The sequence below is a fragment of the Gorilla gorilla genome, chromosome 10 (genome assembly GCF_029281585.2).
Source record: "Gorilla gorilla gorilla isolate KB3781 chromosome 10, NHGRI_mGorGor1-v2.1_pri, whole genome shotgun sequence".
NCBI classification, from domain to species: Eukaryota; Metazoa; Chordata; class Mammalia; order Primates; family Hominidae; genus Gorilla; species Gorilla gorilla.
This window is the reverse complement of record NC_073234.2, coordinates 83,564,643-83,853,000: the sequence shown is the minus strand read 5'-3', so window position 1 is coordinate 83,853,000 and position 288,358 is coordinate 83,564,643. Positions and strand designations below refer to the sequence as shown.

The window sequence follows — 288,358 nt, the reverse complement described above, 5'->3', positions numbered from 1 at the left end:
AGAGAATAACAAAGATGGTGCTTTTCTTGGATAAGGTTTTGAGGGTTACTTTTCCAAATAAGAAGAAACTTGAGTTAAGACTTTATTGGAGGGAGAACTTTTGAGGCTTAATAGCAAGGGAAAAGGCCTTGAAGAAATGTGTTTGTTGAGTTCAAGGAGTGAGAGTTGGTGGATGTGGCTGGAGCACAGTGAGGAAGGGGGAGAGTGAGGGAAGGTGAGCTTGAGGTGGGTGAGTGGGTGGTGCCCCCCACCTTGAGTCAAGTTGTGCTTTGTAGTTCATCCTAAGGACTTTGGATTTTGTTCTGATGATATAAGAAGTTGTCGGAGGGCTTTGAACAAAAGAGTATCATGATCTTATTTAGATTTGAAAAGGATTGATGGCTGTTGGCTGGAGATAGGCTCTAGAGGGGCAAAGATGAAAACAGTGAGATCAGCTGAGGAAGTAACAGAAATGAAGTTGAGAGATGCTGGTGGTTTGGACAAGAGTGGTAGTGATGAGGGTGTAGAGAATGATTGGACCCTTGGTTACAACTTGTAGCTAGGATTAATAGGATTTGCTGAATGAAAATAGAAGAGTGAAAAATGACTTCAATTATTTTGACCTGAGCAACTGGAGTAATGAAATTGCTATTGACAGGGAGGGGTAAGGTAGCCAGAGTAAGTGGCCTGGAATGTGATTAGAATCATGTTTTTGAACATATCTCTTGCATGCTTATTAGCTGTCTGAGTAGAGGTGTTGAGATATAAACAATTGGATATATGCTTATTGAATTCAGGAAGTGTCTGTGCTGGAGATACACATTTGGGATTTGTATATAGATAATATAGATAATATTTGAAGCCACAGGCCTAGATGAGATCACCAAGGAATAAGAATAGGTAGAGAAAGACAAACTGTGGTGCTCCAATGGTCAGAAGTGAGATGATAAGGAGGAATCAGCCAAAGAGACTGAGAAGAGTTATCCGCGAGGGAGAAGGGATCTCTGGAAGCTGAGTGAAGAAAAGATTTCAAGGAGAAGAGAATAATCAACTGTGTTGAGTAACTGACATTTGAATTTTGCCATTGGACAGGGGGGAAGTTGATAAGCACAGTTTTTCACACTGTGTTGGTGAAGTGGTTACAGCCTGAATGGAGATTTTTCAAGACAGAAAAAAAGTAAGGAACTACAGGCAGTGAGTTACAACAGTCCTTTAGTTTAGAAAAACTTTGCTGTCATGAGAAAGTAAAATAGGGAGGTAGCTTAAAGGGATGATGTGGTACAGGGAGGTTTGTTTTTAATGAGCTAGGTAGGGCAAATTTCATGATAATAGGAATAACGATGAATAACACAGGAGAGAGGGGACATTTGCTGAAGCAGTGTCATTAGTGTCCTTGAGAAGGTGAGAAAGCCTGGGACCCAGTGTCTGGTGAAGGGGCTAGCCATAGATAAGAGTATGGAAAGTTCCTCCATCATAGAAAGTGTGGGCAGAGTACATGGGGACATTGGAGAGAAGTTTGTTGATGTAGTCTTGGGACTCTTTGGAAATTCTTTTCCGATTGCCTCTATTTTCTCAGCAAAACAATAAGACTCTCAGCAGCTAGAAGGAGAGTAACAAAGGTGTTGGAAGTTTGAAGAGCAAGAATAAAGTAAAAAATGACTTTTTTTTTTTTTTAGATGGAATTTCGCTCTGTTGCCCAGGTTGGAGTACAATGGCGTGCCAACTCACTGCGACCTCTGCCTCCCAGGTTCAAGTGATTCTCCTGCCTCAGCCTCCCAGATAGCTGGGATTACAGGCACCTGCCACCACACTCGGCTAATTTTTGTATTTTTGATAGAGACGGGGTCTCACCACATTGGCCAGGCTGGTCTCGAACTCTTGACCTCAGGTGATCTACCTGTCTCGGCCTCCCAAAGTGCTAGGATTACAGGCATGAACCACTGTGCCTGGCCTAAAATAGACAGAAGAGAATGTGATGATGAAGAAAATCTTCAAGAATTGCCATTTATGTTATTTGTTATGGTATTCACAGCTTTTCAAAAAATTTCTCCTAGTTCTCTCAACTCATCTATTCTCCACTCCCAGTCATTCCCAATGCACATTTCTGTTTTAGCATCATGATAATGGATGCAATATAGTAGAACACCTAGGGGCATCAGGCTGCAGTGAGACATGATTGTGCCAATACACTCCAGCCTGGGTGACAGGGTCAGACTCTGTACTCAAAATAATAGTAATAATAATAATAATAATAATAATAGTAATAAATAGAATGCTTAGGAGTGGGAACTTTGGTGGTGTCCAACTTTTGGAATTTGAATCTTGGTTTCACCACTGTCTTTCTTCCGGCTTTGGTTTCTTTATCTGCAAATGAGGAAATAAACAATCCTTATTTCTTGTGGTTGTCATAAAGATTATAGAAGATAATGCATATCGAGCATCTGGCACATGGTAAACACTCAGGAAATATTAGTCAGGGTTAATTTTACTACTACCATCATCTCTATCCTGTGAGGATGTGTGTCTTAAGGGAAAGGACTATTTTACTCAGCCTGTGATCCTCATGATACCTTGTATAGAGTTGGTATTTAACAACTATCTAGTGGAATGCAATCCACATTTAAACAATACTCAGTGCATTGCAATTGGCCCTCAGGTTTCCTGAAAATCTGACTATTACAATCAGCATGTTCTCTTTGAAGGTATTGTCGGTTGTCAAGTTGAGTGTTTGAATGCTCCACTGCCCTAAAAAGAAATTCATGATGATATTTCTCAAAAAACATATTCTACACATGCAAATGTTGCCTTATTTTTTGAACATCCACTTCTTAGATTGGATCCTACTGTGCTGTGGTCTTCCCTGGGAGCCTGATTTTTATGAAGCTGGTAGGGGGCTGGGTGCATAAAGAGATTCACAGCTGAGGAAATCAGACAATTGAAGCTCTGAACAGCCTCAGTGAGAAAACAGTATTCCTGTTTCCTCTGTGCCACAGTCTTGTCACCTGCTTTTCCATACAGTGGTGAAACAGAGGTAGAAAACTGATTTGGCAAGTCACTTCTGTTATAATCTTAGTGTAGCAGGACGAGCCTGAGACAAAACCCCTCAGACACCGAGTTAAAGAAGGAAGGGCTTTAGTCGGCCAGGAGCATTGGCAAGACTCATGTCTCAAAAACCGAGCTCCCCAAGTAAGCAATTCCTGTCCCTTTTAAGGACTCACAACTCTAAGGGGGTCTGCATGAGAGGGTCGTGATTGATTGAGCAAGCAGGGGGTATGTGACTGGGGGCTGCAAGCACCGGTAATTAGAACAGAACAGAACAGAACAGGACAGGGATTTTCACAGTGCTTTTCTATACAATGTCTGTAATCTATAGATAACATAACCAATTAGGTCAGGGGTCAATCTTTAACTACCAGGCCCAGGGTGTGGTGCTGGGCTGTCTGCCTTTGGATATCAGTTCTGCCTTTTAGTTTTTACTTCTTCTTTCTTTGGAGGCAGAAATTGGGCATAAGACAATATGGGGGTGGTCTCCTCCTTTATTCCCCCTTTTGAGAACTTCACTCATTAGTGGGAGTTCTCACTTTCATTCTAACTACCCATGTCTTCTTGCAAGACAGATCAATAGTGATTCATATAGTACACTTGTGCTGAAGCATTTTGATGAACTAAGGTAGCGATGAAGCTTTTTATCATTTGAAGAAGTAGAGGTAGCAAACAAGGGAGCAGTAAGCAGGTTTCTATTACTATTATAACTCCTATTTGAAGAGTTTTAAATCTTCTTAGTGCTGGGAACCATTTTCTAAACATGGCCCCAGGATCAAATCCATGCCACACTTGCACGGGCACATGTGCTAGTTTTGTCATATTTCTAACTATGTCTTCAACTACTTGCCCTTGATCATCTACGTGTAGACAGCAATTAGTAAAGTTAAATTTCCTACAGATCCCTCCTTCAGCTGCTAGCAAGTAGTCGAGAGCCAATCTATTTTCATAGATAGCATTTCTCATCTGAGTTTCTTGCTGGGCCAGAATAGTCAAGGCTCTGCCAGTCTTATTAGTGACTATTTTTAAGACAGCTTGCAACCATATGATTTGGTTGAGCATGTAAATGGGGGTCTGGTATCCCCATGAGTCATCTTGTGCCCAAGTGCCAGGCACATAATATTGTATGATTCTCTCAGGGGGCCGTTCATCTTCTTTTTAATTTTCTATAGCTATGCTTCTCTTTTTGCAGGAAGCATAGACAGGGAAACCCAGGAGTTCACCTGTCTTTATGGGCAGTAGGAAGAAAGATAGTTTAATAGTGCCAATAACACAACTACCTGCCCACTGGTTGGGTAATTTGGTGTAAGCTCTACGCCCACATATCCACATATCCAGTATAATCAAGTGGGGGCTGTCCAGTCCCAGTGGGACTCCGGGTGGGTCCACACGGTTTGCAACTTTGGGAATTTACTAAATGGATTTTTCTTAGTGTGGTTTGAACTCCACTAGGTGGCTGTTTTTGTAGTACTATTATACAGTTTTTGCCCAAGGCAGCTGAGTCTTCCCACAGGAAGGGTGAAGTCCTTCCCCACTCTTGTTATACAGTATTGTCTAATGACTGAGGCTTTTAGGACCCAGAAGTTATCAGGATGATTCTTTTGAGCTGGGAATTCATCAGGAACTGGGTCTGTAGGTACTAATTCTCGGGCTTCCCGTGGCCATTGATCTCCCATTACAGTTCCTCCACATACATAACATGAAGTGACATTGAGAGACTGGGCCACATGCTCGGTTAATTGCAAAAACAAATTTCTTGTTTTTCCTGGAATTTCTGGTACTGGCACATTTAGTTCATCATAGAAGGTTTGAAATACTGGCTCAGGAGAGCGTTTATAAACTTCTCCTCAAACCACAATATTTACTTGAGGATCCAGTCCAGCCCCATCGATTCCTAGGGTTACATGCTCCCCTTATTTCCAGCGAGGATCAAGGGAGTTGGTTATTACTAGTTCTAAGGGGTTACACAGACCACTGGTACACGAAGGGTCACTTTTCCCTTTCTGAAGATGGACAGGATTCTTTTCATTTTTTTATCCCAGTAGCCTAAATGACACAAGACCAGTATCCACATTCATTTCCACACAGTCTTAATTCATGACAAATGTACTTATTTTCTGTCATATAGCCTCTTTCCTAATTAAGAGAACCACATCCTATTCCTAACTTATTACTATTAGTGACAGCACAGGCATCAAATTTCAAGGTGACTTGTTTGGGCACTCCTTTTTCTTCTGTTTTGGCTAACACTTTACTCATATCATTTATGAGCCCTCACTAGTCCTCAGTCCTTAATCTTATTTTAAAAACTGTGGTCATGGGAGGCTCAGATGGGTCATAATACACATCAGCTTGGGGGCTACATACCTTGTATAGAATAGCATTATACAAACAAGTTCTTTTTAGAGTCCCAGTACACTTACGATAACCATAAAATAATAGGACTGTAGCAACTTTTTGTCCTACCTCAGTGACTTGATGTATACACTGGGAATAGTCCTCAGTCTGAGGAAGGTCAGTTGAAGTCCTTACTGTACGAGTCCAAATTTTAAGGAAAATGAGTCCCACGATGAGTTTTCTCATGCTTCGGGCACACGTGGACCAGTCAGCTTCCAGGTGTGACTGGAGCAGGGCTTCTCATCTTCTTCAGAGTCACTTCGCAGGGGTTGGTGAAGCTGCTCCCATCCACGTACAGCTCACAGCCTACTGATGTTCAAGGATGGTCTCAGAGTTTGGGCCCACTAGAATAAACTGAGTCCAATACCTTTACACACTTACGTTCAACTGGGCTCTCTGATACTGGGAGCAAGGTGGTGGGGTTTAGGGTGTTGCAAACTTCAATGGTTATGTGGGGATTTTTACATAGCAAGCTTTGGTACTTGGTTAATCTAGCATTTGTTAGCCTATGATGCCCTTTGGTATTCATCAAAGTTACCACAGCATGGGGGGGCCTTTATATTCAGGTTTTGCCCAAGGGTTAGTTTATCTGCTCCTTGTGCTAACAGGGCCATTGCTGCCAGGGCCCTTAGATGTGGGGGCCAGCCTTTGGAAACCCCGTCTAGTTGTTTTGAGAGATAGGCCACTGGCCTTGGCCAGGGCCCTACAGTCTGGGTTAAAACTCCAACTGCCATTTTTTCTCTTTCTGACACACGGAGTGTAAAGAGTTTTGTCAGGTCAGGTAGCCCCAGGGCTGGGGCTGACATGAGTTTTTCTTGTAACTCATGAAAAGCTTGTCACTGTTGGTTGTAACAGATGTAGTTTATCCAATCTACATTTTCATTAACTGTCACCCACCAAAATATTGACTCAAATCCTGCAGCTATTTGATTTCAAGCTTTAAATTGATCTGGTATTCCCCGAGGGACTCTCATGTCTAAATAGACGTGAGAGTTGAAAGACCCATAAAGGTCTTCTCTTGCTTTACGATGTCTTATTTTTCCTCCCTCTGGTTGATGAAATGCCAGGGTGAAAGTGATAGCCAATTGGACTAAAGTACAATTGTCACTCCAGTTATTCAGCAGAGTGCCCAGTAAAGGTCCACCGCAATACCACCATACATCTGCTCAGGGATGAACAAGGGCTGACTGATTGATAAGCTCTTGAAAATTCTTAAGCTTACTGCATTCCTTCAGGTCTCCAAGGAACGCTACATTTCCTCCCTGTCATGAGAGACAGGAAGTGAACTTAGTGTTGGGAGACAGAGTCTGGATGGTCCTCCTGGGCTGATCTGCAGGGTGCCGGACTTTGGGATATAGTAGAGAGAGCTCGGCACGACTTATTACTCCAGGCTGTAGAATCCTGGAAAAGAGCTACCATGCAGCCCACACCTGGTCAACTGGAGGACCACCTTAGTGGAAAGGGGACAATGTGGGCCTCTGGCCTACCATGTGCACAAGCATAACAATTCCTTTTGTTTAATGTGCGGATGGAATATTTGATCCATTCCAAGCAGGCATTTGCATCTTGGTATCCTGTCTTAATTGCCAAAGTTCGTTTTAAGTCTTTAACTTCTATGACCCTCTAGTAAAATGAATGTATGATTTTAGGAAATTATAAAAACTGGTTGGGGTAGTCCATCCTTGCTCTTCAGTGGTCCACAGAATGTTGGACCAACTACGGCATAAAAGCTCTACACTGGGGAGCAAGACTCCTGGTTGACACGGGAGCCTTTATCGAAATTTCCCTGGATTAAATGGTCCTAATTTACTAATGCCCAGTCTGAGGAGAGTCAGGAGGGACAGAGGTACTTTTCTGAAGTAGAGAGCTGTCTTTGACTTGGCAAGTCCCCACAGGGTATAACAAGTCAAGCATTAAATGCAATAGTTTGAGGCAAAATTGACTTGGTTATGTTAATAACTAGATGGTCAGCAAAAGAGCAGGAAAGAAGAAAGAGTAATAGAATGGATGAAAGAATTAAATTTTTCTTAGCTTTAGTTTGGTAGGGTTTTCCCCTGGGACTATAGCACACGACTCTGGAGGGGATGGCGCTTTCTTGACTTGGTTGTGATGAGTCCATCCTTTTTCTTCTGTACGAACAGCAATCTTGATGGTTAGCAGCACAAGGTAGGGTCCTTCCTAGGCTGGCTCGAATTTCCTTTCTTTTCACCCTTTGATGAGAATGTGATTTTCATGCTGGTGGTGGTTTACTGGAAATTCTAGGGGGGGTACACGTGCTAAAAGACTTTTAGTTTTGAGGGAAAGGAAAGTGGAAGATAAACCAAGTATATAATTTCTAAGAAATTGAGCTTTTGTTTTAAATGTGGGGAAATCAGCAGTGAATTTTATAGTCCTTGGTGCCTTTCTACTGAGTAATTTCCTTTAGCACCTATTTTTATTAGTTTTTGGACCAAAGAAGCCAAACAGCATTTTATATTTGACAATGCTTCGGGTATGATTTTTATACCAGATAAGCTAAATTTCACCTTTATATTAGTGTGTTATTAATGTTAAACTTAGTTTTAATAAAACTTTATATACATATTTATTCAATTTTTAATGTCAGACCATAAGGTAAGATTTTTATAGACTCTTTTTAACCTTTTATAATCTTTGTTAAAGAGCAGGTTAGTGCTTTAAGAAAAACCTGTCATGTTTTTACTTTAATGTCAAGTTCACAGAAAAACTGTGTGATACCCGTTTAACTTTAGCTAATATGTTTACACACAGAATTTACACACAATTAACGTTTTAAAACTTGCTTAAACTTTTAAAACAAAATTTTAACATTTTAATGTAGGTAAAAAATAGTTTTACATTCAGGAGGCCTAATTACTTTTAAATTATACAACATTTCTTGTATAAATTCTTTTTTTAGCACACTTTTTTTTAAATGATTTTTTCTCTTTCATGACTTTTACAGATAATTCTTTGACATGCCTTAACTTTCTGACTTATTACAAACATTTCTTTCTTTAAACAACCAGTTAATTTATTTCAGGACAAGAATTTACTATATAACATTCTTTTTACATAAATTCTGCCCCCCCTTCCCCCCCCTTTTTTTTTCAAAGATAATCATTCTTTTCCAAAGTGAACTTCCTTTATGTCTGTGGACCAGACTATCTAAGGCCACAAGATTAGAAGTTACTATAATACATGTTACATGGTTAACTTTTAGCAAACTTTACTTTTGTTGAAAACCTTGTAAGTTTGGGATTTCAATTATCCTTTGCTATTAATAAGACCTTGTTTTGTCCAAATTAACTTAGAATTCGTACAGATGGCTTTTTTTTTCCTTTAATTACCTGGGAGGAACCATCTATGGTCCTATCCTGAAGGGAGTTCCTCCTAGGTCTGGTTGGACCTTTGTATGGTAATTAAGATTTAGATCCCCTGTTAGGAAACCTGCTGGGTTAAGGCAATTTTCAGTGGTTAATGTTAAACCATCTTTTTTTTTTTTTTTTTTTTTAAGGATACTTCTGAACTGGTGAGGTGTGCTTACAATGAGGTTCCTCTAAAAGTTATTTTTTTACTTCTGTTAGCAAAGCAGTTGCTGCTACAGATTGAATGCATTTGGGCCATCTGTGGGTTACTGGGTTAAGGATTGATGATAGGAAGGCCTCAGTGCTTTCAGGATATGCCCTGGTTTACACTGACAACAAAGTGGTATTGGAGTGTTATAGGATTACAGCAAACACCTTTAATTATCAATTATAGGTTTTAAATTTACCTTGGCTTTTAAAGGAATAGGGTACACTTTTTTTTCCTTAACTACTTGTGTCTTTCTGTCTTTCTTTCTTTTCTCTTCTTTCTTTCTTTTTCTTTCTTTCTTTCTTTCTTTCTTTCTTTCTTTCTTTCTTTCTTTCTTTCTCTCTCTCTCTTTCTTTTGTTCTTTCTCTCTCTTTGACTTTCCTTTTGCCTCTGTCTCTTCCTCTCTCTCTGCCTCTCTCTCTCTTTCTCTCTTTTCTTGACTCCCTCTTTGTCTCTCTGTCTCTTCCTCTCTGTCTCTCTGCTGGTCTTTCCTTGCCTCTGCTAGCCGCTTATGCTGCTGTTCTCTCAGCCGCTGTGCGGGGCGGTCTAAAACCAGCTGTAACCAAGTGTCTATGTACAGGAACTGGTCTGGGTGCCCTGGCTTACAGGTTACCTTGTGCCATACCTTTGAAACAAGGGACCTATCCAGGCTTCCTTCTGATGGCCAACCCACCTGTAATGCTGGCTAGTCTATCTTACACAAAGTTTTAAGTTTTCCTGGTGTCATAGTACTCCAGTCTCCCTTAAATCTTTTCTTGAAATTTTTCAACATAGTTCCTAGTGGGGTGGGCTTACTTTGTGCCTGACCCATGCTTCCTTGAGGCAAAACACCACGTTCACACCACACGCACACCACAAAACAAAGAATGGGTAAAAAGGGTACACACACACTTTTACAGTTTACACCAAACCAGAATCAAAACCAAAACCAAAGTATCAAGCAATCCAAGTCAAGTCAAAAACAAAAACCAAAGTGCTGGTACAGGCATGCTGTGGGTTATCAGGCCACGCTTCCACTCCAAAGGAGTGTGCAAGTTCCAAAGACTAGTCTTACCAAGTTTCAGATGTCCGGACACCAAGTGCCGTTCCTTCCTGGTGTTCAGCCACTGTGTTGATCCTCTGCAGGGGCCTGCCATGCACCACTCTGACTAGGTGTTCCACTGGGGCAATTGCCTACCTGGGAGGCACTCAAGCTGGCTGGGGTCCCCTGCAGGGATGCTCTACAGGGCAGGCCCAAGCCGCCTAAGGGGTTGCCTTGACCTTCTGTTAATCACCTCGCTTCCCAGTCAGGGAACCAAGAAATGTAGCAGGACAAGCCACAGACAAAACCCCTCAGTCACCGAGTTAAAGAAGGAAGGGCTTTATTTGGCCAGGAGCATCGGCAAGACTCACATCTCAAAAACAGAGCTCCCCGAGTGAACAATTCCTGTCCCTTTTAAGGACTCATAACTCTAAGGGGGTCTGCATGAGAGGGTCATGATTGATTGAGCAAGCAGGGGGTATGTGACTGGGGGCTGCATGCACCAGTAATTAGAATGGAACATAACAGGACAGGGATTTTCACAGTGCTTTTCTATACAATGTCTGTAATCTATAGATAACATAACCAATTAGGTCACGGGTCAATCTTTAACTACCAGGCCCAGGGTGTGGCGCTGGGCTGTCTGACTGTGGATTTATTTCATTTCTGCCTTTTAGTTTTTACTTCTTCTTTCTTTGGAGGCAGAAATTGGGCATAAGAAAATATGAGGGGTGGTCTCCTCCCTTAGTAGAAAGGCCTCATAAACTGGGCATTTGCTAAGGAGAACTGCTTTAAAAAGGGTACAGTCATTCAATGCCTGCCTGGGACAAATGGCCCTTTGGTACTGGCTGTAGAAATCATCTAGATGGTGCAGACTGTGCTCTGGAAGAGCATTTTATTGCAGGGACACTACAAGAATTGACTGTCTTATTAAGAAGCACTGTTATAATAAAATGAGATTTAATTACCAAGCAGGGGTCAAGAAAGGATTGGGGGAGGGATTTAATCATGAAAATACTGGCCCAGATAAATTAATTCTAAGGGTGTTTGTAATAATTAGGCACATATATTTGAATAATAATCACACCCCCAAATTATGTGAAAAGTATACCCCTTTCAATTGCATAAAGTAGTTTACGTGCCCATTATCAACTGAGCCAAGGAATGTGTAATGATATGAAACCTAAGATCTTCATGAAATACTTCCATAAAAAATAACAGACAGCTTTCCCTTTACTTATATTTACTTGCCAATTTCAAAGGAATCAAATTCCATTAAATTATATAAATAAACTGTCCTGAAGGCACTTGCTTCTACTGTTTCAGGAAGCTACCCTATATTTAGAAAATTTCTGTGGCTCCCGATAAATGTATTTGCTTTAGAAAAGCAATTCTCATAACTTAAGTGGATAGAGTAGTGGCTGTTTTTAATGAAACGAAGGAATTTGTGATGTCATCTTGTGTGTGCCAGTCCTTCAATTAAGAGGGGAGGACCCAAAAATGCAAAACCCTATGGTTATACCATGCACTTCAAAAGAAATGTATCAAAAGCTCATTATGCATGGTCACAGTTTGCAGCAAAATACAATCCTTTAGAAAGTGAAAGGGACTGCTCTTTTATGTAACTTGGCTCTGGAAGCCTGCGGTGACAAACCACACACATCAACAGCCCCCACTTTGAGCAAACGTGGAAAACCACTTGTTAGCTCCGCCCCTCTAAGTACTCCTCCCTGTGGCTCCATTTTGTTTTTAAACTATTTTATTTTTGGTAAAAGTTAAGTTTACTAAGCTCTAAAATACATGAAATCTCCTGCTGTCTATTCTAACACTGGAAGCTGCTCCTGGATAAAAATTGGTGCATCCCATGTAATAAGGAGGAGGAATGTTATTTTATTAACAGTTGACACCAGAATTCCTTCAGAAAGGGAAATGTAATTACTCTGAAAAATACCCTGATAAGAGCTTCTAAAGTAGAAGAGATCCCAGGAGGGGCCAGGGTGTGGGCGGAATGTTTCTGAGACAAAGGGAGCAATTTGGCTGTAACTTGCAAGGGCGTCCAGAGGGCCTGGGAGGGGAGGAGCATTGGAGCCAATCAGAGAACATCTTCTCAACGTGACTCTTCCTCTCCATCCTCCCGCACAAGCCTTTGCTAAAATGACTGAGCTGACTAAGTACTTGATGCAAGTAATTTTTTATTTTACTTTATTTTATTTTTTGGTAGAAGCGTGGGTAAGGGTTGGGCTTGTGTCTAGATCAATTGAGTATATCAAGGTTAACATGTATGGACCTAAGACTGGAGGCAAACAGACTCTAAAAATAAACTTGTAGGATTTTTTTTTTTAGAAATTATGGGGAGGCCTCTAGGTGCTCACGGGGACATGTTTTTTGATGTAGTCTTTGGAAGCTCTTTTCTGATTGCCTCTATTTATTTTCTCAGCAAAACAATAAGACTCTCAGCAGCTAGAAGAATAACAAAGATGTTGGAAGTTTGAAGAGCAAGAATAAAGTATAAAATAGATATTTTACCAAAAATGCCTTTTACCAAAAGACTTTTGCCAAAAATAAAATAGTTTAGATTTTATTGATCTCTTTTAATGAAATCTTTGTGGGAGCTAGAGGGCCTCTGATGGAATCTTGGGTAAACCAGCTAGTTTATGGGCAGAATCACTGCTGTCATGGGTGGGAAGCTACTGTGGATAGTCTTAAGCTGCCTCATGGATGGTTACTTGGAAACAGGACTCTATAAATACAAGATATCATGGTTGCTTTTCCAGTCATTGAACTGGCCAGACTTCAACATAATGTTTTAAATTATTAATTTATTATTATTATTCTTTAGAGACAGGGTCTTGCTGTGTTGCCCAGGCTGAAGTGGAGTGGTACGATCATAGCTCAGTGTAATTTCAACCTCAAGGGCTTAAGTGATCCTCCTGCTTCAGCCTCTGAAGTAGCTGGGACCACAGGGTCCACCACCATGTCTGGCTAATGTGAATTTAAGAGGCTAATTGACGGAAAAAAATGATTCTTTAGTAGACTAACAAAGAATTTTGAGATCCTAACCTTACATTTCAACACTAGTTTTTCAAAATTAATTCAAAGTCCCTGAGAATGAAGGATAATTAAGGATCAAAATGGTATCTAATATTCCCCAAATTATTCTTCATTAACCAAGGTTGCTAGAGTGCAAATGAGGGTGAGTCAGCATATTGAACACTTTGCACACGATCGTCATATCTGTTCTAGGATCAAACCTAGATGACCACAGTTGAAGCCAATGGACAAAGGGTAGAAATATATTTGATCATGGTTTACAGTGTGTCTTAGGGGTTTTTGGGTACAAAAATAATGGGATATCACCCAAGGCAGGGGTCCACAAACCCCAGGGCACGGTCTGTGGCCTCTTAGGAACTGGGCCGCACAGCAGGAGGTGAGCGGAGAGTGAGGAAGCTTTACTGCCTGAGCTCCGCCTCCTGTCAGATCAGCAGCGGCATTAGATTCTCATAGGAGCCTGAACCCTATTGTGAACTGCGCATGTGAGGGATCTAGATTTCACACTCCTTTTGAGAATCTAACGAATGCCTGATGATCGGAGGTGGAGCAGTTTCATCCCAAAACCATCTCCATCCCCCACTGTCTGTGGAAAAATTGTCTTCCACGAAACCGGGCTCTGGTGCCAAAAAGGCTGGGGACCGCTGACCTAAGGAAATGATTCAATATATGTTAGATATTTCCTCCAACTGGAATTTTCTGACCCAAAGTTCCAGATTGCATCTCCCCCTCAAGAGATACTGTCCTTGATCACGCCTTATAAAGTTTTCCCCTGCATGTCACCCTTTGGATTTCTTTCACAACACTTATTATCATCTGAAGTGATCTTGAATATTTTTATTTTTTACTTGTTTGTGGTCTGCCTGCCAACCATTGTGATATGAAGACCAAGAAAACAGGAACCCAGTGTGCCTTATTCATCTCTGTTTCTCAAGCTGTAGGATGCCTGGCACATAATCAGAGCACAATAAATATTTATTGAATCATTGAATGCATTTCATTCAGCATCTAAGCTGCAGAGATTATCAAAATCCTCATAGGCCACTACAAATATAATGTAGTTACTTTTATAAAGGAAACTCATACTGAGGGATTCTAAGGCTGGTGTTTTGAACTAATTCCTTTTTATTATCAGCCTAATCTTGGATCATGTAAATGATGATCACATTATACCTGTCGGAATACTTTGCAAGAAAAAAATTCACTATTATAGTCTCTCTACACCAAAGTGAATCTAGAGATTCAATTAAATGATAGAATAGTAGAGTTCAGTTTTGATATGGAGAAATGTTTTGATGTTGTATTTTAGTTTGGGTTAATAGCATTATTAGGTTGCATGCTAGGGTAATTAAAAGCATGAGTTCACTTTTGTTTTTAAGAGATGAAGTCTTGCTATGTTGCCCAGGCTGAAGTGCAGTGGCTATTCACAGGCAAAATTATAGTGCACTGTAGCCTCGAACTCCTAGGCTGAAGTGATCTTCCTGTCTCAGCCTTCTAAGTAGCTGGGACTACAGGCTTACGCCACCACACCCAGTTCAACACATTTTTTTTTTAAATTTAAGAAAAAAATTCTGTGGCGGAAGCTAGATAGTAATACCTGCTTACAAGATTTGACAAGATTTAATACTACTTTTGTTTTAAAATTTATTTATTTATTTTTTGTGATGGAGTCTCACTCTGTCACCCAGGCTGGAGTGCAGTGGTGCAATCTCAGCTCACTGCACCCTCCACTTCCTGGGTTCAAGGGATTCTCCTGCCTCAGCCTCCTGAGTAGCTGGAATTACAGGCATGTGCCACCACGCCTGGGCTAATTTTTGTATTTTTAGTAGAGGCGGGGTTTCACCATGTTGGCCAGGCTGGTCTCGAACCCCTGACCTCAAGTGATGTGCCCTCCTTGGCCTCCCAAAGTGCTAGGATTACAGGCGTGAGCCACTGTGCCTGGCCTTAAAATTTATTTGAAAGCATAATTATGAATGGGGAATATATTAATAAATGTGTTCAGGCCGGGTACAGTGGCTCATGCCTGTAACCCCAGCACTTTGGGAGGCTGAGGTGGGAGGATTACCTGAGGTCAGGAGTTCGAGACCAGCCTGGCCAACAGGGTGAAACCCCGTGTCTACTAAAAATACAAAAATTAGCCGGGCATGGTGTTGTGCGCCTGTAATCCCAGCTACCCGGGGAAGCTGAGGCAGGAGAATCGCTGGAACCTGGGAGGCAGAGGCTGCAGTGAGCCGAGATCGTGCTGTTGCACTCCAGCCTGGGCGACACAGCAAGACTCCCTCTCAAAAAACAAACACACACACAAAAATGGTGTCCAAAATGAGAACAAATAACACAAATTTCTTTAGCATCGTATTATGGATAGTTAGGAGAAGTTATTTCAGAACTAATTTAAATGCATTGTTTTGGGAGAATGGAACTTTTTTTCTACTTCATACCATATTGCTTCCATTTTTTTTTTGTTTGATATTACTTGTCTGTTTTTGTTTGTTTTTGTTTTTTTTTTTTCAGACAGAGTCTTGGTCTGTCACTCAGGCTGGAGGGCAGTGGCGCGACCTCAGCTCATTGTATCCTCCACCTCCCAGGTTCAAGCAATTCTCTTGCCTCAGCCTCCTGAGTAGCTGGGATTACAGACGTGCACTGCCATGCCTGGCTAATTTTTATTTTTATTTTTTGAGATGGAGTCTTGCTCTGTCACCCAGGCTGGAGTGTAGTGGTGCGATCTTGATGCACTGCAACCTCCATCTTCTGGGTTCAAGTGATTCTCCTGCCTCAGCCTCCCAAGTAGCTGGGACTACAGACACGTGCCACCACGCCCAGCTAATTTTTTTTTATATTTTTGGTGGAGATGGCATTTCACCATGTTGACCAGGATGGTCTCAATCTCCTGACTTCGTGACCCGCCCACCTTGGCCTCCCAAAGTGCTGGGATTACAGGTGTGAGCCACCATGCCCAGCTAAGTTTTTTATTTTTAGTAGAGATGAGTTTTCGCCATGTTGGCCAGGCTGGTCTCAAGCTCCTGGCCTCTGCCTGCCTTGGCCTCCTAAAATGCTGGGATTACAGGTGTGAGCCACCGTGCCTGGTCGCTTGTCTGTTATATGTTGTCAAGAGGCCTTGTTTTATAACGAAACTAGACTTGTTAGATATAAAATTATTAATTTTCTTCTAGGTATATTATTTTCTCCATTCTCATATGAGAAAAATTAATTTAAAAAGTACTTTTGTTAGTACTCTTGTGCTGCTGAATGAAACTGAGTGCATAAAAGAAAGTTACAAAATTATTTTAAAATTTCATTTCTGGAATTGGTGTGTGCATATTTATTATGGGTGGAATAAAGGAAAAAGTATTTTCAGATGTTTACTTATACACAAATTTTTTTTTCTTCAAAAAATAACAGTAGGCAAGATGTGGTGGCTCACGTCTGTAATCCTTGCACTTTGGGAGGCCGAGGCAGGTGGATTGCCTGAGCTCTGGATTTCAAGACCAACCTGGGCAATATGGTGAAACCTCATCTCTACCAAAATACAAAAAATTAGCCAGGCATGGCAGCATCTGCCTGTAATCCCAGCTACTCAGTAGGCTGAGACAGGAGAATCTCTTGAACCTGGGAGGCAGAGGTTGCAGTGAGCCAAAATAGCGCCACAGCACTCCAGCCTCAAAGTGCAGAGTCCATCTCAACAAAACAAAACAATAAGTATGTTAGTTATTTCTACATAACAAATTATTGCAAAATTTTGTGGCTGAAAATAACGAACATTTACTATTAGTAACAATAATAAACAATTATATTATTATAGATAAATAAAGATAATTTATTATTTCTATAAGGAATCAGGGAGCAGCTTAGCTGGATAGTTTTGGCCTGAGGCATATTTCATAAGACTCCAGTCAAAATGTTGACCCCTGCTGCAGTCATCTGAAGGCTTGACTGGGGCTGAGGGATCTGCTTCCAAGATGATGCACTCACATAGGTGGCAAATTAGTGCTGGTTGTTGACAAGAGACCTCAGTTCTTCATCATATGAACCTCTCCGTAGGACTGCTGGAGTGTCTTTACAACACGGTGGTTGTAAGACTTCCCCAGAGCACTGGGCGCGGTGGCTCAAGCCTGTAGTCCCACCCACTCGGGAGGCTGAGGCCAGAGAATGGCGTGAACCTGGGAGGCAGAGCTTACAGTGAGCTGAGATTGTGCCACTGCACTCCAGCCTGGGCAACAGAGCGAGACTCCGTCTCAAAAAAAAAAAAAGAAAGAAAGACTTCCCCCAGAGCAAGTGACCAAGGAAGCAATGTGGAAGTTGTAATGTTTTTTATTATCTAACCTTGGAAGTTACATCATCACTTCCGTGATGTTCTGCTAGTCACACAAACCAGTCTTGATCCAATATAAGAAGGAACTACATGAGGGCATAAATACAAGGAGGTAAGGGTCACTGGGTATTATCTCAGAGGCTGACTACCATAGTAAGAAATATGAAGGTTAACTTGAATTCTACCACTCTTATGAATTTTGAATTTGTTACTGATGTTCACTAAAAAGTGCTTTGCAAATTATGGGGTGAACATGGTGGAAAATAGAAATAGCATTTCACAAAAAGTCCTGATCAGTGTATGAATAACATCCTTTGCTTCGAAATATTATGAACATTGCATATCATCACATTAGATAAAGCATATACATAAGTATTGTCAAATCTGCTTCATAAGATTATAAACATCTTTTGCTTTTGGTGGGGCATGAGATCAGATAATTGTGAAGAAAAGATGGAGAAAAGGTAAAGATTGAAAAAGAAAATAACAAAGACCAGAGAAAGGAAAAAGAAGTAGGAAAAGAGAAGATAAAGGAAGGGGGATAAAAGGGACAAGACAAATCAGAGGTAGAAGAGCAGAGACACAGAAGATAAAAACATGCAAATAAAAGGCAAAAGAAATGTGAACCCAGAGGTGATCTGAACAAGAGAGAAGGAAAAGGAGAAATGATCGTGAGAGGGGGGAAAAGAAAAAAAAAAGACAGAAAAAAAATTAAGGTTTTCATTCCTTTACCAGTTTTTAGATCCTTTTCCACCTCAGAACAGGCTTGCGGCCTCTTATTTTCTGTGTTTCCCAAGCTCCTCTGGGAACTGCCCTTAATGCCTGGTTCTCAGAACCCTGCTTTTCAGCTTGTTGCTCAGACTGGGTTGGGTAAGTTTCTGGGGAAGAGAGTAGGTTAGCCATTTTATTTATTGTCCAACTTGTTCTTCTTAAGTACACACTCCCTTGTTAGGTAATATTTTTCTAGAAGTATTGAAAAAAGTAATTTCTTAGAAAAAAAATCAGACACAAACAAGTGATTTTCTGAGAGAATTTTAGTTCTGTAAAAAAGTATTACCATATTTGGATTTGGTTCCCTTTGTATATCTGGCAGATGAGTATAGTTCTTTTTGGATTTTTGATTCAGGGTTTACTTTAGTTCAGATTTCTGCTTCAAGTCATGTTTCTGTGGTTGAAATAAAATTCTGGCTAAAAAAGTACCTAGCTACTAGTTTTTATTAGCCAACATTTCTTTTTTTTTACGTGAGAACATTGCATAATCTGTGCTTCAATAATGATTAATTTGCAGACTTTAGAGAAGTTTGGATAAGCAATTTTTGTATGTGGAAATATTAAATGAGCAATATGATTATTTTTTCTTACATTTGTAGTGTATTTTCTGCTAAGTTAACAAAGGCAAATTTAATCAAAGCAACTAACATAATATGCAACCTTCTTTTTAGACCATCTCTTGCCTCCCTCTCCCCAGTCTGGGTTATTTTTTAAAAAGCTATTTAAAAATTTAAAAATTTCAACTAAGTAACACATTCACAAAGCTCAAATTCGTCTTTTTTTTTTTTTTTTTTGAGATCGAGTCTCAAAGTGCAATGGCATGATCTCAAACTCCACCTCCCAAGTTCAAGCGATTCTCCTGCCCCAACCTCTTGAGTAGCTGGAATTACAGGTGTGCGCCATTACGCCTGGCTAATTTTTGTATTTTCAGTAGAGATGGGATTTCACCATGTTGGCCAGGCTGGTCTTGAACGCCTGACTTCAAGGGGTCCTCCTGCCTGGGCCTCCCAAAGTGCTAGGATTACAGTCATGAGCCTCCTTGCAGGGCCTCAAATTCATTTTGATTGAGATTCACTGGACTTCTTTAATTTGTGATTGGTAACCTTCATCATTTGGGAAAACTTTTTTCTATTATCTCTTCAGATATTGTCGCATTCTCATGCTTTTTTCTTTCTGGAACTCTAATTAGAGGCATGCTTCTTTCTCAATCTGTCCTCCATGCCTTTTAACGTTTCTTTTATGTTTTACATCTCTTTGCCTCTCTGTGCTTCCTTCCAGACAAGTTCTTCTGGCCTATCCTCCATTTCAATGTTTCTTTTTTCTCCAGCTATGCCTAATATGCCATTAAAACCATTCATTTAGTTTGTAATTGTAATAAATATAATTGTCAGTTATTGTGGTCCTATTTGATTCTTTACAAAAAACTGCTTCATCGTTTTGCAGTTTCTTATTATCTGCATTTATTTTCAAGCTTGGCTATTGAACGATCATAGTTGCTTTGTAATCTGTGTCTGATCATTCTAGTATCAGATTTTTTTTCAGTCCTCTTTCTACTTTCTGTTATTTTTGTTGCTTATTGCTGTAGTGCTTTGTCTCTTTAATGACTGTGAGTATTTTCTTTGGAAAATTATTTGTGAGCATTCTTTGAGTCCCTGGATGATGTAAGTTCTTCCAGTGGGGGATTTGCTTTGGCTGTGTGCCTGGAAACAGTACCAGTTCTTGACTTTTTCCTGGATCATTCAGTTTATATTAATTTGGACTATAAATCCTCATGAGGGCTAGCATGGCATTGCCACTTATTAGGGAACTTCTCCTTTACTCTTTTAAGTGTCTTTACTTGTAGTCCCCTAGGGCAAGGGCTGTGGAGTTTATTTTTGATTCATCCTTCCACCAAGGGTTCATCCTTATACCAGTCCTCTGGGATCTGAGTATCCTATTAGGTTCCCCAAGCAGTTATGGGCTTTGTCTTCTGTTCTCCCACATGTCCTGAGACCATGGAAATCAAGGCTGAGATTGGACAGGTTTGGCAAATGCCCTCAGTGTCTGGCTCCCTTCTGGGTTCCCATGTTCACTAAGATTTTGACTTAATAATTCCTTCTTGACACCCCTTTGATGCTTTTAAGGTTTTACTAATATTTTATTTTGTATTTTCAGCTGGAGGGTTATTCCAATTACCTAGCCTGCGCTATTACTAGAAATAAAAATCCTGGTACAAAATTTAACAGGTACAAAAGGTATACAGTGAAATGTTTCCCTGTTATTCCTGCCTTTCTGATCACCATATGATCATCTCAGTAGGTGCTAAAACCACATTTGATAAAATTGAAAACTCATTCACACATTCACCACACACACGCATACACACACATGCACACACACTCTCTCTCTCTCTTAGAAAACTAGGAATAGGAATAGAAAAGGAAACTTTAAAAAACCAATAATGGTTTAATGTCATACTTTGGTGTTGAAAATGTGGGGATATTCTTGTTTTTTACTTAGTCCAATTTCTTTATTTTTCAACATTGGATGAAATCCCAGAAAGGTAAATTGACATACCTAAAGACCGGAGGTCCACCCGGAAAATCACAGGTTATTTTATTTATGTTTTAAGGTATTTTGTAAATGCTATTTTTAAAACTAATTTCAACTTTTATTTTAGATTCAGGGGGTAGATGTGTAGGTTTGTTACATGGGTATGTTTTGTGACACTGAGGTTTGGAGTATGAATGTGTGAATGGCCCCATCACCCCGGTGGTAAGCATAGTACCCAACAGGGAGTTTTCAGTCCTTCTCCCTCTTCCTCTCTCCCCCACTGGCAGTCTCCAGTGTTTATTTTTCTCATCTTTACGTCCATACCTAATGCTTAGCTCCTTCTTGTAAGTGAGAAAGAATGTGCAATATCTGGTTTTCTGTTCCTGCATTAATTCTCTTAAGATAATGGCCTCCAGTTGAATTCATGTTAAAGGACATGATTCAATTCTTTTTTTATGGCTGCAAGGTAATTACATGGTGCATATGTACCACATTGTCTTTATCCAATCCTCTGTTAATGGGCATCTAGGTTAATTCCATGTTTTGCCGTTGTGAATAGTTCTGCAATGAACATATGAGTGCATGTGTTTTTTTGGTACAACAATTTCTTTTCTTTTGGTTACATACCAAGTAGTGAGATTGCTGGGTCAAATCGTAGTTCAGTTTTAAGTTCTTTGAGAAATCTCAAAACTGCTTTCCACAGTGGTTGAACTGATTTACGTCCCCACGAACGTGGTCTTCGCTTTGCTGCCCAAGCTGATGGGGGTATTGTTATTAAAGTATTCCCTTTCCTCTGCAGTGTTGCCAGCATCTGTTATTTTTTGACGTTTTAATAATAACCATTCTGACTGGAGTGAGGTGGTATTTCACTGTGGTTTTGGTTTACATTTCTCTGATTCTACTAATGTTGAACATTTTTTCATGTTTGTTGGTCCCTTTTATGTCTTCTTTTGAGAAGTGCCCGTTCATGTCACGTGCCTACTTTTTAATGGAGTTATTTGTTTTTTGCTTGTTGAATTACGTTCTTTATAGATTCTGGATAGTAAACCTTTGTCAGATGCACTGTGTGTGAATATTTTCTCCTATTCTGTAGGGTGTCTGTTACTCTGTTGATAGTTTCTTTTGCTGTGCAGAAGCTCTTTAGTTTAATTAGGTCCCACTTGTCAATTTTTGTTTTTGTTACAGTTGCTTTAGAGGATTTAGCCACAAATTCTTTGCCAAGAATTTTCTGTCTCCCTGTTATTTCTACCTTCCTGATCACCATATGATCATCTCAGTAGGTGCTGAAAGCACATTTGATAAAATTCAAATCTTTCACACACTTACCCATACACACAACCTCTCTTTCTTAGAAAACTAGAAATAAGAATAGAAAAGGAATTCAAACAACAGTCAGCTACAAGAGATAAGTCAGAAAATCTTGGCTGGGCACGGTGGCTCACACCTCTAATCCCAGCACTTTGGGAGGCCGAGGTGGGCCTCCTGAGGTCAGGAGTTCGAGACCAGCCTGGCCAACATAGTGAAACCCTGTCTCTACTAAAAATACAAAATTAGCTGCTCATGGTGGCACATACCTGTAATCCCAGCTACTCGGGAGACTGAGGCAGGAGAATTGCTTGAACCCAGGAGGCGGAGGTTGCAGTGAGCCCAGCTCACACCATCACACTCCAGCCTGGACAAAAAGAGTGAAACTCCATCTCAAAAAAGAAAAAAAAGTCAGAAAGTCTTTATTTTGTTATCTTTTATTTTATTTATTTTTTATTATTATATTTGAAAGAGACAGGGTCTCACTCTCTCACCCAGGCTGGAGGGCAGTGGCATGATCATAGCTCACTGCAGCCTTGAACTCCTGGGCTCAAGTGATCCTCCTACCTCAGCCTCTTGAGTATCTGGAAGATTACAAGTGCATGCCACCATGCCTGGCTAATTTTAAAATTTTTTATAGAGATGGGGTCCTTCTTTGTTGCACAAGTGGGTGAGAGTATTCTTACTAAAGTAAGAGCAAGACCAACAGGCTTTTGTCGCTATTTCTATTCAACATTGTACTGGCAGCTCTAGCAAATGCAGTAAGACAAAAAAAAAAAAAAGAAAGAAAGAAAAAAGAAAAGAAAATAAACAAAGGAGGGAAGAAAGAAAGAAAAAAATGGAAAAGAAATAAGACATTAGAAAGATAAAACCTTTTTTTAATTTGTAAAAGATATGATTACTTATAGAGATTCTAAAGACCATCTATTAGAACCAATGAGAATTCAGCAAGTTTGCTGGATACCATACATTTCTGTACTGGTAATTAGTCTTTAGAAAATTAATGAAAAATATGTAATTCATAATAGCAACAAAACCGTATCTTCAAATAAATCTAACAAAATATCTGTAATACTTTATGGAGAAAATAGAACACTACTGAATGATGCTAAAGAAGTTCTAAATAAATGGAAATATGTACCATTTTCATGAAAAGGAAGATTCAGTATGATAAAGATGTCAGTTTCTCCAAATTGATTTATAATTTTGAGGCTTTTGTGGATCTTGTCAGACTGATTCTAAAATTCATTAGAAAGAACAAAAGCTATGCCAGTTTTGAAGAAGAGTCTGGGCTACTTTGTACTACCAGATACCAATGCTTATTATAAACCTAAGATTAAAATAATGCCATATTGGTGTGAGGATATACATATACCTATATGGAACAGAATAGAAATCCTGGAAAAGAATTGCATGCAGATATGAAGGTATAATATAGGACATTACAAATTAGTGAGAACAGGACAAACTATTTAAGACATTGTCATGAATCAGCTGGTTATTCACATCAAGAAGAAAATTCTTGTATCATACACTAAAGTTTTAATTCCAGGGATATTAAAAACCTAAATATGAAAAACAAAGCTTTTAACATTGTAGGACATTTTAAGAGAAAACATAGGAGATATATTTTTAATCTTGGTATGGGGTGAATTTGTTAAGTAAAGCACTAAAAGGCATATACTATGAAAACAAAGATCAATAAAATAAAAACGCTCTGTTTATCAAAGACACTGTAATCAAAGTTGAAAGAAAAATTACAGAATGGGAGAAAGCATTTACATTACATGTAATTAATATGATATTTGTTTTCTAAATATATAAAGTAGTCCTCTAAATATAAAAGAAAAAGACAATCCAACAGCAAAATGAGTAAAGACATGAACAAGCTATTTACAGACAGGGCTAGTAGCTACTGTATTGGGCAGTGCAGCTCTAGAGGAAATCTATGTGCACAAGAAGTTCCATCATAGAACTACGTTTGGAAACACCTAAATGTCTGTCCACAGAAAAATGAACAAAAAAGTATAATATATTCATAAATTGAAATACTATGTCCCCATCAAAATAAACAAACTAGGGCTACATGTATCAATAATTATAAATATAAAAGCCAGGGGCCAGGGAGTTGGCTCACACCTGTAATTGCAGCACTTTGGGAGGCTAACGGAGGCAGATCCCCTGAGGTCAGGAGTTTGAGACCAGCCTGGCCAACATGGTGAAACCTTGTCTCTACTGAAAATACAAAACTTAGCCAGGCATGGTGGCATGCGCCTGTAATTCTAGCTACTCGGGAGGCTGAGGCACAAGAATTGCTTGAACCCAGGAGGTGGAGGCTGCAGTGAGCCCAGATCATACCACTGCACTCCAGCCTGGGCAACAGAGTGAGACTCTCTTCCAAAAAAAAAAAAAAAAAGCCAGGCATAGTGGTACGTGCTTGTAGTCCCAGATACTCAGCAGACTGAGATGGGAGGATAACTTGATCCTGAAAGTTAGAGGCTGCAGTGAGCTATGATTGCACTGCTGTACTCCTGGGTGACACCTGGGTGACAGAGTGAGACTCTACCTCTAAATAAATAAATAAATACATAAACAAAGATTTATAAAAATTATAAATATTTAAAATAATTTGAGCCTCAAAAAGCAAGCTGCATAATAATAATATGAGATAATGATTTATATACAGGTTGAAAAATACTATATAGTACTACATACTATTTTATGAGCTCTTCATATGCATTAATACTGTAAACAGCCATGGTAACGATAAATGTTTAATTCAGGATAGTGGTTATCCTTCAGTAGGGAGCAAAGGGAATGGTGTCTGTGAGAAGTATATACATATATAAGGAACTTTGGCTCTATCCATAGATTTTCATCCTCCCTCTAATGATGTAAATACAGCCGAATGTTAAGATTTAAAGAAGATCAATGGTGAATACACACATATTTAATTAATACTGTATTAACGGCCTCTATTAAATATATAGAATAAATATAATATAAATATACTGCATATTGTACTTTTTTGTATGTTTGACACAATTTCATAAGAAATCATAGAATAGAACCCTGTAAGAGGATAGTTTAACATTAGGAAATATTTTATTGCAATTGATCATGTTAGTAAACTAACTTAATAAATTAGAGAAGAAATGTTTAAGAATATATGAGCAAGAAACGGGTATTGCTGAGACTAGCTTGGTCAGGGAGACCCTAACCCAGCAGTGCTAGAGGAATTAAAGACACACACACAGAAATATAGAGGTGTGAAGTGGGGAATCAGGGGTCTCACAGCCTTCAGAGCTGACAGCCCCAAACAGAGATTTAGCCACGTATTTATTAACAGCAAGCCAGTCATTAGCATTGTTTCTATAGATATCAAATTAACTAGAAGTATCCTTTATGGGAAATGAAGGGATGGGCTGAATTAAAGAAATAGGTTGGGCTAGTTAACTGCAGCAGGAGCATGTCCTTAAGGCACAGATCGCTCATACCATTGTTTGTGGTTTAAGAATGCCCTTAAGCAGTTTTCCGCCTTGGGTGGGCCAGGTGTTCCTTGCCCTCATTCCGGTAAACCCTCAACCTTCCAGCATGGGCGTTGTGACCATCAGAACATGTCACAGTGCTGCAGAGATTTTGTTTATAGCCCGTTTTGGGGCCAGATTTTGGGGGGATTGTTCCCAACAGGGTATAATTTGTACCAAGAAAAACCACAAAACTAATTAAGGACACAATATAAGACCTGAATAAATGCAGAAACTACCATGTTTCAAGGTAGGACAACCCATACTGTGAAATTATCAATCCTCTTCAAGGTAATAGGGGAACTGTATTGGGCCATTCTTGCACTGCTATCAAGAAATACCTGAGACTGGGTAATTTATAAGAAAAGAGGTTTATTTGGCTCAGGGTTCTACAGGTTGTATAGGAAGCATAGGGGCATCTGCTTCTGGGGAGGCCTCTGGAAGCTTCCAAACATAGTAGAAGGTGGAAGTGGGAGCTTGTATGTTGCATGGTGAAAGCAGGAGTGAAGGAGCAAGTAGTGAGGTGATACACACATTTAAATGACTAGATCTCACGAGAACTCACTAGCTCAAGGACAGTACCCTGGGTGATAGTACTAAACCATTCACAAGAAACCATCCCTATGATCCAGTCACCTCCATCAGAGTCCACCTCCAACAGAAACTTAATGCCATTCTAATTGGAATGTCAATATTTTGTGTATTTCAAATTAATGAGTGAAAGGGGAAGCAGGACAATTGGTTCTCCACTGGGAAAAGAATAAAGCTGGTCTATCTTACCAATTTATAAAAATAAATTTCTAAAAAAGAGCCAAATGTGGAAAATAAAATTATAAAACAATTAGAAGAACATGTGACAAAATACTTTTAAAATCCTGGACTGAGACTGGCCTTTCTAAGCATGATATTAAAACCTACAAGAAAAGATTGACAGATTTGACTGTACACAAATGAAAAACTTCAGCATGGTGAAAGACACAATAAAACAAAATAAATAGCAAAGAACAGGATGGAAGAAAATTACTGCAGATGAATGATTCCTATTAGTCCTGTTCAGTGAGCTCCTGCAAATTGCTAACACTCATTAGCCACTTTTCTATGTGCCTAGCACTAACAGAGTGCTTTTTAATTTTAAGCCATTAGAAATCCCACAACAACTTAAAATGTTCCCAACACATAGAAATCGTAAATACTCAAGATAATGGAGACACTAAATACCCTGACTTGTTTATTACACATTCTATGCATGTGACAAAATATCACATGAACCCTAGAAATATGTACTAATATTATGTATCAATAAACCAAATCCTACAACATCATTATGAGGTAGCTACTATTGTTATTTTCCTAGGTGAGGAAATGGAAGCACAGAGAGGGTAAGTAATTCCTCCAAACTCACTTGTTGACTTAAGTGACAGAGATGGGATTTAAATCTAGATCGACTTGCTCCAACATTTTGTTCTCCTACCTACTCTCCTGTTTATATAAAGCATTTAAAAAAATAGAGGCACCCAGGCTGGGTGCAGTGGCTCACGCCTGTAATCCAGCACTTTGGGAAGGTGAGGTGGGTGAATCATGAGGTCAGAAGTTTGATATCAGCATGGCCAACATGGGGAAATCCCGTCTGTACTAAAAATACAAAAATTAGCCAGGCATGGTGTGCGTCTGTAATCCCAGCTACTCGGGAGGCTGAGGCAGGAGAATCACTTGAACCAGGGAGGCAGAGGCTGCAGTGAGCCAAGATTGCACCACTGCACTCCAGCCTGGGCAACAGAGCAAGACTCCGTCTCGGGGAAAAAAAAAAAAATAGAGTAACACAACCGAAAAATAGGCAAAAAGAGGAAAGTAGAAAATTCATAGAAGAAGAAATACAGTGGCCTAGAAATGTGTGAGAAGATGCTAAACCTCACTAGTTACCAAAGTAATGCAAATTAAAACAACATGAACTGTCACTGTTGCCCTCAGGTTGGTAGAAAAGTTTTAAAGAAATTCTAATAAATAGATACAATTTAAATAAAAATTATAAGAAGAAGCAGGGAACGTGTTTTCTACTTCGTTGGTAGGAAATAAATTGCTATGACCGTTTAGGTGGGCAATTTGGCAGTATTAATCAAAATTACAAATTCACGTGCTTTAGATGAGGAATATACTTTTTGGAATCCAGTTAACTATATCCTAGTGATATACACATAGATGTGATACAGCTATACAGTAAAAAAGCAACTTAAACATTAGAAATATGCACACAGATGTGGTACAGCTATACAAACATATAACGTTTAAAATTCAAATTAAACATTAGAAATAATGGGGGTAGATCTATATATTCTGCTGTAAAAGATGTCCAAAGCAAAGCAGTGATTACTGTGTTTGGGTTAAAAAATTTAGGTTAAGAAATACAGACATCTGTGTCAAGAGCAAAACCCTGTGTATACTCTTGGGTGCCACATGCTTTTCTTGGAGTCTCTGTGGTTGCCTTCTAGAATGCCCCTGACTGCAAGTTTCACCTCCAAGTCTTTGTCCCTACAGGTAAGGGATTATTATTGAGATTCTCTGAGGTCTCCTGTGCTTATGTTGCCTTTGGACATAGGGTCCTTTCTTCAACTCAGATTAGTCTGCTTCATGTCCCGCAGAGTGTCTGTCTTTGATGTTGCTACTATGTGCTTATCACTTTGCCCTAGTTTCCATTGCCAGTGTAGGTTTGTTCATCTATATGTATTTTTATTCCCTTGGTCATTTCAATGAGCTTATGGGAGGGGCAGCTGGAAATGCATGTTCAAGTCACCATATTACCTGGAATAATTTTAATACCTCATTTTAGATAATTTCTTTTGCATTTTCTCTTACTACTTAGGGACATTTTTAGGAGTTCTAATGCCAAATAAGTAAACATTTGGAAGGGTGCATATTTGGGAATTTTGCCAGAACCAATTTTAAAAGCAAAGTTTTGATAGAAATGATAGACTATGGTAAAAATTAATGAAAACTTGTTTAAGGAACAGTTTATTTTGCATAGTTAGAATGGACTTTATCTGTACACTTAAGACTGTGCAATGGTTTTAATTGAATATATGTCTTTTACTGTACCTGAGGGTATAGTCTGTACTAGAGGAATAAAAGGATCCGACTGCGGTGCCAGTGAATGAAATAGGTCTGTTCCTTACAGAGCTGTGATGTACAGTGATTATCATTCAACAATGCCCACAGGAGGTGAGGATATCGAAATGGTCCCTATGAAGACGAGGGACATTACTCACTAACGGGTAGCATATCTATCAGCCTTGAAAATAATTAGAGATACTAAAATCATAACTGCATAAGCATATGGAGAGCTGTGCAGTTTAAAACACAAGCGCATATTTGTATATTTCATCAGAGTTTATAATGGCTTTCACATGTTTTTTCCTCATAGAATCCTCACAACAACCCAGGCAAAGTGGACAGTGTAATTTTATCCCTGTTGTGCAGATGAAGACACTATCGGTCAAAATGATTAAATGATTTAAGTAAGGTCACACATTCAGTTAGTAGAAATTCTCATATATAACATCTTTTAGATCATATCAGTTTATTAAAAAATGATTCATTCAGTAGCTGTAGGGGCAAATCAATACACTGTGATATTTTATACTCCTGTTAACAGTGTATGAGAGTCAGAATTTCTTAGCACACTCAAAGCAAGGCAGTTCTATGAAGGCCTCCTTCACAAGCGATTGCCACGTCATCTGTGCTAATTTCCTGAAAACTTTGTTAATGGTGATTCATTAACAATCATTCCCATTTTATCTGAGGCTTTTCATTTCTGACTTATCTTCATTATAATTTACATGTTTCCTTTAAAAATGTTTTCTAAAGCACAGCAAACCAGTAAACGTGCTAATAAAAACTAAAGCCGAGATGTAATTTCTTAGATAAAATTGAAACAGGCTGACAAACTCAGACTTGTGGGAAGATTGGAGAGACGGTTGCCTGGGAAATATTTAATGAGTCATTGTTTTTAAAACCTCCAGAGCCAGGAAGAAGGGGCTGATCAGCTGGGATGGGCTATCATATTCCTATTTCATGTATTTCTAGAAACGGCACAGTTTTGTGCGTGTGTTCAATGGTCCAAAATTAATAACTTCTGGTAAAATCGAGAGATGAGCTACGTTAGGTAAATTTGGTCCCCCTGACCTAGTCATAAACATTTATAAATAGGATGAAAAGTCTTCCTTTAGCCATTTCTTATACATATATGTTTATCTGTGCATATGCCTGTCTCCCTCACTGGCTAGTAGAGTTCTTTGAGCTAGAGAATGAGGGTTTTCATCTTTGTTTTACAGCTAGGACTTGAGAGAAATACCTGTAATGTAATAATGCAGATGAATACTTGACGCCTGCCTGGAAAAAGGACTTTTTGAGTATAATAGCGATGGAAGAATTCCCAAAGGAAATTATTGAAATATTTGAATTTATAAAAATAAAAAATATCTCTGCACTGCCCCCTTCCTCCATATAAGTCTAAGCCCATAAACCAACTTAAATGACAAAGCAAATAGGGGAAAATATATTCAGTAAACTTGACAGCGAGAGATTGAATACCTTTATTATATAAAGAATTCATAAATATCAAGAAGAAAAATATAAAGAGCCCAATAGTTAAATGGGCAAAGGACATAAGTACATAATTCACCAAAGAGAAATAGAAGTGACTAATAAATATAAAAATGCCAACTTTTACTTTTAATCAAAGAAATGCAGAACAAAACAAATACTATTTCTGATCACTAGATGAAAAAAATTTTCTTTAAAAAAAATTGTAGTGAACCTGACAAAGGCAGAGTGAATAAGAATGTATTTTGATACAAACTTTCTGGAAAGCAATTTGGGAATATTTATCCAAAGCTTTAAATATATTAATATTCTTTGACAAAAGAGTTCCACTTTTATTTAATTAATTTATTTATTAAGATGGAGACTCATTATGTTGCCCAGGCTGGAGTGCAGTGGCTATTCACAGGCGTAATCATAGCGCATTGAAGCCTCCAACTCCTGGGCTCCAGCAATCCTCCCACCTCAGCCCTCCAAGTAACTGGGACTATAGGCACAGGGCACCACCCTTGGCAAGAGTCCCACTTTTAGAAATTTATCCTAAGGAAACAATATGAAATGTGAGTAAAGGCAGTCTACACAATGTTATTTATTTGAACAAATACTAGAAAAATTTTAAAATCCAATTGTAAGGGATGATTAAATAAATTTTGGTGTAGCCAGACAATAGGCTCTTTATATATCCTTTAAAGTTACGCTAATGGAATTAAAAATATATAACATGGCAAAATACTTATGGTATAATTTGAAATTAAAAAGTACTTTTAAAATAGATATTTATACATAGTTGTATATATGCATAGAAAAGTTACTAGAAATAAATGTATCAATATTTAGCAAGAACTATTTCTAGACAGTGGAAGTGCAAGTAATTTCTTCGTACTTACATGTGTTTTTTGAGCTTTTTACTAAGATAATGTACTACAGATCTGGGCATGGTGGCTCACGCATGTAATCCCAGCACTTTGGGAGGCTGAGGCAGGTGGATCACCTGAAGTCAGGAGTTTGAGACCAGCCTGGCTAACATAGTGAAACCCCGTGTCTACTAAAAATACAAAAAAAATTAGCCCAGCATGGTGGCAGGCACCTGTAATCCCAGCTACAGGGGAGGCTGAGGCATGAGAATCACTTGAACCTGGGAGGCAGAGGTTGCAGTGAGCCAGGATCGTGCCATTGCACTCCAGCCTGGGTGACAGAGTGAGACTCGATCTCAAAAAAAAAAAAAAAAGGCATTGCTCCTGATAATGTACTACAAATCCAACTTGAAGTTATGTACATATTTCAAAGAATGTGTAGTATGTACATAACTTGAGGAAACCTGGTTGTTAAAATTAGCAAGGAATAGGTAACAGGTAGAAGGAGTTTCTTTTTAAGATGAGAGACATTTGAAAGCTGCATGCAGTGGGAAAGAGTGGAGAGGGGGAGGTTGAAGATACAGGAAGAGGCTCTCATTGAGGGCTGAGGTCCTGGGATACAGAATTGAGTGAGACCTGGGTGGGACCCCTCTTCCAGTGAGGCCTGAAGGAGGAAGGTGCAGACCAGTTAGGCAGCGGGGACGAGAAAGCGGAGATTCTCACCTGATGACTGCTATTTTTTTCTGAAGAAAAGAGGTAAGATTCTTTGCTGGGAGTCTGAGCAGATGCTTGAGAAAAGTGTGAAGCTTTGAAATAGCCACTGAGCAGAAAAGAAGGCACTCTTGTGCCATTTTCCCTTCAAAACCTATTCCTTCTTTTCATTCCTGTAATCAATGGCACCGATGATTCAAGATAGAATCTGGAAATCATTCTCTGCATTCCTTCCTATCGATCAATAAGGTTCTAGTAATTCAACCCCCTCAGCATCGTCTCTTGAATCAGCCTTCTCTCTTTTTCATCTTCTTGCCTGTATTGCTGCAATAATTTCCTAATGGCCTGTCTAGGTTCATTTGTTTCTTCCTACTCTCAATCTTTCTATTACACTGTTGGCAGGCCCATCTTCCAAAAATCCAATTAAGGACTTTGTTATGACCCTTTAAAAAAATACTCCAATTGCCTTTAGGATGAAATCCAAATTCCTCTGCAGGATATACAAGACACTTCTTCTCTGTTGTTTCATTGTTTTGTTTTTTATTTACCTATAAAGTTAATTTTAAAAATTTGAACTTATAGCTTGGCATGGTGGCTCCTGCTTATAATCACAGCAACTTAAGAGGCCGAAGTGAGGATCTTTTGAGTTCAAGGCCAGTTTAAGCAACCTAGTGAGAGCCCATGCCTAATAAATAAATAAATAAAATAAAATAAAAAGTCAAAAAAATTTTTTTGAACTTATACAATGTTTAGCAATAAAGCACAAGTTTTAACCTACTTTGTATGTTGAGGATCTGCAACAGATTTTGTTTGGAAAAGGACTCCAGTGCTTTTTAAATTTTAATTTGGCTGGGTGTGGAGGCTCACACCTGTAATCCCAGCACTTTGGGAGGCTGAAGTGGGTGGATCTCTTCGGCCCAGGAGTTCAAGACCAGCCTGGGCAACATGACAAAATTCTACCTTTACAAAAAATACCAAAAAAAAAAAAAAATAGCCAGGCATAGTGGTGCACGCCTGTAGTCCCATCTATTTGGGAGGCTGAAGTGGGAAGATTGCTTGATTCTGGGAGGTGGAGGTTGCAGTGAGCTGAGATTGCATCACTGCACTCCAGTACAAGGCACTTCTTGATTTGTTTCTTATAATTTTCAACTTTTCATTGAGAGATGAGCTGGAACAAATCTGCACGTAAAGGAAGTAGCGACAGTGTTGTGCTGGAGCCAACTCATTACCAGCTCATGAGAGCCATCCACTCCATCCATCCATCCATCCATCCATTTTTCCTTTCTTCTTTCCTTCCATTCATCTACCCTTCTATTTACAAATGCCTACAATATGCTGGCAACTGTACAGGCTAGGTGCTAGGGAAATAATACAAAGAAGTCTAGATGTGGTGTCTGTGCAAGAGAAACTTAAAGGTCTGGTGAGGGAAATAGACTTAAATAAGTGTGAAAAATGTTACAGCCGTCAAAATATGTACAGGGTACAGTGAATACAAAAAGGAATGAATGTTAGGTCTCTAAGGTAAGGGTTGGGCAGGGAGATGGAGTCAAGGAAATTTCCTAGAAACTAAGATGACTCTCGGGTTTCTGATAACTAGGTATGTTAGTTACAGAAAGCTACAGAAGCAACCTTCCCTACCCCTACCAAAAGGTGGTAAATTCCCACTCCCCTATCATTTTGGGTTACACTTGTACTAAAAAAGATGCATTTGGGGAAACATATCAGAATCTTTCAGCCTCTACATTTTTGCACGCACTATTTTCTCTGCCAGAAACATCCCCTATTCACTTCTTCACTTGGCTAATACTTAATATAAAGGCAAATGTGAAAGCATTTATGTATCAGCTATTGTGCTAAATTCTTTACATTCATTATTTCATTTAATCCTCATAATAATCCCGTGAAGGAGGGATCTCTTTGCAGATGAGAAAACTGAGGTTCAGAAAGGTACGTAACTTGCTCAAGGTTATCCCAACTAGTAAACTGGAAGAGCTGGATTTTGAACCCAAGCAATGAGACTCAAGAACCATGTGTTTAATCATGACAACAAAGTGCCTTGTCAAGATTCAGTTCAACTGTCTCATCTTCCAGGAAGTCTTTTCTGTTGCCCTTTTTTAATGGGTGCATCTCCTTATTCCCAAAAATCACATGCATGCAAATTCATCATGGCACTCGCCATACCCTACTAGAAGCATTTGTTGCTCCTTTTCTGTTCATTAGCTGCTTCTCTTTCTTTCCCAGACTATGAGCTCCTTGAGGACAGGAAGAATTCCATACATCTGTTTCCTCAATTCAGAACACAGTACCCAGTTTTCCATAGGATCTTGATCAATGTTTGTTGAATAAATGGAGGCATGAAAAAACATGGCATATTATTTATGGGAAATTAGATGGGGCTAGAAAATAGTGTATGGGCTAAACCTGCAGAGGTAGAGTGGGGTCGGATAATGAAGATTGTTATATACTAGTTTAGGAATTTGCAAGCAGCAGTCACAAGATCCTTTAAAAATACTTCCACATCCATGGATATTATACTTTTCAATTCTGTAAGTCTGTAATGTGGGTCATTAACCATGTGTGTGCTGGTACCTGTTTAACAACCCCCTACTGAAGTCCTGATTTGTAGTGTTTTTTATTTCCATGGTGTACATGTTTTTATCATGGCAAATTTCAAGTTGCCAATGTGATGTTATTGAATGTGGAAATAGGAAGGGATGCGCAGTAGCATGCCATTATATTTTCACCCCACAGTTAAAATAGACATAAATGGCCTCAGGAGCACAGGTAATAGTGAAATGTAGTGAAATAATTAGGACATGATGACTTCTGAGTGTTTATTATTTTTGTTTTTAATATAAATCTTTAATTGTTTATATAATTTAATTTTTAATAATGTCCAGGTTTAACAGCTATCTTACAAAATTCCTTAAATTTTTATTGACACATAATAATTGTACATATTTATGGGATACATGTGATATTTGATACATGCATACTGTGTGTAATAATCAAATCAGAGTGATGGGATATCCATCACCTCAAACATTTATCATTTATTTGGGTGGAAAACATTTCTAATATTTTCTTCTAGTTATTTAGAAGTGTACAGTAAATTATAGGTAACAATAATCATCTACTGTGCTATTGAACACTAGAACTTATTCCTTCTATCTAACTGTATTTTTGTACCTATTGGCCAGCCTTTCTTCATCCCTCTTTCTTCTCCCTTCCCAGCCTCTGGTAACCATCATTCTATCTCTACCTTCATGACATCACCTTTTTTAGTTCCCACATATGAGTGAGAAGTTGAGATATTTGTCTTTCTGTGCCTGGCTTATTTCATTTAATGTTCATCGGGCTCATCCTTGTTGGTGTAAATGATACGATTTCCTTCTTTTTATGACTAAATAATATTTTACATTTTCTTTATCAATTCATCCATTGAAGGACACTTAGATTGATTTCATATCTTGGCTATTGTGAACAGTGCTTTGATAAACATGGGGGTGCAAATATCTCACTGATATTTTGATTTTTTTTCCTTTGGATATATAACTAGCAGTGGGATTGCTGGATCATATGTTAGTTCTATTTTTAATTTTTTTTGAGGAAATTCCATACTGTTTTTCGTAATGGCTATACTTATTTAAAATTCCTTAAATTTTAACAATTGGCTCTCATGAGCTGGTAATGAATTGGCTCCAGCACACCACTGTCGCTACTTCCTTTACGTGCAGATTTGTTCCAGCTCAGCTCCTGGGACCAAACTTATTCCTAAGCAGGTGACTATAAAAAGCTCTGGGTCAGTGGGTTCTCAAGGTAGCATTAGCTCTCTTATTATCTGCTCTAATCTTTGTGTTCCAGTTCCTCAGTACTCATGTTTCTGCCTTGTTTTGCAGAACATTCCCTGCAGATATAACCATCTTTGCAAAGACTGCTTTTTATCCTTAATACTAGTTTCCCTCTGACTCCTGTTTTTGAGGCCGGGTTGATCAAGTTGTGTAAGTTCTGACCTGCACAGGGGTCATTATTCATATATGGACTGTTTGCTTGGACTATCACATGTTACATTGCTTTCTATTGTTTACCTACCTCACAACTGCTTGAATACTCACCCTGGCATTTGGACTTTCTTTGACTCCAGTACATGGATGTCTCTTCCATCCTGCTTATCCTCTTAGTTTTGGATCTACCTTTGGAATCAAGATTCTGTATTATTTTTGCTTCAGTGACTGACATCTGGCCTTCGTCCGTGATCTGATTGCAAGGCTGCCTGGCTTCCTGGCTTTGGCCTAGCCAACCACAACTCAAATCCAAATGCTGATAAACAGCAACATGAGAAAATGAGCTGATTTAAGCAGATATTACAATTTTAATGTTATCAATATCTGCCAGTAGTTACAAAGACCATAGTCGTTTTACTTCTAAACAATTCCTGAAGATTCAAGACTGCTGAGAGTTTTGAAGAGTGTCTAGGTTAAAATAATGGAGCAAATGAATTAAATAAATGGTAGTTTTCTCCTGTCAGTTCAAAGAAGGCTCATAGAAGACTGAGTGAATATGTGGATCTTTAATGGATTGAGTTTCTCCTTTCTATAGCCCCATAGCAAGGACATATGGGCTAAATCTATGCTAAGCAATGTACGTTTTTGAAATAAAACACACTATTCTTATACATAGTCTGTTTATTTGCTATTTGAACCTAACAAACTCAAGAAGGAAGACTTGGCATTTCTCTTAATGTTCAATAGTTTTATTATTATTATTATACTTTAAGTTCTAGGGTACATGTGCACAACGTACAGGTTTGTTACATTGGTATACATGTGCCATGTTGGTTTGCCGCACTCATCAACTTGTCATTTATGTTAGGTATTTGTCCTAATGCTCTCCCTCCCTCGGCCCCCGGCCCCCAACTCCCCGACAGGACCCGTGTGTGATGTTTCCTGCCCTGTGTCCATGTGTTCTCGTTGTTCAACTCCTACCTATGAGTGAGAACATGTGGTGTTTGATTTTCTGTCCTTGTGATAGTTTGCTTAGAATGATGGTTTCCAGCTTCCTCCATGTCCCTGCAAAGGACATGAATTCAACCTTTTTTATGACTGCATAGTATTCCATGGTGTGTATGTGCCACATTTTCTTAATCCAGTCTATCATTGATGGACATTTGGATAATAGTTATTAACATTGAGTATTAGTCCATTTTCACACTGCTATAAAGAAATCACTGAGACTGGGTAATTTATAAAAGAAAGAGTTTTATTTGACTCACAGTTCACATGGCTGGTGAGGCCTCAGGAAACTTATAATCATGGCAGAAGGGGAAGCAGTCACCTTCTTCACAAGACAGCAGGATAGAGAAGAGCAGGGGAAACCACCACTTATAAAACCATCAGATCTTGTGAGAACTCACTCACTATCACGAGAACAGCATGGGGGAAACTGCCCCCATGATCCAATTACCTGCCTCCCTCAACACATGGGGATTACAGTTCCCTCCCTCCATACATGAGGATTAAAATTCAAGATGAGATTTGGATGGGGACACAGAGCCAAACAATTTCACATTGGTAACCTAATATTGATACAAAACTGACGTTAATACATTTCAGCCTTGAGCATCCTTGAATGATCTAACAACCAACTTGAGAAAATCTGTAAGGGAAAATGCATTTTAAAATACTCATTTCGTTCCCTCAAGGGGAGCAGAAACCTTGAGTTGTTAGTTTAGGACTCAGGCTCTTGGCTGAAGGTAGAAGTTGCCCTATGCCTCAGGCTTCACTGATGTTCTGCTCCTGCTGAAAGGTAGCTGGGGAAATTCCCAGTCCAGGAAAAGATTTCTATGCTTATTATTGAGCAGAATGAATCCTTATGAACTCAAAGACTTTTCCACACTCCAGGAGAGCTGCTGTGTTCAATGACACAGAAAAAAATCTCCCTTAGAACAAGAAGTTGGTTTTCCTAAGAACATTCTAATTCTCAGATGCTTTCCAGAGAAAGGGAGTTACCTTAAATCTTTTCCTGGACAAGGTAGGGTTCAAAACAGATATTCCAATAAATAAATAACTGACTGAAGTTAGAGAGCTCTCTGTTTCCAAAAACAGAGAAACAGTGCCATGTAAGGCTGGCTTCATGGGCATGTGACCTGCGTCATTACACAGAATTCTGCACTTAGAGGACTCCACACTGAATTTAAGATGTGGCTATTGTCATCTTGAAATTCTTTTTTTTTTTTTTTTGAGATGGAGTCTCACTCTGTCACCCAGGCTGGAGTGCAGTGGCGTGATCTTGGCTCAATGCAACCTCCACCCCTTCAGGTTCAAGCGATTCTCCTGCCTCAGCCTCCCGAATAGCTTGGATTACAGGCACACTGTAATTTTTGTACTTTTAGTAGAGACGGGGTTTCACCATGTTGACCAGGCTGGTCTTGAACTCCTGACCTCGTGATCCACCCTCCTTGGCCTACCAAAGTGCTGGGATTACAGGCGTGAGCCACCTTGCCCGGCCGAAATTCTTAATAATTTTTGAACAAGGGAGTCCTGCATTTTTGTTTTTCACTGGGCCCTGCAATTCATGTAGCAGGTCCTGATTGCAAGAGAGTTGGAAAAAGACTTCCAAAGAGGAGCATTCTCTGCAAGAATGCTCCAGGACAATACTGAAAACATGTCTTGAAGAAAAGTTGTAATTTTTATTTATGTAGCCAGGCAAGAGTAAACGGAAAACACAGCTACCACAAGTACTGCTTTGTAAACATCCAACTGTAACAGTAGCTATCATTTATATTGTGCTTACCATGTGCCCAGCTCTGCGTGTGTTAACTCGTTTAACCATCATTATATCCCCCCATTCACAGTTGAGGATATGAGGCACAGAGAGGGTAAGAAAAGCTCCAAAAGTCACACAGGTAAGTAAATGACAGGGCCTAGATTCACACCGAGGCAGTATGGCTCCAGAAGTTTTTTTAAATGTAGCGTTTCTCCCTTTTACTAAGGAACAATGACATTGGTTTGCAAAAAGATATTTTGCACTGTCTCTGATTAGTCTAGCTATTACTTTAGAATTCAGAGAAAACTGATGAGCTAGGGCCTTTTAAAGACTTAAGTCAATGTGTCCTTGAAAGCTAATAATGAATTGCACCATAGAACAAACACATTCTTTCCTTTGGAACATCAGCTACGGACTATTTTATAAAGGGGAAAAGTACTAACATATTATACTTTATTGTCTCATGACTGGCATTCAATTTTGACTCAGATTTAAACTACAGTACTAGTACTAAGCTTATATGCTAGAGGCAACATACTTATCTTTGGAAATTTACAGTATATTTTATTCCTTTCAGGGAATTGGGGATTTGGCTCCTACTTGCTGAATATGTTACAAGATTCTGTAAAGCCATTTTTAAATTAAAGAGACTTTCTTTGACTTTATTGTAAAAAAATCTTTGTAGGCACCATAGCATATTGGTTGAAAGGATGGGCTCTAGAATCCCACAGCTGGTTTTCTGGCCCTTGTATGTGCATCTGTAACAAATATAATAAAAACAGACACCTCACATGGCTGCTATGAGATTAGGAAGGACCTAGCCCTTCCTAGAACACAGTTAACCTCAGGCTATATGAATAATGATTTTATTTATGGACACTGGTATAGAATAGTGTGGTAGATGGATCTTGGGGAGATAACTTATGAGCCTCAGTTTCTTCAGTGTAAGTTAATAACACCTATCTCACAGAGGGTTATAAGGATTAAATAAGATACTGTATAAGAAATGTGTACTTAGCACAGGGCTGGAATATGGTAAGTTCTTATTAAAATGTAACTACTATTATTCTATTTGAACTTTCTTTAATGTAGGTCTAGGTAATTCCACAGTGAGATTTGGAGCTCAACATAAAACCATTTTCATCTTTTTCTTCTTCTAGGCCATACTCTGTTAGAAGAATGAGGTAAATATTGGTCTTTACCGTACAGTGATACTTTTATGTATTAATTATGCATTTAAAAATAAACGTTGGAAAGACAAATTGGTCTCTTTCCAATGGTCCTTATATAAAAAGCTATTAAAAATAAGGCATAAAAGAAATCACATTCATTCATTATTAATACCTTATAGCAGTGATTACATCAGCTCAGTCTGCCCATCGATCTGCCTCAAAGCCCTTGCCTCAACTGGAGCTCAAAGAGCAGACAACAGCAGAGAGGAGGCAAAGAGCATATCTTCTCCCGGGTCCTCCAGATCTTGCTCTCTCAGTAAGGCCCTTCTTCTCCTGCACCTGCAGCTCTCCTCCTCCATTGATTTCTTTCCCTTGGCCCATCAATGTGCTTGAGTCTTTTTCTACTTTATGCACAAGAAATAAGACAAACTATATTCCCCTCAAACTTGCTGTTCCCTTGAAGTGCCGTTTTATCTTTCCCTTTTCTTTGACTGCTAAACTTCTGCTAAAAGTGGTCTTCACATCCTTAACATCTCCCGCTTTTTACCTGCTCCTTTCACCCCTGTGGATTTCCAGAAACTGTTATTCTGAAAGCATTAAGAACCTCCTAATCATCAAGGCATTTGATTTTTAGACTTCATTCTTCTTGATCTGTCTGAAACACGTGACCTGTTGAAATCTTGACAGTCTCTTACCTTCAGAAACATTGTACTTTTCTTAACATTTGTGCCTTGGTTTGCTCACAGAAAATGTAATGATGTCAGCTTTGCAGAATGTTGTGAGAATAAAACAAAGTGATATCATTCACATATTTAGCAATCAGCAAAATTAACATCACTTCCCCCCACCCAGACTGTAAGCCTTACACTTAGCAGACGACTTTTATATCTGTATTTTTGTTTTAGCCTTTCTCTACAGGTTCATTCTTCCTTTTTAACAGACTGCTGCACAACTATTTCTACTTGTAATAATAAAATCATGGATGGTTAGGGCTGGAAGCATTCTTAGAGAGATCACTCTCGATTTACAGTGAAGGAAATGGTGGTGTGGAGAGTAAATTGATTTGAGCCAAGGCTGCTTGGTCAGTAAGGAAGGCTTCAGTTTCAAACAATAGGAATCCCAATGCAATTGGCTTAAGTGTATGATCTTCCACAACAAGAAGTACAAGACTATGGTATACTAGGGTTGGTTAATGTAGCAGTTTAATGACAACATCATGGGCTCAGGTTGCTTTCCTGGGCTGCCACCGTCAGCACATTGGTTTTTTTACAGGCCAGCTCCTGGAGGTTAGATGGCCTCAGCAGTTCCTGGTGTCTCAGCCAGACCTGACAATGAAAGGAGAGGCCATCTCTTCCTGTGTGGCTCCTTTTATGAGTGAGTGTACACTACTCTGCAGCACACAGCCGACTTTCCTTCATGCCTCATTGGCCAGACTTGTGACATGCTCTGAGAGTGGGACATGTGATTGATTCAGACTGATTAGAATTCACCCTCGGAGTCTGAGTCTTATCTCCTCTGAAGCATATGGCACCACCAACTTAGGGGGATGCAGAAGCTAAATCTGGATTCTTAGATTAGAAAAGAGGAAGGTGCAGTGAGAAATGGGTGTTGGGTAGGCTTCGACAGTGTCTGCCACTGTCTCACAGTGAGTTTGTGGCAGTGTCACAACTAGAACCCACTACCCGACCTTCTTTCAATAATCCTTATCACCTCTGAACACTTGAACCAGACTCACCATGACTAGCATCTGACTGATTACCCTTCTACCCAGACTTGTCCAATATCATATTCTCCTATGTACTGACCATTTTCTTCTAAAGGTGTGTGATATGGTTTGACTGTGTCTCCTCCCAAATCTCATCTTGAATTGTAGCTCCTGTAATCCCCACATATCTGGGAGGAACCTGGTGGGAGGTAATTGAATCATGGGGACAGGTTTTCCCATGCTGTTCTTGTGGGAGTGAATAAGTCTAATGATATCTGATGGTTTTATAAAGAGCAGTTCCCCTGCACATGCTCTTTTGCTGACTGCTGTGTAAGATGGGCTTTTGCGTCTCCGTCACCTTCCACCATGATTGTGAGGCCTCCCCAGCCATGTAGAACTGCGAGTGCATTAAACCCCCTTTTTAAAAAAATATTAATTATCCAGTCTTGTGTATTTCTTCATAGCAGTATGAAAATGGACTAATACAGTATGCTACAATTTTCTTCAAAATGTATTCGTCTTTGACGCCTACCTTGTTTGTTCTCTACAATGATTCACTCTCCAAATCTTATTTAATCCCTTGATTAAAAATCTCACACATTCATCATTTTCTTTCCATTATTGCTGTTATCTCTAGGCCACATCTTTATTATATATGAATTAAATTATTATAATAGTCACATAACTGATTTTCCTGATGCAACTTTCTAACTCTCATTTATCCTTCAAATCACTGGTATATTCATTTTCCTAAAACATTCATCTCACCTTTGTGAAAACTTTGGTAGGGGGGTGCCAAGTGAAACTAAGCTGTAATAATTTTTAAAAATTAGGATAAAGTATGAATTCAAAGTCATCCGTTCCTTTTATTTCTAGTGTTAGAACTTATTTATTTATTTATTTGAAACAAAGTCTCACTCTGTCACCCAAGCTGGAGTGCAGTGGCACGATCTCGGCTCACTGCAACCTCTGCCTCCAAGGTTCAAGTGATTCTCCTGCCTCAGCCTCCGGAGTAGCTGGGATTACAGGCAACTGCCACCATGCCTGGCTAATTGTTTTGCATTTTTAGTAGAGACAGGGTTGCTATGTTGGCCAGACTGGTCTTGAATTCCTGACCTCAGGTGATCTTCCCACCTCGGCTTCCCAAAGTGCTGGGATAACAGACTTGAGCCACTGTGCCAGGCCTCTAGCACTGGAATTTACAAATTTCCTTGGAGTAGATACCCTTTTACCTGAGAAGAATTGCTCGAATGGTCTCTTTCAGGGAGAAGTGATGTCCAAAGTTACCATTGTTCAGGGGAAGGTATGTAACAGAACTTTTGTCTTATATTGACAAATACTGTCCTTCTGGGAGACTGTAAAACAACAACCACAGCAATAATGACAACAAGAACAATAACCCTCCATGGGTATATTTGCATAAGGTCTAAGGAGCCTTCTGGGAAGTAGTGGGTAAAACACTGACACTTGCCTTTTGAAATTTAAAATTATTACTATAATATCAATAGATTAAGATGGATCCAACTGAGATCATTTAACAAAAGATATCAGGTGCTTTTGAGGAGAAACTCACCATAAGAGTAAAGAGAATTTGGAGTGGTAACCCAAGTCATAACGCTAAAAGCATTAGAATGGGAGTGAGGAGGCCTGGCTTCACAATGGGTTTGGTACAGCAAGTAAGCATCCGCAATTAATGCTATCTGCCCTTAAGAGAAGGAACTTTGGAAAAATGCTGTGTGTGTATGTAGATATGTGTAGGTGTGATATGGTTTGGCTGTGTCTCCACCTAAATCTCATCTTGAATTGTAGCTCCCATAATTCCCACGTGTTGTGGGAGGGACCTAGTGGGGGATAATTGAATCGTGGGAACGATTTCCTCCATACTGTTCTTGTGGTAGTGAATAAGTCTCATGAGATCTTATGATTTTATAAGGGAAAAGCCCTTTTCTTGGCTCTCATTTTCTCTCTTTGCCACCACCATGTAAGACATCCCTTTGCTCTTCCTTCATCTTCTGCCATGATTGTGAGGCCTCCCCAGCCATGTGGAACTGTGAGTCAATTAAACCCCTTTCTTTATAACCTACCCAGTCTTGGGTATGTCTATTGGCAGCATGAAAATGGACTAATACAAGCTGTGTATAGACTAGGGACCAAACTCATGGGAGGGGTAATTTAAGAGCCCAGAAAAGAAGTTTCTTAGGATTTCCATAGCTGTCTAATACTGAGGGGGAACAATTTTCACTTGCTTTTGAAGAATTCTTGCCAACAGTGATGGCAGTGATGATGAATCAGTGACTTTATTCTCTTTGGAAGGGCCTCTGGAAGTTTGTAGTCACATTTTCACTGAAGTAATATAAGAAAGATATAACAGCATTCAGCTTGGAAAGGAAGAAGTGAAACTCTATTCACAGATAACATGATTATTTAAATAGAAAACATGATGCAATCTACAAAAAAAAATTCCTGGAACTAAAAGTGACTTTAGCAAGGTTGCAGAATACAAGATCATACATAAAAATCAATCTTATTTTTATCTGCTGACAATAAATAAGAAATTGAAATAACCATTTGAGATAGTATCAAAAATATGAAATATATGGAGAGTAATCTGATAAAAATACTCGAAAGACCTGTACATGGAAAACTACAAAACATTGCTGAGAGAAATTAAAGACCAAAATAGAGAGATATACTGTGTTTTCAGATTGGAAGACCAAATAATAATATTAATTACTCAGTCTTAATATTGTTAAGGTAGCAGTTCTCTCTAAATTAATATGTAGATTTAATCCAAATAAAAATCTAAGCAGGTTTTTTTGTTGTAGAAATTGACAAACTGATTCTAAAACTTAGATGGAAATGCAGAGGACCTAGAATAGCCCAAGCAATCTGAAATGAAAGAACAAAATTGGTGGACTTAAATTATGTGACTTCAAGGCATATTATAACACTATGATAATCAAGACAATGTAGTATTGGTATCAAGGTAGACAAATAGATCAATGGAACTGAATAAAGAGTTCAGAAATAGACCTACACATGACACATATGGTCAACTGATTTTTGACAAAGGTATAAAGGCGATTCAGCCTCCCAAAGTGCCGTGATTACAGGCATAAGCCACTATGCCCAGCCTAGGCAAAAATTTCTTAGATGCAACACCAAAAACATGAGCCATTAAAAAATGGATAAATTAGACCTCATTAAAATTAATAACTTTTGCTTTTTGGAAGACACTGTTAAGAGAATGGAAAGACAAGCCAACACTGGGAGAAAATATTTGCAAATCACATAACTGATAAAGCACTTGTACCTAGAATGTATAAAGAACTTTAAAATCTGAGTAATAATAATAATAGTTTGAAATGGGCAAAAGATGAGCGCACTTTGAATTTGACACTTCATGAAAGAAGCTATAAGAATGGCAAATAAAAACATAAAAAGATATCCAACATTGTTAGTCATTGAGGAAATACAAATTAAAGCCACAGTAAGATATCATTACATATCTATTCGAATGTCTAAAATAAAAATAAAGATGACTATCCCAAGCGTTTGCAAGGATGTGGAACAACTGGAATTCTCATAATCTGCTGGTAAAAATGTAAAGTCGTAAGCCACTTTGGCAAATTGTTTGGAAGTTATTTGAAAAGTATAATATTAATTAACCTACTATGTGACCCAGGCATTTTATGGCCAGGTATTTATCAAAGAGAAATGAAGACATACGTCCATACAAAGACTTGTACGTGAATATAGATAGCAGCCTTATTTGTAAGAGCCAAAAACTGGACACACTGCAAGTACCTATCAAAGAGGTGTATGAATAAACAAACTGTGGGGCATCAACACAATGGAATATTACACATTAGTAAAAAGGAACAAACTATTGACACACCCAACAACATGGATGAATCTCCAAAAATTATGGAGTGTAAAAAGCCAGCCTAAAAAGAGTCTATACTGTATGATTTCATTTATATAAAATTCTATGCAAACTGAGCTATAGTGACAGAAAGCAGGTCAGCAGTTGCCTGGGGATGGGGCAGAAGGGAGAGATTCCAAGGAGTATGAGGACATTTTGGGGGTTGATGGATATATTCATTATCTTGATTGTGGTGATGTTTTCATGGGTGTATACATATGTCATAACTTATCAGATTTTACACTTTCTCTTTTTTTTCTTTTTGAGACAGAGTCTTGCTCTGTCGCCCCGGCTGGAGTGCAGTGGCACAATCTCGGCTCACTGCAGCCTCTGCCTCTCAGGTTCAAGCGATTCTTGCACCTCAGCCTCCCGAGCAGCTGGGACTACAGGCACGTGATACCACGCCCAGCTAATTTTGGTATTTTTAGTAGAGATGAAGTTTCGCCATGTTGGCCAGGCTGGTCTTGAACTCCTGAGCTCAAGCGATCCACCCAGCTTGGCCTCCCAAAGTGCTGAGATTACAGGCATGAGACACCACCCTGGCCCAGATTTTACACTTAAACAGTTAATTTTATGTCAGTTATGTTTCAATAAAGTGGTGTTAAAAAATAGATATTGTAAACGTGTAAAAATAGGTAAAGTGTGAAATATTGGTTGTACCTACTGAATCTGCATTTCTCCAGCTGAGAACCTTCAAATCCTTGGACCTGGTCTCAGCCTAACCTTCCAGCTGTATCTCCTAGTGACATCTTAAATTCCAGTTAAAGGAGACTGTTTCCTGAATAGATGTTAGCTTTTCTTGGGCATTTTGTCACCCTGACATGAGGTGCCCACCATCTTCTCATCCCCTCACCAGATGGGATCTGAACTCCCACAATGCTTTGCATCTTTCTTTACGGTACTCATCACTCTATGTTACAGCTTACAAACACGTTTCTTACCTTCCCTATAAGCTGAGAGGTTCTTGAAGGTAGTGACCCATATATTTATTATTTATCCTGGTACCCAATGGCATCTTGGAGAATGTCTTGTAAGTAGTAATGATAAATATGTTTAACTGAAGAGTTTTTAAATACTGTCCAAAGGATTGAAAACGTTTCACTGTGCTTAAAAATATGAAACCTTTCCTAATTGTGGTGCATGCAATCTTCATTCACATAAGACTGGGTGAGTATTTCTCTTATATTTAGTTTGCTTGATGTCTTAAGCTGTCACAAGTATCTTTTGATACTTATGATCTCTAGTGACATTTTTCATTACCTAAGTATCAGTAGCTATTCCTTGTAGTAGATTTGCAATTGCTTAATGATCACTCTTATAGTGCAGCAGTCCCCAGCCTTTTTGGCACCAGGAACCAGTTTTGTGGAAGACAATTTTTCTATGAAATATTGGAGTAGTGGGAAAAGGGTTGCGGGATGAAACTGTTCCACCTCAGATCATCAAGCATTGGTTACATTCTCGTAAGGAGCGCACAACCTAGATCCCTCATGTGCGCAGTTCACAATAGGGTTCATGTTCTTATGAGAATTCAATGCCACCACTGAAGTGACAGGTGTGATAGGAGGCAGAGCTCAGGCTGTAATGCTGGCTCACCCATAGCTCACCTCCTGCTGTGTGGCCCGGTTCCTAACAGGCCGTGGACTGGACCTCTGTTACAATGTGTACACTCACATTTTGAGCAAAATGGCATAGGTCGTAATGCCTATATAGTAGAGAAAAATAACAAAATTCTGTTTGTGAAATATTTCTTGGTATTTTTTGATCCCATGATGACATAATAAAACCCAATCCCTGTCTAAGAAATAGTTTGAGATAAAATCTAAGAATAATTTTGTTGGAGAGTTAAGGTGAACAAGAAACTGGGTTAAAAGGAGAGCTTTATTTCAGCTTCATATATCTGACAAAATTGGGAAATTGGATAAAAGGAACTTAGGAAATTGTACTGAATGAAAATGTACTGATATTTTGTATTTGTTCTGATGTAAAAGCATCTATTTCCCTCACACAGAGATGGACACATAATGGTCTCAAATCTAATGGAAGTGCTCATTTCCAAGGGTATTGTAGTTTTGAAATGAATTTGTTTGAGGATTCTAGGTCTAATTTCACATTGTTAAACTCTAAAATTACAGAAGCCTTTTCCAAAGTAATACTTGAACCTCTGAATGGCCTCATGGTGCACCTCAAGCATAGGCTTGTTTTATACAAAGTTTGATGGGCTTGTTTGCAATACAACAAACCCTTCAATGCAAAACATTCAAATCCTCCTCTCTGTAACAACTGATGCCATATCTTAGCTCTTGCCTTTCCCGTGGGCTAGATTTCTTTTTCTTTTCCTTTTTTTTGAGACGGAGTTTTGCCCTTGTTGCCCAGGCTGGAGTGCAATGGCATGATCTTGGCTCACTGCAACCTCCTGCCTCCCAGGTTCAAGCAATTCTCCCTGCCTCAGCCTCCCGAATAGCTGGGATTACAGGCATGCGCCACCACGCCTGGCTAATTTTGTATTTTTAGTAGAGACACGATTTCTCCATCTTGATCAGGCTGGTCTTGAACTCTCGACCTCAGGTGATCCACCCGCCTTGACCTCCCAAAGTGCTGGGATTACAGGCGTAAGCCACCGTGCCCGGCCTTCCATGAGCTAGATTTCTTCCTTCACTCATGTAAGAGCTTGGCCTGGGTGATGAAGTGACAGCCACTAAAAGTTTCTAAAGCAGGCAACAGGGCAGAGGTTAAGAGTTCAGGGTTTGCAGGTAGACCTTGGTTTGATTTCTAATTCTACCATTAGTTCTGTGGCTCTGATCTGGTTATTTAACCTACTAAGCCTTAATTTCTTCCTCTGCAAAAGGGGTCCCATGCATGTTAAGAGCTTAGCATGGTGCCTGGCACAGAAAGCACACATCAATATATATTTATGCTGTTAATATTATTAACAGAAATATCTTAGTTTTACTTCAAGAAAATAGCCTCCTTTGCTTTTTATGCATGAGTCACGAATTGGGAATTACTTATTCACATTGTTATTATAAAATAGCTTTATTGTGCTAATTTTAAAAACCTGATAGTTTGGATGGGGACAATTTTCTTAAAAACAGCTCTGGAGAATTTGGTGGTTGTGTATCTAATGTTAAAAAAGCCAGCCCAGCTTTGCCACAAAGACACAAATATCAGTGGCTCCAAATAGATACACAGATGGCCTTATGGAGCCCCAGATATTGTCTTACTCAGTTCACTGTGGGCAGGAAGAAGACCTATTTTTAAGGAGAGGGAAGACGACTATAAGTGGTTAAAAATAGGATGCTTCTCCGTCCTCTCTCTGCTACTTTCACCCTCCGTGTTTCCGACTATCCCCATTTTCCCTAAATTCCTCTTATCATCTCTGTACATGTTTCCCTCCTCCTTTTCTACTCTAGAAATAGTACATATTATGAGAGAGCAAATACTTGACACCATCCCCAGAAAGTCAGTGGTGGGGATAATGCATTTTTAATCCCAAACACCTGGCCTCCTTTTATTTGCCCACCAGAATGAGGTTTCTTGATTATTCAAAAAAGTCCTCTTACGCTGGTGCTCACAAATGAGTAAAAAGGTTAATAAATTTCAGGTCTACTTAGTAATCCAGGGAGATAGAAGTCTGCAAACAGAGATTTTTCTTTTTAGGTTGAATCTGACATTATGAAAAGCTACCCATCTTTTCTCATACTCAAAGTATTTACCCAAGCTTTAAACACTGGGTAGCAAGAGTGTGGTGAAGGAGCTAACGTTAATCATGGGACCATTTTGCAGAATCTCATGCACATTATCTCATTTAATTTTCATGACAATCCCTTAAGGAAAGCAACATCGTTCCCATATGACATAAGTGAGGACAGGAGGGGGCTTTGACATATCCTATCACAGAGAGGCCCATGCTGATGCAGTTTCATTAAGCCCTTGTGATCCCTTGTAAAATTTAGTCATCCTCTGCAGCCAACCTCCCTCATCCACACAGTGGTATCATGCTGCAATACTTTGATACAAGTGCCTCTTTGCCACTGTGCAATGCCAGTTATGGTGAGATATAGCTCCCATTTCCAGCCACCTTCTGTGGCCAGCCAATTCATGAGACCATGGACAAGTGCAGACTCCATCTTACTAGGAGAGGAGACAGTGGAACTGATAGCCCCTCCCTCAGCGGTACAAATACAACATCTGTCTCCTCAAAGCTATTTCCTCTGCTCTGGTTATTTAGAGGCAGGCAAGCGAGTGCCTTTATATTGGCTGGGGCAGTGGAGGTGGTGGAGGATGATAGTGGGAGGTAAGGAGAGTTTTCTGAATTGATACCTCTCAGTAAACCCTGCATGGCCATGGAAGGGGTACCTGGTGGTTTTGGTTTTTGGTTACAATTCTGGGACAAGAGCATCACTTACAAATGGATTATCAAATTTAGCTCTTATAACAACCGTATGAGGAAGGTTTGTTCATGTAATATAGTAGTTACAAACATGGGCTTGGGCTTTAATTACAGGTCTTATATCATTCATGTCAAGTTCAAACATGACCACTGTTGTGCCTATTTCCTCTCTGTATCATGGGAAGAATGATAGTTCCTACCTTATGCTATTGTGAACAGTAAAAGAGATAACCTACATGGTAGTAAATGCTGTGTAAGTGTTTGCTATTTTTATTTTTATTTTCCAGATGAGGAAACTAACACCCAGATAGGTTCATAGCTGTTGAAGTTCATATAGCTAATATGTGCCTCTAAAACCCATGCTCTTAGCCATTCCTTCACGGTGGTGTTACTTAGCCTTTTCCACATTCTGGCACACATGGAAAAAATGTGTGGTTATAATAATGTTATTACTCATACACAGCATTGGGGACAATTAATAGGATAGCTCAAGTCTTAAGGTAATTGGTCTGGGAGGCCCTGACTGTCCCAGGTCCCCTCTGATTAACTGACACTCTGGCTGTACTGGAGCAGGGAACAGGACCTGCTTCTCCAGGCCAATAGTTAGCTAAGTCTTCACGGAGAAAATGATGTCTTAGGTGTGGCTGAAAGATTAGTAAAATTTAGTAGCAAAAGCAAAGGATGAGAATGGAGAAGTGGGGAAGTCTGCTTAATGTTCTCCTGTAGAAAATGGAGATCATGGTAATACCTATTTCACAGGTTAAAAATGAAATAAAGGAACATACATGGAAAAGGCTTTGTAAGATGTGATATCAATGTTAGCCGTTACTATTCTTGAATGAATAAAATATTTAAAACCATAAAAGTGAACAGGACATAGTGGTTGCAGAGATAGAACACTTCTACCAAACATTCACTTGGGGAAAGTTTACAGCTTTAATAGGACTCGTATCCTTTCATTCATCCATTTATTCATTCATTCTTAACCAAATAAAAGTGAACATAAGCTTTCTCCAACATTTGTTATGAGACTCAGCCTATTTTCATCAATAACTGAAGCAAGTAGGAATAAGATCAAGAATCCTATAATCTCAAGCCAGGTGTGTCTCTGAAGTCCATAGTAGTTTGGCCATATCTGGGAAATGGCATGCCAGGCTGTCTCTATGTGATAGTCCCAGGGCTTCTTGGGTGAGGACTTGTCCAGAGGGGCAAGGCAGCTAGGCAGAAGCAGCTGGATCCCAAAACAAAGCTTCGATCATTGGAGGGAAGGGGTTTGGGGCTGTCACTCAGGTTGTCTCTGGCTCAGGGAGGGACATCTGCATCCTGTAGAGGGAGCATGGGAAGGTTGTGAGTAAAACTTGCACTGACAGCGTTGTCCATCCCTGGGGTCCAAGGACATCTGCCTTGGACCTCCTGCCCTAAGCTACTCTGCCAAGAAAAAAGAAGGGAAGCGAGAACTTCTTTCCAACTATGCAACACAATACCAAGACACCTTGCCACTCTGAGGGCTCCATGGCATCAGCTGTGGTAGGAGATGTCAGCACCTGCTGGAAATGGTGGCAACCAAAGGATGGAGGCCACAGAAGAAGAGAGAATAGCAGGTGCCATGTGGATGAGAATCAGATTTATTTATGGAAAATATTCACAGAGTGATTAAGGACAAAAAGTAGGAAAACATGGGTTACATACAGAACAAGGCAAAGATAGTTAAACCGTGAAACTTTTCCTAAGTCTTCATATCCAATTCATTTCTGTACCCTTCAGCTACATACATGTTGAAATCCAAGATGAGCTCTGTAGACCAATTCATCTCAAAATATTATTTAAGAAGTTTTTTTTTTTCATAGAGAGTTCATTTAAAATTTGTCCAACTTTGACATTTTCTTTTCTGAATTTGTTGTAAAATTCAAGTTGGGTAATTTACACAAATGCATCAATATTTTAAAAGCTACCAATCTTACACATGCAAAAAAGAAGGTTTACAATCTTCAGTAATCTTTAATGTAACACACATTCACTATATATGAGCTCTCAAAGGAGAAACTTGCGTTGTTCAGAATCCTAAGTGCTACACGATGGCGTCTTTGGGAAACTTAAATACCACACATTTGCTTTGTAAAACCATCGTTGAATGACTTTAGTGGATTAACCCTGAAAGTCATCATGACTGTTTTGTCTTTAATAATCTGGACCAAGCAAAAGGAGAAAAGTTTCTGTGATGTGACATTCTTGTGGTCATAGTTTTAACAAGATATACTGCTTGAAATTTGCCTCTGATGCTGGAATGCTCATTAATTCTCGGAGAAGCTGACTCATTCTTTGTGGCTGAACTCAAATGTCACCTCTTCTGTGAACTAGTCCTCAAAACCTCAAGCAAGATTAATTGCTCCCCTGGAGGTTGGTACATGCCTTTGTTATGGCACCGTTATTACATAGTGTCTTAGCTAGTCATGTGTTTGTTTACCCAATAAACTATGAACTTCTTGGGGTCAGGAAGGGTTCTTGGCACAGGAGGCACCTAGTAGACATTTGTGGAATTAGAGTACGTATCTATCATCAGTAGATACTACATTTAAAATATGGATAGATTTGCACACTTGTAAAAACCAAGAGAAAAATGTTCAAGGAGCTGTTGCCATCCAGATGTAGGACAGAAAAACGAATTTTGGGACGTTGTCATCTTAAAATTCCTTTAACTGGAGAGATTCAAGAGAAGTCAACAATATTTTGAGGTGAATGACTGAGTTAGTAAATGAAAGTTTCTCTTTATCCGGTGTGTACTTGATTAATACCTACATTTAAAGCTATCATTCAGGGGAGGGAAGGGGATGGGTCTGGTATTTGTTGAATTACTTCTGCCTACTAGGCTCTGTACTAGGAAGTTTCCATTACAGGATTTCACTTTAGGTGCAACCATCCTGCTGGTTGGGTTCTATCATCTTTTTTGTCAAATGGAGAAACAGAAACTGCAAATTACTCAACTTGTATTTTCAGAGAGATTTAGTAATGTGAACAAAGTCATTCATCTAGTAAGTGGCTGGACCAGAATTCTAACGCAAGTCTGAAAAAGAGTCTTAGCATATACCTATACATATTAGGAAAAAAGGGAGAATTCAGCAGTTATTATGATAAATGAGGGGCAGCCCTCATCTTGTAGTTTACGCTTACCCTCTTAAATACGTATCTAAGGAGAAGCGGGAGGTGGGATGGGGCTTGGATTAGGCAATATGTATGGTGGCTAAGCAAGTGGACTCAGAGTTAGACAACCTGGGTACAGAGCCTGGTTCTGTCTCCTTTTAGTTGTGTGACCTTGAGCAAATTATTTAACTTCCTCGAGCCTCAGGTTCTTTAACTGTAAAAATTGGTGGAGGGGAATACTCATCATTTCTATCTCACTGGATGTTGTTAGAATGAAATGAAAGAATGAACATAAACACTTAGCTGAGTGCTTGGCACACACTAATGCTCAAGACCTTATTATCATAATTATCCAATGCTCCATATTTACTACCCAAAGTCAACAGATAATTGCTTATCTTCCTACTTTCTTAATGTTTAGTAAATGCAGTGTTAAAGTGGAAGACAAGTCCACTCAATAGACCTGCAGCCAGAGTATTGGGTTTGGAATCATTCAATCGGAGTTTGGTTCCTGGTTCAGCTTCGTAATCTTGTCTAGACACGTTGCTCAGTTTCTCTGGACTCAATTTTCTTATCTGTAAAATAGTGATCAAAACTATACCTAGCTTACAGAATTCTTGCCAGGCAAGAATTGCTAAGACAAGGAGTACACGAAAGGGCATTTAACCTAGTCTAAAAGAGTCAGGAGGATCTCCTGGAAGGGAATGAAGCCCAAGTGGACACCTAGAAAAGAAAAGAACTTGTCAACTATGATATACACGTATGTCAATAATACATTATTATTTAAATAACATAAGTATATATAACTGACATTTAAAGTTATTTTGGACTGTATTTCCCATTTTACTGATTTTTCTTCCTATAAAACCTTTGAATTTCATTAAGTTTTAAGAAGAGAAATGCCATGATTTTTTTTTTTTTGGTAGATTGTAAGTATCTCCAAAATTTGGTCCATCATTTTCCTAAAGATGTTTCTAGTGAAACGCTAGTCTTCTGCAATATCTTCAATCATCAACTGTGTAAAGTGAGAACTAAAATAAATATAGACTGAAACTCTTTCTTGCTTTCATATTGAATGAGATAAGTGCATGGGCTGAGAGAGAGAGGGAGAGAGAGAAAAACACATGTTTACATCTTGGATGTGATCCTGAGTTATTCCCTGGATGTAAATAAGACACTTTGAAAGGCACATTAACTTTTCCAGGTCACGAGGGTTTTCATTAGAATGCTGGACTATAAATAGTTCCCTAGTGAGGTAAAGGAAATGATGCCCTATTCCTTCTCACTACCAGAGTTCTTAGCACACTGGAGAACAACATTCTTTTGCAAGTGTTTGGCTTACTATGTGCTGGTATTGTTTATAAGGTCAAATTTTGGATTAACCTTTTGAGATTTAAAATAAAATCAGACAAGGGAATCTTTGTGAACATTTTATTTCTTAGGGAAAATTATTTTACATGGAATTTACCTAGTGTACCACATAAAAATTCTTAACACAGAGTATCTCTCACAGTGTAAAAATATATTTCCCTTGAGTAGCTTAAATGTCATCATGTTTGGTACAAAATAGGAAATACTTCATTCTGCAAATTACCTTGCCAGAGCTTCTCTGCTATGATCTCATACATAACAGTGATATCTATATAGAAAAGGGTAATTGAGGAATTACCTGGTGAATTCAAACAACAGCGTCAGTCACAAGTGATAATTCAGATAGTATTTTGTTTTGTTATCTTTTATTTTTAAATTTTTTTTATTGTTATTATTTTTTAAGAAACAGAGTCTTACTCTGTTGCCCAGGCTGGAATGCAGTGGCCTAATCATAGGTCACTTGCAGCCTCGAATTCCTGGACTCAAATGATGCTCCTACCTTAGCCTCCTGGGTAGCTGGGACTACAGGCATGTGCCACTATGCCTGGTTAATTTTCTTTTTCTTTCTTTTTTTTTTCCCCCTGGTTAATTAAAAAAAATTTTTTTGTAGAGAAGAGGTCTGGCTGTGTTGCCTAGGCTGGTGGAAAACTACTGCCCTCAAGTGATCCTTCTGCCTTGGCCTCCCAAAGTGTTGGAATTACAGTGAGCCACTGTGCTTGGCCTGTTTTGTTACCTTTTTAGAGCAAGGTTATCTGTCTAAAGAATTAAAAAAATAGAGCAAACACATTCAAAAGCTAGCAGAAGGCAAGAAATAACTAAAATCAGAGCAGAACTGAAGGAAATAGAGACACAAAAAACCCTTCAAAAAATCAATGAATCCAGGAGCTGGTTTTTTGAAAGGATCAACAAAATTGATAGACCGCTAGCAAGACTAATAAAGAAAAAAAGAGAGAAGAATCAAATAGACACAATAAAAAATGATAAAGGGGATATCACCACCGATCCCACAGAAATACAAACTACCATCAGAGAATACTACAAACACCTCTACGCAAATAAACTAGAAAATCTAGAAGAAATGGATACATTCCTCGACACATACACTCTCCCAAGACTAAACCAGGAAGAAGTTGAATCTCTGAATAGACCAATAACAGGAGCTGAAATTGTGGCAATAATCAATAGTTTACCAACCAAAAAGAGTCCAGGACCAGATGGATTCACAGCCGAATTCTACCAGAGGTACAAGGAGGAACTGGTACCATTGCTTCTGAAACTATTCCAATCAATAGAAAAAGAGGGAATCCTCCCTAACTCATTTTATGAGGCCAGCATCATTCTGATACCAAAGCCGGGCAGAGACACAACCAAAAAAGAGAATTTTAGACCAATATCCTTGATGAACATTGATGCAAAAATCCTCAATAAAATACTGGCAAACCGAATCCAGCAGCACATCAAAAAGCTTATCCACCATGATCAAGTGGGCTTCATCCCTGGGATGCAAGGCTGGTTCAATATACGCAAATCAATAAATGTAATCCAGCATATAAACAGAGCCAAAGACAAAAACCACATGATTATCTCAATAGATGCAGAAAAAGCCTTTGACAAAATTCAACAACCCTTCATGCTAAAAACTCTCAATAAATTAGGTATTGATGGGACATATTTCAAAATAATAAGAGCTATCTATGACAAACCCACAGCCAATATCATACTGAATGGGCAAAAACTGGAAGCATTCCCTTTGAAAACTGGCACAAAACAGGGATGCCCTCTCTCACCGCTCCTATTCAACATAGTGTTGGAAGTTCTGGCCAGGGCAATCAGGCAGGAGAAGGAAATAAAGGGTATTCAATTAGGAAAAGAGGAAGTCAAATTGTCCCTGTTTGCAGACGACATGATTGTTTATCTAGAAAACCCCATTGTCTCAGCCCAAAATCTCCTTAAGCTGATAAGCAACTTCAGCAAAGTCTCAGGATACAAAATCAATGTACAAAAATCACAAGCATTCTTATACACCAACAACAGACAAACAGAGAGCCAAATCATGAGTGAACTCCCATTCACAATTGCTTCAAAGAGAATAAAATACCTAGGAATCCAACTTACAAGGGATGTGAAGGACCTCTTCAAGGAGAACTACAAACCACTGCTCAAGGAAATAAAAGAGGATACAAACAAATGGAAGAACATTCCATGCTCATGGGTAGGAAGAATCAATATCGTGAAAATGGCCATACTGCCCAAGGTAATTTACAGATTCAATGCCATCCCCATCAAGCTACCAATGACTTTCTTCACAGAATTGGAAAAAACGACTTTAAAGTTCATACGGAACCAAAAAAGAGCCCGCATTGCCAAGTCAATCCTAAGCCAAAAGAACAAAGCTGGAGGCATCACACTACCTGACTTCAAACTATACTACAAGGCTACAGTAACAAAAACAGCATGGTACTGGTACCAAAACAGAGATATAGATCAATGGAACAGAATAGAGCCCTCAGAAATAACGCCGCATACCTACAACTATCTGATCTTTGACAAACCTGAGAGAAACAAGCAATGGGGAAAGGATTCCCTATTTAATAAATGGTGCTGGGAAAACTGGCTAGCCATATGTAGAAAGCTGAAACTGGATCCCTTCCTTACACCTTATACAAAAATCAATTCAAGATGGATTAAAGATTTAAACGTTAGACCTAAAACCATAAAAACCCTAGAAGAAAACCTAGGCATTACCATTCAGGACATAGGCGTGGGCAAGGACTTCATGTCCAAAACACCAAAAGCAATGGCAACAAAAGACAAAATTGACAAATGGGATCTAATTAAACTAAAGAGCTTCTGTACAGCAAAAGAAACTACCATCAGAGTGAACAGGCAACCTACAACATGGGAGAAAATTTTCGCAACCTACTCATCTGACAAAGGGCTAATATCCAGAATCTACAATGAACTCAAACAAATTTACAAGAAAAAAACAAACAACCCCATCAAAAAGTGGGCGAAGGATATGAACAGACACTTCTCAAAAGAAGACATTTATGCAGCCAAAAAACACATGAAAAAATGCTCATCATCACTGGCCATCAGAGAAATGCAAATCAAAACCACTATGAGATATCATCTCACACCAGTTAGAATGGCAATCATTAAAAAGTCAGGAAACAACAGGTGCTGGAGAGGATGTGGAGAAATAGGAACACTTTTACACTGTTGGTGGGACTGTAAACTAGTTCAACCATTGTGGAAGTCAGTGTGGCGATTCCTCAGGGATCTAGAACTAGAAATACCATTTGACCCAGCCATCCCATTACTGGGTATATACCCAAAGGACTATAAATCATGCTGCTATAAAGACACATGCACACGTATGTTTATTGCGGCATTATTCACAATAGCAAAGACTTGGAACCAACCCAAATATCCAACAATGATAGACTGGATTAAGAAAATGTGGCACATATACACCATGGAATACTATGCAGCCATAAAAAATGATGAGTTCATGTCCTTTGTAGGGACATGGATGAAACTGGAAATCATCATTCTCAGTAAACTATCGCAAGAACAAAAAACCAAACACCGCATATTCTCACTCATAGGTGGGAATTGAACAATGAGATCACATGGACACAGGAAGGGGAATATCACACTCTGGGGACTGTTGTGGGGTGGGGGGAGGGGGGAGGGATAGCATTGGGAGATATACCTAATGCTAGATGACGAGTTAGTGGGTGCAGCGCACCAGCATGGCACATGTATGCATATGTAACTAACCTGCACAATGTGCACATGTACCCTAAAACTTAAAGTATAATAAAAGAAAAAAAAAAAAAAGAATTAAAAAAATTACCTATACTTATTTCAATGTATTTTGTCTGAAGTATTTCTGGGAGATGCATTGAACAGGCCACATTGGGATGAAGTGGGTTTGTTAGAACAGTAAGATCTGGCACATGGCTGGTCATATCAGGTTTTTGCTGGATTATAACTGCTTGAGGACACAAACTGTATCTTATTTATCTTTGAATCCCTCTGGTGTCTTGAATGTAGTAGGCATTCTCTAAATAGTTATCAAGTTGATTGAAATTCATTTTGTTATGAAAATAATTTCTGGGCCTCCTAGGAATCAGACAGCGTTTGAAAAATATATCCCTCAATGCTCATTATTACATTTGGTTTAGTTTCTCGTGGGGACCCATATATATTATTGAAACATGAAATATATCTGTAATAGGAAAATATGGACGTGACAAGAAAAGTAGCAGCAAAAATTGGGCGGCAACCTTTGGTGAATATGAGTAAAATCGATGCAGACCTGCTGACCTAACAGAATTCGTACAGATTTAGAGTTTTTGGAAACTGTTTCCACGGTTATTGTACATTATACAGTTTGTCTTACTTTTCTCTTTTGACAGTTTTATTATTAAGTAAGCCAGAAAATGAGATGAGGAGATGCTTATCTCTCTCTCTCTCTCTCTCTCTCTCTCTCTCTCTGTGTGTGTGTGTGTGTGTGTGTGTGTGTGTAAACAAGAAGCCAATACAATTTCATCTCAATAAGATGAGCCCTGCTTAGGAGGATAATGACCATTAATTGAGAGACTAATATGTACCAGGCAGTCTTTAAATACATTAACATAGTTAATGCATACAACAACCCTATGAGGTACCTGTTATTTCCACTTTTAAAGTTTATAAGCTGATGTTCAGAGATGTTTAATAATTTTCTCAAGCTCACATAGTTAGTGGCTGAGCTGGGATTCACACCCCAAACTCTTTGACTAGTGAATCAGTTTTCTTCCCCTGTATTGTGCTTGACACAGAGGAGGCACCCACGCACGCTTATTCTTAGCAGTGTCAAAACATCTTTTTTTTTTGGGCACCATTTATCTGTAATTATTACCTGTAGAATCTTTCTTTGAGCCTTAAAGCCAGATTAAGGCTTTGCTTATGTACAGCAGTAAAATAGTCCAATCTTAGCTTCCACTACTGGCAATATTTTCTGGAAAGTCGGTAACTGGACAAAAGTGAGTCACTTTGAATAAAAGAAAAAAAGTGAAATAAGGGTGTTTAAATAAATAAATAATAAAAAGTGAAATAACATTTTCATGTGTTTCCTTCTACTCAGAATTCAAATTGCTCAATTAGTTGCATTAGCAAAAGACAAAGGATTAAACACCCTCATATAGTTTTTGAGACAAAGTCTGGCTGTGTCACTCAGGCTGGAGTGCAGTGGTGCAATCACAGCTCACTGCAACCTCTGTCTCCCAGGTCAAGCCATCCTCCCACCTCAGCCTTCTGACAACTGGGACTGCAAGTGTGCGCCACCATGCCCATGTCCGGCGAATTTTTGTATTTTTAGTAGAGATGGGGTTTTGCTATGTTGCCCAGGCTGGCCTCAAACTCCTGACCTCAAGTGATCTGCCCTCTTTGGCCTCCCAAAGTGCTGGGATCACAGGTGTGAGCCACCGCACCTGGCCTCACTTTTTTAAACTATTGAATTAGTATCCTAGAGTTTTTACTTTCAGGCAGTAATAAAGACACCCTATGGAAGAGCTGCAGGTGGAAGAGGTTGAGAAGGATTCTGTGTTTCATGAGTTGATATAGGGGTCAAGGTGGTATTTTGTCTGGGGAGGAGAATGGCGATATAAGAGAAGCATGAGCTAGTTTCTAGTCAATCTTCTTTCCTATGCACACAGGATAATTACAAAGTTAAAATTAAAAGACAATTTACCTATCTGACTTTTTTGTTTCAGTGATGTCACACTCAGAAGCAGTTAAAATAGCAGATAAGGAAACCCCTGGGTCTGTTGAGATCTAAGCAACCTGTTTCTTTGTTGTACTATGTACCAGGTAAAGTGGTAAACAAAAGAAGCACAGTTCCAAACCTCATGGAGCTTATATAGTCAAGGCATGGAAAGGCAATATTTTCATATAATAGTATGTAAGAACTTTCAAAGAGACATTGCAGTCAAAAAAGATTCAACTCCAAGGGTGAAAACTTGCCTCCAAAAGGCTCCTGGAGCCAGGCTACGGCTGGGAGTGTTCAGAGGGACTGTGGGAAGACAAGATAATTGAAGGAAAAATAAGGGCTCCAACTAGTTTAAGGTATTGACATCAGCAGGAGATTGCACCGCACCTAACTGGGGTTACTGGTGTTATTAAGCAATACAGACTGCCTGGGCATTAAAAACTGACTGGAGTGGGTACCATAGTGGTTTAAGGCAAACTACCTTCATTGGTAACTTGAGGTAGGTATATCTGAACTCTAGCAGCTGATCACATCCACTTTCTGTGAAAAGGCTTTCATAATACATTTTTTAAAATTATTTATTTATTTATTTAGGTAACAGTAACAGCACATAAAATTAATCATTTTAAAGTGAATATTTTGGTGGCATTGAGTGCATTCACAATGCTGTGCAACCGTCACCTCCAGTTCCATGACATATTCATCACTCCAAAAGGGAACCCTATACGTATTAAGTAGTTGTTTCCCATCCCCCTTTCCGCCTGTGCCTCATATCTACAAATCTGTGTTCTGCCTCTGTGGATTTACTTTTGCTGCATACTTAATATAAATGGCATCATACAATAGGTAACCTTTTGTGTCTCGCCTTTTTCACTTAGCATAATGCTTTTGAGGTTCGTCCATGTTGTAGCATGTATCAGTACTTCATTCCCTTTTATGGCTGAATAATATTCCATTATATGTATACACCACCTCTTGTTTATTCATCCATTGGCAGACATTTGAACTGTATCTCCCTTTTAGTTATTGTGAACAGTGCTGCTGTGTACATGGGTATACAATACATGTACTTGTTTGAACACCTGTTTTTAATTCTTTTGGCACTATACCTAGGAGGGAAATTGCTAAGTCATATGGTAATTCTACGTTTAATGTTTTGAGGAACACCAAACTACTTTCTCCAGTGGCCAAATGACTTTACCTTCCAACAGTACATGAGAGTTTCAATTTCTCCATATCCTCCCCAACACTTGCCTTTTGCTTTTTTGATAGCCATCCTCGTGGGTGCGAAGTGGCACTTCATTGTGGTTTCGATTTACATTTCCCAAGTGACTAATGATGAGCATCTTCCCATGCTTGTTGGCCATTTGTGCATCTTCTTTGGAAACATATCTATTCAAGTCCTTGGGCCATTTAAAAAATCATGTTGTTTGTGGTTTTTTTGTTGCTGAGTTGTCATAATAATTTGTGAGCCATGTAGTTTAACTATGTTATGTTCAAATCCAACACCCAGAGCTGTCTTAGCGATGGGCTTGTTGGGAGGTGTGGGCAGGGAGAAGGAACATAGGAGAGGTGGAATTTCGTGTGTGGGTGAAAGGGGGTAACGTCAAGATTCACCTTCCCTCATAACTCAGAAGAGGAAGTGCTAACTCTGGCATGGCACTTTGATGGATTTGCCTTCCTAGAATCTGTGATCTCAACTTCATTCTCACCATCAATGTCTGGCTTAGTAGTAAAGATCTACCATTTTTGAGTGCACTGCACACAAATTATCCTACTTAAGCTTCATAGTCATGCTGGTTGGTGCTATTATTTTAATTTTGCAGATTACAAAAATTGAAGCTTGGGGAGATTATGTAACTGGTCCAAAATCACAACTAGGGCAGGGTGCAGTGGCTCATGTCTGTAATCCTAGCACTTTGGGAGGTTGAGGCCGGCAGATCACTGAGGTCAGAAGTTCAAGACCAGCCTGGCCAACTTGGTGAAACCCTGTCTCTACTAAAATACAAAAAATTAGCTGGGCGTGGTTGTGCATGCCTGTAGTCCCAGCTACTCGGGAAGCTGAGGCAGGAGAATCACTTGAACCTGGGAGGTGGAGGTTGCAGTGAGCTGAGATCAGACCACTGCACTCCAGCCTGGGGGACAGAGCAAGACTCCGTCTCAAAAAAAAAAAAAAAAAATCACAACAAGATGGAGGTTGAATGAGTAGAATTCCCTTCTCCCAGATCCATGCCCTTTCTCTGTTGCTCCATGGATGGCTCGCCACTTGTTTGTCTCATTACTGCAGCCTCCTAACCTTTCTCCCTTTCTTCAGTACCACCTTCTTCAGTCAGTCCTCTGCACTGCTGACATTGGCATTCTTTCTTAAACATAAATCTTATCATGCTACATCTCTGCTTGAAGTCTCTTAATGACTTGTCATCCTTCAAGATCCACTGTTTTCTCTTTCAAGTTACCATCTTTTGCTTCCCTCATTTGTGCCCTACTTTACAGTCCTGTCAAACTACTCCCAGTTTCTGGAATCTGTCAAGCTGCTTCATAACCTCATGCTCAAACATAGAGTTCCCTCTGTCTGGAATGTATTAAAGGTCCCTCCTCACCCACAGTACATTATGAATCTTTCCCCCATGCCGTAAAATGCACAAATATTGGCAAATGAGGTCATCAGGGGAAAAGAAAGAGAGGAAGCTGTCGTTATTTACATACTTTACCTTGACTACCTGGAATATCCAAGAGAATTAACTGAAAAACAAGAAAGTAGTCAGATATAAGATTTTAAAAAATCAGTAGGTCTCCTAATCACCAGCAGTAGCCAATTAGAAAATGTAATGGAAAAAAAGATCTTATTCATAATAGCATCAAAATGATAAAATATCAGAAACAATAAAAATATGTAAATCCATGTATTTAAAAAACATTCTAAAATGCTATTGAAAGATAGAAAAAAGAACACCCGAGTCCATGCAAATATACTCCATGTTTCTGCACAGAAAGTTTAATGTGGTAGCTATGAGCCTAAAGCTTGAGTTTGAATGCCATTTCTACTCATTCCTTCCTTGATCATCTCAGGAAAGTGGCTTCACTCCTCTAAGGTCTAGCTTCCTTGTTTGTAAAATGAGAGTAATATTATTAGTTAACTAGTGTGTCAAGTATAAGAATTAAAGAAAATGATCTTTTCAGAACACTCAGCCCAGTGCCAGGCACATAGTAAATACTTAATCAGTTATCTATTATAGTAAAGATGCCGATTATCTTTAAGATGATCTGTACACTTAATGCAATCCCAATTGAGGATTCGTTTTTGTGGGTGATTATAATTTTATTGGGAGATTATCTTTAGAGGTTATTGGTTTTTCATTTCATTTTTTTTGGAGTAATGTGTTCTCTGAGTTGCAAATGTCTCACAACAAAGGTGTTTTGGTTTGGTTTTGCCTGGTGTTTTGCTGGTCCCCTCTCTCTCTCTCTCTTTCTCTCCTGTCCTTTTATCCCTCCTTTATTTACTACTCTTTAGTTATACTATAGCATACTGTAGAAAAGTCTACAGTAAGTGTACGGCTATCCTAGTCAAGAAATAGCACATTACCTGCACCCTAGGAATTCCCCCTTGTGACCCTTCCTAATAACTAACCCCTCCCTTCTCCTCAAAGTTAATTTTTTTTAGCACATTCTAACACTTTATTGGAAATTGGTTGCATACATCAATGAAATCAGATCAAAGTAAAAGCATCATTTTCACACAATAATATCCTGATATCTGTGTTATGCTATCTTACATAATTTAATAAATCCCAAGATGTTCCTGATTTTGGTATCAAAGAGCTTGAGTGTCCAGAAATAGCTCTATACAAATAATAATCATAGCATCTAAAATAGCCATCATTGTTTTGCATTGGTTCCAAAAGTCCTGGGAATATCTCTTAAAATATAAGTACCTTAGATTGGCTGCAGTGCTGGTGGGAGGGAGTGAAGGGGGTACACATGGAGCTAATTATAGCAGGAGCTGGGCAGAGGGAACAGGCTTCTTTAGGGTGAGGAACATAAGGGGATGGGGGCTGGAGATTCTGAAAGCTGGGCAGGGAACTCAGTCACCCTGCATTTTCCAACACTGCTTGGGTATCAAAGCTAATAGAGACAGAGACTCCAGTGTGAAAAGATGCCCATCACCCCAACTCCCTTGGCATTGCCCAAAGACGGTAGAGCCCACTTCCAGATTATATAGGTGCAGAGAGTCCACAGAGAAGGTTCTGGAAAGTTCTGCCACCCCCCCCCCCCACCCAACCCCTTTCCCCCTCCTACCCCTCTCCCACCAGCTATCACCAGCTATACTCAGTTCCCTCCCAACTGAGAAAACATGAGGGAGTAGCACTTTACAGAAAATAACTTTGGGCAGGCGCGGTGCCTCATGCCTGTAATCCCAGCACTTTGGGAGGCCGAGGCGGGCGGATCACGAGGTCAGGAGATCCAGACCATCCTGGCCAACACGGTGAAACCCTGACTCTACTAAAAATACAAAAATTAGTCGAGGATGGTGGTGTGTGCCTGTAATCCCAGCTGCTTGGGAGGCTGAGGCAGGAGAATTGCTTGAACCTGGGAGGCGGAGGTTGCGGTGAGCCGAGATTGCGCCACTGCACTCCAGCCTGGGCGACAGAGCAGGACTCCGTCTCAAAAAAAAAAAAAAAAGAATAACTTTGAGCCAATGTGCTGCTGCTGGCCCCTTGGAATCATGTCAGGGTGCCCTTTGCTTGGTTTGACCTGACAGGCACTGGGAAAGTCTGTTGTGCCCCCAGTGTCCCCCTCACCACCTTTAAGGCATCAGCAGCAATTAGGTTCCCTGGTTCTTCAAAGCTTCTCAGCACCCAGCATAACACCTGTATATCCGTGGCGGCTTTACTGCTCACAAACAGCTTTCACTTCCACTAAGTCATGTGGCTCTCACAACCCTATGAGGTAGGAAGGGCAGGGATTATCTGCATTTGAAAGACACGGAACCTGGAACTCATAGAGTTAGGTCCCTCGACCAAATTCACACAGCTGGCCAGCGGCAGAATCAAAACCAGAACTCAAGTCCACACTCCGCCGTCCTTCCCACTGCTTTTCTGAGCACAGGGAAGAGGCTGGCGGAGGGGACTCCTGTTCTCATCCCTCACCTGGCCCTCTTGGGAGGCTCGCGGACAGCCCCACTGAGGACCCGATGGGTCTGTGTGCGGTAGATGATGACTGCAGTGCCTGGGCACAGCAACAAGGAGGACATGATGACAATGATGGCCCAGATGCTGAGGACAGTGACCAGACATCCAGGGTGTGCTTGAGAAGCACGACTTCCACAGGGCCTTGGCTGGCTGCATCCATGTTGCTTCACCCCCAGATTGCAGATCGCGAAGGGTCTGCGGAAGGTTCTGAGGCAAGGATGGCTCTGCGCTTCTCAGGGTTCCCAGGACCCCATGGGATTCGGCAGCGGGACGCCACCCCCCCAGGTCTGGAATCTCAGCCCCAGCCAGCATGCAGAACGTGTTTCGGTTCCTCTAAGCCCCCTTAATTGGTTTTTAACAACTTTACCTTCTTTTGGACTTTATATAAATCATATATAAATGCAGTGTGTATTTTTTTGTTTGTTTCTGGCGTCTTTTCCTCAACATATGTTTGTGAGATTAAATCATGTTATGTATGTAGCTGCACTTTTGTTATTTTTATTACTGTATCTATCCTTTCTATTACTGTTGTAAATTTGGGTTATTCTCAATTTTAGGGTATTACTAATAATCTTGCTACAGTTTTGTACATGTCTTTTGATGTGTGTGTATATGTATTTCTATTGGATGGGTATCTGAGAATAGAACTGCTCATAGGGTACATGTTAAACTTTAATATAATAGATAACACCAAAGAGATTTCCCAAAGTAGCTGGACAAATTTACACTCCTTCTAGCAATGTATGAAAGTTCTGGTTGTTCCATATCCTTCACAACAATTGATATTGTCAATATTATTAATTTTAGCAATTCTGTTGGGTGTATGGTGTTATTCCATTGTGGTTTTACTTTGCATTTCCCTGTTGTCATTGAGCAGCCCTTTTTCAAATGCATTTTGGCCATTTGGGTATCCTGTCTTGTGAAAGGTCTGTTCAAGTCTTTTGTCCATTTTTAACAAATTGGATTATCTGGTTTTTTCTTTAATTTATAGGAGTCATTTAGGTATTCTGGATATGAATTCTTTGTCTGATACAGGTATTAAAAATACATTCTCCCAGTTTGTGGTTTGCCTTTTTACCATCTTAATAGTATCTTTTTTTTTTTTTTTTTTCGAGGCAGAGTCTCACTCTGTTGCCCAGGCTGGAGTGCAGTGAGGTGATCTTGGCTAACTGCAGCCTCCACCTGCCAGGTTCAAGGAATTCTCCTCCCTCAGCCAGTGAGTAGCTGGAACTACAGGCACGCGCCACCTCACCCGGCTAATTTGTATTTTTAGTAGAGATGGGGTCTCACCATGTTGGCCAGGCTGGTCTTGAACTCCTGGACTCAAGCAATCTGCCTGCCTCAGCCTCCCAAGGAGCTGGGATTACAGGCGTGAGCCACCATGCCCAGCCTCTCAATGGTATCTTTTGATGTACAGAAATCCCAAATTTTAATAAAGTCAAATTTATCAAGTTTCACCATACCTGCAACTTTGTTTTTTTTAGAGATAGGGTCCAGTTCTGTCCCAGGCTAGAGTACGGTGGTGTGATCATAGCTCACTACAGCCTTGAACTCTTGGGATCCAGCGATCTTCCCATCTCAGCCTCCCCAGTAGCTGGGACTACAGGTGCATGCACTACCACACCCAGCTAATGTAGTATCATTTTGGTCATATATCCATGAATCTATTTCTGGACTCTCCCTTCTGTTCCATTAGACAATTTGCTATCCTTATGCCAATGCCCTCCTGTCTTAATGCTAAGTCTTGATATCTGATAGAATAAGTTTTCTCATCTTGTTCTTCAAGAGTGTTTTGGTTATTTCTGTTTTGTTTCTCTTCTACATAATTTTAGAATTGGCTTGTTAATTTCCATATTTAAAAAAGCTGCTGGGATTTTGAATTGAAATTTCACTGGATATATAGATCAATTTAGGAAGACCTAACAACTTTACAATTTTGAATCTTCCAGTCCTTGAACATGGTACATCCCTCTATTTATTTAGATCTTTATATCCTTTCACTAATGTTTCTCTGTGAAGGTTTTTATGATAATTTCTTAACTTAGGTTTCCTACATAGTTACATGTGGGGCAGGTTTGAAGTTTCAGTTTGATAAGATGATATATTTTCTTCTAAGAGTGGTCCCAGGTTATGGCAAACTTATTCATAGCTATTCTGGGCTGGTAGCCTGTTTGTGTTTGATTCCTTTTTCTTTTCCTGTTTTTTTTTTTTTTTTTTTTGTTGTTGTTGTTGTTGTTGTTGTTGCTGTTGTTTTTGAGATGGAGTTTCACTCTTGTTGCCCAGGCTGGAGTGCAATGGCACAATCTTGGCTCACTGCAACCTCTGCCTCCCAGTTCAAGCGAGTCTCCTGCCTCAGCCTCCTGAGGAGCTGGGATTACAGACACCTGCCACCAGGCCCAGCTAATTTTTTGTATTTTTAGTAGAGACAGAGTTTCACTATGTTGGCCAGGCTGGTCTCGAACTCCTGACCTCAGGAGATCCACCCGCCTCGGCCTCCCAAAGTGCTGGGATTACAGGCATGAGCCACCGCATCTGGCCCTGATTCCTTTATCACTGATAGCCATTTTAAGCTCCCAGCTTCTTGCAGAAGCTGTTCATAGTGCTTACCTCTAAAATGAGACTGAAGCAAAGGGTAGGTGGAAAAGGGAGCCCTCCATAGTCTTTTATAGTTATTTGTATAGTTGGATTTGTTATTTGATGACAATTAATACAACTTAAATTACCTGTAAAATTTAATAGGCAACCATTTCCCCTCCCCCAGCTCCCAAACTTTGGCAACCTTCTCGGTCTTCTCCAACCTTCTCGGTCTTCTCCTTTCTTCACTGGCTCATCACCTGTGCTCCAGCACCTAGCTTTCTTTGATTTGTCTTTGTTCCTTGAGAGTGCCATTCTTCTTTTCACCTGAGGGCCTTTGCATTTCTTGTTCTTTAGGTCTGTAATGTTCTTCACAATTTTGCCTAGTTAGCTTTAACTCGTCCTTCCTTGGCTCTCCATTTCTACAGCACATCCTCAGAGCAGCCTTCCATGAATTTCAGACAGGGTCATATCTCCTGGTATGTGCTCTTCTAATATCTTATATTTCTCTCTTGCACCATTTACCACACTTTTAGTTAAATAATTAATTTTGAAAGTAGTTGTATAATTCCAGATGTGAGCTTCATGTTTGGTCAGGCAGTATGACTGTCTCATTTGCTGATTAATTCCAGGATCTAGCAGAGTACCTCATACATCATAGGCCTTTGAGAAACACTTATTGAAGGAATCAACAAGTAAGGGAATAAGATTTTTTAAAGTATACGTCGTGCATTTATTACCAACAACCCCCTCAACTCCAAAATCGGGCACAAGGATTGAAAATAAAAAATTCATTGCACTGCTTAGTAAAGCATTACTAGTAACTTTCATTAAAAATGGACAAACTTTGTTAAAAATTTATGAAGCCTTCAGATGATTTGGTTACAGATATTTGTAATATGTGCATTTAAAACTATATGTTAACTGATATAATGGAATATGATTTGAGGAAATGACTCAGCGAATGATTCTACAGACATCCTTGTGAGCATTCATAATCTGAAACAAACAGCAAAATGAGGTCACCAAATGTACCAACAGGGGGAAAATAACTTTCTAATGAAGGCCTAAAGATATCTGTGAAAACTATTCTCTGAAGCGAGTTGGGAGATCTCATTCAAAATTATTGCAAGAGGGTCAAATGTAAGAATCTTGGGAAATCACATTTCAGAGAATATATAAAAATCTAAATAGGCTTTCACATTTTCCAGATTTTGCTCAATCAAAATTCAGGACAGAAAGTCCTAATATGAAATCTTGGGTACCCCCATCTGCTCCTAATGAATAAGAAGTATGTTAAAGACCAAAATTATTGGCATAATAATCCATTACATATACATCACATGTAGCGTAATCTTTATTTTTCTTATGAAAAAATCATGTTTAAAAATGGCAAAAAAGTACACATAGGCTGTTTTATATAGCTGTAAAAATTTATATCTGAACAGATCTAACATGATTCTGCTATACTCAGAATTCATTTTACGAGAACATGCAAGTAAAGTACTTTTTCTAATGTATATAAAGATACCTAATTAACAAGGCACATTGTACTAATGACTAGGAAAAGTAGCTTTTTCTCCCCCACCACCCTAAGAATTCTTGTCATGATTTCCCTTTTGCAGTAAAATTTTGAGAAGCAATCGGCAATTTAGGAGGTAACAGGGTATCTTTTGGTAAAATCTTGAATTGTTGAGCTCTTGGGACTGATCTCTCTTTGGGAGTGTCTTTTCTTTGCATGGGGCTTCTAGAGATGTGTGCAGATTTGCTTATTAAGTGTTTAGTGTGTATTAGATCACACATGAATGTGTCCTGACCAGCTCAGCCTAGCCACAGTGAGCAGCTTTGTGGCTAGCAAAAGAGAAAGAGCAGTTGATTTGTACCCAGCTGCTGTCACCTTGGTGATGTACCAGATAGCAAGCAAGCAGATGTTGGTTTGTTGCCTTCGTCCTCTTTCCTCCTAAAACAGTATTGGCGTTCCCATTTGAACACAGCTGTGAGTTTCTTGTGTGTTGTTATTTGTTTTTTGGTGTGAATTGTCATCTTTGATTTTTTTTTAACCCCCACACTCCCCCAGACAAGTCAAAACCTCCAGGTGAATGAGTTTTTTGGGGAGAATCTTAAGTATAGTTTCTGATTCCCCTAAACCTCTTCATGGAACCTTAGGGATCTTAGGCTCCTGGATTGGGAAATTTGAATTATTTTTCTGTTTCTGTTTTGTGCAGTGCAGGCAATGTGGTTCTGTAGTCCCCTATACTTGGAGTGAGTTCTGAGGATACCATCTGTAAAACGTCTCTTCTAGAATCCCCACTGCCTGAAGTCTGTAAAGGCCCTCTGCCCACGAACAAAGGAGGGACTTAATAACCCACTAAGGATTTTGGTAGGAAAAGGTAATTATTTCCCAAGATGAGGGCTGCCTGGGAGACTCTTCTGCTATCCCCAGGAGTCCCTTCCTCTATGCTGATTTCTAGGCTCCTATCATCCAACATCTTCAACTTCAGATGCAAGCTGGTCTCTTACTGCCTCCCTGGAGTTTTGTTGTTGGACAATTTCCTGTCCATGGATCCTCATGAGATTATGCTGAAATTTCATTCCCAATGTCATCAGGAGTGAAACTAACCAAAATTGAACTCTGGAGAATGTGCTTTAATATATAAGAACACAGCTAAGTAATTGCTGTGTTGATCAGAGGAGGAAATCATTCACTATAAAATGCTGTAGGACAGACAACTCATTTTTAAGCAAGTTCATAATGGGAATTGCCTAAACAGAATTAAACTTTTATGGATTTTTTTAAAAAGAACCTATTTATTCATCAGACTTAAGAGAAACATTTCATTTCACTTAACTAAAAGGGCAGAAATTTTTGATGTCTCGATTACACAGGAAATGTGTTATGCACATGTTCATTAGAGTTTAATGGATGACTTCAGTTGTAAAAAAAGTTCGGCCATGTTGAGACTCTTGCTCAATGATCCCTGGTAAAATCCCCTTTTTGCTACTAAGTCTGTAATCAGATGTTACATCTATCGACCCAATTCTTTTGAATGGTTTCTAAAAAGGAGAGGCCATTAGTTCAAATGTGCCATTTTCGCCTGTCAAAAGGCAATTTGCAAATGAACATTACACTCTAGGAAGCAGAGCTCTTCCATTCTCAGAAAAAAGTGATGATAATTGGAATTTGCATATGTTTCTTTTTTGAGAGACAGACCACAGAGTTTGTTTATGACTATCTTTAGCACCAACGGGAAGCTCATGATGAAATGGAGGGGAAAAGAGTTAAAATGTTTTAAAACTCACGGGAAATATGTTCCAAATGATCCAGGGGCTTTTAAAAGTCCATTTTAAAAACATGAGAATGGTGTAGCATGGGGTTGTTTTTTCGGTAGCAGGGAAGGGCATCACTTTGCCAACTGCACTTTCTGGCCCTGGGATCAGCTGCTCATTATTTGTCTGAAGAATAACTGGGTGGGACCAAGGCTGCAGTCTTTAGCAGTGGAAAAGGTGATTCTTTGTGAAAAACAACTAGTTGGTAGAAAGGTCAAACCAGGAATGCTGACTCCTTAGCAGCCTAACCCTAACCTCAACACTAACTTGGTTTTTAAACAAGGTAGGTTTTTTTTGTTTTGTTTTTGAGACAGAGTCCCCCTCTGTTGCCCATGCTGGAGTGCAGTGACACGATCTTGGCTCACTGCAACCTCTGCCTCCCAGGTTCAAGTGATTCTCCTGCCTTGGCAGGAGTAGCTGGGATTACAGGCACCTGCCACTGCGTCCAGCTAATTTTTGTATTTTTAGTAGAGACAGGGTTTTGCCATGTTGGACAGGCCGGTCTTGAACTCCTGGCCTCAAGCAATCCACCCATCTCAGTCTCCCAAAGTGCTAGAATTACAGGCATCAGCCACCTCAACCAGCCTAAACAAGATAGTTTTTATATGAATAATCTTAGATGACAGGTAAGTGTTCACAAGCATGTTTTCAAACATTCATATCAGCCCTTAAGGGGGTACCAAGCAGTCTTCACTCTCTTACTTACTCTAAGTCTCACATCTGCACTTTAAGTTATCCCCATCAGTCAGAATAGGCCAGGTTATGCTGCTGCAACAAAAAAGCCTACCACCATGTGGTGTTGGTTTAGGGATTGCTGGTGGATGAAAAGAAAACCATTACCTGAGGCAGGAAGAATGTTTTTTTTTTTTTTTTCCCTGTGCCCTGGGGACAGACAATCTTTGAGATGGTGGCTGCTCTGTCTGCTGAGCTCCTAGAGTGAGATAAGCAGCACACCCCAGCTGAACTGTAATGCAGATAAACTTAACTTTATAGCCAGTAAGGTTCAGCAGCATAACCTGACTTATCCTGACTACTACAATATTTAGTGTAATTTTACCAATAAACAGACAAATTCTCATACAGGTTAAATAGCTATCCCAAGACTCTAGGCAAGGGCAGGGAAACCATGTACAGCTTCTCTCTAACACATCAGGCTGACTCTTCCTTTGTGTCTGGCGGAGCCATGAAAGATCCGTTTTTTCCATCAGCTACTGAATTCTCATTCTAATGAAGTCATTCTGATTCCATGTGCCTCTGGGAATGAACGTGGTCTTTTGCAGACAGAAACATAACTTTTATTTGTTTGTTTAGCATTGCAGGTAGGATGACCAACCATCCTGGTTTGCTGAGGGATTTCCCAGGCATGGCAGCATCAGTGGTAAAATGAGGAAAGTCCCAGGCAAATTAGGTTGAGTTGGTCATCCTTATTGCTGAAGTGATTTCTCCTAGTAACACTTAGGAATTATGCAGCCTGGATTCCCACTGCACCTTGTAATTCTTTCCATTATAATATTTATCACATTGTATTTTAAATGACTCAGACTGTTCAGTGTCTATCTGTACACAAAGCCCTGAACTCCTGAGACCAAGAACTATTTCTTTTCCATTTTGTATTTCTAATACCTTGTATGGTGCCTGCCACTTCAAAAGAACACAATAAATATTTATTGAATGGATGAATGAATGCTATTTCTCTGTCGTTTTTCATTTCAAAAACTGGTGTGATGTAATTAGCTTTCTCCTTTGAGGATTGATTCTACCTAGATAATAATTTAACTATAAAGAAAGCTAGGAATCTTTCTTAGCTGCAGCTACAAGCTTGCATAAAGCTTTCAGTGTGACCCATAGTGTAAAATTATATAAACTCAGCACTGGATTTCAGCATAAACCAATTCCTTTTAGACTGACTGAATAATTGAATCTCCTTGTTTGGCATTTGTTTAAAGAGAGAAGGTCATGGGACAAATGGTGGATATTTGAGGCTATGGAAACATATGTTATAAATTTGGTTTAGCTGTTTCTGGTAACTGGCATTATTGTGACTGAAGACCCAGGCTTCCCCAGTCTGCCCTCCACCCTCGGGAATGCATAACTAGATGCTTTTCAAAAACCAGAGGAGAAAGAAAATCGCCATGGGCACGCCTCACTGATAGACTGCATTCATGCCCAGTTAAGGAAAGCAAGCAGAGGACTGAGAGACTTGCTCCAGAGAGTCAGACCCAGGGCTCATCCAGTTGAATCTTTTCATAACAGGCCTAAGAGGTGTGCTGAGAAAGAGCTTGGTGGTTCTTGACTCTGCTTACATACTAACTCCTCAGACATCTTTGCTAATCACCCACAGAGGCTCTCTCCTAAGTGACTAAGCTTTTCTGAGAAGTGACTTGAATTCTATGAAGAGGCCCTCTGGATTGGTGGGAAAATCATGGAACCTGTTTTAGGGGACTTAAAAAAATCCCTATCCTCACTTTCCTCATCTGTAAAATGGGTTTCATTTTACTTACCTTTCTTACTTCACAAGATAGTTCGTGAAGGTCAAAGGAGATTACATCAGTGAAAACAGTTTGAAGATTGTAAAATGCAGAAAGAATATAAGATAATATATATTTTCTGCCTCTGTTAATTCACCTGATTCTTTCCCCATCCTATAACAAAACTTGCCTAAGCTTGCCTTCTGGTTTAGAACTTCGTTTTATTTATCCCAATATTTTTCTCACCACAGAAAGAGAAAAAATGTTTGCTGTGTACTTTGTATGTGCACTGTCTTCTTAACAAACTTGTGATGCAGGCACCTTATCAGAATTTTATATACAGGTACTAGTTCGTAGTGGTTTGGTAGCTTGTCCAAGGTCATACATGCAGCCAGATCTTGGGTTTAGACTCAATTGTGCCTATCTTATAGGCCATGCATTTTCCATCCACCACACAACCTTTCAAGTTTTAAAGGGTTCCTCTCCATTTTTTTTTTTTTTTTGATCCTGGATTTGGTATAGAAGTTCACCTTGGGCTTGATCACAGCATTTTGATTTTCTAGAGTTTGATCATATTCTTCATCTTCTGTCACTCCAGCCTGAAATGTCCTGCTCTTTATTCTGGCAGTCCTCTCCATTTTCTGGATCTTTATACTTGCTTTTATTTGGATATTTCTTGAGATGTAAGAGCTAACGCTACATGTAGTAGTCCAGGTGAGGCACTCCAGCGTTGGGTACCAGGGTAAGATAATGTTTCCAGATGTATTTTCAATACTCAACATGATGCCCAGACATCATTTGTTCTTTTGGCTGAAGCAAGGCAATTCCAGTGGAATGTCCTCTGGCATAGCCAGCAACCATGTGGCCAGCCCATTGGGAACATAATGTTTTGAGGTCTCTAAAATCCATTCATTTATTTATTCAATGAATGCTTTAAAATACTTGTGCCAATCTCTATTCTAGTTGCTGTGGATAGGGTAAAATAAAACACCTCAAGTCCCTGTTTTCTTAGAGTGTATTGAGAAGTATGGAAAGACAGTTGATGAATACAAAAATGTATATGACAGGTGGCAAGGGATATGCAGAAAAATGAAACTGGGGAAAGGGAATAAAGGAGGAGTGGGCAGCAGACTTGCTTTTTTAAAATAAGATGGTTAGATATATTCCTGATAAGGTGACATTTGGGCAGAAATTTGAACGAAGCAGAGGTCATCTCACGGAAGAACAGCCCAGGCAGAGAACAGCAAGAGCAAAGGTCTTGGGGAAGCTACTTGCCATGTTTAAGGTTATGCCAGTGTACTTGGATCAAAGTGAGAGTGGAAGGGATTGGGGGAGATGAGGTAAGAGATAAGGCAAGAGCATCAGGATCAAAGAGAGACAGATGATGTATGGTCTTGTAAATTATGGCTAGGACTTTGGGTTTTATCCTGTGTGAAATAGGAAGCCATTATAGTATTATGAGCAAAGAACTGGCCTGATCCAACTGAATATTTTAAGAACTTACTCAGACTGCTTTGTGGTGAGAGGCATGGTGGAGGCAGGGAGGCCAGTTAGACAGCTGTTGTAATAATCCAGGTGAGAGATGATGGTGGCCTGGATCAGGACGATGATGGAGGTAAGGGCAAAATGTGGTTGGATCCTGGATATAGACTGGATAAGAGACAAAGAGAAAAGCCAATGATAACTCCCAGTTTTCAGCCTGAGAAATTGGACACACTGGGTGAACAGAGTTACCTTTTATTCAGTTGAGGTATACTGTGGGAGGCACATGTTTTGTGTATATGCGTGTGTGTATATGTTTGTATGTGGGGGTAGAGAATCAGGAGTTCTATTTTATATATTTTAAGTTTATGTCCAAGTAGGGATATCAAATAGGCAGCTAGATATGAGTATGAAGTGTTCAGGGTAGAGGTCAGGGTTGGAGTTATACATTTGAGATCTTTCAAGTCTTGGGGTGAAATGAGATCACCTAGATAGATAGAGAAGTAGATAAAAAGGAGATCACATGACTGAATCTTGGAGCACTACAACCTACCATTTAGAACTTGAGGAAATAGATAGAACCAGTAAAGAAGTGTAGTTTCTTAGAAAGCTGTTTTGGTGGTTGTGTGGCAGCAGCTACCATAAATACTGATGTATATATTGGAGAACTGCTTCCAAAGTGGAACAGGATCATTGTGAAAAAGCACAAATAAAGAAAGAGACTTTTTTCTTATCATTGAAAAATCTGGGCCAGGTGCAGTGGCTCAGGCCTATAATCCCAGCACTTTGGGAGGCCGCAGCTAGAGGATCGCTTGAGCCCAGGAGTTCAAGACCAGTCTGGGCAACATAGTGAGACCTCGTCTCTATTATTAAAAAAAAAAAAGAAAAAAAAATCTGTAGAAGATAGGCCAGTTACTCCCAGAAGAGAAAATTAGGTTGAATTAGTTCAGGTTAGGGAAATTTGCTTAACTGACTAGAAAGCAAAGGGATTATATATTCCTGGGAATATAAGCAAGGGATAGAGACACAGTTCCACAACTCTTGATACCACAGATATGCAAGTTAAAAGTACATGCATTTATAAATTCACAAATCAGACTTATATCAGGATATGCATAGTAACAGAATCATCTACACAATGCATATAAATACAGTTTGGCCTTCAGAATACTTTTTTTTTTTCAGTGGCAATTGGTGTTAAGTTTCCTAAGTCACACAAAGAGAGATTATTTAACTCAGCAGGGTGCGGTGGCTCACACCTGTAATCCCAGCACTTTGGGAGGTCAAGGTGGGTGGATCACTTGAGGCCAGAGTTCGAGACCAGCCTGGCCAACATGGCAAAACTCCGCCACTAAAAAATATACAACAACAACAAAAAATTAGCTGGGTGTGATGGTGTACATCCATAGTCCCAGCTACTTGGGAGGCTGAAGCATGAGAATCACTTGAACCTGGGAGGCAGAGGTTGCAGGTTGCAGTGAGTGCAGATAGTGTCACTGCAGTATACCCTGGGTGACAGACAGAGACTCTGTCTCAAAAAAAAAAAAAAAAAAAAGAAAAGAAAGATTATTTAACTCATGATGTAACTCAAGTGTGGGCCTAATTTTTCAATTTTTTATTTTTTAAAAATGCATCACAAGCTGTTTTATTTCAGTGTATGGGAGTGTTTGACAGAGCAACATTTTTGTAAGCAAACCTTGAGAATATATTGCATGAGTGTCCAATCTTTTGGCTTCCCAGGGCCACATTGGAAGAAGAATCGTCTTGGGCCACACATAAAATACACGAACATTGATGATAGCTGATGAGCTACAAAAGAAAAAAATTGCACAAAAAAATCTCATAATGTTTTAAGAAAATTTACAAACTTGCGTTGGGCTTCATTCAAATCTGTCCTGGGCCGCATGTGCCAGCCGTGGGCTGGACAAGCTTGTATTAGAGCATGTTTCTTTCTTCATTGGTACTTACTGGTAGAAGATGAGATATCCAGTAATAAAAGGCAAATGTAAGCATGGTTTCTTTAAGATGCATCACAAGCTGTTTTCTTTCAAGAACGGAAGTGTTTGACAGAGAAACATCTTTGTAAGCAAATCTTGAGAACATGCTATTAGAACATGTTTCTATCTCCATTGGTTCATATTACCTGGCTTTACCTATGGAGCTATAAAAGGCATATGTAAGTATGCTTCCTTTTTTTTTTTTTTGGAGAACTGAATCAAACAGATTTTATTCAACTTTTTAGATGAGGAAGACAAATGATACAAAATAGGTCATAAGAAATACTTTCTTATGCCACTATCTCAAACCACTTTCAGTGTTTTACAAAATGCTCACACAGCAAATACGAAAAGCTTCAACACACTCTTCCTTTGCAACTTGCTGCAATAAATGCAACATTAACAAACAACACTTTTCTTCTGTATCAATCTTAAAAGTTGAATTACTAATTTTTATGATGTTACCCATAGATATTTTTATTCATATACTTTTAATGACATCATTGCCAATACATACATTATTTTCTTTAACTTTATTTTTACATTAAGCCAACATCTGTCATGCAGCTATCAAAAATCTTAGAGTAAATTACATAGGTTTGTAGTCCAATTTAGACTCTAGCTTGTCAGAATCAGCCACTTTTCTGACTGCTTTCATGAAGTCTTCCTGTACTACAAAATCATGATCAGCACGAATTGCGAACATGCCTGCTTCAGTACAAACATTTTTCAGGTCTACTCCATTAAAGCCATCTGAAAGCTTCACAATTGCTTCCTAATCTCTCTCACCATGCTTTGTAATGGGATCTGCATGGATTTTCGGTAGGTCTAATCTTGCTTGTTCATATGGCAAATCAATATGTATTTTTCTATCTAATCTCCCCGGATGCAGCAAAGCAGGATCCAGTGTATCCGGTCTGTTTGCAGTCATGATCATTTTAACTCTATGCAGAGTATCAAATCCATCCATTTGATTCAGTAACTCCATTGAAGTACTCTGAATCTCTCTGTCAGCTGAAGTACCCTCAGAAAACGGACAACCACCAATAGCATCTATTTCATCCATAAAAATGATGCATGGTTGATGGTTCCTGGGATAATTAAATATTTCTCTGATCAAACAAGCACTTTCACCAATGTACTTGTCTACAATAGACCTAGATACAACCTTTAAGAAATTGTAGTCCAGCTGGCTAGCAACAGCTTGTGCCAAGAGTGTTTTTCCCATACCTGGTGGTCTGTGTAACAAACGGCATTTTGGAGGCATTATTCCTACCCACTGAAGTAACTCTGGGTTTGTAAGAGCTAAATCTATCACCTCTCTTAATTCCCAGATCTGTTCTGATAGCCCTCCAATCTCAGAATAAGAAACATTCCAGGGGTCCTCATGAGACATGTTATAAACCAGTGGATCCACCTCTCTTGACAAATATCTCATGGTAGTTAGTGTAGCCATATCCAAAGCGACTCCTGTTCCTGGCTTCAGCTTACTTTTGTCAAGCTGTCGACGACAACCCACAACATATCTTGGTCCATTTGTAGCTTTAACAATGAATTTTGCTTCAGTTAACTGTTGAAGCACTTCACCCACAATCTGCCCAACACTTTGTAGGGCCTTCAGATCATTTTCAGACTTTTCATACTGCTTGGTAAGTTCTTTTAATTGTTCCCTTAACTCGTTAAGACGGCCGTCGATCTTGTGCTCAAGCAGCTTCTTGCGGTAGTCCTGAAGCACCTTACGTCTAGGGTCCGCCATGATGAGAAGCTGCTTCCTTTTTTTAATGATAGATTTAGTGCGTATAAGTGCAGCTTTTTTACATGGATATACTGTGTCATAGTGAAGTCTCGATTTTTAGCGTAGCCATCACCTGAATAGTGTAAATTGTACCCATTAAGTAATTTATCATCCCTCACCTCTCTCCCACCCCAATTTTCAATTTCAATCACGTTCTTAAGAGTTTTTTTCAATTGCAATTCTTGTCTGTGCAACTAACTCATCTGATGGATAGACAATCAAAGCAGTATGTATAAGAAGAGCGAAATATTAACAGATTCTGAAAAAGCATAGTCTCCTTTTATCCTGTGGACCCTTGCACCACCTCCCTTCCCCTAGTGCTGCATCCCAAATTTGGCCAGCTAGAGGTAGGTCTCCAGTTCCCAAGGGGAAGTAGAGTCAGAGAACAAAGATATTGTTCCCGGTTAAGTTTGAAATGTCTTGATCTTTGCAGAAGACAGATTTAAAGAATAGGTCAGGCATGGTGGCTCACACGTATAATCCCAGCACTTTGGGAGGTCCAGGCAGGCAGATCACCTGAGGTCAGGAGTTGAAGACCAGCCTGGCCAACATGGTGAAACTACGTCTCTATTAAAAATACAAAAAATTAGCCAGGTGTGGTGGCACAAGCCTGTAGTCCCAGCTGCTTGGGAGGCTGAGGCATGAGAATCACTTGAACCTGGGAGGCGGAGGTTGCAGTGAACTGAGATCACACCACTGCACCAGCCTGGGTGACAGAGCAAGACTCTGACTGAAAAACAAAAAACAAAAAAAACAAAAGAATAATAGCAGAGAGATAGAAGTCCTGTGGGCTGGGTCATTGGGGGAGAATTGGAGAGGCCGAGACACTGATGGAGTGTGAAAAAGTACTCTCCCCCGCATGCCTAATTCATTTTCTGAAGATGTGAATGGGGTGAATGTCATTTCTCCAAACATCACATATACTCAAGCTGCATCCTCTAAGTTCTAGAAAAAGCTCATTGTCTTCTCTGGATTAGTTTCAGAGAAGCTCTATGATAAGTTTGTCACCAGCGGAACAACCAGGATGTCCAGTTGCCTATTGTGCTGGGGGAGAGTTGGGGCTTTGTGGAAGAAACAGTGGTTGGGAGCCCTGTCTATGGATCACTGTCTTTAGGAGGAAGGCTCTTCTTGCTCCCCTTCCATGCGGTAGTAGGATGGGCTGAGGCTGCCCCTGCTTGGGAGAGGCTGCTGCCCTTGGCAGACCAAGAAAGGATCAGCTGAGCCTTCTTTTGGATGTCTTCATCTTTTCATAGTTTTTTGGAGGGAGCCTTCTTCATGCCCACAAACATAGATTTAGTACCCGCTTCTTTGTGCTCCAATACTGTCTCCATTACAGGACTTACTGCACCCTCCACTTGTCTGTCCCCTACTAGACTTGTGAGCCCTTTGAGAACAAAGACCAAGTTACATTTGTCCTTATATACCACCCCAGGATGGTGCCTAGGTCATGGTAGGCAAGCTATAAATATATGCTATGTTATAAAGAAAAACAAATGCATTCACTCTCCATGCTGTTGAGTGCTCTGTTACCTGGTTGGAGTAACTGGAATAAGTAGAGGAGAGTGCAGGCCTATGCAATACAATGTGTTCTGTTCAACAGATGTTAAGTAACAATAACTGCAGCCACCTACAGTGTGTCTTCTCATCTTTATTTCTTTTCCTTCAAATAACAGATTGAGGCCTATTTCCCCAGAAAGATGGATAATTGCAAGATTATCCATCTTACAATCTGTTAGCTAGTCCCCTTCTTCCTAAGACTTTTCCTGTCATCACTGTGACTGTAGCCTTGCCTTAAGTACATTTTATAGTAAGTTCCCTCTTTTGGCCACATTGTGTTCTTTGAAATCATGTCTTTGTAAAATGGAACATTTTCTCCTGTAGTGACAAGGTTGTAATTAAAACTAAAGGCTGACCAAAGACTCAGTATCAGATAAAATATAGTCATGATCAATAACATGTGAAAAAGACAAACCTGCAACTACAGTCCTCTAAAACAATTTAAAATAGTAAAATCACACCCCAAGTCCTACATAAAAGTCATAAGCACACATTGGTTATACAAAGATATGTGGAACTATGTAAATGTATGTAAAAACATAAAATTACATCCTACTCTATCATAAATTTTTCCTAAAACTAATACACATTAAGATGATGTTTTTAACACATTAATGAATAACGATTTATTCTGCTTTTAAATTAAAAATGGGGTATTGGAAGATGATTTAGATAGTTCAAGTCTCTTTTTAAAAAAGTCAAGTCTAAGCAAGTTTGAAGTTATGTTCCTTTTGCCCTTTGTAGGTTGTCCTCTTCAAAGTGGAGGCCTTCGAAGTGATTCAAGTGATTCCATAGTTGCACCCAAATTAGTAGGCTCAAGAAATGTTTCTTGTTGTTTATGACAATGATGGTGTTTCTTTCCTCTTCTGAAAAGCTCACCCAATATTTCTAATCTTTTTCTTTCCTTCTCTTTTTCTTTATTTAAAGCTAAAGTCATAGTTGCTCAGTAGAAGACCAAACCAGAGCTAGGCAATGACATGAAATGGCCTTAAATCCCTCAGGCTCTGCTTCCTTCTGTGAGTGATTCTTCCTTGATTTAATTTTTATTGTAGAAGCAATAAGACAATTGCTGATTGTGAGCAAACTCCACAAAAAGAACTTCAAAACATCTGGGACAAGATTTCTAAGAGGTCTGGCTGACCCTGCATAAAATTCAGTAAAACAATTCAATCAACATTTATTGAAGGCCTACTGTGTTCCAGGTCTGATGTGGGGCTCAGGAGATGCTGAGGCAAAGGGAACATAACTTCGGCCTTCAAGGAGCGCCTGTGAAGCGTGGGTGTTAGGGAAACTGCACCTAAGTCTAGTTGTGAGAACTTCCTACAGAACGGTAGCAGACTTGGGTCATGTTCTCTGGGGTCTTCTCGTCATATGACTACCAGGTTTGTGAATGAAACTGATCTACAATCATGTCTGGTAAGAGGAAGGATATTTAGAAACTGTTATCCAATAAGCCTCTGTGTTTTCTTTCTTTCTTTTTTTTTTGAGACTGAGTCTCACTGTCACCTAGGCTGGAGTGCAGTGGCACGATCTTGGCTCACTGCAACCTCCACCTCCTGGAGCGATTCTCCTGGCTCATCCTCCAGAGTAGCTGGGATTACAGGTGCCCACCACCATGTCCATCTAATTTTTGTATTTTTAGTAGAGATAGAATTACACCGTGTTGGCCAGGCTTGTCTCGAACTTTAGACTTCAAGAGATCTGCCTGCCTTGGCCTCCCAAAGTGCTGGGATTGCAGGCATGAGTCACTGCGCCTGGCCAGCCTCTGTGTTTTCTAGTGAAATTTGAGGATTGGAATTTGCTTCATGTTTAATTAAGAAAACTCTCATAACCCCATTGAAAACATAAATAAGATTATCATAATGTTGGGTAAAGGCTGATAATATAGCCAGATAAAGAAATAAAAGGGTGAAACAGTAATGAGGAAATGAGCCCTTTGGTTTTAAATTGTGGAACGTATTGAGTAATTGTTTAAAGAGAACCAGATTGGCTGGGCACAGTGGCTCATGCCTGTAATCCAAGCACTTTGGGAGACCAAGGCGGGTGAATCACCTGAGGTCAGGAGTTTGAAACGAGTCTGGCTAACATGGTGAAACCCCCGTCTCTACTAAAAATACAAAAATTAGCCAGACGTGGTGGTGAACACCTGTAATCCCAGCTACTTGGGAGGCTGAGGCAGGAGAATCGCTTGAACCTAGGGGGCAGAGGTTGCAGTGAGCCATGATAGCTCCACTGCACTCCAGCCTGGGTGACAAGAGCAAAACTCCGTCTCAAACAAAAAAATAATAAAAAAAGAAGGAACCAGATTGGATAGCCTAGGCTGGATTTACATAGTTTAACCAATATTCTCCCTCAGAGTTTTTAAGGGTTTTTTTCAGGAGACAGTAAGATGCACACTTCAATGAAAATAATATACATCTGTGTGCATGGTAGTTTTCTGGGAAAAACAACTAGCATCAGGGATAAGATTATTTTCAAATAATGTGTCAAAAAACAAGACATGGAAGCAAAGAATGAGTGAGTGCAATTCACATGTTAATGCTTACATGGAATTTTGTTTGTCTGGAAAGTTGTTGCTGTGTGGCAGACTTATCTGCTTTTTTTCTTTTGCCTTATAAAATAATTCTCAAGTGACTTTTTGATAAGTGTGAATACAATTAGAAACAAGACCCCAAAGATTTTCTATTTCTCTGGAGCTGTATAGCCCTGCATTTGAAACCATTACACTAAGCTTGTTACATATATATTTTTTGCACAGAATACATTTCTAAAAATAGGATATGACCTCAGCAAAAAATTAAGCAAAAACATGTGGTTGTCTTCATAAGCATAATGCTTTAGAAGTCAAAATATATGCAAATAAACCAGAAAGAGTCCTGAGAGCCACCTCCGCCCCCATGTCTACATTGCAGTCTCTTCCTAACTCTTCTACTGTCCTGCCTCTGCTCCCTCCAGTTCAGCTTGCACATGGCCTCCCAGGTAATTTGAACAGGACCGACCTCTCCTGCACCAACCCCTTCAGTGGCTCCCTTTTGTGCTCAGTAAAGGCCAAACTCTTTAGCATGGCATGTGAGACCTCTGTAATCTGGCCTTTGAGGCTTATCTCCCCCCATTATCCAGCACACACATCCCCTATATTCTCATCATACTGCACCCTTCATGGAGCATGCCATGTAAATATCTTTACGCTTTTGCATAGAATATACCTTCTGCCTAAAAAGCAGTTCATATGTCACTTCTGAGAAATCCTTTCTAATTCTTTCAGGAAAGGAATGAGGTCCCTCTCTGCGTAAACGATCTCTATACCATCACTTGTCAAAACGCTTTATCATTATTTGTCAAAATGGAATCTTCTTTTTATGTCTCCATTGCTACTAAGACCCCGAAGTTTGAGACTGAAAATATGGGTGCCAAGTACTACCATAATTCCAACATGAAATGCTAGACCACAAGGGCTGGGATTTGAAGACCTGTTTTGTGAGATCATTATCTATTTCTGGGACATAAAAGAGTTGAAGAGTCACAGGAAGAGGGATGATTTCTTCCAAGAGCATCGACTATAGGTAGTTTGTTTCTCTCCCTCTACCCACAATGAGGGACTGGAGGAAGAGACTTTCCTTTCTCCTTGAGTCAAGCAAGAGGGCTTCAGCAGGAGCATTCAAGAGAAGAACAGAAGTCTTATGGGGTGTGAGGGCTTCAGTTCTGTGCCTGAGAATATTAAGGTAAAAAGACTGGGGCTGGAGCCACCTGTCTGATGGCAGAGCACAGGGAGACAGACCTTCGCTGGGAATAAGCTGCACTTTCATTCATAAAAGCTGGCAAGACTGCATGAGTGTTTCTCATTGACCAGACATGGACTCACCAACACAAAACAGCCTGGAGCTATTTTTGGACCCTGCCCAAGAGGACAGCCAGAAGACAGGGAACTGTGACTTCAGTAGAGTAGGTATGAATGTGGATGGCTAGGGCCACAGAGAGGAATGAGAAGCCAGAAGACAGGCATTGCCCACATTAAGGGGCTTTTGAGAAGACTCCAGTGGGCGTACCTCTGTGGATCCCACAAAAGCAACCATCATAGGAAGGGTCAGCTCCAACATCCTCTGAGGCCAGAGAGCACCAATGCTCGCAAGAGTGCTTGACAGGAAGAAACCTCTTGCTGTTTCTCTCTGTCTTTCCCAGCTCTAGCCCTGGAAGAGCCAGAGTGTGGTGGGTTGTGGGGAACAGAGGAGAGGAGACGCACAGGGGAAGGATATAGAGGAGAAACTGACCATGGCCCTTCTTTCCCATTGCCTTCTCTCCAGCCTGAGGCAGCCCAAGTCAGGGAGCTGAGAAACTTTAACTCTGAGTGACAATTAAATTATTAAACTGAACTGAAAGCTTACTGTTCTTGTGACTAACAGATACAAGGACTTTGCACTAAGAGTATTCAAAAGAAGCTGCCCAAGATTTCTTCCACTTTCCATGTAGGGAAGTTCACAGAATGGGATTAGACAACCAGCAGAGAGAAAGACTAGAGTTTCTACCTGCCAAACCCCAACCCTAGTTTGGAGACCTACTTATTCAATGTACCAGTGACGTTTGTTTATTAATTTGTTGCCTCTTCATACTGAGAGCTTCTTGGGGATAGAAACTCATGTATTATATTCATCTTTATAAACCTTAATGAAGCAGTATCTGCCACATAGAAAATGTTTGGTGAATGAATAAATGAACACATTAATTGATAAATGGGAGCGATATAGTATCACTGATATAGTATTCAGGGTCCAAAGCTGGGCTTTGCCACTGATTAGTTGTGGGTTCTTTGGCCAATTTCTTAACCGTGAAAGACTTGATTTACTTACCTTTTAAAGTGGCAAGAAAATAGTACTTACTTCATCAGATTTATCTGAGAATTAGTTGTGAGGTACTGTATTGAAAATTCTTAGCACAGTGGCTAGTACACAATGAATGTTCAATAAATGTAAGTTGTAATGTCATTTTGCTGTTGTTAGATTTGGAGTTGCATGGATTAGTATGTAATGACCACTCCCCAAACCCAGCTGACCCTGGTGTCCTTGATCTTGGTAGTATGCCCTTGACCCCAACTAGGCCTGGTGATCTTGATGCCTGGATCTCCCTGTTTCATCTCCTCAAGGAGGAAACTTTGTTTTCTGCTGGGCTGAGGAAGGGCAGTTACTTTGCTCCATTGGGTAGCAAAGAGTTCTGGCTGGTGGACAAACTGCTCTTACATGGACACTCAAATAACCCTCTGCTTTCTAGAGATATCTGGGACCTCTCATTCCCGAGTCTTTCTGGAGTTCTATAGCACAGGTCAGCCATCTTCTAAGCTCCTCCCAAAGCTGTTTCAGCTTCCTTGGCTTTGCTAAATCAGTTATCACTGACACTTCAGCTTCTGATATTTTCTTGTTTTTGCTTCTTCTTTGTCCTTGTGTGTACCTATACCTTTAACAAGGTCTTTTACCATAATTCGGGCAGAGGGTGAGGGAGATTGGGAAAACGCTACAATAAATATGAGTGTTCAATCTGCCATGGATAGCCTGAAGTATGTGTAACTTTAGTAATATGAAAAAATAAAGGTAGTTGTAAAAAAGAATTTATTTAGAGATATAAAATGTACTTGTCCATATTTTTATACACTTAAAGTTAATAATAAAAAGAAATGTGTGCTATTTTGGAAAATAAACCAAGTAGAAAATAAACACATCAGTCTTTTGATGAGGTAGCAATCACAAAGAGGCTGAGGTTATTAGAGAGGGCTTCATGGCAGAGGTAGTAATTTTCCTGGGCTCTGAATAATGGGTAGAATTTGGTTTTATTAAGGATAGGAAATGGGTCTATAACTCATTTATACATTAGCAGTCATGTGTAATTCAGGGTTTTATCTACTGTAGTAGCATTGCCTTGAGCTTCTCAACATGCCTTTTCTTTGTTATCCTTCCTTTTGATAAGAGACAAATCCTCATTCTTGGAGAATAAAGCCAGCTCAACAGAGGGAAGCAGAGCTTGAAGACAGAGAACAGATGACAAGACCCCAGCCAAAGCCAGAATGCCCTTTGGCTTCCAATGTGCAAGAGCCAGTAACTTACCCTTCTTCCCTCCCGCTTTTCTTTTTGCTTAAGCTAGTTTTAGTTGGATTTCAGTCATTTGCATCAGAAAGAGTCCCAACTAATATGACAGGGTAATGAGACTATATTTAACTTGAAATTTTCTTCTTATTTATTTATTTATTGAGATGGAGTCTCACTCTGTCGCTCAGGTTGGAGTGCAGTGGCACGATCTTGGCTCACTGCAGCCTCCGCCTCCTGGGTTTAAGCAATTCTCCCAGCTCAGCTCTCCAAGTAGCTAGGAGGCGAGTACCACCATGCTCAGCTAATTTTTGTATTTTTAGTAGAGACACGGTTTCACTATGTTGGCCAGGCTGGTGTCAAACTCCTGATCTCAAGTGATCCGCCTGCCTCGGCCTCCCAAAGTACTGGGATTACAGGCGTGAGCCACAGCGCCTGGCCTTAACTTGGATTTTAGAAGAACACAGTGGACAGAGCTAGAACTCAATTTATAGTCTAACTTAAAATTACAACTTGCAGATTGTTTCTCATTACATTTATTGCTGGTAGATAATTCTTATCCTTTGACTCAAGGCAGAATGGGAACAGACTTGTGTCTGCATTTTTCCCTTTGGAGCTTGTTATTTTTCTCATAACAGATGAATTATTTGTAAGCAAAAATTAAAGATAAAAATCAATTCCCATCATCTTGAAAATATGTGGTGAGCATGTCCCTAGAGTTATGAGAGTTGCAGAGTAATTCATCTGCAGAGTGCTGCTGGAAGGCAGAGCCCACCAATTCCCCACAGTTCAGGATTAAGGGAACTGATCCTTTAATGCTTATAAATCAGAAGTTTTTGCTGCAGCAACCAGGGGAAACATAGCAAATCTTTAGGTGACATGGCAAATAACTTAATTATAGATAATTAGTAAATAACTACACACTATGGGTCTACTACTGTTTTCAGTGCTGTTTATGTATTACTAAAAACCCGAGGATGAAGTACCGTTACTGTCATCATCCCCATTTGCCGGATGAGAAAACTGAAGCACAAAGTTAAGCCAGGATAGGCCCTCTGGCAGTCTGATGCCAGCATGACATGCTCTTGATCATTGCACTACACTGCTCTAGGTTTTAGTCAATTTACAGAATTTTAAGTGTATATGCTCTAGGTTTTAGCCAACTTCCAGAACTTTAAATGTATAAAAATATGGACGTGTGCATTTTACGTCTCCTTTGTTGTATAGCAAGTCTCAGGTCTACACTGACAAACCAAGAGATTGGGGTTTAAGTCAAAAGACAGTACTACTCAAATAATCAGGAAAAGGGGGAAAATCAATTTCTGCCTGAAATGCGTTCCTCTATTTGTTTTAGTGGTAGCCACATGAATTTTCTTAGTTAGATTTTAAATATTGTTACTACAAGTCTGGGCGTGGTGGCTCAAACCGGTTATCCCAGCACTTTGGGAGACTGAGGCAGGTGGATCACTTGAGGTCAGGAGTTCAAGACCAGCTTGGCCAACATGGTGAAACTCTGTCTCTACTAAAAATACAAAAATTAGCGAGGCATGGTGGTGCATGCCTATAGTCCCAGCTACTCGGGGGGCTGAGGCAGTAGAATTGCTTGAACCTGGGAGGCAGAAGTTGCAGTGAGCTGGGATCGTTAATAATTTGTGAAGTCATTGTAGTACAATAAGAAAGATATTTGGTGAGCTCCTAAACCTCTGGAATTTCCTGAGTGAGGAGGGTGATAAGAGCATCTTTTGTTCTAATGAGGTGACTTGGGGAAGCCCATAGTTTCAGGATGGGAGCTGGTCCCCAGAAAGACCAAGCCTTGTTTAGAAGCCTGGAACTTTTTTAGTCTTACCTCCCAACGTCCAGGGAGAGGAGAGAGGCTGGAGATTGAGTTAATCACCTATGGCTGCAATCACATCTATGTAATAAGATATCCATAGAAACCTCTAATGATGGGGTTTGGTAAGCATGTTGAGGTGCTGGGAGGATAGTGTACCCTGAAAGGGCATGGAATCTCTGTGTCCTTCCCTTCCCCCATACCTTGCCCTAAGCATCTCTTCCATCTGGCTATTCCTGAGTGGTACCTTTTACAATAAAACTGGTAACAATAAGTAAAGCATTTTTCTGGGTACTGAGAGTCATTTTAGCAATTTATTGAATCTAAGTGGTGGGGGTCAGGGGAACCCCTGAATTTATAGTCAGTCTAGCAGAAATGTGGGTAGCCTGGGCATTCCACTGAGAGCTGGCATCTGACGGGAGGACAATCTTATGGGACTGAGCCCTTAACCTGTGAGGTCTGGCGCTAACTCTGGGAGTCAGTGTCAGAATTGAATTGAATTGTTGGAAAAGACATCACATATTTGGTTTCTGGTGGAAAGAAACCCCACTCATTTGGTGTCAGAAAACATGGGATTTGCAAGAACAGCCCTTACTAATATTTGGCTTGGGAAGAGAAAGGATGAAAGGGCGGGAATGAGGAAAACTTTGATCCCTAGATGGCTACCTAGTCACCCATAGTATGAAACTGCAGTCTCATTGTGATCAGTTACTAATGGTAAAAGTTAGGCCGGGCATGGTGGCTCATGCCTGTAATCCCAGCACTTTGGGAGGCCGAGGCGGGCACATTACCTGAGGTCAAAAGTTCGAGACCAGCCTGGTCAACATGGTAAAACCCTGTCTCTACTAAAAATACAAAAATTAGCTGGACATGGTGGTATGCGCCTGTAATCCCAGTTACTCGGGAGGCTGAGGCAGGAGAATCTCTTGAACCCAGGAGATGGAGGTTGTGGTGAGCCAAGATTGAGCCACTGCACTCCAGCCTGGGCAACAAGAGTGAAACTCCGTCACAAAAAAAAAAAAAAAAATACTAAAGGTAAAAGTTACTGGTGGAATTTTGAAATAGTGGTAGACCTTAATTCCAAGGAGTTGGCAATTGGATTTGTAAGACAATGCAAAATAATAACAAGCATCCTAAATCTACAATCTCTTGGTTATTGTTATTTGTAATAGCTAAAATGAAAGTAAAAGTGTGAGTGTTGGGTCGGACTTTGATGGTGGAGTAGGCTCAGATTTTGGTTGGTCTGAGCTTCAGTTACTAGCCTCAAAACCACCCCTAAAGGGGAAACTTAAGCTGAGAAAGTAACTCTAAATCCTCTGGTCACCAAGAAGGTAGACCACATGGGGGAAAGACAAAACCAAAAAACGACTTAAGCCAATGGTATGGCGTGAAGGAGTTGTCTCATTTTGTGGATCAGTTGTCATCAGCTTCCCAAAAAACCTTTACTAAAATGGATTGTGAGAGTGACAAATTTAGGGGCAGTTTTTTTGGTTTTAAATGCTGCAGAGTGCAAGAGCAAGTTTGGTTAATACAGGACCTGCAGCTGACTGTGGAACAATTGCAGATGGCGAGACATCATCCAGACACACAGGAGGTTATTCTTGAGAAAACCAGCATCCTGGTGGTCTGGACAAAAGCCACTGTAAGGTGTAATTACCCAAAGATGGGGGACTGTTCAACTCTCTCTACAAAGGCCAGGCAGAACACCCAAGATGAAGCAGCTGATGTTTTGTAGGCAAGCTATGTCGGATTGACTTCATGATGACCAAGATATTCATCTGGGAATATGCCTGTTACCCAGGACATGGTAAATACTGTGAGTAAGGGGGCCCTTCTTACATGGGCACCCCACGTAATCCTACTGCTGCAAAACTGAACAACGGTTTGAGTAGAACAAGTGTCTGGCGCCTAATGTGTGCTCTCAAATTGATTTGAATCTTAGATACTTGTTCCAGATCCTGGTAGCAATGAATAAAACAGACAATTCATGGTCCCCATGGAGCTAATACTTTGATGTTCTATTACAGAAATGGACATGGGATGGAGACATCTGACATATTCAGAGAACTAGAGGATCCTTCATTGCCAAAGGAACCTTGGGAATTTACAGCCGTAATTCTGTATTGTAATTATGGACAGAGCTTTATATCGGGTGGAGGTCAGTAGGACTGTTGGAATGCCAAAGTTGGCTCCCTGAGTTTGTCTTTGGGCTATCGGGACATCCGTGCTACACTTTAGAAAATCTGATGATAATTTATTTTTATTTAAAAATTTATGTTACAAGTATTTCATCTGTTATGAGAGCAAAACACATTCCAGAGGGGAAAATGCACACATTCCTGTACTCCATGTCCGAGAAGGCAAAGTGAATACTTTCTGCTGCCAATATGCTTAATTAGGGTAGACAAGGGAGACAGTACCACTTAAAATTATGTTTTTGTAAAGTCACATAAGGAAATGGACATAATCTTGAGTGGTGAGAAATCTATGTTCTAGAAATTTACAAAAATGCACTGGGTCTGTTTTATAAGAAGAGGAATTAAAAGAAACACGAGTGGGAGTTAAGTATTATTATAAAATGTTCCGTAGATTTAATAATGTAGTTCTTTAAAATTTGTCATTCCTGCACAGCAGGGAGATAAGACAATTATTTTTGGCGCTTTATGAGCATTGTTTAAATTATTCAGTATTCTCTTTTATAGCTAAATTCCTGAAGTAAAAATATATCAGAAAATTAATGTACTTTTATTTATACAATAACAATACCTTATAACTAAGTATGAGCTGATCACACTTAGGTGCTCTTTCATCAAATACTCCCAATGCTTTGAAATATAAATTATAATTGATATCACTTTAGGTATGAGAAAATTATGGTTCAAGAAGGTTTTATGATTTTCCCAAGATGCAAGTCGTGTCGTTGGGACCAGAACTTTGGAATTCTGACTAGAGATTTTGAGCTGGATAGATGTAGTGATCAAGAGAATGAGCGCTAATGTCAGTTGGATCTGGGGTTGTTCCCCAGCTGTATCCTTACTAATTACTTAGCCTCTCAATCCTCCACTTTCCTCTTCTGAAAATGGGGATAGTATGACCTACCTCATAGCCTGGTAGTGAGGATTAAATGAGATAATTACTAAATGTGAAGTGCTTACTTGGCACATAGTATATATATGTTCAGTTAAGTATTGCAAATATTACTGATAAAGAATAAAGTGGAAAATAAAAATAATGACTTAATATTGTCTTCTTATTTGGAAGAAAACAATAGATTAAAACAGTGGAGGCCAGGCATGGTGGCTCATACTTGTAATCCCAACATTTTGGGAGGCCAAGGCAGGAGGATCGCTTGATTCCAGGAGTTTGAGACCAGCCTGGGCAGCATAGTTGAGAGCACGTCTCTACCAAAAAAAATAAAAATTAACCAGGTGTGGTGGTGTGTACCTGTAGTCCCAGCTACCCAGCTACTGGAGGTGGGGGAGGCCCAAGAAGGAAGGATTGCTTGAGCCCAGGAGGTTGAGGCTGCAGTGAGCCATGATGGAGCCACTGCATTCCAGCCTGGGTGACAAGAATGAGATCTTGCCTCAAAAACAAACAAACAATAGCAACAACAACAATAAAAGCCTAAAAAGCAAAAGAACAGTGATTCTCAACTGGAGGCAATTTTGTCCCCCACCCCCATAGGACATTTGATAATGTCTGTAAACATTTTTGGTTGTCATAAATGGAAAGGTGCTACTGGTGTCTAGCTGGTAGAGGCCAAAGCTGTCAGAAAACATCCTACAATGCACAGGGCGGGCCCCACAACAAAGAATTGTCTGGTCCAAGTGTCAGCAGTGCTGAGGTTGAGAAGCCCTGCACTAAAACAACAAGAATTCATTGAGTATACTTTAAAAAATGTATTTGTTTTTGTTTTTTGATAGAGATGGGGCCTTGCTATGTTGCTCAGGCTGGTCTTGAACTCCTGGTCTTAAGCAGTCCTCCCTCCTTGGCCTCCTAAAGTGCTGGGATTATAAGCATGGGCCTCCACACCCAGCCCTTATTGAGTATACTTTTAATGAGCCAAGTAAACATCACTTCTCTAAGCACAGAAGGAGCTTAGAAGGAGCTCCTAAGCACAATAGGAGACAATATATTATCTTAGCGAGTGTAGGACACAAAAATTAGTGTAAGGAAATGACATAGTTTATGTTGGACATATGAATAGAATGATAATCTAGAGTTTTTGATAAGAAAGAAAAGTTACCCATTAAGTTCTTTGTGGCTAAGAAGTGACAATTTTCAAAACTGACAATTTATTTAAAAAAAATAAATTTTCATGTGATAGGATCACTTAAATTCATCAGCAAATGGCCTCCTTCACTAGCTTTCCATCATTCATTGAATACTTTTCAATAGCCAGGGCTTTAGTAACACCAGTAAGATATGAGTTGATGAAAATAAGTTATAGAAATTTGCATTTAAGTGAGGGCTGGATGCGGTGGCTCATGCCTGTAATCCAGCACTTTGGGAGGCCTAGGTGGGTGTATCACTTGAGGTCAGGAGTTTGAGACCAGCTTTGCCAACATGGTGAAACCCCATCTCTACTAAAAATACAAAAATTAGCCAGGTGTGGTGGCACATGCCTGTAATCCCAACTACTCAGGAGGCTGAGGCAAGAGAATCACTTGAACCTGGGAGGTGGAGGTTGCAGTGAGCCGAGATCGCACCACTACACTCCAGCCCGAGAAACAGAGGGAGACTCTGTCTCAAAAAAAAAAAAAAAAAAAAAAAAAAAAAAAAAAAAAAAGAAATTAAGTAACTAAGTAACTAAGTGGGAATAAGTGGGAAATTAACTAAGTAAGAAAGTAACTAAGTGGGAAAACAATGTAATTTAGATGTATTAGTATTAAGACCAAAATGCACTATTCTTCTACTTAGAAATCAGGAGACTCAGTACTTTTCACAGTGATCTTAACTTCCCTTAATTTGAATATCTTAAAACTAATTATATTATGAAAATGGAATCCCACATACCAATTCACTTAGAGGTATTGATCATGATGAACTAATTTCTCTAGATTTATAATCTGAATAATTTATTATTATGCAATACACCCCACATTAATGGCTTCTACAAAGTAAAAGCAAAAAGCTAATCTTTCACCAACTTCTAATCATGTTTGAAGAACTTCCTGTATATATGTCAAAATCAGTCACCACAGAGCCCAGAGATATCAGATTATATAATGTGCTGGTGTAAGAGCAGATATAAAGGGGTATTTCTTTAATTTTTAATTTTCGTGAGTACATAGTAGATGTATATATTTGTAGGGCATATGAGACGTTTTGATACAGGCAGGCAGTATTATAATGATCACTTCATGGAAAATGGGGTATCTGTCTCCTCAAGTATTTATCCTTTGCGTTACAAACGATCCAATTATACTCTTTTAGTTATTTTAAAGTGTACAATTAAATTATTATTATATACTATAGTCACCCTATTGTGCTGTCACATAGTAGGTCTTATTCATTCTTTTTTTGTACCCATTAACCACCCCCACCTTCCCTCCCACCCCCCAACTACCCTTCCCAGCCTCTGGTGACCATTCTTCTACTTTCTATCTCTAGGAGTTCAATTGTTTTTATTTTAGATCCCACATGTGGGAACGTGTGATGTTTGTCTTTCTGTGCCTGGCTTATTTCACTTATCATAATCATCTCCAGTTCCATCCATGTTGTTGCAAATGACAGGATTTCATTCTTTTTTTACAGCTGAATAGTATTCCATTGTGTATAAGTACCACATTTTCTTTATCCGTTCATATGTTGACGGACACTTAGGTTGGTTCCAAGTCTTGGCTATTGTGAATAGTGCTGCAATAAACATGGGAGTGCAGGTATCTCTTTGTTAATACTGACTTCCTTTCTTTTTGGGAATATGCCCAGTAGTGGGATTGCTGGATTATATAATAGCTTTAGTTTTAGTTTTGAGGAACCTCCAAATCTCCATGGTGTTTGTACTAATTTACATTCCCACAAACAGTGTATGAGGGTTCCCTTTTCTCCACATTCTTGCCAGCATTTGTTACTGCCTGTTGTTTGGATAAAAACCATTTTAACTGGAGTGAAATGATATCTCATTGTAGTTTTTTGTTGTTGTTGTTGAGACAGAGTCTCACTCTGTCACCCAGGCTGGAGTGCAGTGATGCAATCTTGGCTCACTGCAACCTCTGCCTCCCAGGTTCAAGTGATTCTCCTGCCTCAGCCTCCCAAGTAGCTAGGATTACAGGCATGCACCACCACGCTGGGCTAATTTTTGTATTTTTAGTGGAGACAGGGTTTCACCATGTTGGCCAGGCTGGTTTCAAATTCCTGACCTCAAGTGATCTGCCCACCTCAGCCTCCCAAAGTGCTGGGATTACGGGTGTGAGCCACCACGCCTGACCTCATTGTAGTTTTGATTTGCATTTCTCTGAAGATCAATGATTTTGAGTACTTTTCTTATACCTGTTTGTCATTTGTATGTCTTCTTTTGAGAAATGTCTGTTCAAACCTTTTGCCCATTTTAAAATCAGAGTGTTAGATATTTTCCCATAGAGTTGTTTAACTCCTTACGTATTCTGGTTATTAATCCCTTGTCAGACGGGTAGTTTGCAGATATTTTCTCCCATTCTCTGTGTTGTCTCTTCACTTTGTTGATTGTTTCCTTTGATTTTTTAACTCGATGTGATCCCATTTGTCCATTTTCACTTTGGTCGCCTATGCTTGTGAGGTATTACTCAAGAAATTGTTGCCCAGATTAACGTCCTGGAGAGTTTCCCAGATGTTTTCTTATAGTAGTTTCATAGCTTGAGGTCTCAGATTTAAGTCTTTAATCCATTTTGATTTGATTTTTGTATATGGTGACATAGGGGTCTGGTTTCATTCTTCTGCATATGGATATCCAGTTTCCCAACACCATTTATTGAAGAAACTGTTTTTTCTATAAATGGGTTTTTTAAAAAAATGAAGAATATTAAAGAAAGATGCATTGTTTCAGCTAAAGGCAGGCTTACCACCGTAACTGTACCCTGAACACTGTTTCAGGAAGGACCTCAAAGGTATCCATGTGCTCAACAAGGGGTACAGCATATGCTTTTCTAGTCCTAGCAGGGTCAGCCTGCTGCCATGGTTGGAGGTGAGGACCAGAGGTGGTGCTGAAAGGAGAAGACTGGGGGTGGGGGAAGGGTGGTGGTATCATTCATTCAGTATGTATGTACACGTGTGTTTATTATTTATCCAGTTTTTAAATAGTGTGAGAATACACATCATTTAATATATATTTATTGATCAACTAATATGTGCCAGGCCTGTGTTTGTGCTGGCAACAGAACAGTAATGAAGGCAGAAGAGAAAGAAAGGGAGACAGCTTGACAAGGAAACACCTGGCTCCCCCAACCCTTCATAAGTTCACACATTTATAGGTTGGTGGGGGAAAAACTTATCTCAACTGAAAATTAGACAAACTATTTATTACACACAGTACACTAACAAAATACGTAAATACAACAAGAAAAGGTAAAGTGGATTATGAGTAAAAGAATAACTGTAGGAAGTAATCTAACCTAGGGGGTCAGAGGAGGTAGCCAGTAGGTATAGTCTTGCTTAGTGTAAAACAAACAAAACTCCCACAAAAGCAAAAGCATGGCTTTGGTTTGATAAACAGCATAATTCAGATATCAAATATTCCTAGTTAAGTGTGTGGTTCTAGGCCTTTAAAAGACTGAATCATACGGCAGGTGGTGGTTATTTTCACCATGAAGTTGGTAGAACAAACCAAAGTTGACAGGATATCAAAAATCCTGATTGGCTTTAGTTACTGAGTGACTGCTGGGAGAAATGTGGTTTTAAGAAAGGGTGAGATTGGTGTGTGGGCAAAGAGCTGGGAGAGAACTCCAGGTCTAGGAGATAGTTTGGAAGGAGTAAAAAGCAAACAAGAGGTAAACAGAATGATGTGATGGGTGGAAAAGCACAGGAGCCCGTGGGGAAGACTGGGCTTTAAGGGCACAGACAATGAAACCAGCTAGAAGGCAGGAAGTGCACCCTGGGGTGGCCCTCCGGTACAGGAACCTGACCTGGACAGGAAGTGAAGGGTATCATCTGAGGAGCAGGAAGGGGAGATGTGAGGGAAATAAGTGTCCATTGCATAAACCTTGCTAGAGCTTTTATCCTGTTACAGGGTTGTAGGCAGCTTGGAGCTTCTCTAACAAAATAATCTGGCCTGCTGGGAGGGACAAGAAGGGAGACGAGAAAGGTTAGAGTGTGGGCAATTACCATGGGGCTCTGTCTTGTCTCGGCTCCCTTTTGGGTGACATAAGATCTTTGTCTTGGATCCAAACAGGATGAAAATAAGTCTCATTTCCTCCCCTCTCCCAACCCCCTTCCTCCCATGATGAAATGATCTATATGGGACTCTTGGTTGACATAAATCTTTGTGCTTTAATAAAAACTAAAGGTCCAGGAGTGGGAAGTGGTTAAGAAGTTGTTTGCTGGGGATTATATCAATAATTCATCCTGTTTAGACTGAAGAATGACAATGATAAAGAAGTTAAAACAAAAAACAAACAAAGAAACCCACTAGGGTAAATGGGGCAGGGGAAACTGAGAAGTGAAAATGAAGACAGAATTGAACATATGTGAATATAAACTTTTTTTTTTTAAGCAGCTGTAAACAAAGTGGTATGAGGAAAGATGGGAAGAGATATAAAAATAAACAGCATTAAGTTAAAGGGGGTAATTATAGGAGCCAAAATGAGAGGTGAGTGTCGCAAAGGATCCAGCTAACTTTAGAGACTTGAGAAGTTTCTTCAAACATTTCCTTTCAGGACACTGTGGGGCTTTCAATCTTTCAGGATTTAACAAGACCCTAAATGTATATGCCTTAAATTCACACAAACACACACTTTGTTTGTTTGTTTGTTTTTTCCTGTTGGGGGAGAAGACAGAGTAGGAGATGTATTCTTTGTTGTCATTTGGAAAACAGCTTCCGGTACATTTTATTTGCTTTTAAAAGCCCTGGAGAATAGTCAGCAAATAGAAATTGGTTTGCAGAAATAACATGGCTTCCTGGAACTTAGGGGGAAGGAAATGGGTGGTTTCTTTAATTACTATAGTATTTGTTTAGTATAGTGTGTCTTACAACTAAAGATAGAATTCCGGCTAACGTCCAGGAGGGAAGGTGAATTTGGATATTAATGAATTCGGAAGCTTCATACAGTTGTGTTGAATTTACCAGGTTAAGTAAGACAATAATGCTCTTTGTTTTCCCTATCCTGGCCGGATTAGAGTGGACTGAAGTTTGTTTTCAGATATCTAATCAGTTTAAATTCAAGTGCATTATTATTTACATATGAAGAGCTAATGACTTTAATGTAAGCAAGTAACCTTATTTACAACAAAGAAGTGACTGGGTGACAAGAGGAGTGTCGATATTGCCTTAATTAGTTGATTCGCCAATTATTCTTTTCTGCTGGGTGTGATAGTACTTTTCCTAATGAGCAGCAGAAACAAGAATGCTCCAGCAAAAGCGATTTTAACACAGTAGTAGCAATAGCTTCTTGGCCATTTTAGGTCCGTTAGTGCTGAAGTTGTTGACTTTATACAATTTTTCAGACTTCATAAGATTGAAGAACCAAGTGTATTCCTGTAGGTTTATCCTATTTATTTATCAGCTATGTGACTTAGCTCAAGTCTGAGAAGCTTAAAAGGCATTTACTGAAAGTGAAAATAAATTAGATGGCAGGTTTGAACTCAAAGAAGAATTAAAAATATGTCCCACAGCAGTGCCATGCATTTATTTCTTCAGGCTTCTTAAAGACATTGATTGGTAATAGATGCATCCATGCTCATTGGTGTGGGAAGCCCTGGGGGAATGGCTAGAAGGCTCCTTCATTTTCTTTTGTGTAGGTTTGCATTTCTTCTGTATTTGAAAGTCGTGATACTGAAGAAATTCAAAAATCCCCAGGAGATTCCATGTTCACATAACAAATGCAAACTTATCTTTACTTTAATGTGTTCACTTCTCATAACTCCTTGACTGGAACCCTTCACTTCATCCAGTCTGAGAGTCCTGTAAGTTTCTGCCGCAGGCATGCACATTCCTGACACCACGTCTTTGCTTGGCTGTGCCTCCTGCCCAGAATGCTGTCTATTCTCTTACGCACATCCTCTCTGTATCCCATTTTTTGTCCTATTTCTTCCTGATTCAGAGAGGGTGGTGATTGGTGGATATGGCTAACATTTATTAAGTATATCTCATGGTTTACATACTGTGGTGGCAATTTATGTGCATTGTTTAATGATACCTCCGTTTTACAGGTAGGGAAAGAGAGGCTTACAGAATGTCACTGGGCTCACACTAGTAAGTGGCACAAAGCCAGAATATAAATCTAGGTCTTTCTGGTCATTTCTGGACTTAATCTTATAGTGCCTTGAATTGTTTCTTAGCTATTGCATCTACTAAGGCCTTATTTCTCTAACCAGATTGTCAGTGGCTAGAGGCAAGGAGCTTATCTTTTAGTCTGCATAGAGCAGGTCCTCAATAGTGATAGCCTTCTATTGAAGTGAAAAATAACATGTAAAACGTTAAAGGATTTTTATTATTTGGTTAAACACTGGAAGAAAGAAACAAATCCCAGGAAACTAATTTCTCAAAATTACTGCATGAACACAAGACACTGTGGTTCTTAGTGTGATCAGCACCACTCCCATGGGTGTCTGGAAATGTGGGGGCAGTCCTTAGGTTGTCAGGATTCTGAAGGTATCATGCAGTTAGTGTGTGGTAGACAGGGACGTCAAACACATTGCAGAAAGTAGGATCGTTCTGCACCCTGCAGGGGCCCAATAAGGGAAGCAGCACCTGGAAAACATGGACCCAGATGCCAGACTGAGTTCCAACCTACCTCCACCTTTTACTAACTGAGTAAATCTTTCTCATGTTAACTATGTGCCCTCTCCACTCCTGGCACATGGTTAGTGCCCAATAGCGTCAGCTCATAATTACTATCCTCTAGAAAAGTGTCCCCCATGGCAAGACATGATCTTTGCGGAGTGAGAGAACTTACTAGACTAATAGTAACAGTGTAAAAATCAAGGTGTAATGAACATACAGAGTGGAATAATAGATATTGGAAACTCCAAAAGATAACAGGGTGGGGTGGGAGTGGGGATGAGGGATGAGAAATTACCTGTTGGGTGCAATGTACAGTATTTGGGTGATGGGTACACAAAGAGCCCAGACTTCACCACTACACAATATATCCATGTAACAAAACTGTACTTGTATTCCCTAAATCTAAAAAAAGAAACCAAAACTAAAAAAAAAAAAAAAAAAAAAAAAAAGAATCAAGGTGTGTCCCAAAACAGTGCTTCTCAAACCTTCATGTGCTTACACTTCTCCTAGAAATCTTGTTAAAATGCAGATTCTGATTCGAGGGGGGGCTAGGATGGGACCAGAGTGTCTGCATTTCTGATAAGCTCATGATCCCAGAGCTGCTGTTGGGTACCAAAGTTCTAAAGTACCTTGAGGGAGAAGCCAACTTAATAAGTGAAATAATGAAGCATTTATTACATATCTACTATATAACTTAAATGACAAAAATAGAGTAATGGAGGTTGGATACAAGGAGTATAGAATTTGATTTCTTCACAGAAGGAGCTTCCATCTGTTTTGCCACTTTTATCTGAGAGACAGAGAGAAAGAGAGAGAGCACACACATTTTCCGTAGATAGCTATATTTTTCAAGGGAAAAAGGCAGAGAGGTATTTCTTATGTGTGTTTCCTCACACAAAAAGGCCATTTTGGGTCCCCAAATAATTTTAGAGGAGGTATTATAACTAAATAAAGGAAAAACTTGGCAGCCATTCTTGGATGCAGGGTGTAAGCCTTGCATATCTCAGAACTAGTACGAATGGTGTGCATTTGGGTGTTTCTCTGTGTGTGCAGTTTTACATGTCTGTGTATGAGCTGGAAAGTGTATTGGGCCATTGCTAGGGAACTGATTTCTTAAACATCACTAGAGAAGAGGGATATTTTCTGTGATAAAGATTAAAGCGTTAAGTTAAGGGGCAGGAGTTCCTAAGGCAGCCTTGACTAGGAACTTTGCATATTACAGGCAGTCGATGTTATTTGAACGTAGTCATTGAGAGAAGAGACTACTCATTATCCACTTAAAATACTTCCTGGCTGCAGCATGGTGTTGTACGGAAGCCAAAGCAATTGGCTTTGCATTTGGCCAGCTGATTTAGCAAGAAATTTCGCAAATGATGCAGTCCTTACAGACGGTGCTGTTGGGTTTTTTAGAATGTTTTAAAACACTGATGGATTTGACCATGAACTGAGTTTCCAGTCTCTTAGATTCACCTCCAGCCACCCCTTGACGATCTCCATGGCAACTGGAGACAAGGAGCAGACCTTTTCTGCAAACTTATGATGAATGATTTCCTTTAAAAACCACTCGCATAATAAAAATGTTTTGGTGTAAACTTGGCCAAGGGGAACTCTTGAAACTTTCAGTTTCTTTGCCTAACTCTGAGTTGCTTGAGTCACATTTTTGCATGGTTCTTATTGACTTTCTGGTGCTCTGCCTGGAGGTCTTTGCTTATCTGTGAGTTGCCTGAGTCACATTTTTACATGGTTCTGGTGCTCTGCCTGCAGGTCAAGAAGGAGCCAGTATCTCTAGGAGGAGTGAGAGAGTGCTCTGCCAGTGTGAAGTGTGAATCCTTGAGAGGCTGTGGCAAGGGTCCATGCCTGAATGTGTAGAGCAAGAACAGCTGGAGGCTGTGGCTTTCTCCAGGAAGAGGTTTCTAAATCTGCCTCTTAGAAGATATCAGAAAGTTAAAGGTACTGTACCATCTTCACAGGCTGAATTCTTACTCAGATCTTTACAACAGGGACTGGTCCTGATCTTTGCTGTTGACTGCTTTCTTGTTTTCTTGGTTTCTATTTGAATCATCACCTTTTATTCTTCTTCCTTGGTGCCCTTTTGGTTGTGCTTATTTCGGCTTTATGTAAGCAGCATCTCTGGATGCATAAATGAGGCAGATAAAATTCCCCAGGGTGACTGATCTGCCCTTCATCTATTTTGAGCACTGCAAAGAAGTTACCATGGCCCACAGCATAACTCAATCACTGTAAGCCAGTGAGCACATTCTGAGTTTGTTTTTTTTTTTTAAATAACCTTTCCTGGAGGCATTTGGCATAAGCTAAGCTTAAAGGCACATGATTCAATCATTGATTATTCAAGACATGTCATACTTAGGCTTTTCTAATAACCATATTGTCACTGTCAACTAGATATTGAGCTCTGGTTTCTAATTTTGCACTGGAAGCTGTACAAAGTCTATTGTGTTCTGTGTGTGTGTGTGTGTGGCTCTGGCAATGCAGAAATGGCAACAAGAAAGTATCTAGCACCCATGAAAAGACTGATGAACACCAATTTGCTTTCTCTCAGTCAAGCCATCTTTCTTAAGAGAACCCTTGTCCTGTAGCTTGAACTGTTTAATCCTTGTATATCTTCCATCCCTTCCACCCTTAGGGAACCTCCGTAAGGTGAGGACAATGTGTCTTTTTTACCACCTGCTATTGTCTAAATGTTAGTGTCCCCCTCAAATTCATATGTTGGAACTAATACCCAATGTGACAGTATGAAGAGGTGAGTCCTTTTGGGAAGTGATTAGGTCATGGATCAGTGCCTGTGTTAGTCAGGGTTCTCTAGACGGACGGAACTAATAGGATATATATATATATAACAAACTCATATATATATATATATATGAGTTTGTTAAGGATATGTAATAGGATATGTATATAAAAAACACACTCATATATATATATATATATAAAACAAACTCATATATATGTATATGAGTTTGTTAAGTAGTATTAACTCATATGATCATGAGGTCCCATACCAGGCTGTCTGCAAGCTGAGGAATGAGGAAGCCAGTCCAAGCGCCAAAGCTGAAGAACTTGGAATTCAATGTTCAAAGGTAGGAAACATCCAGCAGTGGAGAAAGATTTAGGCTGGGAGGCTAGGTCAGTCTAGCCTTTTCACATTTTTCTGCCTGCTTTATATTCTGGCCACACTGGCAGCTGATTAGATGGTGCCCACCCAGATTAAGGGTGGGTCTGCCTTTCCCAGCCCACTGACTCAAATGTTAATCTCCTTTGGCAACACCCTCACAGACACACCCAGGATTAATCCTTTGCATCCTTCAATCCAATCAAATTGACACTCAGTATTAACCATCACAGTGCCCTCTTAAAAGAGGTGCCTTGCCCTTACTGCCATTTGGTAATATAACAAGAAGGCACCAGTTTTGAAGCATAGAGCAAGTCCAGACACCAAATCTGCTGTTACCTTGATCTTAGACTTTCCAGTCTCCAGAACTGTAAGCAATACATTTCTGTTATTTATAAATTACCCATTTAAGGTATTTTGTTATAGTAGCCCGAACAGACTAAGATATCACCATACCTCTGTAGTTTAGCACAGGGCTTAAGCTTAAGGCAGCATTTATTCATTGGTTCATTGATTTATCAGTTCATTTAACAAGCATTTATTGGTAAACACCAACATTCCAGCTTGTCTTGGAATAAAGTTTCCCCATCTTTGATAGGAATACATGCTTATCACTTCCATTTTTGCTGTGAGAGCTCCCCTATACCTCCTCTACTTCTTGGAAGCATGCTCCTCTAAGGTTGTTAGCTCTGCCCTCCTATCCAGATTTGCTCTTTTCCTTTGCATCTGCAGAATTAGCACTATTTCTATAACAAAGTGGTCCCCCTTACTTCTGAATATCACTGGTTTCTTTTATTAATTTCTTTCATTCAAGGTTAAAGAGGTAGTTGTATGATGTGACCTGTGATGGTTTCATGGTGTGTCTGTTTTGGCTTGGATAAATCACATCCCCCAGAGCTCCTTTTCTAGTATGTTTCTGACTAGGGTGGTCTACAAGGGAGAGTCTCTTGCAAAAATTGGAAGATGGAAGTGAGGCAGCAGCTATTTTGTAGCACGCACGTACCTTCTCCTAATTATTGAAACACGAATCTAGGTGCTGCTGTGAAGGGATTTTGCAGCTGTAAAGTCCCTAATCAGTTGACTTTAAGTTAGTCAAAAGAGATATTATTCTATGTGACTTAATCAGTTAAAAGCTTTTTAAAACAGAGTCTAGACCAGGGGTGTCTAAGGGAGAGAGTACAGTCATGGGTTCTTAGTTTCTGTTTCTTATTGGGCCAGAAAAGCCCCTTCTTCATCCCTCTTTTCTGCTTATTACTAGAGACGGAAACTAAAAACTGGCTTCAGGTTGCTAAAAGCCTAAAACAAAACCAAACAGAACAACAACTACAAAATAAAGTGGTTTGAATAAGCTTGATCTATACCCTCCCTGAGGTCAGAGATTCCAAGTAGTAGAGCAGAAGGAAAGTTGTAGAACTTTTCTACGTTTTGGGACAAAAACACTCATGTTGTTGCTGATCTGCTGATTTGCCTTGTTGGTGTGAAGCAGCAGCTAGTCTATAATTCCTTTACTTTCCAGATGTATCTACTTCCAATTTCACTGACTCTTGGGTTAAGTGTATGTGTACAGCTCCATGACAAAGAGCCCTGACTTCTGCATGACATCCTCATCACTGAGCTCATCATTGTGGTAGTCTAGCCTGCTTATGGCTTTCCCTTTCTGATTACCTGCCTTGTGGATGTCAGGCCTGCTTAGCCAGCTCCTACAGTTGTGTAAGATAATTCTTTGTAAAAAATAAATGGATAAATTAAAAAACAAAAACAAACAAAAAAAATCTTCTGCTGGTTCTGTTTTTCATGTCAAACCCTGACTGATACATAAACTGAAGAAGCAATTGTTGCCTTATATATCATGCAGTTGGACAGTTTGGAACCCAGATGTCCACCAGCATTCATTCAATTATTCATAACTGTACCATAGTTGACAATATAGCAATAAACAAAGCAGATATGGACCCTGCCCTTGGAGAGTAGATTCTAGCAGGAAACAGATGTTATTTAATATTTATAGGATAATACATTAGCATAGAGTTGTCAGAAGGTGTAACTAGGAGACCCTGCCTAAACTTACGTATCAGAGAAGGGAAGTAAGGGCCTGGAAGAAAGAGTGAGGGTCTGACAACAAATGAAAGTAATTCAGGAGGTTCTGCAAAGTTGTCATTCATGAGTAGAAGGGATGAGGCTTGGGAGATAAACGATAGAGGGCTATGCAAACCAAGATAACGATGTCTGACTTTACCCTAAGGGACAAATACTTTTATTTAAAAACCTTCATGTTCTGGAATCCTATATAGTTATTTTATAATGTCACAATGTGGTTATATTTTGAACCTTTGAAGATCCCATGGTGTTAGTGTGTTTGATCCAGCCATTCCTGCCCCTGTCCTCTTATTTTTTTGCACATTTTTTAGAATCCTCTTGTGTAACCCATGATGCCCTTTCTATTGTGCAAGCACAGTTGGCTACTGTCATACTAGTCATAGTATTTTTAACTCGTTCTCCTGCCTTATGCTTTGAATTCTCACCCATTGAAAGGAAAAGAAAACAAAACCTGCACTTTTCAAATTAATTTACCTGACAGTTTCCTCTTGTCAACGTTTACTTTCTGCTCTATTTAGATGTACAGAAAAGCTTCCGGAGGGTGGGCATTCCCCAGCCTCATTATTCCTGGTCTTCTGACACCACCTGCGGTGTGGGAGCTTAGCCCTTCCTGAGGCTGTTAACCCTTTCTTACTGCTGAGCCCCTTGATGCTCTAAGGATTTTCTTAATGAAGTAATTGATTTACTTACTGAAGTAAACGCCATCCTTGAAAACTGGAGCAGTAAATACCACCAATTCTATGGACTAGAGAGAGGAAACATTGAAATGGTGCTAGAAGGTGCGTGACAAAACCAGTCACAAATCTGAATGAGGTTGAACAGTGTGAACCTAGGGTCAGTTTTTTCCTTTTTTTTTTTTTTTTTTTGAGACAGGGTCTTACTGGGCTGGAGTGCAGTGGTGCAATCCTAGCTCACTGCGTGTAGCCTTTAAGTCCTGGGCTCAAGCACTCCTCCCGCATAGCTGGAATTACAGACAAGGGCCACTGGGCCTGGCCAGTTTTTGCTTTTTTTTTTTTTTTTTCTCTTTCATTATTTTCAGGTTTCCCTGTAGCTGTCTTTGGGAAAGCAGTGAAGTATAGAGGTTAAGCCAAATTGTAAGTTGTAAAGCCAAACTGATTTGGGTTGGGAGTCAAGTTCTACTACAGCCTACTTCTATACTTGTAACATGGGAGTAATATTACTACATGTAATAGGTAAAAAAGGTGACATGTGCAAAGTAACTAGCTTAGCGCTAGGCACGTAGACGGGTCTCAGTCAATTTGGCGTATTAAGCATTATGATCTTTATTTTTCATCTCCAAATATTTATTCTGGAAACTGGAACATGCTGATAAGGTAAGCATGTGACACTGGAAATGCAAAATGAAAATTTACATTCTCTAAGCCGCAAAGAGCTACATTCACACAGCACTGGGGGAGGTGGGCAGGAAGAGGATAACCTACTCCCAGCCAAAGGAGGCTTCTGACAACCTTTTCTAGCAGCAAGGACTCATGTGTGAGGATCTCAGCACCTGAGCACTCACCAGTCCTAAAATCCTGGAGTCTTAGACCCCCAAATCTTAGAATCATCTCTTAACAAAATTTTATTTTTAAATTGACACATAATTGCACATATTTATAAGGTACATAGTGATGCTTTGATACATACAATGTTGAGTATGAACATTCATACAATGTTGAGTATGAACATGAAAGACAGGATCAGATCAGGGTAATTAGCACATCCATCATCTCAAACATTTATTATTTCTTTGTGTTGGGAACAGTCAATATCCTCTCTTCTTGCTGTTTGAAAAAATATAATATTGTTAACTATAGTCATCCTACAGTGTCACAGAACACTAGAATTTATTCTTCCTATCTACCTGTAATTTTGTATTCTTTAACAAATCTTTCTCTATCCCCCTGTTCTGCCTGTTCTTCCCAGCCTCTGGTAACCTCTGTTCCGCTTTTTACTTCTCTGAGATCATCATTTTTTAGCTTCCACACATAAGTAAGAACACGTGGTGTTTCTGTCTGTTCCTGGCTTATTTCACTTAACAGAATGTCTGCCAGTTTCATCCATGTTGCCATGAAAGACAGGATTTCATTATTTGTAATGGGGGGATAGTATTTCATCTCATATATATACCATATTTTCTTTATCCATTCATCTGTTGTTAAACATTTTGGTTGATTCCTTATCTTGGCTATTGTAAATAGTGGTGCAATAAACATAGGAGTACTGATATCTCTGTGATATATTCATTTCTTTTCCTTTGGATAAATGCCCTGTAATGGGATTACTAGATCAAACAGTAGTTCCATTTGTAGTTTTCTGAGGAACTTACATACTGTTCTCCATAGTGGCTAAAAGAGTTTTTTTTTTTTGTAAAGAGTTCCTTTATGAAAATTAGCCGGGCATAGTGGTGTGTGCCTCTAGTCCCAGCTACTAGGGAGGCTGAGACAAAAGAATTGCTTGAACCCAGGAGGCGGAGTTTGTAGTGAGCTGAGATTGCGCCACCGTACGCCAGCCTGGGTGATAGAGCAAGGCTCTGTCTCAAAAAAAAAAAAAAAAAAAAAAAAAAAAGTTCATTTTTCTCTACCTCCTTACCTGCATTTGTTATTTTTTGTCTTTTTGATAATAGCCATCCTAACTGGGATGATAGACAATATCTCATTGTAGTTTTCATTTGCATTTCTCTGATGATCAGTGATGCTGAGCATTTTTTCATATATTTGTTGGCCAACTGTACATCTTTTCTGTTTGGATCATTTGCCCATGTTTTAATTGGATTTTTTTTTCTTGCTGTTGAGATGTTTGAGTTTCTTGTGTATTCTGGATATTAATCATCTGTCAGATGAATTGTTGGTAAATATTTCCTATCATTTTGTAGATTATCTTTTCACTCCGTTGATTGTTTTTCTTTTTCGCTACCCAGAAGCTTTTTAGTTTGATATCATCCTATTTATTTTTGCTTTTATATCTTGTGTTTTTGAGGTCTCATTCATAAAGTCTTTTCCCAGACTAATGTCCTGAAGCATTTCCTCTTTATTTTCTTCTAGTAGTTTTTTAGTTTTGGGTCTTACTTTTAGGTGTTTAATTCATTTAGGGTTGGTTTGTGTATAGGTGAGACGTGGGGGTCTAGGTTCATTCTTCTGCATATGGATATCCAGTTTTCCCAGCACCATTTATTGTAGAGACTGTCTTTTCCCCTATGAATATTCTTGGTGCCTTTGTCAAAAGCAGTTGGCTATAGATACATGGACTCATTTCTGGATCCTCAGAATTGTTCTCAGTGAACAATTCTGTTCCATTGTTCTATGTGTGTGTTTTTATACCAGTACCTTGCCATTTTGGTTACTATAGCTTTGTAGCATATTTTGAAGTCTGGTAGTATGATGCCACCAGCTTTATTCCTTTGCTTAGGATTACTTTGGCTTAGGATTACTTATGTCTCATAAAAATTTTTTAGTGTTGTGTTTTTCTATTTCACTGAAGAATGTCATTGCTGTTTTAATAGGGATTGCAGTGTATATTTCTTTGGGTAGTACAGTCATTTAACAATATTAATTTTCTCAGTCTCTTAACATGGAATGTCTTTTCATTTTTTTGTGTCCCCTTCAATTTCTTTCATCACTGTTTTACAGTTTTCTTTGTAGATGTCTTTCACCTCCTAGATTAAATGTATTCCTAGGTAGAGTGTGTGTGTGTATGTGTGTGTACTTATTGTAAATGAGGTTGCTTTCTTGATTTATTTTTCAGCTAGTTTGTTGTTTGTATATAAAGATGCTACTGATTTTTGTATGTTAATTTTTGATATGGTTTGGCTGTGTCCCCATTCAAATCTCAACTGAATTATATCTCCCAGAATTCCCACATGTTGTGGGAGTGACCTAGGGGGAGGTAATTGAATCACGTGGGCTGGTCTTTCCCATGCTATTCTCATGATAGTGAATAAGTCTCATGAGATCTGATGGGTTTATCAGGGGTTTCTGCTTTTGCTTCTTCCTCGTTTTCTCTTGCCACTGCCATGTAAGAAATACCTTTTGCCTCCCACCATGATCCTGAGGCCTCTTCAGCCACGTGGGACTGTAAGTTCAATTAAACCTCTTTTTCTTTCCAGTCTTGGGTATGTCTTTATCAGCAGCATGAAAATGGACTAATACAGTAAATTGGTACTGAGAGTGGGGTGTTGCTGAAAAGATACTCAAAAATGTGGAAGCAACTTTGGAACTGGGTAACAGGCAGAGGTTGGAACAGTTTGGAGAGCTCAGAAGAAGACAAGAAAATGTGGGGAAGTTTGGAACCTCCTAGAGACTTGTTGAATGGCTTTGACAAAAATGCTGACAGTGATATGAACAATAAGGTCCAGGCTGAGGTGGTCTCAGATGGAGATGAGGAACTTGTTGGGGACCAGAGCAAAGGTGACTCTTGTTATGTTTTAGCAAAGAGACTGGCGGCATTTTATCCCTGCCCTGGAGATTTGTGGAACTTGGAACTTGAGAGAGATGATTTAGGGTATCTGGCGGAAGAAATTCCTAAGCAGCAAAGCATTCAAAAGGTGACTTGGTTGCTGTTAAAAGCATTCCATTTAAAAAGGGAAACAGAGCATAAAAGTTCAGAAAATTTGCCGCCTGACAATGCAGTAGAAAAGAAAAATCCACTTTCTGGAGAAAAATTCAAGCCAGCTGCAGAAATTTGCATAACTAGCAAGGAGCCTAATGTTAATACCCAAGAACATGGAGAAATGTCTCCAGGCCATGTCAGAGACCTTCACGGCAGTCCCTCCCATCACAGGCCTAGAGGACCAGAAGGAAAAAGTGGTTTCATGGACCTGGCCTGGGGTCCCTGTGCTGTGTGCAGCCTAGGGACTTTGTGCCCTGTGTCCCAGCCACTCCAGCCGTGGCTGAAAGGGGCTAACATATAGCTTGGGCTGTGGCTTCAGAGGGTGGAATCCCCAAGCCTTGGTAGCTTCCACATGGTGTTGAGCCTGTGGATACATAGAAGTCAAGAATTGAGGGTTGGGAACCTTCGCCTAGATTTCAGAAGATGTATGGAAATGCTTGGATGCCCAGGAAAAGGTTTGCTGCAGGAGTGGGGCCCTAATGCAGCACCTCTGCTAGGGCAGTGCAGAAGGGAAATGTGGGGTCAGAGCCCCCACACAGAGTTCCTACTGGGGCACTGCCTAGTGGAACTGTGAGAAGAAGGCCACCTTTCTCCAGACCCCAGAATGTTAAATCCACTGACAGCTTGCACCGTGCTCCTGGAAAAGCCACAGACACTCAACAACAGCCTATAAAAGCAGCTGAGAGGGAGGCTGTACCCTGCAAAATCATAGGGGAGGAGCTGCCCAAGACCATGGTAACCCACCTCTTGCATCAGCGTGACCTGGATATGAGACCTGGAGTCAAAGAAGATCATTTGGGAGCTTTAAAATTTGACTGCCCTGCTGGATTTTGGACTTGCATGGGCCCTGTAACACCTCCCCGCCGCCTTTCTTTTTTTTTTTTTGCCAATTTCTCCCATTTGGAACAACTGTGTTTACCTAATACTTTAACCCCCATTGTATCTAGGAAGTAACTAGCTTGTTTTTGACTTTACAAGCTTATAGACAGAAGGGACTTTCCTTGTCTCAGATGAGACTTTGAACTGTGGACTTTTGGGTTAATTCTGAAATGAGTTAAGACTTTGGGGAACTGTTGGGAAGGCATGATTGGTTTTGAAATGTGAGGGCATGAGATTTGGAAGGGCCAGGGGCGGAACGATATGGTTTGGCTGTGTCCCCATTCAAATTTCAACTGAATTGTTATCACCAAGAATCCCCACGTGTTGTGGGAGGGACCCAGGGGGAGGTAATTGAATCATGGGGGCCAGTCTTTCCCATGCTATTCCGTGATATTGAATAAGTCTCACAAGATCTGGTGGGTTTATCAGGGGTTTCTGCTTTTGCTTCTTCCTCAGTTTCTCTTGCTGCCACCATGTAAGAAGGACCTTTTGCCTCCCACCATGATTCTAAGGCCTCCCCAGCCACGCGGAACTGTAAGTCCAATTATACCTCTTTTTCTTCCCAGTCTTAGGTATGTCTTTATCAGCAGTGTGAAAACAGACTAACATAATTTTGCATTCTGCAACTTTACTGAATTCATTTATCAGCTCTAAAAGTTTCTGGTAGAGTCTTTAGGTTATTCTATACATACGATCATATCTACAAACAGGAAAATTTTACTTTCTCCTTTCCAGTTTGGATGCCTTTTGTTTCTTTCTCTTGCCCAATTGCTCTGGCTGGGCCTTTTAGTACTATATTGAATAAGAGTGGTAAGAGTGGGCATCCTTGTCTTGTTCCAGTTCTTAGGGGAGAAGATTTCAGATTTTTCCAGCTCAGTTTAATGTTAGCTGTGGGTTTGTCATATATGGTTTTTATTACGTTGAGGTATTTTCTTTTCATACCTAATTTATTTAAAGTTTTTATCACGAAGTGAAGCTGAATTTTATCAAATGCTTTATCTTCATCTATTCATATGATCATGTGATTTTTGTACTTCATCTGTTGATGTGAGGTAATACTTGTATTGATTTGTATATGTTGAACCAGGCTTGCATCCCTGGTATGAATCTCACTTGATTGTGGCATATAATCTTTTAGATGTGTTGTTGGATTCAGTTTGCTAGATGTTGTTGAGGATTTTTGCATCTGTGTTCATGAAGGATATTGGTCTGTGGTTTCCTTTTTTTGTTGTGTCCTTTATCTGTTTTAGGTCTCAGGGTTATTAAGCATTATGATCTTGAACAAGGTGACTTCTCCAGAGGCAAAGGGGGATTTAACTGCCATTTTCTCAGCAGTTTACTCAATAATTTATCTTTCCCCTTTTTACTCATTTTCATACAATGGGAGTAAGAAGCCTTGTTTGCTTTAAGAGCAGTACCTGATTTCTCAAGTTCCAAATCAGGAATCATGATAGAAAGCCAGGTTCATGAGTTGTGAGGATCCTCGTAGAACTTGCCCAGATTATTTTAAAAGTGCATTGGGCCGGGCATGGTGGCTCACGCTTGTAATCCCAGCACTTTGGGAGACTGAGGCTGGCAGATCACTTGAGGTTAGGAGTTTGAGACCAGCATGGCCAACATTGTGAATCCCTGTCTCTACTAAAAATACAAAAATTAACCAGGTATGGTGGAACACACCTGTAACCTCAGCTACTTGGGAGGTTGAGGCAGGAGAATTGCTTGAATCTGGGGGGCGGAGGTTGCAGTGAGCTGAGATCGCGCCACTGCACTCCAGCCTGGGAGACAGAGTGAGACTTTGTCTCAAAAAAAAAAAAAAAAAAAAAAAAAAAAGTGCATTGGAATGAAACATTTTCAGAAATAGATAGTGGTAATGGCTTACAATATTGTAATTGTATAATTAATGCCACTGAATTGTACACTTAAAAATGGTTAAAATGGTAAGTTTTATGTCATCTATATTTTACCATGATTAAAAAAATACTAAAAAACCAAACCAAAAAAAATTTTAAAAAAACCCCAAAAACAAAAAAGCAAATTGGAGACAGGCCTGCTGGCTGTCTGAATAATCCCCTCCGCCCACTAGCAAATGTAGGTTAGCTCAGTAATAATGTGACCCACTTAAGAACTGTATGGGGACTATTGTTGCTAACTGATTCCAGAAGGTGAGTTAGAAAAGCCCAAATCTAACCTCCTCACTTTACAGAAGTGAGGTCGGAGACCCTGCAAGTGTGACTTGCTGAAGACTGTGTAGCACCCGAATACTCTGGGAACGAGCTCACCAATGCTGCACAACACCATGCTGATTCACTGAGGCCACTGGAACATTCCAGGCCTTCTGAGCACTGAAATGAGGCCTCTTTTTGTCCATTCTTACTCCAGGTGCCTAATCCTTGTCGCTAAGCATCCAGTTGCTCAGAGTTCTAAAATTGTACAAAGCAGGACCAAGGCATTAGGTTTCAGTCACAGCCAAGCAAGTGTGGACAGTGAGTAATGTCTAAAGATTCCATAGCTTGATCACAGCTACTTTTGTCCTGCTGTCTGAACTCCATTGTCAATTCTCAAACAGGCCACACTCTCATGATAGGGGCCTTTCATATGCTGTTCCTTCTACCTTGAATTCCCTTCTCTACTTTGATATTTCCTATTCTTCAGGTTTCAGGTGAAACATAGCTTTGTTTAGAAAGCTTTCCTCTCCTCCCAGCCTATGTTAGCTCAGCCTATTGTGTAATTTCTTAGTAACCTATACTTCTTTGTAGTCTTCATCATACTGGTAATTATTTGTATTATGTCTGAGTTCCATGCGTGAGGGCAGGATCTTGGTCTGCCCTGTCCGCCACTGTTTCCCAAGAACCTAGCATAGGGTCTGTCTGGCACATTTGTGTTCATTAAAGAAAAAAAATAAATTAACCCTGTCTTCTTATGGAAGAATGAAGATAATGATATAGCGTTACTTGTATTAACAGGCATGTGTGGCTGAAGGAAGTAGGGTAGACACTCCCTTTAATCTGTAGGCATTAGTTGATACTCCAAAGAAATACGCAAATGAGCAGGGTGGAGGGGCTGAGTGCGACTGCTCATATTTGCATTGTATGCATGTGAGAGTAAACAGTAAATCAACAGCAGAGGGGATATAGGTTGGACATAAGGCAATGTTTTCTGGTATGATATTAAAGATTGTTAAAAATGGGTCGGATAACAGAGGAAGGTTGTGGAAACACCTTCCCTAGCGGCTTCAGAAAACAGGCCAGAGTTCCATTTTAGCCGGTTATTTTAGGCCTACTCCAGGCAGCAGGGTAGACTAGACATCCTCTTAGGGTCCAATCATTCTGTTCCTCTGACCCATAATAAATAAAGCTATAGATGCCGTTGTTGCCAATACATACACAAATGCAAAATGCTTCTACACAGTCTTGTGGCTGTAAATGTTGCTAGTTCATCTTCTACTTAGTGTTCTGAATTCACCTTTTGTTTAGAAAATTACCTCAGTCTTTAAGCACGGCAATCTCTTTCTCTAAAGGATTTATTCTATATTTCAAAGCAAGAACTGCAGTGCATACCAATTTAACGTTTGTATTGACACTTACCTTAAAATGTGGAGAATACAAGCTAGGAAAAAGAATTTAAAAAATAGCCTGCTAGTCCGACTAAGTTCCAGCATACAAACAGAGTGATCTGGACATGTTGTGTGTCATAATCCCAGTGAGGAGGCTGGGACTAATTTTCTTTCTCTGCCTTTAAAGTGAAGGAAGGGAATGGTCTTGAATATGCAAATGAATCTAATTTAATTAACTTTTACGACCACAGCTCCTTTGAGATAACCATGGGAGCCAATTCGATTTCATTAAAATTCAGCCATTTCCCTAAAGCCTCCATGAGACACCCTTGTCTTTTCCAAGAAAAAAACAAAAACAAAAGCAAAATGTGAAAAGATCTAATCAGAAACAATGAAAAAGAGTAAGTTATCTGCTGCAGTTCTTCTGTTTGGTCTCACCAGAAGCTGCTCACACAGTCATTTACTTCAGTTTGTCACTCCTGAGTCTGGCGCTGCCAGCCGCAGAGTGAAATCATTTCAGGTCAGTCATGTAACTGCTGACCCAGAGTTTATCCTAAACTGGGGCTATGAAAGGTAAAGGTAATGATATTTCATGCTTCTGAGCAAAAACTCAAGCCTCGTGAGGCTGAGGGAAGAATTGCCTTGACCTCAGGCCAGAGATGAAGACGAATTTATGCCACTTCTTCCTTTGCCATAATATTCTTTCCTTGTCCTCCCCCTGATTACAAATATAATACATATTTATTGGCCAGGTGCAGTGGCTCATGTCTGTAATCCCAGCATTTTGGGAGGCCAAGGCAGGCAGATTGCCTGAGGCCAGGAGTTCGAGACCAGCCTGACAAACATGGTGAAACCCCATATTTACTAAAAATACAAAAATTGGCTGGATCTGATGGTGCACCTGTAATCCCAGCTACTTGGGAGGCTAGGGCAGGAGAATCACTTGCACCCGGGAGGTAGAGGCTGCAGTGAGCCAAGATCGTGCCACTGCAGTCCAGCCTGGGCAACACAGCAAGACTCTGCCTAAAAAACGAAAAACAAAAAGCACTCCATATTTATTGTGAAAAATAAAAAAGAGAACAGAATGACTAAAAGAAGCTGCTCAGATCTTGGAAGAGTTTGGAAGGCTCTTTCCCAATTTTGTTTCCTTCTTTTCCCCTTAATAAGCAGACTTTTAGAGGACTTTGTGGGTGGCGGTGGTGGTGGTGGTGGAAGACGGGGGTGCTAAGTTTGTGAAGTGGGGATGTTACATTCAAGTTCTTTCTCTTTCTTTTTTTTTTTTTCCTTAAAAATTTTTTTTATTGTGGTAAAATACTCATAACATTTACCATTGTAATCATTTTTAAGTGTGCAGTTCTGTGGCATTAATTACATTTACATTGCTGTTACCCATTGCTGTCATCCCCCTCCAGAAATTTTTCATTTTTCCCAACTGAAACTCTGTGCTCATTAACAATAACTGTCCAGCTCTTGGCTACCACCATTCTACTTTCTGTCTCTATGAATTTGACTATTCCAGGTACCTCACATCAGTGGAATCATACAGTATCTTTTTGTGATTTGCTTATTTCAGTTAGCTTAATGTCCTCCAGTTTCATCCATGTTGTAGCATGTATCATGTCAAAATCTCCTTCCTTTTTAAGGCTGAGTAATATTTCATTGTACATATATATCACATTTGCTTTTCCATTCATTTGTCAATTGACACTTGGGCTGCTTCCACCTTTTCGCTATTGTGAACAGTGCTGCTATGAACACGGGTACACAAATACCTCCTTGAGACCCTGCTTTCAATTATTTTGAGTATACACTCAGAACCTTCCTTTTCTTTTAAACCTATATTCCACACCACTCACCTCTCTTGTTTCTAACACTATGCAATTACATAGCTGCCCATGGTTTCTAAATCCTGGCACCTGAATCATTGTTCATGGTTGAAAAGTATGTGGTGGTTCCACCCATTATCCGATCCACCTGAAAGTGCCTTGAGACACGTTCGGCAATGTGCAATTGGGTTTCTGGGAGCTATGCTACCTGCTAGTTCTAGAAACGTTAAATGTCACATGACTTAAATATTGCAATTAATTTTATCATGACCAGAGGCAATATTTCTACTTCTTCACATAGGCGAGCTATGTCTAAAACAAATATCTTCTGAAGAGTAGGTCACAGTGCTCTGCATTACATGATTATATAACTGTGCAGGCTACTAATTGGAATGTAGAGTTAAAGTTACTGTAGGAGGTTTTTCAACTGAGTAGATTAAAGAACTCAAAGTTTATATTTCCTTTAGTTAGATTTTTAAAATAATAAAGTACTTAAATTCTAACAAAAGATACACAATTATAAAATAATTAGAAAGAAAAAAGATGATGTGATAAACAGACCACTTCTGTGCTTATAAGACAAAGGAGAAAGAAAGGTAATAAAAAACAATTAAAACCAAAGTTATTTTCCCACCGATAATTTTATCTGTCTTTCTTTTCAAGTCCTTTAGTCTCAAAATTATTCACTCTTCCATGTCCTAGTCCAGGATGAATATTCTGTGCCTGAATTATTGCAATTTCAACAGCTAAAATCTATTGAACACTTAATTCCATGCCAAACACTGTTAGCCTAAAGCATGTATCAGCTTACTTTAACCCTTATATCAACATTCTGAAGTCAGTTTTATCACTCGGGGCAACTGAATATCTAATATTCATTCTCCTCTCTTCTTGCTTGCCCGCAGAGTGCAATTTTGCTTGGAGTATCAATGTATTCAACTAAATACTCATGTTCCCAGTCTCCATCACTGCTAAGAGGCTCTGTGATCCAGTTCTAGCAAATGGGATGTAAGCAGAAGTCTGCTGGGGGCTTCTGGGAAGCTTTTTTCTTTCCTGATAAAATGAGACACACATAGCTAGATTAAAGCTCTTGACATGCCCCTGCTTCTTTCTGTTTTAAGTCTATGACCTAAGAGCTGGAGCTCTAGCAGCCACCTTAGAAACACAAGGCAATGAGCCAAGTTGCTAAGAAAGGCAGAGTTGAAAGCTAGAGAGAACCTGGAATCCTGGTGGCATTGCTGAGCAGTTGAATCATTCCCAGCAACTGCCTACCTCTCTACCTTCAGTTATAGGGGAAAAATAAACTATTTATTTAAGCTATGAGTAGATGGGTGTTTAGTTACTTGCAGCTGTAAGCCTTCCTAATCCCATGTTTCAGTTAAGGAAATAAAAGCCTAAGTAACTTACTAAAATATATATGATCCTTCAGTGGTGATATGGTGATTCGAACTTATATTATCTGACCTAGAGTCTAAGCTTAGTCTCTTAGACATGGTTCTATATCACATCCACCTTGTGCTATACTGCAAGGTCTACTTCTGAGTTTTTCAGGAAATAAACTTGATCTTGAGCCTCCCTCTTACTTCTTCTTCTCACAGATGCCAGTGTGATACATCTAAAGCCAGATCTGACCTTCTCACTTTCTTGCTTAAAACCATCAACAATATTTCTTTCTGTAGAGCTGGGATGTAACCTCAACTGTCTTGAGAGCCAGGTAGATAAAATAATTGATAGAGGCAAGTAGATCATAAGAAAATCAATTTTGTTGGTGTATAAGTTATCTACTGCTGTGTAACAAATTGCCCCCAAAACTTAGCAGCTTAAAACAATAAATGCTCATTTCTTATATGGTTTCTGAGGGTCAGGAATCTGGGAGCAGCTTAACTGAGTGGTTCTGGCTCAGGTCTTTCATGAGTTTGCAGTCAAGATGTTGATGGGGGCTTCAATCATCTGAATACTAGAATGGAGCTGGAAGTTCTGCTTCAAAAAGACTCACTCCCATGGTGATTGCTGGAAGCTTCAGTTTGTCACCATGTGGGCCTCTCCTCACAACATGTCAGCTGTTTTCTTCCAGAGCCAAGTAATCTAAGAAAGGCAGAATGACAGCTAGCCTGAGAAATGGAATAACATTACTTCTGTCACATTCCATTGGCCAAACATATCAAACTTGATACAGCATGAGAGGGGACTGTACAAGAATGTGGATACCAGGAAATGAGGATCAGTGGAGACCAGCTTGGAGGCTGACAACAACAGGTAGATATTGGACAAAAGGGTAATATTTGCTATTTAGTTTCAGCCAATTGTTCCACTACGTGGAATACAGGTCTTATGTTACTGGATTTTCCCATTTCTCAAATCAAGTTAGAAATACAAATTTCTGAGTTATATCCCATGATAGTAAATGCTGACTCAGAATTGCAAAAAATCCTGTGCAGGTCAAATAAAATACAAACGCAGTTCAGATATGGCCTGTGAGTTGCCATTTTGCAACCTCTGTGGCCCATAGCTTGGAAAACATATGTAGGTCCAATTCCAATCTGTGATACTGCCTGAAGTGATATTTTCAGTAGGATTTTGAAGACAAGTCCAGGCCTAGCCAGGAATGTACCATGGTAATTTAATAATGTCTTCCATGGATAAAGGAGGGGAGAGTGATGACATATGTGCCTCAGATTGACAGAGACGGCTATATAATTCATTACCCAAACTAGGATACTTTTGAGAGTAAAGGGAGGTGCTATATTAATTATGCTGACATAGTGACCATAAATTAGGACTGACTCAGGCAAACCAGGATGTGTGGTCACCACCTGCACCGCCCTTAGTGAAACCTTCCCACTTCTGAACCCCGCTGCCCACACTCCTGCTGTTCCCCCGCTCATCCTATCTTCTCTTCCCCACTCATCTGTTTCCTCCTGGACTTCAACTTCTTCAGGTTCCAGTGGAAGTATCACTTTTTTTCCTGTTGTCTTCACCTCCTCCCCTCCTTTTCAGGTGAATCACTCTTTTACCAGAGTTTTGTAGTCTTTTATACATATCTTTAATGCAGCATTTCTGACAGCAACCTAAGCACAGGGGCCAGTGGTTACCCATTTAGGATTCTCAGTACCTATCTCCGCATCTGGCTTAAAGTAGGTGCTTGATGATAATTTATTGGAATTTTATTTTGAATCTCACCTCCCCTCTTTTTCTCTAATACCCTCTGCAGGAGATGATAATGAATAGTGAAAAATGCCAAGCAGAAGGAACAGAGGAAATCCACAAACTGGATAATTGTTTCCTGAGTAACTGACCATCAATTTAGATAGTGGTTGCAGTAATTTCAAATTCTTCTCTTCCTTTTCACTTCAGGTGAATGAAACCTGTTTTCACCGAGAATGAGCTTCTGTCTTGATAGTAAGAATCGCTACTATCGCCCATAACGTATAGACTAAATTCTCAGTGTATGTATATGTTTTATAAAAGCTATCCTCTAGGAAGTTCATAACTAAGCAGTGAAAATCAATCTCAGGCATCCACAGGACACGTAGGAAGATTTATTCTCTCATGTACGCATCTAACACTTAGTAATACTTGCGCATTGTCTATAAACCTCAGGGGGGAAAGTAGAAACTGCTGGATAGCAACGCTCTCTATAAATGCCCATGAGTGAAATTAAACTGGAAGATGTTAAAGGGAAAGCTCCGTGGGACTGAGGTGTGTTTTTGTTGGAGATGGGTAGAGTGAATGGTAGGACGCCATTATAATCCAATAAATTATTATTAATTTTAATCCTAATGTCAGAGAGGTGGGGTGGAGCAAAGGATAACCATGTGCTACCTTTTCTTTGGTAGGCTTTCATTTGGTCTTTTTTCGAATCAGAAGACCCAGAAAACTTGGATCCACTTCTGGCTCTCATCCCTCTGGGCAGTGTGATTTGGAGTAAGTCATAACTTTTCTCTGTGCTATCTTCCTGTTTAGGAAGGGGCTACTAATAGCACCAATTTCACAAGGTTATGTGAATAAGGTATGTGAAAAGACTTTGTAGATTGAGGTGATGTCTACAAATGGTAGTTAGGACTATTCTCAGGCTGATGTTCAGGCAGCGTGTTGGAGAGAGAGTGGGAGGGAGGAACGGAATGGAGAACCATGTTTAAGCCACCCCCAGGCCTCCTCTGAAACCCTCCCATGAAAGCAGGTTAATAATACTACCCAATAAAGCAGGAACACTTAGAAATTAGTCTTGAACAAGATTAAATTTGCCAAGGAGGGCTGGTCCTGACATCACATGCTTTAAACCTGTGGTTGGCAGCCAATTGGTTGCTCTATTATTACTTGCTCTGGAGAGGGTGAGTCTAAAGTGGAATGCTCTTTCCTTGGTTCAAGCTGTTTCTGCTGAGTCCCATAGAGTTGATTATAGTTCTTATACTCTGTAACTGGCTGTTTCATTCTTGACTCACCTCCAGACTCATAAATATCCCACAGAAAACACAGAGGCTTTAAAAGTTGCCTATCTTTTAACCTTGTGCTGTAATATGTTTTGTAGAATTGCCAAGACATACAGTATTTTTCCTGCCTTTCCAATACCTATTCAGGAGCAAAAACCATGATAAACTCCCTTTGCATCTTTTGTAAGAGAGATAGACAAACGCCGGAGAGCTTCTCTGCAGTTGCGTGACCTTGGGTAGCTTCTTCAACTACAGAAAGAGAGGTAATAATAACTAATGTGGAGGCCGTTGTGAGCATGAGGAATAATTTAAGGAAGAGCACCTGGTACATGGCAAATGTCCCATAAACATAATTGCTGTTGTTATTAATAATAATGTGAAAAGCATTCAGAACAAAACATTTGAAATGAGTCCTGGAAAGATTAATTTATACTTAATAGTCAAGAGACTATCTCTCAATATTTTCTATGTGCTGATTTAGAAGAAAGTCCCTGCTGTAGCTGGAGAGACAAATGTCACACACAGAAATTTAAATAGTGCAATAGATGGAGGACATTTCAATATATTAAAAAACTATTAAAGAGGATAACCCAAGATGGACTGAGTATACCTACAGCGATCTTGTTGTTGTTTTTTTGTTTTTCAGTTGAGCAGATGCTCTGGGTGCCACTCCATCATATATTGGAAACAGCATTACTTTATAGTAAATCATGACCATGGTGTATGGCAATGAAGTTGCATCTGAAGCAGCCGGCACCCTATGTGCTAGCTGGCTTTTAGACCAGGAGACTGTGAATCTGTGGTCAGGATCTCTTTAGGGCTGGCTAAATATATACTACCCACTATCACTCACTGGAGCTGCAGACCCTAGTCTTAGAGTTTCACTTCTTAAAGACCTTCATCCTTATTAAAATGGTAATATCCTTACTGTCATCAATCACTGACATACTGGTATGAGTGAGTTTGGGTCTGGTTTGAAGAGTAGGTTTACTGGAGGAGGAGGCTCACAGGGAAGCTGGGAGGGAACCCACAGCTACTCTGCAGAGAAGGAGAGAGGGAGGTGAGGTGTGGAGGCAAGGGGACGGGAGGGTGGCTATACTAACAGTCTCCTGGCTAGAGAGGAGGATTGGACCATTTTGCATTCTTTTTTTTTTTTTTTTGAGACGGAGTTTCACTCTGTTGACCAGGTTGAAGTGTAGTGGCACAATCTTGGCTCACTGCAACTTACATCTCCCCTGTGCAAGTGATTCTAGAGCCTCAGCCTCCTGAGTAGCTGGGATTATAGGTGTGTGCCACCATGCCTGACTAATTTTTGTGTTTTTAGTAGAGACGGGGTCTTGCCATATTGCCCAGGCTGGTCTTGAACTCCTGGCCTTAAGTGATCCACCCACTTCAGCCTCCCAAAGTGCTGGGATTACAGGTGTGAGCCACTGAGCCTGGGCTATTTTGCATTCTTAAAGTAGCTTTATCGTCCATGCCTCTTCTCCTCTATGCTAGCACCGGTTATACTTACAAAGATGGAGCATGATTTTCTTCCTTATTCTTCTCTTTGTTCTAGGAACCAGAAAGAACAGGTGTTAATCTTATTAGCAAGGAAAGGAGGCCTCAGCAATAGCGAGAAACCGAACTTATTTGTGAGGCCTTGCATTTTGATGTGCATTGTTTCCAGGGATTTAAAAATATTCAGTAAAACACAAAAAAAGTAATGAAAATGTTTTAATAGCCTGAGGTGAGTATAGTGTAGTTCTTCTGGTGGGAAAATTATATAATGTTAAATCATCCTTCTTCATGAAGATATATGTATTCATATATGAAACTGAGGTTTCATAGGTTGTTGTGAATGGTTCAAAGAGCTATGGATAGGCCGGGCACGGTGGCTCATGCCTGTAATCCCAGCACTTTGGGAGGCCGAGTTGCGGGGGATCACCTGAGGTCAGGAGTTTGTGACCAGCCTGGCCAATGTGACGAAATCCTGTCTCTACTAAAAATACAAAAATTAGCCGAGCATGGTGGTACACACATCTGTAATCCCAGCTACTCGAGAAGCTGAGGTAGGAGAATCACTTGAACCAGGGAGGGGGAGGTTGCAGTGAGCTGAGATCACCCCAGTGCACTCCAGTGTGTGCGACAGAGCGAGGCCTCATCTCAAACAAAACAAAACAAAACAAAACAAAACAGAGCTATGGATAGAGTGATGGGAAAACTGAAAGTAGATTTACTGTTAATTTTTGTTAATCACCATCTATAATTATTTTATATATTTGTGTACTTATTTATTGTCAGAGTTTCCCCCTAGAATGGAAACCCAGTGAGAGCAAGGGCCATTTCTCTGTTCTCCACCAGGTCTCCCACCACCTAACACAGCGGTTGGCATACGTTTGAGGAATGACAAGTTTGTGATCCAGCTTTATCCACTGGTTCAAAATTACCTTTTTCCTAAATTTACTTTAATATAAGCACTAAAATGAGATACCTGAAGATTGTTTGAAACATAAAAACTCAATCCTGACATGAAATTATATATGATAATCATGAATGTATTCTCTGCTAGACCCAGATTAGTATGACTCTATATTTTCAACATCTGCCATTTTAAAATAAATTATTCAACATTATTAGATTCCTTATAAATGACATCAATCAATTAGCACTGCAAGGCTGAGTCTTGAGGGATTTTTTTTTTTTTTTAGAGGCTGGGTTGGTAAATGTCTTAACTCTTCATATTCCCTAGAAAGGATGAAAGCAATCTGGGCTCCCAGCAGGCTCCCTCCCGCCCATCCCTATTGAAGATTTAATTAATGTGCACATTATTTTGGGCTGCCCATTCCAACACTGCTGGACATAGGTAGAAGTAAGAGTTTGAACCAGGAGAATGGGACGGAAGCCCCTGCTCCCCACCATTTGGAGAGTTAAAACTGGCACTTCCCATCGTTTAGTGGCAGTGAATCAAAGACTCTTGTGCTGACTGCTAAAGACTCGCTTTTATATAGAAGTCCCTGCCAGGCCTTTACATATTGAAATGAATCATTGTTGCTTGTGTCAGTTTTGCTCTTCATTTGCTTGATGTATTTCATCTGCATTTGGAGGTATTAAGAATCACTGTTTGATCTATTGTATTTATTGTCACACAGTTATACTTTGGGTTTTCTGCAAACCTGTAGAAAATATGCTGCTTAAAGATATTAAAGGGCCATTAGCATCCTGCATTGTCAAAGCATTTAATTCTAAGACACCTCTTAAAGTTTAATAAGACAAAAGACTTGCTTTTTCTTAAATCTCTAGATTAGGGTGACCAGCTTGTCCTGGTTTGCTAAGTACTTTCCTGCTTTTAAAGCTGAAAGTCCCACATTCCTGGTATCCTTCCAGGCCTGGATAAATGGAGGTTAGTCACCCTATCCCTCCTTGTGTTGTTGGGAGACCTTATCAGGACTTCTTGAAACCAGAGCATACAATTGATTTGAGTCTAGCTTTAAGTTAAAGAATAATAAATCTCCACCATGGCAAAGAAACTAAAGTCAATAAGTAGTAAAAGTACACTATGGAATTGCCGTGTGCAGAGTTCTTTGAAGTACTACTCTTTGGAACCAGCCTGGGATTCAGACATTTCTGCCTTGCTGCTTTTTGATCCAAGGAATGCAGGGTCAAGTTATCAGAAACATTTGAAGTTGTTTAGAGAATTGTGAAGAATTTCACTAGGCTAAACAAATTATACATCTTGGGATTGATTGCAAAGAGGCTTAGGATGATAGTGTCTGCATCAAAGATGCAGTGATGCCTTTGATAGAATGAATCACTGCTACTAAACCATCTTAAATGAGAACCAGCTTTTCCCTCCAAACCAATCGGATTGATCTGTGCATTGAAATATGTTCCTGTCATGATCCTTTTACTGCATTGGAGACAAGAATGCTGCAAAAAGAAGTGCCAGAAGCCATGCTTGCTGGGATTGAGAATATCGTATTTACGGTCTGAGCGCATTATGGTTTGACCACTCCTCTATTGTACATGCTAATTCCTTGAACATTACTAAAGGACCCTCTGAACTTCTCAGTCTGCTTTTCCAATCCTTTTTTTTTTTTGTTATTGTGTTCTGTGTTCTCTTATGTGATGGTCAGTGGGGTGTGGCCACAAGAGGCCACACATCGGAGGCTCAGGAAAACAAAGTTTATTATCCCCAGAGGGTCTGGAAACAGGAGGCATCTTTACTGGGGTTTTCATGGGGAAGACAGGGCAGAGGAAACTGGAATTGGCTAGTTTGAATAATTCCTGTAAGCTTTGGGCTATAGGAGTAGTCTTTAGTTTCCTGGTATGCAGCCTGGGATGATTAAGGCAGAGGAATATTGCCTCCTGGTAGAGGAGGTATGGCTCTGGACTGGTTAGTTTGCATAACAAAGGCATTCTCCATGAGCCCTCTGCTATCTCTAAGAACTGGCTAACCCAAAAGGGGCAGTCTCTCCTGAGCTAGATTTTTAAGATGTTAAAACATCATAACAGGCCAGGCACGGTGGCTCATACCTGTAATCCCAGCTTTTTGGGAGGCCAAGGCGGGTGGATCCCATGAGGTCAGGAGTTCCAGACCAGCCTGGTCAGCACGGTAAAACCCCATCTCTACTAAAAATACAAAAATTAGCTGGGCGTGGTGCCGAGTGCCTGTAATCCTAGTTACTTGGGAGGCTGAGGCAGGAGAATCGCTTGAACCTGGGAGGCAGAGGTTACAGTGAGCCTAGATTGTGCCACTGCACCCCAGCCTGGGCGACGGAGCAATACTCTGTCTCAAATAAATAAATGAATAAAACATCATAACATATAGAAAAACATTACAAACAATATAAATTGACATTTCATTGATTCCCAGAGAGTGAAGGCAGCATGGCATAGCAGAAAGAGGGAGGTCTGAAGTGAAATCGTATGGGTTTAAATCTTGGCTTTGCCTGATATGAACTGTAAAGTGTAGGCAAGTCTGTTGACTTCTTTGGGTCTCAGTTTATCATCTACAAAATAGGCTTAACAATTCTTTTCATGATTGCTGGGAGGATTAGATAGGATGATATACGTGAAAGTTCTTAGTAGGTACAGAAATTATACTAAAAAAGACAAACAAATCCACATGCTATGATGCAGTGTGGACTATCTTTGGTCACCTACATGTCAAAGGTGGTCTTAAACTGCTCTGGTTTGGTAAATGTTGGAGTAGACTAGAAGTCAGAGAGTACGGAATCCACTCTTATTTGCTCTCAGGCTTTGGTTTACAATGAGCTCAAGTGTAGGGATTGTGTCAAATGATTCCTGGAATCCTTTACAATTTGTAAAATTCTATGAATTCGTAAAGTCTGCAAAATGTGAATCTGAGGTGTATGTATTGTAGAGCAACTATTAGACCATTTATCACATTATATATATATATATAATTATTATTTTTTTGAGACGGAGTCTCGCTCTTTCGCCCAGGCTGGAGTGCAATGGTGTGATCTCGGCTCACTGCAACCTCCACCTCCTGGCTTCAAGCCATTCTCCTGCCTTAGCCTCCCGAGTAGCTGGGATTACAGGCGCCTGCCACCATGCTGGGCTAATTTTTGTATTTTTAATAAAGGTGGGGTTTCACCATGTTGGTCAGGCTGGTCTTGAACTCCTGACCTCAAGCAATCCACCCACCTCGGCCTCCCAAAGTGCTGGGATTACAGGCGTGAGCTACCACGCTCGGCCCTATCACATTATATTTTACAGAAGCCATCATCCCATACCTTTGAGTCCAGCCCCAGAAAGAGCAGTCCCTTGCATACCATCCAGCATAACCTTGGGCATCCTTTCCCCACTCCCCACCATAGCTGTTTGGGCTAGAGTTGGAAACCTGTCCACGGTAGGCCCCTTGGAGTCTCCTGCTGGACACTTGGGATTAGAATGGAGACAGTCAAGTTAACAGACAGTAATGCTGGACCTGGACGGTCACCAGCACGTGTTGGAGGCTGAGGGCACCAGCCAGTGTAAGCCATTGTGGATGGTGTAATAGGAGAGCAAAGGAAGGCAATCTGGGAATGGGTTGGATGGGGAGGGAGAAAAGGTGGGGGAAAGAGAGAAATGTAAAATGAGGGAAGCAGAGGAAGAGATAACATGGCAATGAAGAAAGTAACATCTTTGGTCATTTTCTGTTCCAATCACCCACAGCAGGCCTGTCAGTTCTCTCTTACCTTCTGTTCTCTTTTACCTAAGTAGATTTTAGTGGCTTTTCTATTCTTGATCTCCAACCATGCCCTAAGACATATGGTAACACAGACTGAGGATTCTCTGATGGCAGGGCTTTGTCTCATTCCTTTTTGGAACAAGCACAAAGTAGATGCTCAATGAATTTATATTGAAATGACATGAAAATCATGTTTGTATCTGAAGTGTCACTGATGGCATTTATATGAAAAAGTTAATTATAGATAATTATGTTTCAACAGGCATTTCCCTGGATCTTCTCATTTGGTCTACAAGTATTTTTTCTTTTCTTTTCTTTTCTTTTCTTTTTTTTAGAGATAGGGTCTTGCTCTGTCATACAGGCTGGAATGCAGTGGCATGATCATAGCTCAGGCTGGAATGCAGTGACGTGATCATAGCTCACTGCTGCCTCAACCTTCTGGGCTCAGGTGATCCTCCCACTTCAGCCTCTCCGGTAGCTGGGACTACAGGCTTGTGCCACTATGCCCAGCTAATTTTTCAAAATTTTTTTTGTAGAGATGGCAGGGGTGTCTCTCTATGTTGCCCAGGCTGATCTTGAACTCTTGACCTCAAGGGATTCTCCTGCCTCGGCCTCCCAAAGTGCTGGATTTACAAGCGTGAGCCACCACATCTGGCACACAAGTATTTTTGAGTACTGTCTTCACTGTGTTTTTGGGAGCCACACAGGATCTAGCTCACTGTAGGGTTTATTTTAAAATGTCTGTTGAACGGAATGGCTCAGGATTGTTTTACATACTGTAGAGATATAAAAAGAAACATAATTTATGGTTGCTCTACATAAGCAGTATCCAGTATAGTTGGGAAGATACATGGAAAAAAAAATCAAACATAGTGATTTGCAGTGGATTTCAAATAGCTGGAAGAATGGAGGTTCAGTGAGGTCTCATGTATTTAGAGAAGTTTTGTGGAAAATCAGGAAGTTGAGTTACACCTTGAGAGCTGGGTGGGATTTGGCATGGTAGAGATAGGTAGAAGACATGGTAGAGATGGTAGAGATAGGAAGAAGATAAAATGCTTAGCAAAAGCTTGGGGGGCAGTAATGAGAGTTTTGCTGTAAACACAACTTAGAATTTAATGATTCACATGAAGAAACCTGAGACACTGTGTCCAAGTACGGGAGGCAATGGAGTGCCATGGCTAAGGGTGTTGACGGTGGAGGTAGAGTTGCTGGATTCAAATCTCAGCTTCTCCTTCCCCCCGCCCCCGCAACTGCCTTTGTGATGTTGGGCAATTTACTTAACTTTTCTGTGCCTTAGTTTCCTCATCTGTAAAGTTGGGGATAATAATAGTACCCACTTCATAGGGATGTTGTACAATTGGAGGGGATGCTGTTTGTAAAGTTCTTAGATTAGTGTCTGGAACTTAGTAAGCATTTAATCAATGTTAACTGTTAATTGTTTTTGTAATGGAACTCTGGTTCTATGACCCAATTAAAAGAACTATCCAGTTAATTTTGAATTGGGTATAGAATAGCAGATCTCTTGGTCATGAGGTAAGCCAGTTGCTATCTGAATTGGTGCTGGAGTACTGGTAGGAACTGGTTTATGGTCAGAAGAACATTGAGTGTGTAAAACTCAGTGAAACGCTTTGAGAGCCAGGGAGAGGAATTTGGACTTGGGGACGATGGGCAGGGCACAGTCATGTTTCCTGAGCAGGGGAATGATGTGATGAAGGTGAGAACAGGACAGCGGGGGCAGAGGGCAGTCCAGTGAGCACCAGTGAGGGAGTAGGGGGGCGGGGGCTAGTGCAATAATTCAGGGGTAAGGTGATGAAGGCCAGGGACAGGACTGTGGCTGTGAGAGGGAAATGCGGTGGGAAACTGGAGAGACTTCAAAGGGAAGGTGTCCACTTCTCACCTCATCTACTGCTGCCACCCTGGTCCAGGCGACTGTCACTTCTTGTGTGGATTACTGCAATGTTCCCCTAACCCTTCTGCCTCTGGCCTTGCCCGGAGGTCTAATCTCTTCACAGGTACCGCTTTGCAGTCTGGCAGCTTTCCTATTGCACTCCGAGGACAAGCTGAACGCCTCGCTCGGATCTAGGAGGCCTGCGTGGGAATCCAGCTTCCACTGGCTTCATTCCCTACTAGGCATCCACCCCACTCCACGAGGCTGCCATCCCTGACTTCCTCCAACACATCAGGCCTTCCTCAGGGAACTTGCCTATGCCTGTTCTTCTTCTTCTTCTTTTTTTTTTATACGGAGTCTCGCTGTTTCCAGGCTGGAGTGCAGTGGTGTGATCTCGGCTCACTGCAAGCTCCGCCTCCTGGGTTCACGCCATTCTCCTGCCTCAGCCTCCCCAGTAGCTGGGACTACAGGCACCTGCCACCACACCCGGCTAATTTTTTGTATTTTTAGTAGAGACGGGGTTTCACCGTGTTAGCCAGGATGGTCTCGATCTCCTGACCTCGTGATCCGCCCACCTCGGCCTCCCAAGCCTGTTCTTCTTAAATATCTGCCTAGGCCAAGTGTGGCGGCTCACGCCTGTAATCACAGCACTTTGGGAGGCCCAGGTGGGTGGATCACTTGAGGCCAGGAATTCGAGACCAGCCTGGCAAACATGGCGAAACCCTGTCTCTATTAAGAATACAAAAATTAATCAGGTGTAGTGGTGCATGCCTGTAGCTCCAGCTACTCGGGAGGCTGAGGCATGAAAATTGTTTGAACCCAGGAGGCAGAGGTTTCAATGAGCAGAGACCGTGCCACTGCACTCCAGCCTGGGTGTCAGAGCGAGACTCTGTCTCAAATAAATAAATAAATAAATAAATAAATAAATAAATAAATATCTGCCTAGATAATTCCTTTACCTCTTTTCTCCTTTAAGTGTCTGCTTGAATGTCGTCTTATTAGTGACCCTTAGCCACCCTTTTAAAGTAGCAGCCCTTCTCTACCTCGGCACTCCCTGTTCCGCTTACCCTGTCTGGTTTTCTCTTTGTAGCCCTTATCACTACTTGACCTAGGAGCTCTTTATTTGTTTATTGTCAGATTTCTGCACTGGGATGTGGTTCTATGAGGACGGATATGTTTGACTGTCTTGCTTATGGATGTATCCCCAGGAACTAGAACAGTGCCTGGCATACAGTAGGTGCTCAATAAATGTGTTGAATGAATACATAAATAAGAAGCAGTCAGATTTGTTGTGTTAGGCACAATGCCCAGTGGCCCTTCAGAAGCTGCCTTATTTATGCTTCCAGTGACGCTGTTCAAGGAATGTATTGTTCTCATTGTTTTACAAATGACAGCACTGAGGCAGAGACCAGAGGTGAACAGGGGCACAGAGCTGGTAAGTGATGCAGTCAGGAGTTATGTCCAGTTCCTTTGACCTTGGTGTCGCCATTCTGCATGGCTAAAATGAGATGGGGAGGGAGGCGTCAACAGGATGCCGGGGCTTCCAGGTTCTGGAAGATGGAAGAGCGTCAGAAGCACTGACAGAAATGCAAATGCTGGGAAGAAGGCCAGAGCTTCAGAAAAAGAAGTAGCTGAGGGAGGAAATGTTGGATCAAGTAATATTCAGGAAGAAAATCCTGCTGTTAAGGAGAATGACTAAATAATATATTGTCCAAGACCCCTGTGAGAGTGAAAGTGGGCACTATTTTTTTATTTTATTTTATTTTTATTTTTTTGAGACAAGGTCTTGCTTTGTCACCCAGGCTGGAGTGCAGTGGCACAATCTCGGCTCACTGCAACTTCCACCTCCCAGGTTCAAGCGATTTTCTTGCCTCAGCCTCCCAAGTAGATGGGATCACAGGTGTGTGCCATCACACCTGGCTATTTTTTGTATTTTTAGTAGAGATGGGGTTTCACCATGTTGGTCAGGCTGGTCTCGAACTCCTGACCTCAGGTGATCCACCTGCCTCGGCCTCCCAAAGTATTGGGATTACAGGCATGAGCCACCGTGCCCGGCTGCACTATTAATAATAAGGTACAACAACAGGCATACATGGAGGTTGTCCCAGCAAAGGGGGATAAGCGGTCCCTTTGGATTCAAGTGATTGGAACATCCATGAAAGTCATGTCTAGAGATTTGGGTATCTCCCTTCTGGAGATACACAGGGAAGCCACAAGGTTAGGGTTCTCATCATCAGGGAGAAGGAGGAAGAGAACATGAAGACCAGCTTTGAGACCCTACCTGAGATAAGTGGGAGGAGAAGAAAGAGCCTGTGGAAGACAGAACCGGAAGGGAGAAGAGGTACAGAGGTCAGGAGGAGAGGGGACAGGAAGGAGGGGGAGCGGGGAAGGCCACGTTTTTCACGCAGTTTAAAAGTAGGTCAGTGGGAAGCTGGTAACAAAAACAAGACTAGAGAATCACTTGTTTTTTGATTTTGTAACAAAATCTTCATCTGTTTCAACACAGTGCTAAAAGGCATTTAATTAAAGCGGTTTTGAATTCATTTTGACTTGAGAACTGTTTTTCTGCGGCTCCTATATAAACCTTGAGACTCTTTGGGTTGCTTTCTTTTTTTTTTTGAGACACAGTCCTTGCTCAGTCACCTCGGCTGGAGTGCAGTGGCACGATCTCGACTCACTGCAACCTCCACTTCCTGGGTTCAATCAATTCTCCTGCCTCAGCCTCCCAAGTAGCTGGGACTACAGGTGTGCGCTACCATCCCTGGCTAATTTTTGTATTTTTAGTAGAGAGAGGGTTTTGCTATGTTGACCACGCTGGTCTAGAACTCCTGGCCTCAAGTAATCCACCCACCTCAGCCTCCCAAAGTGCTGGGATTACAGGTGTGAGCCACCACTTCTGGCCTGGGGTGCTTTTAAAGGCTGGATCAGGAATCGGGTTTTGGTGTCCCAGCCTGAAGTTTAAAAAAGTTTTAAAAAAATTTTTTTTTATTTTAAGGAATGTTATTTGTTTCTGGGCAATTTATTTATCTATTTATTTTTTACTTTAAGTTCTGGGATACATGTGCAGAATGTGCAGGTTTGTTACATAGATATATATGTGCCATGGTGGTTTGCTGCACCTATTAACCCATCATCTAGGTTTTAAGCCCCTCATACATTAGGTATTTGTCCTAATGCCTTCACTTCCCTTGCCCACCACCTCCTGACAGGCCCTGGTATGGGATGTTCCCCTCGCTGTGTCCATGTGTTCTCACTGTTCAACTCCCACTTATGAGAAATAACATGCCGTGTTTGGTTTTCTGTTCCTGTGTTAGTTTGCTGAGAGTGATCAGCCTGAAGTTTTTTCCTGTACCTTTGCTTGGCCCAAGGCAATAAGAGGTCCTGCATTCAGAGTGGCATTGACACAGATCAAATCTGGGCCCCAGGTAGAAGATATAGAAGCAAAGGGGATACTTCTGTGATTTCTGTGGGGTCAGAAAGGTTAAAAATTGAGTTTCTGAGCCAGCATGAGTAATAGTGTCTAAAATCTGGTTTTCCATGGTAAAGTAGAAATTTTAACATTTCATGAACAATTCAAGCAATTTCCCTACCTTGGCTTCTTCATTCAATGGAGGGAGGGAGATGGGGCGGGGGAAGCAAGCAAGCCAACAGAACCCTAGTTCAAAATATAATTGAAATGATAGCATTAAAAACAATGCTGGTGTCTAGCAGTAACGTGGTTTACCAGCTCTGGTGGTCTGTCTCATAACTGGGAAAAAGAGAGAGCTAGGTTGCTGAGCACAACATTTTTGTCTATCCAGACATGATTAGTCCACTTGGCTCTAGCCAGAAGGTGCCTTTTCCAGGTAGTGACGATGTGCGCTTAGCACATGGCTTAGTGTTCTCAGTTTATTAGAGAGTAAAGTCTCAGGACTGAGGCCATGGAAACAGAATCACTCTCTCGCATTCTCTGAATGGGAGTATGAGTAATTGTGTCGGGTAGCAGCAACCAGCAGAGGACAAGCAGCAGGCCTTCCCTGCAGTTTCTTTTTTATCACAGCAGAAGTCTTACTGGGCAGAAATCACTGTGGCACACAACGCCTGGGCACCAAAGGGAATAAAATCTCACAGGAATTCAAAGAGAACAAAGTCATTAACACTGAGCTAAAGCCTACTGGCATACATCGCAGAAATCAAATGGATATAGAGGGCTCCTGAGAGGAGAAAATGCATAACTCTAGGCTACCCTGCACAAGATGCTAATATCAGTACCTAAATACTGGTTTTCACAGAAGCAGTTTTTCTGTAGCTGGTGTTCCTGCCACATTGGACAAGTGTGTGTCAAGGCTGACCTTGAGCAGAATGAGGAAGTAGGAGTTTGTTTTGGCACACCACACCGCTCTGTCCTTCTCAACTCCACCCTAAAGACTGAGCCTTCTTCAACAGTCCCATGCAAGGTTTTGTACTCAAAATGAGAATTTATTGGCAGTATATGGTACGGCACCAACTATGCTCAATATGCTCCTCCTTTCTCTTTTGATCACCTCCCTCCTTCCTCCTCTCCTCTTGTCCCATCTGTTTTATTTCTGTGGCTTTTCTTTTCCCTTCTCCCTTCTTTTTGACCATTCTTCTTTTCTTTTCCAGAAATATGAAACAGGGAGAGAGAGAAAGGATGGGAAGGGGTGCGTAGAGTGGGGCTGGGGGAGACAGAGAGAGGAGTCAGGGAGGGAGGGTTATCTGTTATCTGTAGATTTTAAATCTGTAATGTTTGTTGGGGTTTCTTTGTTTTGTTGGTGTTTATTTTCGCCTCATAGGGTTGTTGGGAGGATTAAATGTGGAGTGTTTAGCTCAGTGCCTGGCATGCAATAAGATCTCAGTAAATACTATTTATTAGTAATGAAAAGTTTACCCTTGGAATAAACATCTTCAGATCTAGGCCATCTATTTGGGGAATGGGGGATTTCTTCTCTCCTCTTAAAAAGTTCCTTTTTCTCAAGTTCTTGTTTTATTTTTATCTATTATTATTATGATTTTTAGAGGCAGAGTCTCACTCTGTTGCCTAGGCTGGAATGTGATGGCGTGATCAAAGCTCACCACACCCTCAAACTCCTGGGCACAAGCAACCCTCCTGTCTCAGCCTCTCCAGTAGCTGGGACTATGGGTGCATGCCACCATGCCCGGCTAATTAAAAAAAATTTTTTTTTTTTTAGAAATGGGGTCTTGCTGTGTTGGCCAGGCTGGTCTTGAACTCCTGGCCTCAAGCAACCCATCAGCCTCGGCCTCCCAAAGTGCTAGGATTACAGATGCAAGCCACTGCACCTGGCCGCTTTTTCTGAAATTCTTTTAGGATAATTTCATGTATACATGCACATAGTTATATGCACATGAATGTACATACACACACACAGACATTTTCTTTCTCTGTTTTACAGAGGGAGCTCAACGCAGAAAATAAAGCCAAGGCTTCAACTTTGGTAGAGTAAAGTAGCTTTCAAAAAATTTTAACCTCCACAACTGCCACTTATACGTACCTCTATATAAAACAACACACAAATTTTCAATAAACAATATTTATCTTCACTGCTGGCACTACTGTGTTCAGGTCAGTTCCATTCTCTTTCATTAAAAAAAAATGCTGGCCAGGTGTGGTGGCTCACACCTGTAATCCCAGCACTTTGGGAGGCTGAGGCGGGTGGATCACAAGGTCAAGAGTTCAAGACCAGCCTGACCAACGTGGTGAAACTCCCTCTCTACTAAAAATACAAAAAATACAAAAGTGCAGTGGTGTGATCTCAGCTCACTGATCACTCATCTTCGCCTCCCCAGTTCAAGCAATTCTCCTGCCTCAGCCTCCTGAGTAGCTGGGATTACAGGCATGTGCCACCACGCCCGGCTAATTTTATATTTTTAGTAGAGACAGGGTTTCTCCATGATGGTCAGGCTGGTCTCGAACTCCTGACATCAGGTGATCCACCTTCCTCAGCCTCCCAAAGTGCTGGGATTAGAGGCATGAGCTTTATAAATTTTAACTCATTTAGTACACATAACCACTCTAACCACTCTAGATAGTAGACTATACTATAATTACTCCAGGGGAAGAATTGCCTGTTCTTTTTTTCCAATATCTAGCCAGAATCCAGAAGACTTGCATATTATAGAAGCTGGGCTAAATACTTAAGTAGAAATGAAAATAATATTATGGAACAAGCCATTGCTTTCATAAGTCCTGATGGGCAAACAATAGCCAAAGATAGTGACCACAAACCTCGAATCAGCAAACCTGAGACTTGGCATATTGCTGTAGTTAGGCTGAAATTATTTGTGATGTACTGCAAACTTTTGTTGTAAAACATAACATAAAAATTTAGTCACATGTAAACATTCACCCAGAGAAAATTTCTGTAACATTTGTTGTTTTATCCTGATCTTAATGCAGGATAAAACAACAAGGGGCCAGGGCACCCCACCTGCCTATCACCCTTTGTCACCACCATCACCACCACCACCCATAGAAAGAACAGCCTGGTGTCTGAAATGATGGGTAAAGAATTGCTTGTAAACTAAAAAGAGAAAACTCAAATGTCTACCTGTTTAGTTAATAGAGTTTTAAATATTTGACAACCTTCATTCTTCTCTCATTATAAAAGTAAAATGATGTTCACTGTTAAAATTCTGAAACATGCAGTGAAATGTAAAAATGAAAATATAAATGACCCCAAGTATCACCACCTACATACAGCAGCTATTCACACTTGGTGTAGTGTGAGTGTGTTTAGGCCTTCAGACATGTTTCGTTGGCTTACCCAGTGTTTTAAAATGTTTTTCATTATAAAAACCTGGATTTCCAGTATCTCTTGAAAAATACCAAGATCTGACACCACTGGGTCCACATTCTTGCACAACAGCTGCTGAGAGCTGAGTAGCTGCTGCCCGTCTTGGGCTGGGCAGGGCAGGGCTTAAGTATTTTCTCCACCCCAGTCCCCACCATTCCCATTTTTCTTATAGTTGGTCAGGTTCATTTACTTGTTATTCTCATATTCTGGTGGGCATTTGAGTTTTCTCTCTTTCAGTTTACAAGCAATTCTTTACCCAACATGTCAGGGATCAGGCTGTTCTTTTTGTGGGTGGTGGTGATGGTGATAGTGGTGACAAAGGGTGATGGGTAGGTGGGGTCCTCTGGTCCTTTGTTACAGAGGGTGGGGGAGCAGAAGTCTTTTATTTCTGGATTCTGCTCTTTCTTTTCTAGTATATTTAACATTTTAGAAAAGCTCTATGTGTAGAGGATTAATTTCTTTTCCTTCTTTTCTTTCTCTTTCTTTCTTTCTTTCTTCTCTCTCTCTCTTTCTTTCTTTTTTTTTTTTTTTTGAGACAGGCTGGAATGCAGTGGTGTAAATCTCGGCTCACTGCAGCCTCCTCCTGGGGTCAAGAGATCCTCCCACCTCAGCCCGAGAGTGGCTGGGACTACAGGCATGCACCACCTCAGCCGCCCGGCAAGTTTTCGCATTTTTTTATGGAGATGTGGTTTTGCCATGTTGCCCAGGCTGGTCTCAAACTTCTGGGCTGGAGCAATCTGCCTGCCTTGGCCTCCCAAGGGATGAGCCACTGCACCCAGCCCATCCACTAAATCTTTAAATGAAAAACTGCCACTGGCCTCTGCAGTCCATACCTGGAATTTTTTCTAGGCCACTGGCTTTTAATTTTTTTTAAAACTATCACTCACAATGAGAAGTAAGTTCTACAAAATGACTCAACATATACATGTTTACAACAGAAAAAAATGTTTCACAGAACAATCACTTGCCCTTTATGTGATATACACTGGTAAGTTCATTCTCTTCTAATATAATTAAAAAAATAAACGGGTCATGACCCATTAAATTGATGTAATAACTCTCCTACAGGTCATTACTCTTGGTTCGAAATACAGCTTTCTGGGACAATTTCTGGTTTACAACTTAGGACTTCAGCTTTTCTCTTTCCCTGACCCATTCAAGTCTCGCATGCCATTCTTCAATAATCCCTTTAAGCCAATGACTTGTTTGGATCTGCTCACCTGGATTTGACTGTCCCCACCCTCTACACCATGACTTCTAGACTTCAGGTCAGTCATGGGCACCACCCAGTCCCTGTTGTGCCCCATCCAGCTTGTGCGGGGCCTGTCTTGGGTTGACATCATCTCTCTCTATGCGTTGTTCCTACTTGACAGGGATGGGAACTCTTGTCATGCTGAGAAGAGCATTGCCTACCATCATTAAGAAAGGCTGTACCTAGAGTACTCTTACCCCAGATACTCACATGTTGGCTCCTTCATTTCCTTCAGCTTCAGTTCTACTGTCCCCTCCCCAGAAAGGCCTTTCTTGACTATGGCACCTCAACTAGAACCCTGGTCCCATCTGTTCCCTCGCCTTGCTTTAGCTTTTCTTTTTAGCTCTTATGGAGGGTCTGGCTGTAGGAGTCATAGAATGTAAAAGCAGGGAGAGATTTAGAGACCAGCTATGATTCAAGCCTCTAATTTTATAGAGAGGAAATGCAAGTCCAGAGAGGTAAGTAAAGAGTCCATGGCATCCTAGATTATTCATGGCAAATCTGAACTAGAAACCAGATCCCTGGGTACTTGTCAGTTCCTCACTGGTTATGATGAGGTTTTTTTTTTTAAAACTCTGTCTTATAATAAGCTCTAGGATACATGATATAAGACTGTATTATACTTAGTAGTAAATAGTGGTATGAAAATGTTCTGCTTGAAGGTTTCATTTTACTCTGAAACACACACACACACACTGAAGCATAATGAGGTAGGTGACATAGATACCACCTCAATTAAATAAAGTGCAATATCAAAGGGAAAATGTTAGGTACCAAGATTCAGGAGACTAACTGCGTCGGTACCCAGAAATTTCATACAGGCAAAGACTTGAATTTAAGGCTCCAGCGAGGCACAGGGTTTGATGATGAATGGATGACGAGGAGATAGAGGCTTGCGTCACAGGATTTGATAAAGGAGAGAGAGGGGGTACACAGCAGCATAACTAGGGTACAACTGTTTGTTTTTGGAAGAACCTTCCAAACTAGGGGGGAAGGTAATTCAATCCACAGCTGGTAACTTTTGCATATGCAGGAACTGGGTGTTTTGGGGAGTTCTAGAAGCTCTTTCACATAGTACTTTTCGCTCCTAAACACTTTGTAGATTCCCACAATACAAAAGTGTTGGGGATTAGTGGAAATTTATATTTTTTAATGTTGGCAGTCCTGTATCTAGTCACTATCTTTTGGCAATGACATTAATATTCTTCTTTTGAGGAATTGCTTCTCTCTCATTGGTTGAATTCTGGTGGGACTGTTTTGTCCTGACTACCCTTAGCCAGGCGGAAACTGTAAGACCCAAGCTAATCTAAAAGGGAACTGAATCTCAATCAGTGTGACAGAGACGGAAAATAGCTAAAGCTCACATATTCTAGTAACACTAGACAAAGTAACACTTTGTCTAGACTATGGGAATATTCTCGCTACACAGACCCTGACATGGCCTTACTGTTTGTCATCTGCTGGCCTGGATCTCTAGCCTTCCCTTTCATGTGAACTCTCCCATATCCTCCTAGTAAATTTCCTTCTGTTTAAGCTAGCCATTGTAATTTCTGATGCTGACGAAAAAACCCTTAATTACAATGGACAATCTGACCTGGGATATCCAAACACCACTTTCCACCAAATCTATATAGTAAGGGGCATCTCAATAAACATTTATTCATTCCCTACAATATGCCAGGTGGTATGCCAGGGGCTATCTTCTAGGTTATCTAATTTAACTTTGTAACAATACCACAAAATAGGAATTATCATTTAATTTTAGATGGAAATACCAAGTGTCTTAGTCCATTCAGGCTGCTATAACCAAATACCATAGACAAGGTGGCTTAAGATCAATGGAAATTTATTTTTCACAGTTCTGGAGGCTGGGAAGTCCAAGATCAAGGCCCCAGCTGAGTTGGTGTCTGGTGAGGGCTCACTTCTTGGTTCATAGACAGTCATCTTCTCTCTGTGGTCTCACATGGTGGAAGGGGAAAGGGTGCTCTCTGGGGTCTCTTTTATAAGGGCACTAATCACAAGGACTCCATCCTTATGATCTAATCACCTCCCAAATACCCCATTGTCTTTTTTTTTTTTTTGAGACAGAGTCTGGCTGTGTTGCCCAGGCTGGAGTGCAGTGCCGCAATCTCGGCTCACTGCAACCTCCACCTCCCGGGTTCAAGTGATTCTCCTGCCTCAGCCTCCCAAGTAGCTGGGACTACAGGCACATGCCACCACGCCTGGCTAATTTTTTGTATTTTTAGTAGAGACGGGATTTCACCGTGTTAGCCAGGATGGTCTTGATCTCCTGACCTCATGATATGGCCACCTTGGCCTCTCAAAGTGCTGGGATTACAGGCGTAAGCCACCATGCCCAGCTTACCCCATTGTCAAATACTGTCACATTGGAGATTAGATATTGGCATATGAATTTTTAGGAACACAAACATTCAGTCTATTACACCAAGGGTAAGTAAATTGCCAAACGTTATATAGTTTGTAAGTAGCAGAGTTGGGATTCAAACCCATGTCTAATATTCTTTCGATATGTCTATTTTTCCTTTTTCCTTTTCCTCAACTGTAGTACTTGTGTTAAGAATCTAAAGGTATCCAATAAAGCTAAATTTGTTCCTTAGAAAATCTATCAGCTATTAGGAAGATTTAGGAGCCAAAAATTATTCTAATCAATATCATAGAAAGCATGCATCTTAGCAATAATAGACTCCCAGAAGATTTATGTGGTGTTTCATAACTACAGTGCTTCATGACTATAGAGATCAATTAATTCAACTTTCTCATCTTATAGATAAGAAAATAGAGGCCTACAGATTTCTGTATTGTAAGTATTATTGAAATTACTATTATATTTGCCAATAATGAAGTTTTGATCCAAACCAATTTAGTTTAGTCATAAAAAGGTGGGACTGTGTACATTTATATAGCTCAATTAAAATCTGAGAGCTGAAAGAAACCTCCAGGTCTCTTACAATAATGTATCCATCTGCCTCTATCATGGTGAGTTTAAAAAATATCACCAGGTTGTCTTTTTCTTTATAGCCTATAAAGAAGGCAATTCAGTCACCTCCCTTGTAAAGCGTTAGAATGTTGTTTATACCTCTCAACCTAACGACATTAAAAAAATAGTATAATCTATTTAAAGGTATTTAAAATTGTTATTTGAAAATTAGAAGCAGCCTTAAAATAGAAGTATTACTAGGCAACTATAATAATTAGAAATAACATAAGCCTGAGGTTTCAAAAGTAAGTAACTAGGGTGAAAGATGGACAGGCAATGGGAAAGTTTCTTTTAATCTAGAAGAACAGTTATGGGGGTCTGCACAATATAGTGTGAAGCTGTTAGACTCATTTTAGGACCCTCCGCAGTTGAATTTCTTGTAGCAAATGTTTATTGAAAGCTTCTTGGCTGGGCACGGCAGCTCACGCCTATAATCCCAGCAATTTGGGAGGCTGAGGTGGGCGGATCACGAGGTCAGTAGTTCGAGACCAGCCTGACCAACATGGTGAAACCCCATCTCTACTTAAAAAAATACAAAAATTAGCCAGGCATGGTGGCGCATGCCTGTAATCCCAGCTACTCAGGAGGCTGAGGCAGGAGAATCACTTGAACCCGGGAGGCGGAGGTTGCAATTAGCCAAAATTGAGCCACTTCACTCCAGCCTGGGTGATAGAGTGAGACTCTGCCTTACAAAAAACAAAACAAAACAAAAAACAAAAAAAACAGGCTGGGCGCGGTGGCTCACACCTGTAATTCCAGCACTTTGGGAGGCCGAGGCGGGTGGATCACGAGGTCAGGAGATCGAGACCATCCTGGCTAACACGGTGAAACCCCGTCTCTACTAAAGATACAAAAAATTATCCGGGCGTGGTGGCGGGCGCCTGTGGTCCCAGCTACTCGGGAGGCTGAGGCAGGAGAATGGCGTGAACCCAGGAAGCGGAGCTTGCAGTGAGCAGAGACCGCGCCACTGCACTCCAGCCTGGGCAACAGAGCAAGACTCCATCTCAAAAAAAAAAAAAAAAAAAAAAAAAGGAAGCTTCTTATATATGAGTTACTGAGCTAAGAGCTTTTAGAATACAAAGACAACCAGATACAGTTCCTGACTGTAACTAGCTGGGAACTAGTTAGGGAGATACAGCAGATCCGCACATACCTTTAACAATATCAAGTGAAAGGCAGTTATCAGATCCACAGAAACGCACTGCAGGTAGGGCAAGGCTACACTACGCTGGGGGTCCTGGGGGTCGGGGAAAGCTCTTGAGGATGAATATGATTTTGACAGTCAGAGACAGTAGAAAGGTTATGCACCCAAGAAAGTATGGCCTAAAGAGAGGCCTAAAGATGAGTAATGTTCATATATAAACTTTCCATTTCAGGTCCTTAATCTACATTGGGACCTGTACTTTCCTGTTTGGAAGCTCCTCTCTTCAGCTCTCTATATATTAAAATCCTAACCACCAAGGACTTATATAAAGAGATTGAGTGGATGTGTTAAAAGGGTGAGGTTGTTGCTACATTTATTCTCTTTTCTTATTTAGTTGTGTTTTTCTTTGTAAGTAGGATTGTATTATAGAAAATAATTATTTTTTAAAAAGATATTGTACCTACCTCTCACCGCCAACTTAAATCCTTGCTCCTTAACATAAATTCCTGACTATCTGATAACATTAAATTTGAATTGGAAGTGTTAATGTGAACTCCTGACTTAAAGGGTTTGTTTGTGAGTGTGTGTGTGCATGCGTAGGCTCTGTCCACTGTAAGAGTCTAGAAGCAATAATGGCTCACCAGCAAAGAGAATACTTACTGGTCTCTAAATAGCATTTTCTTTTCTTCTTGTTCTTTTTTTTTTTTTTTTTTTTTTGAGACAGCGTCTCACTCCATCGCTCAGGCTGGAGTGCAGTGGCTTGGTCACTGCAGCCTTGACTTCCTGGGCTCAGGTGATCCTCCCGCCTCAGCCCCCGGAGTAGCTGGGACTACAGGCATGTGCCAACATGCCCAGCTAATATTTTTGTGGTTTTTGGAGACACGAGGTTTCACCATGTTGCTGGTCTCAAACTCCTGAGCTCAGGAGACCCTCTCGCTTTGGCCCACGAAAATGCTGGGATAAAAGGTATGACCCGCCATGCCCAGCCTCTAAATATCATTTTCTACTAAAATTAGCCAAGGTTCTTTGGAGGTCTGGGGCAGGGAAATATAACTTAAACCAGGTAAGCCTAGACGTACCAGAGTTCCAGAAGGAAAGTCCTCCAAGACTAACAGGGGCCTGTCAAGGGGTTAGCTTGAAGGAGCTCTCACTGACTAAATTTGGGACAATTTGGGCATTAAGAAGAAAAAGCGAAGAGAGAGAGAGAAAGAAAGAAGAAAAAGGAGGAGGAGGAGGAAGAAGAAGGGGAAGAGGAAAAGGAGGAGAAGAAAAGCAGCAGTTTAACGTTCATTTGGCTCTCTTTGACAACTGATATATAAAGGAGAAGAAGTGAACATTCACTCCCTCTTTTTAGGAAGAACTGTAGGTTTTCTCCATTTGAGGAAAGATTTCCTTCCCAAACAGTGCTAGGTAATAAATATTTTCATTTGAATCGTTTGAACCTTATGAAATGGTTTATATTAAACTTTTTTTTTTTTTTTTGGAGACAGAGTCTCGCACTGTCGCCCAGGCTGCAGTGCAGTGGCGCGATCTCGGCTCACTGCAACCTCTGCCTCCCGGGTTCAAGAGATTCTCCTGCCTCAGCCTCCTGAGTAGCTGGGATTACAGGTGCACACCACCACACCCAGCTAATTTTTGCATTTTTAGTAGAGACGGGGTTTCACAATGTTGGCCAGGATGGTCTCTATCTCTTGACCTCGTGATCTGCCCGCGTTGGCCTCCCAAAGTGCTGTGATTACAGGCATGAGCCACCCGCACCCAGCCTCAACTATTTTTAATGTATAAAATTTCACATGATTTTCATTCCATATCCAAATATGGGATGAAAAACTCAGAAAAATCAACATTTTGCAACTCCCAGTGAAATGACCGATTCAGGGAAGAATCATCCATGGATGCTGAAACAATTACGTGAAAAGTTATTGGAGCAAAACCATGAATCCCCCTGGTGCCAAGTGTCTCCTGCTGGATCACTTGCTGATTGCAAAGTGAAAACACACCTTTACATCTCAGTAGGGAGATGTGGCTAGCATTGCTTTAACGGAGGGGTCAAATCGAGCTTGGTTAATGGGTGAGACAACCTAACATTTCGTTTCCCCTGATGTGATGCAGTCTGAAGTTCACAGCATGACCTATAAAGCATTCTAGCCAAAAATGTCAAAGCTGCGTGCTCATCATTCTCCATTTGCCCTTAGAAATCCATTCAGCACCTTTCACCATCCTGTCCTGCACCCCCGGAGACTCCCCTCTGCAGACTCCATTGCCCAGGCTCCTTTGCTTTTTGGCTTCTAGTTAGATTTGGCCAACGCAGGGGTTCCAACAGCCGTTTTGAAGGTAGAGGAGAGAGATGTTGTGGTATTTGTTCCCCACCACCCCACTCCCTGCCCAGGTGCAGTTTTTGTGGTGCCTGTGTTGCTGCTACATCCATGGCTCCTGGTGGGGACCCCTCTCCCAAGGCTCCAGCTCCTGCAATGCTTCAGTAACTGCACTCAGCTCAGGCTGTTGTAGACCTAGGGCCAGCAGTCCCATAGTGCCTCACCATCGCTTGTTCCCTATGCCTGCCCACACATCTGTAAATAGTCCCTTCATTTCACATCCTTCAGTTAGACCCTTTGAGTATGCCATCTGCTTCTGGTCAGGACAATGATTGATTCTATCTGAATCAAACTTGTCCTTTATTTGAACAGGACATCAAGTCTAGAAAAACAAGTTAACACCTTGAGATAACAAACAAATCCAGAATTTGGGACCATTTACTAGTCTGGTTCTTTCAAAGGTCAATGTTATAAAAAAAAAAGTAGAACTCTTCCAGATTAAAGTAAGCTAAAGAGATATAACTATCAAATGCAATGTATAAATCTGGTTTGCAAAATCATATTATACTATATCCTATACCATATTTATTTTTGGAACAACTAGGAAAATTTTAATATTGACTAGATTTTTGATGATATTAAAAAATATATGATAAAGGTATTATGGATTTTAGGCAAATGTCCTTTTTAAAAAGGTGCATACTGAAGGAATAAGGCTGACTACCTTCTCCTTATACAATGACTGCAACTTCCTTTAAAATGGGTAGCAAAATATTTAGATAGGTAATATGGCAGAATATGAACAGGTATTAAATCTAACTGATGGGGTCATGGTGTTCATTGTACCATCCTTTCAACTTTTCTGTTTGAACATTTTTATAATAGAATAAAATAGTGGAAAACATTAATTAAAAAAAAACGAAATTGCTAACCTACCCAGGAACGATTTATCCTTTTCCCAAATGGCTACAGTTTTTTTTTTTACTTATACTGTTCATTTGCTTTTTGTATGTTCCTGTTCCAACAGATTGTCAGCTCTTGGAAGGGAAGGACTGGGCTTTGTAATTCTTTTTATACACTACAGGGGCTCACGTAAAAGTTTTATTATTATTATAATTATTAGAGACAGGGTCTCACTCTGTCACCCAGGCTGGAGTGCAGTGGTGCAGTCATAGCTCACTGCAGCCTGGAACTCCTCGGCTCAAGCGAGCCTCTTGCCTTAGCCCCCCAAATAGCTGGGACTACAGGTGTGTGACACTATGCCTGGCTAAATTTTTTTTTTTTTTTTTTTTTAGATGGAGTCTCATTCTGTTGCCCAGGCTGGAGTGCAGTGGGGCTATCTTGGCTGACTGCAAGCTCTGCCTCCTGAGTTCAAGCGATTCTCCTGCCTCAGCCTCCTGAGTAGCCGGGATTACAGGTGCTTGCCACCATGCCTGGCTAATTTTTGTATTTTTAGTAGAAATGGGGTTTCACCATGTTGGCCAGGCTGGTCTCAAACTTCTAACCTCAAGTGATCCACCCACCTTGTCCTCCCAAAGTGCTGGGATTACAGGTGTGCTAATTTATTTTTTGTAGAGATGGGGTCTCGCTACGTTATTCAGGCTGGTCTCAGACTCCTGGGCTCAAGCATCCTCCAGCCTTGGCCTCCCAAAGCGTTGGGATTACAAGTGTGAGCCACTGTGCCCAGCCATTTTAAAATCGATGTGAGCCAGTCTCACTGTGCACAAACATAGGCATGTGTGGTCAGAAGGTTTCTATTTCTTTTTTCATTAAAGGAAGGGAAAAGGCTCAAAAAGCTGAATGGGATGCAGAGAAGTGCAATTTGGACACTTTCTTGGAATTATCAAAGAGCAGTTTTGGGGTCCCTTCCTTGGAGCCATTGAAGACAGATGGCATAGTGTCTGATACCTCACAATACCCTTGAAAGTTTTGCAATTTCAGACAAGCCGTTGAAGAAACTGGCTCCCAAAAAAGATTCAGGTGCATTCCAACTTTACAGTCTACTCAAGCCAGAGAGAAAATCAGGATTAGATTAAGCCTGAATAGAGAAAAATTAATTTTGAGTAAACTGCTTAACGAGATCTAGTCTTGTATTTATTTAACTTAATTGAAATAGTATGTCAACACATAAAAGTTAATGTGGCAGGCCGGGCGCGGTGGCTCACTTTGGGAGGCGGATCACGAGGTCAGGAGATCGAGACCATCCTGGCCAACATGGTGAAACCTGGTTTCTACTAAAAATACAAAAATTAGCCGAGCATGGTGGTGTGTGCCAGTAGTCCCAGCTACTCATGAAGCTGAAGCAGAAGAATCGCTTGAATTTGAGAGGTGGAGGTTGCAGTGAGCCGAGATCGTGCCACTGCACTCCAGCCTGGCAACAGGGCGAGACTCCGTCTCAGAAAAAAAAAAAAAAAAAATTAATGTGGCTGGGCATGGTGGCACGTGCCTTTAGTCCCAGCTACTCAGGAGGCTGAGACAGGAGGACTGTTTGAATCCAGTAGTTCAAGTCCAGCCTGCAAAACACTGTGAGACTCCATCTCTAAAAACAAACAAACAGACAAACTAAAAAACAGAATTAACGTAATTCTCTTCCTGGCTAACATTTAATCCTTTTTGCCCTGTAAACCTGCTGAAACCTCCACGGTGGGCCAGGGCAGAGAGAGAAGCTCTCAATCATCTGGCAGAATGTGTGTATGTGCATGAGACAAATCCTGTGGATTCCTCACACAAACACTACCTCCTACCCTATTTCCAGCTAAGAAAACTCTGATTTTCAGGTATCAGGTGCCCATATTTTAGGGAAATTGTTGTCATCCTGTTCATTTGTCAATCTTTGGTTAAAACGTGGGCATGTGACATAATCAGGCCAAGGAAGTTGGGAGCGTGAGAGTGGGGGTGGTGGATTTTCTGTGAGGTTTTCAGAAAAACTTTTTCTGCTCTTAAAAAAAAAAAAAAGATATATTTGAGAAATAGACCCTTTTTGTTTCTAAATGTTATCGTATGAAGATGTGATGCAGCATTAATCCGCTGCTAACACCCTCGCCAAAAAATGGAAAGCCCTGATTTGTGGCATTTGTCTGTTTCCATTTCTGTGGTGTAAATTCTCCCATTATGGCCAATTTCAAGCTCTACAACTGACTGGCAAAATTCCTAAATATTTAGCAATTGGCTTTCAGGAGCCTCTGGGAACCAACTTCAGCCCACCATGGTCACTGAGAGCTGCAGAACTCAACTTGTGAAAAGAGTAGGCATTGTGGTGGGGATGGCGGAGCAGAAAGGTGAAAGACTCTAGGTCCTTAATGACACTTGAGAGCCATGAAATTAACCAACCCTGGAATCTTCTATCTCTGGACTTCTTATTACATAAGTTAATAAAGGTACTTATTGGTTTAAGGCTGGTCAAACTGGTGTGTATGTGTGGGGAATCTGGGCTTGATGTAGCCAGTGCAGATATCCATGGGTTCCCACCTAGTGGAGGGAGGGGAATGCAGCAGGGGAAAACCTGAACGCTGGATAATGGAAATGTTCAGTTGGTCAGGAAGAGGGGGACAGCAGAGGAAGCGGGGTGGGGCTGACTATCCGGGTTGAAACAGGACTCTGGCTGGTTGCTGAGAGGAACAGGATGGTGGCTGGGGGCCAGCTGGGCTGTCAGGGCCCTTGCCAAGGAGGCTGAAGTTCAGGGCAAGGCTCCAGCAAGAGCAGACGGCTGAGTGAGAGTCAGGAAGTCAGGCAGAAGCCCAGGTTTGGGAAGGGCTGCCCTGCCGGGTGCTGCAGATCACAGTACTGTGGGATGGAGGGAAAGGGATGCATGAGAGAAGGGGAAATGCAGAGAGAGGCAGGAGTATAATTCCAGAGGTCTAGACTACTCACTTGCCATAGGATGGGAAAGGGCTTTCAATGTCCACTAAGGCAGAGTCAGAATTCGCTCAGATGCTGAGCAGCTGAGGCTGAAGGTTGGGGATGCTTTCATCTGAGGCTGAAGGTTGGGGATGCCATGGATCAGGCTGAAGAATGCAGAATAAACCAGCATCTTCTCCAAAGCTGCCTTAGAGAATTTTCTTGGTGATTTTAGAGAATTGCTGCCTACCTATCTTCCTAGACCTTCAAAAAGGGGCATCACTTCTCCCTCCTATTGTCACAATCCCTGGGGTCCTGAAATTCACTGCCAAGACTGATGTTTGGCCTTCTGAAATACGCTCCCTCCTTCCTTGTGTGAAGAAATTTGTTTGCCTGCTTGTGGCAGAAGCAATTTCATTCCTGTTGTGAAATGCCCCTCACTTGCAGTGTGATTTCTCCTGTTATGCATTTACTCCTTTTCTTTATTTTCTCTTCCCAGCCATTTAGTAACCCACCCACCGGTCTATTCTTCTTCAGGCCAGTGCCATTCATTGAATGACTACCTAGGAAGGACTTTTATAATTGAATTTTATGGAGGAAGTAGGTGCAGGAAAAATGAAAGCTGATGTGTCAACAACATTCTCTGGGGATTTTCAGAACATTATTTTCCTCTCTGACTTAGCTGGGAAGCCAAAGGGCAGGAAACTTGGCTTCCTTTGCACTCTGTTACTGCTGGAAGTCATGGTTAGTGATATTAATTTATTCAGTGGGCTGAGTTCTGTGACAATATCATTACCAGGGAGTAATTAAGGGTGGGATCAAACAGGAGAGGAAACCCTCAAAAGTGAAGTTTTCCCCAGTTCATGCTGCCTCCTGCAATCTAGGAAAGTTTGGCTTATTTTATGAGCATCTCCCAATTTAGTGAGATGCTTCAGAGAGTGAATAAAAGGAATGCTTTTCTGCAATGCAAAACCCATCATAAAAAGTCACTAGACAATTATAAAAATGGAAACTATTTGGAACTCATTTAATAGACAAAAGCTAGCTAATTTTCTTTGTAAGTAAAGAACTCCTAAAAGTCCATAAGAAAAAGACCAATAGCCCAATAAAAAATGTGCAAAAAAGTCCATAGAAAATGGAACATGAATGTTGTTTAAACATATACAGACATCCATTTTTCATGTATTAGATTGGCAATGATAAAAAAATTAACAACACACTGTGTTGGCAAGAATGTGAAGAGACAGGTGCTCTCATATATGACTGGTGGGAAAATAAATTGGTACCATCTTATGAAGGGTTATTTGGAAATATTCTTATGAACATCTATATGCTTTGACTTATTAAAGCCAGTGCTAGGAATTTATCCTATAGGTTTAGTCACATACATAGAGAATGAGATGTTCACAAGATTGCATATTGCAGCCTTGTTTGTAATAGTGGAAGACTGAAAACAGTCTAGATATCTCAATAAGTGATTATTTAAATAAGTTATGCATATTCATATAATGAAATATGATATAGCCATAAAAAAAGAGTACTCTTTAATAAAGGAGGATACTATCTTTATATATACACCTTGAAAGATCTCCAAGATATTTTAAGTGAAAAAAATTAAGGTGTAGAAAATTGGTCAATAAAAGAGGGGAGAAAAAATACTTAACACAAGACATGCCTGTATTTGCTTCTCATGCATAAAATATGTCCAGGAGGATATCCAAGAAATTGATAATATTTTGTACCTTGGTGAGAGGAAATGGGTGCCTGGGGCATAGGGTAGGGGAGAGAGTTTTTCCTTTTAAACTTTTGTTCATTTTGGAAATGTACTGCTAATTCAAATTAGTAAATAAAAATTGTTTAAGAGAAATGCTGGACACATCACATCTGAAATGACCTAAATTCACCCAGTCTGTTCTATGTCCTTAATTTTCCATTTCAGCCTCTTTTATTATTGATTGTTAGTAGCTTTCCATCTTCATCTTTACATTTTCTTTGTTCCTCCAGGTGCCACACATTTTCTCTCTGCTTCTGTCCTCAGTTTGCCACCTGATTTCCCCTGTAGTTGTCAAGTAACTGCCTTTTTAGCTGGATATTACTACATAGGCCTCTTTCTGTGTGCCAGACTGGGGTAATCATCTCAATCCTTTCTTCAACACCTCCTCCCCTAGAGAGCAGAAAATAAAGTTGTGGTTGGGAGTTAAGCCAGAAGCTGGCTATCCTTGCAGGGTACCAGGCAACTGCCAGAGTAGTTAGTAACTTATGGCATATATGTTGCTAATGGTGGGTGAGGTCATTTCAAGAGCTGGAATTGGGAAGAAGGATAAATACATACATGGAGGAGCAATAGAAGTCTACCCTATGGAGCATGTGGAAGTGAGTATTGAAGTTGAGGTTCAAATCCTTGCTCTGCCACTTACTGGTTATGTAAGGCAAGTTTTCTTAGCTTAACTTCTCTCCTATGTAAAATGGGTTCTATAATGGTTAATGTGGCTAAGACTGTGGGGCTGGCAGTTAACCCCAATCCATTCTTGTTTTCTTTTGTGGTAACAGGTATGTGGGCACATGGCTGCTAACATATTTCCAAGTCTCCCTTGCTGTTAGACATGGTCAAAGAACTAATTCCCTGCCAGTGGAATGTGAGCAAAGTGTGTGTCATATTCAGCTCCGGGACATAAGACTCCTCCATGTTCTTTCCCCTTCCTACAAGGTGGAACTCAGAACAACCCAACCTTGACTGTGGAGACAAGAGCAAGATCATAGGGGTTTCAGAGTAATGATTTGGGAGGAACCTGGTTCTCTAAATGCATATATGAAGCAGAGCTGACTGTCCACCTGGAACACCTGCCCACTGTTGGATGAGAGAGAAATGAACTTAGATTTTTAAACCATTCCATCATTGTTGAGTTTCCTTCTTATGGCAGAATAGCTTTACCCTAATCAATAGAGTTAAGTCTTTTTATGTTGCGAGTAATGGAATACTCAACTCATACTAGGTAAATTAATAAGTGGTTTTACTTGGCTCCCATATAAGAGCAAATTTTAAAAGGATGGAAAATTTTAGGGTTTTTGATTTGGTATTCAGTGATATCATCAAAAATTGATTTCTCCTGTCCCTTTGCTCTTTCATGAAGTCAACTTCACTCTGGCGCTGGTTGCCCTTATGAACAAAAGTTTTCTGAGAAGGAATTTGGAGAAAAGACTTCATCCTTGTAAACAGTTTGCAAACTGAGGAGATCATAGCCGTCTGTGTGCATTTCAGTGAACAAAGAGAGCGTTCAGATTTTATAGCAAAATTTCTTGTCTGGGATCCCAGTCAGGTCTGTTTATGCAAATAAAGGATTCAAACTTGCATGGTTCTGAGTAGTCAACACTGCTGAGTTCTGATTGGTTGATACAGCTGAGCCCTGATTGGCGGGGCAGGTGAGCTGTGTTGGTTCAGGTCAGAGCTGAAAGTCCCCAAGTTAAAAAGGTATGGGTTTTCAGCGAACTCAGAGGACTTGTGTGACCTTTAGTCAGCAAATAGCATCTTGGCTCCATTTTAAATTTAGGACCAGTTAGCCACTCAGGATTCATCTGAAAGGCTGGGTCTTTCAGGTTCACATTTGTTCATTTCTTGATGGTGGCAGAAGGGCTATGGCAATTCCAGGCTTCATGTCAGCTCCTTCTAGGAGAGAGAGAGAGGAAAAGTTTGCACAAGTGAGCTACTTTCCTACACCCCCAGAAAACTTCTTATTGGTTTGAATTTGGTGATATCTCTTCCCTGAACTGTGACCAGGGAATGGGCTTATACCGATCAGCTTAAGCCCTAGCCACTTGTCCTATCCCTAGCAGCAGGGGTAGGCCAGCTTTTCTAGAACATGCGGGCCATGTGGAGGAGGTGTGGGTAAAAATTGGAATGTATGGTAGGGAAATATCACGTATCCACTACAGGAATGTATTTATTGTTTAAGGATTAAATGGAGTGAGATAACATATAAAGGGCCGAGCACAGGGCTTGGCACAGAGGAGGTGGGTACTGATTGTTAATTTACTCTTCCTTCCTCCATCTAGTTAGCTGTGCAGCAAAGTGGTATGGGGTTAAAGAAGATTCCCTGTTTAGGTTTCTCAAGGCTGTGTATTTGCAGGACCAGTGAAACAGGATTGTGATGTGCACAGAGAAATCTCTTCTCAGTTTCAAGATTCCTGTCCCCCTTAGCAATTATTGTCAGGAATCGCCCAGGGAGAGCACCACCACCTCACACTCAGTTCCCAAGAGAATGAATATAAGACTTGGCTCCACCCTTCCAGAAGCTCCTTTCCACAATCCTAGATGATTACTGGGCCATCAACTTTTTGTTTGTTTGTTTGTTTGTTTTTGAGACTGAGTCTCACTCTATCACTCAGGCTGGAGTGCAGTGGTGTGATCTTGGCTCACTGCACCCCCCGCCTCCTGGGTTCAAGCGATTCTTGCTCTTCAGCCTCCCCAGTAGATGGGATTACAGGCGCCCGCCACCAGGCCTGGCTAATGTTTGTATTTTTAGTAGAGATGGGATTTCACATGTTGCCCAGGCTGGTCTCGAACTCCTGACCTCAAGTGATCTGCCCGCCCTGGCCTCCCAAAGTGCTGGGATTACAGGCGTGTGCCACCGCACCCGGCCAACTTTGAAAGACACAGGTTTGAGATTCCAAAAGGGGCTGCCTACCCAGCATCTTGTGTTACTAGTTAGTGCTTCTTCAGGTGGGATGGTGATTGAGAGACGTGCCTGGGCCAGGTTAATGGCTTCTCCTCCATGCACTTGGTTAGAGACTGTATAATGTAATGAAAAGGTTCTGGACATGAGTCTGAAACTTCATTTTACCATCACTATCTGTGTGATTTTGTGTAATTTAATTCTTTTTGCTTTAGATTCCTCATCTGTAAAATAGGGCCTTGACTCTTGCTCTACCAGCCGTTTAGGGTTGTTGTGAGGCTCAAAGAAATATTGTATGTGAGAGGACTTTGTAAATAGAAAATAAATTTTAAATAACAAGAGTTGGCTAACATGATAATGGAAATACTTTTCTAGGACCTAAATTTCTCCATACTAAGGATCTCCTGGGGCTTGTGAACAAACTAGCTGAGAGAGAACAGGCCAAGTGGGATATTTTTGTTCATAGTGACAGCAGATAGGGCTAGGTTTAATGAACAATTATGTATTGATTACCTAGGTGTGTTTGTTACTGGTGTTTTACATGTTAGCTGCTAATGTAATCTTTTACTAACTCTATAAAGTAAGTATTATCATACTAGTTTTATAGGTGAGGAAACTGAGCCTGAGAGTGGTTAAGTGCCTGTGCCAATATCACACATTTAGGAAGTGGCAGGCCCGGATTTCAAAGTTAAGTCTGTTTAGCCACCAAGGCAAATGAGGCCATCAACTGATTCAGGCAGGGAAAACATGACCACCCACGATGCTGCATCCAGGTGGACTAGCTTATAAGACAAGGAGACATTCATCCAGGGGCTTATAATAACTCTTTCACTTGCTTATTCATCCATGTAATCCACAAACATTGACTGAGCACCTCTCATGTAACAGGAACCGTGCTAGATTTGTAATAAAACAATGAAGAAAATAGAGTTCCCAAGGGTTCAAGAAACATCGCTGCAGCAGAGTAGCTTGTCAGACATCCCATTTATCCTCAGTTCAATCCTGTTAGGAAAATTGCTCCTATTGCTTGGCCAGTATTAAAGTTTTAAACATTATTGTTCTGTAGAAATTATCTGCTTACACTGCTTCCTGCCAAAGAATGGCATAAGTCCATAATAACTGAAGATCATACACCCAGTGATTTCTTTTCAGAGGCAACTGCACAATGGTTTTGAAATGGTAATAATTGCCTATTGCTCTCTGGATTATCTTATTGTCTGGCAATGGTTATGAAGGCAGTGGAGTTTTAAGAGGCCATTCAGTAAGAGTGACAGAAGGAACTATTTTTTAATTTTTCTCTGAATGACTCTCAAAGTGAGCATCGAATTCAGAGCCCATAAAGGTTTGAAAGAACCTCTGTGATAAATTCAAAGTTCTTAAAGTTGAAGGGAGACTGAGTTATAAAATAATATAGAAAACTAAAGGTGTGGCTCATACATAAGTGGAGTGTTGTTGAAGGATCCTGAGTGAAATGGAGATGGGCTGGGTGAGGCTCACGATTAAAATAGCTGCTGAAATGAAGTTTTGCATCTTAATTTAAAGGTGCTATGCTCCTCTCCTTTGCCAAGTATTGTGCAAATAAACATCCCAGTCTGAAAAAATTCTACAGTTGTATATGTCCATACCAATGCTACTTGATGACAATTTCTTTTGAGGATAAAAAGCATATTTTGTTAAGCACCTACTAAGGACTGGACACATGAAGTATTTTGCTCATTTAACACTCACCACAACCTCGTGAGGTAAGTTGTGTTTTCACCATTTTACAAAGTTCTTTCCTGTACTCAGATTTGTTGATTCATTCAACAAATATTTTTGAAGAGCCTACTATGTGCCAGGCATGCTTTACATGCTGGGATATAGAGCAGTGAACCAAGCTACGCATATCCCTGCCTCCATGAGCTTTTGTTTTAGTGGGTGGAGATTGAACTAAACAAACAAACAAACAGACAAATATAATATTCAAGGCTTTGGAGATTAGTGCTATAAAGCAAGTAATGGAGTAAGCGGGAAGAAATACTAGAATGGCAGAGGTAGGATTTTGTGAATTTATATAGGATAGTCAGTGTATTAGTTATCCATTGCTGAGCAGCAAATTACTCCAAAACTTAGTGGCTTAAAACAATAAACATTTACTATCTCACAGTTTCTGTGGGTCAGAAACCCAAGTATGGCTTAGCTGGTGTCTTCACTTCAAGGTCTCTCAAGAGGATGCATTCAATGTGCCAGCTGGAACAGTTGGCAAGATTCAGTTCATTGCAGCTTGTTGGACTGAGAGAACTCAGTTCCTTGTTGGCTACTGGCTGGAGGCCTCCCTCAGCCCTTGTCATGTGGGCCTCTCTTTATGGCAGTTCACAATATGGCAGTTGGCCTCCCTCAGAGTGAGCAAGCAAGTGAGAGAATGAAAGTGTGTGTCCAAGATGGAAGGCACAGTCTTTTTCGTAACTGAATCTCAGAAGTCACACCCCATCATGGCTGCTTGATTCTGTTTGTTAAATGTCCAACAACGATAGACTGGATTAAGAAAATGTGGCACATATACACCATGGAATACTATGCAGCCATAAAAAATGATGAGTTCATGTCCTTTGTAGGGACATGGATGAAACTGGAAACCATCATTCTCAGCAAACTATCGCAAGGACAAAAAACCAAACGCCGCATGTTCTCACTCATAGGTGGGAATTGAACAATGAGAACACATGGACACAGGAAGGGGAACATCACACACCGGGGCCTGTTGTGGGGTGGGGGGAGTGGGGAGGGAGAGCATTAGGAGATATACCTAATGCTAAATGACGAGTTAATGGGTGCAGCACACCAACATGGCACATGTATACATATGTAACAAACCTGCACGTTGTGCACATGTACCCTAAAACTTAAAGTATAATAATAATAAAAAAAAAAGCAAGTCACTAAAGCTAGTGCATACTGAAGAGATGGGAATTACACAGGGTGTGAGTACAAGAAGGTGGGAGTCGCTGGGGGGCGTCTTGGAAGCTGTACTACCATAGTCAGTAAGACTTCTCTGGCCGGGCACGGTGGCTCACGCCTGTAATCCCAGCACTTTGGGAGGCCAAGGTGGGTGGATCATGAAGTCAGGAGTTCAAGACCAGCCTGGCCAAGATGGTGAAACCCTGTCTCTATTAAAAATACAAAAATTAGCAGGGTATGGTGGCGGGCACCTGTAATCCCAGCTACCTGGGAAGCTGAGGCAGAGAATTGCTTGAACCTGGGAGGCGGAGGTTGCAGTGAGCCAGGATCACGCCACTGCACTCCAGCCTGGGCAACAGAGTGAGACTCCATCTCAAAAAAAAAAAAAAAAAAAAAAAGAGTTCTCCAAGGAGAGGACATTTGAACAGAAGTGAGAGAGCAGGTGCTACCTCTCTGACCTCATCTCGTACTGGTCTTTCCTCAGCCTTTGCACTGGTTATTTCCTCTGCCTTTCAGTTAGTGCAAAGGCTGAGGAAGGGCTAGTACAAAATGAGGTCAAGGAGGTAGCCCTAGATTAGATGAGATAAAGTTTTATGTGGGTTATAGTGTGGAATTTGGATTTTACTTTCAATGAGATGGGAAGGCTTTGGAAGTTTTTCAGCAGAGGAAATGACGCGACTTGACTTGTGTTTTAAGAAAATCACTGTGGTTGCTGTGTGAATAGTTTGGGGGAGTGGGAGTTAGCAGAAACAATGAAAGAAGTTAGGAGGCTATTGTAGTAATACACTTGAATGATGATTATGGCTTAGACCATAGATAGTAGTGGAAGTGTGGGAGAGGTTGTTGGATTTTGCATATATTTTCTAGTAGAGCTGACAGGATTTGCTGATGGTTTAGATGTGGGGTATAAAGAAAGTGAGGAGTTAATGAGGACTCCAAGGTTTTTGGACTTAGCAACTGGAAAAATAGAATTGCCCTTGATTAAGCTGGAAAATACTGATGGAGGAGCAGATTTTGAGAGAGGAAATATAAATAAGGGATTTTGTGCATGTTAATGTATGCTTATTAGACATCCAACTAAAGATGTTGAGTTGGCAATTGGCTATTTTAGTCTGGAGCTTGAGAGAGTGGACCGGACTATAAATATTAATTTGGGAATTCCCAATACTAATAGGATATTTAAAATCAATGGAATAGATGAAGCTACGGCAGAAGTGAGTGTAGACTGAGAAGTGGAAAAGCCTGTGGATTGAAATCCAGGGGCACTTCAAGGTGTGGAAATTAGGAAAATAAAGTCAACAAAGAAAACTGACAAGTCACTAGAAAGAGAGGGAGAACCAAGAGAGATTAGTGCCTTGGAAGCCCCGTGGAGAAAGTGCTTCATGAGGGAGAGAGTAATCAACTTTGTCAAACACTGCCAATAAGTCAAACAAGATGAGGATTGATAATTAACTATAGATTTGGGAACATGGAGGTAATTGGTGGCTTTGATGAGTGCTGTTTCAGTGGAGTGGGAGCATGAAAGGGGAGCAAGTGGAGAAGGTGAGAACCGAGATTTTTTTTTTTTTTTTGAGACAGAGTCTCGCTCTGTCGCCCAGGCTGGAGTGCACTGGCGCGATCTCGGCTCACTGCAAGCTCCGCCTCCCAGGTTCACGCCATTTTCCTGCCTCAGCCTCCCGAGTAGCTGGGACTACAGGCGCCTGCCACCCCGCCCGGCTAATTTTTTTGTATTTTTAGTAGAGACGGGGTTTCACCGTGTTAGCCAGGATGGTCTCGATCTCCTGACCTCGCGATCCGCCCGCCTCGGCCTCCCAAAATGCTGGGACTACAGGCGTGAGCCACCGTGCCCGGCCTGAGAACTGAGGTTTTATGAGAAATTGATGTCTTTTCAAAAATTGGTTTACTGAACACATGCATTGCAACAAGCTCCCCTGTGGTGTTTATTAGAAATATTTATTTGGGGGCTCCGCTTCAGGATCTCTGGAGGTGGCAACCTGTAATCCTCATTTTTAGCAAGTCTCACAGGTGATTTTCAGGCACATCAAAATTGGAGAACCAATATCCTGCCCCGGGCACTTCATCTCACATCTATTAAAGCCACTGTTTGACTTAAGATATTGTAAAGATGTTCCATTTGCTTAACCCAAATGAGCATTTGGTGAATGATAATTTGTCCTGGAGGCATTTCTATATTTTCCTTTTGTCTTTTTGTTGTTGTTGTTTGAGATGCAGCCTCACTCACTCTGTTACTCAGGCTGGAGTGCAGTGGCACAATCTTGGCTCACTGCAACCTCCGCCTCTGAGTTCAAGTGATTCTCCTGCCTTGGCCTCCCTAGTAGCTGGTTCAAGTGATTCTCTTGCCTGGTCTCCCACTAAGTTACAGGTGTGTACCACCACGCCTGGCTACCTTTAGTCTTTTTATTCCCTGAAGTTTTTAAGAAAACCAGACAAAGATATTCTACAACCCCAAAGAGTAGCAATAGGCAAACAAATCTCCCTTCCATAATGGCTCCTAGGAACCTCTCACATTTTGGAAATTTCAGAATCAGCCTATTAGCTTCCCGAGGATACTGGAAATAGACAAAATTCATGCAGATTCAGGAGGAATTCAATATTTTCTTGGTCACTGAAGTGCTTAATTTACTTAGCTTGTCCACCTGGAAAGACAGAGGCATTATTCTAGTCAGGTCTACTGGGAAGGCTTTGGGGCACCTGGGCTTTCTTTTTCTTTAGAGCAAGGTTTGCACCATTCAGCAGTATCTGTGGATTGTTTTTTTTTCTGGCCTGATATTTTTGCCCTAGGAACAGATATGTTTCAAAGAGAACGATGCGGTGTGGGAGGAATGGAAGTGGTAAAAATTTAAACTTAAGTTTTCCATTGTGTACTACACAGAAGAAAGGCCTCATAAGATTTAGGAAAGGTTGTTCCTTCTCTCCTCAACCCTCTTTTCTTTTTTATGGCCCCCTTCCAAGGCCTAGAGACTCGTATTTTAACCCCCTTAGTCCTTTCTCATACCTTGCAAACTTTAGGACCTGGATGCCAGTGGAGGTTTTCTGCTTAGGCATTTTGGTCCCAGAAGGGAGTGGGAGGATCTAATCCCATTAATGGAAGCTCTATTTTCAATCCTTCCTTTAGCGAGAGCCACTAATGATTTCCTCCCTAGTTTACTTAAGAAACAAGAGACCATGACAATGTCTTTCTTAGAGGTAGACCAACATGGCTAACAAAGGTATGTAGAAATTGTATTCCAGTTACTCTTATATGTATTTATGTTATCCATTGTGGCCAAAGCAATGTAAAATATAACAGACACTAATGAAAAACATGACAACGGTGCATGTAAATTTAACTGTGGGGCTCGGCGTGGTGGCTCACGCCTGTAATCCCAGAACTTTGGGAGGCTGAGAACAGGCGGATCACTTGAGGTCAGGAGTTCGAGACCAGCCTGGGTAACATGGTAAAGCCCTGTCTCTATAAAAATATGAAAATTAGCCAGGTGTGGTGGTGTGTGCCTATAGTCCCAGTTACTCAGGCGGCTGAGGTGGGGTTTGAGGCTGCAGTGAGCCATGATTGCTCCACTGCACAGAGTGACACCGTGTCTCAAGAAAGAAAGGAAAGAAGGGAAGGAAGGAAGGAAGGAACTAGATTTCCCAAAGAATGGCTCCATAAGAAAAGAAAGTTATCTGCTGATCAGAACCCCTACCTTCATCAGCTTATATATGAGACCTAGTGGCCCTGGCACGCAGGGAATGAATGGTAACATCTGGAGTGGGAGTCACATATGAACACATGGGCATCCTTCATTATTCCCTTTGGGAAAATCTCTATGAAGATCTGTGATCTTTGAGATTGATCTTTTTAGTTTATGACATCCCAGCTGATGGTGTTAGTAGATAGTTTGCAATGTTAACTGCATTTTTTCTTTACATATTTGAACCAAGTGCTTCTTTAACTCACAGTGCAAATCTGTGCAAAACAATGCACAAGTTCGCATCCTTGGTGTGCTTAAAAATAACAGACAGACAAGACTGGAACTCTAGTTCTAGCTAATGAAAAAGCTTTAAAGTCTGGAGTAATTTCTTTGCCTGATAATCACTCAGTATGTTTATAGCAAATGGGGCCAAATTTCTTTTAAGAATATATGTGGTCTAACATTATTGTTAGACTAACAAAGTGTAACATTTTCTTTCTTTTAGTGAATAGATTTGTCAGACATTTCCCAAATACATTTTTTCTCTTAAGAGATGCAGCAATGACACTGAACAAACAGTAATTCTTGCATAATTAATACACAGCAGGTGGACCTAGCAATTTCAGTTTGGAATCCCCACTCCTTAGTCCTTAACTGCTTTACCCTGTCATATTCCTACCACATCTCCTATCATGCCCAAGAACCTCTCCTGACCCTTGTAAATAGCACAATGGACACCATTTAATTTGCCTTTGAGGGCAGCTCTTAAATTTACTGCAAAAGTAAAGACAGGCACTGTCAGATAAATATATGTGTGTACAAATGTGCAAACGCACATATTCATTTTCCTCAAACCTCATTCTCAAAGCTCCTTATTACCTCTTTAGTTCGATACACCTTCTCTAATATTCTGCCTCCCCATCTAACACCTGCTTGTTAATTTCATTCAATTTTCAGCTAGTCTTTTAGCAAGTGAAGGCAACCCACTCAAATGATATAAAAGGACTTTTCCTTTTTGTTTTTTAATTCTCGGATCCTTTTACTAACACTAATCTAATGCCTACCATATGCTTTCCAAGATACTGGTTTTCATCCTTTTGTTAACTTCTCTTGTGTATCACCCAAGGTCGAGTTTCCTTTGTTGAGTGCAGACAATACCACAGGGTAGGGGTGGGATGATATGAAATGAGTATCTGAAAGCACAGCTTCCTGCTTCCCGGGAAGTGTTGCTTCACTTGTGCACAGGGAATGGTGTGAGAGAGGCCGGAGTGTCAGAAGTCCCCCTGCTCTTTTCAGTGTGGCATGACTGCCTTTCCCACTAAGTTACATCCCTGATGGAAGAGCTACCTAGGATTGTCTTAATTTAACTTCTTTTATAGTTCTTTTTTTTTTTTTTTTTTTTTTTAGACAGGGTCTCACTCTGTCGCCCAGGCTGGAGTGCAGTGGCATGATCTTGGCTTATAGCAGCCTTGACCTCCCAGGCCCAGTTGATCCTCCCACCTCAGCCTCTCAGCTAGCTGGGACTACAGGCGCATGCCACCATGCCTGACTAATTTTTTATATTTTTTGTAGCGACAGGGTTTCACCATGTTGCCCAGGCTGGTCTTGGGCTCCTAGGCTCAAGTGACCGGCCTCCCAAAGAGTTGAGATTACAGGCATGAGCCACTGCACCCTGCCCAATTTTACTTCTTAAGCATTTTTCTATCCCATTCCAATAGCTTTTTAATTTTTAAGTTACAGATAAAAGATCTGGTTTTTCTCGCCAGTAACTACTATAAAGCTTTTGGCAACTTATGTAACTGCTCTAACCCTCAATTTTCTCATCTGTTAAAAAAGAGAATTAGATTAAAGAAATTCTAAAGTTCCTTTCAGCATGATGTTCTCTTAGTCAAGAGGTAAAACAGCTCAGGAGAAAGATCTGTGTTGCCACAGAGCTTGTCTGTGTTCAGCAGTACAATAAGAGGAATGCCTCCTTAACACGCTACCACTTATTGAGCACCTACTATATGCTGGTTACTCTGTCAGATATTTATACACATGGTGTTTCATTGAATTCCCATGGCAACCCCAGGAGTTAGACTTTATTATTATTGTTACTAATCTGTTTTACAGATGAAGGTGCTAAGACTCAGAAAGATTAAGTAGCTCTTTTCAGATCATAGAGTAATTGACATAGCTGGACTTTGGCCACCAAGCACATGTTTTTAACCATGCTGCTACCCTACTTCCCAATTTACTTGCTTTTCTTCATTGCCTGCCAATTTACAAATGCCTGTTCATAGCTGCCATCTTGGAATCAGATGGTCTGGGATCTGGTCTTGGCTCTATTGCTTACTGGCTCTTTGGCCAAATTGTGTAACCTCTTCAAACCTCAGTTTTCTCGCCTGAAAAGAACTACCTGCTATGGTTTGAATATTTGTGTCCTCCCCAGATTCACATGTTGAAATCTTTACTTCCAAGGTGACCGTATTGGGGGTGAGGCCTTTAGGAGATGATTAGGTCATGAATGTGGAGCTCTCATGAATGGGAATAGTGTCTTTGTAAAAAAAGGCCTGAAAGATACCCTTTAATCTTTCTGCCATGTGAAGTTAGAGTGAGAAGATAGCTGTCTATGAGGAAGTGGGCCTTTATCAGACACTGCCTCTGCCAGCACCTTGATCTCAGACTCCCAGCCTGCAGCACTGTCAGTAATAAGTTTCTGTTATTTAAAAGTCACCTAGTCTTGGTATTTTGTTATCATAGCCTGAACAGACTAAGATACTACCTTATAGCGCTGTGGTAAAAATGAAAATATGTAAGATGTGTGGCAGTAGTTGCCTGGTTCCATATTCTGCTTCTATGTGGCCATCATTTAAGTACCACCTGCAGGCTCAGCCCCAGCTCAGGCTCCAGGATCTGTCCTTCCTACACAGGGGAAGCTTTAAAGACCTCTTGTTTATGCTGAGGGGGATTCAGCATCAACCATGGTTCCTCCCAGTCCTGATGGCTCAGATGTTGTAAGTGAGCCTTTACTCTGAATGCAGCATGGTAGAGTTAAGATGGACCCTGGGACCATGCTGCCCGTGTTTTAACCTTAGCTCTGTGTTACTAATGACTTGGGCAAGCTACTTTGCCTTTCTGTGACTCGAATTTCTCATCTGTAAAATGGAGAAGAGTAAGAATAGCTATTTCAGAGGGTTGTTGTGAGGATACATTAAAAAATATAAATACATATAACAGCGTATGGCAAATATTTGTTATTTTTATTTTTATAGAACTTACCTTATGTATATATGTATACATGAGTGACAAAATGCATGCTTATATCATTAATGCTTTTTAGGTCCCTGCATGGTTGCCTCGGGTCCTTCTTGGATCACTTGCCCGGTCTCTGAGGCTGCAGACCTCATTGCAATTGCGCACTTGGGCAGGGTTCCTGCCCCTGAACCCCTCTCCTGAGGTGGAGCCTTGCAGTCTGCTGAGAACCTCCTTGATGCTGGCTCCCTTCCCGCATCTCTGAATATTGCTTCTCCAAAACAGTGCTCTGGAATTTTATGTGGTTCCTTGGTGCAGACCACTTGCTACCCACGTTCCCTGGAGCTTGTGTCCGCTCCCTCCTGCATCCTTCCCCATTGCTTGTGTTTCGGACCTGTTTGCTAGGTCCTGAGCTGATATAGTGTGTGTGTTTAGAAGTTACCACCTCAGCTTGACACAACCTTATCAAATAACTTTGTGAAACATTTTACACATAAAATGGTTATGAATCTCAGTACACCTCAGGTGGACAAGAGACATCACATTTCTCTACTTTTTTGGGGTAGTAGCTTTATTGATACAGTTTACCTATTTATAAAATTCATTTTTTTTGGTATATTCACAGAGTTGTGCGATCAACACGATTATCAATTTTGGAATGTTTTCACCTGTCCCTGCAAATCCTCTATTTTTTAGTTGTCACCCTCTTTTCCCCTAGCCCTAGGCAACCACTAATCTATTTTCTGTCTACAGATTTGCCTATTCTGGATGTTTCCTATAAATGGAAACATACACTATGTGGTTTTTCGTGACTGACTTCTTTCATTTAGCATAATTTTTTTTTTTTTTTTTTTTTTTTTTTTTAAGATGGAGTCTCGCTCTGTCGCCCAGGCTGGAGTGCAGTGGCATGATCTCGGCTCACTGCAACTTCCGCCTCCCAGGTTCACGCCATTCTCCTGCCTCAGCCTCCCGAGTAGCTGGGACTACAGGCACCCACCACCACGCCCAGCTAATTTTTTGTATTTTTAGTAGAGATGGGGTTTCACTGTGTTCGCCAGGATGGTCTCCATCTCCTGACCTCGTGATCCGCCAGCCTTGGCCTCCCAAAGTGCTGAGATTACAGGCATGGGCCACCACGCCCGGCCACATAATGTTTTTAAGGTTCATCCATGTTGTGGCATGACTTAAGTACTTCCTTCCTTTTTATTGCTGAATAGTATTTATTCTTCTCTACTTTTGGCTCAGTAAGTAATTATTATTTTCTGCCCCTGTTCCATAGGTCTGGTGAGAAATTCAACTTCAGTCATTCTTGTACTTCCCATCTGGGGCTGTGTCAAGATTCCAGGCTCTCAAGCAGAGCTGAGATCTCAGAGACCCAGGAGGGCATCAGACATATGACCACACAGGTTACTGCTGGGATGTCACTGTCTCTCCCTATGTGGTCTTTAAGAGGCTCCCCTCTCCTGCCTTTGTGCTAGCCTCTGGAGTATGAGAACTGTTGTGGTTGGGAAACCTGGGCTAATGTTCCGCCTCTTGGTGCACCAATGGCCAGTCTCTCTGAGGTCCTGCTGTGTCCTTGGGGCCCTGCCAGGGAGTAAGGCAAAATACAGGGTACCTTAAACTCTGACTCCTCCTCTAAGCCAGAGAGACTTCCATTTTAGACAGGGGGTATTCTTCCCCCAGAACTATTTAAATTCTCTTTCGTGCCCTCGGGTTTTTTAAAACAAAAATCAAACATTCCAACCTTGAACTTTCCCCCAGGCAAAAGCAGCACAGATGTCAAAGAAGAAAAACAGAAGGGGAAAACATAAGTGAACTTAAAAAAGTTATCTTGTGTTAGAGTTCTTTCCTGGTTGTTCACATCTCTGTACCAACATAGGCCCGTAATGTGTTTGAGCGTTTTATCCCACTACATCTTTTCGTATTTCCAGTCAAGTCACTGTGGCTCTTTGCTGTACCACCAGCCCACCTGCCACTGTTCCCTGACAGCTTTTTAACTCCTGCAAGCCACTAGTTGCTGTGATGGCAACACCACAACCTGGACGCTGTTGCTTAAATTTTTACTTTAATTGCATAATGGAACTCTCTCTCTCTTTTGTGGTGGAATGAAAATATTAAATATTTCATCTATGCTGTTAGAAATGTAGGATTTGCATTTCTGTTACATATTTCTATCATACATTTTTATTTCTATTACATATTTCTGTTATAACTATCTATTGTACTAGGTTTTGGTCTCAAGATTCCTTTATGCTCTTAATAATTGAGGATCTCAAAAATCTTTTGTTTATTTGGGTTATATCTGTGGATATTAACTATGCTATAAACATTTTTCTTTCTTTTTTTTTTTTGAGACAGAGTCTTACTCTGTTACCCAGGCTGGAGTGCAGTGGCACAATCTCGGCTGACTGCAACCCCTGCCTTCCGGGTTCAAGTGGTTCTCCTGCCTCAGTCTCCTGAGTAGCTAGGATTACAGGTGCCCGTCACCACACCTGGCTAATTTTTATATTTTTAGAAGAGACAGGGTTTCACCATGTTGGTCAGGCTGGTCTCGAACTCCTGACCTCATGATCTGCCCACCTTGGCCTCCCAAAGTGCTGGGATTACAGGCGTGAGCCATCGTGCCCGGCCAAACATGCTATAAACATTTTAAAAATAATTATTTATTCATTCATTTTAAAATAACAATAATAAACCCATTGCATGTAACGTAAATAACATATTTTTATAAATAATGTATTTATTTTTCCAAACAAGAGAAACTTAGTGAGTAGCATAGCATTATTTCATGTTTTTACGTTTTTTGCCTTTTAATGTCTGACAGTAGAAGATGGCTAGATTCTTACATTGGCTTTTGCATTCGGTATAGTGTGATATGTTGTTTTCATTGAAGAATATTAAGAAAACCTGGCATCACAGAGCGATGTAGTTGGAAAACAGAGGACTATTTTAATAACCTTTCTGGATAATTGTATCTACTATCCTAAACCTCAACTAGAGGTAGTTTCTTAAAGGTTATTGGGCAATAAATATTGCCATGTATTTCCTTTGGAGTGACAGGCTCACTTTGTACATTTTCAAGAAAATGTTTAGCAAATACCTACATCTGAATATGTTGGTCTTTCAAGTGAAATGGTGTTTCATTAGAAGAGTGGTTAGTTCAACTTGCAACTCAAGGAATATTTTATGGTAGAGACAACCATGCTACTTCAGTATTCAGCAGAAGTGCTTTCTGTGTACTTGATAGTTTGTCACACAGAATATTACAAATACATGTACTGAAATGTTGAAATTCAATGAGGTTAACAGTTTTTAATGCTTCATCAAGGACATTCTTAAGTAAAACTGGCTTCCTTTTTTGTTTATTTGTTCCCCACTCAACAAATTTTATTGTGAGTGTGTGGTGTGAATAATGTGATGATTAGGTACCGTTTGGTGCCACTGCTTTGACTTGTAGTAAGATGCTGGCAGTTTGACCCAGGATTACTTTTGTACCATCAGTGTGAATGTCCACATAGTGAAAAAGGCAAATCATTTTTGTAGTATTATTATGAAAATAGTTTTGATCTCACAGATGCCTTGAAAGGGTCTCCAGGACTTTCCAGACCACACTCTGGGAAGGTGAAAAGCAGGCGTAATGAAAGCCTCCAAGGGAAGAAAGTGTTCCTTTCTTTCTAACTTGTTGCTGCCTAGGAGCTTGTATTCTGTATGTGCCCAGGCCTGTCCCAGCACCTGGGGATCACAAGGTCCTAGGCCTGTAGTGGGATGGCCATGACGCAACATGACCGTGTCTTTGGGAGCCCTAGGCACTGAGCCTTTTTACTTGCTCTGCTCGCCCAATGTAGTAGCCCTGGGAGGGAGGGTGCCATGAGATGATGTCTTTTCCCCTTTCCTTCCAACTGTAAGAATTTAGTAATGAAAATACTGGCACAACTCCATAAAATCTTCAAACTGCTGAATAAACCATCTAGAAATAGAACTGACCAGAAATGTATACCCTTCTCCCTGTGGTTTGAAAGCATTTGTCCCTTCAAGGGGCTGTGTTGATTACCTTCAACATTTTTACTACACACTTTAATTTCACTAGATCGTAACTGAAGAGTTTGGGGAAAGTTCCTGGGCTTCTATGTTGTACAGAGGAATAGCCTGAAAGACAGCCTTTCTTAGCACTACCACATGTAAATGGATCTGGAAACTTTGAACTGTGAGTCTGTTGGGCTCCCTTCCAAACTCCTGAGGGTTTGTTTTATATAAAAACATGATACAAATTACTTGGCAACTTGTATCAAGGGTCTAATCCCTTATTATGCTACCATAACTTGGTTAAAGAGTATATGTGGTAAGCAAAAATACTTACCTGTGATAGAAGATAAGCAATAGGATTAAGTACATTTGGTGATTTCTGAATTAAATATGCTAGAAAAAGCTTTTATTTAAATCCAAAATTCTGTTCTGCTCTTGGAGATTTTAGACAAGAAAATTATATGTTTCTAGGATCATACATGTTGGCAGATTTCCAAGCATCCAAGGCTGTGTGGTTTTTTTATTTTTTATTTATTTATTTTTTAGAAAAATTAATCTATTTATTAAGAACAATATTTATCAAGGGCCTAATTTGTACTAATATTTTTCTAGATATGGGAATGGAGTGGTGAATAAGATATACACAGTCCCTGTACTCATGAAGCTTTTAATCTAGAAGGAGGAGAAAAAAAGTAACAAGTAAATAAGCAAGATAATTTTAGACAGACGAGCATATGAAGGAAATAACATAGGGTATTGAGATCATGAAACACAGGTGAAATGGGGTGTTCAGAGAAGGTCTCTCTAAGGAGGTGACATTGGAGCTGAAACCTGAATGATGAGGAAGAGCCAGGTGGAAAAGCAACTGAAGCAGAGTGAACAGCAAGTACAGAGGCCCTGAGGTGAGACTACATTTGGTGGCTTTGAGGAATGAAATGAAAGTAGTATGGCTTGAGTGCAGTGAGCAAAAGAGAAAATGGTGCAAGATGAGATCAGACCACATATAACTTTGTAAGCCATAGTTAGTGTGTTAGTCTTTTTGGGCTGCTATAACAAAAATAACATAGACCAGGTGGTTTAAACAGCAAACATTTATTTTAAAAAATTTCTATTATTATTTTTCGAGACAGTCTCACTCTGTCACTCAGGCTAGAGTGCAGCGCTGTGAACACAGCTCATTGCAGCCTCTACTTTTTGGCTCAAGCAATCCTCCTGCCTCAGCCTCTTGTGAGGCTGGGACCACAGGCTCATGCTACCATGCCTGGCTAAGTTTTTGACTTTTGGAGAGACAGAGTCTCACTTTGTTGCCCAGGCTTGTCTTGAACTCCTGGACCCAAGTGATCCTACTGCCTTGGCCTCTGAAAAATTTGGGATTACAGGCATGAGCCACTTCATCCAGCAAAAAATTTATTTCTCATAGTTCTAGAGCCTGGGAAGTCCAAGAGCAAGGTGGCAGATGATTTGGTTCCTGATGAGGACTTTCTTCGTGGTTTGCAGACGGATGACTTCTTTTTCGCATACCTTCACATGGTGGAGAGAGAAAGAGAGAGGAAGCAAGCACTCTTATGTCTCTTCTTATAAAGGCATTAATCCCATCATGAAGGCTCCACTCTCATGATACCCTCATGAACTATTTACCTCCCAGAGTCCCCAATTTCACATGCCATCACAATGGAGTTTTGACATATAATTTTTGGGGGACACATTCAGCCCATTGCAGCTAGGCACTTGGATTTCATTATGAGTAAAATAGGAAGCAATCGGAAGTTTTTAAAATTGAGAGTGACATGACCTAATAGGTGTTTTTGAATGACTGCTCTGAATGCTATGTGGAGGATGATTGCAGGCGGTCAAGACTGCAGCAGAGTGGGCAGCTGAGAGGCTATGATGATAGGTTGGATGGCTAGGTGGTGGAAGAAGAGAGAAGATGGGTTTGAAGATATAGTTTAGAGGTAAAGACAGAGAGGAGGCATCAAGGACATACCCAAATTTATATTTTCTTAACCTACCAAATGAATGGTGATGGTAGAAACTGACATGTTTATGACTGGGAAAGAAATAGGTCTGTGAGATGGTTGGGGAGGTGGTCATCAGGTGCTCTTTGAAGATGAAAATCAAAATGTTTGTTGTGTATGTTATGTCATATGTGGTTGTGTTCAGCTGCAGAGGAACCAAAATCCTGACAAACCATATCTTAAACAAATAAGCTCTTTGATTAATCAATTAATTTATTGTCCACACAAAAGTGTGTCAGAAATAGGCAGACCCAGCTGGTATGGTAGCTCACAAATGCCACTGAGATTGCAGGCACATTCTCTCTTCTCCTTGAGCATCCTTATCATGTCCTTTACTCTCACCTATGTAAGAGAGGGACTGAGCTTTAGGCATAGGGTCTGCATGTAAGACAGGAGAAGGGGAAAGCTGAAAGAAGTAGGGGTAGTGCCTATGTCAGGAAAGCAAAAGCTTTTTCAGAAATCTATCCCCCAGACCTCCACTTTATGTACCAAAATTATATCATGTGTCCAATTCTAGCTGCAAGGGAGGCTGAGCTTTTTAGCTGGTCACAGTGGCTCACTGAACAAAATTGGAGGCATTTTTATAGGAAGTAAGGGGTGAAAGGATACTGTGAAGGTAGGCAACCAGTAATGCTACCAGGGTCACATTAAGTTTAAGGTCTCTGGTAAGCATTCACATGGAAAAGTCAAGTAAGGTTGAAATTATAAGCCTCAAGTTGAAAGTTCAACTTTCAAAGTTGAAAGGAAGAGCAGAGATGATAACAGTTCAAAGGGAGAGCAGAGCTGATAACAGTTTGGAAATCATTAGCATGTAGATCATATGTAAAGCGAAGAGGGCGGATGAGATCAATTAGTGACAGAGTAGAGTTGAAAACTTGTCAATTTTGTATTTATTACTGTGACTTGCTGTAATTAATTTTATTAATTCAACAAGATTTTAATGTATACTTTCCATGTGTTTTAAACTGCTTTGAACCCTCAGGGCACAAAGATGAAGATGTATCTTTTGCTTTTAAGAAGCTGAGATAGAAAAAAAAGATAAAAATTAGTTTTGTTAAATGATTCACTACAATATATACTAAAAATTAACCTATTTAGGTATATTTGTGACATTTGGATAGTGGTAGTAGCTCTACTGCAGATTCACTTTTTAAGTGAGAATTTAAGTAATTTATCTTGAGTAATGCAATATTCACCTGTCTACATATGTACATTTGCATATTTTAATTTGCAAATGCATTAAGAAAAGCCTGAGTGTTTTAATGATTAAATAATAATCTTATTATTAGTAAATTTGCTGCTAAAATGAACACAATGCATTATGGAAACTTAACCTAAAAATTTTGACTCCTAAGGAAGAGAAAGGAATTACTTGTCAGATGACCTGGTTTAGATTAGGACTGAAGAATGGTTTAGTGACGCATTGCTACCTATTATTTCACTTGGAAGACTCATGGGTGTCTCAAACTAATCATGTTTCAAACTAAGTTTTTTACCTTACCCATCCCTCATTCCTTTCCCAACATCATGTTTTTCTGTATTACTTTTGAAGTAAGTGGCATTACTATTGTTTTCACTCAAGCCAGAACTCCAAGTATTATTCTAGACAGTTCTGTCTCCCTCACTCCACTGTTACCAGCAAAACTTACAGATTTTACCTCCTGAATATTTTTTGAATCTGCTCTGTCTTCTCTGTCCCGGCTCACCATCATTTCACATCTTCTCTCCAAGCATGCTCCTTTAAACTCCATCTCTGTAGCTAGAGCAATTTTATGAGGCTAAACTGCCCAATTCATTACTCTTGTTAAAATCTGGCAAAATATCTTTCAGCATTCTGTAAAAATGGTGTCGTGAAGTACAATCTATTTAAAAAATATTGAGCTAAATTGAGGCAAAGAGGTTCCTTTATTGTAAAACTTCTCAGAGCCTTCAACATGCTAACGCATGCACTGTGAATTATTAAAGGGGTGAAATTTAGGATGTTTCAAAAAGAAGTCACAGTGAAGCTATTATGTTGAGGAATACCAAGGAATTTTTCATGAAATGCCTCTGTGAACACTAGAAATTTCTATAAACTGTCTTAGGAAATTTGGTCTATAAGGAGGAAATTCAGTCACCTCAACATGACCTATGAGACCTCTTGTGACCTAGTCCTTATCTTCCTCATGAGCCTCATCTTCCATCCCTCCCCGTCTTGAATTTCTTGCTTGTAATAGCAAACCACATCCAGTTCCTGTACACAACATGCTCCTTTTTTTTTTTTTTTTTGAGACGGAGTCTGACTCTGTCACCCAGGCTGGAGTGCAACGGTGCGATCTCGGCTCACCACAACCTCCGCCTCCCAGGTTCAAGCAATTCTCCTGCCTCAGCCTCCTGAGTAGCTGGGATTACAGGTGTGCACCATCACTCCCGGCTAATTTTTGTATTTTTAGTGAGATGGGGTTTTACCATGTTGGCCAGGCTGGTCTCAAACTCCTGACCTCAAGTGATCCGCCCACCTTGGCCTCCCAAATTGCTGAGATTATAGGCATGAGCCACCACACCCGACCAAAATAACTCTCTTTATCCGGCTAACTCTACTCAGCTTTTGACTCTCAGCTCAGAGACCTTCCTTGCATTCCACGTTGAGCTAAGTGCCTCTTTTCTGAAGTCCACTTACCATCTCACAAAAAATGGGCATAATCTGTTTATGTGTCTTTTCACCCTAGTTTACCTGGGGATAAAGACTGAGGCTATGCTGCGATGATGATGGTGGTGATTATAGCTAAGTTTATTGCACATACTAGATGCCAGGCAACTGTATACGAATTATCTTATTTGATAGTCACAAACTCCCATGAAGTAGGTATTATTAGTATCCTCATTTTGCAGATAAAGCAGCTACGGCTTAGAAAGGCTGAGGAACTTGCCTGAAGCTATCCAGCTACTAAGAGATAAACTGGGGTGTGAATTTAGAGAGCTTGACTCCTGAGGCTCCACCTGTGCCTATAATTCCAGCATGACACCTGGTAATGGGCACTCAGTAGATGCTTGTTGATCTAAACTCAGTGTGTGTGTGTGTCTGTGTGTGTGTGTGTGTGTGTGTGTCTTCCTCTCACATCCAAAGCTACTAGCGCTGAGGAAGTTGGGCATGGTGTAGGAAAGAGAAATCTTTGCTGTTAAATCTCATTTCCAGCATAACTGTCAATGGAGAGGTGGCATGGAAGGGACAACCAGTTCATGTACCAAATTACTCTCAGCTTGCTTGTTGTCTTAGGCATATGTTCTGGGAGTGGCCAACCCCTGTTTTACATCTGTGTTAGTCTTTGCAGAATAAAAAGCAAATTAGGGTTTAATGGGGACTACTAATCTTGTCACCTAATTGAGTAGATCTAATAAATCTTTTCATTAGATCTACTAGATCTAATGAAATTCAACTAGAAATTCATTAGTGGGAATTTCTAGTTGGAAATGAGTGGGGAATATTCAATCTCAAAAATATTTTCATACACAAAGATTATATATGAGTTTGTGAAAGATGTTGAATATTCAATGAAATTTAATGAGTATGAATTGAACACTTATCCTGGGCCTAGAACTGTTGGCAGTTGCTTTTGAGAGTTACAGAATACATTTATGGTAACTACTGCACTTACGAATTTTGCTATGTGGTTTGGGAGTATCTGAAGTATCTTATAGTAGGTCTCTAAACTGGTAATAATAAAAAGTTCAAATATATTATTTTGTTACACTCCACGAGGATCAAACTTCATCATGACATGATTATAATTTGAAATATGAGTAAGAAATATGTAGGGTCATGATCTCTATAAGCCCATTCTTTGCTTCTTAATTAAATTTTGTAGCTGATAGAAACGTTGAAAGCAGAGCATTAGCTTATAAATAATTCAGAAAATGGTTGGTAACTCCCACAGTATATGTTTTATGAGTTTTGTTTAAGAAGAGTCTATTTCGTGTTAGGTAAAGTTGGCCATTGTTTAGAATGAAGACCTGCATTACTTTCTATTCTAAATTAAACTGTTAATGGGAGTGCTTGCAAATGCCTTGGTGCTTTTTTTTTTCTGTTTAATAGGAGCAACATCACTTTGGATCAATTATTTAATTTCCTTATGTCAGAGTTCTTTCAATTTAAAGGAAAATATTTCCTTTCCTCATTCCTTTTTCTCTGAGGATGAACCAGACATTGGAAGTTGTAGCCTGGGATCGTACTGGAGCTCTCACTGTGGTTGCATTCTTTCTTCACATTCAGCGTCCTCCTTAAAGCACACATTTTCACGCACATCTATTAAATTACCTGGGAGAGAGTTCTAGACACTATCAGTTAGTAAATCCAGTTGTCTCATTTTTCAGTTTTAGCTATTGTTGTGGTCATATGCCAAGGCTTGTATGAATGAAGGGTCTATAAAAATATCTGCTGCGGTGTGATTTTTTTTATCCTTGTATGAGACCATAGCATGAGACAGTAGACTGGCAAATTGGCTGGGCGAGGAGAGTGTTCGTGCTTACACGGGGCAAAGAAAAGAGTTTTGATTCTTTTTTAGCTAAATGTTATAAAACTTTAAAGCTTACATTTGAATAATCGTTGCAGATGGGTTAGATAAAATCCATCAACTCACAATGTTTTTCCTGTTTCCATTCACTAGTGAGTAACAGAAGGTTAAAAGAAGGAATGTTCTATAAAATAAGATATAGAATTTGGGTTAGGTTTACAAGTTAAGAGTTCCTCTTTGCCCTGCCCCCAAATTATTTTTAGGCCCCAGGCCTCTGAAGCCAAGGTAATCTGCAGGGCAGCTTTCACATTTTATCACAAGTCAGTGGTCTCTCCTCTTCCTTGTCCCTCCTATCTTGTCAGCAAATGGCTCTGTGGGAAACCCATTCTGCTTCCTGTTTAAACTGTAGAAACAATTCACTTAATTCAATATCTAGCTTTTGATTCTATTTGCAAAAATACAGTTGTAAATAGTTCCATTCATTAGCCAATTTTTTTTTTTTTTTGGTCTGTTAAGCATATTTGGGTCATTTTATAGTTAACCTTGGCTGAGGGAGAGAAGTTCTTTGAAGCTCTTACTTACTTACTTGTGAATTTTTGGGTCTGATATGGAGGCTTTGCAGGTCAGAAGCATGGCTTGACTGACCCAATGCCCATTTCTGGCTCTCTTCATCCTCGCTGACCTCTACAGTAGAGAAAGGAGAAGCTGAATATTCACTGCTCTAACCTCCCTTGAAGCAAGGGGTGGTCTTGTAACAGTTCTGGCCAATGTGGCATAAGCAGAATTCTGCTGAGGTGGGTTTTGGGAACGGCTTTTGATTTCCTAATAAAAGAGGCCAGAACTGCAGGCACTATTCCTTCCACCCCTCTTGGTCTTGAACTTGGCTACAATGTCTGGATCTATAGCAGTCAGCTTGCAACTTTGTGACAATATGCCAATCTAAAAATGGTAGAGCAGAATTATAGATGAACAGATGAACCCTTGGTTTTTATTAGATCATGGAGCCCCATGTTATACAGTACTGCTTCCCTTTAGACATCATACATGAAAAATAAATCCCTTTGTGGTAGGTTTAATACAAGGCCACAGATTCTTTGACACTCCTCCCAGCAAAGTCTAATTCACCCTCCCTTGAATATAGGCCAACCTTACCCACTTGATTCTAACTAATAGAATTCAGTAGATGTGACACTGCATGACTCTCCATGCTAGGTTCACAAGGTGATGCGGTTTCTGCCTTTTTCTTCTCTCTGACATGTGCCTTGGGAGCTTTGAGCTGACATGTTAGAAGTCAGTCTACACTGAAGCTGCCATGCTGAAGAACTCACGCGGGAGAACACACAGAAATCGAGATGCCTGAGGAGCCCCAGCTGTACCAGCCTCTAGCTCTCTGAGTCTTCTCAGCAAGAACTGTCAAACATGAGAGTGAAGCAGCCTTCAGATGACTCTGGCCCCAGTCTTCAAGTGCCCTAGCTGGTGCCAAGTGGAGCAGACAAGCTGCCACCCACCAAGCCCTTCCCAAATTGCAGACTAGGAGCAAAATAAATGTTATTTTAAGCCACTAAATTTTGGTTTGTTATATATTATAGCAATAGAAAACCAGAACCCCTTTTTTTAATGCCACTGTTAGTTGGATATTCTGTTACTTGCAGCCAAAAGCATCCCTATGTGAAATACTTAGTAGTAGAGAAGATTAAAAGAAATCACTGAAACGATCCTTTCGAGTTGTATATGTGTTGATTATCCAATCTATTCCTCTCTTACTCTGTTTGTAGCAATCCATTTCACTGTAGCACTGATACCATAACTTCCCATTGAAGTCAGTGCTGCTTTAGTTGTATAAAGGTTTTATTTACAAAAGGGCTGGGCTAGTAGAAACATGGAAAAAGAGGGACTTCAATTCAGGGCCCCATACTGCTGTTTTCCTGCTCTTTTGCCATTTGATTATAATAAAGACAATATTAGTAACTTCTTCACTAGGAGGTAAAGCTTGAGAGTTCCTAACTTTATACAACTCTCATCAATGTTTGAAGCTGCTTTCTTAATGAAATGCTCCTAGCATTTGACAGCTTTATTTTTTTCATTGACATTTGCAGCTTTTAAAATAGATGAATATTTAATATCATGTTTAATAGGTCAGATTCTTTGAAGAAAATTTCCATTAATTAGTTCCCATTTTCTAAAGAATTGATGGTCACTCAGTATTGTTGGAATTCTTAAAAAGGTTTTAATCATAAATTTATTTTTAAGTCTGGTGTATGGAAACTAGCCAGGTTGTTCTAGGTTAATATACATATCCTTACATGGGAGCTACACTATAAATTAAAAATCTTTTATCCCAAAGTAACATAATACTATTTTTAGTGACGGAAATTCCTAAGCAGCTTTGCAATATTGTTTGGGCAGTCTTCTTATTCTACTGCACTGAAACTTTAAACCTGAAAGAACAGAACTGCAACTCCTGAAAGCTAGTTGCACAAAAGCCAACTTCAATTTTGTGTCTTTGTTTACTCAATGTCCACATCCTTAAACTGCTGGCAAATTCGCAGCTGGGTGGAGCAGCAAAAATGTCATTGTGCTGATGATATGGGGAGGGATGGGTGTGGAGGCTAGATTGGTGCACCAGAGGGGTCCTTGCAAAGAAAAGTTACATAAGTGATATCATATGCAGAAGCAGCCTCTGGGTTGAAAAATAACTGCACAGGGAGTGTCAGCCTTTCTTGGATTTCACTCCCTTATTTACTATCCTTAAGGGTCAGACCTATATTCCTGGGTGGGCTGGAGAGTCTAAGTGCAGTGAGTTCCTAATAGCAACCCTGCACAATAGCTTAAAAAGCCTGGCAATGCTTTTTTGTTTTTAAAATTTTGTCTCAAGGCAGCAAGGTGCTGTATGCAAAAGGTGAATGAACATCTGAATGAGAAGCCAAAACAGGACAGATGTTCCATGCTGCGCCTCAAATCTGGTTGCTTCCAGCATGATTTCCAGGAAACACAGAAAAACGGAGAAGACAACTGGTTTTCCTTGGCAGCTCCAAAGCAGATTAAAACAAGCACTAATTTCCCATCCTGTCCTTCTTTTGCCTATCCATCTTTCCTAGGAAACTAAATTATTAATTCATGAGACAATGCCTTGTATTCATGACACCTGATATTTTTATTTTTGTAACCTGTGAAAAATAAGTTGTCATTGTGTGTCTCTCCTGTGTCAGAGATTCCTTGGGGGCCCATGTCATAATTTACTTGGTACCAAGCCCCCATCTAGCACCTGAGGGAAATTATATATATGCAGTCATATTGACTGTGGGAATGGTGGGAGTAGGGATGAAATGCAACAAAACTGAGACAACTGCAAGTACATATGAGATCTGTCACCTGCCTAGGGTGACCCTGAACTCTGAGCACCCTAATATGTTAAGTATCACTTGAGATCTTCACACCATTAGGGAGAGGCAGGTATTTCTGTTCTTTGGCCATCGTGTGCTCCACATCTTACTTGATGGCATTCTTAGGATTAGGACTCTTTGTGTCAGTCCTAAGCTCCTCGGACACCTCTCTTAGCTAATGCCTTTCTGCAGGTTTCTCAGATGCCTGCAGCATTCTGCTTGCCCCCAGCTCATTAGCAGATAGAGCCTATAAATTCCTCTCTAATGCCACTGCCTCTTCCTGAAGTCCTACACAGCTCCAGAAAACAGAAAACCTTCACCCATATAAACGATGGCTTTTAGAAGCATCACCTTCTCAAGCTGCAGCTAACTCCTTCCAGAGGCTTGAGTTCTCTCATTCACAGAGGCAGCCTTTCTCAAAGGATCGGAATTATGTAGCATGCTTGTTAAAATACAAATTCCCACTGAATCAGACTGTCTCAGGGTGGGATTGGGAGTTGGCATATGTAACAAGCTCCTTATGCAGGCAGCTACAGCTTCCATTTCAGGATAGAGAGCTAGTTAATTTCATCATTGTACACATCAAGTTTAGCATTTCCTCTTAGGGATGAGAATACTTGTCGCCCTCACAGCTTGGAGACATTAGGAAAAGTCTGTCAATTTCAACTACGTGGATACCACCCAACCCTTCAGCTTGTAGCAGCCTTAAAAAAATTGAGGCTTTGTAGGCAAAAATTGAGGCTAAAACCTGCACTGATCTTTCATCCTTGGCCTTGGCCAGACTTCCACACTTACCTTTGAGGAGCTGCCTCCAAAGTCATCTGCACTCTCCTCTACTCTCATGTTTTCATTGTTTTGCCTCCTCACCCCTGCCTTACCACACCTCATGTTCACCCCCATTTCCTCTACGCTCTGGACTTTTACCCCATGGTAGATTCCCTCAGCCCTCAGGCCTCAGCTGAAATCTGGGTCTCACTGGGATGCTCTTTCCCTCTTAGTCTTCCCACATAACGGTTGCCCTTTTTTCCACTTGCATTCTGAACCATAGAGCTGTGGGTGACAGATGAGGGATAGAGTTATAAAGGGGTCGGCCAACTTTTTCCATAAATAACCAGATAGTAAATATCTTTGTGGGCCACACAGTCCATCATAACTACTCAAGTCGGCTGTTGCAGCACAAAAGAAACCATAGACAGTATGTGAATAAATGAACTTGTTTCAATAAAACTTCATTTATGGACATTGAAATGTGAATTTCATATAATTTCCACATATTGCAAAATAGTATTCCTTTTCTGAAAAATTATCAACCATTGAAATGATAAAAACCATTCTTAGCTTCAGGGCAATACAGAAACGGAGTGGGGGCCCGGGGGCAGCTAGAGTGGCCTGTGTGCTGTGGTCTGCTGATTCCTGATAGAAACCAGTGCTTCTCAGACTTCAATGTACTTACATGTCACTAAGGATCTTGCTAAAATGCAGACTCAGATTAAGTAAGTACATCCGGGACGGAACCTGAGATCCTGCATTTCTAACAAGCTCCCAAGTGGTGAGCGCGCCTGGTGAGCGCACCGCACTTTGAATAATAAGGCCCTACAGTCAGTCATGAGTAGAAGCTTCTCCTTTATATAATAAAGGCATTAAAAATAGCTTAATGACATAGGAAAATGTCCTGACTGTAATGTGTGTTAGATGGAAAGTGAGACAGTCGAGAGCACAGGCTTTCAAGCCAAACACATTCCCACTTACCAACTATATGCATCTGGACACATTTCTCAACCTTTCTCAGTTTTTGTTAATTCAACTGTAAAATAAGGTAAAAATTATCTCTGCCTCAGGTGGTTGTTTGGATTCTAACAAGACAACGCTTGTAAAACACTTAGCACCTAGCAAGGCCTCAATCCTAGCCCTTATTATTTTTAAATTTAAAAAGCAAGACATGAATCTGTATATAACAAACTAATAGGAATGTTAATTTTGAGTGTCTCAGGGGATTTCCTTGCCATCTTTTTTAGAAAACATTTGCAATAGTCATGCCCATTCATTCATTCATTCATTCAAGAAACATTTGTTGAGTTCCTGCTTCTGCCAGGCAATGTGTTTTGCTGGATCTGCCAAGACAAGTGAAACGTAAGCTCACATAAGTTGGGGGTCTGGGAACAAAAACAATCTCAGCATAGAAGAAGGGCTGTATGGGAGTGTGCAGGGTGCTAGGGAACATAGAGGAAAGAGTGTTCCCTCCGCTGGGAGGACAGGCCAGAGGGATTCCACACAGGAGGCCACTGTTAAGCTGGGCTTCAAAGGATGCATATGGGCTGCCTAATGGGGGAAGAAGGAAGAGAGTATGCAAAGGCAGTGGGAAGTCCAGAGAACCTAGACCATAGGAGTGTGTGGGAGTGGCCAAGGAGAAGGCCCTGGCTAATCAGAACAGGTGTAGGACTTTACGCAGCAGAGATTTGAACTGGCTGGGTATCAGTTCTGGATAGGCCATTATCCCTTTTGGAAAACATCCTGACAATTACAATAACATGTGCTAGCAGGGACTTCAGAAAAGACAGTGCCAGAAAATCCCTCACCACTTTTGCAGGAGTCATCTTCATAAGTAATTCTTTGGGACCATACTTGACTCGATAATTGCCTACCAAGTGTCTGTTACAGGAGGGAGGCTTTGCATGGGGCTGCAGGGATGCTGCAATGAGGTCTGCCATCTGCCACAGGAGAGGTTAATCACTACACCACAGGGTGAAGGGAGCCAAAAACAACATCTCCTAGAGCTTAATAAGAAGGAGAAAAAGATGAAGGAGTATGGATCTGAAAGTGAGAGCTCCAGATGGGCTTCATGGAGCAGGCAGCATTTGAGTTGGCCTTGGAGATGGCCCATTCTGTCTCTGGGCATTCTCTCCAGGATCTCCAGCTTGAAGGGGGATTTGAGTCTATTTCTGTAAATTGCTAACTTCAATCAAGGGCATGGGAACTAACAGTAGGTTCCTGAACTGACCTTCTAGCGCTGAGAAAGGGACAGAAGTTGTCATCTGAAAGGTCCCTTAACCTGTCTCTCCAGGGGAAAACTTGCTATCGAAGAAAACTTGGATTATAACTTACAGAATTAAAATTTAGAAGTGGTTCCTGGCAATCTCTCTTCTGTCTTCCATTCCTGGTTCTCTGAGGCCTTCTGTCCTCTATAGCAGTTCTAAGACAGAGGGTTATGTGTGAGGCAGAGTGGACCCAGCAGCATGGGGAGGAGGTACCTATTTGGGTCAGTCCATTTGCATTCTGATTCACTGTGTCCTGAGTGGCTTAATGCTGTTTCCAGCCTGCTCTCTTCTCTGTAAATTCCTCCTTTCTCAGTGGTATGGGATGGATTTTTCTGCCTTCATATTCTCCTAAACCTTGCCTGATCTTTTTAAAACTGACTTTTCTCCAACCTGTTTGCCTTTAATTGAGATTTAGCCATGCCCAGGCCTGTCTGGTGACACGAGGGGAGATTTGTGCCTGGGGCTTGGAGCTGAGAATGTGGAGAAGGCACCATGAGGCTGCTCCCCAGACCAGCCTGTGGACTAGACCTCTCTCAGCAGAGAGGGGTCTGCAGGCGGAAGCTGAAGGTGCTGATTTTTACAAGGAACTCCCTGAGACAAAGATTCACAAGCAACATTGCTCAGGGTAAACCCAGACATTGTTAGTTGCTTCTAGAGCTAGTGCTTACAGAGTCCTAACACTTGGCCTGAACTGGCTCAGCTCGGTCTTTCCACAGTGTTAGGGGAAAGGGATACTTTCTCCACAGAAGAGAGTTTTTCTGTCCCCAGAGCTGTAGTTTGGGGGATTTCTTAAACTGCTTCCTGGGCAAGAAAACAGAATGCCTACGAAGGGCTGGGCTGAGAAGCTGCTCCAAATGGTTATTTCTGTAGCCGGGTTGCTAGAACAGAAATAAGAAGCGTGTTTGTGAACACACGAGATGCCCTTGGATGCTCCCAAATATAAGCATGGGAGAAAAGATTGCAAAGGTCTCCATTTATGTGGTTGGGAGAACACATTACTAAAATGTGTGCTGTTATTTTAGTGTAAGCTCATTTGTACTCACTGGCTGGCCAGATCAGGCGAAGTTTGAGTTACATTTGTAAGTGTACATAGGTACATATGAAATCGATACTGAAAGCCCTGTTCTATAAACAGTGTTACCCAACCCAGCCAACCCAGTCACAAACACCATGGCACGCATGGGTATCTGTCTACAGGTGCCACATTTAGTATGGCTATGAGTCATCAAACCTGTAATTACTTCTCAAAGTTTCCTAAACCACTCTTGTCAGTAAATAGCAGTATGGCATGCGGCTCTACTTCTTCAAATGAGGGAGGGAGTACAGTTAGCTGAATCTTAATTCATAGATGGTCTATCTTATTTCCTAGAATGTGTAACTAGGACTTTGTCATTTTGTTTACTTCTGTATCTGCAGCGCCTAGAACAGTGCCTCGTACACAGTGGGTGCTTAATATTGGTGAATAGATAAATGAATGAATGAACGCTTGGATTTTATGTATGAGTTGGAGGCCATCTCTCTTCTCTCTTCCCACTCAGTTGCTGTTACATCTGCCAACTTCTGCTTTTACTTGAGTCCCTGGCCTATGGAAAATTACACCCTCTCAGTGTAGACTGTGGGCAGAACCTGGGACATTATGGGTCAGCATGTGGGTGTGAGTTCTTGTACAGACACAGAGGCCTCTGGCTTAGCAAGTCCCAAAGGCTCTGAGGGACTTTCAGGCAGAACACTATAAGGCTCATCTTCCTTAAACCATGTTTTTTTTTTTCCCATTATGAAAATAACACATGGTCATTAAACAAAGTTTGGAAATGCTAGAAAATATGAAGGTAGAAAAACTACCCACAGTCCGCCGGGCGCGGTGGCTCACGCCTGTAATCCCAGCACTTTGGGAGGCCGAGGCGGGCGGATCACGAGGTCAGGAGATCAAGACCACCCTGGCTAGTACGGTGAAACCCCGTCTCTACTACAAAAAAAAAAAAAATACAAAAAAATTAGCTGGGCGTGGTGGCGGGCGCCTGTAGTCCCAGCTACTCGGGAGGCTGAGGCAGGAGAATGGCGTGAACCTGGGAGGCGGAGCTTGCAGTGAGCGGAGATCTCACCACTGCACTCCAGCCTGGGCGACAGAGCGAGACTCCGTCTCAAAAAAAAGAAAAAAAAAAAAGAAAAACTACCCACAGTCCCTTTACCCAAACACAAATCCACCCTTCTCTTTCTCCTGGATTATCAAATAGCTTTAAACCTGCACCGTTCTCTCCAGCCTTGCATCCAATCCAGTCACGGTGCCAGGAAGAGATCTTTCTAAAACACAGATCTGAAAACACTTCAAAGGCTTCCTCTTGCCTTTAGTGTCCAAACTGCTCCACAGGATTGGTTCTGCTTATGTCTTCAGCTTCCTAGCCCCACCGCGAACCCCCATAATATTACGCTTGTGCCAAATGGAATTTCCCTCAATTCTTCAAACAAGCTGCAACTTCTCAGGTTCACTCTGCTTGGAAACCTCGCGACCTTTCTTGGGTCTATTCTTTCTCTCTTTTACTCTGTTTCCTTGTCCGTGTTCATCTGTTTTTTCATACATTTTCTCTTTGATTCAGCATTTAGATAGTATTTCCCCTAAAAAACTTTTCCTGGCTGTCCTTCCCCTTTTCTCTACCAAATCTGAGTTTGGAGGTCCTCTTGTGTGCTTCAAAAACCCATACATTTCTCTTGTCATGTAGCTCATCATGCAGTATTTTAGTGCTTCTTTGTGACGGCATCTTTCTAACCTCAGTGCTTAGCCCAGTGCCTGGCTCATGGCACACAGCTCAATAAAGAGTGGTCAAAGAGAATTTAGATTGACCATTATTTATATTTTTAAAATATTTTCTTTATTAAAATTTGTTTTTAATTGACAAAAATGGTATTTTTTATGGTGTGCTAGAAACATCTCCTCTTAATTTTGCTTTAATCACTTTTTTTTTTTTTTGAGACAGAGTCTCACTCTGTCGCCCAGGCTGGAGTGCAGTGGCGTGATCCCAGATCACTGCAACCTCTGCCTCCGGGGATAAGCAATTCTCCTGCCTCAGCCTCCGGAGTAGCTGGGATTACAGGCAAGTACCACCACGCCTGGCTAATTTTTGTATTTTTAGTACAGACTGGGTTTCACCATGTTGGCCAGGCTTGTCTCGGAACTCCTGACCTCAGGTGATCCACCCGCCTCGGCCTCCCAAAGTGCTAGAATTATAGGCTGAGCCACCGCTCCCAGTCTACACTGTGTTTTCTATTTTACATAGATATAATAATTATGCAAATGTAATGTTATAGATCATATCATGTAAAAATATTAATCTTAATTCTTTTTACTTAACATTGTGTGAAGTATTTTCACTTTTACCCAATCTTCATATACTTCATTTTTAATAACTGCATACTATTCCATCAAGTAGATATATTCTCGCTTACTAATCTTCTATTGTTGGATATTTAGACATTTTAGGTGTTTTAGCTTCTTGCAAATTATGAATAATTTTGCTATAAATATCTGGATATCTTTGGGCATAAAGTTTTTTCCTGTTTTGAAGTATTCCCTTACAATACCTAAAGTAAAATTTCAAAGTCAGTCAGCATTTGAAATTCCTAATGCTCGGTGCCTAACTGCCTTCTCAAAGTGTTATCAATTTCTGTTGGCACCAGCAATTTAAGAAATGCCCATTTCACTTAACCTCACCAAGGTCACTTCCTTCTCAACCACTAAAATCTCTTGAAGAACCTGGACATCCCAGAGGCAGCAGCACTGAGTACTCAGGCCAACACTTGCCCCTGTTCTCACTCCCTTCCAAGGGCAGTGTTTCAGCTCCAGTTTGTGGAGGGCAAACTTTCCTGGTTCTCACCCCCTCAGGCTGTGCAACCTTGGATAGCATATTTAATCACTCTGAGCATGTTTCCTCCTTTTAGGGGAGTGAGACAACTCTTCGGTTGCTATTTATTCTATTTCAAACTCTTTAAATGGACCTAGGGCAACCTCCACTTGCATTTCCTACCCTTCCATCAATACACACACATGCACACACGCACACATGCGTACACACACACACACACACACACGTGCATGCGCCTGCACATACCGCCCTCTGAGGGCTGTCCACCAAGACCATCTTCCCACTCACCTTGTCCTTTTCTTGGCTCTCTGATTTCTTTGCTTCTCCCTGTAGTTCTCAGCCTCTCCCTCCCTCCCCGTCTCCCTTTTTCCCTCCCTCCCTCAATTCCTTCCTGCCTTCCTTCCTCCATTCATCCAACAAATTTATCAAGGACCTACTAGTCCAGCCATAAGTGCTGGGAAACATGGAAAAGAAGGCAGCAGTAGTTCCTACGTACATGGACTTTACATACTAGTGGGGAAAACAGATTAAAAATAACAACAAACAAACCCATACAATAGGAAGTTACACATTGTGATGGGCATTAGGAAGGAAATAGATGAAGGCTAAGAGAGAGAACCTCAGGAAATATCTTTTGATAAGGAAGTAGTACCCCCCTCCCTCACCCTTGCTTACCGCCTTCACTCTTTGCTGTGCTTTCATCTCCACAGTACTTAACACCAGCTGACAGAATATTATACTCTTTCCTGGTTTATTTGTTTATTTCCAGTCTCCTCCAACTTGAATGTAAGCTCCACGAGGGCAGGGCTTTGCTGTTCACTGCTGTGCCTGGGCACTGCAGGCCTCCATAGCATTGGCTGGGTGACTGAAGGAGTGGAAGGCCCTGGGATATGTGTGCAGAACTGGGGCTGTTTGTGAGGATAGGTGGTGTTGGAGGTACAGGCGGAGGGAACGTCATGTGCAGAGGCTCTGAGAAAGGGAAAAGGGGTGGAAAGGAGCCCAGAGGGGCTGAGTCAGGTGAACAAGGGGGCAGCAGCACCAGGAGAGGTTTGCCAGGCTTTGCAGGCCCTGGTCATGGGTTTGGATTTCACTCTTAGGGCAGTAGGAGGCCCATGATAGTTTTGCTTCGATGGGACACTGGGATACGCCTCCGTGCCCTGGCAGAGTATGTCTAAAATATTTGTGAGTGGGAGTGGAGTTGGGAGTGGGGAATCCACATGGTGAGTTCTTGTGCATGGTTTTGTCTTAACCCTATGACCGAATACTCCCTGCTGGGTGTGGGGGACTAGACTCCTTCCAAGCCTGTTGTTTTGGGACCCTGTGATTATCAGGCAGCAAACATATGACTACACTCCCCGAGTTATCATGTTTCCTTGTGTTTTGATATCCAGCCTAGTGGCTGACCCAGATGTGAAACCTCGCTGCTGAAACAGGCAGGCTCCGGAGCTGCCGTTTTTAGGATGACAATAGATCTGAATGACATCTGGTTGTTTATGGGAATATCTTGTCACTGACCATTTCAAGTGCAAACAACTTCCTTCTCACCCACCTGCTTGCTGCCTGCTTCCCTTTCTTTGCCTTCCCTTCCCACTGGGGAATGCCAGCCATTTGATCAGCATTTGTCAGCGCAGTTAAGCCACATCATTGTTTGCCCAGAGGGACCTATTTCCCTTTGCCCAGTCCGGGCCCTTGAGCAAACCTGGGAATTTATGGGATCTACAGAGCTGGGAGGTTTGTGAGTAGCACAGAGTAATATAGAAAAGTGCAAATGGGGAGCTGGACAACTCAGGAGACTGTAACATGAGGCATGTTAGAGATACCATTTCTCTTCTTCCTGGAAGGGGGATGAAGGGTGTCCTTTTTTTTTTGTTTTGATTGTGAGCAAATGGCCCAGCATAGATCCAGCTGTTATAACTGAATTAAATTTACAACAAACTTAGTGTGGCACATTTTGAATAGAGCATCTAATTATTATTGGGTTGCATGGCAATAAAGAACACCCTATAAACAATTTATTGATACAGTATAGCTTTCATTCAGCCAAACCACACTTTGTTTCTTTCATCTCCCTTTGTCTCTCTAGCATCTATAATTGGCATTCATGGTATTCTCTGACGGTGCTAGATTAATTATCATATGGGCACACAGTACTTGGTAGCAATTATTATCCTGAAGAAGAAATTAGAGTCCACTCATATCATTAACAAGTGGGAGGACCAGCACAGTGTTCCAGTCCTGGGATTCAGACTTCAGCCCATCATTTATTCGGCAGTGGTATGCGCTACCGTGTAATCACTGTCACCCAGCACATCTGAAGGTCTTAGGCTGTCCTTTGCCAAGAGTAGGGGTGGGTAGAGTGGCTGGGGGCAGGGTAAAGACATTCTTGCAGCAAAGTTCTCTGGTTCCTGGGGTCTGTGGTCTTAAGGCAGATGGGGGCGGAATAAAGTTAAAGGAGGTGGGGCTGGCAGCATGATCCAGGGACTCTACATTTCCTGTACCCCTACTCCACCCCTGAATCAAAAATATGTAGAAAGAGCGGGGAGGACGTGGTGGCTCACGCCTGTAATCCCAGCACTTTGGGAGGCCGAGGCGGGCTGATCACCTGAGGTTGGGAGTTCGAGACCAGGCTGACCGACATGGAGAAACCCCGTCTCTACTAAAAATACAAAATTAGCCGGACGTGGTGACTCATGCCTGTAATCCCAGCTACTCGGGAGACTGAGGGAGGAGAATCACTTGAACCTGGGAGGCAGAGGTTGCGGTGAGCTGAGATTGCACCATTGCACTCCAGTCTGGGCAACAACAGCGAAACTCCATCTCAAAAATAAATAAATAAATAAACAATAAAATAGAAAATATGTAGAAAGAGTTTGGAACAGGATTAGTCTTACTGTAATATCAGAAAAATTCACTGGTCAAAGGATGGCTCTCTCACTTGCATATCCACCAAACAGACAGAGTATTTTATTACAAAAAAGGCATAAAGGTGAGAAAATAATATAAAGGATCCAACCTTTGGGGGTATCTGAAGAGGGGAGGCAGAGAATGCCTTAGGTGGGTGGGGAGCAGGTGGAGCAATCAATGGGAGGGTGAGGTGTATGTGTGAGGGGAAGGAAGTCAAAGCAGGGACTGAAGAGAAGACAAACTTCTCCAATTGCTGATGTTGCCACGTGGTCCTGTATGTTACAGAAAGGAATCTTCCTGACAGTCTTTTCTGTTTGAGAGCACCACACCCATTCCTTTGGGAATATGAGTTTTCTCCACTTATTTCCTGCCCTAGGAGTTTCATGAATTGGCTTGCCAAGGACAGGGGTCAAACTATCTCTGACAGCAATTAATTGCTTAGTGGCTTATGGAGTAAGCGGCTTACTTCAGGCAGATGGGACAGCAGTGGAAATTTGAATTCTGCTTCGTGGCGGTCATGTGGATACTTCATTTTTCTTGGGCATTGAACCTGTGTACAACCGCAGAGAAGGGAACAGCAAAGTGTGAAAAGATGCTAAAGCCAATTGAGCAATCTGTTCTTTGCAGGCTTGGGAGTCCTTAAAAAAAGCTACTTCAGAATAGGTCAAATGGAGGGGTGGCAGGCAGTTCATGGTTGCTGTGGTGACCAACAAACATGTTTGGCTTCTAGAGGCCCTGCCCCTGAAGAGGATGATGGCTTTTGTTATGAAATTTGTGAATGTCCCTTCATCTGTTTCTTCACTATTTATTTTCAAAGTTGTCAATAGTAACGGACTATGCATCACTTGTGGCCCATCTCTGTCCAGGTTTGGTGCTATCCTTGGCCCCTACATTTATCTCTGCTGGGATGTGAGGTTCTGACCTCTTTCAGAGCCTGCAGAGGTTTATGGGAACCACAGAAAAGCACAGGGGAGTGTGGCCATGAGGAGACCAGGGCTCTGCTGTGTGACTTTAACTGTTGTGGCCCTCAATTCTATTAAAAGGGGGGTAAAAATATCTGCTCTTATTAGGAAAAATGGCTAATGCATGCTGGGCTTAATACCTAGGTGATGGGTTGATAGGTGCAGCAAACCACCATTGTACACATTTACCTATGTAACAAACCTGCACATCCTGCACATGTACCCCAGATCTTAAAGTAAAAATAAAAATTAAAAAAATACCTGCTCTTCCTATCTTCTGAGGTTTTGTGAAGGTATATGAGATTTTAGATGTAAAAGTAACTTGAAAATATTGAGTGCATTATATTCTTTTATAAAGGAGCATAATAATTTAACTCCACAATCCTGAGATAGAATGCTTATTACAGATGGTAAATATGTAAGTGTCAACCCTAATTGAATGATAGTGGCTGCCTCTGTGTTGAGAAGGATGTGAGGCTGCATCCAGGCTCAGCTGGCAATGGTGCCAGTCATTTAGTGATGTCTGTTATGTGTATATGAGGCAGAAGTGGCATCACAAGTGCCATGTATTTGCTGTCTTGGTTTAGGACATTCTTCCTTGCTTCTTGCTGCTGCCTTTGGAGGTTGGGAACTCATTACTGCTCTGTAGCTTGCTTGGTATTGGTTTGTCAGGGCTGATTCATGGAAGCTAAACTCCTACCCTGTCAACCTGAAACCTGTAATTTTGTTTTTTCAAAACAACATTTTGATTTCTTACTGGTAAAAGTGAAATGTGTTTATTGTTAGAAATGTGACAAATAGTAGAGAAGCAGACAGAATAAAATAAGAACAGCCCATAATCTCATCATTCCTGGATAACTTTTAACATTTTGTTTATAGGTTTCATGCCTTCTGATGTAATTTATTTTATAAAAGGATCATTAGTTGCTTTATGGAGAACAGATTGTAGGCGGGCAGTGTGAATTCAGGGAGACTAACGGGGAGGCTCTCATAGAAGTCTAGGGGAGAGATGCTGGTGGCAGAGGAGTGGGCAGTGCTGATGAGGAGAGGGGCTGGATTTGGTGCATATTTTGGACATAGAGACAACAGGACTTGCTACTAATGTGTTGGATGTAAGGTATGAGAGAAGAAGGAAGGCATCAAGCATATGATGCCCTGGTTTCTAGTCCCATCTCTTGTGAAATGATGATCCATTTACTGAGATGGGAAACAATGAGACGGAAGCAGGTGTGTGTGTGTGTGTGAGGGGGAGGAGACAGCAATGGAAATCAAAAGTTCCATTTTGGATATAAGAAGGCCAAGTAAGAATTTCACACCTGAGTGAGGATTTCTAGTCGGGAGCTTAGGGGAAGAGGACAGGCAGGGAGATTTTATCTGGCGGATTATCAGCATAGAGAGGATGTAGGGGAGATGGTCTCAGGAGTGACATGTAGATGGCCAGGAGGTCTGAGGACAGAGGTTGAGCCCTCCAATATGGATTGGTTGGGAAGAGGAGAAGGATGCAATATGGGAGAACAAAGGAGCAGCCAGTGGACTAGGAAGAAAACTAGGAAAGAATGCAGTGATTGGAAACCAAGGGCAGAGGGTAGTTCAAGAGAAAGGAAGTGCTCCTTCTCTCTATGTACACAGAAACACTCACATGCATAGATACATATGCACACACATATTTTTATGTGAGACTATGCCCATTTTTATATAAATGTAGGGCTTTTCATTTATTATGGTGACTTTTTTATCCCCTTAAAAACCTTCCAAAAGATTATTTTGAATGGCTTTAAAGTAGTCTATACTTGTAGCTGTAACCTTAGAAGGAACTACCTTGTATATACATTTTACGTTTATTTAAATTAAATTCTTGAAATGGAATTACTGTGGATATGAAAACCTTTAAGGCTTTTGATATCTGTTGTCAAATTGCCTTTCGGAGAGGTTGTACCAAGGTTGTACACTCCACCAGCAGTCAACTGAAACCAAGCATTTGGCAAGCATTATTAGCATTAAAATTATATATATGTGTGTGTGTATATATATATATAAAATTTTTAAATATATGTATAAAGATAATTGCACACACACACAAACACATATGTATGGATATATATGTGTCTATATATGCCTGTGTATGTATATGTGTGTGTGCAATGCTATCTAGTTTTCTCCACTTGCATGACTTGGTTACTGGAGGTTGAACAAGTTTCAACATAAGGCTTCTTGTGTGCGGTCTGAGTGGTGAGCAAGTTGATCTGGCACCCACACCCCCTTAAGTATGAAAAAAATGAGTGTAAACATCCCCCAAGTCAGCCATTCAGGGCATGAGGGCTGCGGAGGAGGAGGAAAGCTGGTTCTGAGCTAGTTTCTCGGTGGGGGTGGAGTAGATCTTTGTCAGCAGTGAAGGAGCCGGTGTGGTTCCCACAGCTCGCAGTGCCTCCTCCCTTCCCGGCCCGACTTCCTGTGGGCCCTGCCTGGGAAAGGGCGTGGTCACCAAGAGGCAGAAGCAGCCCTCCTCAGCTGCACCAGCCCCGATGTGTTAGGTGGTGAAATCTCTGTTGCCCTGTGAACCGCAGCCCACATTGCCCAATTCAGCAACAAACACGAGCCATGTGGACCAGGCCGACTGCCCCACATACAGTGTCCTTTCCTGCCTGGGTGGAGCCTTCTCGGTCTGAGAGGCCGGTCCTCTGCAGAGAGACCTTCGGAATCCTCCCTACGGCATGGCTGGGCCTCTGTCCAGCTGAAGCAGAAAGACCCGGTGTGCTGTGAAACTGCAGCAGGGCAGCATCCGTCTGTTGGTCTGCGGCGTCGCAAAGGGCGATTGCACCACGTTGTTAGGCTGTGGATGTGGAAATCGACAACACTGAGGCGATAGAAATCTTACAAGAATGTATGGGACATAAAGATAAGCCAAAAATGGGGATTGTGGCAATCTTGTGTGTAACATTTCTCATTTCATAACTGTGTCAGTCGCAATGTAACTCAAAGGAAAAAAGAAAGCACCACAACCCTTTGCTTTCTGGGTAGCACAGACACCTGTAATATTTTCTATGGTCGCCAAGGACGAATTCCTGAGAGAGTGCAATTAGCACAGGTTCAGAGGCCTCAAGTCCAAAGGAAAAGATTCTGTGAGAAGTCAAAACTGCAAGATGAAAAATTTTCAATGGAAATGGCGCTGATATTGAGTTTCTTCAGATGTTTTTCTTTTTGTATTTATAAAATATTTCCATTGTAAAGCATTCAATTAATGAAGAATGGTGTAAAGTAAAAGCTAGTCTTTTCTCAAGTCCCTCAAACCTCACTCCCACTTGCTAACAGTTTGGTACGTGTTTTCCAGTGCTTTTATTATGCAATTATGAACATTTATATGAGTATAGTACATAGCCCATGTATAGTCCGTTTATCAAGCTGCTAGCATACAGTTAGTGTTCAATAATATATACCCACACATACAATTTAAAAACTGAAAATGAGATTATACTATGCAAATTCTGCAACTTGTTTTTAAGTTTTGTTTAAATGCAATTTCTCTTTGTCTTTTTGGCAGGTAGTTCAGTTTCATCTTTGCTTTATAAAGACAAAAAATCAAAAACTTTTTCCAGCCAAGGACTACCAGGTAGATGAATTTATTCGACTATTATTTGTTGCATGCCAAAGATGCATCAGGCATTGCTCAAGGAGCTTGGAATGAGTGAAATAACAATCCTCACCCTCATGGAACTGACATTTTGGTAGAGGGAAGCAGGCAATAAACATGTTTAATAAGTGGATTGTCAGATGTTGATAGCAGAGCAGATAGCAGAGCATGTTGGGCATGGTTAGGGAAGGTCTCCCTGAAAAAGTGACACTTGAGCCAAGGTCTAGAGATGGAAAGGGTAATGCCACAGGGATATCTGAGGAAGGGCGTGTCAGGGAAAACAAACAGAATGTACAAGAGCCCTGAGGAGGGAGATGACTTCCTCAGAAACAGTAAACAGGCAATGTGGCTGGGTAATGGTGAGAGAAGGGAGGACAGATGGGGTGGTTGGAAAGGACCGGTGGGGCCTTGCAGGCGATTTGGAGGTCCTGAGCTTTTACTCTGAGGGGGATAGCCTGTTCCTGGGGGCGTGGAGCAGAGCAGCCTCATGATGTGATGCATGTTATCACATGAACACCCCGGCTGCTGTGGAGAGTAGACTCTCTCAGGCAAGGGCAGAGGTAGGGATGCCAACTGGGAGGCCACGGTGGCGATGAAGCAGGGGAGTGACAGTGAACATTGGGATGGGGTGTTGGCAGTACAGGTGGGGACGCTGTTGGATTCTGGGTACACTTACAAGGTAAAGACAACAGGATTTGCTGATGGATCAGATGTGGGATATGAGACAAAGTGCAAAGCCGAAGATGACTATGAGGACCTAGTAACGCATGGAGTGTTCCTAATGAGAACTTTATTCATTAGTCAATGCAAGAAACAAACAACACGAGAGTATGGATGACAACAGACATCAGAACATGGAGATCTGGAGGGCCATTATAGACCCTCTTTTCCTCTCTTTTTGCCTCCACAATATCATGTCCTATGCCACATGTGTGTCTCCTCCATATCAGCACCTCTCAGTCCTCACCCTGAGAAACCCCTAATGGGAGAGGAGTACAAACTATGAATCCCAGCCGTCTGGGCCAGAGCTCATGGGACCCATTACAAGCATGGCATTATATTAATACCTTGTACTAACAAAATCCATGTTAATGCTGGATTCTACTCCAAAATATCTATATGTTCATTTTAATATATTCATTACCTATAATTAAGTAAAATTGTTGGTCTTGTATGATGGGCCACTGACATACACCAAGAATCACTGAGAAGATATAAGGCTTGGAGATGTTTGGCCCATGCCTTTCCCATTGTATGTGCAGGAATACTGCCTCCCAAGAAGATCCCACTTATTCATGGGTTGGCTGGTCCCTGAAGCACCTCTGCACTTCCAGGACCATGCTGTATACCTGTGCTGAGATGAGCAGGTAACCAGATCAGGCACAACACAGAATGGTCGTCTCACCAGCTTGGGCTCTTCCATCTCTACACTGTAGTACAGGCACTTCCTTACAAATAGAAATAGATTTTTCTTCCTTCCTTTTACCTTATAACATTCTACTCATCCTTGAGTTTTTAACCTGTTTAAAAGCTTTTCTCAAATTTCACATCCTGTTCATGATGCCTTATGTTACCATTCAAAGTGATAACTTGTTTCAATTAATCCTTAGAGCACTTATTTTCTATGGGGAGCGAGGTATATATTGGGAAGACAAAGCTTGAGTCAGAAGAGCAGGGCCTTGGAATCAGACTTACTTTAATTTAAATGCAAGCCCTGCCATGATCATCTATGTGATTTTAGGCAACTTTCTTCACCTCGAAGTCTATAAAATTGAGTTCAAAGTGGAACTGGAAGGATGATTAAGTGAAATGGACATGTGAAGCACCTAGCACAGTGCACAGCCATTTGATAAATATTATTGTCTCTTCCCCCTTAACCTCTTAATTTGGTACTTTTAGTATTCTACTTGTATGGTTCCATGTTTTGAATTTTTATGTGTTTTAGTTCTCTAACTAGACAATAAACTCTTAGAGTTTAGAAACCACATTTTATATTTCTTGACATCCCTGAAACATCCATCACAGTACCTTGAATGTGGGAGATGATTTATAAATGTTTGCTGATTGATTTATGGATTTTTTTTGACAAGTTTAAACCTGAAGGACATACTACTCTCTGGAGTTGAGAACATAGCAATGAGCCTCAAAGAAGAAAATGAGCCTCAGTGTTCATGGAGGAAGGTCATTGCTTAGCACCTTGGGGGAGACAGGCAGCTGATGGATGAGGAGGATGCTGGATGGCTATGCTGAGTTGGCTTTAGACTCTGCTCACCAGCTTTGGAAATGGTTACCCAGAAAAATGACAATATCCTGATAACCCCTTCATGACCAAATTCTTTAGCAAAGCATTTCAACAGGCCATCACCGTGGCATGTGGACTGACGGGTTGCACAGCTGTTATTATGTGCTTACAAGGGAAATTAGGAGTAATTAATGGACTGGGATCAATAACAGTATTATATTGAAGTGAATGATTTAATTTTCTAAGTGAAGAGGTAAGCACAAAGATTTCACATCATTAAAATGGATGTGAATCAGCACAGCAGGTTTGAAGAAACTACTCCATTTTTTGTTGTATATAAAAGTTTAAATTTTTAACTTCTATTTACTTTTTGAAAAGGTAATGCATGCATAAGGTAACTTGAACAGTTCAAAGTAGTATTAAATAATTGCTCCCCAGAGACAATCACTATTGCTAGTGTATTGAGTGTTCTTCCAGAGGTGCCCTATGTATTTGTGTGTGTGTGTCCCTTAGCTGGAAGTAGTTTCGAGAATCCAAGAACTTCCTGTTGGTCTGCTATATCTGTTTGGTTCATCCATATATCTCTGGTTGTTACCCCAGAGGCCAGCCCATACAGCCCAAAATTTATGGTCAATAATTATATATTGATTGAGTAGATCTATTTTAGTCAGTGACTGATTTAATCTGTTTTAGCAGTTTTTAGAAAATGATTGGCATTTGCTTGATACATCTTTATTGTGAATTAACAAGACATATAATTTGACATGTCTAGATAATAGAGCATCTTAATGAATTCTAATGTATTGGTACAATAATTTTAAACCACTGGTACAGAAGCTGCTCTCTGAATATTCTTCACTGACTGGAGGGAACTCTTTGGAAAATATGTGCCATCTGAGTTTAAATAAGAATGGGTTAAGAAACAAAAAAAGAAGATTAAAAATATATCAGAATACATATGCAAATTGGTGCAGTTATTGAAAGTTGCTAGTTGGGAGGCTATATATTTTAAAAATTGCCTCCTTAAGTTTACAAGCCACATATTACTGTGGCTGCTGCCACTTCTACTATTATTGCTGTTGCCACTACTAACATTATTACTATTTATTTGGCATCTGCCCCTATACAGTACCGTGTATACTTACTTACCATGTATACTTACAGTACCATGTAAGTATTTTATATGCATTATGTCATTTAATCTCGTAGCAACATTATCAGGTAGGTATTATTATCATTTGCATTTTATAGATGAGAGAACCGAGACAAATAATGATTTCATAACTTGCTTATGTTCACAGAGCTAATAAAATGGTGGAAGAGGGATTGTGGCCCAGTGTGATACTAGAGCACATACTTCTGAGTCGTGCTTCATTTTTGACCAAAAATGGAACATTCTTATTGATCATCCTTTCTGTTTGCCAAATTTAGCTCCAAATGACTTTTTCAAAATTTTATATTTTTTATTGAGATGGGGTCCCACTATGTTGCCCAGGCTGGTGTTGAACTTGTGGCTTCCAGCAATCCTTCCACTTCAGCCTCCCAAAGTGCTGGGATTACAGGTGTAAGCCACTGCGCCAGGCCAGTGACTTTTTTTTTTTTTTTTTTTTTTTTTTTTTTGTGGAGACAGGGTCTCGCTATGTTGCCAAGGCTGATCTTGAACTCCTGGCTTCAAGCAATCTCCTGCCTTTACTTCCCATAGTGTTGGGATTAAAGGGGTGAGCCACTACACCCAGCCAACTTTTGACTCTTTCAACAAATGAAATCCACTTTCAAAAAGAATGCTGTTGTGTTAGCACTGGGTTTTCAAAAGATATGTGTCAATTTTAAAAGAGGAGTTTCCAAAATGGTTTGCATTATTAAAATGGGTGAATACTTTGAAAGGGATAATAACTCATTTGTGTGTCTATACATGTGTGTTTGCTTAAAAAAATCTGCCCTTGTATTTATTGTCACATCTCATATATTTAATTTATTTAAATATAGGACAATACAGGGAATTTCCTGTTAGAGTTACATAGTTGGAAAATACCAAATTGTCTGTATTTCTTCACATTTCATCACTAGGCATCCAGATAGTCCTAGGCAAATCTATGAATTATGCAAAATGTGTCTTGCCACATCCCTTTCTTTCAGCACTTCCCTTTAATTATTTCTCCATCTACACTCTCCTCTCCTCATTCAAAAATGCCAAGAGCTTGGTGACCCTCTGCAGCCATATGCAGAGTCCTCAAGTTCAAGGCCCCACCCTGTCCTGTCCTTTCTGGGTACTCCTTTCATGTGCTCTAAAATCATTTCTCTTTTTAGCCATTCAACTAAAATTTTATTCTTGTAGAATAACCAATAACATGTAACGTTCCGGAGAAAAGACAGCAGAGAAAACTAATCCACATTAAGGTGTAAATGACTAACAGCTCTAGCTTAATATAGAGATCCTGACAGTGGCACTGATATTTAGAAAGAGAAGATTATTAGGTCAAAAGAAGTATATTCTTTCTGGCCTGGGTCCCATTCTTGTCCTTTCTCGACCATAATAGATCCTGTGTGGGGAATTTCTTGTCCTACTTCAGCTCATGCAAATCTTGTATCTATGGTTGTACATTATTCTTTGATGACATCAGAGACCTACTTCTGCTTTTGGCATATGATAGGGGGCACTTGTTTATTTTGGTTGGGAAAGGAGGAGATTGTTATAGGCACTGATAGGGGTATGGGGGCCATGTTTCCCAAGGGGATTCCAGCATGTGTCCATGAGAAACGCATTTAATATATTATTTGGGAAAGGAGTGTTTGTTATTGTTACAGTGGTTTTGCTTGATGATTTTTGTTTTTAACAGTGAGAAACTGAAAATCTTCTGTGATCATCTTGTTGCCTCAAACAGTGCTTTTGACTTATAGAGTGTGTGTGATTCCCTGAGATACCAACTTTTCTGCCAGTTTCAAAGTTTAATAGTATTTGGGGCATGCCACCTAGTGGTGATAGCTTTTGGTTTATTGCTCATTGGAGGAGAATAAATCAAAACCCTAGTAAATCAGTCTCCTAGACTTGAAAGCCACATGGGAGGCCATCTAGGTCATCCGTTAGCTTTTGCGTAAGCAGGCAAGTAAATCACCCTTTCTGTGGATCTGAGACAGAAAAATCAGGGCATCTAAAGCCCCCTGGGCTCAGAATTCCTCCGGCTCCCAGTTCCCCCAGTGAACTTTGAATGTTTGTGGCCTGCATGGCTGAGACGCGACCCTGTATCTCCGCAGGCATTTTGGCAATCCCAGCAACAAACGCTTGGAAGACAAGGCTCCTCTGACTCTGAGCCCTGACTTAGCTCGTCCTCGCTCTGACCTGTTTTCTCCCTCTCCCTTCCCCCACTCTTGGCTTCTCCTTACCCTCTCCACACTCCCCGCTGCTTTTAGGGCCTTCCTTCCATTGTCATGCTTGATGGACCCACCATGCAATACTTTTTTTTTTTTTTTTTTGCCATAGCTCCTTTTAAAATTTCTATTTTGATTTTCTGTCCCTAAATAGAAAAGGATAAATGCTTAGTACAGAAAAGTTTGGTAAAAACCCTTTTTGTGTCTCTGTGTGTGTGTGTATGTGTGTGTATGTGTTGAGTGTTTTTTAAAAAACAAAAATAATATAAAATACTATTCACTTAGTAATAGATCATGAGCATTTTCCCCATGTTAATAATGTTCTACTCTAGGATTTTAGTAACTGCATCACAGGATATACCAGAATTTACTTAATTACTGTTAAATTCTAGGAAAGTGAGAATGATAGGAAATATTTTTAATTCACAGTCACGTTCAGTTCACACTTTATTGAACATTGATTGTGTGTTATGCTCCTGTATAAGCCATTTTTACATTCATAAGTACTTTTAACTTTCATAAGATCTCTGTAAAGGCTGGGAGCAGTGGCTCATGCCTGTAATCCCAGCACTTTGGGAGGCCAAGGCAGGCAGATCACCTGAGGTTGGGAGTTCAAGACCAGCCTGACTAACATGGAAAAACCCCCGTCTCTACTAAAAATACAAAATTAGCCAGGTGTGTTGGTGCATGCCTATAATCCCAGCTACTTGGGAGGCTGAGGCAGGAGAATCACTTGAACCTGGGAGACAGAGGTTGCAGTGAGCTGAAATTGTGCCATTGCACCGCAGCCTAGGCAACGAGTGAAACTTGTCTCAAAAAAAAAAAATTTCTATGAGGTAGGCATTGTGATGCCATTTTACAGAAGAAACTTGAGGATCTGAGAAGCAGCTTACCCAAGAGCACATGGTTTGGAAGGAGGAAACACAGTAAAATTTTGTTCTCTGGATTTATAGTCCCTCAGCCACTTCCTGAGGTCCCAATAGATACTGAATGTGAACATAGCTTTTCTGAGCATTCTTGCTCTTTGTCTTCAAGATGGGAACAGAGAGAGACCTTTGAAAGGAGATTAGTGTTAAAAGGCTTTAGAGTCAAGTTGGGGATTGCAAAATAGGGTATGAGAAAGTGGAAGGAGAGCTACCTAGATAGGGAAGCCTGCGTTTTCATAGCCTCCGGAATAACTCTTGCTAAATGCTCTATATACATTATTCAATTTTATCCTCACAACAACCCTGGGAAATACATACAAATATAATTTTACTTTACAGATGGCGAAAACTAAGATCAGAGAAGTAGTTGGTCTAAGGTCACTTTGCTGGCAGGTGTCAGAGGCAGGATTAGTACCCAGCTTGTCCAATTCCAAAACTTCTTCAACTGTAATATGAATTTCCTCTCCAGGTTAATGAGTGTCCTAATCATTCTAAGAATGAGTAGTAATAAGAATTTTATAGTGATATAGTCATAGGCCCCATCCCTGGTTTTGAGGGTGTGTTTGAAGGGGGGTTATGGAACAGATGAATGAAGTAGGGGGAAGAGAGGGGGAAGAAGAGTAAAGTGAAACAAAGCCCAGAAAAAAAATTTAAAAAGCCTGAAAGAATGCCAGTTGCAATAAAAGCAACCCATGGGGAAGACAGACAGGTAATCTTTGATGCAAAACATTTGGAAAACAATGCTCAGCTGTTGAAAAGGCTGAAATTTCTGTTTTCTCATGTTTTATAAGTAAAGAAGAAATCTAAAAACACTTGTTAGAAAGTTTTTTCTCCAGTGGTCCAACATACATTTCCCAAAAATGGTTAGCTCAAAAAACTCATCATATTACTTAGCATAAGCACCATTGAAATAGTCTTTATGTCAATTATCCCACAAGTTTATAGTGCAGGGTGAGAGATTAGCAGCAATATACTTTTTCAGGCATTGTGGCCATTTCAATTGTTTCTGATTTTTTGATCTCTAAAATAGGTAATACTCCCTAATTCATAGGTGTTGTGAAAATTAATGAGTAAATACTAAGGGCTTTGGGAGAGATTTAAAAGGGAGATGTTAGTGTATGCTATTATTATATCCTCATTTCTATTCTGAAGTCGTAATGCTCTGATAGTGACACTGTCATCATCACCATGGAAACCCATGATATATGTCACTTTTTTCTCTGGGGCCTTTCTCCATCCTCCAGGCAGTTCCAGATGCTGCCACAAAAATGCTTAGCTCCCTTTTCTGGTCATCTTTAAGTTGCCTCACTGGTTTCTAAATGCCATTACTACTAAGCTTTTCCTTGAATATGTCCCTGTCCCTTCACCTACATCTTTCTTCTCTTTTATTATCCTGTATTCATTCCTGTGATTCTGGACACATAGCTTTCCATTCATTTGTTCTCTTTTACCTTGCTCTTCCTTTCCTCCTGTATGTGGGAATAATCTTTGTTGATTCAACAAGTTGTTCTTTATCCCTATTAATGTCTACATGGAGAAGCCAAGGCAACTTGATGTTATCAACTTTATTACTGAAGTTTCAACATCTATGTAGTGTTTTGCTTCAGTTATTAAGAAGTTGGCTGGACACAGTGGCTCCCACCTATAATCCCAACACTTTGGGAGGCCTAGGCAGGAGGACCACTTGAGGCCAGGAGCTCAAGACCAGCCTGAGCAACATAGCAACACCCTGTCTCACAAATTTTTTTTTTAAAAATCAGCTGGGCAAGGTAGTGCATGCCTGTAGTCCTAGCTACTTGAGAGGCTCAAGCAGGAGGGTCACTTGAGCTCATGATTTTGAGGATACAGTGAGCTATGATTGTCACTGCACTCCAGCCTGGATAACAGAGGAAGACTGTCAAAAAAAAAAAAAAAAAAAGAAAGAAAGAAAAAGAAAAGCAAGCAAGCAAGAAGTCACCATAAGTAGACTGCTCTAATCCCTGAGGATGAGTGAAATCAAATCAATAACACTAGTTACCCATCTATGAGGAATCAGGTGGATATTATGCCAGGTTGTTTCTAGTAGTTAACAGTTTGTAAATGAATTCAATCAGATTTTTAAAACTCTGATATTCTTCATTCTTTTGAGAGATATTTGGCACATAAAGACAAGATATCTTTATTACAGCACTTAATCGGAAGAAATGAAGCATATTAATTCTCTAATGAATATTTTTAATAAGTTTTCCATGTTACCAAGTAGTGTTCAGTTATCAAAAGAACATAATGAGATCTGACGCTGTGTAACAGAAAGCAGTACTATCTTGCCTAGAAGAGAACATTCAGACATTTGTTTATAGCTGTCAGTGGTCATTTCTGCAGTGTTGAATTGTCTCTCCCTTTTCCTCCCCTACTTTTGAGTCACTTAAAATGAAAAATGGGAAAAAAAGCATGCTCTGATTTAATGGTTTCCCCATCCTTCAAATGCTCTCCTTTTAACCATTTTCTCTGACATTAGTTTCTCTTTCCTAGCAGGAGGCTGAGTGTTTAAGCTCCTGACATATTCCCGCCGAGTGGCTGTGAGTGTGAGAAGCACTGCAGTACTGTAGGAGTGACTAGTTAAGCCTCTTGGATAGGGAGAAAGAACTGGGAGTGTGGCTGTGAAGTGGGTACTCTGGGTACAAGTATCCCTGTCTTTAGAATCTGTGTACCTAGTGTGGCTCTAACTCCAGTTAAGGGCCCAGTTAAAGTGGGCCTGGATGTCTCATGAAGTCCTGGATGGCCCCCAGTTCAGAGGGTCCAGTACTTAAGGTGCCACCTTTACTTAGCTCCAGATCTGGGCTGGATGTGAAGGCCTCTGAGCTGACTTCTGACTCTGGCTCACCTCCCGATGCTTATATGCCCCTCCCTGCCTTTGCCAAATGATCTCCCTCTCCCTGCAGGTTCTCACACCAAATACAAACCTGAAGATGAAATAAGTCATTGCTGTGCACTGCTGAACCCCAGCCTATGCAGGCGGCAGATGACTGATGCCAGCCCAGCTAAAGCCTCACTTCCTTCTTGTGATTTTGCGGGCACAAAGGAACTTGAATGAGTTGAATCTGGAGTTAAAACTAAACCAGAGGACAGTAAGCCATTTGCTCAGCAGCCTCTATAGCAATCGCTTTTATAGAATAAGGGACAGGGGAATGACAGTGGCCCCCATGGCTCCCACTGGCTCGTGCTTCTTCGGCATTTCCTACATTTCCCTTCCATCTTCCTCACTGGAATGACACTTGCAACCCTCCAAGCCAGGGCACTATATTAAGTGCTGTACATACAGTACTTCACTGCATACATACAGTAATATTATTATTATTGTGTTATTATTATTATTGCGTTTTTGCAGATGATGAAACAGAGGTCCTATAAGCATTTCGTAGCTCTGGTGCTGAGCTCAGGACTTAATGTATATCAAGGGCTCGATAGTATTTATTAAGCTGGAATTTGACCAGTTCTAAGGAGTTAGTCTTATCGTGATAAAAACTCTGGACTTGGGGACGAGGCAAGTGCTTTTTTTTTTTTGAGGTGAAGTCTTGCTCTGTTGCCCAGACTGGAGTGCAGTGGCATGATCTTGGCTCACTTCAACTTCTGCCTCCTAGGTTCAAGCAATTCTCCTGTCTCAGCCTCCCAAGTAGCTGGGGCTACAGGTGCATGCCACCACAACTGGCTAATTTTTGTATTTTTTTTTTTTGAGATGGAGTCTCGCTTTGTCACACAGGCTGGAGTGCAGTGGCACAGTCTTGGCTCACTGCAACCTTCACCTTCCGGGTTCAAGCAATTCTTCTGCCTCAGCCTCCCGAGCAGCTAGGACTGCAGGCATGTGCCACCATGCCTGGCTAACTTTTGTATTTTTATTAGAGACGGAGTTGCACCATACTGGCCAGGCTGGTCTCAAACTCTTGACCTCAGGTGATCCACCTGCCTTAGCCTCCCAAAGTGCTGGGATTACAGGTGTGAACCAGCGCACCTGGCCGGCAAGTGTCTTCTTTAAGAATATGGAGATACTGACTTATCATCATTAGTCTCTAGGGTTTCTGTGGGGGCTACTTTTCTGTCTTTGATTCCACAATTGGGTCAGTCTTCCTGGTTGACTGTATAGCTGCTTGACTATAAAGTGGTTGAAAAAATTCCCTGTGATTACTTGATTATGCTCAGATTTGTTAGATTCTATTTCAGTAGAATATGTTGATATGAATTTGCCAACATGTTGATAGGTATAACTTGTAAAGAGGGCTGTCTGGTCCAATATTGGCTTAAAGCAGGGAAGAGGGTTTCTTTACTGAAGGGCTTCCTTGCACCTTTAATATGTTAATATGCATTGGTGATCTCTTAAAGGGGGAATAAATATTTCATCAATTCTAAGTAGCACTTCCCTCTGTACTTTATTATCTCTGAGGTAGGATGCTTCTTACAGTCAGTGGTATCTTATAGCAGTTGTTGGTAAGGCAGCAGTTTTGCCGTGGTTGTCATTGCCTGGGTACATGCAATGTTGGCCATAGCTATTTTTGTTGTCCCTTCAGCTGAGTTAGGTATATTCCTAGCACAGCATAGAATGATGTTTCATTGCTCTTTAAAGTATCTTCATAAAGATCACACCACGAATTGGTATTGAAATGAAAAGTTACCGTATATGTCAAAAGGTATGGAAACAGAGCAGTCGGGTATATACAAGATGTTAGAGCAGCAGAAGCTCATCATTGTAGGTTAACTACATGTCTTAGTCTATTTGAGCTGCTATAGCAAAATGCCACAGACCGAGTAGCTTACAAGCAACAGAAATTTATTTCTCGAAGTTCTGGAGGCTAGAACATCCAGGGTGAAGGCGCTGGCAGATTCAGAGTCTGGTAAGGGGATACACTTTCTGGTTCATGGATGGTGCTTTCTCACCATGTCTTCTCATGGTGGAAGCGTCAATGAGATTCTCTCAGGCCTTTTTGCTGTTGTTGTTAAAGTGAAAACAAGTTTATTAGGAAAGTAAAGAAACAAAAGAATGGCTATTCTATAGGCAGAGTAGCCACATGGGCTGCTTATAGTTATTTCTCGATTATATGCTAAACAAAGGGTGGGTTATCATGAGTTTCCTAGGAAAAGGGTGGGCAATTCCCTGAACTGAGGGTTCCTGTTCCTCCCCTTTTTAGGCCATACAGGGTAACTTCCTGACATTGCCATGGCATTTGTAAACTGTCATGGCACTGGCGGAGTGTCTTTCAGCTTGCTAATGCATTATAATTAGCATATAATGAGCAGTGAGGATGACTAGAGGTCACTTCCATCCCCATCTTGGTTTCAGTGGGTTTTGGCCAGCTTCTTTTCCTCATCCTCTTTTAACAGCAGGGTCTTTGTGACCTGTATCTTGTGCCAAGCTCCTATCTCATCCTGTGACTAAGAATGTCTAATCTCCTGGGAATGGAGCCAAGTCGGTCTCATCCTTATTTTACCCAGCTCCTATTCAAGATGGAGTTGCTCTGGTTCAAATGCCTCTGACATATTTTCCCCTCCCTTTTTACAAGGGGACCCTTAATCCTAACGGTTACAGAGGGATGAAGAGTCACCCTCTGTAACTTCTTCAGGCTGAATAGGGGCTGAATATTCCTGTCTCAGGCATTTTTTAATGGGCACTAATCCCACTCATAAGGGCTCTGTCCTCAGGACCTAATCACCTCCCAAAGGCCCCACCTCCTGTTACCATCACCTTGGGGGTTAGGATTTCAATGTATGAATTTTAGGAGGACAAACATCTAGCCCACAGCACTACAGTTCCTTATCTTCTTGCAAAGCAATAACCAAATGCTTGATAGAACTTAAGGAACGAAGATACCCAGTAGCTAGGGCTATATTTTGTTACCGAGGTAGGCGCACAAGGAGTGGCTACCACTCACCAAGGGAGCAACACAACTGAAACCAGGAAAATCGCCAAATCCCTGGGGAAAGCATTGTGTCCTAGTTTAATTGGCATTGCTTTTTCTTTCCTAGTGGTATGTAATCAATAACTTTGTAGATTTGATGACATATGTTAGTGTGAAGCATTTTCAATCTTACTTGACTACAGGCTCTTGTTTCCCTAGAAACATCTCTTGGAACTACTGTTCTGTAGAATTGAATAATGATAATATTTAATACTTACAATTAGCCAGTCAGTATTTACATTTTTCACCTATATTAACTAAATTAATTCTCACTACCATCTCATGAAATAGGCACTATTGGCCGGGCGCAGTGGCTCACGCCTGTAATCCCAGCACTTTGGGAGACTGAGGTGGGTGGATCACCTGAGGTCGGGAGTTCGAGACCAGCCTGACCAACATGGAGAAACCCCATCTCTACTAAAAATACAAAAAAAAAAAATTAGCCAGGCATGGTGGCGCATGCCTGTAATCTCAGCTACTCGGGAGGCTGAGGCAGGAGGATTGCTTGAACCTGGGAGGCAGAGGTTGTGGTGAGCCGAGATCGTGCCATTGCACTCCAGCCTGGGCAACAAGATGGAGCGAAACTCCATCTCAAAAGACAAAAACAAAAACAAAAAACAAACAAAAAGAAATAGGCACTATTATTTTCCCCATGTTGCAGATGAGGAAACTGAGGCACATGGACATTAAGTAACTTGCCTAAACTCACACAGCTAGTGTAGTAGAGCAAGGATTCAAACCCAGGCAGATTGTGTGTTCTTTAGCAGTAGGGCCCATAGTTTGGAAAACGCTATTCTAGCCACAGACTAGGGAGGAGAATGCTGCAAATCCGACTCATAGTTAAAAAATGAATAAATGGCACAACCACCACTGCTTCTTAAAATAGCAGGAATCTACAGGGAAATATAAAGATTTCTTTGCTCTTTGTTTATATTGTGAATGTGTTGTTACCTTTTGTATATGCCTTGTTCACTCCCTCCAGGTTGTGAACATTAAGAAAGAAAGTCACTGTCAGTGCGACACTGAAGTAGTACAAGTTTAACCTGAAGAAAATACCAGAGTAAGTCGGATAAATATCAGTGCCAATGTAGGCCAGATCTGAATGCCCTGAAACGATCCATTACCTTACAGGTTGCTGCTGCAGTGAAAGGGAAGCTGTTGCTTTTTTTTTCCCCCACAAAGTTGGCGGGGGGTGGGGGGCACTTATAGAAACTAAACCACTTTGTGCCACTCTTCCCATCTTTCGAATTGCTACTCTTTGTGAGATAAATTTCAATGAACCAGATGGACTTGCTGAGAGAGGTACCAATCTTCTATTAGCTCAGTCCCTAGGGAAGAGGCAGGTGACAGAAGGAGTTAGGCAGAAAAATAAACCAGAGAACAAAAGATGGTGTCATTGCTTGGAGCCGTGGTGATGTTCAGGTGCCAGGGGCTCAAGTTTCCCAGGCAGCTGAGCTGGGAGGATGGTTTTGCTTACTCCATCTTAAGAGGTTTCAAACTCTGCAACATGGTTTCTCCACATGCGGGTTGCTTCTGAAGATTTGTTTGGTCTCCCTGAGATATGTCTGGCCCTGTACAAGCTGCTAGTGAAAACAACACTAGTACCTAATGGTAATTTAAGGAAATTATACTGTTCCGGAGACAAAATGCTGTTCAGTTGCTATGTATCTGTGCCAACTGGGTAAGAAAGGAAGATGATTCACAGCCCTGTCCAGTGGGACCGGTGAAATGCTTCATTACACCTTGGTTCCAGGCTGCTTTTTGGGGCAAATGCTTTGTCATTTGTGGATTCCAGAAGGATTGTAATGATTAGACATAGACCAAGGTTTAACTTGAATATTAACTTTTTTTTTAATTTAAATTTTAAAACCTGCACCAAGCTGAATTGGGTATTAACTTTTAGGAGAGAGAACACACAGGTGTTAGACCAGTTGTATAGGATCTTTCATGTTCTTCACCCAAGGTGGATAAAAGATATGGATTTAACCTTAATACATGAATTGTAGCCCCAAATGAATCAGATGGAGATGGCTATCTTCATGGCAGCTGGCTAAATGGCAGCTATTGAAATAAAAACAAAAGCAAAATGACTATTCCAGGGCTGAGAGACAGTTAACAAATGGAAAGTTCCAGTGTGTTGAAATAAGTCATCTTTGTATACAATAGCCACTCCACACATATATTATGGTACAAGCCAAGTGGTAATACAATTCTGACAAGGTTCATTACACTCAGTTTATAAATTAAGCTTCTTGGCTTAAGCCTCAGAGACACTCTTTGTTCTGGGAAGCTGCAAACTATGAGGCACTTGATAAGAAACTGCTAGAAAGAATCCAGCTGTTAGCCATTATCATGTTTCTTTTGAGCATACTGTACATGGTATGCATAGGTACAGAGAGAGCATCCGAGGAGATTAAAAACCATGGTTACATTAACGCACACCTATCTCAGGGGAACTGCACTGACTCTTCTCTCACAATGTAGGGATGCTTCCTGCAGTTTCTCTGCTTAATCTGGCAGGCTGCCTTTGGAATCTGTAGTGCCTTGAGTCACTTTCAGCGGGGTTGGAGGATAGAAGCCACTATAAAGCAGAATAGATGCTGGGGCAAGACAGCTAATAATCCACTTAAATGTCAGTCAGGGTTGTGTGCGACAGCTGAAACATCCTCTCACGCAAATATTTTGCTGGATGTAGAATGACATGTAGGTAACTACCTTTTCAGAGTCCTGTTAATTATCTTTGATACAATTAAAATCTGAAGTCTTTCACCCATATGGAAATCATCTGAGCTTAGGAAAAAAATATTTGAATACCAATGAGGTGGTATAAAACATTCATTATATAACAAGGTTTCTTAATTCCTTTTCATTTTAAAGATGCCTACTACTGTAGGCAAGCATAACCATTTTAATAAATTTTTAGTCAGATTTGCAAAATCTCCATGTGGCAATCAGAGCAGAAGAGCTGGCCTCTCACCGGACAGAGTTTTCTGAGGTAACAGGCCACTGGTTTTCTCTTCTCAAACTAAAAGCCAAGAGGTAAAACTTCCTAATTAGGTCAGAGGAAAATGACTGATTAGTCCAATTCTACGACTTGCCACCTCAGTCTGGAGATGGGCTGTAGTCTTTCCTTCACACAAGGGAGGTGATGAGTGTTGGGGCAAGAGCCCAGCGTTTGGGGCTGTCGCCTTGAGCATTAGGGTGTTGGCCGCTCAGCCAGACATCAAGGGATCACCCAGCCCCTTCGCACTCCCTTCTGAGGACGGACAGGACCTGGAGCTCAGGTAGGTGAAGACTAGCTGCTGTTGTGGGGGATATTTGACTGATTTCAAACAGATGCAAGCTAATATAGCACTACATTATTTGTGAACAGCCAGAACTGTTCCTTTGTAACAAGGCAAAGAAAGTGCGGCTTTCAGAGCACACCACATAACACATGTCCCTTTTCGGGATAGGGCAGTTGGGTAGTTGCCAATTTACAGGGATACTTATTTCATAACGGACTGATGGTTAGGCCTGAGTGAGCTCTCAAAGCAGTCCTATTGACCTTACCTAAAAATGGGGACAGGGGGACCAGTTCTTTTTAGGTTTCTTCTGTGATTCATTTAGAATCAGATAAATAAAAAATGACAAACTGCATCTTAAAAAACGTGACTCCTGGCTGGGCATGGTGGCTCACCCCTGTAATCCCAGCACTTGGGGAGGTTGAGGTGGGCAGATGGCTTGAGGCCAGGAGTTCAAGACCAGTTTGGCCAATATAGTGAAACCCCATCTCTACTAAAAACACAAAATTAGCTGGGCATGGTGGTGGGCACCTGTAATCCCAGCTACCTGGGCATCTGAGGCATGAGAATCATGGACCCAGGAGGCAGAGGCTGCAGTGAGGTGAGATCGTGCCACTGCACTCCAGCCTGGGCAGCACAGTGAGACTATCTCAAAAAGATTTCAAAAAAAAAAAAGTGACTCCTACTTATTCCTTCCCTTCACAACTCAGAAGTACAGAAATTTTGTATTACTGAAGTGAGGGTGAGGTTTTGGATTTCTCTTCCTTGGGTCTTCAGTGTATTTTTTACAGTATAATCTTCTTAGATTGTATTTTTGCATTCCTTCACATATCTCCATATGTGAAGATTACTCTGAGTCAGTGATCAATCATGGGCAAGTTACTTAGCCTCTCTGTGCCTCAGTTTTCTCAGTTGTAAAATGAGGATAATAATATTTCTACTATTTCTAATATAGAATTATTGTAAGGATTAAACAAATGAATATATGTAAAGCTCCTTGGCATATAGTACAGTGTGTATTACTAGTAGTATTTTCATATTTTATCAATTTATGAGTCTTTTCTATGGATTCATGGCTTTTTCAGGTGTGCAGTAGGGAAGGGTGGGGCAGGGACACTGAACTTTAGAAAACGGATTTTATAATCTAATACACACAAAAAATGACGTACATTTTGAAACTACATGGAATAATATGCCACAGTGTGTCATTGGGGTCAAATGTTGGTTTCAGGTTCTACAGTAATAGGAAGAATGAGGTCAAGTAATAGGAAGAATGTGCATCTCAGGGAGGAAGCTGAGATTGAGCCGGGCTGAATAACAAGTAGATTGAGATTGGTAGAGAAGAGTGAGGAGGGAAATTTAGGCGAGAACAAAATGCAAGAAGCAGAGACCAGAAATAATGTGACGTGGTCTTGGTGCGGTAGGGAGACAGGGCAGGCAAAGTGGAAGGAAATAAGGTTGTACAGAGTGGAGCCATATTGTGGAAGTTCTAGAAAGTGCTCTCTAGCTGAAGGATTCTGCACTTGATGGGAATGGAAACTGGGAATACTGAACATTTCTGAGTGAAGAGAAGAACCATGTTTGGGATCTAAAGAAGATTTCCATTATTGGGACTGAAGAGCTGAGTCCACAGAGACTCACAAAGAGGCTGTAGCCCTGACTGCCTTGGTGTGAGGAGCTGGGGCTGTACTGAGGCATAGCAGAGGGCAAAAGAGGAAAGCAAAAGATTTAAGTGACACATCAAAGGAAAAATTAGTAAGAAAATTAGCAAGACCTGGCCAGGAACGGTGGCTCATGCCTGTAATCCCAGCACTTTGGGAGGCTGCGGTGGTTGGATCATGAGGTCAGGAGTTCGAGACCAGCCTGGCCAATGTGGTGAAACCCTGTCTCTACTAAAGACACAAAAAATTAGCTGGGCGTGGTGGTGCACACCTGTAATCCCAGCTACTCGGGAGGCTGAGGCAGGAGAATCGTGCCATTGCACCAGCCTGGGTGACAGGGTGAGACTCCATCTCAAAAAAACAACAACAACAACAACAAAAAAGGAAAATTAGCAAGATCTGTCTGTTAACTGACTGAATAAAGAAATTGAAGTAAAAGGCAAGTCAGAGATTATTACAAATGTTCAATGATGTGGATCTGAGAAATAGAGACACCATGAAAAAACAGGAGGACAATTGATTAAAGGGAGAGAGAAAAAATGAGGAGTGTGGTGTTGTATAAATTGAGTTGGTGGTGAAAGTGTGATGTCCAATAGTGATAACTAACCTTTATTATTTACTATGTGCCAGACACTGGGTGTTTTACACATGTAAATGTATTTTATCCTTTATTTTATCCTCAAGGAAACTGTTTGAGACAGATACTCTTATTATCCCCATTTTATGAAGAATGAGAAGTTAAAGATGACCCCAAGTTTATACAGTTAAATTGGGATTTAAACCCAAGCCATCTGAATTCAGTGCTTATTCTAGACCATCACTTTGCTTAACTACCTCTCAGGAAGTCCAAGCTCTGACAGGAAGTCAAGACTGAACATTACGGTTGAGAGTCATCAGTGCAGAGGTGTTCACTGCAGTTATGGGGATGGATGAGCTTTCTGAGGGAGGAAGCACGCAGATAGGACAGCAGGTGACCAAGGATGAATCCCAGGGGAGGCCTACAATGAGAAGTCAACACAGGGAGGGGTGCAGAGGCCCACCGAGTGTGAAGGAGACTGGAGAACAGCCCAAAGGCTTGGCCTTCAAAGGACTGGTTTGGTGATGGGTTTGAAGATGGAAGTCAGGGTTAAGAAGTGAAAGCTCAGGCTGGGCGTGGTGGCTCATGCCTATAATCCCAGCACTTTGGGAGGCCGAGGGGGGCAGATCACTTGAAGTCAGGAGTTCAAGGCCAGCCTGGCCACATAGAGAAACCCTGTTTTCACTAAAAATAAAAAAAATTAGCCAGGCGTGGTGGCATGTGCCTGTAATCTCAGCTACTCGGGAGGCTGAGGTGGGAGAATTGCTTGAACCTAGGAGGTGGAGGTTGCCGTGAGCTGAGTTAGCACCACTGCACTCCAGCCTGGGCAACAGAGTGAGACTCCGTCTCAATATTAAAAAAAAAAAAAAAAAAGTGAAAGCTCTATCCATGATTGGAGGGAGAAGCGACAAAGTTTAGTCAGGGAAATGAAGGAGAAAGAGCACAATGGCCAAATGAAGGGTTTGCTTGTCTTCCCTTTACCTCCCCTGCAACACACACAAAATAAGAGGGACCTATGCCCCAAGAATATAGAGGAAAGAGGGAGGATGTAATGTGGAAAAGGAAGGGTGTACATGTGAAAGAAAAAATCCTGCAGGCACCATAAAAGGAGAGAATCAAAGCTTTTACTCTAGCTGTGAGGGGAGGACTACTGCATTGTCAATGTTGGAAATGAGCCTTAAAATAGGTCACTCGTGTGGCCCTTGAGATAGATACACTATATTGAGGAGGATAAACCTGAATATGCAATTTCTCCACCAATTTATTTATTTAGCAAAGAAATACATGTGGCATCTCCACTTGTCATTTAGGCATCTCAAAATCAATAAATCCAAAATAACCCTTAACTTCTCACCTTGCAACTGGTTCCTCTGTTTCCCCCTCCATCGTCTGAGTTGTTTAGGTTAAAAACTTTGGTTTCATCCTTAACTTTTATATTTCTCTCACGCATAACATTTAATTAATCAGCAAGTCTTGTCTACTCTGCTTTAAGATCTATCAATAATAGGATCACTTCTTCACTGATACTACCTTAGTCTTAGCCACTGGTAATATTTGCCTGGACTGGGAGGGTCTACCTGCTCCCATTCTTGTCCTGTTGCCATCTATTTTCTTCACAGATGCAAGGGTAAGTTTTTTAACAATGTGAATTGTATTGTGACACTATGATGTTCAGAACTTTGCAATGGATTTCTGTGTCTTGGAATAAAATCCAAAGTTCTAGCCACAGCCTCCAAGGTCATCACCTACAATTACCCCCAAAGCTTCCTCTGCTCCAGCCACATTAACTTTCTTGTTCTTGTCTCAGGGTTTTTGCATATGCTGTTCCTTATGCAACAGCATATGGAACAGATTCATTTATTCAACAAATGTTTGTTGAGTACCAAGTATGCTGCAGGTCGTTGGGATACGTCAGTAAACAAGGTGGACAAAGAACCTTGCCCTTGCTGGGCTTACATTCCTAGCATACTTGCATCTCTCACCCTCTTTGCTCAGATGTCACTTATCAGAGAGGTCTTTAACTGTACGCTTTCAAACAGTGATCCCTCCCCCACACCCCCTCATCACATATTCCTTTATGCAGGTTTATTTTACTTAATAATTTCTATCTCCATCTGACACATGATATAATTCTTTCTTTCTTACCTGTCTCCCTCCAGTAGAATGCAAGCTCCATAGCAGGGACTTTCCTGTTTTAGTGTCTGCCATAGTTCTAGAACTGCATCTAGCACATAAAAGGTGCATTCACATATTTACAGAATGAATTAATGCATGTGCAGGGTGGGCACTTTTAATTTGGAAACTCATGTCAACAATTCTGGGAAGATTTCTTGCATTGTTTCTTCAGTAATTTCCTTCTCTACATTTTTTTTTCTGGTTTTCTCTTTTTTTAAACAGAGGTGTTATGATGTCATATTCTGGGTCTTCCTGATGACTGTTGACTTTTATTGTCTTTTAATTGATTGTTTTCTTTTTGTTCTAGTTTCCAAGAGATTTCCTCAGCTTTATTTTCTAACTCTTATACACCATTTAAAAATTCTCCTATAATGTTTTTAGTTTCTAAGAGTCCTTTTATGCTCTCTCATGGTTTCTATTACATTGGTATGATCATTTTATTTACAAGCTGGACTGAATAGGGGAAAGACTTTATTATTTCCCATTTCTCCCTGCTAAATCCCATTCCTGGATGCAATCTCATCTAGGTTCCGAACTTCTTCAGTTACTCCTAGTTAGGAAATAAAAAAATCCTTTGGTTACTTTTAGTCACAAGAACAGCCTCCTTTTCATGATTTTTAAAGTTTCTCATGAAGCAAAAAACTCTGATCTGGTTCCCTTTTCCCTTCTTCCTGTCTTCCTACCTTCCCAGCCATGTGCCTAGTTAGGGCTTGGATATCCGTGTTTGGAGAGATGCGTAATCGACATTTCTACTTCTCTGCTTCTCCTTCTACTACTCTCTGCTTTCTAGATGCTGTTTCTGACATTTTCAGAGCTAGGCTCAGAAGAACAGAGGATTAATGAAAAAAGGCCTTTTGTGGCTTGTGCAGTTTGTAATCCGATGATTTCCTCTGAGGTGGCAGGTGCACAATTGCTGGCTCTTTCCCTTGAGGGATGTGTTTGGAGGCCTATCCAGTGAGGACCTCTGACTGCAGCTCCCTTTTTGTGGGCAGGGCTGCACTTCAGGGACCACATTGATCTCACTCTCAACACCTGAACTTCTGGCAATCCACAGTTGGGTCACATTTCCCCTTCAGGGAATACTGTTAGGTAGGATTGAACATGACTCCAGGTTGGTCCTCTCCATCTGTCTAGTTTGGCCCATGGGAGTTCATACATTCTTGCCCTGTTATGCATATTGTTCCTAATGCACCCTCCCCTCTTCATTCTGCTGTTAAACCAACTCCAGCTGCAAACTTTCCCCATTGCATTTCCCCCAATTAGATAATAGCCACTCCATCTCACAAAGTCTAGGGAGCACATAGGAAGTTCTCCAAATAGTCCCCTTAAAGCTTTTTACATTCAATTTGAAGTTTAAGAATGCATACCCTTTCCTCCCTCCAAAAGTACATTCAAGGAAGCATTGTGTAGGGCACAGTACTTGGAAGAGACTGGAGAACTGAGGACTGTAGATATTAATTTTTCTTCGACCAGAGGAGGAAAAAGGACTTTCTAATAATGCAGCCCTGTAAGCTGCCTAACAGTTCACCTGCTACAGAGGGCAGCAGAAATGTCCCAGCTCTGGCCCCAGAGTAGGAATGCATCCCTGACATGTTGCTTTACTCCCAAGATCTATATCTCTTATCCAAGATGTTCTAGAATAGTCAAAATATATGCCTCTGGTAGTCACAGAGACAGGGACATAATATTAGAAGAAATATTGTGACAATTAATAGTACTTATATAGATTTTGAAGGACCGTTAGAGAAGAGTTGTTAAGGTAGGATCATGAGCATCAGACCGACCTGGGTTTGACTTTTAGCTCTGTCACTGATTAGCATGTGACCTCAGGCAAGTTATTAAACATCTCAGAATTTTATCTGCCAAAAAATATTAACAGTAACACCTACATCCTACATAGTAGAGCTGTCCGTATGTCAGACAGCCTGTTGGTCACTCCACACCATCAGTGCGATGCCTGTCCAAGGCTGGGAACTACCTTTCCCAGAATCTCCATTCTTATATAATTCTGGGTTGGAGGTAGTCAATGAGACTTTGAGTTTGCGACTTGTGCAAGACTTGGTAGGCAGAAGTGATGGGAGACCATTGTTCTCAGGGTAAATCTTGCTGAGGTTTATCAGACAGGGTCACCAGATGTGGGAGTCCATAGTCCTTTCTATGAGCTCTCACTCTGTAGTGATGGCAAGATTCTCAGTCTTCACCCATCAGCTCCTTATCCATACGCCAGGCTTTAGGCTGAAGTCATCAGCAACTTTTTTTTTCCAGTCTTTGGGCTGTGACTGTCTCGACTTTCACTACTTTACCTTCTCTCACATCTGGGCAAGCTTGCATTTCTATATGAAGCCCCTTATCCCTGTACAACCTATAGTGGCTCTGATTTCCCGACTGAAACATTATGGTACAGCATGGACAACCTAAAGACATGTAGCAAGGACTTAATCAATTGAAGCCAATACTAATAATAATCAGAAAAAGTATTGTTTAGAATAATTTGAGACTAAGAGATGACTGAAGTGAAACTATGTGAGTTCCATTGTTTAGGAACAGCAAAGATGAGGAAGGATACAAAAGGAGACATTCTTTATAGCCTAATGACAAGAACTGCTCCCATTTCTGTAACACTTTTCAATTCACAAAGTGTTTGCACATCGGCTGTCCCTATAGTTGCAGAGTTTAGCTTTCCAATCAATGAACTGATCACATGCTTTATGGCATGTACGGTTGTTACTGTGCTGCATGGTAATTAGGCATAAGTGGTAGTAGCTGGTTTATAAATGACTGCAATTGGAATTAATTTTAGGGAGCCAATTTTTTTTTTTGGGTCACAAATACGGACAACTTCCCTTTATATGGTGTTTTATAGTCTCATAGATAAAAAGACAAGTCTGCACAGCTCCTCAAATCCAGTTCCTTTTTTCTTGCTCTCTTCTAAGGCTGGGGTTTCTCTATACCCAATTCCCATCCTTCCTTTGGTTATGGACGTCATAAGCAGATGTCCTGTTGGTTCCTGGATCTGGCTTTCCTCATTGTTTCAATGGCACCAACGTTACCAGAATGTCTGGAAGCACAGGACTGTGGATGACCCGCCCCAGGAGCAAAACATAACCACTTTGCCACAAAGCAAGGAAGGGGAGACCAGTCTAGGGAAGGGAAAGGAGGAGATGCAGATCCAGTGTTTTGTCTCTGAGAGTTTTGAACCAGAAGTAGGCTGGAAAGCTTATGAAAAAGATAAAGGATTCTTTTTAGGATTCTGGCAGTAGGAGGAGTCAGTTCTTTGCTAAGGCAGGAACCGGACAGGATGTGGCAATGTTCCATCTGGGACTCTACACTGTGGCAAAAGGAACTCATGCTGACAGGTACTCTTCTTCACTCCTGAAGGTTTGAAGACTAAGAGTCTAACAGCTGCATTGAAACTAGCTCCCAATAGGACCAGAGTTTTTTTGTGTGTGTAAGCCTTCAAGTGTGTGCTGCTTGTGAGGTACACTGACTGCTTAAACAGTAACGTGCTTTCAGTGATGCACTGTCTATATTCCACTTCAAAGAAGGATGTGTTGCTGCTCCTACTCGGAGTGCTTTCTGCTGTCAGCCCCTTTAGAGGTTACCTCCACAGCAGACAGCCACCTTTTCCAAGGTTACAGCCTTCCTAAGGAAGCTCATTTTGGCCCAAGGCAGGACACCTCTGACAAATCATTTTAGTTCATGATTTCTCATGGGGTTGGCTGAGGCTGTCAGGCCTGTCTTGCAGCTTGACTTCTTCTTCTACCCAGTTCTACTCTGTTGCCCTCCCTTCCACAGGTGTTGATCTCAGGAACACTCACTAATAGACATTCAGCACGTTAAACTTCATCTCCAAGTCTGCTTTCCAGAGAACCCCATCTGCAACAGACTACTCTCCATAACTTCAATATTTGTTAATATTTCTATTTTACAGTTGTCCCCTCTGCCATTCTCTTTGACCTCACTGGTTTATACCTGTTATACCTATTTTATTCATTTACTGTCATTTCATGAAGTTTTTTCTTTTTTTTTGAGACGGAGTCTCGCTCTGTCGCCCAGGCTGGAGTGCAGTGGCATGATCTCGGCTCACTGCAGGCTCTGCCCCCCGGATTCACGCCATTCTCCTGCCTCAGCCTCCCAAGTAGCTGGGACTACAGGCACCTGCCACCTCGCCTGGCTAATTTTTTTGTATTTTTAGCAGAGACAGGGTTTCGCCGTGTTAACCAGGATGGTCTCGATCTCCTGACCTCGTGATCCGCCTGCCTCGGCCTCCCAAAGTGCTGGGATTACAGGCGTGAGCCACCGCGCCTGGCCCATTTCATGAAGTTTTAAGAGGAAATTGAGATGAATGCATGTGTTTGCCCTGGCATTCAGTTACTGTCATTTTACAGAGTTTTAAGAGGGAATCAAGATGCACGCATGTGTCTGAACTGGCACTGTATCGGTCAGAGTTAAATTTCAGATAATATAATTTATTCTAGCTTTTCAAAACAGAAAGGGTATTTTCAGGGTATTCAGTAGTGAGGAAGACCTATTGCAATACTAGTCTACCAATTCTTCATTCTTCCTTTACAACGTGACTCTGCCACTCCTTCCATGAAGGGGTTGAGTCTATTTCCCTAGCCCTTGAATCTGGGATGGCCTTTTAATCTGCTTTGGCTAACAAAATGTGGTAGAGGTGATGCTACGCTGTTTCGAAGCCAAGTCCTCAAGAGGCTTCACATACTTTGGAATCCTTTGGAATCCTCCGTACTTTGGATCCCTTTTGGAATCTTTCCTTTTCCATGAGAACAATCCAGGCTAGCCTGCTAGAAGATGAGAGCCCAAGTGGAACGATGAGGAGTTGTCCTAGCTGAAGCCATCTGAGACCAGCCAATTTCTAGCTAACCCATCAGCTGGCCACAAATCCACAAGCAGGCTTAGTGGGATTAGCTAAGCTCAACCTACATCAGCAGAACTGGCCAACTGACCCAGAGATTCATAAGCAATAATAAATGGTTATTATTTTAAGTTGCTGCATTTGAGAGTGTTTGTTATCCAGCATTATTGTGGCAACCGACGACTGATACAAGTGGCTTAAAGAATCATTATGAGAGCTGAAGAAGTAGACTCTAGGGCCACATCACAGAACAGACTCACTAAAGGAGCCTACAGTCAGGAAGTCGTGGAACCAAGAATCTGCCTGCTAAGTTGAGACATCTTTGCTACAAGCTCCGACTTCACCTCTGCTATGACCAGGAAGCTGCTGGTAGAGCTGCCAACTCCAGAACCATGCTGCTGTTGCTGCTACTGTCATGATTTACAGCAATACAAACCTGTGCTCTGCTTTCTTCCCATCTAACTCAGTTTATGCAAGTGCTTCTGATCAGCAGAATGTAAATTATACCCACACTTCAGTTGCAAAGGGGTCTAAGGTCAAAGGGGTTTTTAGTTTTCCAGCTTCTGCAGTAGGAGAAGGAGGTTGGCATGAATTTGGAATGAGTCAGTCTCAGCATCACCACAGCATGATTAACTAAAATACATACGATTCCTGAAACTTATTCCATAGATAGTGCTCAATGATACTAAAACAAATATTTATATATGCAGGGTTTTACATTTGGACATATCATGCTACACTGTCAACCATCATTCATTCAATTAATAGAAGTTGAGAGGTTGAAGGATGAATTGAATAACAAGATACTAAGATTTGATACTAATTGCTCCAGCAAAATACATGTAAAAATCTTTTTTTTTTTTTTCTGAGATGGAGTCTCGCTCTGTTGCCCAGGCTGGAGTGCAGTGGTGCGATCTCAGCTCACTGCAATCTCCACCTCCCGGGTTTAAGCAATTCTCCTGCCTCAGCCTCCTGAGTAGCTGGGATTACGGGTGTGCGCCACCACACCTGGATAATTTTTGTATTTTTAGTAGAGACAGGGTTTCATCTTGTTGGCCAGGCTGGTCTCGAACTCCTGACCTTGTGATCCGCCTGCTTTGGCCTCCCAAAGTGCTGGGATTACAGGCATGAGCCACCGTGCCAGGCCTTAAGAGATAAAAATCTCTTAAGGGAGTCAACAATTATAAGCCACAAAGGAGAGGAAACTGACTTTATGTTCTGAAAAATTTTTGGTCCCTTATTGATACTTCAGATACCATTATCAGTAGAAAGACTGGCGATTTCAGAAAGAATAATAGTAGCAATCTGGACTTAATCTGCAGTTATTTTATTTATTTATTTATTTATTCGAGATGGAGTCTCACTCTGTCGCCCAGGCTGGAGTACAGTGGTGCAATCTCGGCACACTGCAATCTCTGCCTCCCGGGTTCAAGCGGTTCTTCTGCCTCAGCCTCCCGAGTAGCTGAAACTTACAGGCGTGTGCCACCATGCCCGGCTAATTTTTGTATTTTTAGTACAGAAGGGGTTTCACCAAATTGGCCAGGCTGGTCTCAAACTCCTGACCTCATGATCCGCCCGCCTCAGCCTCCCAAAGTGCTGGGATTACAGGTGCATGTACATTACCCGTGATAAAAGAAATATTTCAAAATTTATTTTGGCATAAAGGTAGAGATTTACAAGATTCTTAGAAAGGCTGATCTGACCTTAAGACACAGAATCCGATTTGATGAGATGAGAGGATTCATGCTTTCAAATCAGCAATTAGCAATTCTGGAAAATATCTGCTTCCCTGTGAGGACTTTTCAAAGAGATGGTGATTTAGGACAATAAATAATCAATGAAGAAAAGGAAAGGGAATTCTTAGAACAGAATCATACAGTGAAGGTATTAAAATGAAAGAAATTTTGTGCCCCAAATGTATTCCCTGGAACTTGTTCAGCTGCAGTACAACATTATTATTATGGTATGTGAGGCTTGCCAGTGGTTTATGCCTTACTGAGAATTACTTTACTCAGCCGTGGCCTTGTATGGTGAGGAGTCCTTTCGGCTCACCAAAAAGAGAGAGAAAAAAAAGTCCTGTTGTCAAGAGAACCTGGAGTCCCTCCAAAAGGTGCCCCACTGATTCAAAAGCCAGACACTCCCTTGTCAACAAAGGCATCTCACGGCTAAAAGTCTGGAGGGCAAATTGCACTTGGCTCATTGCTAAGTCTTAATCATAGAACCTATTTATTCGATTCTTACTGACATTAATGTGAAGTATCAGCAATTTTGCTTCTCAGACAGAATCCATGGATTTAATTGTCATTTTTTTTAGTTGTGCAATCAGAAATTTATTCATAGGAGGAAAAATCAGCTAATACCTATGGAAAAATGCAAAAGAAAGCGGTTGTCAGACTGATTGCTTTTTGGCAAAGGCTGAGCTCAAGATTTACCAATGAAAGCCCAATTAAATGTGACCTGAGAGAATGTTAACAGAGCTAAAGAGCATTACTAAGCCCAAAGACTGGCATTTCAGTTACCTTGTAAGGTATTTCAGAGAAAATTACATATATGTAAACACAAGGCTTTGTATCACTATATTGATAAAACAGTAGTTTCTAAAACAGCTTTACTGATTTCCGAAGCAACAAGAAAAAAAAAGACAACAGAAAGCAAGTAATTTACCTTTTTGGGAACCGATCTTCAGCAATGTTAGTTAAATCTTCTCAAGGAACATCTGGCTTGGATTCAGCTACCCAGGGCAGAACAAAAAAAGTGAAAGGCCTCTAGATCAGGTGTTTCCCAGGATGGAATTTAAATTCAGCTCCTTTATCCTGCCTGCTCTTTAATCGTCTATCTTAGATCAAACTTTCTGGCTCCAGGTTTAAAAGCATCTTTAGAATACCAAGGTGCTCACATTTAGCCCCTTTCTCACTTTCTCCTTTCTTTTTATTTTCTGTGTTCTTTGTGTACTTATTGATCCCCCATTAGAAGATTATAATTATATTTGAAGACAGGGGCTATGTCTTATTCATCTTTGTACCTCCCTTCTTCAACCCTCGTCTGATGTGTTTGCTCATATACACTTTTGTTTTGTTAAATAAAAATAAATATAGTTAGAGGCAAATACAAATTCTCCACTGTTTCAACTGCTACTGAGAAAATGATAGGAGATTATTAATTTGTGAAGTGGTCAACTTCCTTTTTTAATAGAATGAGTAGTAGATGAGGATATTTTATATTTCAAGTGCAAATAAAATTTGCCTCAAAGGATTTTGATATGTTTTTGTCTCTAAAAGGAGCAACAGCCTTATCGTGAGGTATATGTCAAGATAAATCTAGAAAGGGCCAATGGAGTTATTTTATTTAAGGAAAATAGCCTCAGTGGTAACTATCAATAACTTAAAGTTTCCATATCTTACCAGTAAACTGAATAAAATGCTCTTTTCTTTATAGCTGCCGCTAATGGAGTTGGACTCATGAGTGAGGGAGAAAGTGCCTGTGAATGACATCGTTATGCGACATCATAGGACAGTTTTTTCTTTCTTTTATTCACTCGTCTTTCTTTTATTTCAACTGATGGTATACCATAAACAGTCTTCTAAGCCTTGCTTCTTTTCTTTGAGAGTCTTCTATGTTAGCTCATAAAGAGGTGCTTCTTGCTTGTTAGGGGTTGTATGGAAGTGTGCAAGTTAATAAGCTGTTGCATGTCAGTTCCAGTCTCACCCTTCAGACTCTGCAAATCACATGGCCAGCTCCCTGTTATGTTTGCCAAGAAAGGAAGCTAGGGAAAGACTGGGATGCTCTGTTTTGTTTGCTGTTCCTCCCCGCAGCACCTGAACAGTGATCTTCTATCCCACAGTGGCAGTTCATTGCAGTCTCCAGCTTGTCTCTTTTCCAGACGTTCCGAGAGAGTCTCATTTTGTCCCCTCAGAGGCACCCCACCAGTGGGGCAGTGGCCCTTTCTCAGCGGTCTGACCAACTCCAGGAGGCCTCTCCTACAAACCTCCGCATTCTAGTAACCTCAACATTTTCCTTTTGTTCTCTCAGCCTTACAGTATGAGCTGCTTCCTGGAGTTCCTCTTCTTTATCCTTTTGGCTTTAAGTTCTTCAATAGCTAATGAACCAATAGCTTATATTAAGTTCTCTTTGTTGAAATGCCTTGTGTAGGGTCTGTTTTCCTAGCTGGACCTAACATATCCATGCAGGATCAAAAGGCCCAAAGGAGCAGAACAACCTGCGCTACTCTTTGGATTTGGATGAACCGTAATGTATTTGACTAGTTCTCTCTAAATGGACATTTAGGTAGTTTTCAACCTTTTGTAACTAGAAACAGTATATTAAACAACTTTAAATGAATATTTTTTTCACATATGTGTGAGTCTATCTGTAAGATAAATTTATAGAAGAGGAACTCCTGGATCAAATTGCCAAAATGCCCTTCATATAGGTTGTGCAAATTCAGTCTCTCACGAGCAATAGACAGAAATCTATTCCTATGAGAAATAGAGAAATCAACAAAGGGAAGAGTGAGCCAGGTGTGATACCATTGTCCCAGTAAGAGGGCCTTAGCTAGTGGAAGAGAGAAGCATAGCATGAGATCTGTCACTTGAGGAATTACTTTTTGGCTTAGACTCCATGGACTTCATTTTGAGCCCTTTGGTGATGAGAAAGGCTAAAACACAAATGAAAAGAAGGCTCTCTAAGACATAGTGTTACTCACTTCAAAGAGGGTAACGCAAAAAGGAGAGGTGCTTTTCCATAGATTACCACCAATGCCAGGCAGTTTGAGGAGTGGCTGTACCCAGTTGCTGTGCCCAGTGGAGACTCAGTACCAAGCTAAAGTGGCTGTGATAGCCAGCAGCAAGAGTGACACCTACAGATGGATGGCTATTGGAACAAGGGGCAGTGCTGCCCGGCATACGCTATGTGGTTGCTGCGAGCACATGTGAAATACCTCCTAGGGACTCCCCAAAACATGGGTGGAACTTTGTAGGGTACTGGGTACTGTTTCCTGCAGTAGCAGAGAAGATAAGAGCTGGTAAAACACAGGCTACAAAACTCATTTACTAAGGTAGTCACTTTTTTTTTTTCCCATTCCTATATCTTTGCCTCTTAAACTTGGGTAGGCTTTTGTTTAACAATAGCAAAGTAAAATCTTCTTCCTTAAGTCTTTATGATACTTCTCTAGCAAGCCTGGGATGTGACTGAGTTATTTTTACAATCTGCTGTTTGGCTTTCCTGTCATTTACTCCCTGCTCAGCAGAGCTCTTCTGCAGAGATCATTGCCCTTGTTTAGCAGGCAGGCTACATTCTACACACTTGCTTTTGCTGATCTCACCTTAGCATTTTGTGGTAACAAAGCTGTGTGCACAACCAAAGTTGTGCCTTTCTTACTCTGTAAGATGGGCTGCCTTCCTGCAGATGACTTTTGTTCTATGTTCCACTGTGTCTTGTTTGTGCCATTCTTAATTTACACGACAGAGATGCTGTCATCACCAATTAACATTAATCAAGGGCCCCCTGGATGCATGGCTGCATTGGGACTAATTTAATATGCTCTTTGTTCCAGATATCAGGTGGCTTCTTCAAATGAATTTTTAAGTATCTCGATGATGATGAAGAACAAAGACATCAATCAGGATTCAGGAAGGCAGCTTTTGCGGAAAATGCTTAAAGGGAAGCATCAAGGATTGGTGTTGATATTTGAAAGTTTAAGAGTGGTATACTTTTATTCACTCAACACATGACAAATGTAAAAGGCACTCATTTGTTGTTCCTGGAAGAAGCCTGGCAGCATTCCATTCAGACATCTGCCCTTTCATCGTCCCACTTTTTACTTATTGCAGTCCTTTCAGTCTGAATATTTCCTCCTGACGCATCTTCTGCCGTCCGAAATGACTCCCTGCTCCCAGATCCTGTAGCCCTTATTATTGACACCTTTCATTTAGAAATTTAGCACATGTCACATTACACCATTATTGAATAAATAATGAATAAATAAATAAATGAATAAATAAATAAAGATGTATGTCCTTCCCAAGTATATCAGAGAACTATCTGGACAATTTCTTTCTTTCCCAATTCTCAGAATCAGCAGTATTCTGTCAAGAAACATTTATCGACGATGATGGCAATAGTCGATTAAAATCAGATGAAGTTTTATTTTTAAAAAAAGGTTGAGCGGAGAGACAAGGCTGAAGGTTTGGAAGTTGAGACAACCATCTTCAATAAACGTTTTCTCATCTAAGGGCTGTATGTACATCATTTTGGGGAAGGTAGAGATTGAGGGAGGAAGAACATCACTGGAGGAAGAGACAGCAGTTTGTCTTTCGAGTTTCAATAAAGTTTCAAAAATCCTGCCTAAGTTATATTTTTTTTGGCCTTTCCCTTTTGATGTGACAATAAACTGTAATGCGGCTGTCGTTTGTACGAACCGATATTCAGCAGAATAGATCTCAGCACTTTCAGAAAAAGAAGCGTTCGGTTTTGTCATAGATTTTAGCATGAAGAACACACTTTGACCTTTGATGCTGTCAAGCACCTGGGCCAGCGAGGCTGGCGGCTGGCGAATTCCACCAGCAAGCAGATGCATTGCTGCGCAGGACCCGGCGAACCAGGGACCGGTCCACCCAACCCAGGAAGGCACCCCCGGGGTCCCGCCCAGCCCGGTTCCGGGAGCGTTATTGGCCGGCCTTTCGCCCGCCATCTCTATCAGCCCCAGGGATTTGGCAAGGGAGGTAGGCGGCTCCCTTTCGGCCACTCATTGGTCAAATCCTAATGGAGGTAAGGCACTCTGCGAGTCTCTATTGGTCCCTAGGCTCCAAAATGGGCGGGGAAAAACAGACCGACAGGGCTCTAGGAGGGAAGCGCGGAGTGCGCCGGCGCGTAGTCGGGGACGCGGGGCCGAGGCTTTGCTAGGGAACGCTGTTATCGCCCCGCCCCCTCGGAGCTTTTTGTCCAGTTAACTGTCGGAGTAGCTGGGGCTCCGGCGCCGGGCGACATGCCGGTGCGCTTCAAGGTGAGGCTGGGGTCCCCGGGCCGGAATGTGGCTGGGGGGAGCCATGGCGGGGGAGGTGTGGAGCGCCGAGGTCACGCTGCTTTTCTGCGCTTCAGCCCTCTGCCCGGCGGAAGCTGCCAGCCCCAGGGCCTGCTCGAGGGGCCCCAGAATCTGCCCGCCGTCTCTTAACCTAGTTCCCTCTCCGCTCACTCACGTTTGCAAGGTGCAGTGTGTCGAAGAGTCAGATGGTGCGAGACACATTTACTTAGGGGGACTCAAGAGGAGTGGAGATGGGAGGAGGTCCCTTTGCGAAGAGAACTAAAGGCGACTTCAGATTGGGACACCTGTGGCCCATTTAGCTTAGCATTTAACCCCCATTACCTTTAAAGCTTTAGTGTATGTGGCTTTTAAAGGCTTGAGAAATGGGTTCTTAGTAAAAGCGTATAAAGAAATACACATTTTTCATCGTTGTGCATTCTTAGAGTATGTTAAAAGTTCCAGGTAGCTAGTAGCTGTCAGAGACTAGCACCCTGCAACTTAACAGGTGGCCACAGCGTCCCACATCTCCTGACTCATTTATCTTAAAGGCGTGTATTCAGAATGGAAGGGGAGTTTGCCTTTTGTTGACTTTATCAAATAGCAAAAGGTCCTAGGCATGGTACATAATATTGTGTACTCGGTGAAAACCTGGGATAAATCTAGAATGATGAGAATTTAGATTGTCATTAGTTATCCGACAAGAACTCATGCTTTGGAATCAGATAATCAGTGAAAGGGTAACCTCTGAGCCTGGAATTCCTGGTAGCATCTGCCTCAAGTGGTGTTGTGGATTAAAGGATATAACACGTGTGAACTGCTTAGCACAGGGCTGGGTGAATATTAGCTCTTATTAAGGAGCTCGTCTGTGTTTAATTTTCAGTCTTAAGTCTCTTTTGGGAGGTTCAGAAATTATTTTTCACCGATGTCTGCTTTAAAACATCATTCATTAATTGGACTGTACTCAAAAGTGTACTTTGCATTACAGGGGCTGAGTGAATACCAGAGGAACTTCCTGTGGAAAAAGTCTTATTTGTCAGAGTCTTGTAATTCCTCCGTGGGGCGAAAGTACCCATGGGCTGGACTTAGATCAGATCAATTAGGTAAGTTGAGCAGGCTAATAGCCATTCTAACCTGGGCTAAGTTTATAACTTGGGCCAAGCCGTTATAACTTGGGCTAAGTAAACCTTGGGCTAAGTTTACCAAATGATATATTAAAAGTTCAGTTGGCCTGGTTGATTTATTCATTTATTAATCAAGTATTTATTGAAGGTTTACTATGAGCCAGGACTATTCCCAGCAGCTAGTGTGGCAGGCCAGGTTTCACTAACGGAGGCCTCCATCACAACTGTTTCGGTACTGACTGAGCGGTTAAGTTAAATATTGAAAGCTAAAAAAAAGCCAGTGCCCTTACACAAAGGCTGGGATGTCACAAAAGCCCATCAAGAGTATTGCCTAGGCCTTTCCTGGGCCGTAAAGCATGACAAAATAAGGAATTCTTAACAGGATCCGTTTAGGATTAAACAAGTTTTACTGGGGGTCTGCAGAAACTCCCCAGGCCTCCACAAATTTATTGGCGGTCTGAAGGAACTCCTCAAACCTCCATGATTCAGCAGGAGACAAGATAAGGGTAATCAGCCCAGCACCTAGACCCATTTAGATTAAGTAAATTTACTGATGCTCCAGAAGAAGGTCTTCAGGACTCAGACCTTAGTTATAGATTAAAAGAAGTTAATCACTTATATCCTTAGATGAATGCACACTTACACGTAGACATATAGCTTAGAAGGTATATAAGCTCTGAAAAACTTTGTAATTTGGGGTTCGTCTGGTGATAATTTGCAGGCCTTCTCCCCGTAACTGGTTATAGAAATAAAAACTCTCTTTCTCCCTAGTTTATCTGCATCTCGTTATTGGCCAAGAGAAATAGCAGCCTGACCCTCAGTTTGGTCTGGGAACACTAGGGATATAGCCCTGAACCAAAGTCCCTTAACTGTGGAGAGAAACAGTAAGCAAGTCACTCAATAATTAAGGGAATTTCAGGTTTTTATATAAAATTGTAGGGAAGTGTGATAGATAACATGCGGGAGGAGTGGATTGGAGGGAAAATGCTTTAGATTAGATGGTTGGGAAAGGCTCTTTTTGAGGAGGTGATATTTGAGCTGAGACCTGAAAGCTGAGGGGACAATGCTGGGGAAGAGTGCGCCCAAGGTCTTGAGAAATGGAAGCTTAGGGAGATGAGGTCGCTGCCCCAGCTTTACAGCTAGTAAGTGGCAGAACCATGATTTGAAATCAAGTCTGTTTTGTGCAAAGCATGTAATTTCAGAGGTCATGTTCTTGTTATCACACATGCCTCCTCCCTGTGTCCCAGGGAAGGCAGAGTCCTGGGTCAGAGTTTCCCAGAGGGTGATAGAACAGAAGGGAGACAGACTGACCTCATTATACCTGCTTATTTAATTCTTCCTTACTAGTATATTAGATCTCTGAGAGTAGGGCTCTGTCTTATTCACTACCTTGTTCCTACCCAGTACTAACACAGGCCTTGGAACATTCTATTGCTTCTTGAAACTATTTTTTGAATGAATGAATTAGCCTAAATTTGAATCTACAATAGCTGTGCGATGTTGGGCAAATTGAGCTAGTTTCACCAAGTGAGATTTTAGGAAGCCTGTTGCATAGGATTACTGGGAGGGTTTAAATGAGATGTTGCCTATTAAGGGCCCGGTTTGAGTACACAGATCAGTGCTTAGTGTCCCACATGTGATGTGTGCGAGCATGGCATGTAAGTCACATAAATGTTAGATGTTTGAAGCCAGGAAAAGACTTATGGGTAGGGTACCAAGCCTGGAAAGTTAGTAAGACGAGGAGGTATTTTCAGAATTAGGTCTAGAGAACAAAGGGAAGAGTGGGCAAGAGTGAGTGTCTCTTTTAGGGTTCCTCTGAAGCATCATGATCTGACCCAGCGGCAAACTTCAGAGACTGGGTGTCCCTGCTTCTCCGGCAGGGTGCTAGGAAAATCCCTCTGCTCATAATCCTCTTTTTACAAATGACCAGAAATTCCACATATTTGAGCCTCCATTAGATTAAGAATCCAAATAAATCTCTGTTTAAGCATAGATATCCCACCCTGCTGAGCGCCTGCAGGGCTATTATGACACTGGAAAATTCATTAAACTGGGTAGTTGTCCAATAACATTTCAGCTTAGATCAGCTGCATTTGAGGGGAAGGTGATGAAATGAGACCATGAGAGCAAAGCCACCTTAGAGCATGGTATATAATGAAGGAAGGAATGGACTAGGGGAGGAACGTTAGTGGGGAATTTTAGGTCATGGGGAGGGACTGAGCAAGAATTCCAGAATGCTCAGAATGGGAGGTGGGAGGTTAGCAAAAAACAACAGCAGTGTTACTGAGGATGGCTGTCCCTTCTTTTAGAGTAGTGTATTTTTACCCTGGGGATTTGCTGGTGCTGGGAGACAGCAGCAGACCACTTGAGAATCTTCTTTCATTTTGCGCTTCTACCAAAAACCTGCCTCTGTTAAAGCAGAGAGGAGTCTAATTGGTGATCTTCAAGCTTTTTTGCTTTTATGCTTCCTAGAAAAATTTAGAAAAACATTGTGCTTCGTCACACATTTCTAAATTGCTATTTTTTATAATAAATTTTTATGAATAGTTTTGAATGATAGAATTTCTGGTATATTGCATAGTGCTTATATATTTTACATATATTTTGTAAAAACTCTGGAGCTGCCAATTTAGCCCATTCAATTTTTGGAAAATGTTTATCATACAATTGGCAAAGTCAGTATTCATTGGCAAACTAACCGGCCAAATTAGAATTATTCTCTGTGAGAAAAAGTCTGTTTATCTTTAATTAAGGTAAATGTGTTAATATGCATATGTACATTTCACATGACATCCCTCTCATATCTGAATTTTAATACTGAGAAGGTAGATGGAAAATCCATGGAGCTATATGAAATAAGATGCTGTTGCTTTGTTATTTCTAATCTCTGCCTGCTTTGCTTTGCTGTCAAATATTCTCCCTCAGGGATATGCTTTCTTGAATTGTCCCTTTGTTTGGCTCCCTACCCCTGAGGTTTTGTTCTACCTTGGGCGGATGCACTGGAGTAAGTTTCAGGCTGGTTAAGAGGTGTGTCTTTCTTCTTCAAAGTGGGAAAAAGGAGATTATGAAAGGGGCGGTGGGAAATGGAACTGCAGATGGCAGATGCAGCTCTCAGGCAGATATATCAGCATCAGGCAAGAGAGCACATGTGGAGTTGAGGATGTGGAAAATGATTCCCTTAAGCTGCCCACTTCTTTTTACCCTCCTGAAACATCTTTGTGTGCCTCCAGACAGATATCCACCCAGTGTGAAGACCTGTGGTCTAGGGAAGCCTTTTAAAAGGATAAGGACCCGAGGTGACATGGCCAAGACATCTACAACAGAGGCTAAGGAGCCCTGAGTTTTACCTCATGCCCAATTTTCTTTCCACCTTCCGTTTCCATTCTGGTCTTAATATTCCTTCTGCACCCTGCAACCGTCTTAAAGAATGGCCCTAAACTAGGGCAGTCTCTCAGTGGCTGTCATTCTGCAGAGCTGCTCTTACCTTCATAGAAGGTTAAGTTTTTGGACATTTGCTTTCCATACAGAAATATAGAGAAATTGTATCTTAGCTGTTGTTAAAAGGGCTTATTCTTTTTTAATTCTCAGGAAATCAAGGCAGATGTAGAACCAAGATCCAGCACAGTGACATCTCATCCCTTCTCATCTTGGTCTGCTCCACATAAGAGAAGCTTTGTGAAAAGTTCCAAATTTTGACAGTACCAGGGCCCATTGTTCTGTTAAGTAGCACAGGAAAGTAATTAGAAACAAGGCAGCATGTACTGCCTGGCCTGCCAGGTCTATCACGTTGCAATTCTAGTGACTTTTGTTAGGATAACTGGAACATTTTGTGACCCCCGATTTTTAATTTTTTGTTATGGTCAAATTTTTAATGCTTTTAAAAGCAAAATTAAATATTTTATGTTGAAAAGCTGTACTTTTAAAATCCTATAATCTGAAGGATGTTGTGTGTATATATAGGTACATATATCTGAACTAAATTTAAAATTTCATTTCTCCTCCACAAGTGTTCTTAAAAGTTGTCTTTGTAACTTTTTGCTTTAGTAGCTACTGTTTTTGTATACCGTGTTTTGTAGGCATCACGAAAGAGCCAAGTTTTATTTCAAAAAGAAGAGTCCCTTACCATGACCCACAGATTTCAAAATCTCTGGAGTGGAATGGAGCTATCTCAGAGAGCAATGTGGTTGCATCACCAGAACCAGAAGCCCCGGAAACACCAAAATCACAAGAAGCAGAACAAAAGGATGTTACTCAAGAAAGAGTTCACTCACTAGAAGCTTCCAGGGTTCCCAAAAGAACCAGATCTCACTCTGCAGACTCCAGAGCTGAAGGGGCTTCAGATGTGGAAAATAATGAGGGTGTAACAAACCATACACCAGTTAATGAAAATGTGGAACTGGAACATTCTACCAAGGTTCTTTCAGAAAATGTAGATAATGGGGTAGGCATATTCACTGCATTTCTTTTCAAAAGCATAGAATTCTTTATTGGTTTCATCGTCATTTCTGTAATATTACATTTTGTGTTTCAGAATTTTCCATTGTTGTTTTCTTGTCTAATGTCTATAAGAATAGTTGATAACAGGCTGTTGACTTTAGTTATTGTGAATTAGTTCTATTCTGACTACTCGCTATTTTGTAGTAGTTGTACTATGATAATCTGTTTATTGTGGACCTCCTGCGTCTGGATTTTATTCATCATATATTAGCACCTGAGTCCTAAGGGAGAGATCAAGTTGAGACAGAGAAGGGAAGTAGGCCCTTAACTTCTGGCAGGGTGCTGAGCTGACTTCTACCTAGCCCCTTTTCAGTTTCTTATCGTGTACAAGAAGACAAACAGAAACTCAATTGATGAAACGCAAAAGGAAGGAGAGCTCTGGCTGTCTCTCAGAGATCTTGCATTTCTGCTCTCTTATGTCACAGCTGGCCTGCAGCAGGTCCCTGTGAGCACATAAGCAGAGGCTGCAGGAACTTGTGTGGGGATCTCAATGCTTTCCACATTTCTTTCTCCATTCTGTTCCACTGCTCTTCTCTGGTTCATGTCCACCACTGACTGGGACCCTGAAGAGGCATTTCAGAGTGTTGGAGAAGAATCTGTAGCTTGTTGAAAAAGCTGGGGGTGAAAGGGAACAAGGAAGGCGATGTGTGAGTCTGGCAGGCAGGAGAAGGGGTGTTCATAGAAGCAGTGTGCAGGTGAGGCAAAGTGCTGGGACTTTTTGGTAATGGATTTAATTATGAATGATTAGTAGGAAAGGACTGAGAGTATTATATTTTTCCTGGGATGCCTAATAGTCCTTTGATAGAAAGGAATTTTAAATAGTTTGACACTTGAAAAAAGATACTATTTATAAGTTGAAGAAAGTTTGCTGTACCACAATGCGCATGTAGTTAACAATTTTGCACTGTAGATTTAACATTTTGTTAAGAGGATAGATTTCATGTTATGCATTTTTTACCACAATTTTTAAAAAGTTTGAATAGAAATTTTTAATGTCTTTAAGTGGATTTTGTTTTTTGAACAGTTGGATAGACTTCTGCGTAAGAAAGCTGGATTGACTGTTGTTCCTTCATATAATTCCTTGAGAAATTCTGAATATCAAAGGCAGTTTGTTTGGAAGACTTCTAAAGAAACTGCTCCAGCTTTTGCAGCCAATCAGGTAGTTTAATGGATGTAATACATTTCTGAGTACCATTATCTTATCTAGTAATGTAGATTTACATAGAATTAAGAGTTGAAAGAAATTAAGTACTTAAGTAGCCTGGAGGTAGGTTCTAGAAAACCAAAATGAGAGTTTTGCTAAAATCATCCTATTACTTACGATTTATGGTAGTAATATTATACTGTCCTAGGCTTCTGATGATCATTGTTGCCAGATGCAGCACATATACTAAATATGAGACAGGGTAATGAAAACTTGGGGAACTGGTAAGTTTTTGCATGCTACAAGATTTTTTTACTTATTAAAAAATTATTAAATTGATTTTATTCTAAAATGTTGTGTTTTGTTGACTAATATATTGCATGTTTCCTGTATTCTAAGAAAGGCGTAACTGCTTTGAATATTTAATAAATACACAATATGTTGACAGTAACACAAGATACGTAATTTTGTCCTTGTATCAGACAAATAGTAATAGGCATTGTCAGTATAACTATATTTGTAAAATTCAAAAGCTGTAATGATGTGATATTAGATTTCATTATACTCCTGCACAATTTTAGTATTGAGATACCATTACTAATAGATAGTCTGTTGTTTTACTACCTTCATCCTTTAGGGAGTTCTTAGGCTTTAAACTCTCATTTATGTTCTTAACAGTACTTCTAGGCATAGACAGGAAATACCTCCACTTGGAATATCCCCAGAGACCTGTAATGGCTTAGTCTGTTTTTTCTTCTGGTCTTTGTGTTTTTCTTTATAAATACACACACTTTCACACACCCTCACATTCATTTTCTCCTCTACGTCAACATTCACTTGTATATTGTGTATAGCCGTAGGAACTGACAGGATAATTAGATTCAGCAAGACAATAACATCTAGTCATCTTACATTAAGATAGAAAAACACCAGTGATCCTATAAATTGTGGCAGCTTTGGGCTTAATTATTATTCAATTTTTAAAATACCTTTGAAATTTATATAACATTTTAAGAATCTGTGAAGTAACAAAGTGATAAATACCCTTTATTAACCTAGTAAATAGGATCAGTACTTCTTTTGCTTGTCTACAGGTTTTTTTGGAGATTAAGTGTACCTAAAACATTACTTACAACCTGAAAATTGTAATTATTCGGTTTTTTTATAGAGTATTTGACCTTTAAAATAGAGCTGATTCAAATCAAAGCCCTATCATCATCAAATAGGGCTTTTACATGTCAGTGAAAGCGTTGTGTAGAAACGTTACTTTTATAAGAGAAATCACTAGCGATATATTCAGTAGTTTTACTGCTTTCTTTAATAAGTGTTTCACATACTTTTTTTAGAAGGAAATGCTCATGGTTAGTTCAAAGCATATTGAATTCAGAGTCTATGGATTGAAGAGCTTTGAGACAGCTGTCAATGCTTGTTGATAGGAAACCTCTGAAAAGGTTGTTCATTTCATTTTATCAGACACCTGCTTTCTGAAAGGATGTCTTATATTAATATGTAAAGGAGTCGGAACAGTTTTTGGCAGTAAAGTCCTTGAGGTTATACTGTACTAAAAAAGATAAACTGTTTAGATCTGATCTGTATGAAGATGTACTATTCAGCATTACAAAGCAGTAATATAACTTGACTGAGTTCCCTATCTTTTCCATTTGCTTTCCTTGTAATCAGTGGTAATATGCCGTGAAATAGAAACCATATTGTGAAGTAGTAAGTATAAAAGGAAATATTTAACAATAGAAGTGTAGTAATTGCTCAGAACATTTTCTTTGCCTTAATAAAATACGCTGAAAATAAGCCAAGGGAAGAAAAGCTAAACAAATTGAACATATTGGGTATTCAGAAATGTGAAGAATTTTCTATTAAGGCAGGAAGAAAAAAAATCATGTCAAGGAGGAAGAAAAAAACCTGTAGAACTGACAACAGAGTTGCCTTAAAGCTAATGTCTATGTCATATGAAAATATGCCAATGTTTATTTTGGTTATAAGCTATATTTTGATTACAAAACTATTATTCAAAACATAGTAATGAGTATAAAGTTGACCTTTGGATGTTAATAATATATGTGAAATGAAATTAAAATCATATATAACTTTGCTATTTTTTTGTCCTGTAATTCAACTTTATGTTTTGTTAAGTAATTGAAGACCAAAGTTCCGCATATTTAATCAACAAAACTAAACTAAAATAATTTTTGTTTTAAGGTTTTCCACAATAAAAGCCAGTTTGTTCCACCATTCAAAGGTAACTCAGTCATCCATGAAACTGAATACAAAAGAAATTTCAAGGGTTTATCTCCAGTGAAAGAACCAAAATTAAGAAATGATATGAGAGAAAACAGAAATCTTGAAACAGTGTCTCCTGAAAGGAAGGTATTCATCAACTTTTAACCTTACAAAACAAAATCCCCGTTATTTTAGATTCTCCACGTTTTCGTTTACTTACTACCACCTGGGAGTTTTTGGTTTTCACTAGTTCATTAATTCATTTGTTCATCAGATGTTCATTGAGCCAGCTACTAGGAGCAGACACGGGTTGGTACTGAGAATACAAGGCTGGCAAATAGCCCCAAGCAGCTCTTGGGCTAGTGGGGAGACAGACATAAATAAAAATGATACAGCATGATGAGTACTTAACAATACAGGAAGTAAGTCTAATAAGTTTAGTATCAAAGTCAAGTAAGTTTAATATCAAATTACTGGATTTACAGTAACTTCCAGGGGTAACAGTAGTGATAGAAATACTTATTTTAAGTTATGGAAATTAAACACATACATACTTATATGTATTTTATTTTTATTTATTTTTTTCGAGACAGAGTCTCGGTCTGTCGCCCAGGCTGGAGTGCAGTGGCACGATCTCGGCTCACTGCAACCTCTGTCTCCCGGATTCAAGCAATTCTCCTGCCTCAGCCTCCTGAGTAGCTGGGACTACAGATGCATGCCACCATGCCCGGCTAATTTTTGTATTTTTAGTAGAGATGGGGGTTTCACTGTGTGTGTTGGCCAGGCTGGTCTCGAACTACTAGCCTCAGGTGATCCGCCCACCTTGGCCTCCTGAAGTGCTGGGATTACAGGCGTGAGCCACCACACCCGGCCATCACATGTATTTTAAACCAAAGCTTTAGCATGCCAAATTATAGCCAGTATAATTCACATGATTTACCTCAGAATATACAAACAACTGCTTCTGTGTGATATTACAGCCATTTAATTTGCAGAATCAGGCTAACATGATTATAAATTACAGGTAATTGGGGTATAAATACTATTTTTGAATCTCCTGGAATGTTGATACCCGATACTTTATGGTCCTAAAAATAGAAAGTATGTAACTACAAGTAAATATGACTAAAAGTAAAGTGATTTATACACACACACATATATTAGGCCTATGATATTATTGGAGAAAAAAAGAATTGTTATTCAGTAAAGCGATTTGGTAACTAATTCATCAGGATCTTATGTTTAATTACTGTAACACAATTGTAAATTTAGAATATCAAATTCAGTATGTGGTTTAGATATGTATTTGTTAACTTAAAAATTTTCTTCCTTAGCCAAAGATCTAAAATCTTTATTGTTAGAAAATGAAACTATATCCTCAGCTAAACTTCAAAAATAACTAACCAAATATACTAAAAATTTCAAAACTTCTTTGTTGATTTCTTATGATTTTTGTTTTCTTTAGTATCTAAAGCTTCTAAAAATAGAAATGTCATTAAATATTCAAGTCTAACTTTATAACATGCATGTTTTCACTTTAATGTGTAACATCTTAAGCATAAAAAGCTTAAATTATTTCCATTTCAGAGTAATAAAATAGACGATCCTTTAAAATTGGAAGCAGAGATGGAATTAAAAGACTTACACCAGCCTAAAAGGAAGCTTACTCCTTGGAAACATCAAAGGCTTGGGTATGTATTTTAATAGGAAAATATGGTATTTCAATGATTAACATGGTGAAATATTTACTTTCATTTCATTTCTATTAGGAAGGTGAATTCCGAATATAGAGCAAAATTTCTGAGCCCAGCTCAGTATTTATATAAAGCTGGGGCTTGGACACATGTAAAGGGAAACATGCCAAATCAGGTGAGTGTACATGACCCCAATAAGCCTACATGTTCTTTCAGCCTCTGTTAACACTTTAATTTCACAATGAGTTCCTTTTGGTAATAGAGACCACAATGTAAAGAAGTATGATATAATAATAGCACTAATAGTATCAGGAACTTACGTATTAGGATGTAAATTATCTTTTTTTTTTTTAATGCCACTGGCTCTTCAGAAATTAATATTTATTGAGGTCTTTTAAGTTTAATGCTTTTTACCATCAAACATTTGATTGTGTTAATAGAGTCAATTTATAGAATTGTATCATTATAGATTCGATTATTTCATAACCTCCAGACCTCCACTGTCTCAACTGAAGATTAATTTTCAAGATTAAATAATTTATCTGATAGTGATGCCCATTGTCAGTGTGTACTATTACAGTTTGTAGGCAAAAGAAAGGTGAAGTTTGTGTTGTTAGAGGTGTGAGCTACAGTTTTGGGGTACTCTGACTTGGGAGAAACTCTGGGGATCTGAAGATAGGTTTGAAGGGAAGGGTAATTTTAGAGTTGAGAATTGCTACTTTAGTACTAGCTTCTTATACTCAAAGGATAGAGAATGGAACCTTTTTGTTGTATTAATGAGCATCTTTCAAATCATATCTTGACTTTTTTTTGCCTTTTCTGTGAGAACAAGCTAAATTAAAATGTTTCTGTTTAGACATAAGTAAACATCCCACTTCCCCCTGTCATTGTAAACAGAAGGATAATTTGGATGGGGAATGAGTCTTTTATTTAGCTCATTACTTAAAACCATGGCCCACAATTATATGTAATCAGCCTCTGGGGGAAGGGGCTGGTGCTCGGTGCTCTGAGCTGCTGGTTCTTTGAGCTGCAGCTCCCAGACATATATCCTGGCGACTGCCATGCTGTCTGCATATTGTTTCAGGAGGTCACTTGATTCCTTCCACCATGGCCACTCTTTTGCTTTCTTTCTACTTCTCTATTTGAGCACGGCCTGAAGACAGCACAGGCAAAGTAGAAGACAAAGCTCAAAGCTGTCCCGGATATTATCTGGGGCAATGTTCATATATTCACCTTAGTGAAATCAAGTTAAAACTAGGAACATCTAAACCACCCATGATGGAAGAAAGGCAGTGAGTCAGCTAAACTCTTGAGCAGTTTATGACCATCCCAAGTCTTGGCAAAGATCTCCCTGACTGAGGAGTCTGATAGTGGGAGTGAGGAAAAGCAGGACAGAGGCAGAACAGTATGTGTGGCTGGTAAATTGATGTCAGACGCTGGCCTGTTGTGTTTAGGCGTGACACTAGGTTGAGGTTGTGAGAAACTCTTTGTTTTGAAGACTGTGTTTTCTCTGAGATTTCTACACTTGATCTCAGCCAAAAGGCCGAGCAGCGATTTCTTTAAACTAAGATGAGTTTAGGCATCAGAACTACATCTAATTGAGAAGATTGTTAAAACTGAAGTCATAGTAAGGTGAGATTCCTTATCCTGCCTTGATGGAAGAGAACATTGTTGTTGTCAATTTAAGATAGACTTTTCAAGGTTTCCTATTATGATATCTTGGTAATGCAGCTTTTTTTGCTTATTAAATACTATAATGGTGGTTGTAAATATTTAAATTAGTGGTATAGTTTGCCTTAATTTCTTTGAGAAAAATAATTCAAAAAGTAAATTGAAGTTGGAAAAGAATAAGAATTTTTAGCCAAAAAGTCAGTGATCATTGATGATAACAGTTTTAGTTGACCAGGTTATAGACATTTAATAAGAGCCATGTTTTACTTATATCTCTTGGAAGTCATTTACTATAGGCATCTGATTATGAGGTTCCTAAATATAAGGTACAGTACTCCTTCATTTTCCCACTCCTAACATTTCAGGAAGGAGTGTATTCACACTCCTCACATGCAGTCAGACATAAGTGACTTTGTTGTTGGAATATTAACTCACTTTTTGAGTCACATTAGTTTTCGAGTCCATATATCATCTTCATTTCTTTCTATGTTTGAGATATACTTTTTGAATCTGTTTATAGTCTAGTCACTGGAAATTCTATGCTAAGTCCCAGTTACCTCTCATAGAGCATTAGGGTGGTTGGTTTTATTTGCCCAGTGGTTGTATATTTGTCATCTCTATTATAATAACCACTTGACTATTGCTTTTTAAAATGCTCACTTAAGGGATTGTTTCTTAATAGTCAGCAATTAGAATTTTTTAGGTTCTATCCTCAGAATAACTACTTAATCTATGTTAAACTTCTTTTTTTCTTAATTGTTAGGTAATCTTTTCATCATCAGTTGGTTGAGGTGATTTTATTCCAATGTGTCTTCCACAAATAGGACTGTGTTTCAAGATAAAGTCCTGCATTTGAGAGATGTTCTGTAATTTGACAGACATTGTAAAGACTAGGTATAAAGTGACCCCTCATTTTGGGGGGATGGTTTTTTGGGTAAAAAGAGTTTTTATCCCCAGTTTCTTGAGTTTGAATTTTCTGCATATGTTTTAAATAATTTAGTTGAACTCTTAATTTGGACAAAGAAATTCAGAAAAGGAAACATTCTACTTATAATTGTATCATAATATATAATATGATAACATTACTTGGCCCAGAAAGGTGTGTGTATGTTGTTTTGAGTTGGGAATGGTTTATTTCTATCCTTTTTAGTGGCTCTGGTAGTTGGCTATAGGGATTGTTCTATTTAACATTGAGTTCATGCTATTGATTTTTTTCCTCCTCTTTTTAGTAGAACATACTACTTTGGAAAATGTCAGCCTTTTAATTTTTCATCTTAGTTTAGGGCTAAAGATATTTAAAATCATATTTGTAAAATATAATATTAGCACTGAGATTAATAAAGATTGTTGATATAGTAAATTTAAAGCACTTAGTTTTAAATGTCAGTAACAAATAGAACTGAATAAATCAAAGTCCTCAGAATTCTTATGAAGTATACTCTCCCCCTCCTTTCTAAATAAAGTTGACGTCAAATAAAACTGGATGACTATGTACATGGAGGGTATTCATCCATCCTTTCATTCATCATGCATGGATAGATGCAGCTGCCTCTGCTGTCCCTTCCACCCCCACTGCCCCGTCACTCTACCCAACACAGTGCAGGACTGATTGGTCCCCCTTTTGAACTACTCCTTCAACTTACATTTCATTTCATTTGTTTATTATGGCATAGACCCCCATCAATATTATGACAATTTATGTACAGGTTGGCTCACTGAGTGCAGGGAGTTTCTTGCTTATCTTTGGCTGCCATGTTTAGCTCAGGCATACCACTTAGTCTGCACTTAGGACAGGTTGTGGACTCAGTGCTTAAGTGCTGCGTTTTCCCTCACCTCAAGAAGTTCATAGGTTGATGGAGGAGGAGGGCATGTGCAATTAACTCCAGTAAAATTGAATATGTATTAATGGGGATGTGCCCAAAGAACTCTGAGAACACAGAGGAGGAAGTGATGCTGAGGCATGTAGGTGATGGAGTGGCCCTGAAACATTTGAAGCATGGGGGCACTTACTGGCAATAAAATCTGGAGTATATCGAGGCACTTATAACAAGGTTCCTGTGCATTCAGAATACCCTGGTTAGAAGTTCAGTAGAGTTAATTCATGTACCTCACTTCTACCTGTTAAATGCAAAAACCACTGCTAGAAATTTTCTTTAAAGGTATAGGAGTTGATAGAAATGATAAATGAACATAGCTTTTTTTTTTGGCAGTGAAGAAAATATTTCAAATTATCCTTTAGGAACTTTTTTCAGGTATGGTTCATTAGAGTAGAACTCTGTTGGGATTATATGGTTTCTTATGCCATATAGGTGCTGTCTTTTGCTTTGGCCAATTCCCTAGAGATGTAACACTTTCATCTTTGCATTCAAAATCGTACCTTGTTAAGGAGCTATGTTTCTACAATTGTTTTTACATTGCTGTTTCATTATTTGCTTTTTTTTTTTGCCCTGAAAGAAAAGCAGTTCTAGAATAAAGATTTTCTGTCTTGATGATAAAAAAAATTAGTGTTTTTCGAGATTAAATAAAGATATTGAACTGAATTTTAAGGGTAAAACTTGAACTTAATTTTTTTTACATTGTGGAATTGTACTTGGAGAAGCCAGCAGGTGGCAGTATGATGTATAAAGTGAAAGGTTTCAAATGGGTATAAAGGCTGCTTTTCATCAGAAAATGTTACTTGCATATTAAATAATTCATATCACTTTATTATTCAGCAGAACTTTTTTATCCTGTCCCTTTGTTGAACACATTGCAATTATGATTTTATGGGCTATTATTTTAAATGATATATTTAGTACTTTTTTAAAAAAATAAAAGTTGAGATTTTGCTGATTCCAAGGGAATATTGAGGAATTTGGAGAGGGAAGCCTCATAACCTCATAACTCTCCCAGTGAGGGCTTCTGTAGCAGTAGTAGCTGTATACAAAGCCATGAAATAAAGCTGGATTAGGGATTTCTGGCGTGTAAGTACTCTTCCAGAGGTGGGGAAATAGGAATAATAGTTAGATTGCCTAATTTGTCTGTCATCAGCAGCATCCTAGCCATGCAAGAATGTGGCTGGTTTTCAAGATAATAATAAGGTATCTTGGCTACTGAACTAATTACTAAAAATCCCAAGAAATATTGATTGACAAGTTTGGTAGATATTTAGAAGGGAGAATAATGTGTTTCATTGATTCCCATTAATATTCAATTATGGCATTAACCTATCATTAAGTGTGTTTCTGTATTCCTTCTCTAGGGTTCTCTAAATGCCATGTGGTATGCTGAGGTTGGTTGCTTTTGAGTTTTTAAAAACTATAATAATGCATAGATTACTTGTGTAATTTCAGTTGGAATAAAAAGTAGGTGTTAATATTTTTCTTAGCTGCTATGAATTTCTCCCTGCCTGCTGGTCTGAAATAAAATAACTGCATCATGCTTTAGCTTGATTGTTTTAGTTTTTGCTTAAATGCACAGTCTGATGACTGTATGTGGCTAATTTTGCCTTCCTTTGTCTTCGGTCCCTGGCTGTATTTGTGCAATGTCTTTGATATGCTACTTGGTGCTGTTTGTAAAGAAGCATTTACAATAGTATATGATGTCTGAACTCTCCTGCATAGGTTAAAGAACTCCGAGAAAAGGCTGAGTTTTATAGGAAGCGAGTTCAGGGGACGCATTTTTCTCGGGACCATCTGAATCAGATTTTATCTGATAGCAACTGCTGTTGGGATGTCTCCTCAACCACAAGCTCAGAAGGAACCGTTAGTAGCAACATCAGAGCATTAGATCTTGCTGGGTGAGATATTCTTTGTGGATGGCAAAAAAAGTTTGTTGAAGCTTATGTAGATCATAGAATGATATAGGAAAATGACCTGACTACTCAAAATGTGTCTCCTAGTCGAATGGAATTGTGGCAGTCATTTATTTCATTTTTATTCTCAGTGAAAAATAAAGCAATGTAGATTGCTTTATTTGTGTATAACTAACACATAATGTAAATCTGGAAGGCTAGATTTTTATAATATTTTTTGTTGGCAGTTAATAGTGGAGTAGGGATGATTACATGGTAGATGTAAAAAGACGTTTAGAAGGTAAAAAGAAAGTCAACAACAAGAAAAAAGTGGAGACTGCAAGCTATTAATACATACCTATTATTCATTAATAGATTTTGTGGCTAATTCAGAACTTGGCTGCTGATTTTATGGAAGAGCGCTCTGCTGTTCTGGGTTAAAATGAACATGATTTAATTATTTGTAAGCGAAAGTAATTGAAGAACTTAGACCATGGGGTCCTAGTTTATGTGTGTAAATGCCAGTTTAGGGCTAGGTATGACTTGTATCAGCAGATGTACACAAACATATGTGAAGGTAGGAGTAAAAGAAGATAAATACATTTTGGAATATTTTAATAGAAACTCCAGATTATGACTTTCATTTATTTTGCTATAAAACGAATTAGATTTCCTTCTTCAATATCTGAGCAAGGCAATATCTATGGAAAACATGTAGTTGTGAACAGTAGAAGGAAATGATGGACTCACTAAAATTGGTGTAGATAAGAAAAGTGCAAAGTATTCACATTTAAAATAAAATTGATTTTGTTACGCAGAGATCCTACAAGCCCTAAGACTTTGCAGAAATGTCCTTCTACAGAACCAGAAGAAAAAGGAAATATCGTGGAAGAACAGCCCCAGAAAAATACCACGGAGAAATTGGGTTTGTCAGCTCCCACCATACCTGTTAGAAGGCGGCTGGCTTGGGATACAGAGAACACAAGTGAAGACGTACAGAAACAGCCCAGGGAGAAAGAGGAGGAGGACGACGATGAAGAGGAAGGGGACAGGAAAATGGGCAAGCAGGCTTTTATGGGAGAGCAAGAGAAGTTGGATGTACATGAGAAATCTAAGGCAGATAAGATGAAAGAAGGGTGAGAGTTTTAAATTACTCAGTATAGAGAAGCGTTATTTACATGGTTGATATGTATTTTGTCACTAAATATAGTGGTTTACACTTTTGATTTTATGACTAATAAATTGCAGATTTTATTTCAATGTCACAAAGGAGGCACTGCTGTATGGTGAATAATTTGATTCACTCAGGTATTTAAGTCACTAGTGATTGGTAATTGAATAGTTGAATTCTGGGCTACTTTGGGAGGAAGTAGTTAGGATTATTTTCATTTATATCCTATAATTTATGGTGTGCCAGATTTGCAAATGTGTCTGGAAGAATGACTTTAAAGAAAAAAACTGGTGTTCTTTAATATCAGATGATTCTACCAAAAAGATAATGTTTTATAATATTTTTTAAAAAGTGATTTCTGAAAATAGCTAATTCCTGTTGTTTTATGTGTAAATTGCTTTGGGGAGTAGTTCTTCTCCACCTATGATAATAGTGCCTTTTGTCTATAATCTAAATCCTTTATTCATTCATGGATGTTATGGAACTTGAGCCTTGATGTGAGGAAGGATTCTCTGCTGTGCCGGTGCGACTTGGCAGTGATTTTCCCCATTATCCAGTATTCAGTCACTTTTTTCTTTGTGGGTTGTTTTTCTTCTATTGATATAGTTGATATAGCTTATATTATTTTTTCAGTGTTCTGTTTTATTTTTGATCTTGTGCTTAGTTCTATTCATTATTGAAAATTTCAGTCGCTTTTAACTGCATGTGGATTTGGTGGTTATTTTTTTCAGAAACAAAATGGCCTTCTCTTACAAGTTTTTTTTTTTTTTTTTTTTGAGACGGAGTTTCTCTCTGTCACCTAGGCTGGAGTGCAGTGGCACGATCTCGGCTCACTGCAAGCTCCGCCTTCTGGGTTCACGCCATTCTCCCGCCTCAGCCTACCAAGTAGCTGGGACTACAGGTGCCCGCCACCACACCCGGCTAATTTTGTTTTTGTATTTTTAATAGAGGTGGGGTTTCACCATGTTGGCCAGGATGGTCTCGATCTCCTGATCCGCCCACCTCGGCCTCCGAAAGTGCTGGGATTACGGGCGTGAGCCACTGTGCCTGGCCTCTTACAAGTTTTATACTTTATTATTGCACAATGATGGCAAAGTATTTTTTATCATATTTTCTGGAGGAAATGCTGTATAGATTCATAGATTGTTTCAATTTATAGGTCAGATTCTTCTGTATCCTCAGAAAAAGGAGGCCGGCTTCCTACTCCCAAGCTGAGAGAACTTGGTGGAATCCAGAGGACTCATCATGATCTCACTACTCCAGCTGTTGGTAATCGGCAAACACCATGCAGTTCTTATTTAACCTGCTTTTTCTACATGTTAATTTAGTGTAATTGAAACTGTCATCTTTATTTTTCCAGGTGGTGCTGTTTTAGTGTCTCCATCTAAGATGAAGCCTCCAGTCCCAGAACAGAGGAAAAGAATGACCTCTCAGGATTGTTTAGAAACTTCAAAGAATGATTTTACTAAGGTAAATATGTTTTGGGGAAAAAAGCATCTCATCTAGGACTAATTATTGTAGACACATGTAATAAATGAATGATGGGTTAAGATTTTAGAGAATTATGGCTATCATATGAGGAGATGATACTGTTAACCTGCTTTTAGTAAGGCAAAAGGCTTGACTTTTTTTCTGTGAGAAGCATTACGTTTTTGTTGATACACTTTCAACTTTGTCAGTAGTGACTCAATAGGAAGATAAAGAAAGCAATACTTTTTATTGAGCATCTGCTGTGTGACAGTTGTATTCCAGCTATGTTCCAGGCATTGTTTTAAGTGCTGGGGATATAGCAGAGAACAAACAGACAAAAATCATAGCCATCATTGAACTTACATTCTAGTGGAGGAGGGAGACAATAAACAAAATAACCAGGTAAAATACATAGTATTTTAGATACTGATTAGTACTAAGGAGAAAAATAAAGCCGCTGAAGTGAACAGGAGGTGGCCAGGGAAGTCCTCGGTGCGAGAGTGGCATTTAAGCAGGATCTGAAAAAGGTAAGGGATTGACCTGTATGCGGATCTGGGAAGGTCTAGGTGACAAGAACAGTAACTGCAGATCCCTCAGGTGAAGGGGGTACCTGCCCCCTTGAGGAACAGCTAGAAGGTCACTGTAGTTGGAAGAGAGAGAGAGAGAATGAGAGGGAGAGTAGTGTTGATAATGGGTTCAGAGACATAATGGGGTGCTAAATTGTGTAGGGCTTTGTAAATCATAGCGAAGATTTTGAATTTTTTTCTGTATGCAGTGGCAAGCTATTGGAAAGGCAGAGGAGTGACATGATTTTATTTAGTTTTTTTCCAAGGTCTTTCTGGCTGCTGTGTTGAGAATAGGTAGTAGTAGAGCAAGAGCTGGGGCATAAAAACAGTTGGGAGTCACTTACTCTATCCAGGCAGGAGGTGATGGTTGTTTGGACCTTGGTGGTGGCAGTGAAGGTCATATAAAGTTTAATTCTGGATACACAAGGAAGGTACAGCCAACAAGATTTGCTGATGGATGAGATCTGGGGTGGGAGAAAGAGAAAAATCAAGGGTGACTCAAGATTTTTGGCCTTAGCAATAAGGATGGAGTCGCCGTTTAACTGAGTTGGAGAAGATCAAGAATTCCGTTCTGGACACTAAATTTGAGAAGCTTATTAGACATACAAGTAGACATGTTGAATAGGGAACTGACTATATAGGTTTGGAGTGTAGAGGAGAAGTTGTGCTATAGGTACAGATTTGAGGCTCTTTATAGCTTAGGTGGGTCAGGTTTTTAAAGTATTGAGACTGGAGGAAATCATCAAGGGAGTGGGTGTAGACAGAGAAGAATAGTTGTAGACAGGTCTAAGCCCCAGTTTTTTGATATTGGGAAGTTGAGGACTAGTCAGCAAAGGAGACTGAAGGAGAGCAGCCAGTGAGATGGTGACAAACAAGAGACTGGTATCCTGGAGGTGTCAAGGAGGAGGGAGAGTCAATGCTACAGATAGGTGAGTAAGAGAGGACAATTGCTTATCGGATTTAGCAACGTGGAGGTCTTTGGTGACCTTGATAAAGGGCAGTTTTGGTGGAAGGAAGGGACAAAAGCCTAAGTGCAAGTGAATTCAAGAGAAAAAAGAGGAGAAGAATTGGAGAAAGCTGCCATAGATAATTCTCTGAAGTTTATTTTCCAAGAAGGGAAGCAGAGTAATGCAGGAGTAGTCGAGAGAAGTGAGATCAAGATGGAAGACACAACAGCATGTTTGTATGTTGACAAGAATAATTTTGGAGAGAGAAAAGTTGATGATGCAGGAGTGAGGGGAAAGTTGTTGGAAAGATACTCTTGAGTAGGAGAAAGGGCTTAGGATCTGGTGGAGATATGGAAGGGTTGGCTTTAGACACTGATTGTTTCTTTATTGTTACAAGAGGGAAAGCAGAATTCATGGGCAGGCACTGCTGATGAATGTAGGAAGATGTGATGGCAGCTTTTGGAAAACCTCTTCTTATTGCTTCTTGGTGACATGTAAAGAAAGATCCTTACTGAGAATAAGGCTGGGGAAGATGTTGGAGATTTGAGGAAAGTGAAGGCATAGAGTAGTCTTCTCAGAGAGTGGGAGAGTGAGTGGGCCAGGGGAATGTGGGATATTTTAGGCCAATGTTAAGGGGCCATTTTAAGTTGGTGGTCACAAAGTTGGCAGAAGACCAGTCAGGAAGGGTTGTGTGCCCTTCTCCAGTAATGTTAGGCTGCAGAAGTGCAGGATACTTTTATCAGATAGAGTTGGATTTACCTAGGGTTTTGAACTTGTCATGAGAATAAGACAAAGTGAGAAAAAGGGGAATGGAGTTGAGGTATATATGAAGAAGGGATTATAATGAGTTGGTGAGGGAAGGACACTGGGACTTGAGAAGAGTGCAGAGGTGATAGGATCGGTGGATGGATGGTCTAGGTAAAATAAAAGACTTGTTGGAATTGGGGCACCCGTGGGGATTAGTTTTAAAGTTAGGAAATGGTGGTCAGAAATTTAGGTTATGGAGAGGTTGCAGTTACCAGTAATGACAAGGCTTAACTTAACATCATGGGTGTAAGTGGTTGGAGTAGAATAGAGAACAATCAGAGAAAAGGTTGAAAATCTATAGGGAATTTTGCTGATGGCTGTTTGTGAATTTGAGTACAAACTAGGAGTTTTCAGGGATTGGGAACAGGTGGGAGATGGGATCAGAGCACCCTCTACCTCTTAATCCCCAGTGCTTAGAACAGAGCCCAGCTCATAGCACGTAACAGATTGAATGAATGTTATTGGAGTGACAGAATATCTAAACTATTTCCTGTTGCTTATGTATACATTGGTTTATTAAAGGAAATGTGACATTAGGAATATGGTCAGAGGACTCATGAGAATCAGATCTTAATGGACTGTTCTACTCCTCCTTAGAAATCCAGGCTGCCATCTGGAAGGTGTGAGCTTTTAGGCAACTGTATACACACAGCTGATTCAGCCAAAACGAGTGACTAATCCATATTTGTGGCTGGATTTATATGTATTATTTTCACTTACTGTGGAATTAATTTATTGAATAATCTAAATAGAGTAATATCATCCCTTAGAATGTTAATGCCAATCTCTGTCTCACTGTGAGTACTATACACTTTTAACATTTTAATTACCAACTCCTCTAAAATAAGTTTCTGGCCTGGTGCAGTAGCTCATGTTTGTAATCCCAGCACTTTGGGAGGCCGAGGTGGGCAGATCACATAAAGCCAGGAGTTCAAGACCAGCCTGGCCAACATGGGGAAATCTTGTCCCTACTAAAAATACAAAAATTAGCTGGGCGTGGTGGCAGACGCCTGTAATCCCAGCCATTTGGGAGACTGAGGCACAAGAATCACTTCAACCCAGGAGGTGGAGGTTAGAGTGAGCTGAGATCACGCCACTGCACTCCAGCCTGGAAGACAGAGTAAGACTCTCTCCAAACCAATAAATACATACATATGTACATACGTACACAAGTTTATTATTGACAACTTGATTGGATATCCTTCCATGTGAATTTTCTGCGACCAGCACTACCAGGGACTACACCAGGAGCTAGCTAGATTTGGTTATTTCCCAGTGTCTACCCCTTGGTTACTGGTAGGCAGAGGAGTCACTAAACTTTGATATACACCATCAGTTTTTCCCCTTATATTCTCTTATAAAAGCATTGATAAGAAATTACGTTATTATTATGTATAAAATTAAACCCATAGGTCATTCAATTTCCAATAAATTATCAGTATGTCCCAAAACTTTAGGGTAGAATTCTCATATTGGTTTGATCATCAGGAAACATTTTCAAATCTTAAAATTATATTAAAAACCCAGGTGTGGATTTGCTCACTTCATTCATTTAGCAGATTTACCCACATGCTATGGCAATGATAATGGATAGAAACAGACATGGTACATAATCTTATGAAACCTGCAGTCTGGTAAGGGAGATACATGTTAATCACACCAAAAAAGAAATGAAATTAAAACTAATAAGAGTTTCAAAATAAAAGTACTTAGCGCTATTCTGGAAGGAATTGTTCTAATCGTGGAGATCAGAAACCTTCTTGGAAGTCAATGATGCTTCTTTGAAAAACTCACAATTGAGCTAAGATAAAGGAGAAGAGGAAGCATTAACCAGGAAAAAAGGATGGGGAGAAGGAGCCTAGCATATGCCAAGATCTTGTGGAGAGAAACAATGTAGAGTTTGAGGAAACAAAGACCAATACAGTGTGTGGCAGGGAGCCTGGTACAACATGAGGCTGGAAAACATGGCAACATTGGGATTTCTTTCGTTATCTCAAGAGCAATGGGAAGCCATTGAAATATTTTCAGTATGGGAATTGTGATGGATATATGTTTTGCAAGATCTGTCCGGCTGCCATAGGAGGCAAGAGTAGGCTGTGAATGCCCTTAAAAGGCCATTGCGGTAGTCCATGTAGGAGGTGTTGGTAGCTTGGATGAAGGAGGGTAGGAATAGACAGAAGTGGATGAAACTGCACAACTGTGTAAGGGGAACAATGTTAAGGTTGATGCTGGGTTGGATAATGGATGAGAGACAGGGATGCCTGCTAAGTTTCTGGCTTGCCCAACAAGATTGATGGAGGTACCATGCACTGAGCAAGAGAACTCTGGACAAGGAGCCTCTTTGGAGGGTAGTTTTATTTTCATTCATTCAATTCAATATTTAATAGGCTCTTACCAAGTGCCAGGCACTGTTCTAGGATCTGGGGATTTATTGATAATCAAGTCAAAATCCCTGCCTTCATGAAGCTTACATTTTCATTGGGAGGAATAGACAATTTTTTAAGAAAATAATTTCACATAGTAGTAAGCGCTGTGAATTAAATAAAACTACAGATCTCTAAGGGATGGGTAAGACAGCTTTAGTTTGGGCCATCAGGACAGGCACCTCTAAGGAGATGACATTTTAGCTGAGACCTGACTGATGAGGAAGGTGCCCATGCAGAGATCTGGGGCAGAGATTGTTTTCCAATTAGAAAGAACAGGGGCCGGGCGCAGTGGCTCATGCCTGTAATTCCAGCACTTTGGGAGGCCAAGGCAGGTGGATCACTTGAGGTCAGGAGTTCAACATCAGCCTGGCCAACACAGTGAAACCCTGTCTCTACTAAAATTACAAAAGTTAGCTGGACATGGTGGCACATGCCTATAGTCCCAGCTACTTGGGAGGCTGAGGCATGAGAATTGCCTGAATCCGGGAGGCGGAGGTTGCACTGAGCCGAGATCGCGCCACTGCACCCCAGCCTGGGCGACAGAGTGAGACTCCATCTCAAAAAAAAAAAAAAGAAAGAACAGCAAGTGCAAGTGTTTTTCCCTAGGGCAAGAACCCAGAGAGATTAAAAGTGTGGCTGGAGCCTGGAGAGGGAAGGGGAGAGGGCAGGAAATGAGATTAGAAAGGGAGGCCGAGTAAGGATCTTAGATGTTATTCTTTCTTTTTTTTAATTTAATTTTATATTCACTTTTTTTTTTTTTTGAGACAGGGTCTTGCTCTGTTGCCCAGGCTGGAGTATAGTGGTGCGATCTTGGCTCACTGCAACCTCTGCCTTCCAGGCTCAAACAGTTCTCATGCCTCAGCCTCCCAAATAGCTGGGACTACAGGCGCCTGCCGCCACATCTGGCTAATTTTTGTATTGTTAGTAGAGATGTGGTTTTGCCATGTTGGCCAGGCTGGTCTTGAACTCCTGGCCTCAAGTGATCCACCTGCATCGGCCTCCCAAAGTGCTGGGATTACAGGTTACAACCACCACATCTGGCCCATTTTTTGCTTTTTGAGACAAGGTCTTGCTCTGTTGCCCAGGCCGGAGTGCAGTGGTGCAATCATGGCTCATTGTAGCCCCAACCTTCTGGGCTTAGGCAATCCTCCCACCTCAGCCTCCTGAGTAGCTGGGACCACAGATATGTACCACCATGCCTGGCTAATTTTTTAAAAAAATTTTTTGTAGAGTTGGGGGTCTCGCTGTGTTGCCAGGCTGTTCTCAAACTCCTGGGTTCAAGCAGTCCTCCCTTCTTGGCCTCCCAAAGTGGTAGGATGATTACAGGCTTGAGCCACTGTGCCCAGCCTGAATTTTATTTTAGATTCAGAGCGTTCATGTCCAAGTTTGTTACATTGGTATATTGTGTAATGCTGGGGTTTGGGCTTCTATTGAACCCATCACCCAAATAGTGAACATTGTACCCAATAGGTAGGTTTTCAACTCTTGCACCCCTCCCTCTTCTCCCCCTTTTGTAGTTGCTAGTGTCTGTTTCCATCTTTATGTTGTGTGTACCTCTTGTTTAGCTCCCACTTATAAATGAGAATATGCAGTATTTGACTTTATGTTTCTATGTTAATTCACTTAGAATAATGGCCTCCAGCTGCATCCATGTTGTTGCAGTGGACATGATTTCATTCTTTTTTATGGCTGCCCAGTATTCTATGGTGTGTATATGTACTACATTTTCTTTATCTAATCCACTATTGATGGGCACCTAGGCTGATTCCATGAGTTTGCTAATGTGAATAGTGCTGGAATAAACCTATGAGTGCAGGTCTTTTTCATAGAATGATTTCCTTTGGGTAGATACTCAGTAGTGAGATTGCTGGGTTGAATGGTAGTTCTAATTTTAGTTGTTTGAGAAATTTTCATATTGCTTTCCAGAGGGGTTGCGTTTCCTTTTCTCTGCATCCTTGCCAACATCTGTTATTTTTTGACTTTTTGGTAATAGTCATTCTGACTGGTGTGAGATGATATCTCATTATGGTTTTGATTTACATCTCTGGTGATTAGCAATGTTGAGCATTCTTTCATGTTTGTTGGCTGCTTTGTCTTCTTTTAAGAAGTGTCTGTTCATGTCCTTTGCTCCCTTTTTAATGGAGTTGTTTTTTTCTTAAGTTCCTTATAGATTCTGGATATTAGTCCGTTGTCAGATACGTAGTTTGCAAATATTTTCTCCCGTTCTGTAAGATGTCCGTTTACTCTGTTGATAGTTTCTTTTGCTGTGCAAAAGTCCCAATTGTCAATTTGTTTTTGTTACATTTGTTTTTGAGTACTTAGTCATAAATTCCTTGCCTTAGCCAATGTCCAGAAGAGTTTTTTCTAGGGTTTCTTCTAGGATTTTTGTACTTTGAGGTCTTACATTTAAGTCTTTAATCCATCTTGAGTCAATTTTTGTATATGGTGAGAGATAGGGGTCCAATTTCATTCTTCTACATATGGCCAGCCAGTTTTCCCAGCACCATTTATTGAATAGGGTGTCCTTTTTCCATTGTTCATTTTTTTTTGTCATCTTTGTTAAAGATCAGATAGCTGTAGGTGTATGGCTTTATTTCTGAGTTCTCTTTTCTGTTCCATTAGTCTGTCTGTCTGTTTACCAGTACCATGATGTTGTGGTTGCTGTAACTTTATAGTATAAGTTGAAGTCAAGTAATGTAATGCCTCCAGCTTTGTTCTTTTTTTTTTTCTTTTTTTTTTTTTGCTTAGGATTGCTTTGGGCCCTTTTTTTTTTTTTTTGCTTCCTCATGAATTTTAGAACTGCTTTTTCTAATTCTGTGAAAAATGACATTGGTAATTTGATAGGAATTGCATTGAATCTGTAAGTTACTTTAGACAGTATGGCAATTTTAACAATATCGATTCTTCCAATCCATAGGCGTGGAATGCTTTTCCATTTGTTTATGTCATCTGTAATTTCGTTCAGCAGTGTTTTGTAGTTCATGTGGAGATCTTTCACCTCCTTGGTTAGCTGTGTTCCTAGGTACTTTATTTTTGGGGGGCCATTGTAACAGGACTGTATCCTTGATTTGGTTGTTAGCTTGAATTATTGGTGTGTAGAAATGCTACTGATTTTTGCACGTTAATTTTTATATCCTGAAACTTTACTAACGTCATTTATCAGGTCTTTTGGAGGGATTGTTAGGGTTTTTTTAGGTTTAGAATCATATCGTGAGTGAACAGAGATAATTTGACTTCCTCTTTTTCTATTTAGATGCCTTTTGTTTCTTTTTCTTGCCCGATTGCTCTGGGTAGGACTTCAGTACTATGTTGAATAGAGGTGGTGAGAGTGGGCATCCTTGTCTTGTTCTTAGGGGGGATGCTTCCACCTTTGCCCATTCAGTATGATATTGGCTGTGGGTTTGTCATAGATGGCTCTTATTATTTTGAGAGGTATGTTCCTTCATTGCCTAGTTTGTTGAGGATTTTTATCATGAAGGGATATTGGACTTTATCAAATGCTTTTTCTACATGTATTGAGATGATCATATGGTTTTTGTTTTTAATTCTGTTTATGTGCTAAAACTATTCCCCAAAATCAAAGAGAAAGGATTTCTCCTTAACACATTCTATGAAACCAGTATCATCCTGATACCAAAATCTGGCAAGGACACAACAACAACAAAAAAAGAAAACTGTAGACCAATATTCCTGATGAAGGTAGACACAAAAATCTTCAACAAAATACTATCAGACTGAATCCAGCAGCACATCAAAAAGATAATTCATTATAATCAAGTGGGGTTTATTCTCTTGGATGTTATTCTAATGTCACTGGGAAACCTCTGGAATATCAGAAGCAACAAAGCAAATAGGATATGATTCACAGGGTAAATCAAGTCACTGTGGCTCCTCAGTGGAGAACTGCTGTACACAGGGCTGAGTAGAGCAGTGAGGCCTATTGGCCTTTTGAGGATTTAGGCTCAAAAACAGATCACAGAATCAGTTACGTTAAACCTGGGAACCCCATGTCTTTTATTTTACAGGTTTCTTTCTGGTGTTTTTAGCAATTGTAAAACCAATTTTACAGAGATCACAAATTTTGTTCATATATATAGAAAAAGGAAAAAAAAAGAACAATTTCTCTTTGGAATTATTTGTATTGTACTAAGTGATACTTGTTTAAAAAGGAAAGCAAGTGGAAGATTTGTGGTTTTATCCTTCATATTGATTTGAAGTATGTTTATTGGTTGAGACTAACAGCCCTAGGCCAGTTTGAAGCAATAAGCTCTGCAATCACAGAAAATGATATCTAAGTTTAGAAAGCAGTGTTTTGAATGTTACATTGATAGAATCAAAGATAATAAGTGAAGGCAACAATTACAAGAAATAATCAGGAAAGTTTGGAACTGTATTTGATTTTACTGGTTTGCTTTGTTTTGTTTTTAATTTAATTTAAATTTTTTTTTAAATAAATAGAGATGGGGTCTTGCTGTGTTGACCAGGCTGGTCAAACTCCTGGCCTAAAGTGATCCTCCCGTCTCGGCCTCCCAAAGTGCTAGGATTACAGGCATGAGCCACTGCACCTGGACCATTTTTATTTTTATTTTTTGAGACAGTCTCTCTCCGTTTCCTGGCTGGAGTGCACTGATGCAGTCATGGCTCACTGCAATCTCTGCCTCCCCAGCTTGAGCAATTCTTGTGCCTTGGCCACACAAGTATCCGGGATTACAGGTGTGTGCCACCACACCCGGCTAATTTTTGTATTTTTATTAGAGATGGGTTTCACCCTGTTGGCCAGGCTGATCTTGAACTCCTGGCCTGAAATGATCCTCCCATCTTGGCCTCCCAAATTGCTGGGATTACAGGCATAAGCCAGTGTGTCCAGCTAGCTGCCTTCTTTTAGAAAGTAAAATTGTTCGTGACTTTTAGGACAGTGATACATAGTCATTGTGGAAAACAGCAAATACTGACCAAACTAAAAAAGAAGGTAAATATCTCACATGTACTGTTCAGGGACATCCACTGTTAAATTTTTGAGGTATTTAGGTATATATGTGTAAGTATATTTGGTTATTTATTTATCATACTGTAGAAAGGTTTTATAATCTATTTTTAGCACTGTTAACATATTTTCACATCATGAAATATTCATAATCTTATTTTTATGGAGACATGTGCAATCTATAGTTACACCACAGTTTTTTAAAACCAGATGCTTATTGTTAAAATCTAATTTTTATTCAAATTTCTATTGTTATTTCTTAGTCTGTTTTGAAGAAATACTGTAAAGAAATCCATCTGTAGCTACATTTTTGTTTATATTATTTTGTGTTTGTAACTACTTCCCAAGTATTATTATGTAGTCAAAGAAGTCAAAGAATGCTAAATTTTAAGTCTTCTGCTATGTTTTGCCAGCCCCCCAGAAAGATTGTACTCTCAATAGCAGTCTATGAGGTTGCCAGTTTCTCTACATCCTTGCCAGCTCTGGTATCATTGTTCTTTTAAAAATTAATTTTTGAAATTTGGTACGTGAAAAATTAATATCTCACTCAGTGCTTTCATTTTATAATTATTTGATCATTAGTAAGGTAGAATACGTTTGCTGTTTGTGATTTGTGTGTACATTATATGAATTGCTTATTCATATCCTTTTTCTACTTTTTAATTAGGTTTATATTTTTCTTACTGTTTTTAAAGAAATACTTATGTAGCAATGATAATTCATTGTCAATCATAAAAGTTGTATTTTTTCCAAGTTCTGCATTTTTCTTTTAATTTTTAAAATGTCTACGTATTTTGTTTATATAGCCAAGTCTGTTTGTCTATATCGTATCTTCCCCACATAGAGGTTGCATAAATTCTCTCATATTTCTCCTTCTGCTTTTTGGTTATGTTTTTTGCATTTAAATGTTTGGCTTATTTATTTACAAATCTACACATATGCATCTTTTTTTTTTTTTTTTGTCATTTAGAAAGAAAGTCGTGCTGTATCCCTACTGACTTCTCCAGCTGCTGGTATAAAAACAGTTGATCCTCTGCCTTTGCGGGAAGATTCTGAAGACAATATCCACAAATTTGCTGAGGCAACTCTTCCAGTTTCAAAAATTCCAAAATACCCAACAAATCCCCCTGGACAGTTGCCTTCTCCACCACATGTTCCATCCTACTGGCATCCCTCTCGTCGAATTCAGGGCTCTCTTAGAGATCCAGAGTTTCAGCACAATGGTAATTATTTTGGTTTTAATTTTTTGTCTTTTAAAATAAAGTGTTATAATGATAGGTACAAAGGCTAAGAATGCATTTTATGTTAATAAATCAGTTATTTAGTATTTTTGGTTAATGTATTAATAAAATTTCTTTAAATAGGAAAACTCCCTCCTTGGGACCAATTGTGCTGCACCTAAGTTCACTTTTTGCTGTTATATATGTGTGAGATATCTCTCAAGTTCTTATTCATACACATACAGGGAATCCACTAGATAGATGACAGTAGCACCTCTTCTCTGGATGTGACAACCAAAAATGTCTCCAGACATTGCCAAATGTTGCCTGGGTGTAGAATTCACAGTCAGAAATGACTTTCCTTTAGTGTTAGTAGGCATTGCTCAGCTCTTTTCTGGCTTCCATCGTTAATGTTAAGAAGTCAGATGCTTCTTTTATTCTGGATCTTCTATGTGTGGTGTTTTCTTTCTGGCAGCTTTTGGGATCTTCTCTTCATATCTAATGTTCTGAAATTTTATCATGTGCCTCTGAGAGAGTATTTTTTTTTTTAATTCATTTTGCTGGTACTCCATAGACCTTTCAATCTGGAAAATTCTCACTTCTGGAACATTTTCTTGAATTATTCAGTCAAAAATTTCCTCTCCTGGCCAGGCACAGTGGCTCATGTTTGTAATCCCAGCCACTTTGGGAGGCCAAGGCAGGCAGATCATTTGAGGCCAGGAATTTGAGACCAGCCTGGGTCACATGATGAAACCCTGTCTCTATTACAAAAAAATTAGCTGGGAGTGTTAGTGCACACCTGTAATTCCAGCTACTTGGGAGGCTGAGGCATGAGAATTGCTTAAGTCTGGGAGGCCAAAAAAAAAAAAATTCTCTCCTTTCTCTATTTCCTCTTTCTAGGGCTCCTATTCAGATATTGGACATGATTTTATTTTTTATCTTACCTCTCCTGTTTTCCATCTCTGTCTTTAAATTTGAAAGGGTTACTAATTTTTATCTTCTATCTTTTCTGTTTTTTAAAATTTTTATTTCAATAGCTTTTGGGGTACAGATAGTTTTGGTTACATGGATGTATTCTATAGTGGTGAATTCTGGATTTTAATGCACCTGTTACCCAAGCAGTGTACAACACTGTACCCAACATGTAGACTTTTATCCCTTCCCCCACCCCAAGTCCCCACAGTCTATCGTATCACTCTGTATGTCTTTGTGTCCTCATAGCTTAGCTCCCACTGATAAGTGAGAACATGCAGTATTTGATTTTTCATACCTGAGTTACTTAATTTAGAATAATGACCTCCACCTCCATCTTAGTTGCTGCAAAAGACATTATTTCATTCCTTTTAATGGTGGATTAGTATTCCGTGGTGTTCCTGTTTCTCTAGTTCCTTGAGGTGTGATACTAGATTGTCAGTTTGTGCTCTTTCAGACTTTTTAAGGTAGGCATTTAATGCTATAAACTTTTAGCATTGCTTTTGCTGTATCCCAGAGGTTTTGATAACTTGTGTCACTGTTACTCATTTCAAAGAATTTTTGAATTTCCATCTTGATTTCATTGTTAACCCTAAGATCATTCAAGAGCAGATTATTTAATTTCTATGTATTTGTATAGTTTTGAGGATTCCTTTTGGAGTTGATTTCTAGTTTTATTCCACTGTGGTCTGAGAAGATAATTGGTATGATTTTCTTAAATTTATTGAGACTTGTTTTGTGGCTTGTCATGTGGTCTATTTTGGAAAATGTTCCATGTGAAATGATGAGAAGAATGTATATTCTACAATTGTTGGGTAGAATGTTTTGTAAATATCTGTTAAGTCCATTTGTTCTAGAGTATCGTTTAAGTCCATTGTTTCTTCGTTGACTTTCTGTCTTAACGATCTGTCTAGTGCTGTCAGTGGAGTATTGAAGTCGCTCGCTATTATTATGTCGCTGTCTACTTCATTTCTCAGGTCTAGTAGTAACTGTTTTATGAATGTGGGAACTCCAGTGTTAGGTGCATATAAATGTAGGACTGACTGTAATATCTTCTTGTTGGACTGACCTTTTTATCGTTATATGATGACCTTTGTCTTTTTTTAAATAGTTGTTGCTTTAAAGTCTGTTTTGCCTGATATAAGACTCCTGCTTGCTTTTGGTTTCCATTTGCATGGAATATCTTTTCCTACCCCTTTACCTTGAGTTTATATGAATCTTTGTGCATTAGATATTTGGTTTGTGGTTTTTAATCCATTCTGCCATTCCATATCTTTTAAATGGAGCATTTAGGCCATTTACGTTCAATGTTAATATTGAGACGTGAGGTACTGTTCTATTCACTATGTTAGTTGTTACTTAGATACTTTGTTTTTTCCGTTGTGTTGTTTTATAGGCCCTGTGAGTTTTAAGCTTTCAGAGGTTCTGTTTTGTTGCATATCAAGCTTTTGTTTCAAAATTTAGAACTCCTGCTTAGCATTTCTTGTAGTGCTGGTCTGGTAGTGACAAATTCCTCAGCATTTGTTTGTCTGAAAAAGACTTTATTTCTCCTTCATTTATGAAACTTAGTTTTGCTAAACTAACAAAATTCTTGGGTGATAGGTATTCTGTTTAAGGAGGCTAAAGATAGGACCCCAGTGCCTTCTGCCTTGTAAGGTTTCTGCTGGGAAGTCTGTTGTTAGTCTAGTTGTTTTTCTTTTGTAAGTTACCTGACGCTTTTTGCCTCACAACTGTTAGAATTCTTTCCTTCATGTTGACTTTAGATAACCTGATGACTATGTGCCTTGGTGATGATCTTTTTGCAATGAAGTTCGTAAGAGTTCATTGAGCTTCTTGTATTTGGATATTTAAATCTCTAGCAAGGCCAGGGAAGTTTTCCTCAATTATTCCCTCAAATGAATTTTCCAAACTGTTAGCCTTTTCTTCTCCCTCAGTATCACCATTTATTCTTACATTTGGTTGTTTACATAATCCTATATTTCTTGGAGACTTTGTTCATTTCATTTGATTCTTTTTTCTTTATTTTTGTTTGATTGGGTTAATTCGAAAGCCTTGTCTTTGAGCTCTGAAATTCTTTTTTCTGCTTTTTCTTCCCGCTTGGACCTGGCATGCAGCTATCTTCTACTTGTTCTAGTCTATTTTTGAAACTTTCCACTACGTTTTGTATTTCTCTAAGTGTGTTTTTTTATTTCCAGATGTTCTGATTGCATTTTCTTTATGATATCTATCTCTCTGGGAAATTTTTCATTCATATCCTGAATTTTTTTTAAATTTCTTTATGTTGGTTTTCACCTTTCTCTGGTAGCTCCTTGAGTAGCTTAATCATCAATCTTCTGAATTTGTTATCTGGCATTTCAAAGATTTCATCTTGGTTTGGATCAGTTACTGGAGAGTGAGTGTGATCTTTTGAGGGTGTTATAGAACCTTGTTTTGTCATATTACTAGAATTACTTTCTGGTTCCTTCTTTTTTGGGTAGACTATTCTAACTGTTCTCAAATTTATTTTTGATTTGACTATGTGTTTTTTTTTTAAATTTTTTTCCCCTCTTAAGAATGTGACCTTAATGATTATAATTTGTTATAGTTTAATTTGGTTCTTGGTGCTTTTAGGGGTGAAGAGTCTTTATAAGTTCTTTGGTTATAGAGAGTCTTTGTATGATGGCTTCCTCAGTTGCTGGTTGTAGTAGCTGTGTACTCAGTGTGTGGGCAAGTTCGCTGTCTCCTGTGGGGTTGGAATGGCAGAGGTCTCTTGAAGCTTATCTCATTCCCCTGTGGTGTGTACTTTTTCATTTATTTAATTTTTCTCCAGTATTTTGTTTACTGAGTTGATAGTTCAGGCTTCAGGCCATTAGGGGAGGTATCCCTGGGTAGGAACTTACTGTGGCTAAGGTAGGTGGGTGAATGCAATACCCACTGGTGGGCACAGGTCCCAGCCTTGAAGGTGGCTGGGGGAGCTCTCAGTTAAATGCAGTGAGGTCTTATCAGGGTGAAGGGTGAGAATGCTATCCAAGTAGATAGGAATTGTGACTCTGCCTCTCTTGCAAGCCTGCATCTGGGGAGTGCTCCTCCTATGGGGAAGCAGTCACCCTAAAGTGTTCCAGGAAGGCTGTCTATAGGCACACTCATACCGAGTCCTGTGGGAGAAGTCCCATCTGTGTCTGCAGTGGTGGACAAGGGGAAATAAGACCCCTTCTCCAAGACCCTTCATGAGCACTAAGCTTGCCTGACTGTTGGGGTGATGGGGTAGACTCCCTGCTGGCCTAGCACTGCAACTGTGTCTCTGCTGAAAGAAACTTCCCACCAGTGGAAAGATCTGGGACTCCTGAGATTCCTTGGTTGTAGATAGGCTTAGGGTGCTGGCTTTCTTGCATGTTGGTTATAATAGTTGTGAACTTGTCACGTAGACAGATTCAGGACCACTGGTCAGCTAGGGTGTTGCAGGCAGTGGTGATAGCTGAGGTCAGGCACTGGTTTTCTGGGCACAGCGTTATTCTACCTAGAGATGATATAATGGACTGTGTCAGTTGGCCTCTAATCAGGAGGTGCTGCTTGCAAAAGAGCACCAGCTGCAGTAGTAGCAGTGGTATTTGAGCTTGCCCTGTGTTGCCCAGGGGAGGTATTCTGGCTTCTCACACCTGGGCAGGGTTATAAAACTCCCAAAAGTTTATGTCGTTTTTGTTAAGCTGTGGAGGGGCACAGCCAGGCAGGGGCTGGGTTAGGTGGGTCTGCTCTTTGACTCTCCACATGCCGTCTGTTAGTTTTTTAAAAAGATTTTTGCTCTTTTTAATTTCTAAGAATTTTTGAACATTGCATATATTGCTTTTATACAGCATCCCATTCTTATTTCATGAATGGAATGTTTTATCTCTTTGAAGAGGTAAATGATATATATAATGCCTCTGTTTTGAATACAGTACCCCTGCCCACAGTTGAACCTGGTATCCTTCAGTCAAAGTATCTCTGGTAAACTTTTAGAGACGAAACTTCCATGCCTCTTCGGGAAAGAGGGAACTACCCAGCTGTGCAAATTTAAAGGAGGACCTGGCATATTAACTATTTTTGTAAAAACATATTTAGCCAGCTTCCTGGTTCAGTCTTCCCTTCACTCCAACTTTCAGTGGTACTCAGTACGCCCAAACCCAGAGCCATCAGGGGAACAAGTTGGTTGTTTCTTGGTTTCACTCTTCTGCTGGCTTAAACTTCCACTTACTTGGGTATAGTTATACACTTACTGCTCTTCCATTTGCTTTCCATGTTCCAAAAAGTTTCTTGCTGTCTTATTTGCTCCCATTCTCTCTGTCCTATGAGTTTGTTGTTCTTGTAAATGTGTGTATTTAATTTACCATCTCTAATCAGAAGCCTACTACATTTCTTTAAAGTTAGAATAGGTCAATATTATCATTGGAAAGAATATTAGGAAGTTATCCATAGTTTGTTTACATGCTTGCTAAGTGCATTATAAATTATGAATGGCCCTTTTATGGTAATTTCTATTAAGATATAAACTTAATTAATAAAATCTTTTTCATTTCTTAAACCTTTACTCACATGTTGGTTTGATAATTAATAAAATTTCCGACAGCCTACTTTTACTAACAGTTTAGTATATAATTGAGATAAGCTGTTCAGTGGCTTTTGAAGGATAATTTCTTCTGCCCTTTTTTTTTAAGTGGGAAAAGCAAGGATGAACAATTTGCAGTTACCTCAGCATGAAGCCTTTAATGATGAAGGTATTTCAGTAGTCACATAACACAAAAGTTTGAATTCTAGTCTATGATAGTATAATGGCTTTACATTTGATTAGCACTTTATAGCTTATGAAGTACTTCCACAGATTTTTCATTAGATCCTTGAAACCCTGTGAGGGGGAGTGAAATTACCCCCATTTACAAATGAGTAAGCTGGGAGTAAAGTGGTAAAAAACTGTTCTAGGGCAAACATACAATAAGAGATTGTGCCTGACATCACAGCTGAGGTCAGTGTTCTTTCTCTTTTTCCACCTTGTCTAGCTGGGGGCTCAGGAATTTGGCCTAGTGTTACATCCATCTTTTAAAAAAATGCCTATATATTTTTGTCAATTTTCCATGGTCAAACAAATACATGATTAGAGAAAATTGACATTATTCTTTTTTGCTGTTTCATTTTGTTTTGTTTTTGAGACGGAGTCTCGCTCTGTCGCCAGGCTGGAGTGCAGTGGCATGATCTCGGCTCACTGCAGCCTCTGCCTCCCGGGTTCAAGCGATTTTCCTGCCTCAGCCTCCCAAATAGCTGGGATTACAGGCATCCGCTACCACACCCGGCTAATTTTTGTATTTTTAGTAGAGATGGGGTTTCACCGTGTTGGCCAGGATGGTCTCAAACTCCTGACCTTGTGATCTGCCCGCCTTGGCCTCCCAAAGTGCTGGGATTACAGGCGTGAGCCACCACGCCCAGCCTTTTGTAGTTTTTATTCTGACATTTATTTGCTTATAATAGTGGCAGGAGACTTGAATTCAGTATGAATAATTGAATCACTATTTTAATTCATCCTAAGAAATATGGAATTACTGAACTTATAAAGTTTGAATTGGAAGTAAATTTAAATTTCATACTCTGTATCATACATTAAAGACTTTCTTTCCGTTTAGCAGGTTTAGGACTTTTTGTTATAATTCATTGAGCTAGAAATCAAGTTGTATGTTTTGAAATGCAAATGTCTGGCAACTTTGAATCCAGTCCTTTTTTCTTTCTAATGGAAGAATAGTGTCTATAAATAACCTTATAAAAGATTTGCTTACTCAGAATGAGGAATTTCAGTATTAATGAAGGGTAGCATATTAAAATCAAAAATTATTTCTACATTTAGTGAGATTATTTTAGAAATGTGATGTAAATGCCATGTTAAGGTATGGCATTTTGTTTTTAAAAAGTTTAGAAAAGCTTTTTGCTCAGAATAGCTGTGCTTTTAAAGTAGGATAAAACAGTATTATGATGAATTATTTTCAAGTAATACTGAAATCATAGGCCGTGTGCTCTGTTAATGACAGGGGATTTCAAGAAGGAAAAAAATTTAACGTTAAATTTTAAGATTAAAAGGTTTGATTTCTATATATGATAAACCTGGAAAACTACTGTGAGGTATCATGAGAGTGTTAGTATCTTACATTTCAGTAGATTACTTTTTTTCCTGACTAACTTGACATTGATAACACAGTTTGATGCTTTTAATTTTCTGTTATATAAAACATAATATTTATTTAATAGATATTTTTGGCAATGAATATAATCTCGGGCTTTTTTTCATTGCAGATGAGGACAGATTGTCTGAGATTTCTGCTCGCTCTGCAGCTTCTAGTCTCCGGGCTTTTCAAACTCTGGCACGAGCTAAGAAAAGGAAGGAGAATTTCTGGGGTAAAACGTAAACCTAGCTGAGTTGCCTTTATCTAAGGAAACATTGGCATAATTTTTCTTTATTGCTTACTGTGTTAAAATTTTTTGAGTGTTTGAAGTTTTTCCTAACATTTTCTACTTTGAAATATTTAATTTCCAATAGAACAGTTTACTTGGAAATTGTTAACATAGGCTTATATAAATTTAACTTTTAAAGAATTCTTTTTACATCTATCCCGGAGTACAAAGACCTAGATTATTGAATTCTTCACATGTAACTTTTGTAATAGGTGTCATGGATAGATTTTCACCTATCCAGAGAATATTCTAAAAAAGTAAACAAAGTGAAGTAAAAGTTAAGATCCCAGTGTGAAGTGTATATTCCCCTAAGATTTGATATATGTATCTTTATAATTGATGATGTTGTAAAATGAATTTGTTGTTCCTTTAACCTTTGCTGTAGTGTTTCTTTTTATTTTAGTTCCTTCTATACATGTTTGCAGTGTTAAGATAATTGTACTTTGAAAACACCAGCTGTATATATTTTTCTTATTTATATAACAAAGTTTGCTGAAAGATATGTATATTTTTGATCTTTGAGTGTATTCTATTTGTGTAAGGACTTTGGCTTACATTTGAATTATGTCTAGATTTTGAAAAATTACCTGTATAATGGAGAATTAAAACTTTGTAGACATTTTGAAATAAAAGTGGATCAAGTGCGTTTGGCTTCTCCAGAAAGTTATTACATGGAACAAATAATTATCTTGTAGAAGAATTCTACTCCTAACAGGTTAATGAACAGTTATACTTGTTTTGCAGCTGTCAGAATGGAATGGAGCCAAGTCTGTGACATTTTCGCACAAATGTGGGAAAAAGAATTTCCAAGGCAGACTCATTTACAGAAATTTAACACAAAACTTTTTAAGTATATTTCTTCACTCACGGGGCATGTTCTGTTGTCATACTGTTTATCTTGCAAATCATGATAAATTTAAGTTTCTAAAAAATATGGATTTTAACAACTATATTACATAAAATCTTTAATGTAACAGTATGTAACAGTAATACATAGTACTGAAGCTAAAATATACAGAATATTCATGCTTATTGGTTAGAAAACAAGTGAACAATCCATTCTAAAGTGATAATTGGTCAAAAATGCATTTGCAAATCGTTGGTTCACAATAAGTTTGTTAAAGATCTTACATTATCATGAAGTTTTAAAGAACTGTAGGCATACAAATATTTGCCTATCTTCCACTGACCTTTAAACTAGTTTGTTCATTAAAGGCTACTAAGGCATTAAATATGAAAATAAAAGCTTGAAATTACAGTATAAGTGGACTTTAGAACACAAATTGGCTTCTATACATAACTGAGGCATGTTAATTGTAAAATAGGTTTGGAACTTACCTCTCTAGATAACATATTTTCTTCTTCCTCAAAGGTTGGTTAGTCTAGTTGGTTAGGACAGAGTTTTCAATGGCTGACCACTGATGTATGGTAAAGAAGGGAATTAGAGCTAGCTTGTAGGGAATTTTGCATAACTCAGTCTATTTTATCAAAGCTATAGATGTAAAATCTGGGTACACCCACTGGAGTGAATCAAACCACATGAACTTGATCTATCAGGTGTTAGAAGGATTAGGATATAGTTCTCATGGGGACAAGGTCATGAACCCAGTCTCTATGCAACAATTTAGCTCTGCAGTTATTGACTGCTTCTGTTAAAAACCCTATTCAGTGGCTCAGGGGAGAGAATAGTGTTGAGGGCCCAGTAGTGTTTTAATTGCTCATACTAAGGGTAACTCAGAAGACATGCATTTGGGTTGGTGAGTAGTCTCAGTTACATGACAACTGCCCCTTGAGATTTGCTAGTATTCAGGAGCTGGGATTGCTAATTCAAATTTCTATTAGTTTTATTAAGGCATACTTTAAACTGCAGTTGTTAAAAAAATTAGAGCTCAGTGAGTTGGAATAGATGTACACATCTGTGAAACTAACACCACAATCATGATACATTATGTTTCCATCACCCCAAAAGTTTCTTCATATTCTTTTGCAGTCAGTCTGTCCTTCCACCCCTGGTCCCCAAGGCAACCAATAATCTGCATTCTGTTGGTATAAATTAGTTTACAGGAATTTTATATAAATGGAGCCATCCTTTATGCCTGGCTTTTACTCAGCATAATATTTTTGAGAGTCTTCCATATTTTGGTGCGCATGTTGCCTCTTTATTCACTTGCTGGTGGACTTTGGGGTTGTTTTCAGTTTGGGCTTATAATGAATAAAACTGCTATCAGTATTGGTGTGCAAGTCTTTGTGTAGATATATGCTTTCATTTCTCTGCAGAATATCCAGGTAATTCAATTTTTATTCACCTTGAATATAACTTCTGCTTTGAGTATACAGTATATACTCAAATAAATATTATAAACTGGTAGCTTGATCTTTTTGTCTAAATTAATATTTCACAAGCCACACTGGGGAGCCAACCGCAGAACTGCAACGGGTGGTTTTTCTAAAATGCACACACCTACCTGCTTTTTTCCCTGCCCCTCCCCCATCTTCACCCCAGGTGTTGAGATTCTTAGTGTATCCGTGTTTGAGAGCCCTTATAAAAATGCACCAAAACACATACATGGGAGGTTTCGCATGTTAATTTCTGGTCTCATCTCTGGATCCCCATGGAATTCTGAACTCACCTTGAAGGATAGTTGTGACGATTAAGGATAAATAACATGATAAATATGCTTGGTACATAGGAGGAAATGTTACCATGAGATTTAAGCATAAATATCATTTTACAGATGGGAAGACCGACTTAGATGAAATAACTGGCCCAAGATCTGAAGGCTGGTGAATTAAATCTAGGCCTCCTTACTCGAAATCCACCCACGCTAACTCCTTTGAAGTGTGTATGCTAAAATTGCAAGTCCCACTGTGATTCAGTTCTCTCTCTGGTTGATTCATTTGGGAGTTAATTTTCTACTTTGCCTTCTTGGAAGATAAATGTCTACCTTTTCTAGTAGGGAAAAAGAATATGTGAGCATTGAATTATTGTACAAATGGATTCAACCAGAATGAAAGCAAATTAATATTCAAAACAAGCTTGTCCTTAAGTAGAGCAGTGTTGAAGTTGGCTACTTAGGAAGCTCAAGGATGGATTATATACTTTTGTTTTAATTGTGCATGCACATATCAGACATCCAGAAAATATCCTGACTTCTGGAAGTTTACCAAAGGAACAAATAATGTAAAATGGTAGATGATCCCAGAATTATTTCTATTTGGTTTTGGAATATGTTTTTGGTACTTTTACATCTGAAAGTGGTAGTCATGTTAGTGTGCTCAGGGCCCAGTCTGTCAAACCACCATTACTCAGTTTCCCAAGGTGATTCTGCTGATAGAGATTACTCCAGGCCAAACAACAGTCTGTGTCATTGGACTAGCTAGGGTTGTGCACCAATGGGTCTGGTCACATGGGGTCTCTGAGAAGCCAACTTGCCCCATGAGCTTGACTCATGGACTAAAAGCAGGCTACTGATCTCTTCAGCTCCGTGCTGATGAACTTTCTTGCTAATGTTGACTCTGCAATCTAACCATACGTGTCTTTCTCCCATGGCAAGTGGAGTCACAGAAAGACCCAGCCCTTTGCTCTCAGGCTTAGAGCCAAGCTTCTTTAAATCATATGTCATGTTTCATTCCCACCCTGAAGCTCTCATACAGGAGGCAGCTCCCCATCCTGTGACTCCTGCCACGTGGCAGGTAAGAGCAAAGGATGAGTCATCTTAAAGATGGCATCCATTTCTCTTCTACGAAGTGCTCTACCCACTAGTCTCCATCCGTAGTTTCATTCTGCCCTATATCCATATAAAGCATATCTGGAAATTGAGAAATGAGGACTTGGGGGACACTAAGCCACCTTTGGAAATCAGAACATGAGGCCAACAGGTAGGGTAATGTTTGGGGAGTTTACACCAATTCAAACCACATAATGGACAATTTAGATAATGCTGGGAAATTGTTCAGTTTCTCCCCTATACAGTCTACATGCCAGTATTATGCTGGAGCTAACTCATGGGCCAATCATTAAATAAGAATGTTGTGAGCAAGTTGTTAAAGTTATCAGTAGTTAGAAATTGGCCATGGTGGGAGTATTTACACCACTGAAATCAAGAGATGCCATAAATTAGGGCTTCTCCCATTTACTGGGAGGCGGTTTACAAGCCCAACACTAGCTACTGCCTCAGTCTCTCCTAAACTTTCCATATAACTTGCCTGACAGAGAAAACAATCTACTTCAGAAAGCCAGCTCAAGATAAGCTGCTTTAATATTTATTATACCACTTACATATTCCTTGGCTTATACAAATGGTTTGGTTTAGTTTATTTTCTTGGCTGAAGTCCACCTAGAAAATAAAAACAAGCCACAAATAACAATAGACTTACAGAGGGAGACTATGCAGAGACGGCCTAGGAATCTATATGTGTAATCTTCCAGATTCTCATAGGTAGTTTGGGAACAACTGGCTTTGGGGTTATAGTAGCCTATGTTCTAGTCCTAACTCCACCTTGAGCAAGCCAATTGAACTTTGAGCTTGTATTCCTCATCTTGCAGATTAAGATAACTCACCAATTTAGTTTTCAGATTAAATGGCATAAGGTCTATAAAGTTTTCATATATGCTATTTAAATGTTATTCACTTCAAAATGTTTAGTTTTATTATGTCGGCAAATTTTCATTAAAACAACAAGAAAAAAAGCCTTGTTTTAGAGAGGCTAAGGTTAAATCTAATAAGCAGGTGACAGGGTACCCTGAAATCGTGGCCTCTCATCACAGACCTATCAGTTGTGACCTACATTCAGCTTACCCAGAGGCAGTTTCAGGTAGGGGTGCTGAAATGATTTGTCTATTTCCGTTATGTGGTAAAGCGAAAAAAGACTGACTACAGTGTTGTGACTCAGCTACTCTAGAAGGTGGAACTAATTACCTGATAAATGCAAACTATATTAGCGTAACCATGAATTGGAGATGTTATCAGCTTTGAGTCAGGAAATGCAGAGATAAAGTACCCACGATAATTACTGATGAAAGGAAAGATAGTCAAGGTTGGTCCCTGAATGAATGCGTGCCCAATATCAAAGATTTCCTATGTTTGCTGCAAGTTTTTTTTGAATAAGGTGAATTAAATTAAACTCAGTTTCGTAATTTTAAGAAGAAAATATAAACTAACCCAAATGCCACACATTATGGGAAGATGTAGGCGCTTTACACTCATAACTTCAATGATAGAGTTTGGGCATCTCAGGAAAAATTTGCCCACAGTGAGTACCTTAGCATTCAATGTTCCTGTCAAAAAACTATTCAGGTCAAAACAGTTAAGGTTCTGGGGAAACCAAAAGAAAATCGAAAATAGGTTGTATGGCAATACTAAATTTTGGTTCCACAAGGAACGAGTAATATGAAGTTTAACTTGTAATTTTGCAAAGATGAAACATCCGAAGTGCTTTACTAATTTGAAAACATATACCTGGCACTAAAATACCCTAGCATGATCATTTAAATCAATTACTGGCCAGGTGCAGTGGCTCACGCCTGTAATTCCCAGCACTTTGGGAGGCCTAGGCGGGTGGATCACAAGATCAGGAGTTCAAGATCAGCCTGGCCAACATGGTGAAACCCCATCTCTACTACAAATACAAAAATTAGCTGGGTGTGGTGGCGGGTGCCTGTAATCCCAGCTACTCGGGAGGCTGAGACAGGAAAGTTGTTTGAACCCGGGAGGCAGAGGTTGCAGTGAGCTGAGATAGCGCCATTGCACTCCAGCCTGGGCGACAGGGCAAGACTCCGTCTCAAAAATAAATAAGTAAATAAATAAATAAAATAAATAAATTACTATGAATCGTTGCTGCCAAGAGTTTTTGTTTATTTATTTATTTATTTTTATTTTTAATTTTTTAATTATACTTTAAGTTCTAGGGTACATGTGCACAATGTGCAGGTTTGTTACATGTGTATATTTGTGCCATGTTGGTGTGCTGCACCCATTAACTCGTCATTTACATTAGGTATATCTCCTAATGCTATCCCTCCCCCCTCCCCCCACCCCACAACAGGCCCTGGTGTGTGATGTTCCCCTTCCTGTGTCCAAGTGTTCTCATTGTTCAATTCCCACCTATGAGTAAGAACGTATGGTGTTTGGTTTTTTGTCCTTGTGATAGTTTGCTGAGAATGATGGTTTCCAGCTTCATCCATGTCCCTACAAAGGACATGAACTCATCCTTTTTTATGGCTACATAGTATTCCATGGTGTATATGTGCCACATTTTCTTAATCCAGTCTATCATTGATGGACATTTGGGTTGGTTCCAAGTCTTTGCTATTGTGAATAGTGCCGCTATAAACATACATGTGCATGTGTCTTTATAGCAGCATGATTTATAATCCTTTGGGTATATACCCAGTAATGGGATGGCTGGGTCAAATGGTATTTCTAGTTCTAGATCCTTGAGGAATCACCACACTGTCTTCCACAATGGTTGAACTAGTTTACAGTCCCACCAACAGTGTAAAAGTGTTCCTATTTCTCCACATCCTCTCCAGCACCTGTTGTTTCCTGACTTTTTTTTTTTTTTTTTTTTTTTGAGATGGAGTCTGGCTCTGTCGCCCAGGCTGGAGTGCAGTGGCGCAATCTCAGCTCACTGCAAGCTCCGCCTCCCGGGTTCACGCCATTCTCCTGCCTCAGCCTCCCGAGTAGCTGGGACTACAGGCGCCCGCCACCACGCCCGGCTAATTTTTTGTATTTTTAGTAGAGACGGGGTTTCACCATGTTAGCCAGGATGGTCTCGATCTCCTGACCTCGTGATCCGCCCGCCTCGGCCTCCCAAAGTGCTGGGATTACAGGCGTGAGCCACCGCGCCCGGCCGTTTCCTGACTTTTTAATGATTGTCATTCTAACTGGTGTGAGATGGTATCTCACTGTGGTTTTGATTTGCATTTCTTTGATGGCCAGTGATGATGAGCATTTTTTCATGTGTCTGTTGGCTGCATAAATGTCTTCTTTTGAGAAGTGTCTGTTCATATCCTTCACCCACTTTTTGTTGGTTTTTTTTTTTTCTTGTAAATTTGTTTGAGTTCTTTGTAGATTCTGGATATTAGCCCTTTGTCAGATGAGTAGATTGCAAAAATTTTCTCCCATTTTGTAGGTTGCCTGTTCACTCTGATGGTAGTTTCTTTTGCTGTGCAGAAGCTCTTTAGTTTAATTAGATCCCATTTGTCAATTCTGGCTTTTGTTGCCATTGCTTTTGGTGTTTTAGACATGAAGTCCTTGCCTATGCCTATGTCCTGAATGGTATTGCCTAGGTTGGGTCCAACATTTAAGTCTTTAATCCATCTTGAATTAATTTTCATATAAGGTATAAGGAAGGGACCCTGTTTCAGCTTTCTACATATGGCTAGCCAGTTTTCCCAGCACCATTTATTAAACAGGGAATCCTTTCCCTATTTCTTGTTTTTGTCATGTTTGTCAAAGATCAGATGGTTGTAGATGTGTGGTATTATTTCGGAGGGCTCTGTTCTGTTCCATTGGTCTATATCTCTGTTTTGGTACCAGTAACATGCTGTTTTGGTTACTGTAGCCTTGCAGTGTAGTTTGAAATCAGGTAGTGTGATGCCTCCAGCTTTGTTCTTTTGCTGCCAAGACTTTAAAAATATTATGGATCAATACACTAACAACATGTCAGTTTCTTTTATCAGTCAGAATCAAAATGTGGGGACCCAAAAAATTTTATTCAGATTTATTTTAATAATTTGAAAACATATAAAAATACAGAATAGTAGAGACATACATCAACATATACAGCTCTTCAGTCACTACTTAAATAATAATAAATATAAAACTCAGAAACAGTGAATATTTTGTATTAGAGAAGCTTCTAGAAAAATATCTGATGACCCTCCTTATTATACAGATTTAGTGGTTATTTTCATTCACTAATTAAAACTGTCTGCAACAATTCCAGACATTTTCTGCTATGTACAACACATTAATCTTAGTATATAAGTAGAAATCTGTTTAATCTTAAAAAGTCACAGTCACAAATTACAAAATAATTTACTAGACAACTAGCTTTTTAAAAATTATTTGTTAATTCCATATAAGGAGAAGGATTAGTTTTGACTGATACTTCAGGAAACTTTAGATTTACTGTGACAAGTAATTTCCATTTCCTCTTCTCTCTGAACAACAGCAGAGCCAGCAAGTCTTACTTTTTCCCATGCTAGGTTCCCTTCGGCAAACTCTATTTCCTAGTTGCTAATAAAAAAAAAAGTCCATCTAAGCCACAGTAAAATATATGAGTTGCGTGGCTTGTGTGTGTGCATGAGTACATGTTCCCATGTGTGTTAATGACAACACCAACACACTACCATTGTGTCATTTACCACTGTTCCTTTGTGTGCACTCAAAGATAAAAATGTAACAAATTTTTCCTTCTGCCAAACCAACCTGCTTTAAGGAATATTTGCCTTGTCTTTGCCTTCTGGTTTTCTATGTGCATGGAGCACATTCTCTTTTGTGTCTAAGGCACTGGTTACTCTAGGACTCCAGAATTCACCTTTTCCTTGGCCTTTGTAGGGCATCTCAAATCTAGACACGGCATGACACCAACTCACATGTGTTTGGAATATATTCACTCACCATATTTTCCTGAGTGAATGATTCAATCTCCACAAGTCTCTGTACAATAGATTTTCTTTAATAATCTTAACAAGACCACCAAGGAGCTAGAAAAAATTAACAAATGTTAATTTTTTTGGGGGGGGCGGAGTCTTGCTCTGTCACTCAGGCTGGAGTGCAGTGGTGCTATCTTGGCTCACTGAAACCTCTGCCTCCCGAGTTCAAGTGATTCTCTTGCCTCACAGCCACCCAAGTAGCTGGGATTACAGGGGTGTGCCATCAAGCCCAGCTAATTTTTGTATTTTTTTTAGTAGAGACAGGGTTTCGTCATGTTGGCCAGGCTGAACTGGCTCAGCTGATCTCCCACCTCAGCCTCCCAAAGTGATGGGATTACAGGCTTGAGCCCCCACACCTGGCCCACAAATGTTAATTTTAAAAGAAGCTTATACTATTGGGTCAGACAGGAGCACGTTCTGCCACTTGTTAGCTCTGTGATCCTGGGCAAGTTACCAAACTCTGAGCTCCAGTTGCTGAGTAAATAGGAATAATAATTATACATTTTCTGAAATGATTTTTGTGAGAATAAATCATCTCATGCATTGAAGTACATAACACTGGCATGTAGTTAGAGCTCAATAATTGCTAACTATGATTGCTCTTTTCTATCTTATTTCCTATACATAGCTTTATTTTATGGGAGGTGAGAGATCTGGAAGGGATAAAAATTATCTCAACTTGGTGTTTAAAAAAATGTAGCTAACAAGTGAAACACGGGTAGTTAGGGCAGTGGCCTAAGGGCCAGGAGGGTCAACCCAAACAGGCATTACAGCACGGTCGCATCTTTTGATCTGAGCCCTGCGCCCACTCTTGAGGCATTCACTGAAGCCATGCTGGGTCTTCACCTCCTAAGGAATTGGGCGAGTGCTGGAAACAAGTGGTCGAATCCTTGGCAAACAGTGCTGGCAGGCGCTTTGGGAGTTGGGAGAGGGAGTGAATTCTCTGTAATGTAGTGAGATACTATTTTGATACAGTGAATATAGATTCTTCCCACCTCTTTCTCCCAAATCTGATATTTTCTGTTAAACTATTTTTCTCCCTCAGTTCAGCACTAGGCAAGAAGCCATGATTGTCTATTATAGTACATAAGCCATTACAACCAGAGGGTTGTCACTGCATAACTGGAGAAGTAGAGCCTGGCTTTTGGTTTTGTTTTTGAAAGATAAAAATTGGATGACAATGTGGGCAGGCAAAGCCAATGTTTCTAGCTCCCAGCCAGACTGGGAATGAAAATGGGAAAGAGAAGGGGTAAATGTTGGTGTGTTCCTAAGGAGGGCCTATTCCCTGAGACTCTCCTAAATGGAGCCCTGGGTTGGCTGAGTGAGGACTGTGGACGTTTTGGTTCGTTTGGAGCAATGGTGTCCTGGAGACAGCTTCACCCTCAGGACTCACTGGAGCATTTCTTCCCAACTCCTCATTTGGTGCTCTCATGTTGCTTGCTTGAAATTGGCCATGGTGGGAATATTTACACTGCAGAAATTGGCAACTGCTACAAATCAGAACTTTTCTCTTTGGGGAGCTGATTGTTAAGCATTTGTTCCTCATACCACTGGTTTGGGACCTCTGTCTTACTTCCCTGGTGCAGTCCAGAAAGATGGCAAACTTCTGGAAATCTGCCTCCTCCTTGCCCTATGTCTGGCAAAAAGTAGAAATGGCTGTGTGGCCTGTGACCTATCTTGGCAGAAAGGTTGTATGACAGCATCCAGAATTTCCCATGGCCACAGCGAGTTATGGGAGACCACTCCAATTTGTTCTGTACGTTGGAGAGAGGCTCAAACCTGATTGAAATGGAGCCATGCCTGTGGGCATGGACAGTCAAAGATCATTCAGGAAGGTGCGTATCTCAGTGGATGAGAGAGTGAACAGGTGGGGCTAGGCGCTGTGGCTCATGCCTGTCATCCCAGCACTTTGAGAGGCTGATGTGGATGGATCACTTGAGCTCAGGTGTTCACAACCAGCCCGGGCAACACGGTGAAACCCCGTCTCTACAAAAAAAAAAAAAAAAAAAAAAAAAAAAAAAAAGCTGTGCATGGTAGCACATGCCTGTAGTCCCAGCTACTCAGGAGGCTGAGGTGGGAGGACTGCTTGAACCCAGAGGCAGAGGCTGCAGTGAGCCGAGGTCGTGCCACTGCACTCCAGCCTGGGTGACACAGTGAGACCCTGTCTCAAAAGAAAAAAATAAAAGAGTGGACAGGTGATGACACAGGACCAGCTTCCTTCCTCCCCACTCTGGTGGCAGAAAAGTAGTGGCAGCCATAGAGATAATACAAAAGTTAGAAAGATTCTTGATTACAAGTGCCTGAAGTTGGCCCCATTCTACCACCCACCTGAATGGGACTTTGAAGAGAAGTTAAGTATTATTACAGTGAAAAATAAATAAAACTGTGTTTCTGGTACAGCCGAGCTTGTAGCCTGCACTTTGTGGGCACTACTTTAGCTCTTCGGAAAGTTGTAGTACCATCGGAGGTGTCTCTGCAAGAACCAGTTGAGAACCACTTCTCCAAGCCCCTTTAGTTGTACAAGTTCTATACATTTGATAAGTGAAAATACAAAGTGTTCATCAGCTTGCGATTTTTTTTCAGAAAAGCATCTCTATGGGAGGTGCAGTGATTAAACACGTGAGCTGTGGGCTTTGACAGGGTTCAGATCTCAGCTTTGATAGGTACTATGTCATCTTAGGCAAGTTACCGGGCTTTTCTAAGCCTGTGTTAAGCTCCTCACATAAGAATTAAACAAGCAGGTCTACATAGGATTCTTACATAGCCACCTGCACACAGCAAACACTCACTACATATTAGCTATTACTAGAAGGGAAGTAACAGTCATCAGTAATAAGCAGATGAGGGGCACCTCCAGCTTCCTCTCAAATCCGTGACCAACTGAGAGTTAGTTAGATGCCAAAGTTCAACTGAAAACAAGAGATTCTGACTCTAGATCCATGAGGAGTCCACATTATTTAATTCAATCTTTCGAATGATCTTGTGAGTACTGTCTTTCTTCTGCCAGTAAGAAAGTTGAGGCTAAGTTGAAATCCAAACTCAGGTCTTTTACCTTCAAAGCCACATTACATTCATCTCTACTGCTTTGGAGAGGTGGATGAGTGGGCACCTCCAGCATCCTCTGAAATCAGTAGCCAGCTGAGAGTTACATGCCAAAGTTCAACTGACAGCAAGAGATTCTGACTCTAGATCTATGAGAAGCCTCATACAATTTTTTTGACATTTGAGGTATAAGTGAAAAATGAAAAGGTTTTCGTTAGACAAGAATAAAGAATACCAAGTTTATTCTAAACACGCAAAGACAGCCATTCAACTATGTCAGTATAAGAATGGTGTCACAGTGGACCCACATATTTATTTTTATTTATAAAAAAACCTTAGTCTAAATTGCATATTACTTTGCTTTTACTAAGCAATTAGAGCTTGGTAAAAATAATTGCACTAGATAGTTAATGCAGCTGTATTTTGGGTATGCCTAGGAGAGCTCAGTTGGCTGTCCCACGGAGCCTGAGGCTGGGGCACCACCAGGCACCTGGTGGCAGCTACATAAATGTCAAAAGTGGTAACCTATGACCGGATGCGGTGGCTCATGTCTGTAATTCCAGCACTTTGGGAGGCCAAGGCGGAAGGACTGCTTGAAGCCCAGGAGTTCAAGACCAGCCTGGGCAACATTTGGAGACCCGCATCTCTACAAATAATGAAAAAAATTGCTGTGCATGGTGGCATGTACTTGTAGTTCCAACTACTCTACCAGGGAGGCTGAGGTGGGAGGATCACTTGAGCCCAGGAGGTCAAGGCTACAGTGAGCTGTGATGGTGCTCCACTGCACTCTAGCCTGGGCAACAGAGCGAGATCCTGACTAGAAAACAAAAAAAAGTGGTGACCTAGATGAAAATACCCAGTCTAAGGGGCTAGTCCTTAAAAGTACAACCTTAAGACATCACACATGAAATTAAGTTGTACTGAGAAAAGTTGCACTTGCTTCTTTGAGACAGCAGGTTTAAATTAAATGAACATTAGATTCAATTATTAAATTGAACCATAAGAAATTGCTATTTTTGGCTGGGTGCAGTGGCTCAAGCCTGTAATCCCAGTACTTTGGGAGGCCAAGGTGGGCGGACACTTGAGGCCAGGAGTTCGAGAACAGCCTGGCCAACATGGTGAAACCCCATCTCTACTAAAAATACAAAAATTAGCTGGATGTGATGGCGCATGCCTGTAATCCCAGCTACTCAGGAGGCTGAGGCACAAGAATCGTTTGAAACCAGGAGGCAGAGGTTGCAGTGAGCCGAGATCAAGCCACTGTACTCCAGCCTGGGTGACAGAGCAAGACTCTGTCTCAAAAAAAAAGAAAGAAAGAAATTGCTAGTTTTTTTGCAGGTAAAAAGTGGTAAAATATCAGCAATTGAGGTGGCTCAAGCTATTGATTAAATTAAAACTTCAATTCCAGGCTGATTTTTCTTCTTCCCTAAAGAAGGACTGGATAATAATTATAGTAATAGGAGGAGGGTTCTTTGTTATCATAGTCCTTACACTTACTGAGCTCATGAGGATCCCACTTCTAGTCTGTTTATATACATTAACTCACTTAGGACCACAATAACCATAAGAAATAAAGACAATTATTATTTGTATTTGACAGATTTATCAGGTTACATGTGGCAGCTTTATTAAATAATATCTGTAGTTTTGGGTGCTTATAATATATTAAGTGTTGTACTAAATGGCCTTCACAAATAATCTCTTTACCTCTGAGATTCACAAATGACCTCATTACTTCTCATTACTATGATTTTCCTTATTCTTCAGAGGAGGACCCTGAGGTGAGAGGTTCAGAAATTTTCTGAGTTTCACAAAATTAGTAGGGGGCAGAGGAAAAATTTAAAATGAGATTGGTCTACTTCTGGGCCTCAGTGTGTATTTCAGTCTATGCTTTTTTCCATCTGGCCTTTCCAAGTCATAGCAGCCTCCCCCATCTTCTTTGATAATTTAGTGAGTTTCACTAAGTACTTGATAAATATCCTTGCATGCACACTGGTTTCATATGTGGCTGATTTTTGAGAATGTGGCATTGCCAAGGTGCTTGTGAAACTAGGCCAATCAAATGTATTGATTCCAATAAAGTTCTTATTAAATTGATTCCTCCTTATAAAATTGTGAAATGGCCATAGAAACACCACTAGAGTTAAGCATGCGCAATTTCCTTAAATTGGATTCTCAGATAAGCATCAGCCTCTTAGAGCTTATGAGATCTGAGAAAATAACAGCTAAACTCCCCTGCACTGATGTGGCAGTGAAATGATTTCTCTGGTAGTGGCTCATTTCTTAGTTACCAAGTAAAGTATTTACGGAATCTTCCCTTAGGTACAGATATTACGGTTATCATGAACAACGAGATGAGAAAATTGAGGAACCAAGGTGATTACAAAACCGCTAAAGCCAAACTGGCTGTTTGGCACCCACATTGAAAAGATTTTCTGAAGTCTAATGATTTAACTGGTTGTAAAGGATGTGCTGAGTTCAATCAAAGATGTCCAAACTTAGTTTAGATTTTCTTCCACACGGGATTAAATTGCTGTAAGTGGCCTGTTTCCTGCTGTGCGGGGTCCCCCTCCAGGTTTGCATATGAAGAGTAGGTTCTCTTGGGAGACTAGCCTCACTCACATGCACACCTTCACTCACATGGCTCCATCAGGAGCTGTGAAAATGGGGGTTTTACTATTGAACTTAAAATACGAGTTGAAATGGAAAATAAAATAAAAGGGAGACAGTGCAAGTATCCGATATCCCTCCTTCAAAATGCAATAGGACGCCAAGGCAAGAGGATTGCTTGAGCCCAGGAGTTTGAGACCAGCCTGGGCAACATGGTGAGGCCCCATCTCGAACAAACAAACAAACAACAACAAAACCTTGCAATGATGTGCAGCCTTGATGAGATAAAGAACAGGCTCCCTTTAGTACAAGCCAAATCACATGAATGGTTTCTATTTACTGGGCACTTACTATGTGTCAGACATTGTACCAAATGCCTGAATGTGGATAATCTTATGTACTTTTGCCTATTATTACCTGTATTTTACAGACGAGGAAACTGAGGTTTACAGAAACTGAGTAACTTCGCCAAGTCCATATCCTTCATAAATGGTGTAGTTGGGGCTGCAAGCCATGCCTAACTGGCCTTGGAGACCAGGTATGTTGCTGGTCTTGAGCACCATGGTATATTGCTTCTCATAGAAAATGTAGCCCATACACAGGCAGACTGAATCTGCAAGCTGCAGTCCCTTGACTGTAGAGTCCTGCTTTGTTCAGCTTTCCTGCACAGTATATTCCAGATTCCCCGTCTTGGGTGAGGGATTATAATGGCAGTTTATCTCCAACCACACACCAGTGCTCTCATGTCCTGCCTTCCCTTCAAATATGAAGTCTGCCTGTGATCTCATTCCTGTGTCTGAGCCGATAGAGCTCCTATTCCTGTGTCATTCTGTAAGTAGAGCCTCCTGTCCATCTGTCATGTAATAAACCTTCCTTCAGTGGGAAAAAGAGCGACTCAATAAATGTCCCTAGGAAAGCATAGTTCTGCAAGGCTTGGACAAATCCTTACCTGAGGATGTGATTTACTTGTTACAACGAAAGGAGGAGGCAAAAGCATGGGGTATTTTTTGGTCTTTATATCTTACTCTATGCCAACATTATAGTTCCTTAAAATTTAAATTCATTCATTCAATAAATAATATATACATATATAGTTCAAAATCAAAACAATATAAAGCAATTACATATAAAAACATATTTTATTTCTACCCTTGTCCCCATTCACCCTAATTCTCCCTCTAAATTAGTAAGCATTTTTATTAGTTTCTTGCGTATTCATCTCATCCTTTTTAAATGCAAATATAAATACCTGTTTATTCTTTTTTTTTTACACAAAAGCTGCACTCTGTTCTCACCTTTTTTACTCTAAGTATTTTAATAATACATAGAGAACATGCACTTTTTACTGTTTACATCTGCATAGTATTCCTTGTGTACCTGTCCCACAGCGTATCTAACCAGCCTCCATGAATGGGCGTTTAGGTTGTTTGCAGTCTTGTAATTACAAAAAACATTGCAATGAATTTGCTTATGCAGTGTTATCTGTAGGATAAACTCCCAGAAGTGGGATTGCTAGGTCGAAGAGTAAATGCGCTTTACATGGTTATCGCCAAATTGTCCTTCACAGGACTCTCCCACTAGCATTAGATAAGAGTCTCCTCCACTGCCCTGCCAATAGAGTGTGTTGTCACACTGGATTTTTGCCAATCTGATAGGCGAGAAATGGTTTCCTAGAGCAGTTCTGACTTAATAGTTGTTTTTTTTTCATGACTGAGGTTGAGAGTATTTTCATATGTTTAAGGGTATATTTCCTTTCTGTGAAAAATATGTGTAGGGGAGTCTATGCTTGAGATGAGTTACAAATATTTTTGCGGGCTTGCCACTTATCTTTTGACTTTGCCTTGGTGTGTTATTATTATTACTACTCTTTTGCCTTCAGAGGGCCTTTTTTTGTTTATGTAGTTAAGCATCATTACTCTCTCATGATCTCTGGATTTTCAGCCATAGTTAGAAAGGCCTTCCCTACACTGATGTTACAAAGGGATTTGCCTGCATTTTATCATATTTTGACAATTCCTTTCCCCCTCATCTTTAAATCTTTGAATTATTTGGAGTTTATTCTGATGAGTATTACGTTAGTTATGGATCTAACTTTGTCCTTTTGCTCCTGACTACCCAATCGCCCCACCATTGTTCTATGTAAAAATCATCATGACTGATTTGGGATGCTGCCTTTGTCATATACCAAATCCCCATAGGCATTTGCTTATAATTCTGACTCTGCATCTTTTCCATTGGTCTATTTGTGAATTCATTTAGCAGTACCACTCTGCTTTAATTATTAAGTCTTTATAGCCTCAATAATATTTGGGGCCTTGTGATATTTCTTTTAGGGAAGAGAGAAAATCCTTTAGTGCTTTCAATGAGAAAGAGAGTGGCCCCTGTCAGTTATCTTGAGTATAAAAGTTTCACATTTTTGCACATCAATATATAGTAGGACTAGGTATTTCTATCACAAATCACCTTGCTAGGGAAGCAGCAGTTGGCCCTTACGTGCTTGGAGCTGGATGATACACGATGCTCCTTTTCACCCCCTAATTTGCCAGGAGGCATGAGGAGCATGTGAGTTTGGGAATGAGAGGGGTGGAGGCCTCCTGTCCTACTTGGATGCTTGAAATGATTCCAGGGAAGGAGCCGCATTGGAGGAGCACTGAGAAACCAATGCTGGGAATGTCTAATTGCTACCAAGTGGCATCTAGATTGAAAGTGTTATGCTTGATGCCTGTCTTGGAGTTCTAAACTTTTTGCTCACTGACTTTAAAAAATATACTATGAATTTAGAGCTCTGAACTTGGCTAACAAGCCCCCAAACCATCTTTTTTCCTCCTAAACTATGTTCTCAAAAAACATAGCCACTGTGTGAGAAGCTCTCTGGATTGTCTTCAAGCAGGACAATTGTACACTCAATGATTTGCACTTCCAATAATGCTATAGAACAATGTTTAATTAAGAGAAAATGTATATGTAGCATGAACTACATCTGTGACTTTCCCTAAGGTGTATACAAACTGAGGTTGCCTTTTCATTCAACTACCGTGATAATAACTTATTATGAGCCTGCTGCTGGCTTAACTATTTCCATGAATGCTCAAGCAGCCCTGATGGAGTTGGCTCTGAGGGTTTAATACCTTGCAAACTGCACACAGGAGCATGGCAGAGCTGTGTGTGCGTGCTTGGGTGACTGTGAGCTGGGCAAGGAGGTGGGAGTAGGAGTGGGCAGGAAACCCTCTATTCTTGATACTACAAATCTCTGAGTCATTTTCTTTCTCAGTAGGAGCCTTTGTTATTAATCCCTCGATTCTCTGCGGTTTGTTTTTAGCACACCTCAGCCTCTCACAGTGGGAATGTCTCTCTCTTTCTTCCCATCACCTTCTCTTTCTCTTACTTTACAGTAGCAATTGTATCTTCTCTTATTCTCCTTCTAGATTGCTCTGATGTTTGAAGGAATCTTCCATGGCTGTTCCAGGGTGTGGCAGGCGACCTCACAAAACTTGTTCTACATGTTGGCCAAAGATCTGCTAATTTCCTACTTAGGCAACATTGTACAATCCAGTTCTAACAGTAATAGAATTTTCTCTATAAACTCTTAAAGTGTTTTTAAAATTTATTTTTCTCAATAGAAGTAATATATACATTAAATAAAATTTAAACACTGAAGAAATATGTATTGTAAAAAGTGAAGGTGCCTCGTAATTCTACCTGCAGAGAAAACCACCTTAATAGTCTAGTGATCCTCAATTTTTTTCAATAGGTATGCCAGCTAGATTCTTCTTCTTCTTTTTCGTTCTTTCTTTCTTTTTTTTTTTTTTTGACAATCTGGTTCTCTTGTCCAGGCTGGAGTGCAGTGGCACTATCTTGGGTCACTGCAGCCTCCACCTCCTGGGTTCAAGCAATTCTCCTGCCTCAGCCTCCTGAGCAGCTGGGATTACAGGCACCTGCCACCATGACTGGCTAATCTTTGTATTTTTAGTAATGACGGAGTTTCACTATGTTGGCCAGGCTGGTCTCGACCTCCTGACCTTAGGTGATCCACCTGCCTTAGCCTCCCAAAGTGCTGGGATTATAGGCATGAGCCACAGCACCAGGTCAGATTATTCTTATTTTTCAAAAATGGGGTCACAGTATACACATGGCTTTTCATTTCGTTTTCTTCACTTTGGAAGCCTATCCAGCCTGTCCATACGTGGCAATTGCTGTTGTAATGATGAGGCAACATATTTTTGCTCCATTTCCATTTATCTCATCTTTGGTGCCATCGCAAATAAAAAAAGTACACTGAGTAAAAGTGAGGAGCCTTGGGTTTCTAGCATAGTTTTGCCACTAGCTAGCTGTGTGGCTACAGACAAATTGCTCAACCTCGTTGGTTTCAGTTTTCGTTGTAAAGTGTTGGGAATATGATTTTAAAAGCCCCTCCTAGCTCTGTCAGATCAGGCCTATTGGTAATAGTATGTGTTGAGTACCTGCTATGTTCTAGGAACTGTTCTAGGTACTAAGAAAGCAGCAATGAATGTAGGAGAAGAAAACCCCTATCCTCACAGAGCTTTCATTTCAATGTTGAATGTATTCCCCTCTGAATAGCACCACAAAACATCCGAAAACAAGTGCTTCTTCTCCCTCCATTTCTTTACCCCGCAATTATTCTCCAACTCAGCAACTGAACTCTTGCTTCAAACCCTCCCACGGAAGTCCTCTAACAAATGCCAGCAATTAACCTTCTATTCACAACATCCAATGGATTCTTCTAGTCTGCATTTTACTTAAGCTCTAGGTGGAATGTAACACTGTTATTTGTTTTCTTCTTAGACTGATTGTCTCTTTCAGCACTGATTTCTCTCAAGAATGACCATTCCTTTCCCTGAATATACATGTAGTCAACCTTTATTATTTATGGAGTCTGTTTTTGCAAATTTGCCTATGCTAAAATTTATTTGTAACTCCAAAAGTGATCCCGATAGGGTTTTTGAGGTCACTCACAAAGATGTGCAGAGGAGCACAAAATTTGAGCTTCCCGATGGGCATGCTCTCAGCTGAGGCTGATCAAGGTGATGCTTTGCTTTCCCGTTTCAGTTCCTATCCTATTAAGAAGTTTCCTTATCACGGCCTATTCAGTGTGCATTTTTCACATATTTGTGCTTTTTGTTGATGACTTTACTGTTTAAAATAGCCCCAGGCCTAGTACTGAAGTGCTGTTTAGTGTTTCCAAGCACAAGAAAGCTATACTACGCCTTATGAAGAAAATAAGTGTTAGATAAACTTTGTTCGGGCATGAGTTCAACATTAATAAATAGACAATGTAGATTAAATATGTTATTTTTAAACAGAAACACACATAAAACAAGGTTACCACTTATAAGTTGGTGAAAATGTCGTGACCAGAGGCTTGCAGGAACCTAACCCTGTATTTCCCCTAAAAGAAATGGTTCAGCATTTTCTAATTCAGGGTTCACAGTGGCTTCAGAGAATGTAACTGCCATGAATAATGAAAATCAATGTATTTTTAAATCCAACTTCTCTTTCTTTACCGTTCCTTAAATGTTGGCATTCCTTGGGACACTCTCTTGGTCCCATTGCTCTTCTCATCCTGTGAATTCTCCAAGACTACCCCCTTCTCTCCTAGAAAGGACTCCAGACATGTATATCTAACTGCTGTATATGTGTATTCCATATTCCTGGCCCCAACTAAAAATCCCAAACTAGGAGTTCGAGACCATCCTGGCCAACATGATGAAACTCCATCTCTACTAAAAATACAAAAAATTATCTGGGTGTGGTGGCACGCGCCTGTAATCCCAGCTACTCAGGAGGCTAAGGCAGGAGAATCACTTGAACCCGGGAGGTGGAGGTTGCAGTGAGCCGAGATCGCGCCACTGTACTCCAGCCTGGGAAACAAAACCAAAACTCTGTCTCAAAAAAAAAGAAAAAAAATCCCAAACTACGCTTACTACCTCATTGATGTGTTCTTCCTTGAAGAGTCCCAATTTAATAAATGGTATCACCCAAGTAGGTAAGCCAGATCATGGAGAATCCTTCTTCACTTCTCTGATTCCTTCCCTACTCCCTCTAGCTCCCAGGTGGTTGACTCTATCTCCTTAACGTCTCTCAGCTCACTCTCTTCCTTTCTGCTCCCATGGCTACTCCTTAGATCTGGCCCCATGGTTGTGGCCTAGGGTGATGAACTGGCTTCTCAAGTCCTCTACCTACAGTCAGTTTTGTACCCCCATTTCGACACCTTCAATCCATCTTCCACATTGGGGCCCAAATGAGAGTTCTGTTTAATAGCAATGTAATAGCTGACGTTGACTTCTTGGGTCTGTATCCCAGGCATCATGCTAGAGACCTGACACATATTATCTGTAATCCTCAGGCTGCAGGTATACACAGTTGTACCCATTTTCCATCAAAGGAACTGAGATTCACAGGTGATAAAACCCTAACTGCTAAGTACTAGAACACAGGAGCCTTTATGATTTAGTCTCTGGCCACTTCATTAATTTCATGTGTTGACAAAGTTTTTCTTACCTCTCTGTGTATCCTACCCTCTAGCAGTTTAAAGCTACATGTGGTTTTCCCAAACATTTCGTGCTGCTTCACATTTCCATACCATTCTTTAGCCATGCCCTCTGCTTGTCATGATCTTTCTTGCCTTGTCTATGACAAGGCCTACTCAACTTACTACACTCAGCTTAATAAAACTGGCTTTAATAAAACTTCTAGAGCTTCCCAAGTAGAGCAGGCCACACAGTCTTTTCTGTTCCCACTATACTCTGTAGAAACTTCTATTGCAGTGTCACCTTACCACATTTACTGCTTAAATGCCTTTCTCTGTGTAGACTCTTTAGACGTGACACCTTTTCTCTGGGTGAACTCATTTTTGCTTGTTACTTCTATGACGGTCAATAAGATCATGATTTCTAACCAATATTATGGCTCAGTTGCCTCTACTCAGCTGCCTATCCTAATATCTGCTTACTGGACCTTTGTACCAGAATGGTCCAAGCCAAATTAATTATTTTTTCTCTAATTTGCACTACTTCTAGATGCACAATGAATGAAACTCCATCTGTCTGCTGTTCAAGCAAGAAAATTTGGAATTGTCAATTTCTCCCCTACTTCTATCTACACATAGTGTCTATCTTTAAATTCTATTTACCCTAGAGCTATCCTATTAATACATTTTGTATCCATCCCCTTTCTCTCCACCCCAATTGGCCACATCAGATCACTATCTTCCTGTCAATGCACCCAGCTCCTAACTTGTTTCTCTACCTCCAATCTTGCCAAAATGATTCTCCTTATTCTCATCAGAGTGCTGCTCATAAGGAACAAATGGGATCTCCCCAGTTCATTCCATCATAATCCTTTAGTGTCTTGCCATGGCCAGTAGGATAGTGTAAGCTCACAAGCATTACAGAACCCTTCATGCTTTTCTCTCCGGTTTTGTCTCTCTCTCTCCTTCTCCCTTTCGTATAAGTCTTTCAGCCTCATCTAACTATTCACAGATCTTCAAAGGTGGAATTGTGTATGTTCTTTCTTTTTGGGCTGGGTGAATTGTATATTTTCTTTTTTCTTTTCTTTTCTTTTTTTTTTTTTTTTGAGATGGAGTCCCACTGTGTCACCCAGGCTGGAGTGCAGTGGCGTGATGTCAGCTCACTGCAACCTCTGCCTCCTGGGTTCAAGTGATTCTCGTGTCTCAGCCTCCCAAGTAGCTAAGACTACAGATACAAGCCACCATGCCCGGCTGATTTTTCATATTTTTGGTAGAGATGGGGTTCAGCCATGTTGACCAGGCTGGTCTTGAACTCCTGACCTCAGGTGATCTGCCTGCCTTGGCCTCCCAAAGTGCTGGGATTACAGGCGTGAGCCACTGCACCCGGCCGAATTGTCTATTTTCTTTATGACTTGGCTCAGAGAATTTCTAGTTTGGATTATGTCCTCTACTTTCAGAGAACTCTGCCTCTGACTTTGCATACTGTGCACTTTAAACACCTTAAAGGCAGGAACTGTGTATAATACTCAGAGCATGGCCTAGGAGCCAGTATGGAGGAGGTGAGGTATAGATGTTTGTTGAATGACTGTATGAACTCACAATTTTGAAGGTGTTGACCATGGGCATTGTTGACCTGGTATATATTTGATTGACCAATGGCAGCATCACAAGTCATACCATTGACCAATGGACAGGATCACATGTGATGGCATCTTCTGATGCCATCAAGGGCTGCATTCCCAGGAAAAAACAAATTACTGGGATCTTAGAGATATTCTCCCTTTCCTATGCCTTCAGAGACATATCTAAGCTTAGCTATGCTTTCTCTCATCCTCTGCGTTTCAGCAACAACCGTCCATAGCAGTTAAGAAAATTTCAAATAGCTTTAAGTTAGGCAACAAGTTACCTTTTGCATAATGTTTGCATAATGCATGATGCAAAATGTTCCTATGTCACTAATTTTTTTTTTCATGGAAAAAATGGTGTGCTACATCTTTTTGACTTATGTTTTAATTTCTAGATATTCTTCTTTCCTCCTGGCAAAGCTAACCATAGGGTCGGAGGACTTGAATGCCCAGTGACATTTGGTGACAATCTGAAGCCACCAAGGAAAGAAAATATTTCTTCTTTGTGGTACAATTGTTTAAAACATGGTTGCAAGCAGGTTTAAGTAGGACTTTTTTTTTAAAAGCATAGTTGATTTAAGCAGAAACTTGAAAAATAAAACACAAAAAGACAACTACAAAATAATATGCATAGCAAGACCCCATTTTTGTAAAACAAGAATAATCCAGTTAGCATAGCTTAGAAAAAATGGAAAGAAAGAATATGCACTTGGCTGTTTACTAGTGGGTTTTTTTTTGTTTTTCTGGAAGTTATGATTATAGTGGACCTTCACTTTTAACATTACTAATTTCTGGTTGTGCTATGCAAAAAAAGGGCAGAAAACTCCGGGAAAAATTTTATTTATAGCTTTATCCTGGGGGCTGTTTTGCTTTTCTACATCTTCAGAGTGGAAATGCTGTCTAAACCAATCAGTTAACAATTTGGTTAACTATTGTTACTGCCATTATTTTGGTTTCCTGTGACACTGGAAGAATGTTTTCTAGCTTGGTCCCCTGTCCAAGCAAATGTTACCAATTTTTAAAAAAGAGACTGTGCAACATCCTCAGAAGTAGCCAAGTCTAGCATGTATCTTTTGTTTAAATGTGTGGGGATAAGTTATTCTATAAGCATATGATTATACTATAAAATCTTAGACATTTATAATTCAGTGAGTAATGATTTCCCAAAAGCTAAAATTTGTCAGTTACTTGCAGCTAGTAATTTCCAGGTTATGAGGCTACTTCGACAATGGGTGAGACTCTGGGGGTTGCTATGGGGAGCGCCTCCAGCAGTGAAGCTAATGTAGGCTTGTGCCACTGTCATAGGGGCCACACTCTGAGTCAGAAAGGACCTCAGGAAAGGAGTTCAAACGCCCAACTGATGCAAGAATCCCTCTGCAACATCCACGACATGCCAGACTCCTGTTTAAAACTTTCTGACAGCTTCCCACGCTCACAGGGCAAAGTTCAAACTCCTTGACGTGCTTCAGGAGGCCTTGCGCAGTCTGGCCTCTACTTACATCTCCAATTTTGTTTTTAAGTATTCATCAATTTGCTTACTAATTCCTTTATCAACCCATGCATCAAATATTTACTGAGTGCTTACAGTGTACCAGGCACTATTTTGGGAATTGAAAATACACAACAATAAATGAAACAGACAAAATCCTCTTGGAGCTTTCATTCCAGCGGTCTAAGAAACACAGTAAACAGGCTGGGCACAGTGGCTCATGCCTGTAATCCCAGCACTTTGGGAGGCTAAGGCAGGTGGATTGCCTGAGGTCAGGAGTTTGTGACTAGCCTGGCTAACATGGTGAAACCCTGTCTTTACTAAAAATACAACAAATTTAGCCGGGCGTGGTGGCACACACTTGTAGTCCCAACTACTTGGGAAGCTGAGGCAGGAGAATTGCTTCAACCCGGGAGGCAGAGGTTGCAGTGAGCCGAGATTGTGCCACTGCACTCCAGCCTGAGCAACAGAGGGAGATTCCATCTCAAAAAAAAAAAAAAAGAAAGAAACACAGTAAACAAATAAATAAAACATGTTGTGTCAGGTAGTAATGAATCCCATGGGGAAAAATAAAGCATGGAAAATGTAGTGATTTTAAATACAGGCACACATTCTTTGATACTTCTTCCTCCAAGAGGTTGAGCCTAAATCCTTTTCCCTCTAGTTTGGGCTGGACTTAGTGGCTCACTTCAAATGAATGAAATAAATCAGAAGCAATGATGTGTGACTCTGGAGCTTAGGCCACAGAAGGCACTATGTCTTCCTCTTCTCTCTCTTAGATCACACTCTCTGGGAGATGTTAGCTGCCACGTTGTGAGCAGCCCTATAGAGACAGCCCTGTGTGACGAGAAATTGAGGCCGCAGACAGCAGCCATCTGAGTGAACCTTCTTGGAAGTGGATTCCCCAGCCCCTGTCAAGCCTGCAGATGACTGCATCCTTGGCCAACTCTTGACTACAATGTCATGCGTGACCCTGAGCCAGATTCCTTAGAAATGATATGAGATGACAAATGTTCTTTGTTTTAATCTGCTGAGTTTTGGGGCAATTTGTTAGACAGTGATAGGTAACTAATACAAAAAGAAAATAGGGAAGGTGTATGTTGGGTGGTGCTGGCTGTTGCCAGGGTAATTACAGGAGGCCTCACCGAGAAGGAGACTTGCAGCTAACTCTTGAAGGAGGTGAGGGAGTGAGCCATGAGTACGTCTGGAGAAGATTTCTTGCAACTCTTCCTGTTGCACTGTGGTCATACAGAACTTGCCTCGGTCATTGGAACACACCGTTTTCCTTCTTAACTCCAGGCCTTCCCACATGTTATCTTTTCTACTCACAACTCACACCTCCTCACCCTTCCCTGCCACCCCACCTCACTTCCAATGCTGGACACCTCATTAACTCCTCATTTATCTATCAGGTCTCAGCTTAGATGCTGCTTTTTCAAGAAAGCCATTCATATCTGCCTAGCCTTGGGTAAGTACCCCTTCTGCGTGGTTCCTTGTGGTTCACAGTCATAGCACTTGACACAGTGTAGGATGATGGCCTTTTTTTTTTTTTTTTGGCCTTTAGAGGGATTATATTCTCTGTGAGGACAGGGCCATATCTTTTGCAGTTGTAACTGCCACAGCCAGCAGAGTAATTGACACTTGGCAGGAACTCAGTCAATAGCTCCTAAGTGCATGAAGACATTCTGTTCCACCATCGAATGGCAGTCACACAAACCCTCACAGTCTCAGTTTCCTCATCGCTAAAATACCCTCCTTCCAGGATTATGGTGAGGATAACAAATGCACTATGTAAGTCACCTAGCAGAGTAAGTTCTATAGAAGCAATAGTCAAATTCTAGTGCAGGAAGTCTGTTCCCTTATAAGACAGTCCCTTCCATTCCATTGTTCAGCAGTTCTAATCAGGAGAAAACTGTTGTCTTGAAACTGGACAAATTGAGGATAAATACCTTCTCTGATTAGGGCCCATTTTGATTTTTCATTCACAATTAGATGGATATTTTAGGACACAAGAGAACAATTCTAGTCAAATCTTTCCTTCCTTCTATTCATCAGGTTTATTGAGGTATAATTTGCTATAGTAAAATTCACCCTTTTTAGGCATGCAGTTCTATGAGTTTGGACAAATGCATGCAGTTTTACTACTGTCACCAGTCAATAGGTTTTCACTTTTTATTAATTCTCTGTTGACAGCTCAAAGTAGTGTACAGTTCTTACTTAGTACTGCTTCCACTCTCTGCCAAAACAAACTCTCCAATTTTAAATGATCTTGGCTTTTTCACTCAGTGTTTGGTGCTTGGACATCTGGGGGTGCCTGTTTTTGTCTGAATCTCTGCAGCCAGAAGAATTGTTATTCCAAAGTGTAACCAACTATTAACCAAAATATTATTACATTTATTCTGATTCCTTTTATTACCATCTCTCAGAGCAGAAATTGTGAATGGGCAATGATAACCCTTTAGCTTCATTTGGGACCCTGAAGAGCAAAATTCTTTCTCTTCTGTAATAAAAATAGAAAAAGGAAGATTTTGAAACAAAGAGGGGTTTCTAACAAGAAATTTGCACACGTGCATGTTTCTCCCCTGCTCTGAAGCTCTATTATACTTGTTGTCAACACTGTTTGTCACTTTAGTGCTCCCTAATTGCCACTCCTTTGTGTTTGACAGCACTAATTTGATTACAAGATGAGGAACTTTTCCCTGTTTCTTTCCTCCTACATAAAGAGGATGAGCACAGGACTGGGTACACAGTTAAACCCAACAAAAGTTCTTTTGAGAGACTAACTTGTAGGGAGAGGTGGCTTTTGGCAAATTCATGGGAAGGTTCTTTGCAGATAGATCAGGATTTCTGAACAGAACTTCCATTTAGAAAGTCAGATCTTTTAATTTATTATGATGAATAAAGTTTTCACCAGATTAACTGTGGTTTCACTAATAAATTATGAAATAAGTTGCCTAGCAATACAGTGTAATAAGTGTAGATATCTAGGAAGGTGGATTATCTCAAAAGATCAAGGTAAAGTTTAGGTTCCATCTGTGGGTACAAAGAAATGAAAGAAGGAAGCCTTTGTGGCTCTTGAGGTAAAGTGATGCTAGCATCCACTTCTTTCCCCCAATCCTCCTCAGTTTATAAGTCATTGTCGAGAATACTAAACCACCAGGGCGATACAGGGGAATCCCACAGGTGAACATGACTTTAGAACATGCTTTCGGAGAGGGTCTCTGAAAGAGGTTTTCTGGACATCTCGGTCGGGGGAGCTCATGGATACCTGGCAGTAAGTACGCAGTAATGTCCCAGAAATCAACCTGATGCAATTTTACTGCAATTTTCTGTTCTTGGGTCATATACAAAAATATCAAAAGCACTTTCTGCTCTTTCTCAATAGCAATGAATGCAATTAACCACAAATATTTCCAAAGAGGTTACAGAAATTTTAATGTTATGAGAAAGTCAGAGGGTCAGGATAGGGTTGAGCCTAATGCATATGTGTAAGAGGCACAAGAAGTTGCTAAGAGATACTTATCCAAAATCTTTTTTTTTTTTTTTTTTTTTTTGAGGCAGAATCTCACTCTGTTGCCAAGATGGAATGCAATGGCATGATCTTGGCTCACTGCAACCTCCGCCTCCCAGGTTCAAGCAATTCTCCTGCCTCAGCCTCCTGAGTAGCTGGGACTACAGGCACGCAGCACCACGCCCGGCTAATTTTATGTATTTTTAGTAGAGATGGGGTTTCACCACGTTGGCCAGGATGGTCTCGATCTCTTGACCTCGTGATCTGCCTGCCTCGCTCTCCCAAAGTGCTGGGATTACAGACGTGAGCCACTGCACCCAGCCTTATCCAAAATCTTTACAGCCATTTTGTCTACATTTTTTATTAGTTTTTTTTTTGGGAGGGGGCTAAGATGTTAAAGGATCTTGCAGAAATACCTATCTGCATTTAAGATTTTCTAGCGATTAATGCCTAGGTATGCATTAGTTGGCCATTATAGTCTCAGTGATCTGGTGCCCCCTTGGGTAGTGGCAACACAGGCCAGGTAAATTTTTATAAGTTTGGGCAGGATGTACCATTCAGAGCATGGGGTGCTTCTATGGAGGTTGTGCCTCCATGGGAGAAACACTGGAGACCCTGGATAGCCTGGGAGTCAAATAAGGGCAACCAGGGCTGGCGAAACAACAAGAGGAGAACAGGTCTAATAAAGAAGATGGGCGTGGTTTTGCATCTAGAGTGCCCTCAAGATGGACCTGCAACTGAGGTGGATGGAGCTGCTCAGTGGTGAACTTGGTAGTAATTGTCATTGGGTCACCCTGAGGCATCTATGCCAGCTGTGTTAGGGAGAACTGGACAACTCTCTTGAGACACACAGGCATCGGCCTTCATGACCCAACCTTCCTTGAGTGGGTCTCCCAGGCCCGACTTTAGCCTAAAGAATAAAGCACAAAGAGGCTGCTGATGTCATGAGGGCAGGCTTTATCCTTCACAACATGAGGAAGTGGGCAGTTTGCCCCTCCTTTTCCCTTGGTCCCACATGTACTCTCTTTCTTCTTTCTTGACACCATTTCAGTAATTCTCCCAACCTCGGTTTCTAAAGTGAGGGGGAAATTTTCTATACACCTCCTCCCCACGTTCTGCTTGAATAATCATGTAATTTATGGGAAGTTTTGTAGGGTATCCCTATTCTTACTTGCTGTTCTTTTTATTTTACCCCAGGCCATCCCCAGGTCAAATATAAATTGGTGTTGTGTGTGTGTGTGTGTGTGTGTGTGTGTGTGTGTGAGAGAGAGAGAGAGAGAGAAAGAGAGAGAGAAACAGTGGTATTTACTGGAATTACAGAAAGAAGCCAGAAAAATCTGACCCGTTCTTGTTTCCTGCCCTAATGGAACTGGCCATCTAGTCAGGGAGATAGAAAAGTAACCTGGGCATTTTAATTCAGATTTACATGACCATGATAGGAGCAAACACAAGGTCCTGTATGCTTTAGTTAGGAAGTGGTATAGTTTTATGGATTCCAGAAAAGTCTTTTTTTTTTTTTTTTTTTTTTTTTGAGATGGAGTCTCGCTCCATTGCCTAGGCTGGAGTGCAGTAGCATGATCTTGGTTCATTGCAACCTCCATCTCCTGGGTTCAAGCGATTATCCTGCCTCAGCCTCCCAAGTAGCTGGGATTAGAGTCACCCACCACCATGCCCAGCTAATTTTTGTATTTTTAGTAGAGACGGAGTTTCACCATGTTGCCCAGGCTGGTCTCAAACTCCTGACCTCAAGTGATCTTCCTGCCTCGGGCTCCCAAAGTGCTCAGATTACAGGAGTGAGCCACTGCGTCGGACCCAGAAAAGTCTCTTTTAATGACCAAGTATATCCCTTGCTTGGATCCCTAACAGCCGAAATCAAGCAAGTAGAGACGCATTTAGCTTGACACTTCACTCTGAGATAGCATGGTGAATGGAAAAAGCCCTGCATTCATCCTGGATTTGTCATTTTATGGCCATGTGACTTGGAGAAAGTTATTTCATCTTTCAGAGTCTCATATTTCTTATCTGTAGAACTGGAATAACAGAATTTGATGGGTTACTATGAAGATGAAATGAGATAAAATCTAGGGAAGAGCTTGAAAATTATGGATGTATTAGTTTTATGGTTTGTGACAGTGTGATCTATAAAATAGACTAGGGTAGAAGGTGGAGGCTGAGAGAAGAAGGAGAGAGAAAAGAGTGAGTGAAAGAAGGTAGAAAGGAAGAGATGAAGGTCCCCAAGTCATGCTTGTTTTATTCCATGGTTTTGCTCCAAGGTAGTTTTGTTGTTGTTGTTGTTGCGTCTTTTTTTTTTTTTTTTTTTTTTTTGAGACAGGGTCTCTCTCTGTCGCCCAGGCTGGAGTGCAGTGGTGTGATCTTGGCTCACTGCCACCTCTGCATCCCGGGCTCAAGCAATCCTCCCACCCAAGCCTCCCGAGTAGCTGGGACTACAGGAGTGAGCCATCACACCCAGTTAATTTTTTTGTATTTTTTGTACAGACAGGGTCTCACCATGTTGCCCAGGCTGGTCTTGATCTCCTGAGCTCAAACAATCTGCCTGCATTGGCCTCCCAAAGTGCTGGGATTACAGATGTGAGCCACTGCAGCTGACTTCAAGGCAGTCCTAAGTGCAGGTAATAGTTATTTAGAAATGCAGATAATAGACCTTGGTTATAGTGGAGAAAATGTAGGGAAGACTAGAAAGCGTGCAATGCAGCCAGTCATAGCTGTGCCCATAGGTAAACCATCTCATTTTCTTCCAACAGAAACTAGAATGACATCACCTAACTTCTGTCTTTCTTTTTTCAGTCCTGAAAAACTGATGAAGTTCCAGAAAGCTCAGCAGGAGCATGTTTTCATAACTGGCTGAG

At 40.4% G+C, this 288,358-nt stretch overlaps 1 protein-coding gene, 2 long non-coding RNA genes and 2 pseudogenes across 15 annotated transcripts; 2 read left to right on the top strand and 3 right to left on the bottom strand.

Moving 5' to 3' along the window:
• Positions 1-65,032: 65,032 nt before the first annotated feature.
• On the bottom strand, positions 65,033-65,238 carry LOC129525670 (small integral membrane protein 3-like; annotated as a pseudogene).
• A 12,205-nt stretch (positions 65,239-77,443) lies between these two features.
• LOC101125162 (26S proteasome regulatory subunit 10B-like) lies at positions 77,444-78,691 on the bottom strand (annotated as a pseudogene).
• Positions 78,692-108,270: 29,579 nt separating this feature from the next.
• Positions 108,271-258,711, top strand: MDM1 (Mdm1 nuclear protein). 13 transcript variants are annotated; one of them, XM_063694136.1, is made up of 16 exons: positions 108,275-108,392; positions 110,263-110,340; positions 221,907-222,021; positions 226,119-226,483; positions 227,564-227,698; positions 229,898-230,065; positions 231,506-231,609; positions 231,688-231,787; positions 236,525-236,554; positions 236,886-237,061; positions 237,874-238,191; positions 239,386-239,495; positions 239,587-239,696; positions 250,397-250,649; positions 256,289-256,348; positions 257,907-258,711. In XM_063694136.1, the coding sequence occupies exons 1-16, from the start codon at positions 108,360-108,362 to the stop codon at positions 258,017-258,019; spliced, it is 2,268 nt and encodes a 755-aa protein (XP_063550206.1). In that variant the 5' UTR covers positions 108,275-108,359; the 3' UTR covers positions 258,020-258,711. The 13 variants fall into 13 exon arrangements, with proteins under 13 accessions (XP_063550209.1, XP_063550208.1, XP_063550206.1 ...); XM_063694139.1 differs by lacking the exon at positions 227,564-227,698 and having other exon boundaries at positions 108,271-108,392; XM_063694138.1 differs by lacking the exon at positions 256,289-256,348 and having other exon boundaries at positions 108,274-108,392.
• LOC134756574 (uncharacterized) lies at positions 111,624-130,030 on the top strand. Its single transcript, XR_010129364.1, has 6 exons — positions 111,624-112,289; positions 117,260-117,441; positions 118,397-118,584; positions 119,022-119,109; positions 119,763-119,878; positions 127,806-130,030. It is a non-coding gene; the product is annotated as an uncharacterized lncRNA (long non-coding RNA).
• Positions 147,962-148,673, bottom strand: LOC129525671 (uncharacterized). Its single transcript, XR_008670098.1, has 2 exons — positions 148,372-148,673; positions 147,962-148,203 (listed from the first exon to the last, which is right to left on the bottom strand). It is a non-coding gene; the product is annotated as an uncharacterized lncRNA (long non-coding RNA).
• Positions 258,712-288,358: the final 29,647 nt, after the last annotated feature.

Coding starts and splice junctions, on each gene's coding strand:
- MDM1 (XM_063694136.1), top strand. CDS start 108,360: ATGATCCTGAGGCCTCTTCAGCCACGTGGGACT. Junction 108,393..110,262: donor CTCTTCAGCCACGTGGGACT/GTAAGTTCAATT, acceptor CTTCTTCCTCAG/TTTCTCTTGCTGCCACCATG. Junction 222,022..226,118: donor ACTTAGATCAGATCAATTAG/GTAAGTTGAGCA, acceptor CGTGTTTTGTAG/GCATCACGAAAGAGCCAAGT.